General features: G+C 41.9%; 1 protein-coding gene across 1 annotated transcript; it reads left to right on the top strand.

The window, feature by feature from the left end:
- The first annotated feature begins 4,511 nt into the window (after positions 1-4,511).
- Positions 4,512-220,928, top strand: tdrd9 (tudor domain containing 9). Its single transcript, XM_041214194.1, is given in 36 exon segments — positions 4,512-4,678; positions 57,642-57,841; positions 61,156-61,319; positions 82,391-82,612; positions 92,015-92,137; positions 100,969-101,049; positions 104,379-104,543; positions 106,891-107,009; positions 107,154-107,203; positions 107,876-107,930; positions 111,788-111,872; positions 113,892-113,949; positions 120,357-120,461; positions 121,209-121,306; positions 121,642-121,773; positions 121,962-122,124; positions 122,240-122,303; positions 134,788-134,851; positions 135,586-135,630; positions 137,159-137,212; positions 143,884-144,000; positions 144,421-144,528; positions 158,429-158,529; positions 160,979-161,152; positions 162,416-162,533; positions 168,349-168,558; positions 180,085-180,174; positions 182,111-182,368; positions 186,810-186,971; positions 187,097-187,167; positions 188,634-188,743; positions 215,308-215,404; positions 215,859-215,997; positions 217,218-217,330; positions 219,273-219,345; positions 220,839-220,928. Coding segments are annotated over 36 exon segments (4,245 nt in total).
- Positions 220,929-230,444: the final 9,516 nt, after the last annotated feature.

Genomic DNA, 230,444 nt, shown 5'->3' with positions numbered 1-230,444 from the left:
ATTACTCTGTTTCCTATCCCTCAGCCAATTTTGTATCCATGTTGCTACTGTCCCTTTCATTCCATGACCTATAACTTTCCTCACAAGCCTGTTGTGTGGCACTGTATCGAATGCCTTTTGGAAGTCCATAAACGCCACATCAACAGCTTTGTCCTCATCAACCATGTTTGTTACTTCTTCAAAAAACTCCAGCAAGTTAGTTAGACACGATTTTCCTTTAACAAATCAATGCTGACTCTTTTGAATCAATCCACGTTTTTCCATGTGACTATTAATTCTATCCCAAATAATTGTTTCTAGAAGTTTACTCACCAGTGAAGTTAAACTGACTGGTCTGTAATTGCACAGCAGATATTTACAACATTTTTTGAACAAGGGCACAATGTTTTCAATTCTCCAGTCCTCCGGCACCTCTCCTGAATCCAGGGAACATTGAAAGATTATTGCCAGTGCCTCTGCAATTTCCACTTTCACTTCCTTCAATATTCTTGGATGCATCTCATCCAATCCTGGTGCTTTATCAACTTTAAGTACCGACAGCTTATCCAACACCTCCTCCTTATCAATTTTAAATCTTTCTCATGACTGAGAAATCCTTCCCCTCTGTCACTATGGCATGGGCAGCATCTGCCTTGTAGGTAAAGACAGATGCTAAGTGTTCAGTTAACACCTCAGCTGTGCCTCTTGCCTCTTTGTGTAAATCCCCTTTTTGGTCCCTAATTGGCTCTAGCCTTCATTTTACCACCCTTTTACTATTGATGTGCTTATAGAATACTTTGGGATTTCTTTTGATATTAGCTGCCAGTCTTGTTTCATAATTCCTCTTTGCTTCTCATAGTTGCTTTTTCAAATCCCTTCTGTATTCAGCTTGGTCCTCAATTGTATTTGCTACCGACACATTTTCTTAAACTTAATTTCTATCTCCTTTGTCGTCCAGGGAGCTCTGGATTGGTTTGTTCTAACCTTCCCTTTTGAGGGAACATACCTTGCCAGTGCCCAAATCATCTCATCTTTGAAGGTAGCCCATTGTTCTGCTACTGTTTTTCCCGTCAGCCTTTGGTTCCAGTCTATCCAGTACAGCTCCATTCTTGCCCCATTGAAGTCCACTCTCTGCCAGTTGATTATTCTTACTCTGGATTGACCAATGTCATTTTCCACTGTCATTCTAAACCTTATGATACAACGATCACTGTCCCCTAAATATTCCCCCTCTATTACTTGATCCACTCGGCCCACCTCATTCCCAAGAACTAGGTCTAGCAGTGCTTCGGATAATAAAGACAAATATCCCATATGCCTTCTTGATCACCTTATCTACTTCTCCAAGCACCTTCAGGGAACTATGGACATGCACTCCAAAGTCCTCTATATTCCTCAGCATCCTACCGTTTAGCATATATGCCCTTGCCTTGTTGCTTTCCCAAATGCATTACTCACATTTCTCTGGATTGAATTCCATTTGATGCTGTTTCACCCATCTGACCAATTTATTGATATATTCCTGCAGTCTTCAGCTTTCTTCTTCATTATCGACCACATGGACAATTTTTGTATCATATACAGATTTCTTAATTACATCCCTTACATTCAAGTTCAACTCATTGATATATACCTCAAATAGTAAGGGGCCTAATGCTGAGGCCTGTGGAATCCCTCTGGGAACAGACTTCTAGTCACAAAAATACCCATTGATTATAACTCTTTGCTTCCTGCCTCTGAGCCAATTTTGGACTCAAATTGTCAATTTGCCTTGGATTCCATGGGCTTTTAATTTCATGACCAGTCTGCCAAAAGTCTTACTAAAATCCATATAATCTACAGACTCTGCTAGTTCTTCTCTTGCTTCCCTTAAAAGATACATTTCATTTGGGCCTGAGGATTTATCGACTTCCAAATATATTAAACCCCTTTATGCCTCTTCTCTATGTTAATTTCATCTAATATTTTACACTCCTCCTCAATTACAATGTCTGCATCATTACTCTTTTTTGTGAAAACATATGCATAGTACTCATTAAGAACCATTCCCAAGACCTTTACTACCACATACACCTTATGGTTCCCAATAGGCTCTACTTTTTCCTTAGTTATCCTCTCGCTCTTTATATGTTTATTTAAAAAAATCTTTGAGTTTTCCTTGATTTTACCTGTCACTATATTTTCATGCCCTCTCTCTGCTTCCCCTTTTATACTCTTGTAGGTTTTCTGCAGTATTCAGCCCTTCGTATCTGTCATAATGTTTCCTTTTCCCCCCTCTATCCTCTCCTTTAAGCACCGGGGGGCTCTGGATCCGTTAGTTTCCTCCTTTATCATTCAGGAAACACCCTTGCTCTGAACCATCACTATCTCTTCCTTAAATGCCACCCATTGATCTGGCACTGATTTACCTTCAAGAAATTATTTCCAGTCCACTTTAGCTAAATCACATCTTAGCTTAGTAAAATTAGTTCTTAACCATTTGAGAACTTCTTTTCCTGGTCTACCTTTATCCTTTTCCATAATTACCCTAAATCCAACTGAATTATGATCATTTCCACCAATGTGCTCCCCAGTGGATACTCCTTCCACTTGCCCAGCTTTATTTCCTAAGTAACTGCACCCTCTGTTGTTGGGCTTGCTACATACTGGCTAAAAAGGGTTTCCTGATAGTGTTTGAAGTATTCCACTCCCTCTGTGCCTTTGCCACTAATTCTATTTCAATTAATATTAGGCTAATTGAAATCCTGCACTGATTGTACCTCTTTAAAAGAAAGAGCTAATTGCAGCTTCAGGGCCTGGCAGGGCTGCTCCCTGTACATAAGAAAAAGGAGCAAGATAGATCTTTTGGCCCTTCAAGCCTGCATCACCCAAACAACAACTTGCAAATAAACTTTGAAGGGAACTGTTCCGATTGTAACTCATTTAAATCCCATCCATGTGCACAGTTAAAATCGGGCCCAATGACTGAATTCACAGTAACTGGATCAGGATGGTGGTGTGCATCTGTTTTCAAATAACCTAAGTGGCAGAATGGAATAAGGAACACAGGATTTAAAACGGGGGATCTCAACTTGAACGAGCAGCAACTAAAGAGCAAAGAGCAAGCCACAGCGGGAAGGGAAGCCCCTAAAAATGCTAACTTTCTAAATGGATCCAGTCATGGAGCGGGGACAGGGACACACAGGAAACACCGAATATGAGTGGTGTTTATTATTTGGTGACAAGTCGGCTGATTGTGCTGGCCACTGCAGATAGATGATCTGGAAGTCTGAGATTTCCTGCTTTTGGTTGGTGAACTAGGCTCTTTCCAGTAGGGTCTTGGGGCTGCTGGTGTTGTGGAGCTAGTCTAGCCTGCACCATCTGTACCTGCTCCTCAACATCCACCCTGCCTGGTACAGGTGCTTTGCTTCTTTGTGTGTGTGTGTTTTATTTCTGCACCTTCCCAAATACTTCATAATCTATCTAGCGACACTGGCACTTGGCACTCCATGGAACTGCAGGAGATGCAACACCTGCCCTTTTAACTCCTCCCTTCTCAACATGCAAGGCCCTAAACACTCCTTCCAAGTAACACAGGAATAACTTGTAATTCTTTCAATTTAATGTACTTTATTTGCTGCTCATGATATTGTCTCCTCTACATTGGGGAAACCAAATGTAGACTTTGCAGAACACCTCTATTCAGTCTGCAGGCGTGACCCTGAACTTCCTGTCTCCTGTCATTTCAATTTTCCATCTTGCTCACACTCTGTACTTGGCCTGCTACAGTGTTCCAATGAAGCTCAACGCAGGGTCGAGGAACAGCAAGCACCTCAACTTTCGACAGGATACTATATAGCCTCCGAGGCTCAAACAGAGACCAACAATTTTAGATCATACCTGCTTTGCACGTTTTGTTTCTTCTTGTTGCTGGTTCATAATTTTCTCGTTTCTTTATTTCCTTTCAGAAGGCTGCCATTCACACCTTCTCACATATTTTGTTTTATTTGTCCCATTACCACTCACTTTGGTATTTATGCAATGAAACCTTATGCCATTTAATCTATCCAGCCGTCCGCAGTAACAAGTATTTTCCCTTTGTTCTTCTTTCCACCTTCCCCACTTGCATTTGCTGAAAACTTATTTCTAACCTTTCTCAGTGATAAAAGATCATCGACCTGAAACATTAACTGTTTTTCTCTCCACAGATGGTGTCAGACCTGCTGAGCATTTCCAGTGTACAATATTTTGATTTTAGATTTCCAGTATCCGCAGCATTTTTTCTTTGTAATACAGTTTGTTGTTGTCCCTCACAATCAATTCGCCAGAGCTGACATGTTGGAACCGTCAGTTTTCCAATGAGCTGCAATTCCGATTCTGTGAAACCTCCAAGCGATGCAAGAGACTCCCAACACAGGCAGATAGACTGGCGCATGCGCAGGTGTCAACGGCCGTCAGCTTGTCATTGTGGCGGCAGTGCGCAGACGCAGACTACAGAGTCAGCCACTGAGCTTTCTGTGATCCTCGTGCGAAACGGCTGCAGCTTGTGCACTATGATCCGGAATCTGGTGGCGCAGCAAATCCAGGACTGGTTCACCATCGGCAAAACGGTTACGGGCGTCGAACTGTTAGGAGGAAATCGGGCTTCTTTTACGGCTGATGTCTCGAGCTCAGCTGCGGGGCAGTGCAACTCAGAGCCTGAAACCCACCAAGTGAAGCGGTGAGAATCAACCTGCGTGTCAGACACCGCGTGTGGGCAAGGGCCGGGGCTCATGGTGGCTCCGTGTACGTTATCAGCACCTGCTCAATGTGAAGAGGGATAAATGTTTACTGCTCCAACACTAGGATCCAGATAGACGGACATACAAAAACTGTAGTTATCTTTATTGACATTTCTACCTTTCAATTTCAGATATTAAATTTGTTGGATGCATTTCCAAGAAATAAATAAATTAGTTTGATTGAAAGTACTGAGCGAGGAGAAGCAAACTTCTTCCCAAGAAAGTGTATCTTTTTAGATGTGCCCCCACCCCCTTTATTTTGTTCTTTCTATGTAAAGATTTTGTGGCCCTGTAGATAAAATTTTGCAAATGGTGGCTGTGTAATTGAGCTGAATATTGTGCTGGTGAGGAGCAAATGTTTTAATAGTTCAGAGAGAGGTATGAAGAAAGAACTTACATTTGTTTAGCATCTTTCTGTCCTTGGGTTGTCCCAAAGTGCCAATTAGACTTTTGAAGTGTAGCCATTGTTGTAGAGAAGTTTGACAGACATTGCAGAAGGTAAGACATTTTAATGTGTACAGACCTGGTAGGTTAGTGTCACTAAATACTTTAGTTCGTTGTTGGGTTCCATATTTTAAGAAGTATGTTGCATGCCAACAGTTTTTCTGTTTACTGTGCAAGGATGACTCCTTTTTTCCAAGTTACTGCTTTTTTGCTTAATGTGTTTCATGCATAATCTTTAGCTGAGAACAAGGCTTGCATTGCAGATCTTGGTCATCTGAAAGGATTGATAGCAAAGCATGAGAACTCAAACTTTTTTATTCATTCTTGGGATGTGGGTGTATCTGGTAAAGCCAGCATTTATTGCCCATCCTTAATTGCTTTTGAGAAAGTGGTGGTGAGTAGCCTTCTTGAATAGCTGGAGTCTGTGTGGTGCAGGCACACTCTTAAGTGCTGTTTGGGAGGGAGTTCCAGGATGGAAGAGGCTACATATATATCCAAATCTAGATAGTGTGTGTCCTAGAGGGAAACTTGCAATGGTCGTGTTCCCATGGGGTCTGCTATCCCTGTTCTGCTAGGCAGTAGAGGTCCTGGGTTTAGAAGGTGCTGTTGAAGAAGCCTTTGTGAGTTCCTGCAGTGAATCTTGCAAATGGTCTTGCCGTCAAGTTACATGGAAACAGGAGTAGGCCATTTAGCCCCTTGAGTTGGTGATTGATTTAAGACCTAGCTTTGTGTACTGTACTTTCCTTTGCTGCATGTTGCTTAATAACTTTGGGCTGACAAAAATCTATCAATCTCAGTCTTAAAATTAACAATTTATCCAGCATCAGTTGCCAATTGTGAAAGAGTGTTCCAAATTTTTACCACTCTTTGCGATGAGAAGTGTTTCCTTATTTTTCCTCCTTTTAAAAAGTCTGTCTCGAATGTTTCTGCACCCTGGTCCTAAACTCTGGGCTTATCTCAATCCATCATTTCTGATCCCCTTAATATAATGACAACCTCAATAAAATCACCCCATAACCATAAATTCTAGGGAATACAACCCTAGTTTGTTTAATCTCTTATGTAGTTTAAGCTTTGAAAGTCAGGTGCCATTCTGGTAAATCTAGACTGCACTCCTTCCAAAGTGGATATATCCTTTCTAGAGTGTGGTACCAAGAACTGCTCACAGTATTCCAGGTGTGGTTTAACCAGGGCTTTTTATAGCTGAAGGGTGACTTCTCTGTTGCATTTTCATCCTTTAGATATAAAGGTTAGTATTCAATTAGCCTTTTTAATTACTTTCTATACTTGTTCTGATATCTCATTGATCTTTATACCTGAACCCCCAAGTCTCTTTGGACCTGCACTGGTTTTAGCTTTTCACCATTTAGAAAGTATCCTTTTTAGGTTCAGAATGGATGACCTCATTTGTCTACATTCATATCTGTTTTCCATAGTTTTGCCCGTTCACTTTTATGCTTCCATCTACACTGCTTATAACGCCTCCTATTTTTGTGCCATTGGCAAATTTGGATATGTGGCTTTCCATTCCATTGTGTAATTTGTTCATGAATGCAGTGAATAGTTGAGGCCCCAGCACAGATCCTTCTGGGACACTACTAGTCACATCTTGTCAGTTAGCGTGCTTGCAAATTATCTTTACTCTTTTCCCTTTTGTTCAGTTTCCTAACTATGTCAATAATTTGCCTTCAATTCCATGATCACCAACTTTGGTGAACAATCTCTCTTGTGGGGGAGCTTTATCAAATGCCTTCTGGTCATTTAATCACCTCTTGCTGGTGGTTGAGGCTGAGGTGCCAGTCAAGTGAGTGGTTTTGTCCAAGGATATTGTTGAGTTTCTTGCATTGTCTTGAAGCTGCACTTATCCAGGAAAGTGGAGGGTATTCCATCACACACCTGACTTTTACCTTGTGGGTGGTGAAAATACTTTGGAGAGTCACTCAATGCAGAATACCCAGGCTCTGACTTGCTTTTGTAGCCACCTGAATGTTGACCAGGCTTTGCTGCTTGTGGGCACAGACTGCCTCATTATCTGAGGAGCTGCAGATGGAATTGAACACTGCATTTGGGGAATATCCCCACTTCTGACCTTGGGAAGGTCATTAAAGCAGCTGCAGATGTTGGGCTTAGGACACTACCCTGAGGAACTCCTTCAGTGATTGCCTGGGGCTTTGATGATTGACCTCCAACAACCATCCCAACCATTTTCATTTGTGCTTGGTATGACTCTAGCCAGTGGGGCGATTCCCCCCAATTCTCAGAGACTTCACTTTTGCCAGGGCTCAAATGCTGCCTTGAAGTCAAGGACAGTCACTCTCTCCTCAACTCTGGAAGTTGCTCTTCTGTTTGTACTTTTAACCAAGGCTGCAATGAGGTCTGGATGCGAGTTGTCTTGGCAGAACCCAAACTGAGCAATTTACTAATTGCCACTTGATAGCACTGCTGATGACACCCTTCATCACCTTGTTGATGACTTAAGAGTAGACTGGATGCTAAGTGGCTGGATTTGTTTTGTGCTGCTTTTTGAGGGCAGGTCATACCTGGGCAATATTCCACAATGTCAGGTGGATGCCAGTGTTGTATCTGTGCTACAATAGCTGGCTAGAGGCATGGATAGTTCTGGAGCTCAAATCTTTAGCACTACAGTCAGGATGTTGCCGGGACCCATAGCCTTGCTGTAACCAGTGTGCTCATTCGTTTCTTGGGCATCTTGTTGAGTGAATCCAGTTGCCTGAAGACTGACCTTGTGATGGTGGAGATCTTGGGAGGAAGCTGAAATGGATCATCCAGTTGGTACTTCTGACTGAAGATGGTTATGATTTCTTCAGCCTTGTCTTTTGCACTTGCACTGGGTTCTGACATCATTCTTGATGGGCATGTTCAAGGAGCCATCTTCTCTTATTCATTGTTTAATTGTCCATCACTGTTCACAGCTGGCTGTGGCAGGATCACAGAGCTTTGATCTGGTTGTGGGATCTCTTAGTTCTGTCTATACCATGCTGCTTCCACTGTTCAGCATACATGTCCTGTGTTACAGCTTGGCATGTCATTTATGGTACATTTGGTGCTCTTGGCATACTCTCCAATGTTCCTCATTGATTCAGTCTTGATCCCCTGGCCTGATGGCAATGTGAGAGTGAAGGACATACCAGGACATGAGGCTACAAATTATGGTGGAATACAATTCTGCTGCTACTGATGGCTCATGTCACCTTTTGGATACTCAGTTTTGAGCTGTTAGACCTTTTTATGAATCTATCCCGTTTAGCAAGGCATTAGTGCTACACAATGCGATTGAGAATGGCCTATGTTGAAAGTTCGTAACCACCGTGCAGTGGGTGCTTACTAGTACTGTCATGGATAAGTGCACCTGTGACAGGTAAATTAGTAAGGATGAGACCCAGTGGGTCTTTCCTTGTTTGGTTCTGTCACCACCTGCTGCAGGCTCAGTTTAGCAGCTCGGTCAGTAATGATGCTATCAAACCACCCTTGATGATGGGCATTAAAGTCTCCCATCCAGTGTACATTGTGTCCTTGCTTCCAAGTGCTGTTCAACATGGAGGAGTACTGAGGAGTGGCAGTAGGTGGTAATCAACAGGAGATTTCTTTGCCTCTGTTTCACCTGATGGCATGACACATCATGCAGCCCAGATTCAGTGTTGAGGACTCCCTTGGTCACTTCTTACTGATTGTATACCACTTCGCTGCCATCTCTGGTGGATCTATACTGTTGGTGAGAAAATGCATTTTCAGGGATGGTGGTGGAATCTTGGACATTGGCTGAAAGCTATTATTCTGAGTATAGTTGTCAGGCTGTTGCTTGACTAGTCTGTGGCAGAGCTCTCCAATCTTGGCATATATCATCAGATGTTAATGTGGAGGATCAGCTGGGCTGCGTGTGTCTCTTTCATGTTTGATGCCTAGAATGATACTGGGTGGTCCATCTGGTTTTATTTTTCCACCTTTATGTAGTGGTTAGCAACAACCAAGCTAGGCTACTTGAGAAGGAAGTTAAGAGTCAACCACATTGTGAGGATCTGTGATCACATACAAGTCTAAGGATAGCAGATTTGCTTTGAGCAATACTGGTATTCCAGGTCAACTTTTATGACAATCTGTAGTTTCATGGTCATAACATAAGTAGGAGTAGGCCATTCGGCCCCTCAAGCCTGACTTGCCATTCAATAAGATCATGGCTGATCTGCCCCAAGCCTCAACTCCTCTTTCGTGCCAGCTCCTCAGAGCTCTCAACTCCCCGATATTTCAAAAATCTATGTACCTCCTCTTTAAATACTCTGTGATCGAGCCTCCACAACTCTCTGGTATAGTGAATTCCAGACATTCACTACCCTCTGAGAGAAGAAATTCCTTTGCATCTCAGTTTTAAATGAGTGTCCCCTTCTTATTCTATAACTATGTCCCCTGGTTCGAGTTCCCCCCACTAGTGGAAACGTTTTCTCAACATCTATCCTGTCAAGCCCCCTCAGAATCTTGTATGTTTCAATAGGATAACGTCTCATTCTTCTAAACTCTAATGAATAAAGGCCTAACCTGTTCAGCCGTTCTTGATAAATCAACTCCTTCATCCCAGAAAGCAGCCAAGTGAACCTCTTTTGAATTGCCTTCAATGCCACTACATTCTTCCTTAATATGGGGACCAAAACTGTACACACTACTCCAGGTGCAGCCTTGCCAACACCCTAAACAATTGAAACAAGACTTTTATTTTTAAACTCCAACCCCCTAGTAATACAGGCCAAAATTCTATTTGCCTTCTTAATTACTTGCTGCACTTACATGCTAACTTTGTGTTTCATGCACAAGAACACCCAGATCCCTCTGTGCTGCACCTTTTTGGAGTCTCCTTCCATTTAAATAGTGGTTTGCCTTTTGATTCTTCATACCTAAGTGCATGATCTCACACTTTCCTACATTAAACTCCATCTGCCAAGTTTTGCCCATTCACTCAACCTATCTATATCCCTTTGCAATTCCTTATGCCCTCATCACAACATGTCCTCCCACCTATTTTTTTATCGTCAACAATATTTGGATACATTATGCTCTGCCCCCTCCAAGTCATTAATATAGATAGTAAATAATTGAGGCCCTAGGACTGATCATTGTGTCACTCCACTAGTTACGTCTTTCCAATCTGAAAAATACCCGTTAATACCGACTCTGTCTTCTGTGTGTTAACCAATCCTCAATCCATGCTAATACCTTACCCCCAATACCGTGAGCTCCTATCCTGTGCAATAACCTTTTATGTGGCACCTTATTGAATGCCTCCTGGAAACCTAAATATGCTACATCTACTGCTCTCCCTTTATCAACTCTGCTTTTTATTATCCTCAAAGCCCTCTAGCAAATTGGTCAAACATGATTTCCTGCACACAAAACCATGTTGACTGTTTGAGGGCGTTAAGCTTTTATAAATGTCCTGCTATTTCTTCCTTAATAATGGACTCTAGCATTTTACCAATGACAGTTTTTAGGCTGACTGGCCTATAGTTTCTTGCTTTTTGTTTCCCTTCTTGAACAGGGGCGCCACATTAGCAGTTTTCCAATCTGCTGCGACCCTTCTGGAATCCAGTGAGTTCTGGAATATTTTGACCAATGCCTCCACTATCTCTGCAGCCAATTCCTTTAAAATCCTTGAATGCAGGCCATCAGGTCCTGGTGACTTGTCTGTCTTTGGTCCCATTGGTTTGTAAAATACTTCATCCCTCATGATAGAGACTGTTACAAGATCTTTCCTCCCATTAGCCCTCAAACTGATATCCTTGGGATGTGTCCTCCACCGTGAAGACCGATGCAAAATGTTGGTTTAAATTATCTGTCATTTCCCTTTTCCCTGTTATTAATACTCCAGTCGCATATTCCAAGGATCCCACATTCACTTTAGCCACTCTCTTTTTATATAACTGTAGAACTCTTGCTCTTTTTATATTTCTTGCCAATTTACTTTCAGCAATTTTCTCCCTCTTTTTATTAGCTTTTTAGTCATCTGCTGCTGGTTCCTAAAAAAAATTCCCAATCCTCTTGCCTACCACTGGTTTTCGCCACTTTGTATGCTTTAGTTTTTGATTGGATACTCTCCATGATCACCTTTGTTGACCACGGGTGATTCCTCATCGAGTCCTTCTTTTTGACGGGGATAAATTTTTGCTGAGCATTATGAAATATCTGCTTAAATGTCTGCCACTGCTCATCCACTGACCTTCCCCTTAGACTATTTTACCAGCCTGCTTTAGACAACTCTTTCTTCTTACCTCTGTAATTGCCCTTATTTAAATTGAGGACACTGGTTTGAGACCCGAGTTGCTCGCCCTCAAACTGAATTTGAAACTCTACCATGTAGTGATCTCTACCCCCTACGGGATCCTTAACTATCCTATCTCTTATTAATCCCACTTCATTACACATTACTAGATTTAAAATAGCCTGCTCTTGGGTAGGGTATACAACATATTGCTCTTAAGGAACAATCCCTGATGACTCTACAAATTCATCTTCCATGTTACCCCTGCCAATCTGATTTGTCCAGTCAGTATGCAGATTAAAATCACCCATGACAATTGTAGTGCCCTTCTTACATGCCTCCATTATTTTTCGATTTATACTTTGTCCTATAGTGAAGCAATTCTTCAGAGATCTATAGATGACTCCCACCCAAACTGATTTTACATCACAATCTATTGCACCTATATCACTACTCACACTGCATTGATATCTTTCTTTTTAACAAAGCTACCTTTTCCTTCTTGTCTATTTTTCTGGAATGTTGAATACCCTTGAATATTGAGTTCCCAGTCTTGGTCACCCTGCAACCACGTCTCTAATAGCCATCAAGTCACGCTAATTTATTTCTATTTGTGCCGTCAACTCACCTATCTTGTTACAAATGCTGCGTGCATTCAGATAAAGATCTTTAAACTTTGACTTTTTACCATTATTTCTCATTCTGGTTCTAATTTCTGTTGCCCTTTTCTGCCCTATATTTTCTGCCCCTTTCTGTCACACTTTGATTACTTCACTACCTTGCATCTCTGCTCTCTCGTTTCTTTTTGAATTTTTTAAACTTCCCTTCAATTGAACCCCCCCCCCCCCAATGAGTTTAAAGTCCTATCTACAACCCTACTTATACGTTTCGCCAGGACACTGGTCCCAGTATGGTTCAAATGAAGCCCATCCCAACGGAACATATCTTTCCTTCCCCAGTACTGATGCCAGCGCCCCATGAATTGGAACCCAGTTCTCCCACACCAAACTTTGAGCCATGCATTTGCCTCTCTAATCTTATTTACCCTATGCCAATTTGCACGTGGCTCAGGTAGTAATCTGGAGATTAATACCTTTGTGGTTCTGCTTTTTAATTTAGCCCCGAGCTGCTCGTAGTCCCTCAGCAGAAACCTCTTTCCTAGTCCTACTTATGTTGTTGGTACCTACGTGGACCATGACAACTGGATCCTTCCCCTCCCACTTCAAGTTCCTTTCCAGCCCAGAAGAGATGTCCTTAATCTTGGCACCAAGTAGGCAACACAGCCTTCGGGACTCTGTCACTGCTGCAGAGAACAGTATGTATTCTCCTAACTATGCTATCCCCTATTACTACTTAATTTCTCTTTTTTTTCCCCACTTGAATGGTTCTCTGTACCAAGGCACTGTGGTCAGTTCGCTCGTCCTCCCTGCAGTCTGTGCCCTTGTCCACACTGGGAGGAAGAACCTTGTACCTTTTGGACAAGGGCACTGGCTGAGGCTCCTCCAAAGCTAACTTCTGGATCCCCATACTGCCTCGCTCGCAGTCATACCCTCCTGTCCCTGACCACGGTCCCGATCTGATGTAATTAATCTAAGAGGTGTGACTGTCTCTTGAAACAGTGTCCAAGTAACTATCCCCCTCTCTGATGTACCGCAGTGTCCGCAGCTCGGACTCCAGCTCATCAACTCTGAAGTTCCTGGAGCAGCCAACACTTGCTGCAGATGTGGTCACTGTGGATCACACTGGTGTCCACCAGATCCTACATGGTGTAACACGTTGCCTGCTCAGCCATCTCTATTCTATTTAATTAATTACTTTGGATGTTAAATATTTAAGAAGTGAATTTCTTAACTGTACTCTTCAGTTGTAATAAAGTCTCCTGATTTAAACCACTTGGCCAATCAAAAGAGACACGGAAGAGATACCTACCAATCACCTACCTGTTTTCCTTTGATTTCACATTTCGGCTCCGACAGGTAGAAACAGATTGAAGGGGCTCTAGCCGCTGGTTTTTATCTGCCACCGCTGCTGCCCTTCTCGTGCAGGTCTGCTCTCCGTCACCATTACTGAAACTAGTTTTTTATTCTGGATTTATTTATTGAACTGGATTTGAATTCCCCCATATGAACTGGATCCTTGGGACTTGAATTGAAAGTGTACTGGTATGAATGTTTTGTCTATGGCATGTAAGTGTAGCAAGCCACAAGGAAAGCAAGTGGTTTGTTGATCTTTATTATGAAGGGATTGGAGTAAACAAACATAACTGTCATGACATAAGGCCATGGTGAGACTACACTGGGAGTGCAGTATACAGTTTTGATTTCCTTATCTAAGAAAAGATATATTTGCCTGGAGGGAGTGCAAGTAAGATTCAGTAGACTGATTTCTTGGATTGGCAGATTGTTCTATCCAGAGAAATTGAGTAGACTAAGCCCGTATTACCTAGTTGAAAATAACGAGAGGTGATCTCTTTGAAATGAAATTCTTAAGGAGCTTAACAGGGCAAATGAATTTGAAACATTTTCAGAATAAGGGGTTGCCAGGATATGGAACTGAGATCTGCAATGTTTTCACTTAATTCAAAGATTCACCACCCTTTCTGTATTCCAGAGGGATGCATGTTTGTTGAGTATACTCAAGCCAGAGTTTAAGGAATATCAGGATAGAGTGAGAGAATGCTGTTCAGGTAGATCAGCTATAACCTTATTGAATGACACAACAAGCTCAAAAGGCTGAATAGCCAACTCTTTCTCATGTTCTTATAACTAGATGAACCAGAGGGGAATCAAGTGAAGGCAACCACATGGAGTTTGTGGAAGGAGAGAGAGATAGCAGAAGGATGGTATGGTTGACTGTGGTAAGGCTGCACTTGTGGTATTGAAGAAAATTTTCTGTATTTGATCATGTGCTGTGAACATCAGTGGCAAGGCCAGCATTTATTATCCATTCCTAATTGTCCTCAAGATAGCGGTGAGCTGCTTTCTTGAATGACTGCAGTCTGTGGGTACTTCCACATGGCTGTGTAAAGAGTTCAGGATTTTGACCCAGTGATGGTGAAAGAGTGACAATACATTTCCAAGCCAGGGTGTTGTATGATTTGGAAGGGTACTTGGATATAGTGGTGTTTCCATGCATTTGCAGCCCTTGTCACTTTTGGCAATCGAGGGTGAAGGTTTTATGGGGGCTGTCAAAGAAACCTTGGTGAGCTGCTGCAGTGTATTTTATAGATGATACACACTTCAGCCACTATGCAATGGTGGATGTAGTGCCAGCCAAGTGCACTGCTTTGTCTGGGATGACATCGAGCTTCTGGAACGTTGTTGGAGCTGCAGTCATCCAGGCAAGTGGGGAGCATTCCATCACTGTCCTGAATTGTGCCTTGTAAATGGAGGACAGGCTTTGGGGAGTCAAGAGATGATTTACTTGCCACAGAATTCCCAATCTCTGACTGCGTCTTGTAGACGCAGTATTTATATGGGTGGTCCACTGAAGCTTCTGGTCAGTGGTAACTCCCAGGATGTTCATTAGGGAATTCAGTGATGGTAGTGGGTGGGAATATGGTTAGATTCTCTCTTGTTGGACAATTGTCTGGCATTTGAGGCGTGAATAGAAACATAGAAAATAAGAGCAGGAGTAGGTCATTTGGCCCTTCAAGCCTGCTCTGCCATTCAGTATGATTATGACTGATCCTCTATCTCAACACCATACTCCTACTCTCTCCCTATACCCTTTGACGCCTTTAGAGGCCATAAATCTATCTGTTTCCTTCTTATATTTATTCAGTGACTTGGCTTCCACAGCCTTCTGTGGTAGAGAATTCCTTTGGATCACCATCTTCCAAGTGAGGAACTTTCTCCTCATCTCAGTTCTAAATGGCCTACCTCGTATCCTGAGACTGTGACCCCTTGTTCTAGACCCCCCAGCTAGAAGAAACATCATCCCTGCATTCAGTCTGTCCATCCCTGTCAGAATTTTAAAATGTTTCAATGAGAACCTCTCTCTTTCTTCTAAACTCTAGTGAATACAGGCCTAGCTGGCCCAATCTCTACTTATATGGCAATCCTGCCATTCCAGGAATCAGTCTGGTGAATCTTCTCTGCACTTCCTCTGTGGAAATGGAATGTTACTTGCCACTTATCAGTCCAAGCCTGAATGTTGTCCAGGTCTTGCTGTGTGTGGACATGGACTGTTTTGTTATTTGAGGAATTATGAGTGGGACTGAACACTACAAGCATTCCCATCTCTGACCTTATGAGGGAGGAAAGGCCTTTGAGGCAGCTGAAGATTGCTGGACACGACCCTGAGGAACGCCTGCTGCAATGTCCTGTGCTGAGATGACTGGCCTTCAAAAACCACAACCATCTTCCTTTGTGCTAGACATTACTCCAACTAGTGAGATTTTTATTTTCTCTGAGGGTGGAGAGTCTTTGGAACTCCCTTCCTTAAAAAGTGGAGGAAGAAGGGTATTTGAATATTTTTAAGGCAAAAATAGATTATTGATAAACAAGGGGGGGTGAAAGGTTATCGGGGTTAGGTGGGAGGTTACAATCAGATCAGCCAGCATATTATTGGATAGTGGATCAGGCTCAAGGGGCCGAGTGGCCTCCTACTGTTCCTAATTTGTATGTTCGTATGTTACTTTTACTAAGGCTTGGCAGCACACACAATCAAATGCTGATGTCAGGAGGAGTCACACTCTCCACACCTCTAAAATTCATCAAAACTAAATTAGGGTCTGGTGCTGAGGGTCCTTGTGGAACTCAAACTGAGTATTGGTATTCAGGTTATTGTTGAGTAAGTGCTACTTGATGGTACTTTCGGTGAAACTTTGCATCACTTTGCTGATGATTGAGAGTAGATTGATGTGCTTGAGATTGGCCTGATTTGATCTATCCTAATTTTCGTGGAAAGGACATACCTGGGCAGATTTTCCATGTTGCTGGCTAGATGCTAATGTTGTAGTTGTATTGGAACAGCTTGACTATGCTATGGGCATGGGGAGTTTTGGACAAGTTTTCAACGCGACAGCCAGGATGTTATTGGGGCCCATAGGCTTTCCTGTGTGTTTGATATAGAATGGTTACAGGACAGAAGATGACCATTTGGTCTGTCGTGTCTGCAAGAGCAACTCACCCAGTCCCATTCTCGCATTTTGCCTGTAGCCCTCCAAATCTTTACTCTTTGGGTAATTATCCAGTCCCTTTTTGAAAGCCTTGATTGAATCTGCCTCCACCACACTCTTAGGCAGTGCATTCCAAATTTTAACCACTTACTGCATAAAATGTTTTTCCCGCATGCTGCTGTTGCTTTGTTTGCCATTCACCTTAAATCAGTGCCTTCTACTTCTCTATTCTTCAGTCAACAGGAAGTTTCTCCCTGTCTACTCTGTCCAGACCCCTCATGATTTTGGATGCCTCGATCAAATCTTTATAAGTCTCCAAGGAGAACAGTCACAGCTTCATCCCTGGAACCATTCTCGTGAACCTTTTCTGCACTGTCTCTAATGCCTTCACATCCTTCCTGATGTGCGATGAGCTGGGCACAGTACTCCAGTTGAGGCTGAACTAGTGTTCTAAAAGCGTTTCTCTGAACTTGCTTGCTTTTGTACTCTCTGTCCTGGTCTATAAAGCTCCGGATTCTGTATGCTTTAATTACCACTTCATACTTCTCTGCATTAAATTTCATCTGCCAATTTCTCACGCCTGCCTATGCCCTCTTGAAGTTTATTACTATCCTCTTCACAATTGGCAATGCTTCCAAGTCTTGTCATTTGCAAATTTAGCAATTTTGCCCAGTATACCAAAGTTTAGGTCATAAATATATATCAAGAAAAATAGGGGCCCTAACACCAGCATGTAAGGAGCCCACTACATACATTCCCCCGACCAAGGAACAGCCATTCCCGACTTCTTTGTTTCCTGTCGCTCAGCCAAGTTTCTATGTTACAGCTGTCCATTTTATTCAATGGGCTTTGACTTTGCTGATAAACCTGTTATTTATTTATTTTTTTGAAATTTTTTTAAATGTAGCACTTTATCAAGTGTCTTTTGGGAGCCCATGTATACTATATCAACCTCGTTATCCTCATCAGCCCTCTCTGCCTCATCAAAAACTTAAGCAGGTTAGTTAAACATGATTTGCCCTAACAAATCTTCTGGTTTTCCTTAATTAATCTACATTTATCCTAGTGACTGTTATTTTAACCCAGATGATCATTTCTAAAAGTTTTCCTACCACTGATTTGGAACTGATTGGCCTGTAGTTGTTATGTATTCTCATACACTCTCTTTTGAACAAGGCATAAAATTTACAATTTTCCAGCCCTGTGGCATCATTCCAATGTCTAAGCAAGACTGGAAGATTATGGCCAGTGCTTCCAGAAATTCCAGCCTTCCTTCCCTCGGTATCCTTGGATGCAACTCATCTGGCCCCGGTGACTTATGGGTGAGGCGGTGGTATTGTCACTGGACTAGTAATCCAAAGACCCAGGGTAATGCTTTGGGGATCGGGGTTTGAATCCCAGATGGTGAAATTTGAGTTCAATAAAAACCTGGAATTAAAAGCCTGATGATGACCACGAAACCATTATTGATTGACGTAAAAATCCATCTGGTTCACTAATGTCTCTTAGGGAAGGAAACCTGCCATCCTCACCTGGTCTGGCCTACGTGTGACTCCAGAACCACAGCAGTGTGATTGATTCTCAGATGCCTGCTAAACTGCTAAGACGTCTAAAAGAAATGAAACCAGACAGACCACCCGGCATCGACCGAGGCACCGGAAATGACATTGGCAAACTCAGCCTTCCTTACTAATATCTGGAGGCTAGTGCCAAAATTGGGAGAGCTGTCATGCAGACTAGTCAAGCAGCAGCCTGAAATAGTCATGCTCATGGAATTACACCTTAAAAATAATGTCCTGGACGTCACCATCCTTGGGTATGTCTTGTTCCACCAGCAGGACAGACCCAGAAGTGGTGGCAGTACAATGCTGTACAATTGGGAGGGCGTTGCCCTGGGAGTCTTCAGCATTGACTTTGGACCCCATGAAGTCTCATGGCATCAGGTCAAATATGGATAAGGAAGCTTACTGTACCCCCTTAGCTGATGAATTAGTACTCCATGTTAAACAACACTTGGAGGAAGCACTGAGGGTGGCAAGGGTGCAGAATGTACTCTGGGTGGGAGACTTCAATGTCCATCACCTAGATTGGCTTGTCAGCACCACTACAGACTGAGCTGGCTGAGTCATAAAGGACATAGCTGCTAGACTGGGTTTGTGGCAGGTGGTGAGGGAAGCACAAAGAGGAAAAAATATAGTTGACCTCACCCTCCGACCTGTCACAGATGCATCTATCCATGACAGTATTGGTAGGAGTGACCACCGCACAGTCCTTGTGGAGACAAGTCCTGCCTTCACATCGAGGATACCTCTCCATCGTGTTTTGTGGCACTACCACTGCTAAATGGGATAGATTTAGAACAGTTCTAGCAACTCAAGACTGGGCAACCATGAGGTGCTGTGGACCATGAGCAGCAGCAGAATTGTACTCAACCACAATCTGTAACCTTGTGGCCTGGCATATCACCACTTTACCATTACCACCAAGCCAGGAGATCAACTCTGGTTCAGTTAAGTGTGCAGGAGGGCAGGTTAGGTTTGCACCAGTCATGCCTAAAAATGAGGCGTCAGCCTGGTGAAGCTACAACACAGGACTACGCGTGTGCCGAACAGCATAAGCAGCAAGTGATAGACGGGGTTAAGTGATTCCACAACCAACAGATCAGATCTAAGCTCTGCAGTCCTGCTACGTCCAGTCGTGAATGGTGGTGGACAATTAAGCAACTAACTGGAGGAGGAGTCTGAGGTATTTGCAACAATCTTCATCCAGAAGTGCCAAGTGGATGACCCATCTTGGCCTCCTCCGGAGGTTCCCAGTATCACAGATGCTAGTCTTCGGCCAATTCGATTCACTTCACGTGATATCGAGAAATGGTTGTAGGCACTGGATAGTGCAAAGACTTGGGCTCGGACAATATTCTGGCAATAGTACTGAAGACTTGTGCTCCAGAACTTGCTGTGCCCCTAGCCAAACTATTCCTGTACAACTACAACACTGACATTTACCCGGATTTGTGGAAAGTTGCCCAGGTATGTCCTGTTTTTTAAAAAAAAAAGGACAAATCCAACCTGGCCAATTACTGTCCTATCAGTTTACTCTCAATCATCAGTAAAGTAATGGAAGGGGTCATCAGCAGTGTTTTCAAGCAGCACTTGCTTAGGAATAACCTGTCCACTAATGCTCAGTTTGGTTTCCGCCCGGGTCACTCAGCTCCTGGCCTCACTATAGTCTTGGTTCAAACATGGACGAAAGAGCTGAACTCCAGAAGTGAGGTGAGAGCGACTGCCTTTGAGATTAAGGCATCATTTGACTGAGTGGCATCGAGGAGCCCTGGCAAACTGGAGTCAATGGGAATCGGGGGGAACTCTCTGCTGGTTGCACGAAGGAAGATAGTTGTGGTTGTTGGAGGATAATCATCTCCGTTCCAGGACATCACTGCAGGAGCCCCTCAGGGTAGTACCCTAAGCCCAACCATCTTAAGTTGCTTCATCAATGACCTTCCTTCCATCATAAAGTCAGAAGTGGGGATGTTCACTGATGATTGCACAATGTTCAGCACCATTCGCAGCTCCTCAGATACCGGAGCAGACCATGTCCAAATGCAGCAAGACCTAGACAATATCCAGGCTTGGGCTGACAAGTGACCAGTAACATTCATACCACACAAGTGCCAGGCAATGACCATCTCCAACAAGAGAGGATCTAACCATTGCCCCATGACATTCAATGACATTACCATGGCTGAATCCCCCAACATCAACATCCTGGGAGTTACCATTGACCAGAAATTGAACTGGACTAGCCATATACATACTGTGACTACAAGAGCAGGTCAGAGGCTAGGAATTCTGCGGCGAGTAACTCATCCTGACTCCCCAAAGCTTGCCCATCTACAAGGCACAAGTAAGGAGTGTGATGGATTACTCTCAACTTGGCTGAGTACAGCTCCAACAACACTCAAGAAGCTTGACACCATTCAGGACAAAGCAGCCTGCTTGATTGGCACCCCGTCCACAAATATTCATTCCTTCCACTACTGACGCACCATGGCAGCAGTGTATATCATCTACAAGATGCACTGCAAGAACTCAGCATGTCTCCTCAGACAGCACCTTCCAAGCCCTCGACTGCTACCATTTAGAAGGACAAGGACAGCAGATGCATTGGAACTCCACCATCTGGAAGTTTCCCTCCAAGCCACTTACCATTCTGACTTTGAAATATATTGCTGCTCCTTCACTGTTGCTGGGTCAAAATTCTGGAACTCCCTCCCTAACAGCGCTGTTGGTGTACCTACACCCCAGGGACTGCAGCGGTTCATGAAGGCAGCTCACCGTCACCTTCTCAAAGTCAGTTGGGGATGAGCAATAAATGCTGGCCTAGCCAGCGATGCTCACACCCCATGACAGAATAAAAAAAAGCTTAACCTAAAGTGCAGGTTATCTGCACTTTCTAATAGTTCCCTTTTATCAATTTTTAGCCCTCCAGAATCTCAACTACCTCGTCTTTGACTGTGATTTGGGTGGAATCTTCCTCCTTGGTAAAGACTGGTGCAAAGTATTTATTTGGTACCTCAGCCATGCACCCTGTCTCCATGCATAAATCCTCTTTTGGATCCCTAATCACCTCTGCTCCTCCTTTTTCCAACCTTTTGATATTTATTTGCCTATTAGAAGACTTTTTATATTCCCTTTCATGTTAGCTGTCAGTCTCTTATATTGTCTCTTCACTTCTCTTATTTGTTTTTCACAACCCCTCTCAACCTTATCTATTCGACCTGATTTTCAATTATATTATTCACCTGACATCCAATATGTACCTTTTCCTGCTCCATCTCTCTACCTCTTTTGCCATCCAGGGTGGTCTGGATTTGTTTCCCTTGTGGGAATGTACCTTGACTGTTTCTGAACTATCTCCTCTTTAAAAGGAGCCCATTGTTGCACTATAGTACTTGAGCCAGTTCTGATCTCACTCCTTTGAAGCTGATCCCTAGTTAATTATTTTTATTTACACCTTTGTCCTTTTCCATAGCTAACATAAACCTTATACTATGATTGATCACTGTCCCCTAAATGTTCCCCTGTTGGACCCTTGATTCACTTGATCCACCTTATTCCCTAGAACCAGCTCAGTAATGCCACCTTGTTGAACTGGAAACTTACTGATCTAGAAAATTCTCCTGAACACATTCTAGAAACTTTTGCCCCCCTCTGCCCTTTATTACTATCTCAGTTCATATTAGGATAATATCTCATGTGGAGTGAATCGAATTTGCTGGATACCGGTATCTGGGATGCTGGGATCAGGAAGCAGAGGTGGACCGTCCATCGGCTGAAGACGATTGCAAACCCTTTAGCCTTATCTTTTGTGCACTTTTGCTTGACTTGCCCCCATCACGCACCATGGGGATGTTTGTGGAATCTCCCTCTCCCATTTGTTGTTTAATTGTCCATCACTATTTGTGACTGGATGTGGCATGACTGCAGAACTTTGATCTGCTCTGTTGATTGTGGGATTGCTTATCTCTATATGGCTGCTGCTGCTTCTAGCATCTTTGTAAATCCTGTGTTGTAGCTTCACCAGGTTGGTACTTCATTTTTAGCTATTCCTGGTGCTGCCCCTGGCATGCTCTGATACACTCCTCATTGAACCAGTGTCTGTCCTTTGGCTTGATCTAATAGAGCAATGGATATGCTGTACCATGAAGTTACAGGTTGTGGTGGAGTAAAATTCTGCTGCAGCTGATGGCTCACAGTGCTTCGTGGTTGTCCTGCTTTGAACTGCTTGATCTAATCTGAATCTATCACACTTAACATGGTGATAGTGATACACAGGACAATGAAGGGTGCCCTCTGTGTGAAGGTGGAATTTTGACTCTACAAGGATTTATTGGTGCTCCTACCTATACTGTCATGGGCAGATACATCTGCAGCAAGATAAATAGTGGATGTGGTCAAGTAGGCTTTTTCCTCATGTTGGTCCTCTCATCACCTGTTGCAGGCCCAGCCTGGCAAAGATGTCTTTTGGAACTTGGCCATCCTGCTCAGTGGCTGTCACCGAGCCAGTCTTGGTGCTGAGTTTTGAAACCCCCCACTGAGAGTGCATTCTGTGCCTCTTCCAAGTGGTGTTCAACATGGACAAACACTGATGCATTATTTGAAAGAGGTGGGTAGGTGGTAATCAGCTGGAGGCATCCTTGTGATATTTAACCCAATGCCATGAAGCTTCATGGGGTCTGGAGTCAACGTTGAGACTACTAGGGCCTTTCCCTCCTGACTGTATTCCAATGTGCTGCCACATCCCTTAGGTCTCTGCTGCCGGTGGCTGCTGGTGGGACAGGGTATACCCAGGCATGGTGATGGAGGATTCTGGAAAATTGGTTGCAAGGAATAATTTGGTGAGTATGACTGTCAGGCTCAAGTGTGGAACAGCTCTGCTAATTTCAGTATAAATCCCCAGATGTTAGTGAGGAAGACTTTGCAGGGTTGATTGGGCTGGTTGTGCATTTATCATGATTGATACTGGACAAATATGTCTTGTTTTATTTTTTGACTTTTCCATGGTACTTGGATACAACTGGCTTGGTAGGCCATTTCAGGGGGCAGTTAAGAGTCGCACAAGTCAGATTGTGTAAGGATGGCAGATTTCCTTCCAAAGGTCATTTGTGAACCAGATTTTGAACCTCAACTTAAACATAAGAACATAAGAAATAGGAGCAGGAATAGGCCATGTGGCTCCTCAAGTCTGCCCCGCCATCATGGCTGATCTGCCCCAGGCCTCAACTCCTCTTTCGTGCCAGCACCTCATAGCCCTCAACTCCCCGATAGCTCATAAATCTAGCTACCTCCTTGGTAGTTTTATGGTCATAATTATTTTATTCCAGATTTTTATCTTAAATTAATTGAATTTAAACTCCTCCCTGTCACTGTGGTGGGGTATGAACTCATGCCTCTTGAGCAATAGTCCAAGCCTTTTGATTATTTGTTCAGTAACACCAGTATGCCCATATTCCTGGTATGGAACATCTTGTGTGTTATTAGGGTTGCATTCATTCAGGTAAGTGGTGAGTATTCCATCACACTCCTGACCTGTGGCTTATGGAAGGTGGAAAGGCTTTAGAAAATTAGAAAGTGACTTACTCGATGCAGAACTCCCAGCCTTTAACTTGTTCTTGTAGCCAATGTGTTTATGTGGATGGTCCAGTTAAGTTTCTGGTCAATGGTGATGCCCTAGAATGTTGATGGTGAAGGATTCAGTGATGGCAACATGTTAATTGTGAAAGGGAGCTGGTGAGCGTTATCTTTTTGGAGGTGGTCATTGCCTGGCACTTGTGTGCTGCAGATGTTACTTGCCACTTAACAGCCCAAACCTGAATGTTGTCCAGACTCTTATGCATGTCAGCATGGACTGTTTCAGTACTACATTTGAAGATAATAAAACTAATACTATGCAGTTATCAGGGAATGTCTTCACTTCTGATTGTATGATGGAGGCAAGGTCATTGGTAAAGCAGCTGGAGATGGTTGAACTTGTGATACTACCCTGAAGAACAGTTGCTGTGATGCCCTAGGGCTTAGATGACTGACCAACAACCATGCAGCAATTTCCCTGTTTAGTAGGTACGATTAGCCAGTGGAGAGTTTTCCTCTGATTTTGCTCTGATTTCAATTTTGCTAAGGCTTGTTGATTTTACACTCGGTCAAGGTCAGTCACTCTCTTCCCTTAGCTCAAGAATTCAACACTTTTGCCCTTGTTTGGATCAAGGCTATAACGAAGTCTGGAGCCAGGTGGACCTGGTGGAACCGAAACTGAATATCTGTCAGCAGGCTTTTTGAGAGAAGTATGGCTTAATAGCACTGTTCATGACACCTGCATAATTTAGCTCATGATTTCGAATAGACTGATGAATTGTGAGGAGACTAATTTAGTTTTTCACCTATATTTATAAATGTGTGTGCAGTATGCTAATGCTGAGATAATACGATAACTCCTCGCTGCCAATGTATTCCATTTGAGATTTGGAATTGGTTATATGTGTCATTATGTGAGAAAACTATGTTATATAGTACATAATATAGTATTACCTTTCTCATTCTAAATGCTGTAATGAATATAAAAGCTGTTGATAGAAGTTTAGGATTTGATTTAGGTACTTTCTTGGGTGCAGCATTGCTTCTCAATCCCATAAAAAGTCTAAACATTGTTACAGACAGGAGGGGGTTGAAGTTAAAACAGCTCTGATTTCTCCTCTCGCCACCCGTTCATAAACAGGAAGGTATTTTTGATTTCCCCCTTTATAAGTGGTGGGGTATTTTCCCCAACCCTTAGGTTTTTGGAGTGATCCAATCCTCTATTAATAACCCCACAGCAAACTCGAGATGGGATAAAATTAGAGAGTTAGTTTATTTTACACACTTAAAACATGGAGAGGGGGTGTTGCTCTGTATCCTGGTACATTCACACAGTAAAAGAGGCTTAAGGGAAAGAAAGAGCTACAGGGCAAAGATCACAAATAAAATAAGAATTATTGTTTCGCCTGAGTCCAGAATTAAAAGTCCAGTGGTGTATTCCTTCAGAGAGGTTAGCTGGCTAAAACTGATGCACTTTTCCAGTAGTGGGCTGACTTCCACGATGGGAGAAGTACATAAAGATGAATCAGTCTTGTGGTGGGCACTGGTACCTACGTTTAGAGGTTCCCGTAGAAAAATAGTGTAGATGAGGGCTTGGCAATTTAAACCAGGATAGAGCTGTTTCTCCTGCTGCTTTGTTGATGGAAGATGGCAGACTTCCTGGATTCAGCCCCACTAGGCAGGTTCTGGAAGCTTGGTTTGGGGTGGGGTTGGTGGGGGGGAGATGGTCTTCTGACATAATTCTCATTTCTTCCCCTTGGCTTGGACAAAGGATGTCTGTTCCTGGTCTGGATTCTTGAGATGGTTAATGTTGCATCCATTAATAAGTAATACGGGGAGGCAATGGCTTAGTGGTATTGTCGCTGGACTAGTAATCCAGAGACCCAGGAAAATACTTTGGGGACCCGGGTTCAAATCCTGCGCAGCAGGATTCAGTAAAAATCTGGAATTAAAAGTCCAATAATGACATTTGTCATTTGTTGTAAAAACCCATCTGGTTCACTAATGGGAAGGAAATTTGCTGTACTTACCTGATCTGGCCTACGTGTGGTCTGACCCACAGCAATGTGGTTGACTCTTAAATGCCCTGTAAAAAAGGAAAATTATGGGTGGGCAATAAATGTTGGCCTAGCCAGCGATGCCTACATTCCAGGAATGAATAAAAAAAGTTTCAGCGGTTTAGGGTCCTTTGTCCTCGCACATATACTGTCTCTGTTGGCTAGAGCTCTCCCATAGAAATGTAAAAGGAATTTGATTTCTGCAGTCACAAGTTACATTAGTGCCTCTTTAGAGATAACAAGATCTTTGCTGTTTTCTGAAGACTAGAAATTCCTTTTGTGTGAGCCATAGCTATTCAGGCTTCAGGCAGTGTAAAAAAAAAATGTCTTCATGTCTTCTGGGCATGAGAACATCTAATGTTTAGGGGTGAGCCCATACTGTTCAAAATCAAACTATATGTTTATGTATCTCAGAGTGGTAATTATAGGATCCCTTTGTGATCGGAACTAAATGCTTTTTACATTTGCTTCTCCCGACGTTTTTGGATACAGAGTGTGAACTACTTGATAAGATGTCAATGTATCAGTAATTATATTGCATAGCAATTACCTTAAAGACAATTGCTAGTTTAAACAGGTGATGGGCATTGGTTCTTCCATCAAAACAGTATAAATAGATACAACTGGAACATTCTTGTGTGGAAAGGACTGAAGATGGTTTGGAGCACTGAAGAGTTACCTTTATAAACCAGCTTGTAGTAAAAGATGAGCTTTGGACTCATTCTTCTATGACAAACACTTATTGTGAGTAACAGATGAGGGCAGATACAAATGTTAAGTGATGTATTTCACTGTTAGCAAGTAAACATGCTATGTAACTCTAACAGTAAATTCCGCTTAACACTCAAAATATATTTCCCCATTCCCTGGCATATTGTTTTAGACTGCTACTAACTGAGAAAAGAGATTAAGGGGCTACCTGTATTTTGAGGTTCCAGCCCTGGCCCTCATGTGTCTGTCTCAGCCTTTTGTCATAAGTTATGTCTTCCCTGTGACTCTGGGAAATAGAGGAGTGGCGCCTTTGACACCTTACTTTGCAGGGATTCACCAAACTGCCTCTTTTCCAAGCATGTCCACTCAACAGGCAGTTCATGCTGTGTTCCACGTGAATAGAATTGTCCTCAAGACAAGAGTTGTGAATATTTGTTTGCGTAGTTGAAAAAATTTTGCCCCTGGTAATCCTGGCTAATGGATCTGCTTCTTGTGAAGTTGTGTGTGTGTCTGTGATTGCCCATACTGACAAGTCCGGCATTAATATGCATTCTGCAAAACTTGTAGCCCTTTTTTTTAACTTGTGCCAATTCCTTTTAAAGACATAAGCCTTAAATAAAATATCTGCAATCCTTTGCATGAAAAAATGATCAAGGGTATTAATGCTATATTGAAGTGTGCATTCAAATTGTAAGAAAACTAGCAAATCTACCTCTTTTGATATTCAGTACTTTTTAATGTTTTCCAAAAATACTGCAGCAAGTTTGTTTCAGGTAGTCTGCATTTTGTAATATTACAATAATAGAGTCCAGCCAATGATACCTTTTGTTAATGTTGATATGGGGGAGTAAAATATTTATTTTAGGAATGTGTGCTTTGAATTCTCATTTCAGAAAATGTAACCTGAAAGAGTTGGTAGCTATGGATCACTGGAGTAGCTTTATCAATATTAACAGAGACTTTTGATGAGAGTATATGCTAAGTTTTTAACACAACTTCCATTCCTGGGAAATGCAGGGGGAGCATTTAGATGGATCTGGGCATCTGAAACTATAACTTTGGCTGGGATGTTATGTGCCCGCTGGCGTCGGGCATGTTTGGTGGCATGAGAGGACAATATGGTGGGATTGGTTTCACAATGGCGTGAAACCAGCTTGCAATCGTCCGCTCAGCCCACCGATGGGCCGTGTTTCCTGCCATCGGACGTTGGGAACCTCATTGTAATATGTCTGCATATCATTGTTAAGCCAGCCCGCTAGAATTCCATCCTATATCTGCATTGGATGGCCAATCTCTCCTGTGCAGCATTGGCACTGATTACCACTGCCACCGTCTCCCAACTCAAGTTGGTCACACCACTGCCCATTCTGTGGCCAGAGTGGGGGGTAGAGGACATAGCGAGAGTCTTCCATGGCATCCAAAAAGTGTTCCAGTGATGCATCATTAAATCTGCAGTCTTTTTGCCTTTTGTGGACATCTTCCCTATAGTAGTCCTGGTCTGGAAGCACGGAGATGTGTGCACCCTTCTGGACTTCAAACGTGGCGCCCAGCATGATGGAGCAGCGAGGTGATTGTGTGGCGGGTAAATGACAGCCCATCTCCCATTGAAATGGCGTGTTTCCCAGGAATGCACAAGTAATGTGGTGGGTTTGGGATAGTACGACGTGAAAACCTGCCATTGCGGCTGGCAGGTAAAACGATGTTCAACTTGCCCAAATCTGGGACGATACGTCCTTTTGTTTAGATACTCCAGACCAAATTTAAACAGTCTTAATAACAATCAAGCTGAAGTTGAGAATTACTTGGCACGTGACAAAAGAAGAAGCACTTGGTTTGTATAGCAACTTTCATAACCTCAGGACATTCCAAACCACTCAGCAGCCAATGAAGTACTTCTGAAGTGTGGTCACTGTTCTAATGTATGAACCACAACAGCCAATTTGCACAAAACAAGGACACACAAACAGCAGTTTGGTGATTTCAGAGAATCGCAGAAATTTTACAGTGCAGATGGAGGAGGCCATTTGGCCCATCGTGTCTGCACTGGCTCTCCAAATGAGCAAGTAATACCATTCCTCTGTCATTTGCCCATAAACTTGCGCATTGTTCCTTTTCAAGTAACAGCCTAGTCCCCTCTTGAATGCCTTCACCACACACTCAGGCAGTGCATTCAAGACCTTAATCATTCAATGTTTTTTCTCATATCGCTTTTGCTTCTTTTGCCAATTGCTTTAAATCTGTGCCCTCTTGTTCTTGACCTTTTCATGAGTTGGAACAGTTTCTCCCTATCTACTCTTTCAGCTAGCAATTCAATTCCATTTTGATTAGCTTGATTGAACTACCCTCCACCACCCTTTCAGGAAGTTTGTTCCAGACTCCAACCACCCTCTGGGTGAAAAAATTTTTCCTCGCATCACGTTTACTCCTTTTACCAGTTACTTTGAAACTGTGCCCTCTAATTCTTGATGCTGTCTTGAGTGGGAACAGTTTCTCACTTGTTACCCTGTCCATACCCCTCAGGATCTTGAATACCTCTATCAAGCGTCCTCTTAGTCTTTTGTCCAAGCAGAACAGCCCTAACCTCTCCAACCTATCCTCTTAGCTACAGTTCTTCATCCCTGGAATCATTCTTGTGAATCTCCTCTGTCTAATGTCTTCACATCCTTCCTCAAGTATGGTGCCTAGAACTGGATGCATTACTCCAGATGAGGCCTAATTAGTGTCTTATACAAGTTCAACATGACCTGCTTAATCTTGTACTCAATGCCTCTATTAATAAAGCCCAAGATGCTATATGCTTTATTAACTGCTCTCTCAACATGCCCTGCCATCTTCAATGACCTATGAACCTCTATTCCTGCACCTCCTTTAGAGACTCTCCCTTTATTTTATACTGTCTCACCATATCTTTCCTGCCAAAACAAATCACCTCATGTTTCTCTGCATTGAACTTCATCTGCCATTTGTCTGCCCAATCCACCAACATGTCTATGTTCTTTTGATGTTCAAGACTATCCCCATCACAGTTGACAACATTTCCTATCATTGTGTCATCTGCAAATTTTTAAATCATGCCCTGCGCTCCACAGTCTAGGTCATTAATATATATCAGGAAGAGCAAGGGTCCCAACACTGACCCCTGAGGGAGTCTACTGCAAACCTTTCTCCAGTCTGAAAAGCAACCATTTCTCACTATTCTGTTTCCTGTCACTGAGCCAATTTCTTATCCAAGTGTCCACTTTCCCTTTTATTCCATGAGCTAGGATTTTGCTCACAAGTTTGTTTTGTGGCGCTATTAAATGCCTTTTGAAAATCCATATACACTGCATCAATAACGCTTCCTTTATCAACCTTTTCTGTTACCTCCTCAAAAAACTCCGGCATGTTAGTTAAACATGATTTTCCCTTAATGAATCCATGCTGGCTTTCCTTAATTATCCTGCACTTGTCTAAATGATTATTGATTTTATCCAGTACTATAATTTCTAGAAGGCTGCCCATCATTGAGGTCAAACTGACTGGCTTGTCATTGCTGGCTTTATCTTTACACCCCTTTTTGAACAGGGGTGTAACATTCACAGTTCTCCAGTCCTCTGGCACCTCCCCTGTGTCGAAAGAAGACTTGAAGATTACCACCAGTGCCTCTGACATTTCTTCCCTCACCTCCCTCAGTATTAGACCATAAGACGTAGAAGCAGAAATTAGGCCATTCGGCCCATCGAGTCTGCTCCGCCATTCAATCATGGCTGATAAGTTTCTCAACCCTATTCTCCCGCCTTCTTCCCATAACCTTTGATCCCCTTACCAATCAAGAACCTATCTATCTCGGTCTTAAATATACTCAATGACCTGGCTTCCATAGCCTTCTGTGGCAATGAATTCCATAGATTCACACTCTGGCTAAAGAATTTCTCCTCATCTCTGTTCTAAAAGGTCTTTCCTTTACTCTGAGGCTGTGCGCTTGGTTCTAGTCTCTCCTACTAATGGAAACATCTTCCCCATGTCCACTCTATCCAGGCCTTTCAGTATTCTGTAAGTTTCAATCAGATCCCCCCCTCTTCCTTCTAAAATCCATCGAGTGTGGACCCAGAGTGCTCAAACGTTCCTCATATGTTGAGCCTTTCATTCCTGGGATCATTCTCGTGAACCTCCTCTGGACCCTCTCCAGGGCGAGTGCATCCTTCCTGAGATACGGGGCCCAAAATTGCTCACAATATTCTAAATGTGGTCTGACCAGAGCCTTATAAAGCCTCAGCAGCACATCCCTGCTTTTATATTCTAGTCTTCTCGAAATAAATGCCAACATTGCATTTGCCTTCCCAACTATTGACTCAACCTGCAAGTAAATCTTAAGAGAATCCTGGACTAGGACTCCCAAGTCCCTTTGCAATCCAGATTTCTGAATTCTCTCCCCATTTAGAAAATAGTCTATGCCTCTTTTCCTACCAAAGTGCATGACCTCACACTTCCCCATGTTGTATTCCATCTGCCACTTCTTTGCCCATTCTCCTAACCTGTCCAAATCCTTCTGCAGCCTCCCCACCTCCTCAATACTACCTGCCCCTCCACCTATCTTTGTATCATCTGCAAACTTATCCAGGATGCCCTCAGTTCTTTCATCTAGATCATTAATGTATAAAGTGAAAAATTGTGGTCCCAACACTGACCCCTGTGGAACTCCACTAGTCACCGGCTGCCATCCTGAGAAGGATCCCCTTATTCCCACTCTCTGCTTCCTGCCAGACAGCCAATCTTCTATCCATGCTACTACCTTGCTTCTAACACCATGGGCTCTTATCTTACTGAGCAGCCTCCTGTGCGGTACCTTGTCAAAGGCCTTCTGGAAGTCCAAGTAGATAACATCCATTGGCTCTCCTTTGTTTAACCTACTCATTACCTCCTCAAAGAATTCTAACAAATTTGTCAGGCATGACCTCCCCTTGATGAAACCATGCTGACTTTGCCCAATTTTACCATGCACTTCCAAGTATTCTGAAATCTCATCCTTAATAAGGGACTCTAAAATCTTACCAGCGACTGAGGTCAGGCTAATCGGCCTATAATTTCCCATCTTTTGGCTCACTACCTTGAACAGGGGGGATACATTAACGATTTTCCAGCCTTCTGCAATGCTCCCTGACTCCAGTGATTCCTGAAAGATCGCCACTAACGCCTCCACTATCTCTTCAGCTATCTCCTTCAGAACTCTGGGGTGTAATCCATCTGGTCCAGGTGATTTATCCACCTTCAGACCTTTCAGTTTTCCTAGCACCTTCTCCTTGGTAATGGCCACCATTCTCACCTCTGCCCCGCGACTCTCTTGAACTTTGGGGATATCACTTGTGTCTTCCACTGTGAAGACTGACGCAAAGTACCTATTCAGTTCCTCCGCCATTTCTTTGTTCCCCACTACTACTTCTCTAGCGTCATTTTCCAATGGCCCAATGTTCACTTGCCTCTCTCTTACCCTTTATGTAAAAAAAACTCTTGCAATCTTCTTTTATATTACTGGCTAGTTTACCCTCATATTTAATCTTCTCCCTCCTTATTTCTTTTTTAGTTGTCCTCTGTTGGTCTTTGTAGTCTACCTAATCCCCTGGTTTCCCACTGCTCTTCGCCGCATTGTATGCTTTCTCTTTAGCTTTTATGCTGTCTCTGATGGTTGCCTCGTCCTCCCTTTAGTATGCTTCTTCTTCCTAGGGATGAATTTTTGCTGTCTCTCCCAAATTACTCCCAGAAACTCTTGCCATTGTGTTCCACTGTCTTTCCTGTTGGGCTCATCTCCCAGTCAATTCTGGCCAGCCCCTCCCTCATGCTTCTGTAGTTGCCTTTATTCAACTGTAATAACTGTATTCTTGGATGCATCTCATTCGGTCCTGGTACCTTATCTGTTTTAGGTAAAGTTAGTCTTTCCAACACTACCTCCCTCTTGATTTTAAATTCTTCTCGTGCACCAGTTACCTCCTGTCTCAACTCGGCCTGGGTAGCAAGTTCTTCCTTTGTAGAGGCAGATGCAAAGTACCTGTTCAACACCCCCGTTATTTCTCCAGCCTCCACATGGAAGTCCTCTTTTTTGAGTCCCTAATCGGCCCTACTCTTTCTTTTATCATCCTTTTATTATTTACATGCTTAAAGAAGACCTTGGGATTCCCTCTCATGTTCGCTGCCAGCCTCTTTATATGTTCTCTCCTTGCTTTTCTAATTAGTTTCTTCACTTCCCCTCTGCTCCTTCTATATTCAACCCGATTCTCCATTGTATTTTCCACTTGACACCTGTCAGACGCGTGCTTCTTCCTTTTCATCTTTACTTCCATCTCTCTCGGCATCAAGGGCACTCTGGATTTATTTGTCCTACCCTTCCCTTTCAAGGGAATATAACTTGACATTGCCTACAATACTTTTTCTTTGCAGGTAGCCCATTGTTCAGCCTCTTTCTTTTCTGCCAACATTTGATTCCCTTCTTGACTCCCTTCTCTCTCCCCTTGTCCAGTCCCTTCCCACCTACATCCGTGATTCCTCTGACACCTTACGTCACATCAACAATTTCCAGTTCCCTGGCCCCTACCGCTTCCTCTTCACCATGGACGTCCAATCCCTCTACACCTCCATCCCCCACCAGGATGGTCTGAGGGCCCTTAGCTTCTTCCTCGAACAGAGGCCCGAACAATCCCCATCCACCACTACTCTTCTCCGTCTGGCTGAACTTGTTCTCACGCTGAACAATTTCTCCTTCAACTCCTCTCACTTCCTCCAAATAAAAGGTGTGGCTATGGGTACCCGCATGGGCCCCAGCTATGCCTGTCTCTTTATGGGGTATGTGGAACATTCCTTGTTGCAGTCCTACTGCGGCCCCCTTCCACAACTCTTTCTCCGGTACATCGATGATTACTTTGGTGCTGCTTCATGCTCTCGTCAGGACTTGGAAAAATTTATTAATTTTGCTTCCAATCTCCACCCCTCCATCATTTTCACGTGGTCCATCTCTGACACTTCCCTTCCCTTCCTTGACCTCTCTGTCTCAATCTCTGGTGATAGACTGTCCACCAATATCCATTACAAACCCACCGACACCCACAGCTATCTCGACTACAGCTCCTCACACCCCACTTCCTGTAAGGACTCCATCCCATTCTCTCAGTTCCTTCGCCTCCGTCGCATCTGTTCCGATGATGCTACATTCAAAAACAGTTCCTCTGACATGTCCTCCTTCTTCCTTAACCGAGGTTTTCCACCCACGGTCGTTGACAGGGCCCTCAACCGTGTCCGGCCCATCTCCCGCGCATCCGCCCTCACTCCTTCTCCTCCCTCCCAGAAACATGATAGGGTCCCCCTTGTCCTCACTTATCACCCCACCAGCCTCCGCATTCAAAGGATCATCCTCCGCCATTTCCGCCAACTCCAGCATGATGCCACTACCAAACGCATCTTCCCTTCACCCCCCTTATCGGCATTCCGTAGGGATCGCTCCCTCCGGGACACCCTGGTCCACTCCTCCATCACCCCCTACTCCTCAACCCCCTCCTATGGCACAACCCCTTGCCCACGCAAAAGATGCAACACCTGCCCCTTCACTTCCTCTCTCCTCACCGTCCAAGGACCCAAACACTCCTTTCAAGTGAAGCAGCATTTCACTTGCATTTCCCCCAACTTAGTCTACTGCATTCGTTGCTCCCAATGTGGTCTCCTCTACATTGGAGAGACCAAACGTAAACTGGGCGACCGCTTTGCAGAACACCTGCGGTCTGTCCGCAAGAATGACCCAAACCTCCCTGTCGCTTGCCATTTTAACACTCCACCCTGCTCTCTTGCCCACATGTCTGTCCTTGGCTTGCTGCATTGTTCCAGTGAAGCCCAACGCAAACTGGAGGAACAACACCTCATCTTCCGACTAGGGACTTTACAGCCTTCCGGACTGAATATTGAATTCAACAACTTTAGGTCGTGAGTCCCCTCCCCCATCCCCACCCCCTTTCTGTTTCCCCCTTCTTTTTTTTCCCAATAAATTATAAAGATTTTCCTTTTCCCACCTATTTCCATTATATAAAATGAAAAAAACCCACTAGAGCTATACCTTGAGTGCCCTACCATCCATTCTTAATTAGCACATTCGTTTAGATAATATCACCAACTTTAACTTTAACACCTATGTGTTCTATTGTACTATTGTTGTTGACATCTTTTGATGATCTGCTTCTATCACTGCTTGTTTGTCGCTACAACCACACCAACCCCCTCCACCTCTCTGTCTCTCTATCTCTCCGCCCCCCACACACACACCTTAAACCAGCTTATATTTCAGCTCTTTCCTGGACTTGAACTCAAGTTCTGTCGAAGGGTCATGAGGACTCGAAACGTCAACTCTTTTCTTCTCCGCCGATGCTGCCAGACCTGCTGAGTTTTTCCAGGTAATTCTGTTTTTGTTTTTGATTCCATCTCACTTGATTCAAATGCATTCTAATGCCATCGGAGTTGGCTTTCTCCCAATTAATTATCCCTGCTCTGGATTGTTCTCTGCCCTTTTCCAAGATTAACCTAAGCCATTTGGTACAATGGTCACTGTCCCCTCGAGGTTCTCTCACTGATATTTGATCCACTTGGGCCAACTCATTCCCTAAAACTAGGTCCAAAAGTGCATGTCCTCTCATTGGACTGGAAACATACTGCTGTAGAAAATGATCTTAAACACATTCCAGGAACTCTCACCCCTCTTGTCCTTTTGTACTATTCCTATCCCAGTCTATATTTGGATAATTGAAGTCCCCCATTATGATGACTCTATAACTCTTGCACCTCTCTGTAATTTCTTCGCAAATTTGTTTCTCCACATCCCTTCCACTAGTTGGTGGTCTATATACTACACCAATCAATGTTATTGCACCCTTTCCATTCCTTACCTCTAGCCAGAGAGATTCCGTCCTTGAGCCCTTTGGAACATCCTCTCTCTTCAGTACTGTGATGCCATCTTTAACCAATACTATCACTCCCCCCCCTCCACTCTTTCTTCCTTTCCTATCTCCTAGATACCTTGCACCCAAGAATATTTAACACCCAGTCCCGCTCTTCTTTTAGCCAGGTCTCTGTTATGGCAGTAACATAATTCCATTTGTCAGTCTGTACCTGCAGTTCACCAATCTTATCAATCACACTCCGTACATCCACATACATGCACATTAGCCCTGATTTAGTGGGAAAATAAAAAAGCCTTGTTCTGATCCCATCTAATGACTTACTGTTGCCTACTCTAATTCTATCAAGTTCTGCAAGTATTCTCTACCTTTATGCAACTCTGATATATCCTTGTTATCAGTTGATAATTCACTACTTCCCACTACCAGTTTTTCTCCTTTGCACTCTGAATTTCCCCCCAGGTTCCCATCCCCTTGTCAATCTAGCTTAAACCTTCCCCAACAACACTAGCAAACCTCCCCACAAGGACACTAGTCCCAGTCCTGTAAAGATGTAACCAGTCCTTCTTGTACAGGCCCCACCTGCCCCAGGACTGATTCCAGTCCCTCAGAAATCCAAAGCACTCCCTTTCACTCCATTTCTCCAGCCATGTGTTGAACTGTTGAACCTTCCTGTTCCTACGTTCACTAGCAAGTGACACTGGGAGTAACCCTGAGATTGCTGCTCTTGAGGTCCTGCTTTTTAATTCCTTTCCTAAGACCCAGTAATCTCCTTTCTGGACCTCATCCTTTTCTCTACCTATATAATCGCTCCCAATTTGTACTACAACCTCTGGTCGTTCACCACCACCCGTCGCGCGCGCACCCTCTCTCCTCTCTCTCTCTCTCTCTCTCTCTCTCTCTCTCTCTCTCCTCCCCCCCCCCACCCCCCCAAAAGCCAAAAAGAATGGCCTGCAACCGCTTTGTGACATCCTTGACCCTGGCACCAGGGAGGCAACGTAACATCCTGGAGTCACATCTGTGGCTGCAGAAATGCCTGTCATACCTGAACTATGGAATCCCCTACTACTATAGCATTTCCATTCTTCCCCTCCTCTCTTGTGCAGCTGAGCCACCTGTGGTGCCATGGACTTGGCTCTTGCTACAGCCCTCTGAGGAACCATCTTGCTCACCAGTATCCAAAATAGAAAAATGGTTAGAGAGTGGGATAGTCTCAGGGAATTCCTGCACTAACAGCCTCTTTAACCTAGATTGTCTGGCGGCCACCCATTCCCCCTCAGCCTGTGTATTTCATAGCTGCGGTGTGACCACCTCTTTAAATATGCTATCCATGTAATCCTTAGCCTTGTGGATGCAACACAGTGACTCCAGCCGCCGCAACTTGGAGCTCAAGTTTCTGAGACTGGTGGCACTTTCTGCAGATGTAGTCATCGAGGGCACTTAGTGCCTGCATGACTTCCCACATCCCCCAAGAAGCGCATTACACATGGCTGAGCTGTACTGACACACCTTATACTTTATATAAAGCGTTTACCATCGTATTTATTAATTCATTTTAATTATTATCTTAATTTAGAATAATTCCTATGTACACTGCAATTTACTGTGTTTATTTCAATCACACTCCTTCTCGCACTCTTAACTTTCCAGCTCTGTTCTTAGCCTCGCCCCTCCTCAAACTCTTTTAACTCTCCAGCTCCGCGCTCAGTCTCACCCCTTCTCGTGATCTTTTAACTCTCCAGCTCTGCTCTCAGTTTTGTCCCTTCTCGCGCTCTTTTAAGTCTCCAACTCCGCTCTCCTTTTTTTGAACAAAGCTGTAAAGTTTGCAATTCTCCACTCCTCTGGATGACCAGATAATCTGTTTTTACGATGTTGATAAATATTGGCCAGGTTACTGGGAATAATTCCCTTGCTGTTTTTCAAAATAGTGTTATCGGATCTTTTACATCCACCTAAGAGACCAGCCAAAGCCCCTGTTTAATGTCTTTTCCACAAGATGGCACCTCTTAAAGTAGAGCATTTCCTCAGTATTTCACTGGACTGTCAACTTAGATATTTGTGCTCGAGCCTCAGCAGGGGGACTTGAAGCTGGGACCTTCTGGCTCAAGTGAGTGTGATCCCAATTGAACCACAGCTGGCTTGTGATGATGACCTGTCTTTAAATTTATTGGACACAAGTGAAAAAGCGTCTACAGCCAGATTCAGTTTGAACAATCAAAATGTCTGTAGTGTCTAAACAAAACATAGAGGATAAAAAAATTGCCTGCGCCTATTTTTGTTATCACACATCAAAAGCAAGAGGCCCGAGGATTGAGGACATTAACCCTTGGGTTATTTGGGCTGAGCTGCTGGCAAGGGTTGCAGACATCAGTGTCAGGGCACCTGTCTTACCAGCAGTGACCCTAAGCTGAGCTGTGCTATGCACTTTGTGTCTGAGATGGGAGTGGCTTATTTCCAGGCCTGCACTTTTGATGCGCTGAGTGCTCATTATATGGCAGTGGTATGTGAGTGTACCAGGTACATATCTGACATACATGGCAGAGGCTTGACATCGTCATCTGTTACTCGGTCTTGAGGTGTCTAGCCTCTGATGCCCTCCCAAAGCAGCACAAGAAAGTTCTGGAAATTGACAGAGTGACAATTTGAATCTATACTGATGCTACATTATGTATAGTATTATGTACATTAATCTCTATCTGCACTGTTGGAAGAATAGCATTGTGGAAGTTTCCAAATCCTTTGCGCTACAGATGGACCAATGTTATGTTGACTTTTATCCACATAACTGGAAATAGTCGGAATCTCTTCTTTGTATTGGAAGACTCTTTTGGAAGCTTTATTGTATGTTGTGTGTTTTTTAGCCCACTGTTGTTTGATACTTAGCTGCTCATTATCTTCAGCCTTGTTGATAGAGTCCTGCAGAACTTGCTTAAAAATATTGATTAGTTCCTGAGGTACGAGTTCAGTACCTGCTGACACTTCTCGACACCTGTTTAAAAGAACATTAATAGAGTTAAAGAAATTACATTGCTATTTTATATTAAGCTACACATTTATAAATAAATACCTTTTTTATAGCCATACATAAAATTATTTGAAATATTCATTTGTATGGAAATGGAAATTGTTCTAGCACTGCCCACTGCACTTTGTACTAGGTGTATGTGTGTGACACAGACGCCCCTGCCACTTTTCCAGGGACGATGAATACTAACTGACTTAGTGAACTTTACCTTCTTATTTTCAATTTGTTTTTGATTCTGATCTAATTAGAGGAAATCATGGTCAAACTCTTTTTAGAACTCTGGTCAGACCAAACCTTGAATGCTGTGTCCCGTTTTAGTGCCTAAAACTCAAGAGAGACATTTAACCGCTTGAGGCAATGTGGAAAAGATCATCAAGCTGACCTTAGTGTCAACGACCTCAGTTATGACATGAGAGAAGTTGGCTCATTTCAACCTCCAAAGCGGCAGGTGATCATATTGAGGTATCTAACTTTGGTATGGAGAAGGTAAATAGAAAAATTTCACTAAAATTCAAGAATAGAACAATGGTGTTGCAGGTTTGAATTAGTGATATGTGCAAATCTAAAATTGTTTGCATGAAGTTTTTTGCACAGTAAATACGATAATGCTATAATTGTTTCTTTTAAAAAGAGGGGTTGCTGCAATGGGGGACATTAAAAGGGTGATTCTGGATAGTTATGCTGAGTTGGACCGAATGGCAGTCCTTTCAGTTATCTTGTGATCTTGCTGTGCAACAAATCACTGTCAAGTGCACGCACACAGATGATAAACAGCTGAATGTTGTTTTTCATTTGTCCACTAGGAGGTGCACCAGTTTGTGTCTTGTACCTCCATTTCATTGTACTGTTGCATCAAATGTGCAGTTGAAATGATAAGCAACTTTTGTCATTCATATTCAGAGTAAAGGATTGGTTGACCTTATTGGTGTATAAATTTTTGAGCCAAATTTGTCCTTGGCATTAAAGTTGCATTTCCAAAACTATTGAACAAAGGCAACCTAGTTTAACTTTAAATGCTGCAGGGAATCCTGTGTTTGCTGCATCAGACAAAATCATCTTGAACAGCAGTGCTGCAATCTCTGGATGACATGCAGAAGCTTTATAGGACTAGACTGACTCTTCATTGTGATACTGAGTGCTGCACTGTTGGAGGTGCTATCTTTTGATAAAACATTAAACTAAGGCCCCACCACCCCCTCAGGTGGATGTAAAAGATCTGCTGACACTTTTTAATTCATTCTTGGGATGTAAGCTTCGCTGGCTGGGCCAGCATTTATTGCCCATGAGAAGGTGGTGGTGGGCTGCCTTCTTGAACTGCTGCAGTCCATGTGCTGTAGGTACACCCACAATGCTGTTAACAAGGGAGTTCCAGGATTTTGACCCAATGACAGTGAACAAACAGTGATATATTTCCAAGTCAGGATGGTGAGTGACTTGGAGGAGAACTTCCAGGTGGTGGTGTTCCCATCTATCTGCTGCCCTTGTCCTTCTAGATGGTAGTGGTTGTGGGTTTGGAAGGTGCTGTCGAAGGAGCCTTGGTGAATTCCTGCAGTGCATCTTGTAGATGGTACACACTGCTGCTACTGTGCATCAGTGGTGGAGGGAGTGAATGTTTGTAGATGTGGTGCCAATCAAATGGGCTGCTTTGTCCTGGACAGTGTCAAGTTTCTTGAGTGTTGTGGGAGCTGCAGTCACCCAAGCAAGTGGGGAGTATTCCATCACACTCCTGGCTAGTGCCTTGTAGATGGTGGACAGGCTTTGGGGAGTCAGGAGGTGAGTTACTCATTGCATGACTCCTAGCCTCTGATTTGCTCTTGTAACCATTGTATTTATATGGCTAGTCCAATTCAGTTTCTGGTCAATGGTAACCCCCCAGGATGTTGATAGTGGTGGATTCAGTGATGGTAATGTCATTGAATACCAAAGGATGATGGTAGGATTCTTTCTTATTGGAGATAGTCATTGTCTGATACTTGTGTGGTGTGAATGTTGCTTGCCACTTGTCAGCTCAACCCAGGATATTGTCCAGGTCTTGTTGCAATTGGATATGGACTACTTCAATATCTGAGGAGTCGCAAATGGTGCTGAACATTGTGCAATCATCAGTGAACATCCCCACTTCTGACCTTCTGATGGAAGGAAGGTCATTGATGAAGCAGCTGAGGATGGATGGGCCTAGGACACTACCCTGAGGAACACCTGCAGTGATGTCCTGGAACTGAGATGACTGACCTCCAACACCCACAACCATTTTCCTTTGCATTAGTTATGACTCCAACCACTGGAGAATTTTCCCCTGATTTCCATTGACTTCAGTTTTGCTAGGTCTCCTTGATGCCACACTCGGTCAAATGCTGCCTTGATATCAAGGGCAGTCACTCTAACCTCACTTTGGAAGTTCGTCTTTTTTGTCCATGTTTGAACCAAGGCTGTAATGAGGTCAGGAGCTGAGTGGCCCTGGTGGAACCCAAACTGGGCGTCAGTGAGCAGGTTATTGCTAAGCAAGTGCCGCTTTATAGCACTGTTAATGACCCCTTCTATTACTTTACTGATGATGGAGAGTAGACTGATGGGGCAGTAATTGGCCGGGTTGGGTTTGTCCAGTTTTTTGTGTACAGGACATACCTGGGCAATTTTCCACAGCCTGGTAGATGCTAGTGTTGGAGTTGTACTGGAACAACTTGGCTAAGGTACGGCAATTTCTGGAGCAGAGGTCTTCAGTAGTATTGCCGGAATATTGTCAGGGCCCATAGCCTTTGCAGTATCCAGTGCCTTCACCCGTTTCTTAATATCATGTGGAGTGAATTGAATTGGCTGGACATTGGCATCTATGAGGCTGGGGACCTCCAGAGGAGGCCGAGATGGATCTACCACTTGGCATTCCTGGCTGAAGAGTGTAGGAAATGCTTCCGCCTTATCTTATGCACTGACATGCTGGGCTCCCCCATCATTGAGGATGGGGATATTTGTAGAGCCTCCTCCTCCAGTGAGTTGTCTAATTGTCCACCACCATTCACAACTGGATGTGGCAGGACTACAGAGCTTAGATCTGATCCTTTGGTTGTGGGATCGCTTAGCTCTGTCTATTTCGAAGATGATCCAGGGAAGTTCTCCGAGTGCCCAGGCTAATAATTATCTCTTGATAACGTGTCCAGGCTCATATTTATCCCTTGATAATTCCTCACTAAAACAAAATATCATTTTCACATTTCTGTTTGGGGAATTTTGCTGTAACCATTTACTACATCACAACATTGACTAGTATTCCATTGTACTTCATTGGCTGTAAAGCATTCTGGAATGTTCTGAGATTGGAAAAGGTGCTATATCAATACTAGACTGTCTGAGTTTTCCATTACCAAAATGGGTCAGCACTGGTAGAAGCTGGGGAGCAGACCAGTTGGTTGACTTCTGGTTAGTTAAGACCAAATTACAGGAGGACCTAAAGAGGACATCTAGGAGTGGATGTTGGGTGTGGGGGGATTAAAGCAATACTGTTGTGAATTGTTGCACTCTAGTTCATTCTATTGTGTAACCAAACACATCCAACTTAAAAAAAAAAATACTCACTTGCAAAGCACAGCTTCAACGTGACGGGCATGGATTTTTGAGCACAAAAATTTCAAGTGACTTTGATCTTCAGGTTGAATAGAAAGTTCCTGACTCAGGCAGCTGGTAGGTTTCTGGATTTTCTGTTCATCACTGGATAAATTGGCTAGCCTTTGGGATTCTTTCATGTACTGTGTTAATTCCATCATAAGGGATTCAGTCACATGTTTTGCTTTTGCTTTTTGAATGGGTCTGAGACACTCGTGTTTTGATCGCATCATCCACTCAAATAAAGTCATGCTGTAATTCAGATGAATGAGAACAAACATTTTAGTCTTTTGAAATTCATATGTCAGCATCTGACTGTTTTGAATCTCTAAATGAAACTTCCATGCAAAAATTAAAGTTACAGGGGCATCCCTTTTGCTTAACATTTCAGGAGCTGAGTTGGTTTGGAATGAATAAGCCAAATTTAACTGTACTTTGGCAAGTCAAACAGAAAACATTTGCTGAAGATTACTTTCTAAAATGTAATTTGTATTTTGAGGAGACAAAAAGCATTTTCCATGTTCTGATTGTTTCAATTCATTTTAAAATTTTGTTCAGATTAGTCACAACTAATGACAAATCAGGAATGGCAAAGCAATAATGTAGTTGGCTCTCCGTAACATGAAACTAAAATTTTCCAGTATTTTTACTTCTCTTTAGTCAGCATCGTGTTGTGTTGCCACACTGCGAGGCTGAACACAAAATAAGCTTTCAGCCATTTGATCTTGCTAAAGAGTAGCTCTTTAGAGTAGTACTGGCTGCTGGAAGATATCCATGAAATGAAAACGTTTAATAATTCTTTTATGTCTGCTCCCCTACCCCATGAGAAAATTCATTCCTTGCTTGGCAGCAATCGGAACCCTCAGTTGAGATTGCTTGATGTGCAAAGAATTGCGAAGGAGAACCTGCTAATGATTATTGCTGAAATTGGTGCAGCAGTTCATGGTGCCAGCAGACTGTCCTTGCATTTTACTTCTACAAATAGAATTGAAAGTTCCTGAAATGTCAGTTCCAATAATTTCTTTGTGCTTGCTTGTACTTCAGTATGAAATATGTTTGCTTAAGTAATGCCTGTGATAGCTTACCAACTAGTACAATGCTGAAATAATCTTCAAATCTTCTTACCTTTTAATTTGTTTTCCTTTTGACATTGGGAGAAATATCTCAAGATGTGATCAACTAATCGGATTCTTCTGTGCAGCTGAGAGAAGCCGTTGGCAGCTAATATTTACTGACAGCTGATGTTCACAGTTGTATGTAGTTTCCAGTGAGCAACCTCATCTGTGGAAGGAAGATCCAGCTCTGTTGCATAGTAGCTTGATCTATGTTGTGAGCACCATATAAGTGAAAATTTTAAGTAACGTAAAGTCTGAATTGATTTTAGCCTTCAGTCATAATCTGCAAATGTAGACACTAGATTTCTTGCAGGGGTATTTTGATGTGGAGGGCTTTATTGTTGGCAAGTGAATTGGAAGTGAATCTTTGAGTTGAATTGAACTGGACACATGCCTGTGGGGACAACAGCTTTATTCATTTCAGTTAAAGGATTTCATCTTAAATCATAAAAAGTCATCTTTGAAAGATTTTAAGTACTAAATATAATCAAAGCAGTGTTGTGTTTTTATGGTCTCAAAATGGAGATGGCAGTTTTTGTGCGGTAACATCTTTATCGAAGAACATAGTGAAAAATGCTGAGTTTTGGATGTTTGCCACAGACCAGAAAATGTAGCACAAGTATGTTAAATTTATAAAATTGTAGAAGTAGTATCCAGTGATGAGACACTGGTAAATTCAAGTGGATTAGAAAAGCAAAATGATATGGTAAAATATTATGGAATATATAGTTAAGCACAGCAAAATATGATGAATATGTGGACTCTTATGCAGTCGATGTTAATTGTATATATGTGTGATGTTACTTTTATGGTTTTATAATCCCAACTGATGTTATAACGGGACAAGCCTGATCCCAGGGTAGAACCCAGCTTGATAGATCTTAACTTTTATTTGCTTGGAGAGTAGCTACTGAACAGAGTCACAGGAGTCAGCTGATCATCAACTCTCCCTCCCCTCCGCCACCACCACCACCACCAAAGACGCAGTGAGCCAACCAGTCTCGCTGAACCCCATCTTTCACACTAGGGGTTCCAATCTCCACTTTCCAAGAACTTGCCTCGGAATCATCTCCCAAACTGATGCTTTTTCTCAGATGCCTTCTGCAAAGATTCACCACCAGGATTTCAAATTCTCCTTCTGATGTTCCTCTCCCCGGGTCACCATAAGACATAGGAGCAGAAATTAAGCCATTCGGTCCATCGAGTCTGCTCCGCCATTCAATCATGGCTGATAAGTTTCTCAACCCCATTCTCCTGCCTTCTCCCCATAACCTTTGATCCCCTTACCATCAAGAACCTATCTATCTCGGTCTTAAGTACACTCAATGACCTGGCCTCCACAGCCTTCTGTGGCAATGAATTCCATAGATTCACCACTCTCTGGCTAAAGAATTTCTCCTCATCTCTGTTTTAAAAGGTCTTCCCTTTACTCTGAGGCTGTGCCCTCGGGTCCTAGTCTCTCCTACTAATGGAAACATCTTACCCATGTCCACTCTATCCAGGCCTTACAGTATTCTGCAAGTTTCAATCAGATCCCCCCTCATCCTTCTAAACTCCATCGAGTATAGACCCAGAGTCCTCAATCATTCTTCATATGTCACCACATGCATTCAAGCTTTCTTCCATGCACTCTCTCTCACCGACTCAGCCGTCAACAGTACACCACTGCTTCACATGCCCATAGCAAAAGTTACAGACCTTCTTTTGTGTCTTTGGACCTTCTGGCCTTCTGCTTTAAATCTTCTTCCTTTAAGCTTGAAGCTTGGAGCCTTCCTCTCTGCTCCTTCCTTTCACTTCCACAGAACAGGACGTTTCCCAGGTTCATGTCCTTCCTTTGACTAGAAGGCCTTCTCAGGACTTTCTCCTGTTCCACTCCCCTATCTCTCTTTCCTAACAATTTGTAATCTTTTCCTTCCTTCCCTTGCGCATATTTTTCACTATAGTTTCTGATATCGCTGCCTGAGTGGTTGCAATATAGAAAGCAGCCATATTGCCTGTTAAGTCCATGTTGACTTCCTGAAAGGTAGTTTAGCTTTCCACTCGGATAACCTTTCACTCTGCCTGCACCATTCGTAAGTTGGGAAGAGGTCTTTCATTTTTCTCAATTAAGATTTTCTGATTAGACTTCCCCTTTTTTTAAAAAAAAATCTTCTCCTTCTTATGTTTCTGTGCCTTTTGTTTCTCCAGCTTGGATTTAGAGCAGAAAACCCACTCTCAGGTTTCTGGCAAATGGGGTTGTTCTTGACCTGACCATTGAGGTTACAGATGTGGCTGAAGATAACATGTTTTCCTCCATAATTGCTTTCTCACTGATGTCGCATCCATAAAATATTAGCTCCTAACCTGTTTGCATGTAGCTAACATTTTCTGATTATTTTTTAACAGCTGTATTGCTGGACATATTTATAATTACTGGAGATTTAATTGAATGTCTTGGAATTAGAACAGCTATTTTAGTTCAGGGTTACCATTTTTCTGGACCACTTTAAAGTTTTCCAACCAAGTCCTCTCTTCTGTGAGTCTCTGCGGGTTTCTTTTTGTTCCAAGAATGCTGAAATGCCTGTTTTCCCCCCACATTTTTCTAAGTAGCTGTTTAACCAGTTTTTTAAAGTAGCTAGTGAACTGAGATATTGTATTAAAAATATTGTTAAATGGAATTGTCCTCTCTGTTCAACAGGAGTATTTCTGCTTCAAGATAAACCTGGTCACACTTAGTAATGGAGAATTACTGTTGTGGAGTTGTAAGGAAGTGACTATTTTCTTATAATCTAGTTTCCATTTACAGTAGAAATTAAAATTAGAAATTTTGACTTTCATACTTTGTGATCCTTTGAACTTGATGAATTTCATGTCATTAAAAAGAGTTGTGATTTCAGTTAGAGTAATATGGACCTAATTTTGGGCACCTTATTACAAAACTAGCTTTTGTATCTTTGCAGTATTTTACAAACTGGTTCTGAACCCATTTTTTTGCAGATCAAATTTAATGGTGAAGTATTGACAACTGTACTTAGTGTAAAAAGATATTTTCCAGACCTATTTAGTAAACTAGAATTTAATATTTTCCATATAATGCTGTTTTTTATTAGTTAACTTTACATAAATAGTAAATACTTTGATTGTAACCACATAGTGATTTATAATAAATGAATGCATATTCATTCTAAGTTGTACGTAGGGTGCAAATAAACATCACATTTTACATTTTGCTTCGTAAGTATGCCCTCAAGCAGTCATTGTGATTTGTTCGCAGCATTCACTGTCACTGGACTGAAAGCTGGAGGAAGAATGTTTCTATTCCTAGAAAATGCTGGACAAAATGTTCTCTGATGCAACTAGAGAACTTAAATGTTCTGAATTGCTGCTACCTTCAGCAGTCTTAAATGTTTTAGAAGTGTTTTTGCAATGTTAGTCTTAAGGGAGTTTTGAAAATGTTGATACCATGAAACTGATAAAAGATCAGACCTGAAATTGCTCTGTAAATTTGTAAATTGCTCTTTTACGTTTCCAATAAAGTTTCAGAGCTTTGTGTCATCTATGGAAGAGGATGAATGTAACTAGCAAAGTGGTGGTGGAAGAAAAGAAGCAGGAAGGGTTTAGCTATAAGATTTGCATTGGAAAGAAGAGCTGAGTGGTAGTCTCCTGTATTGTTAAAATTTTTGTATATTTTTCCCATGAAGTGGGGGAAAATATGTGGGCTTACTGAATCTAACTGTTGTTACGAGAGATCCTGTTACCTTGGTGAAAAGGTTGTGACAGAAACAAATAGGCTTCTTCATCAGCCTCACATTTGTCTTGTGACTAAATTACATTATAAGTAGAACATGATAAGGGGATGGTGACATGGGGGTGATGTCACTAGACTAGTAATCCAGAGGCCCAGGATGAAAGAATGAAGAAAAAATAGAATTTTATTTATTTCAAATGTTTAAAAGGATTATGGATTATTTAAAATGTTAATTTCAAAAAATGGAATAAAGTTCACTTTTTTCTATTCCTAAGTAAGACAGTATAAATAATAAACAAGCATTTAGAATATTGAGTGAAAACATTCGTGCAACTTTTGATATATTCAGCACTAATTTGACTGCTGTGAACACTGATCAACAATATCTTAATTTGTACTCATAATTGAAGTTATTCACATTCACTGCTGTAATGAGAGGAAATCATGTAGTTGACCTATGCTGATGTAAGTTATTTAGCACTTGAGTGGTCAAGGACAGAATATAGTCGAGAAGGCACCAATGGTCCTGCTTCAGTAAAATTATGTTCAGGCTTCACTGTGAAAGCAAGCATTGAACAGGTCAGTACACTGTTTTATGCGATGGATGTGTGTGTGGATGATATCCTTGTTACGCAGGCTATTGATAAGGAGAAAGCCACGTATGACAAAATATCAGAGCATTTGATACATACCTTAATCTGAGAAAGTATACCATTGTTGAACAGCCTAAATTTAACAAATGTACCCAATGTCAAGGGAAAAGTATTGTGCATTCATAAATGACCAGTATAGACTTGCAGAGGACAGAGGAGGGCAACTTGAAAGATGACCTGATCAGAGACAGAATTGATGTGGATGTTGGCTGATGCCTTGTATGACCACTTTCAGACAAGAGATAATCTAACCTTAAGAAAGGTAGTCCAAGGGAGCACACAAGCTGAGGTCAGGAAACAGAATTGACCTGCGGTTCAAGGTGACGGGGTAAGCTGTATCTTAAAAATGGCTGATTCAGTAGAGCATGTCAAATATAAAAAAGGAAAAGTTGACATAGAAAAGGAGGACAGATGGGAAGAGTGTCCATCAGCAGCCCAAGCTACTATAATTGGCATGGCAAGGAAAAATACAGGCTTGAAAACTGCCCTGCCAAAGAGGCTAAATTCCATTTTGCAAAAAGATAGGCCACTTCCAGGTTGTATGCTGTAGCAAGAAACCAGAATACACACGAAGGAAGGCCTCGAAAGGTGGCAAGATTCATGAAGTAAATTGTAGCTATGATATTGAGGTGCCTTTCCTTGGGGAGAGATCCAAGAACCAAGCGGAAGCAATGAAATGCTGATATCCTCATCAAGGGAAATGAGATGCACTTTTAAATAGGCATAGTTGCAGTAGGTTTGATTCTTTTTGATGCTGAACCTTGGTTGCAGAGAAGCTATCTTTAGCTATCATGCATCAAACTATACAGGCCAGGAGGGATAGAACTCTAGGTCGTAGGAGAACTGAAACCAACTCTTAAATATAGACAGAAACATTGTTGGATTTAGAACCAGATAGACTCACTTTTGAGCAGGAAGGCCTCTGCTGACTTGCACCTGATTTGCAGAGCAGAGGAACTAGAAAGCCGAAAAGATCAGCCCGAAACTTCAGAGCTGCATTGCCACAGCTGTTTGCAGGACTAGGAAAGCTGAAGACAGCATACCATGAAACTTTATGTCCAGAAATGAAGTCAGTGTATCTGTTTACGCCAAGTTTCTCATCCACTCTTCCCAAAAGTAAAGAAGGAAATTGACTCTGAAGCAGTGGGTTATTTCACCTGCGACAGAATCAACAAGCTGGTGCTTGGGCTTGGTCTTGGTGCCAAAACCCAACAGATGTGTCAGAATTTGCGGAAATCTTACACAACAAAGCAGTTGAATGTTTTAATTAGGATGAATGGAAATTCACCCTGTGTCGTCTGTGGATGAGAGTGTGGCTAAATTGGGAAAGAGTTCAGTCATCACAAAGCTAGATGCAAAGAGTAGATTTTGAAAATCCCCTCAATGAAGAGCAAATTGCTCACAATCTTCATTACCCTGGGAAGTTCTGCTTCAACAGACTACCCTTTGGCACACATCAGTGCCAGAGATCTTCCAGAGGGCAATGTTAAGTGTCCTAAAAGGACTGGATGGAGTTGTATGTCACATGGATGATGTCCTGACCCACAAATATACTTGGACAGAACATTTCATGAGAGCGTGAGCTGTGCTGTGATGCCCAGAGGAATCAGGACTTATAGTCACCAACAGATGCAAAATTTTGCAGATAACTCAAGTTCCTTGGGCATATTGTGGATGCATCTGATGTCAGAGTTGATTCACAGAAGACAAGAGAAATCAAGGAGTTTCCAGTCCCTTGGAACTTGGCTAAGCTCCTGAGATTCATGGGTATGATAAACCAAGTCAGAAAATTCCATGCCACACGAGCTGCTGCCTAGCAGCCACTACGTCAGCTGTTGCAACAGGACAAGACATGGTGCTGGGAAGAAGCACAACAGAGGTCTTTTGAGAAAATCAAAAAGATGCTGATATCACCTGATATTTTAGCTCACTATGATCCATAGCTACCCACTATCATTGCTGCAGATGCACCTTCTACAGGACTGGGAGCTGTACACTTTTCAGAGGCAGATGGATGGAAAGCGTGGACCAGTTCACTGATGGAGACTGAACAGGGATATGCAGTGATAGAGAAAGAAGCACTAGCTGCTACATGGGCCTGTGAGAAGTTCACAGATTGTTTTAGGTCTCCACTTCAAGGTGGAGACAGACCTAAAACCCTTAACGACCCTCTTAAATTCAATGGGGTTAGCAAAAATGCCTCCATGAGTACAATGATTCAGACTGAGTGATGAGGTTTGATGCAAAGACAGAGTATGTTCTAAGAAAGCAGTAGAATACAGTGGATACTTTGTCCTACATCCCACTGGCAAGGTCTGAACAATGTGATGTAGCCCTTGTTGAAGAGGTAAAAATCTTTGATTCGACAACTGCCAGCAACAACTCAGTGACTGAACGAAATCAGAGATGCAGAGAAATCTGTTAAAGACTGTGCTCAGGTCAGAGAGTACTGCAACAAAGGATGAACACACATGCCACATAATCCCATTCTTCGACTGTACTATGAACAGAGAGGAAACCTCAGTGTAATTAATGATTTACTTATTAATAACGAGATAGTAGTCATTCTGAGATTCTGAGACTTTGACATATAACGATTGCACCAAGGACATTTGGTCATCACAAAATGTTGAGCCAGAGCAAGATATCCTGTTCAGCCAGGTATCGCAAAGCCGCTGAAAGAGATGATTTCAAGCCCATTACTGTACTTTTCATTGTCAGGAGACAAGAAAACCATTGATGTCATCTTCCCTCATGTTCATGGGAAAGCCTTGGGATGGACCTCTTTGAACACATAGGTAAGATGGTCTTGACTGTTGTATACTACTACTCCAGATGGATAGAAGTCAAACAACTGCAAGGTCACACTTCGGAAGCAGTGATTACATCGCTGAAGGAGGTATTTGCAACACATGGAATCCCAGCCCTTGTAATCTTCGACACTGGAATGCAGTTTGGCCAGTGAGCACTTTAAAGAGTTAATGGCATTGTATAAATTTGTCCATAATACCATACATAATTGTCCATAATAATTATGAAGGTATCCTCAAGCTACCAGTGAAGTTGAGAGTGTGTACAGTGAAAGCATTGCTGAAGAATGATGACATCCAACTTGCCCTTCTGACCTAACATTCAACTCCACTCCAAAATGGTCTAGCATCATGTGAACTCAGGAAGAAAATTGAGAACTCGACTTCCTACTCGCGCACGCATGCGCGCGTGCGCGCGCACACACACACACACACTCTCACTCTGTCTCTCTCTGTCTGTCTCTCTCTCTCTCCTACTACCCATGCCACAGTTGAAGCTGATGACTTGGGCAATTTGAGAGAGAAAGAGGACAAGTGTCATTCCAGCCAGATGTGGAACTATGACAAACCTCGCAAGGCATGCAGCCTGCCAGATCTCCAACCAGGAAAGCCAGTTTGGATCTGAAACCGAGCTCAGTATGGATAAGTGGTTGAACAAACACCACATCTATGGTCCTACCTCATTCAAACAGAGCACAATATGGTGAGGTGGATCAGAGATGCGCTGATTGCCATACAGAAACAGCTCCCTACCTGTGGAAGCAGTCATCTATCCAATATTAACTGGTCAGGGATTCTATGTTCATCCACCAATCCAGATGACAACCTGACTGGTGTACCTGAATCATCTATCAATACCCTTCTTCCCAACAGGGTCTGAGGTCCTACCCAAAGGACTCGAGCCCCAGATCCTCACTATTGGAGAGGAGCACCTGTTCTGGTAGACCTATGAACTTGCCACAGTGGCTATCCATATAAGAGGAATGGAGGAAAGAAAAATACAAAAGAAAAGAAAGTAAGGTTAAGGACTGCAACACAACAGTGTTTAAAATTGTGGTTTATTTGATCTTCTGAATTTAGAAATGGGAATCTGAGACATTGGGGGTTGGGGGAGATGTAGTTTAATGTGTTATATTGGACATTGGGTTATTAATGGGGTAATTCTAATTGTTTAATATTCTAATCATATAATTAGTACCCAGGAAGTGATGCAACATCACATGATTTTGTCTCTTAAACCTTGTGAAATTATAAGCTAGAGTGGTAAGAAGTGTTCTGATAAAGCTCTTGTTTCATATCCCTGTGCAGACTCTTTTGTATCAGTCCAACAATACCAAGAATATTGTACTCTCCACGTGGGTGGTGGAATGATACATTGTTAGTCCTATGCACAGACTGTAGTGCAATAGTGTGATGTGGCGTTCTAGATAGTTCTGCTTACATACACATAAATATAGTTCGTTAGTCTTTTGAAAAATATAATAATATAACATCCCTCGTAAATATAATGGCTCTTTATACCAATATAACTTTCCCAATCATTAACTTTTTTCTGTTGAAACTAAAAATGAACAACTGGCATTTATAATTAAACTGAACACCTTAAGAGTCTTATATAGCTTGTTTCTTTTTCTCAAAAGGTGTTATTCACAGTATCGTTTAGGTGGCAGGTTGTTGTGCCCCATTTTGTGGATTTGGCAGTCATTGCTCTCAATGGCAGTACAGCATACCAACTCATCAATGTTTTGCGTGTTGCACCTGGTGTTGTAGGAGTTGTGCTTGATCTTGTCGATGTGTCACTTGCTGGTGATTTTGATGATGTTACACTGCTAGTTAGTGATGTTGCTGGTGCTATTGATGACCTTTTCTGGTTTTTGCAGCTCAGACATAGGTCAAATATGTACTCTGTTCCTTCTCATTTGCTTATCAGTTTCAGTCTCGAAGTCTGACCTCGGATGGCAGGATAGAATACCAGACATTTAAGTGCTCACCCAAGCTGGCATGCTAAACATGTACACCATATTGAGACAGTCACAGCTGAGTTGGACTGGCCATGTAGCCAGAATGCTTGACACTTGCTTATCAAAATGAATGTTCTATGGAAAGCTTGAATCTGGGGTGTGCTTTGATGGTGGTTAGAGGAAGCGTGACAAGGATACCCTGAAGGCTTCACTTAGGAGTTTTGATATTGACGTTGAGTCTCGGGAGAAGCTTGCTAAGGATTGCTGCACCTGGCACAAGCAAATGAAATCTTTGTTGCCTCCTTCGAAAGTAAGCCATTGGGTAGTCAATGTCTGCATCTATCTACTCATGGCTTCATGTGCTCTGACAGGGCAGCAGCCAGCAATATTGTGAGCTTTTCCTGTTCAATTAGAGCTTTTTGCACAGAAGGGTGTGCAGCACCCCAAATATGTTGATCTATCAGAATTTATACTTCTAACCACCTTCCTGCTTCAGGCTTTAAAATTCATATTGGTGGATCTGATCGTTCAATTTTGGCTGGAGTTGTCTGCTGAACTTCTCAAATTTTATCTGGGATTTTGCTGTCCTTGTTTGGTTCCCAGCTACTGAAAAGATCTGAACCTTCCTCTCCTGTCCACAAAAGGATTGACCCTTTCCCTTCACTAATGCCTTGTAAAAAATTACTAACTGTCAGTCTGCACTTTTGTTTAAACTTCCCGGATGTCCTCGCAGCATCAGCCATTTTTTTAATTCATTCATGGGGTGTGGGTGTGGCTGGCTAGGCCAACATTTATTGCCCATCCCTAATTGCTCCCAATTCATCATGTGCTGGAGCTGTGCGGTCATTGTGGTTGTGACCATTTAGTTTTTGCACAATTCACTCAGTTTTTTTCTCTCTTTATGACATTAATTTGGGTTGATTTGTTTTTTCTCAATATAATTCAACATTTATTTCAGTTACAATGCATGGGTTTTACTGACAAACATCAGTTGCTGTCATGTTCTGTCTTTTAGTTGCCAGCAGTCCAAAATAATCACACATCTAGGCACGATATTGGAGCTTTCATCGACTGGACAGTTAACTCCAGCTGTTTGCGGGGTTCTGTTCTGGCGAGATCTTGTGAACGGAAAAATTGTGAATGGCGAACACAATTTATAATGAGATTGAATTAGATATGTTCCAGCCATCCCCAAATTTCATATTTTTACATTGATGGATTCAGTAAAAACTTTTTAAGATTACATCGAAGACAGTTTTACTGAAGAAATGTTTGTCAACACTAGAGAACAAAAACGGCTTAAAACTTTTCAATTACAGAATATAGTAGTACAATTTTCAATTTGCAAGTATGTGCTTTCTTCAAAGAAAAGAGGACAAACTTTTTTTATGGTTTCTAAAGAATTTTATGAAGTAAGTTTTTTAACCTTTCGGGACCATGTGCAGAAACTTGAAACATTAGCTTCGGTAGGTGCTATTTAGTTTGTGTTACAGTATTTTAATGGTTGGAGAGTAGGGGAGTTGCGACTCTGAGTTTCAATGTTTCTAGGTGTGCAGTGACACCAGTGGTTTAGGAAGGTTCCAAAATGTGGGATTTGCCACCTGTTACACAAGTGTGTACTGTTTAAAATGTCACTGTGAACTTGCAGTTTTCTGCTGGCTTGACAGACTGCACGAGCTTGAAGCACAGAAGCAGCAAGTTTGTCAAGAGCTCGGAGATCTTCAAAAAGAGGCAAAATGTCTCTCTCAAGTGCCTCTAATAGTTAGTTGCATGTGTCTTTCTGTTTTTTGTTTTGACTTTTTAAATTGTTAGCACCTGGATTGTTACATTTTTAATCACGGATGAGCAAAGTTCTAGGGTCGCGATCACGATTGGATACACAAACAAATTTGTGCAGGTAAACAGAATTGCTACGGAGAGGGTGTGAATGGTGGGAGTTGACTCTATTTATTGCACCTCTCCATGTAGGTGGTTCAACGATACATTGTTGGTTTGGTGCACTGTATGTAGTGTGGTAATACCTGATGTGGCATCCTGGATACTTACATTTGCATGCACGTAACAATATCGTTCCTAACTTTTCTCGAACAATATAGCAAGATACTACAGATAGAAGATCCTGGTCTATTTTAGTTTCCTCTATTAGGGTGAAAAAAACCTAGCTTCTATCTAACGACTTGCTACTTGGCCCAACTCTGATTGAGAACTACGCAGAAGAATTGAACATGCATTTTTACAAAATTACTGAGTGATTTACAAGATGGACAGCCTGGAGCTAATTATAACCAAGTATTTTGAAGACAGGTATTGTACATTTAATGTTGCTGATAGTGCTCTTATCACAGTCACATAAAAGTTTGCAGCTTAATCTGTTGAATTGATTATACCTATGCTATTTTTAAAGAAGGTCCCCACTCCATCCTTTCCTAATATCCTCCTTGTTTTCAAAGTGAAAAAGCCCAGCCTGTTTATTTCTCCTTGACGCTTTAACAATGTCTTGTATAGTGCAACAAGAGAATTGTATTTAACCAGGCAGAAGATACCCTAAAATAACTGCATTTTTTTAAAACAAGGTTTCTACAGAATGAGAATATTATCTTACTACAAGCTAAATTATTTTGCAGATATGGCAGGAGATCATAGGTTAATGCAAGGATAAGATAGATTTGAAGATGTGAATTTGGGTTTAGGTAATATAGAATTGAATAACTTTGATGCACAGTCCTTCATTCCAAGCCAAATAGTCAACAAGCAAGCTTTCAATCTGTTTATTTGTATGACTCTTATATAGATCTTTATCGGATTCTTTCTGTTTAAAGGAGCACAAGTACAAAGAGTTTTTTAACTCCCACATTCTTAAAACAGATTCCTTGCAGCAGTGAAAAAAGCAGATAAGGAAAAAAAAGCAGATAAGCCAGTAATCTGAGGTCCGTCATAAGATTTTCACTTGTTTAACATTTATTCTGTAGCAGTACATTTTTTTCAGAAAGCACTGCCAGTATTGTAGGGTGTTGCTGTTTTCAGCATCCCTCCATGCTCATACCTCGGGTTAAGGTGAATTTGTTTTTCCTCATTGACTTGAAGAATCATTTGAATAATGTTATGTCTAGAAACTTTCTGCATTCATTTGTTGGTAGATATTTTACTCTCTTTTGGGAAAGCATTTCTGAAACTGGTAGCTTTATAATAATAAAGGGAAATAGAGTTGATGTGTGTGTTTCTTGCATATTGGTAACTGACCACTGGATGGTATCATGTCAGTAAACACATTATAACAAATTACACTCAATTCTATTTTATTACTTTGCTGTTCTTTAACAGAATATTCTGTAGGCTTTGGAACTAATAAGAACTAGTTATTAGCACATTGATTTAAGCATTTAGTCAGCTATAACAAGGCTAATCTACTTTTTTTCAGTGCATTTTTTTTGCTTCTTCATCTATTTGCTAAAACTCCAACTTATCTGCTTTGAAAAGGTGCAGCGGAGTGGGAGAAATGGGCAGGTACACTTCATTCTGTTTTCAGATCAAGAGGAAAACAATGGCCTGGATTTTGCAGTGGTAACTTGATTTAGCTCAGTTCCTGACAGGAACTTGTGCAAAATAACATGGAAGTCTGAAAGTGACCCTTCTCCAGAGGGTGCACTGTTGAGACCTACCCCAGACTGTAGTGAATGGAGAAATCATTGAACTGATGAAAGCTTCCACTCTTACCCTGTTAGCCTCACTAAATATGCTTGGAAAAAGTTGCTGAATGGCATGTAACTTTTTTTATGGCGTGCTAACTTCATAATTACCTCAGCCAGTGACTCACCACCTGACTTCTAAAAACCTGTGCACCATCTACAAGGCACAAGGACAAGTGTAATGGAAAACTCTCCACTTGCCTGACTGAGTGTGGCTGCAACGACACTGAAGAAGCTTATTACCACTGAGGACAAAGCAACCCCCATGTTTGGTACTCCATCCACCATCATAAGCATTCACTCTCCACCACTGACACACAGTGGCAGCAGTGCGTAGCATATAAAAGATGCGCTGTAGCAACTCACCAAGGATCTTTCAACAGCACCTTCCAAACCTGCCACCTTTATCACAGATGGGTAAGGCAGCAGGCACATAGGAACACCACTGCTTGCAAGTCCCCTCCAAGTCACGCACCAGCATGACTTGGAACTACATCGCTGTTAATTCACTGTGGCTGGGTCAAAAACCTTGAACCCCCTTCCATACTGTAACTATGGATGTACCAACTCTGTGAAAGTCTCCAGCTGAGTGAGAGTCTGAGACTTCACCCAGTTTTGACTTAATTACCTGGATAGTAACCCAGGAAATGTTAGAAAAACCCTAGTCTAACACCTGAGTAACTATAAAACTGTGACTGCCCTTCTGACCCAACCTGACTAACCTCCACCACATGACTCTCCCTCCTACAAACTGCCCACCATCCCCCCCATCTCCCCAACAACCTGGCTTGACTGGCTGCTGAACTGACAACCCCTCCTGACCCACCTACCACCACCCACCTGCCACCCTATCACCTTGTCCACCTGACACCCTACCACCTCATTCAGTTGCCAACCTACCCACTTTACTCACCCACCCTACACACGCACACCCATTTGCGCTCGCACTGAGAAGTTTGGTATATAAGTACTGGGCCATATCCCATGAACGAATGGAAAAAAAAAGGAGCATGGTGTAAACCACAACTCTAATGTTATATCTGCTTGTGCTTACAAACCCGGAATGAATACCTTACCCAAATTCCAGACTGGCATGCAACACTATGTTGGGAAAATTTATGCAAGCATTTCCAATATTAGAACCAATATTAAGGGTAGGCTTTTTAGTGACTTTTACATATGTTATAAATTTTCCTTTGTATACACTGAATTGAGTAGGGGTGTGGGGAATAAGTGACCATTGTAAAGAAGATGAAGAAATTTGAAAGATCCATTTTGTAGTACTTGGTGGCTTACAAATGGTAGCTTGGGATTTTTTAAAACGGATTTTTGTTTTTCTCTATCTGCTATGTAACTGATTCCTTGTCTTTTTTAAATAACAATTGTCAGTAAGGTATTTGGTAAAAACATTTTAACCAATTAAAATTTCCCCCTACGATGCATTACAGTTGTGGCACCTGAAGATGAATACTTTTGAGATGTGAAGCTCTAAGGCCACACTTTGGAAGGTGTGATGCAATCTAGACTAATTATAGATACGTAAAGAATGAAAGAATGTATATGCTAGAATATGTTTGTGTTCAGTGAATAGTGATGTTTAGAAACTTGGCAATCTGGAAGTTTAATCTGAAAATCACAAAGTTAACCATTGGAAGAAGATATTTAGCATTAGTAACCTTTTTGTTTGTTTCAGGTGTGAATTAGAAGAGCAGATGACCAAAGCCGAACATGCAAACAGCTTTGGAGATCAAAGGGAGCAACTAACCTCTCATTCGGCGGCTTTTCCTAAAGCAGGCACGATAGAAATGGATTACGAAACCCAGGAGTCAAAATATTTTTTATCCCCAAGGGCTCGTGTTGAGATATTCTCGAGGATTACTCTGAGTTTCGGGGGTGACATTTTGGTTTTCGGGGGCTTCCTTTTCATTTTTACATGAGTTCAGAATTATATTCTTCCTTAATTCCTTGGCACTTTCTCTCATTTGGATTCTAAATGCAATTCCCAGTTTACAATAATAAACTATCTGATTAATCTTAAATTCCAACTATTTGATGCAATGAAACATAAATCACAGGGCTATAAAAAGCATGGGTGTAAATCAACAAAAAATGTTTAACATAAGGAATGAGATTCAATGGTGTAACCTAATCGGGAATTTCAATTGTCAGTAAAGTTCAATTGGCTTACAACTTAGATGGATGTTTCCTCAGTTGAAACACAATTCTGGTTTGTGACACCTTGTTAGAAATATTAGTTCAAAGTAGCAAGTTGCTGAACAAAATTTAATAAAACAGAACCACAAGATAATGCTCCACTACCTCTCTCCAACCCCCACAGGATGGGAGGGTGATACACACAGACACAGTCTGTGCTGCTGCCTACTGGTGTCAGCTGCTCCCAAGGTACAAATCTGCCCTGGTTGAAGCCTGGCCCGTACGCCGTTACAGGCAGAGCCCCATTGCCCGGAGTAGGGACCTAGCGAGGCTCTGTCAGCAGGGGAGCAAGCTTAGGACAGAGAGTATGCGGAGCCCAGGGTAGCACCTCCCTGACTGACATGGACCAGGTACCTGCCCAGGCTAAAGCCAAGATCTGCCTTTCCAGAGCTGGCCTCCAGTTTCCTGTTGGCTACATCCACCAGCTACTGCACAGTGCGCAAGGTTTGTCGTGCTGAGAATGTTGAGACTGGATCCCCTACCTACTTGACTGCTGTTGAGATCCTGGGGCTGCATGGTAACGCAACCCAGGACACAAAGAAGACCTGCATCACTTCCACCATCTCCTGCTCACCATCTGTGATAAGGAGCTCAACAAGATGTCTGGGAAGACTCACCATTGCCCTGGGTGAGGTTCCTGCTCAACATCCAGGCTATGCTGCTGCCCAGCAAAACTGGACACCCCACAAGTACAAGGGCAAGATCAGAAAATAAGAGCTGGGGGGAGGGGACCTGTGATCTGAAGAGCTGGAATAGTAGCATGGGAGGAACAGCATCTGTGATTTGTGGAAAAGCTCCTCACAGATTCTGTCTCCAGCGCCCATTCATCCTCCAATCAAAATACATGGGTTGACCTTTATTGAATTTTTCATTTCCATCATTAAGTTTTATGGGGGCTATTTGTGAGGTTTCCAGGGCGAATTTACCTGCTGTCCTCATGTATTTTGAACCCTGGTATAACTGACAGAATTTCTGATGAATCGGAAATTGCAGTTGAATTGCATTTCAAGTTGGTGATATTACAGTAAAACTGTGTTATGTCAACCAGAACAGCTGACTCTTCATATGGAGTCATAGATTGCGGCATGTAGTTAGAAAATTGCTGACATCTGTGGCAGCTAGAACATTTCTAATAATTAAAGTATAAGAAAATTTTTTATTGGTGGGATGAACATTGTCTATGCATATCTCAACCATAGGTCCAGACTGATCTGCAGATAAGCATTAAGTGTCTCTGATCCAAACTTGCTTAGAAAACACCATTTGCTTTATAGAATGCCCACCTATTTGTTTCTTTCTCTCCACTTCCTTTGAGCATGATGCTGTGGTTTGCAAAGTTAGAATAGATGGCTGCTGGAAAAAATCCCTGCAAATACAGCAAGATAAAGCAGAATTAATTTGATATTCCTGAACTTGATTCTATATCTTAAATATATATTTAAAAATTTCCATCTGTAAATACTTCCTGTCTATAAAGCCTAATTTCTTAGTTTGTCATACTTTGAATTTTTTTTACATTATAATTTCCTATGCCTACATTTAAAATGAAAAATGGCAATAAAACCTTATCATTCAGTGATTACTGCCTCCTGCTAATGATGGTATTATGGAGCCTCTTCTCTCATGTGGCTCAATCTCAGCACCACTTGTAACACTGTAGAACTTCTGTGTCTTGTTTCCTAGTACTCAGTTACAGTTTTACATTCTCCACTTGGAAGCTTTTTGCCTTCCCTCCTTTTCTTTAAGATTTTCCCAGAAAATTGAATATTTCTTTTACAGATTTCTAGCCTTAGTTCATCCAAATTGTTGTCCCAGAGCCTGCTTTCTTCGCCTGATTGTGGACTTCCTCAATAACATGGTCTTATCACTTTAACCTTTAAGTCTTCCATTTGCAAAGGATTCTGTTGTATCAAACCATGATAGAAATGTTAAATATGATTAAAACCAGATGAACCACCTGGCTTTGAACAACAAGGGGGCACTGTGTCCAATTCTGCAGATCCTGCAGAATCTTCCACACCAATATTTGGGGACTTATGCCAAAGTTGGGAGAACTGCCCCACAGACTAGTCAAGCCACAGTCTAACCTAGTAATTGGCATTACCATCGCTGAATCCCCTGCCATCAATATCCTAGGGGTCACCATTGACCAGAAATTTGACTAGTCCAGTAATTTAAATACTGTGTTGAGAAGAGCAGGTCAGAGGCTGGGTGTTATGTGGTGAGTAACTCACTCACCTCCTGACTCCTCAAAGCCTGTCCACCATCTACAAAATGCAAGTCAGGAGTGTGATGGAATACTCTCCACTTGCATGGATGAATGCAGCTCCAATAACACTCAAGGAGCTTGATACTATCCAAGACAAAGCAGCCTGCTTGCTTAATACCTCATCCACAAACGTTCACTCTCTTCACCACTGATGCACAATGGCAGCAGTGTGTACCATCCAGAAGATGCACTGCAGGAACTCACCAAGGCTCTTTCGACAGCACCTTTGAAGCCCACGACCTCTGGCAGAGAGCCCTCTCCTTCCAGCCACAGCTGATAGAACAGCAAAGCTGGTGGAAGTGGATTAAGATTCAGACAAGCATCTGAAATATTGTTTATGGTGGTTAATGATGTGCTATTGGGCAGATGACCTGCAGTGCCAGTTATATGCCCAGGTGCTAAGTTGAAATGCTACCCTAATGTATACAGAATTAAATTAGATAAAAAAAATTGAAGAATATCTGAGATTAATTCTTAGTGGGTTTGTTTATAATGGCTGCTTGCTGTTTGATTTTATATTTCTAATTACTTATAACTTAAATCCTTGGTGAGTAATGGTATGGTGACTGTATGTTAAGAAAATGCTGTCTTTGCAGTGCTATTTAATTATACTTGAAAATTTGATATTTTGAATCTGATAGATTAAAGCATTTAATTTTGTTTCCATTTAAGCAAATATACTTTAAAAAAATAGTTATTTAATTAACCTTTGCATGTCTTCCAGATGCAGACAGCAGTCTGTTGGAAAAGTTTGATGATGATGAAGACCTTCCTAGCAGTCCCCTTCTGACATCAAGACCTATTCTTTCCACTTTAAAGACAATAACTAATATAGAAGTGGCAGACTACAGATACCCAGAACTGCCAATTACTAAATATAGGGAACAGGTAGGGAGGCTCTTTGGTTTGTGCTACTTATTTGTGCCATAAAGAAATGTTGAACACATGAATAAGCAGATGCAATTGCAAACAATATTTTCTTGTAAGCTACATTCTTCTCAAGACCATAAAATGCATCAGTCTTTTCTGTAGTACCTTCTCGCAAATAAATGTCCAAATACTGAGTATTCTGATTGCAAAATAAGTTAACTAAATGGATACCAAAACAAAGTACTGTGGATTCTTTCTTTCTGAAATTAAAAAACCAAGAAGACTTGCATTAAGATGGCACCTTTTATGCCCACTTGTCTTAAAGCTCTTCACAGCCATTGAAGTGTTTTTTTTTAAGGTATAGATCCTGTTGTAATGTAGGAAACACAACAGCCAATTTGCACACAGCAATGTGATAATGACCAGATAATTTGTTTTCTTGTGGTATTGATTGAGGGCTAATTATTGGCCAGGACATTGGGGATAATCCCTCTGCTTTTGTGCGAAATAGTGCCATGAGATTTTTTTATGTCCATCCAAGAGGGCACATGTAGTCTCAGTTTAACGCCTCATCTGAAGGACAGCACCTTCAGAGCCCCTCAGTACTTCACTGGAATGTCTGCCTTGATTTTTGTACTCAAAACCTGGAGTGGGCCTTGACCCTCTAATCTACCAACAGAACCATGGCTAACACAAAAACAGAAAATGCTCAGTAGGTTAGAGGAGAAAAGTTAATGTTTCAGATTGATGATCTCTTGCTGGACTGGAAAAAGTTAGAAATGTAACAGGTATTAAGCAAGTTCTGAGACATGGAAAGGGGGTAGGGGAGCAAAGATCAAAATGGAAGGTCTGTGATAGAGTGGAAGGCAGGAGAGATTATCTGACAAAAGCAATTCACGATGCCGGGTAAAAGGGGATGGTAATGGGACAAAGTTTTTTTTTTAAAAAAAGGTGGGCCTTGAGGAAATTAAATGGGCAAGTAAAACCATCATCTAAAGCTAGTATCCAAAAACACAAGCTCAAAAAAAAATGGTGTTGAACTCAGTGTTGATTCCAGAAGGCTGTAAAGTGTCTAATCAAAAGTCAGCATGCTGTTTTGACAAGAGATAATCAACTGGAAAAACTCTTTTTTTCTCTAAAGTTAACTGCTAAGTATTTCCTGCATTTTCTGCTTTTCAGAACTGGTTGGGTGTTATCCCTAGATTTTGTTGTGCCTGTTACAATGTAAACCATGGGAGGAATGGCTATTAAGAGAGGGCTGTATATGAAGAGGGTGAAAAGAAGCTGAGAGGAGAAGCTTCTCTGCGAGGAGTGGCTGGGTCTTCCATCTACCCCCCAACCCACCCCCACAAGTTCCCCTAACTGAACTCACCTCTTCCTTGCTGCCATTGCTGGTCCATGTTGGTTGGAAAACTGCACCTGAGGCCTTGCACTATCACTCCCAGTTTTGGCTGGCCCCACCATTTGAATGCTCCGGGGATGGCGAAGTTTAGAAGAGAGGTGAAGGGGGGAAGGAACACGACTGCAATCCAGGGGGTGGGGGTGTGGGAGAAAATCGCTTTGGGTAGGGTGGTGGGGGAGAAAACTGCTACGGTCTGGGGGTGGGGTGGCAGGGGGTTGTTTGGTGGGGAGAGGTTTGTTTGGGGGTTTGGGGTGTGCTGCACTAATTATACATTATGAAGAAAATCTTAAAACTGGCTTGTCAAATCATATATGTTAAAACAGAGTCTGCTTTTTCTAAAGTTAGCTCAGTTTTAGGATGTTTGAAGGTATAGCAATTCAGAAATCTGAAGAACAAATTGTGGTCGTTGGTGCCAGAATGCTTAAGGTAAGTAATTTTGCTAATTGCAAATGTTTGAATGCTTCAGTTTGATGGGAATTGATGATAGTGATGTCAGTTGACCAATAATTGCGATGTCAGATGATAGCTAAATGATTTCTTTTGAGTGCAAATGATATCAAATCACAGCAAAATGATTGTTTTTATTATATTTGATGTCAAGTGAGTGCAAATGAACCTTGATGCATGTGAATGATGCCAAACATTTTTGCCAAAGCTTAGAAACCATCAAAGAATGACTGAAATAAATGAGGGAGAAATTAAATTGAGAGAAAGTTAGCTAGAAACATAAAAGCAGATAGTAAGAGTTCCTACAAGTATTTGAAAAGGAAACGAGTAACTAAAGTGAGAATTGGTCATACATTCGAACGTATAAACATGAATTAGGAGAGTGAGTAGGTCATTCAGTCCCTTGATCCTGCTCGTCCATTTGGTAAGCTCATGGCTGATCTGATTGTGGCCTCAACTCCATGTTCCACCTACCCCCAATAACCTTTGACTCCCTTGTTAGTCAAGAATCTATAATCAAGAGAGTTCCAAAGGTTCACAATTCTGAGAAAAAATTCTCCTTATCTCCATCTTAAACGGAAACCTCTTATTTTAAAACTTTATACCCTACTTCTGGTCTCTCCCACTCTTCCGCAAGGAGAAATATCCTTTCAACATATACCTTGTCAAATCCCCTCAACATCTTATATGTTTCAATAAGATCACCCCTCAATCTTCTAAATTCCAATGGTTACAAACCCAGCCTATCCAACCTTTCCTCATAAGATAAACCCATCCCCTACCATCTCGGGTATCAGTCAAGTGAACCTTCCCTGAACTGCTTCTAATGCATTTTAAGCTCTCTTAAATAAGGGAACTAAAACTGTACACAGTACTCCAGATGTGGTCTCATTAGTGTCCTGTACAACTGTAATTCGTCTTGGAGCAAATGACAATATTCCATTAGCATTCCTAATCACTTGTTGTAACTTCTTGTGATTCATGAATAAGGACACCCACTCCCTCTCTACCTCAGAGTTCTGCAATCTCTTTGTTTCAATAATATGCCGCTTTCCTATTCTTCCTGTCAAAGTGGACAAATTCACATTTTTCTACATTATACTCCATCTGCCAAATTTTTGTCCACTCACTGAACTTATCTATATCCCTCTGGACTCCATGTGCCCTCTTCTTTCCTACCTTTCTTTGTATCATTAGTAAATTTAGAAACCATACATTTAACCCTTTCATCCAAGTCATTGATATAAATTGTAAATAGTTGAGACCCCAGCACTGATCCCTGTGGCACTTCATTGTCACATCTTGCCAATCTGAAAATGACTCATTTATCACAACCATCTGTTTCCTGTAAGCTAATTGACCTTTTTCCATGCTAATATGTTACCCCCTCACCGCGATCTCTTATTTTATATAGTAACCTTTGATGTGGCACCTTGTCAAATGCCCCCTGGAAATCTAAGTAAAGTATATCTGCAGGTTCCCCTTTGTCCATGTTGTTTGTTATTTCCTCAAAAAGCTCCAATAAATTAGTCAAACATGATTTCACTTTCACAGAACAATGTTAACTTTGCCTGATTGCAATAAGATTTTCTAAATACCCCACTATAACCTCAATGATAGATTGCAGCTTTTTCCATGTGACAGATGTTAAGCTAACAGGCCTGTAGTGTCCTGCTTTCTGTCTCCTCTTGAATAGAAAAGTTACATTCACTATTTTCGAATCTGATAGAACCTTTCCAGAATCTAGGGAATTTTGGAAAATTAAACCCATGCATCTACTATCTCAGCAGTTACTTTTACTTTTCCCGACGATGAAGTCCGTCGGGACCTAGGGACTTGTCAGCTTTTAGTTGTAATAACTTTCTCGGTACCCATTCCCTGGTAACTGTCATTGTTTTAAGTTCCTCCCTTTCACCCCCTGATTCACAATTTTTTCTGAGATGTTATTTGCATCCTCTACAGTGAAGATAGATGCAAAATATATGTATTTAGTTCATCTGCCATTTCCTTTTTTTTCTATTATTAATTCCTCAGGCACTCTAGATGACCAATACTCTTTTCCTTTTAAAATACATGTAGAAACCCTTGCTATCTGTTTTTATATTTCTAGCTAGCTTTCTCTTGTACTCCTAATTTCTCCCTCCTTATCAATATTTTTAGTCATTCTTTGCTGTTCTTTGACCTGCCACTTATCTTTGTAGAATTAAGCTTTTTCTTTCAATTTGATACTATCTTTAACTTCCTTAGTTCGCCATGGATGGTGCATCCTTCCATTAGAGTCTCTCTTTCTCACTGAATGTATCTTTTCTGAGTATTCTGAAATATCTCCTTAAATATGTGCCACAGCATCTCCACTGACCTATCCCTTAATCTAATTTCCCAGTTTACTTCGGCCAGCTCTGTCATCATGTCCTCACAATTGCCTTTATTTAAGTTTGAAACGCAAGTCTTAGATCCACTCTTCTTTCCCTCAAACTTAATATGAACTTCAGTCATATTACGATCACTGCTGTGGGTGCCTTCAATATCCAAATGAGAAAAACTCTGGGTATTTGATTAGGAGGTTTCTCCCCAATCTAAACTTTGTGAAACACCAGAAGAAAAAACCAGCTATCATCAGCAATATGACTGAGCCAATTCCACCGACAGCAGTAATCATGCTTCATTTCACATTACCAGGCCTAATATAGCCTGCTCTCTGGTTGCCTCGAGATTGTGCTGCTCTAAGAAACTATCCCCAAAACACTCCATGGACTCATCTTCCAGGCTACCTTTGCCAATCTGATCCATCCAATCTATATGTAGATTAAAATCACCCATGATTATTGTTGCACATTTCTCACAAGCCCCCATTATTTCTTGCTGTGTACCATGTTCTACAGTGTGGTTATTATTAGGGGGCCTAAAAACCACTTCCACATGTGACTTTTTACCTTTACTACTTCTCACCTTTACCCAAATTGATTTTACAGCTTGATCTGCAGAACTAAGGTCATCTCTCCCTATTGTACCAATGTCATCCCTAATTAACAAAGTTATCCCTCCACCTTTCGTAGGCTTCCTGTTCTTCCTGGATGTCATATACCCTTGAATATTCAGGTCCCAGTCTTTATCATCCCGCAGTCTTGTCTCTGTAATGGCTATTGGGTGATACATATCTATTTCTATTTGCACTGTCAATTTATCCATTTTGTAATGAATACTATGTGTGTTCTGAAAGAGAGCTTTTAGTTGTGTCATTTCTATTTTTGTAACCTCTAGCCTTATCTGCTGGTGCACTCCTAGGTTTGTACACTCTGCCTTCCTGCCGCACTCTGATCATCGTTTCCCTTATTTTGTAGCACTGTGTGATAGCATTGTCTATTTTCACAGGTGGCAATGTAACTTGTTATTGCATTATTGAAGTTCTTCAGGAAAGGTCCACAATTTGAGTTTGGTTGGCAAATTTCATAGTGCACTGACCTGTTTAATTCTTGGTGTTGGTTTTAAACATCTGTGGAACTTGTAGTTATAATTATTAATTGATAATTGGCTGCTATTAATTGTACCATTGTTAAAATAGAATTGTTGGCAGTGGTGATCAATGTTCCAGCAAAGTCGTGTTCAGATGTTGTAAACTAGAAATCATACAAGTGGCTTCTAGATATTGGCAAATTGAAGTAGCCAGTTTATCTGAAAACATGACATCAGATTCCACATGTATGCTGATAACACCCAGCCCTACCTACAACCACCAGTGCTTGACATTCCCATTGTGTTTGATTTGTTACCTGTGTATACTGGTCCAACATCCAGCTGTGCCCCTGGCCTTGCTGTTGTAGTACAGTTACAACAATGGCATCTACAATGGCAATGTGGAAAATTGCCCAGGTATGTTCTGTACACAAAAAGTAGGACAAATCCAACCCAGCCAATTACCAGCCCATCAGTCTACTCTTGATCATCAGTAAAATGATGGAAGGAGTTATCAACAGTGTTATCAAGTGGCATTTACTTAGCAATAGCCTGCTCACATGCTTAGTTTAGGTTCCGCCAGAGCCACACAGCTCCTGACCTCATTACAGTCTTATTTCAAACATGAACAGAAGAGCTCAACTCCAGAGGTGAGGTGGGAGTGACTCCCCTTGACATCAAGGCAGCATTTGACCGAGTGTGGCATCAAAGAGCCCTGGCAAAACTGGAGTCAGTGGAATTGGGGAAAGCTCTCCACTTGTTGGAGTCATACCTAGCACAAAGGAAGATGGTTGTGATAGTTGGAGGTGAGTCATCTCAATTCCGTGACATCACTGCTGGAGTTCCTTGGGGTAGTGTCCTCGGAACAACCATCTTCAGCTGCTTCATCAATGACCTTCCTTCTGTCATAAGGTCAGAAGTGGGGATGTTCGCTGATGAATGCACTATGTTCAGCGCCATTCACGACTCCTCAGAAACTGGAGCAGTCCATGTCCAAATGCAACAAGACCTGGACAATATCCAGGCTTGGGCTGACAAGTGGCAAGTAACATTTGCGCTCTGCCTCTTCGTTGTTGGTGCGCACAATCTCGTGCTTTCAGCTGAGAACTGAAGTCTGGGCTGTCTAGGCTGCAATCCCTGAACATCAGAGTGGGGAACCCCATTGTAGCTCGCACCTGGACCTGAACCGCAAAAGCTGGCAGTCAGCCTTGCACTAACCTGGATTGGCTGCCGTCAATCATCCCACTGGATGGGCACGCTCCGTTGCTGGATGCTTGGCTGAGCTGCGGGATTTGACAAGTGGTGGGGTGTGTGGGGCAAGGGAGCAGCAGAACCCAAGCCTCTGTGGGTCTGGCAGGAGTGGGAGATGGAGTCTCTGTGGGGTTCAGCAGGTGATGTGTGAGGGAAGAGGAGGGGAGCAGAGGTGGCCTGCATCTTCATGGGGTTCAGCATTTTGAAGCGGGAGGGAGCAGAGGAGCCTGAAGCTCTGTAGGGTTTGGAAGAGTCTGGGTTGGTGCAGGGGGCTGGAGGAGAAGGAAGCAGTGGAACCTGAGTCTTAGCTGGTTTTAGTGAAACGGTGCTAGTTTTCTGAATGTCACCAGTTTGTTCTCTGCTTATTGAATTACAGCAACAAATAACAATAACGATGGGAAAGTATTACCAAACAAATGCAGGAATCTTACACACACACTCCAGTATGTGCTAGAATCAAAAGCCTGTAGATATTCAGCAATACCGTACTTGTTGCCAACTTTGAGTCATGATGGCCTGGCCATGAAGGAGCCTGCAGGGGCTCAGGGTTGCTTGGTGTTACTGAAAGGCTGTTGGAAAGGCCAGGCTGCTGAGTGAGCGAGTGGAGAGGAAAGTGCTTGGGCAAAAGAACTGCTGAGTGAGTGAGCTGGGGTTCAGGAAGAAGGGCTGCTCAATGAGTGAGTGAGCTTGGGGGGGTGCATGTGTGGGGTTTGACATAATGAGCGGCTAAGTGAGTGAGTGGGGGGAAGCGGGGTTGGTGTGTGTGTGTGTTTGGGGGGGGGAGCGGCGCAGGGGCAGCTGGGGGAGGTCGGTGTGTTTCGTTGGGGAAGAGGGGCAGATTACAATTTGGGGATGGAGGAGAGGGTTTTACAGAGCCTTTCATCATCAGAGAATATGGAGAATTTGGCTGAAACCTACATGAGTACACCAAATGATACGGTGCGTAACCACAGATTTCCATATTTATATGATGCATTATTTATTATATGTTGATCTATCATACGCAAGCTAATTATGTACTGAACGTTACTATGTGCTTTATTGTTGTTCTGTTCTTGCTGGCATTTGGGGTCACTGACAAAGAAAAAGTCTTGAAAATTATGTAAGTGTTGCTGGCAAGGCCAGCATTTGTTGCCCACCTCTAATTGCCCTTGAGAAAGTGATGATGGGTGAAAATAGTTTGTGAAGTGCTGCCATCATTCTTTGCTTTGTTTTACATGTGCATAATCCTGCTGTTCACATGGACTTTGTCCTGCATTACATGCACTAACTGCATTGAATGCTGAAATGTTGTGGTCGCTTTGGTGATTTTATGCAAATATACTTGTCCTAAGTCTTGAGGGTAACAGAAGGTAAACAGAAAACTAATGTTTTTACCTACTTTGTCTCATCCACTCATTTGAAGTGGCCCAGTAGCATTTACATTCCACTACATAGAAATAGTGCTAAATTACATTATTCCTCATCACAAAACAATTTCAGACATTTTTGTCTTCGGCTACTCATCCCTGAAAGCTTTATATAACTGCAAGTTGTTTATGATGTAGTAAAGGTAGCAATTCTTTCACTTATCTTAATGGCTTGATGTACTTCTGTAAAGAGCCAGGTCACAAACTTTAAAGCCAAGGGCATGTAAAGACTTGTATTGATGTTAAGCTGTTGCTCTTGAGAAAGTGAACTCTACTGTTTGCTTCCTCAAGTGTCGTGAATTCTCTGTTTGGATTAGATCTCCAACAGTAGCTTTGTGCACCTGTTCTGCCATCTAAATAGTGCTATTCCTTTTTCGTATTTATTTAATCTTTGTTAATGATACTGTCTTTCCATTGAGAGGTGGTCTTACTTTGTTTTAATTAAAGCTTTTATAGTAAACCTACTTGCCCTGCAAACTTCAATAGAGAAACCTGTACGTAAATAATATAGCGGACACAAAGAAATGTGCAGCTAACCAAATTTTGTTCTATAAAATAAAGAAGTTGTAATTCACTTTCTACAGTAACTATTTAAAACTCAATAGTACTTAATTGAATTTGATTCTGTATAGATTCCAGATGATAGCATCCAGATTTATTAGTATCAAATCTTTCTGACATTTTGGCCTCTAGACCGCAATTGTTACAAAGTTAAATATTTCCTTGGGTTCAGTGCCATGGTTAATCCTGTAAATGGACCTATGGTCTGCAGAATAGCCTTCACATTGCCTATCTCAACAATTATGTGATTTGAAGGTGATGTCAATAAGAGAGCCTGTGGGCACAGGATACAGTGATCTCCAGATTATTCAGTGAGGCATTGATTGTCAATCTACAAATTGGTTTAATTTACATGTTTTTAATGTTACTGTGCTAAATTTTATCCATTCCTTAGTGCTCTTCATAATGTCAAAAGTAATGAATTATGCAAACTTTGCACTTGGTATGGCCCTGCTTTTCTGAACTAGTTGGTATCAGTAACCTTAGAAAGAGAAACTTTTCTTGTACACTGTTACAGACCTTACACAAGTGCCACACAAAGCTATTATCTCAAATGGGGAACCCCTTCCTGTCTCCCCATTTTATTTTTAGACCTGCTGTGCCATAATGAATGGAAATCATTCTGACAATACAGATGCAAGCAATTCTAATAGGCATTGGACAAATCTCGCCCCTGCCATCGCGACCCCCCCACCCAACCACCCCACACCATGTCTCAAATTAGTAATGATATGTGAAAAACATAATTAAGATATCTCATTTTCCTCAAACAACATCCTACATAATTCGTGCATTTCTGCATTGTGAATCCCTTGTGAATTTAACTTAAGAGCAGCATTACAATATAACTTAATCAAAAATGCCTTCTGGGCCAAATAGATGAAACATAGCAACAATTTAAAAATTCATTTGAGGTATGAAGACTAGAGATGACTTCACATAACTTTCAAGCGCAAAAAACAAATTGGTAGTAGCCTTATTGCTAAATCAGTATGTGGTACATAGAGCATGTATGGGGTAGTAATAGTGTATGGTAGATTGAGCATGGCCTGTATACCTTCTTAGTTGTCAGGAAGTTCAGTAATTGTGCAGTGCAGGTATTAAGTTCATGATAAAATCCATCAATTGAGGCAGTTTAGATGCACTTGATTATGAAAATCAATAACATAGCCCAAATTTTCCTCTGAGGGGCAAAACGTTGCCATTTGCCGCTGGCTGCCCCCAGAAAATTTGTACTTGATCTTATCCATAGGCTGCAACAGGAACTTGCTCTCCTGGCTGCTGCATAGCTCCAGTGGTGAACTCATCTTGGAGGCCGAGTGGTGAAACATATTTTTGGTGAAGCTCTGCCCCTGTTGAAGTCACGGGAAGAAGTCAAGCCCTTGAGATCAAGCAGTCAGTCACTTTCAGGTTTAATATGTTTTATAATGGTTTTAAGTAGTTTTGAACTTTTTAAAACTTTTAAATACTTATAATCTTTTTAGCTACTTTTATAAACTTTGAAAAATTGTTCTAAACACTTCAAATATATTTAAAAAATTTTTTTTTTATAACTTTGAAATGCTTTAATGCAATTTGAATTGTAAACTTGAGAAACTTGCTATGGCAGCCAGCCTACTGAGTGATAACCAGAGTTAAACCAAATGTTAAGGAGATTAATACACAGTCTTGGCTATATAACTAATTCAATTTGTTTTCGAGAAGATGACTATTCTCACAAATCCTTGATTGAACCTAGATGTAGATTGGAATTCTTCCAAGAGCTGGCACAGAGACAAATTTGATGTCCTGGCATATGGTGAATTATCTGCATGGCCTTCAAATATGTTTCCTGGTAGAAACGCTTCCCCTAACGACTTCTGCTGCAGGTCACCTTCAGTGCATGCTTACCTCTTCACTTAAAGATTAAATACAACTGATGTCTATGACTATGCCTCCTCCTTCGTACATCACGCTCAGTATGAAAGGGATTACGCAGTGTCAAGAAATCCAAACTCACGTTGCCGTGGAGTGGGGGCCTGGAGCTCCAAGTCCCAACAGGCCTTGGGAGCGTTGCATATTTCCGAACTAGGAACAGGTGGTGCATATGCAATTTGGCATTTAAAGGGCTTGGCCATCCTGACAGCGGTGCAAATGTATAAAAAGAAAAAAGAAACGGCATGAAAAACGGGCTATGTGACTGGGAGCAGAATGCCAGTTCAGAGAAAAGTCCCAGACAGGGAATGGGGAGTAGGGACAGGGATAAATCCCAGTGAAGTTAAGAAGAAAGAGGAGCAAGAAAGCGGCTCCAAGCAGAAAAAAGGCTACAGTCGGTAGACATTAAGTGGTGGTGGCTCAGGAGAAGCCCTGGTGATCAAACAGGGCTCAGTGGAAGCCCTGACGATCTAAGGAGGCAGCAGAAGGTTGGTGACTCTGCTGCGTGCCATTGGGATGAAGGTAACCCTTTTGTTCAGTAGCATTCTGCTTGACGTGGCCAAAGAGCTGAAATTATGCTTGTGAGTTGGTGCCTATACTCGGTAATCCAGGGCAACAGAGTCTCAGGAGATGTACCTCATATTGACCCTGCATGTTAGCGTATAAGTTAGATGTAAATTGTTTTATCTTTCTGACCTTGTCTTGTAAAGTTTATTTTTGTTTGTTCAAAACCCATGGAATCTTGTGGCTTCATTCTCTTAGCAAGTACGTGGAACCTCAACATTATCTATTTAAAAAAAGAAGTGAGCATACCAAGAACTTGGGGGTCTGGTCCAGAATCTTAACAACAGGGACATGCCTAATCCAGTTGTGTTGTTGTTATCCATATACTGTTTGCCAAATGCTTCATTATCTGTCCACTTTCAGTTACATTCTATTATTTATTGCATGTCCTTAAACTTATGCAGCAATTCAAATCTTTTGTATGATAGTGTTGTCCTGATCCTGAATTGTTAAGTGTGCTAACTGAATCACTTAAGTATCATTTTAAAATATAAAACCCCAAAATATAAAGGTTTATTTTAGAGAGATCCAATCAAAATACAAATATAAATATTTCTTTCTGTTTTTGTTTTACAAGTATAAACCATTGCTTATATGAATATTAGAATATACTCCAAGACTACTGCATATCTGCTCCCATTCAGTTTGATCCTTTCTATATAAGTGTGTATTTCTAAAACAGCTTTAGGGAAAAGTTACATTCTACATAGCTCCTTGAAAGACCCATTAGGGCAAGATCTTTAAAATGAGTCTGTCTTGTGTTGTGGAGCCTTTCTAATGGTGGCTGTGCTCCTGAGCAGGCTTTGTGCCTGCTAGTATCAGCCCTTAAAAAAAAATCAATATGCGAATTAGTATAACTTCTGGGTAATATGACTCCAAATTCCCACATTATAGGAGCCAGTGGGACCATAGTCTTTGGAGATGGGCTGCAATTTATGGATCTGAACGTGTTGGATCTCTGGAGGTTGTGGTTCAGTTGTGTCTCTCAATAGCAGCAAAATTTCACAACAGTCACCGCTATTGAGGAAGGAAAATTCAGGCCTGTATAAATTCCCATATTTGCATATCAAATTGCTTAAAAGGTGCTGGGTTGAAGATTTCCTCCATCTTAAAGAAGAGTAACAAAATTTTAAAATTATTCTTTATAAACAGGCTTACAATTTTATTGCACAGAAGTGCGGCAGAGGACTGTTTGCTTTCATGTAACTAATGAAGGTAGTAGAAATGGTGCTGAAATTAACCTTACAATGACTGATATTTATATTGTGTCTTTTAATATATTAAAACGCCCCAAGGCCCTTCACAGCAGTAATATTGAATAAAATTTGGTGGATGAGGACATGTGACCAAAAATTTGGTAAGTTTTAAGGTATGTCTTGAAGGATGAGGGATAGAGCTGAGCAGAGCGGTTATTCAGAGGGAATTCCAAAGCTCAGAGCCTAGGCCAGTACTACCCAGCCTTTTTTCCACTGTGACCCCATTTTAATGCTTCATATTTGATATGACCTGAGAGTGAAAATTAAGGGCGGTGTGGAGGGGAAACAAATATCAGGGGTACATGGCCATCAATGAAAAATTGGAATTCTGCCATTTTTTTTGCAGACTCTTATTGCTGTCAACAGTTGGACCTCAGAGCTTATTACATTAGGTGATGCCCACTGCTTAAAAAAAAATTGTGCGCTTTTAAATGGACCTCGCAGCCAATCACAGTACTGTCAAATCTCAGTCTCCACTCCATATCCGTCATTGCTGCCTAAGCGCTTGCGACCTCCATTGCTTGTCCTGGGATTCCACTGGGGAGTTGTGTCCCACAGTTTGGGAACCTGTGGCCTAGACAGCCGAAAGCACAGTCACAAATGGTGGAGTGATTTAAATTGAGGCCAGAATTGAAGGAGTGCAGAGATGGATGTAGGGTTGTGTGACGTTAAAGGTATGGAGAGTGTTATGAAGTCCTTTCTTCCTGTGTGTCAGCCTGCAGTGTAAGCTTGTAGTCTGTGGAGATTGTAACATTTAAGATACAGGATATTCCACTGCTTGTTACATTTGTTCCTGCTTAGTAACAAGACTGGGACTCTCTTGGAGTGTTTTGATAGATCACCAAATCAGCTCAGGGGTCAGCAAACAATCAGTTTGAGTTGGTCAGTTTTATTCAGAAAAGAAGTGTCTCAGGGAGAGGTCCCAAAAGGAAGTCTCAAGTATGCGACAAAGATGGGGGAGAGAAACAGGCCCCAGTTAGGAAAAAAGAAAGGCGAAGAGAAACAGGCTCCAAGCTAAAGAAGGGGCTGCGGGGAGCAGACTTTAAATGAAGTGAGCTTCGGAGAAGCCCTGATAATTAAAGAGGACTCAGAAGAAGTCCTGAAGATCTGAGATGGCAACTAATTGTTGGTAACTCTGTGCTGCGGGCCTTTGGGGCAAAGGTACCCCTTTGGAGAATTGGTGTTCTGCTTGACATGGTCGAAGATCTGAAATTGTGCTTGTAAATTGATGCTTGAGTGTACTAGGAAATCCAGGTAAATGTAATCTTGTAAAGTGAGATTGAAACCCTGTGGGGTGGGCCATTCTTGAAGCCGTTCAAGTGGGAGTGAATGATGGCGAGAATTCCAAGGTGAGGTCTTCAAACGTGGAGATTGAAAATCCTTGAGAAAGACAAAGGCCAGAATTTTCACCTTGGAGTGGGGGTAGGCCCTGCATGCCGATGCGTAAAATGATGCACAGTGATGTCCCAATGTCACCGCGCGCCATCATGATATTTAGGTGGGCAGGTGCACGATGTTCTCAGATGCGAGCCCACCATTAATTAATCAGGTACTTAAGGCTTTTGAGGCAGCAATTGTCTGCATTTCCCGGGGTCCTTGCGATCTTCAGGACGTCACACGGGTGCAATGGGCAGGCGGGTAGGAGACATTTGTATAAACCTCATCCACAGGCCGGATAAGAGGGGTGAGCAGGGTCGTGAATGGTATCTGGTTAAATATTTAATTGTGAAAGTTACTGTTGTTTGCCTGTGTGAGCAGGAATACATCAAAACTCATACCAGCTGCTTGGACAGGAGTAACCAGCTTTCAGGTCTATAGTAAAGATCATTTTTGGAGCCTGGAGGTTTCAGGACGCCTTTCCTTAGCCTGGGAATGGGAGTTGTGCACTGGAGGCACCTCCTCTGAGGAGGAAGGGAGGGCCAGAAGGGGGAGCAGGCCAGGAGTCCACATTCAGCCTCCAAGGGAGTCACCTTTGGGAGGAGAGGCGCAGGCACAAGGGGCGCAGGGCCAACAGGAAGTCCAAGGCAGAAGGGGCCGCAGAAGACGCCACTATGCTGCTGCCAGGGTATACAGGTGATGAAGCAGCTACCTCAATATGTCTGAGGTGCAGTGCTGAAGAAGGCTCTGTCTCTCAAGGGAGACAGTGACCTCCTTTTGTCAGATGATAGGCCCTGAGATCTCTGCAAATTGTGTGGGTGGGCACCCCATGCCAGTAGCTCTAAAGGTGACAGCTGCCCTCAACTTCTATGCCTCTGGCTCTTTCTAGCGGTCGGTGGGTGATCTTTGCGGAGTCTCCCAGTCAGCTGTCCACACTTGTGTCAAGCAGCTGACAGACGCTTTGTTCAGGCATGCATTGACTTTTATCCACTACCACTGGAACGAGGCCAGCCAGACACAGTCCAGCCAGAGGTTTTGCAGCGATTGCTGGCTTCCCCTGCGTCCGCGGTGCAATAAACTGCACACGTGGTCATCAAGGCGCCAGCGGGTGAGCCTGGTGCCTTCATCACCAGGAAGGGATTCCACTCCTTGAATGTGCAGATAGTGTGTGATCACAAGATGCAGACTCTGTAAGTCTGTGTCAGCTACCCAGACAGCTCTCACGATGCTTACATACTCAGACACTCCCAGTTGCTGAGGCTCTTCAGTGCTCTGACCGAGCTGGATGGATGGCTGCTGGGTGATCAAGGCCATCCCCTCAAAAGGTGGCCCATGATGTGTCTCTGCCATCCAAGAACAGAGGCTGAGCAGCGCTACAATAGGAGCCATGTCTCCACAAGGGCTGTGGTGGAGAGAACTATCGGTCTTCTCGATGCACTTCCGAGGCCTGGACCATTCAGGGGGTGCACTCCAATACCTCCCAGATCGTGTGTCGCTGATTGTGGTTGCATGCTGCATTCTCCACAATCTGGTGCTGGAAAGGGGCGACGCTGTGGATGAAGATGTAGATGCAGCTGCTCTGGTTGCACACAATGAGTCCAGTAGTGAGTCCATGGATGAGAATGCTGAGGGGGTAGACGCTGACCCGGCCATACTCCAGGGAGGCAAGGACATCTTGGAGGCTTTAATCCAAAGAACCTTCAGCTAGCCCACCACAGATGGACCTCTAACACATGCTTGATACCTGAGTGCTAAATCTGCCTGGATAGGAACATTAATTAAAGCTCTTGTCAATAAAACTCCCGTCCACCTGCAGAAGTAAGGAATCATCCTGAGCCATTTTTATATATCAAACTTTAATGAGATTACAAAATGAACTTAAGAAACCAAAGAAAAAAGACATTGCACATCACACCAAATCTTAATGAACTAATATGGGGCAACATAAAAGCACCAGTGAGAAACCCATGGTGTGCCTAATGTGCCTTAAATTTATGCTTACAGGTGCTAGTTTTGGTGCTGTCCCCTCCCTGGCACTGGCATCTGAAACAGCCTGCTCACTGTGCTGTACTGTTGGCCTCGATGACCTTGACGGCTGTCCTCTGGCCTGTGGAGCCTTTGATGTCCCTGCCTTGGAGGAGCGGCCAGCTCCACAGCTGGCATCTCCTCAGTCGCCACAGCCTCATCGGATGCCACGCTCACTGGCAGAGGAGCGGAGGAGCTGCTGCCCTCATCCGGAGCCCCCTGAGAGGAGTCCGCAGAGACGACAGGCAGCAGCTTCACCGATGTGAGGCTGCTTCGGACCTCCCTGCTCACTGTAGATGGCTTGGCACCAAGCTGGGGTACTTGGTGCCCAAACCATCTCCCACACCGCTGTGAGGGCTTGCAGGTCTGTGCGCAACCTCAGGAGTACTTGATTGTCCTCCTGGAGGAACTTCTCCACGAGAGCCGCCACTCTCTCCATGGAGGAAGCATGGTGCTCAGCCATGAGGCTCATTGCATCGGTGATGCTCTGCGTGGACTCCTCCAGCACAGGCACCATGCCACACATTGCTTCATGTATCTCCGCCAGATCCTCCCGCTACTCTGCTGCACTTTCCAGTGTTTTCTGCCTCACGGACGGCTCCAGAGACACATCATCAGCCACCGACCGAGCGTGTGCCTGGTCCCCAGCAGTCCTCCGACTGCTGATGCCCTGGGTTTGGGGGGGAAAGGCTGCTGGCTGTATTAAGTGACCTCAGTCAACGTGGTACTCATCCTTCCCGAGTGCAGGAGGTCATTGAATCTTTTCCGGCACTGGACTCGTGCGTTGCATCACATCATAGGAGCTCACGCTCTCTGCCACCTCCTTGCACGCACGTTTGGTCAGGTGGGTCGGCCTCCTCCTCCCGTCCCTCGGAAGCAGGACCTCCCGCCGTGCTGTCACCTCCTCCAGGAAGGCAGCTAGGTACCCATCTGAAAACCGAGGGGCACACTGCCCCGTCGCCCTGCCCTCCGGCCTGGCCTGCCCCATCACCCTGCCCTCCGGCCTGGCCTGCTCTCTGGTCTGGCCTGCTCTGCTGGCCTACCCCTGGACTTGCCTGCTCACCAGAAGCCCTCAGGTGAGCCCTTCTACCAGCCATTGTGAGCAGCCTTGCAGAGGCTGCCAGGGCTTCATTTAAACAGACTGCTGGGTTGCCATTGGACTCGCTGGTCAATGCGCTCCCACTGCTGCCCGCTATCATCTAGAGTTGAGAAATACGCTGGGTGTGCCTTAATTGGCCCACCACGCTCCCGCTCGGCCCACCCGATGTGTTGTCCCCAAAGTTTCAGTGAAATCAGTTGGCTCATGGTGTGAATGACGTCTGAGTGTGGGTTGTTGAAATTCCTGGAATCTCTTTTTGGTCTCATCTGTCATTTATTGTGTAATGTGGTGTGTTCGACCACAGCTTGCCTGTTAATTCACATGTACCATACCCTGAGTGTTAGAGTACAAGATAGATATTGTAAAGTGTTTTATATTTCTGAACTTGTAAAGTGAAGCTTATCTTTGTTCAAAACCCGAGGAATTTTGTGGCTTTACTTACTTAGCAAACATCTTGAATCTCAAACTTTGTCTATTTTAAACAAAACTTTATTGGTCCCTAACTGGATCTCACCCATAATCTGAGGTCTGGCCAAGGATTGTAACGAGATTTGAAAGCCGATTTGATAATTTTAAAGTTGAGTTTCTGGAGCGGGAGCCAATGCAGGTTAGCGAACACAGGTGCGGGGTGAACAAAATAGGTGTGAATTATAACAGAGACAACAGAGATTTGGATGATGTCAAGTTTATGTAGGGTGATTGATGGAGGCTGGTTATGAGGGCATTGGAATTGTCAAGTCTTATGGTAACAAAAGCATGAATCAGTGTTCCATTAACAAATTAGCTGAGGCGGCTGGAGTCGTGGCAGTGTTAGAGTTGGAAGTAGGTAATAAAGTGGATATGTGGTCAGATGTTCACTTCACTTCCCAAAGGCGTTTGATACAGTGCCACACAACAGACTTGTGAGCAAAGTTATAGCTCGTGAAATAAAAGAAGCAGTAAAAACATGGATACGGAATTAGCTGAATGGCAGGAGACAAAGAGTAATGGTTAATGGATGTTTTTTGAGCTGGAGTAAGGTTTGTCATAGAGCTCCCCAAAGTCAGTGTTGGGACCCTTGCTTTTTCTGATATATGTTACTGACCTAGATCTTGGTACAGGGCACAGTTTCAAAGTGTGCGGATGATGCAAAACTTGGAAACATTGGGAACTTTGAGGAACTTGAAAAGGACATAGACAGGTTGGTGGAATGGACAGACAGGTGGCAGATGAAGTTCAATGCATAGAAAAGAAGTGATTCATCTTGGTAGAAAGAACATGGAGAGACAGTATTAAATAGGAGATACAGCTTTAAAAGGGTGCAGGAGCAGAGGGACCTGGATGTATATGTACATAAGTCTTTGAAGGTGACAGGACAGGTTGAGAGTGTGGTTAATAAAGCATACAGCATCCTGGGTTTTATTAATAGGGACATAGTTTACAAGAGCAAGGAGATTATGTTGAATTTGTTAAAGTTAGTTTGGTCTTATCTGGAGTGTTGCATCTAGCTCTTGGGGCCACTATGTGAAGAAGGGATTCCTGAGAATGATTCCTGTGACGAGCAACTTCAACTTCAGTTATGAAGACAGATTGGAGATGTTAGGACTGTTTCCTTATAGAAAAGAAGGCTGAGAGGAGATTTGATAGAGGTATTCAGAATCATCAGGGGCCTGGACAGATTGCGCAGGGAAAAACTGTTCCCACTCGTGAAAGGATTGAGAATGAGAGGGCTCAGATTTAAAGTAATTAATAAAACAAGCAATAGTAATATGAGGAAAAGCTTTTTCACACAGCGAGTGCTTGGGGTCTGGAATGTTGTCTTTGCACCTGCCTCCAACACACACACAATTGAAGTATTCAAAAGGAATTGGGCTATTATCTGAAAAGGAAGAATGTGCTGGGTTATGGGGTGAAGGAGAGAGAATGGAGCTAGTTAAGTTGCTCATTTGGAGACCTGGTGCAGACACCATGGGCCAAAATGGTCCCTTCTGCATCATACAAAATCTGTGGATGAGGGTTGTGAATACTGTGGTTCAACCTCAGACATTTGTCAGGGAGAGCAATAGAATCTGTGGTTAGAGAACGGTTTTTGGTGGATACTGAAGACGAAGACTGGCTTCAGCTCTACCAATTTCAGTTTGAGTAAATTTCTGCTGATCCAGGTTTAAATGCTGTGAGAGAAATCTGACACAATGGAGGGCTTGAGAGGGATTTTTATGAGGGAGACCTCTGTGTTATTGACACATATATGGAACCTGACATTGTGTTTTTGGATGATGCCACCTAAGGACTGTACATAGTTGACAACTAAAATGGGGCCACAGATTGTTAGGAGACTGCAGAGGTAATGATGCGGGAGCAGGAGGAGAAGCCTTTGCAAGGGACTTCGTCTATGATTAGTTAGATAAGAATGGAACCAGGTGAGTGCAATCTCCCCACCACCCCCAGCCTGTCCCCTAGCCGCCAGTTAAACAGTGGAGGAAAGGTTTTGGAGGAGGATGATCTGGTTAGCATTCTCAATCTGCAGATAGATTGAGAAAGAATAGGGTAGTTAATGTTGGCCACAGTCACATAGAATATCATTTGTGACACTGATAAGAGTCTTTTCAGTCTGGTCGTAGGGGCAGAAACCTAATTGGAGAGATGCAAATGGGGAGGATGGGCATGGATTTGGGTTAAAGAGGGGAAAAGTCTGTCAGTGCTTCTGATTCTGGTCCAACAATTCTTGATGGTGCTTTCCATGGTCAGATAATTGGTTGATACTGTAAATCAGAGCTCCAGAAATGGAGAAGTGCTGTCAGCAGATGCTGGGTGAAAACTGGTTTGATGATGAGAAGGTGGGGAATGAAGTCTGAAATAATAAAACAAATATTTTTAAATCAAAAAAATGTTGATTTTGTGTACTACATCATCATTTGACTTCTGACACAATTGAAAGCTTTCAGCTTGACCAGGCAAGAAGGTGCACCATTTCACAAGGTTAAAATGGAATAAATAAAGTGAATTTTTGCTCGTTTCCTTACATTTTAGAAATAGTGGCCTGGGGTTTCCACTAGAATTTTGCAGCACAGAGTGTGCCCAAAATCCAGCACAAAGGATCGAGAGATTTCAAGTACAATTCATGTCTACTACAAATAGTTTTTGTAATCATTTACCATTAGTTAAGAATACAAAAAGCTCATCCAGAATTCTGACCCTGGCCCCATATTGAATGAAGCACCATTGTGAATTTCCACTAATTACATCTATTTGTGGAACTTCAAGGAGGCTATTAGGATTCAGCTGTTTATCTTCGGCATGGGATGACACTAATAGGCACATTTCAAAAGCTCTTAAATACATTTTAATGTACCAAGAACTGACAACTCTTTATGGTTTTCTAGTTTCTAAAGTATTTTTTAGTAATTTAAAATCAGGTTACTTAGAGGTAATGGACTATGCATTCTGATTAAAAATACTTATGATAAACCCATTTTCAGCTGCATTAATAAAACTGCACCAGGGTTACCACTCTAAAAATTTATCAAGGATTTTTTTTCCAAATACAAAATGCTTTAAAATGGCATTTGAAAACAAAGCCTAATTTTGCTAGTTCGTGGAAGACCTTATGATTGGTGATATGCAAGTGACTGAGCAGAATTTTCGCGAAAAAACAAACCTTAAGATTAGTTATGTTTTGAAGGCCATTTGAGTCTAGATCGCCGATTGCACCAAAAAGCTGAACATTTTCATCAGCTAGTCAAATACATGAAGTTAAGTGAATTTGGTTCAGTCGGAGGCACTTTTATATTTACTCATACTTGAGATGTTATATTAACAAGGCACTTATTGCAAACCCTGGTTTGATACAACTCGGAAGCTTGTTGAGTATTTCTGAGATAGCCACATTGGTGTTAGGCTGGAGTCATATAAAGACCAGACTGTAAAAGAAGGCAGGTTTATGTCCCTAAAGGATACCAATGACACAGTTTTTTTTTGGCAATATGATATTATCTGTCATTTTCTGTTTGCTAATGTGTAAAATGTTTCATTTAGGAACCTGAGTGTATGGAATAGAGGTCCTGAAGTTGTTCTGTTTGACCAGGTTTCAGTTGCAATTAGCATGGATGTTCAGCTATTGTACTATTGACGTGCAAGTTCAAAGCAGGAGAATGATACTCTGTGTTTTACTGATAACTTTTGAATTCAGATTTACTTTTTTAAAATTGAGTTCAAATTCTGAAACTGCCATGGTGGGAGCTGAACTCGCATGCTCCAGATTGGTTCAGGCCTCTGGATTTTTAGCTCAGTAACCTCCACTACCATATCTTTTTGATGTTTTATTTTATTGAGCTTTTATTTTATAATTACAGCTTGTTGATCTCATTGAAAATAATTCAGTAGTCATCGTTCGAGGTGCTACAGGCAGTGGTAAGAGCACACAATTGCCTCAATATATTCTTGAATGCTACGTAAGGAAACCTGCATTCTGCAATATTGTAGTAACACAGCCACGGAAAATTGGAGCAATCAGTATTGCACGCTGGATCTGCAAAGAACGTCATTTGTCTGTAGGAGGCTTGGTTGGATATCAGGTATGTTAATTCTGGTATTCATAAAGATTACATTGTAACTTGTACCTTTACTATTCTTTATGTTGCTCAGGAAATTATCTTGTGAAAGCCTGTTATGTTACTGATCACAGTTGACTGCTCTTGTATACATCTTTGAAATTACTCACCATACTACCTGAGCTGCTGAGTGTACTTGAATTTACCTTATCCATTGTTGTGGGAAAAAATGTAACTTCAAGAATATACAAATTTATTTGATGCCTTTGATAATTTTTCTAAGGGAGGGTTCATTGCAAAAACCTAGTTTTTTGGCTGGAGCTCCCTTAAGAAGTAATTTATTTTCTAAACAGATGACCAGAATAACTTATTTGCTTCACATAATGATACTCAATTAGGCCTTTGCTGCCAAAATTTGTCTTTCCTTTCTCTGCAATCTTAGGTGGAATAGGATTGTTATTTTAAAACTGTAACAAGGCTTTTGTTGATTTATCCTTGAGCTTCAAAGTTAGCATGCCATTCAGGTGATGTGATGGTGAAGGGGCCCACTATTAGCTAAAATGATATGAACCTGAATATGTTTTGGGGCAGATACAACTATGCGTGTATATTTTAAATCAATTTAATCTTTATTTATGGCAATTTTCAAGCATCTGCAAAGCAGCAACATGATACAGAGGACATTATTAAAGTTTTGCTATGGGGCAACCATAGCAACAGAACACACTGAATAATCTTGTTCTGGAAACTCTGCTAACCACAATTGTCTTGACTTTGTGGAGGATTTGTAGGAGCTTGCCATCTGGCTGTAGATTCTCTCCCTTGATATCCTTGCTTATCACTGCTAATTGGCAACTCTGCTGTAACTCTTCTGTTTCCTGACGTTTTCCATGAGCTTTGTCACACTTGACTGAACAGATGAAACCTCTTCACTGTTGATATTGCAGTTAGAGCTAGCAAACATAAACTACCTTTGACCAAGCGTATCCTTCCTGTGGAGAAGACTATTCAGCTTTTCTAGCCATTCTATTCACACGTGCACAGATTCCTTTCATTCTTCCAATTTGAGCATTCCAAATGACCTAACAATTGATGAGTTATCTCAAAATATTGTGGCCTAAAGCTATGTTATGTTCTAAAAAAACCCTTAAAGTAAGCAATATTACTGTTGGAATAATATTACACTAACTGATCTTTAAGACAAATTAATCATTTGTGTTGCAGTATCAACGATTAACCCTTTCTGAGCTATTACCTAACACCCAAAGTTCCCAGCATCCAGCGTTGGCCAAATGCATTTGGGGTGTTGGTTCAGGGTAACTTGTGAGCCTCTTTGGTTCCTTCCCATTCCTTCTGTCAATCTGTACTTACCTTCTAACCCCTTCTAGATCCAATTTTGCCTCCAAGGAAAAAAGGTTGAGGATGGAGAAATGGCAGATGAAGGGAAAGAGGGACAGGTTCGGGCCAGGGCAGCTGTGCTGAGAAATTGGGTTGACCTAAATAGAGACGGAGAGTGTGGAACCAGATATTAGCTTGGGGCCACAGTTAGCCAGTAGGGGGTGCAATTTAGCAGGTATGGGGTGTTTAATGTTCCATGATTTTTATTGAAATGGCTAAAGTGGAATTGCTGCAGATATGGCCAAAGAATTTAAATTGGAGCAGGCTTAGGTCATTCACCCCCTCCAGCCTATTTTTTTCATTCAATAAAGCCATGGCTGACCTGCCTCAATTACACCTTCCCGCTCTATCCCTACACCACTGATTCCCTTGGTATTCATAACTCAATGTGTGTCTGACTTGAATATACTCAATAAGTGAGGATCCACAGCCCTCTGGGATAGAGAATTCTGAACATTCACAACTCTGAAGAAATTTCTCCTCATTTCAATCCTAAATGACTAAGACTGTGAATCCTAGTTCTAGACTCCCCAGCCAGGGGAAACATTCAATACTGATCTATTGGGCCCCTTAAGAATTTTATATGTTTCAATTAGATCACCTCTCATCCTCCTAAACACTAGGAAATATGGGCCTGGTCTTTTCTCTCATTCACACACCCTCACTTTCTCACACTCACCCTCTTACTCTCACTTGCTCACTCATAGGCCAATCCATCCCATTCTATTGAACTTTTGTTGTGTTCCTTTTTAGTCAAGTATATCCTTCCTCAAGCAAGGGGGCTAAAATCAGCAAGGCCCTATACCATTGCAGTAGAACTTATTAACTCTTCATTTGCAACCCCATTATAATAAAGTCTTAACTTATCTTTTGTTTTCCTAATTGCTTCCTGCACCTTCAGCTTTGATTTGGGTACAAAGGTACCCAGATTCATTTGAGTACCAACATTTCCCAGTCTCATAGCATTTGAAAAATAATCCACTTTTCTACTCCTCCTACCAAAGTGAATAACTTCACATTTTCCCACCTCCGTACTTAAAGTTAATAAGTCAACATGACTGGATGAGATGCCTCCCAGGATATTGGAAGTAAGGGTGGAAATTACAGAGGCACTGACCATAATCTTCAAATCCTCCTTAGATATAGGGGATGCTGGAGGACAGGAGAATTGGAAATGTTGCACCCTTGTTCATTAAAGGCTGTAAGGATAAGTCCAACTATAGGCCAAGTCAGTTTAACCTCAATGGTAGGAAAGCTTTTATAAATGATAATCTGGGTCAAAATTAACAGTCACTTGGACAGGTGTGGATTTATTCAGAAAAGCCAGCATGGATTTGTTAAAGGCAAATTATGTTTTAATTAACTTATGGGAGTTTTTTGTTGAGGTAACAGAGAGGGCTGATGAGGGTAATGTGGTTGATATGGTGTACATGGACTCCCAAAAGACATTTGATAACATGCTGTATAACAGGCTTGTCAATGAAATTAGAGCTTGTGGAATAAAAGGGACTCTACCAGCATGGATACGAACTTGGCTGAGTGGCAGGAAACAGAGATAGTGTGAATGGTTGTTTTCAGACTGTGTAGTGGGGTTCCCTAGGGTTAGTGTTAGGACAACTGCTTTTCTAAGTCTAAGTCACTAATATAGATCAAGGCACAGGCACAATTTCAAAATTTGCAGATGACAGAAAACTTGGATGTATTGTGAACAGAGAAGCATAGTGAAAAAGTTCAAGAGGACATAGGCTGGTGGAATGGAGGGGACAAATGGCACATAAAATTTAATGCATAGAAGTGTAAAGTGATTAATTTTGGTAAGAAGAATGAGGAGAGGTAATGTTAAATAAAGGGTACAATCCTAAGAAAGGGGTGCAGGAGGAGAGGGACCTGGAGGTGTATGTGCACAAATCGTTGAATGTGGCAGGGCAGGTTGAGAAAGTGATTAATAAGGCACATGGGATCATGGGCTTTATAAATAGAGGCCAGGAATGCAAAGCAAGGACATTATAATGAACCTTAATAAAACAGTGGTTGGACCTCAGCTGGAATATAGTGTCAAGTTCTGGGCACCACACTTTGGGAAGGGTGCAGAAAAGGTTTAAGAGAATGGCTCAAGGGATGAGCAATTTCAACTACGTGGGTAGATTGGAGAAGCTGGGGCTATTCTCTTTAGAGAAGGGAAGATCACGAGATTTGATAGAGGTGCTCAAAATCATGAAGGTTCTGGACAGAGTAGATAAGAAGAAACTGTTCCTGTTGGCAGACGTATTGAGAATCAGAAGACACGGATTTACGGTGATTGGGAAAAGAAGTAACAGCAACCTAAGGAAATACTTTTTTATGCAGCGAGTAGATAGGATCTGGAACGCACTGCTTGAGAGTGCGATGGAGGCAGATTCAATTGAGACTTGAAAAGAATTGGATAACTATTTGAAGAGAAAAAAACTGTTGGACTACAGGAGAAAGGAGGGGCAGCGCGACTAGGTTAGTTGCCCTTGCAGAGAGCTGGTCGGGACTCATTGGGCTGAATGATCTGTAACCATACATCTGAACTGTAACCATTCTGCATTCAATGATATTCCATCTGCCACATTCTTGTCCACCTGCTTAACCTGTTTAACTCCTTTTTTCAGTTTGCTTGTACCCTCCTCACTGGTTTCTTTCTTTGCTCTGTGTTCCTGGCTTTAAAGTTTGTAGAGTGAGTAGTCTGATGTCAACAGTAACTAATATAAAAGTTTATCATTGCATTTTTACTTCTTTCCCCATCCCTGTTAAAATAGCAGCAGGTGTAGACCATTTGGCTCTTCCATTCTGTTGCACCCTGCCATTCAAGAAGATCATGTCTGAACTATGACGTAACTTAAAATTCCTGCCTTTGCTCCATATCCTTTAATAACTTTGGTCAACAAAAATCTATCGACCTGCATTTGATATTCACAATTGATCTTGCATCAATTACTATTTGAGGAAATATTTCCTCAAATATTTCTACCTACCACCATGGCAAGTAACTGCACTCCTGAAAAGCCTGAGTCTAAATTTTAGACTCTGTCCCCTTAGTCCTAGGCTTCCCAACCACTGAAAATAGTTTATCTTTAGCTACCCTATCAAATCCTTGTTCAAAAAAGGCTGAAAAGATAAGTCCAGCAACTACAGGCCAGTCAGTCAAATCTCGGTGGTGGTAAAGCTTTTAGAAATGATAATCTGGGGCAAAATTAACAATCACTTGAACATATTTGGATTTATTAAAGAAAATCAGCATGGATTATTATTATCTTAAACTTCAATCAAATCACCCCATTTTATTTTTAATTCCAGGAAATATAACTCTAGGTTGTGCAATCTCTCCTTGTAACTTAACCCTCAGAGTTCAGATGTAATTCTGGTAAACACACTGTTACACTGTACTCCCTCCAAGACCAAGATATCCTTCCTTAGATGTGGCGCCCAGAACTGTGGTCCAACCAGGACTTTGTATACTTGAAGCATGACTTTGCCTCCATTGTCTGTTCTAGTCCTCCAGATATAAAGACCAGTATTTCTTTAGTGTTTTTTGTTATTTTCCCTATATGTGACATTTTAATGATTTATGTACATGAACCTCATGTCACTTTGGTCCTACACTGTTTCAAACTTCTCACCATTTAGAAAGTACTCTGATCTAACCATTTTTAAGATAATTGACACTTGTTTATATTGAAATCCATTTGCCACGGTTTTGCCTATTCATTTAATCTGTTCATATCTCTTTTTGTAATTTTATGCCTCCAACAACAATTGCTATGCTTGCAATGCCACCTATCTATGTGTCATCAGCAAATTTTCAAAGTGGCTCTCCATTCTGGTATCTAAGTCATTAATAAATACAATGAATAGTTCATGTCCCAACATAGATCCCGGTGGGGTGCCATTAGACACATCTTGCCAATTAGTGTAACTGTCCAGTATTCCAATTCTACTTGGATCCACTCATATCTTCTCACATTAATAATTTCCCTTCATTCCATGAGCTTCAACTTTAATGACCAGTCTTGCAAAGGACTTTATCAAATGCCTTCTGGAAGCCTATATAAATAACTTCCTTGGACAATACCCTATCTGCTACTTTGGTCATCATTTCAGTAAAAGGTTTGTCAGACATGACCTTCCCAGTACAAATCTATTCTGGCTGTGCCTGAGGTTGACTGGTCCATAATTCCCTGGTTTCCATCGCTTACCTTTCTTAAATAGTGGAGTGATGTGCAACTTGACAATGTACTTGAAAGAACTTTGGATGCTGATAGGTTCTAAAATCCTATAAAAAAGAGAAAGAAAGATAAAAATTGGTTTGTTTGCAATTACTTCTGTTAAACCTTTGAAAGAAAGGTAACATTGAAAAGTATAATTTTTAAGATCATGAAAGTTAGTGTGGCAGGAAGGTATTTGGCCCATAGTATCTGTGCTAACTGTTTTGAAAGAGCAGCCATGCTTAGTCCCACATACCTTGCCTGACTCCCTTTAATATTATTTATGGAATTAGCTTCAACACCTTCGCAGGTAGAACTTTCCAGATCTCAACAGCTGAGTGAAAAAATTGTCTCCCCTTTAGATCTTTTGCCAATGGTTTTGAATTTATGATCTCTAGCTATTGACCCACTTGACTCTCGGAAAACCTCTCGTTTTGAAAACATTTTATTAGGTCATCTCTTAACCTTCTCTTTTTCAAGGCCGACAGTACTACCTTTTTCAAACTCTCCTCAGAATTAAAGTCCTTCATCCCTGGTAATGTCCTGATTTAAACCCCGTTGAAGACTTTTTCTATGGGCTTTATATTTTTTTCTGCAGCGTGGCAACCAGAAATGTCCACAGTATTCCAGCTGAGGTCTGACTAGTGATTTATAAAAATCTAGCATGACCTCTTTTGCTTTTTTATATTACATTCCTTTATTCATAAACCCAATAATCATATGCTTATTTAACCACCTTATCAGTTTGCCTTGCCAGTTTTAAAGATTTGTTAATATGGAGACCAAGCAGATCTATAGATCTCCCTTTAGCAAAATAGTGTAATTCCTAATGTACTGCCTTTGCATATTACGCTTACCAAAGTGCATCAGCTCACACTTAATCTGCTTTGAACTCCATCTGCCATGTTTCTACTCAATTCACCACCTTGCCTGCCATCATGAAGCTTATAACTATCCTCATCTTGATCTACTTCGACAAGTTTCATATCATCTTAAAACTTTATAATGTTAATCCCTACACCTGAGTCCGGGCCATTCATAAGTGTACACCACTGCAAACCACCTCCAGTCTGAAAAACACTTATCTACCACCAATCTTTACTTCTGGAGTCACTTTTTCACCACTTGCCCTTAATTTTGTGGGCTCCCATCTTGTTAAATCATCCTGTATGACACTTGTCTTTCTAAAGTCCACAAATGAAAAGATTTTACCAGGAATGTAGAATCTTAGCTATGAGAAAAGATAGGATAGGCTGGAGATTGTTTCTTTGGAACAAAGGAGGTTGAGGGGAGATTTAACTCAGGTGCATAAAATTGAAAGGCTAGATAGTGGACAGGAAGGACCTATTTCCATCAGTGGAGTGGTGAAAAACCAGGGAGCATAGATTTAAAGTAATTGGTAGAAGGATTAGAGGGGAGTTGAGCAATTATTTCATCTGGAGTGTGGTGGAAGTCCAGAACTTGCTGCCTAAATGGATGGTGGAGGTAGGAATCTTTATCAAATCTGAATAAAAAATCTGAATAAGGTGCACTTGAGGTCCTGTAACCTTCAGGGCTTTGGACCAAGCGCTGGAAGATTGGATTAGGCTGGGTACCTTTTTATGCTGGCATGGATACAGTGGGCCAAATTACCTCTTTCTAGCCATAAACCTTTGTGTTTCTATCCAACATCTACTCTGCTACCTTGATGAACCTTATCTACTACCTCATCAAAGGATCCAGTGAAGTTAGTTATGACTTGCCTTCAACAAATCCATGTGGCTGTCCTTGAATGACCCATGCCTTGCTTTGTTTCCAAATGAAAATTTATTTTGTCCCTAATAATGGTTTGTATTATGGCAGCTGATGGGTAAATGCTGAGCTACTCAAATCCCAGAGGGATACTTGAAATAGCTGTCACAACTGTTTTCCAGTTAGTATTTTATTTCGAAATGCATGCTTTGAATTCAGTAGTAATAAGTCCACCCAGTCTTGGAGGTTTTTTTACAAAACTAAATTAAACATTTATTAATAAAAGGAAAGATTTCAAGCACATATGTAGGTTTACAAATTACTACTATGATAACTCTTCACTCCCCAAATTAATCTGACCCCCAGTTACACCTCCGTTAAGGCAACAGTAAAATCAAATAGGATTAAACAGACCCGGTCAAAGCACGCAATACCCTGGACAGTGAAATTCAAATTGAATTTTCTTAGCTTCGGTTCCTATAGACAGCAACTTGATGCATAGAGGCTGGAGGCTTTTTCACACTTGTTAGATCTTAGAATGTCTTCCCCCTTACACATAACCACATCTCCTGTATACATGTTTCCCCCTTTTTAATGTAAGTTCAGTTGTTCCAAGATGTCTTTGCAACTTTACTTTTCTCAAAATATAAATCTTTCATAGTATGCATATTATCAGTAACCTTTGGGAAAAATAAACACGCTGTTTAGCTTAGCCTCTTATGGCTAGGTGTAGCATCTCATCATCTTTTTGAAATTCAAACTACTCTGGTTTATCTAAAACAAATGTTCCTCACACCTCATATTCATAAACTTCAACCATGTTTACATATTTAGCATTTCAAACCCAGCTTCCCTTTTGATAACTCAAAAGCTCCAGACTAGCTGTCTTCAGTTCAGTTAAATCCACCACACACATATCCACACAGAGAAACTAATCCAAATCCCACTATTAACCTACCTTTACAATAAATCGCAATATTATGAAAATTCTTATATTTTCATGACGTTTGTAACAACTTCCCTGTTATTTCTCAATAGTGGCTTAGTTTTCTTAACCCTCCATCCTTAATGATGTTTGGAAGATTTCTTCAGCAACTCCGGATACATTCCATCTGGATTATTAATGCAAATATTTTTAGTACATATCCCTGACCTCCTACTGGAACAGAAAACAATATGGCTGATAAAGCCTCTAAATATTTTTTTAAGAAAAATAATGCTCTGAAAACAGTCTGCATAGATCCGCCTTGTGCTTAGAATGTAACTAGAAGACAACTTTATCCCTACTGAGAATAACATAGAGTTTACAGCACAGAATGAAACAGGCCAGTTAGACCAGCTGGTAACTGCCAGTGTTCATACACCACTTGAGTCTCCTCTCCTCTTACTTCATCTGAACCTATTAGTATACCCTAACGTCTCTAAAATGCATCTATGCTATTTGCCTCAACCAATCCATGTGGTGGTAGCAAGTTCTACCTCCAGTCACCCTGAGCGATGAAGCTTCTCCTGAATTCCTTATTGGATTCATTAGTGACTGTTTCTATGCCCCTCGTTTTAGACTCCTGAGAAATGAAACCATCTCTCCATCTACCATTTTAAACCCCTTGAGTTTCAAGCCTTCGCTTTTCCAGCTTTAATCTTTCCTGATAGCAGTAACCTCACAGTTTTGGTATCATTCTTGTAACTATCTTCCACACCTTCAAGGAGATCAGAACTGTGCGCAGTACTCAAAGTATGAGCTAACAAAGGTTCTCTATGTGATTAAAATAACTTCTCTACATTTGGATTCAAGTCCATCGTGATACAATCCTAATTAAGTATAGATGTTGGAAATAATAGGGTTAAAATTGATATAAGACAAAATATGACACCTGAGGCTCCAGTGGCACAGAGAAGATGTGCTTATGCAGATTATGATTTTTAGTAAAATTTGGATGTATCATTTTGTTAGCAAACATTGGATTAATCTGAATGCTAGAAATCTGTTAATGTAACTCATTTGTTTTACTTCAAAATCCTAATGTCTGTTATTACCTTCAGTTATTTGATTATTTTGTTCTTGAAATAGGTCGGATTAGAAAAAGAAGTTAGTACAGACACGCAACTAACTTACATGACAACAGGCGTTCTGCTTCAAAAAATTGTTAATGCAAGATGCCTGACTGAATTTACGCACATCTTCATTGATGAAGTAGGATATCTCTCATCAAATTTCTCATCAATAGATGTTGAAGCATGATTTTTTAAAAAAATTCATTTATAGGATGTGAATGTTGCTGACAGCCAACATTTATTGCCCATCCCTAATTGCTCTTGAGAAGCTGGTGGTGAGATTCGCTTTCTTGTATATACACCCACAGTACTGTCAGGAAGGGAGTTCCAGGATTTTTACCCAACAACAGTGAAGGAACAGCGATACAGTTCCAATTCGGGATGGGTTGTAGAGGGAGGGGCACTTGCAGATGGGGATTGTCACATGCGCTTGCTCCCCTGTTCTTCTGGGTGGTAGAGGTCATGAGATTGAAAGGAGCCTTGGTAAATTGCTGCAGTAGACCTTGTAGATGGTACACACATCTACATTGTCTGTTGGCAGTGGGTGGAAGTGAATGGGTAGCAGTCAAGCGGGTTACTTTGTTATGCATGATGGCAAACTTTTTGAGTGTTGTTGGAGCTGCACACGTCCAGGCATCAAAATTGTAACTTGTGACTGTTGGATAGGCTTTGGGGAGTCAAGAGATAAAAAATATGCCATAAGAGTTCCCAGCCTCTGACCTAACCTTGTAATGGCAATATTTATATGGCTAGACCAGTTAAGTGTTTTAGCCTGGGTGATTCCTGAATTTTTTTGTTCTTTCATGGAATGTGGATGTCGCTGGCAAGTTCAACATTTGTTGCCCATCTCTAATTGCCAATGAGAAGGAGGTGGTGAGACTGCCTTGAATCGCTGCAGTCTGCCTGATGGTTTGGTACAATTGAGTGGCTTGCTCGGCACTTCAGAAGGCAGTTAAGAGTCAACCACGTTGTTATGGATCTAGAGTCACATTTAGGCCAGACCAGGTAAGGATAACAGATTTCCTTCCCGAAATGACATTACTGAACCAGATGGGTTTTTATGACAATCAGTCATAAAGATGAGGTCAGGTAGGTTTTTTCCCCCCCTCCAATAGCCACAGACCCAGTCTGTTGGTTGTTTTCTTTAGGACTTGACCAACCTGGTCAGTAGTGGCGCTACTGAGTCACCCTTTGTCCCCCGTTGTTGAAGTCCCTAATGTGTGCAAAAACATTGTGCTTTTGCTGTACCAATCTTAATGTTTAATGATGTTCAACATGGAGGAGCATGGTCATTGTTATTGAGACTAGCTTTCAATTCCAGATTTTTTTTTGTTAATTGAATTTATATAGTCCAGCCATATAAATATTGTCATTACAAGGGCAGGTCAGAGGCTGGGAACTCAATGGCATGTTTTTAACCTCTTGACTCCCCAAATCCTATCCACCAGCCACAAGACACAAGTTACAATTTTGATGCCTGGATGGGTGCAGCTCCAACAACATCAAAAGGTTCGTCATCATCCAGAACAAATCCGCTTGAGTGGCTATCCATCCATCTTATGCATTCACTTGCACCCACTGCTGACACACAATGCAGAAGTGTGTACCATCTACAAGATCCACTGCAGCAATTTCCAAGACTCCTTTCAAAATTTTGACCTCCACCACCCAGAAGAACAAGGGTAGCAGGCGCATGTGACCACCTCCATCTGCAAGTACACCTCCACCTACAACCAGCAGCTGCAGTAGTGGGATTTGAACCTGTGTCCCCAGAGCGTTAACCTGGGTCTCTGGATTACTAGTCCAGTGACATTGCCATTATGCCATTGTGTTGATGGGTGCTTTCAGCAATGATAATGCCATTGAATGTCAAAAGGAGATGGTTAGGTTTCCTCTTGTTGGAGGTGGTCACTATCTGACACTTCTGTGGTGCAAATATTACTTGTCACTTACCAGCCCAAGCCTAATGTTGTCCAGGTCTTGCAGCATGTAGGCACAGACTGCTTCATTATCTGAGGAGTTGTGAATGGAACTGAGCACTCTGCAATCATCAGCAAGCACCCTTATTACTGACCTTATCATGGAACGAAGATCATTGATGAAGCAGCTGAAGGTGTTTGGGCTTAAGACACTAACTACTCTGAGGGACTCCTGCAATATTGTCCTGGGGCTGAGATTATTGGCTTCCAACAACTGCAGTCATCTTCCTTTGTGCTAGGTATCACTCCAACAAGTGGGAAGCTTTCCCTTATTCCTATTGACTTCAGTTTTACTGGAGCTCCTTGGTGGCACACATCAAATGCTGCCTGATGTCAAGGGTAGCCACTCTTGTCTCATCTCTGGAATTCAGCTCCTTTGTCCATGTTTGGACTTAGGCTGTAGTGAGATCTGAAGCCAAGTGTTCTGGCAGAACCCAAACTAAACATTGTGAACAGGTTATTGGTAAGTTATGCACTTGATAGTACTGCCTGATGGCTTCCATAACTTTGCTCATGATGGAGAATAGCCTGACGCGGCTGTAATTTGCTGGATTTGATTTGTTCATTTTGTTGGCAGGACATGGATTGGATAATTTTCCACATTGCCAGTCTTTGCCAGTGTTGTAACTGTACTGGAACAGATTGATAAGAAGCGCAGCAAGTTCTGGAGCACAAGAATTCAGTAATACAGTTGGGATATGTCAGGGCCCATAGTCCTGCCATATGCAGTGCCTTCAGCCATTTCTTGATGTCACGTGGAGTGAACTGAAGACTAGCAGTTAGGGTGTTGGGGAACTCAGGAGGAGCCGGGACGGAACATCCACTCAGCACTGGCTGAAGCTGATTGCAAATTCTTCAGCCTTAGCTTGCCCAATTTGAGAATTGGAATGTTCATGGAACTGCTTCTTCTCCAGTTCATTGTTTAATTGTTCACCCATTCATGACTGGATGTGACAGGACTGCAGAGCCTTGATCTGATCCAGTGTTTGTGGGATTGCTTTGCTCTGTCCATAGCAGGCTGCTTCCACTGTTTAACATGCATGTAGTCAGTATTATAGCTGCTTCAGGTTGGCACCTCATTTTAACTATGCTGGTGCTGCTCCTGGCATACTCTCCTGCACTCTTCATTGATTCAGGGTTGATCCTCTGGCTTGAGGGTAATGGTAGAGTGAGGAATTTGCTGGGCCCTGAGGTTGTATATTGTGGCTGAATACAATTCTGCTGCTAATGGTCAACAGTGCCTCTGGAATGCCCAGTCCTGAGCTGCTTAATTTGATCTGAATCTATCCCATTTAACACAGTGACAGTGCCCAATGATAAGCATGTCCTTATCATGAAGACAGGTCTTTGTTTCCGCAAGGACTGTGTGGTGGTCACTCCTACCGTACTGTCATGGAGAAATGCATCTGTGACAGGGAGATTGGGGATGATGAGGTCAAGTAGATTTTTCCCTCTCCACCTGCCACAGACCCAGTCTGCCAGTTGTGTCATTTTGGGCTTGACCAACCTGGTCAGTAGTGGCGCTACTGAGTCACCCTTTGGTGACTTCAACATTGGGGGACAATGTGTGCTTTTGCCTTATTACTCTTAGCGTTTAACAGTGTTCAACATGAAGGAGCATTGATCCATCAGTTGAGAGAGAGTGGTGGTAATAAGCAGAAGGTTTCCTTACCCATATTTGACTCGATCCATGAGACAATTTCATGAGATACATAGTACATGTTGAGGTGAGTCAGGTCATACCCAGGGATGGCAATGGGCGAGTCTGAGACATTGGCTATTAGGTATGATTCTGGGAGTATGACTATGTCAGGCTGCTGCTTGACTAATCTGTACGAGAGCTCTCTCCATTTTCGAACAGGTGTGGAGGGCATTGCCAGGTCGACTGGGCATAGTGTTAGTGTTGTCTTGTTCCTAGGTCAATGCTCACTTGTTGGTCTGGTTTTACTCATCAGCTCCTCTGTAGTGGGGTTTGATGTGATTAAGTGAACATTTCAGAGTTGAGAGTCAACCATATTCATGTGGGCATGGAGTCACCTAAAGACCAGGCTAGGTAAGGATGGGTGTTAGAGAACTGGATGGGTTTTTGCAACAGTCCAGTAGTTTGCCATCATTACTGAGACTAGATTTTTTTATTCCAGATTTCAATTTTCCCAACTGGTATGATGGATTTGAACTCAAGTTTCTGGGACATTAGTCCAGTAACGTTGTGTGGTGTGGCATTACCACCATGCTAATTGGGATAGATTCAGGACAGATCTAGCAGCTTTAAACTGGGTACCCATGAGATGCTGTGGGCAGAGTAGAATTGTGTTCAATCATAATCTTTACTCTCATGGCCCAGCAATTCCCTGACAATGCTATTACCATTAAGACAGGGGTTGAGCCCTGGTTCAATGAGGAGAACGAGTGAGGAATAGCACCAGGCATACTGAAAAATGAGTTGCCAACTTGATGAAACTACAACACATATTACATGCATGCTAACCAGCAGAAACAGCATGCAATAGACAGAACAAACTGATCCCAAACCAACCTTGCAGTCTTGCCACGCTAATCATATATGGTGGGGGACAATTAAGCAGCTAACTGGAAGAGGAGGAGGCTCCATGAACATTCCCATCCTCAATGCTGGGTGAGCCCAGCACATCCATGCAAAAGACAAGGCTGAAACATTTATAACCATCTTCGACCAGAAGTGCCAAGTGGATGATCTATCTTGTCATCCTTCTGGGGTCTCCTGCAACACCGATGCCAGACTTCAGCCAATTCAATTTATCAGTTCACTCCATGTGATACCAAGAAACGGCTGGATACAGCAAAGCCCTGACAACATTCCGGTGGTAGCACTGAAGACTTCTGCTCCACAACTAGCTGTCCTCTAGCTGTTCCAGTACAACCAGAATGCTGGCATCTACCTGATAATATGTAAAATTGCCCAGATATACCCTATCCACAAAAGGCAGGATAAACCCAACCCAGCCAATTATTGTCCCATTCGTTTACTCTCAGTTGTTATCAAAATGATGGAAGGGGTTGTTGACCGTGCTGCTAAGCGTCACTTACTCAGCAATGTTCATCAATATTCAGTTTGGGTTTTGCCAGTGGCACTCGGCTCCAAACCTCAATACAGCCTTGGTTCAAACATGGACAAAAGAGTTTAATCCCAGACGTGAGGTGAGAGTCTCTTCTCTTGATATCATGGCAGTATTTGGAGTGTGGCATCAAGGAACCCTAGCAAAATTGAAGTCACTGACAATCAGTTGAGGGACTGATGTTGGGTTTGTGGTAGTCTCCACTAGTTAGAATCAACCTGACATAAAGAAAGATGGTTGTGGTTGTTGGAGGCCAATCATTACAGTCTAGCCTGGGAAGTTAATGGGAGTCTGAATCCCCCTTAGGTTTTAGGACCAACCATATTCAGGTGTTTCCCTCCAACGTAAAGTCAGAATTGGGGATGTACACTGATGTTTGCACAGTGTTCAGGGCCATTTGTGACTCCAGATACAGAGGTGGTCCATTCCCACCTGCAGAAAGGCCTGAACAACATTCAGGCTTGGGTTGATAAGTGACAAGTAGAATTTGTGCCCTACAATTGCCAGGCAATGACCATTTTCAACAAGAGAGAATCTAGCCATCTCCCTATGATGTCCAAAGACATTTCCATTGCTGAATCACTCACCATCAACATTCTGGAGGTTACCTTTGATCAGAAACTGAACTGGGCCAGCCATGTAAATACTGTCGCTACAGGGGCTGGGAATTCTGCAATGAGTAACTCACCTCCTGACTCCCCAAAGCCTGCCCACTATCGACAGGACACCAGTCAGGAATGTGATGGTATACTTTCCACTTGCCTCGGTAAGTATAGCTTCAACACTCAATAAGGCTGACAGCATAAAAGTCAAAGCAACCTGTTTGATTGGCACCCCGTCCATCACCTTAAATATTTACACCTGCCGCCAATGGTATTCAGCACCATATAGAAGATGCATTGCAGCAGCTTGCCAGACTCCTTCAACACTACCTTCCAAATCCATCACCTCTACCACCTCGAAGGACAAGGTCAGAGATGTATTTCAACACAACTACCTGTAAATTGTCCTCCAAGCCACACTGACTTGGAACCATGTCACTATTCTTTCAGCTTTGCTGTATCAAACTCTTGGAATTCCCTTCCTAGTAACACTTGGGTACACCTACACCACTTGGACTGCAGCAATTCAAAAGGTGGTTCAGCATTGCCTTCTCAAGGGCAATTAGAAATGAATATAAAATGTTGGCCTTAGCAGCACCGCCCATGTCCCATGCATGAATAAAAACAGATCCTGGATGAACTCCATATAAGGAGAATGAACCTGAAACCCCTCTGTAAGTCTAGCCCTACATTTGGGTGGTGCATTTACCCACAACTATCAGGGAAGGACACCATCACACTTTTATGGAATAGTTCCTTTCGTCTAATTGAAGTAATAATCTAGTTGATTTAGTAATAGTTGATACCTTAGAAAATCATGGCTTATGTATACGCATTGACTATTACATATTTTTCAGCTTTGCAGATGATTAGGATTAATTTTGACATGCAAACCATCGTTAGCAATATTTTATTTCTTTTTTCCAAAAAATCAGTTTTTTAATGAAAGATTAAATGATAATTTGCAACTGATTTTCTAACTACTTGATGGTAAGCATGTGCACTATAGTGTGACATTAAGCTGTAAAGTCAACGAGTGAGGAATTCGGCTCAGTGGTGCACTTCAAGTGCTGTTAGGGATCAACAATCTCATCTGCAGTATACACAGGTACTTGTGGTGTGAAGTGCGCCTTTTGGTGAAGATGTTAACATGCATGCATGTTAATGTCCACCAGAAGTATGCAGGGTCCACAGTTCGTAATGTCAATCGGTGTGCAATACTGATTCGGCGCCAGCACTGCCATTTTGGAGCTTTCACTAGAGCTAATGTGCTCTCCTATGCTCATATAGCTGAACCACATGTTAAGCTGTAAGAAGATTCCCACCCCGCCCGGCCACCCTCAACAACCCCAACCACAGCTATTTAAAGGGATCCCAACTACTTTGAGGTTAGCTGACGGCTAATTTCTTCTGGCTTTTGCTGCATGTCTCTGGTGTTTTCCATGGTTATTTCAGTTTTAAAACTGTACAGCAAGTACTGAAGCACCTTCTATTGATTTCAAGGTTTTTGTACAAAGCTTTGCTCCCAGAAATGGATGCACTAAATAGGCCTTCATTTCAGAATAGAGCATGATGTGGAGACTGAGCAGAAGTCTTGTAGAGCTGGACAAGCTGTGCTAGTGGAGGGAGAGAGGAGCTCTCAATAGGAAACCATATCTGCCCATGGTGTTCAGGGAACGATTCTCCTGCTGGAATCTAAGCAAGGAAAGACACCTGTGCTTCATAAGGAGGTCCTTGGTGAAATCTGCCAATTGTAGCAGTTGCAGCTTAAAACTCAGAGCGGGCAAGGACTGCTTTGGCTGTGAAGGTGACCATGACAATGAACTTGAATGTGTCTGGCTCCTTCCAGGCTGGAATGGGGACACCGTATCACCTTACAGTTGGCATTCCATTATTGCGTGAAAGAGGTCACAGACTCCTTATTCCAAGAGAGCTAACCTTATTTTATTCTGTCTTGCCAGAGACAAGCAGACAGAGCGAGCATGAGGGTTTGCTAGGATTGCAGCTTTCCTAGTGGTGCAGGGTGACATTAACATGCTTTGCCTTGACTACGTTGCATGTTCTGGAACCAAAAGGGATTCCACTTCTTCATTGTCCAGCTGTTGTATATCCTGGGGTGGTGTATCATGCTGCTCAATGCTTGACATCTTGGCAGTAGTCATTGTTATGACCAATGCAGTTGGTAAAGCAGAGTTATTTAAAAATCCCAGACTGAAACTTAAAATAATAGGTTATGACAGTTGTTTAAAGTGTTATGTTTGAGATGCGATTCTAAATTCAGGAATCAGACCACCAGTTCTCGAGGCTTTACATGAAACTAATGAAACATTTTATGAATTTACACAGGTTAAAATACATATACATATGGCTTCAAATTACGACTATCATAAATTTTAACAAATTCCCAAACTAATCTCCATTAAGGCAACAGCAACCCATAGACTTAACCAAACACCAGGCAAAGCATTTTCACGTTACGAATTCAAAATGAGGTTTTTTCCACTTTGGTTCCTGTGGAGGCTTGCAGCTGCCTTTTGATCTCACTTTGCCTCTGCTCTGCACACCCAAAGCTGCTAAAGTTATACCTACCACTCCCATTGAATGTTAATTCTCATTGTATCAACCTCTGAACTAAACCTCTCTAACAATGAAACCCTTTTCATAGTACCAGTTTTATTAGCAATATAAACATATTGCTTGGTAGCTGCGAGATAGCTGTCCATTTTCACCCTACTTCTTGAATGCTCTATTCAAGAAATGCAAATGCATGCTATCTTACATATCAAAACTAGTACACATCAAAACACTCAGGCTTAGCTGATGTGTAGAACTAGTTAATCTCAACCTGGGCAACACTTGGGATGTTACAATTGGTATTGGTGTCCCTATGTTAGGGATGGAAAAAAAGAAATCAGGGTTTTTTTCCTGTTACTGGTCAACCTGGCTGGATATTGCGCCAAGAGAGGATTAGGCTTGGTTAAGTTATGCACAATCACAGCCTATTGAGGCGCACTTGGAGTGAGACACTGGAAAGTTACCTGTGCTTGTAAACCAAATGAGGCTGTACTGAATGAAAATTTGGTATGGGAAAGCAAAATAAACTTATTTCCTGATTGACGCTCTTAAAGCTCTTTACACTGTTAATCAAAGTTGTGTTAGAGTTATGGCTATATCTGACCATCTAGGTTCTAATGATGATACACTATTGGGATGTTGGCAAGGTTTAAATCAAATTGATGTATTCAATAGCAAAAATGAACTGCTTCTGTGACTAATTATTGTTACAATGTTCAGGTCCATGAGCGTACTGAGGAAATGGATTTTTTGTTGCTGGTTGTCCGTAAACTTCTACGCACCAATTCACGATTTGTTAGGGTGAGTATTTGATAAAAGGTTTAAACAAATTCTTTCAATGAGTAACATAAGCACAGATTCATTGGCACTCAAATCTGTGTAACATCTGATGCAGAAGTAGAGCAAATTTTATTCAACATTGTAAAGTACCTATTACATGTGCTGTGAATGAGTGCAGAGCAATCAGTTTGAGGAACCAAAGAATCATATTATTGTTAAGGGCCTATTTTTCTCTCCTCACTTTTTCTCAGATTTATATTTGCTAATTATTGTTGTCTTCATTGGGTGGTGTAATTTGTTGGTCAGCTTGGTATATGACATTTGGCAACTGCTAACCATGCTATAGTGTCAGACTTCACTCTGGTGGCACTTTTGCGTCATGTCAGTGTTTTGTGGGTTCAAACCCCATTACAAAAAGTTGTATGTATAATCTAAGTCAGTGCTCCCCAAATTATTTTCCAGTATGACCCCTTCTTAACGTTTGGAAATAACATGACCCCAGACACCAACAAAACAGCATTAAAGCAGCGCAGTAACACTCAGTATATAATTATTAAAGTTTGTGCATTAGAGACCAACAAAAATAAATCTGAATCCATATTTCCATCTAGTTTGCAAAAAATGTTGTTTTCATGTACCTATGTAGGTTTCAGTCAAGCTTTCCATATTTCCCAGTGACAGAAGACTCAGGAAGGCCCTCCTCAGCTGCTTCTTAGCCCACGATGGCTGCGTATGTGCCCTGCTGTACTTGGTCCCCACAAAGATGATGGTCGTGCAGACACCCTGCTGCACATTGCCTATATAAAGATGGCAGCCATCAATCTGGGCCTGTCACCAGGAGAAGCCCCATAGCTGTCACCCCATTTGGTGCAAACGGGTGGTACTGGTTGCTGCTTATTTGAGGTTTCCAGCCTACACTATGCTTATGAAGCCTCCCCGCCCATCCGCCAGCTGCATTGCTCCACCCCTCAGAGAGGAGATTGAGAGGAGCAGGCCAAGGGTTGGCCAGACGCCACCAAGGCCTCTGTGATGGTGCAAGGCACAGTCTCTAGGAGAAGGAGGAGCATGCAAGACCATTTGCTGTTTCTGCGACCCCCATTGGGAATTGTGACCCACAGTTTTCGGAAGCCCTGAGCTAGGTTGATACTTGAATGGAATACTGAGGAAGTGCTGCTGTCTTTTGGAAGATGTTTTGGACCAAGGTATTGTCTGGCCACTCAGCTGAGAATTGACAATCCCGCGGGTACTATTTGAACAAATACATAGGAGTTCTCCTGGTGTCCTGCCCAACACATTACAACAGATGAGTTTGTTATTTATCTTGGTACTGTTTGTGGGACTGTGGATAAAAATTATTTGCTGCATTTTCGCAACAGTGCTGACACCCAAAAGAAACAGATTGCCTAGGAAATACTTTTGAACACCTAGGAAATGTTTTTGGGCATCCTGAGGAATTACATGAATGCAATTTCTTTTTTCATTCACTTTAAAAAAAAATTTTGTTATCTCTATCCTTCATCTACAAACCATACCTTCATCTACAAACTAAGAAATCTAAGTGGAATTTCAGTTTCTGATGTAACATTCTCCCTGTAGGGATTCATCTCATTGAGGGCTAGTGAATTTAGGTGCAGGTTGATAACAAGCTTAAGCTTAGGATAGTTCAAAACTTAGCGGCACTGCTGAAGTTCTAACTGGATTCCCATTGCCGCTGCAGTTGAAACCTTCATTCTCGTCAGGGCATTGGATGTTAAGGAACTCTATAGGAAGAATACCTACCCAAGTTACAGACCTATAAAGGTCTGTAATATAAAGATATTATAAACAGCCTGGATATTCCGAGGAGTGCAATCATTGTCAGATTGCTGCGTTGCTCGAACTTTTCCCTTACCTCAACGCTGCCCCGAGTTTCTTGCTGGATCTTCCAAGTCTTGATTACCCACAAATGCGGAATGCAGCGTCCCTTTGAAAACTCCAGATCGCTGTAGAGTCGGGGAGATAGGACACTTCCCCTTTTTACGGCACTAGTTGCCGTTTGGTAAGTTTAAATGTCTGGCGTGTATGTTAGTGAATTGCTGAGTGGATTAATAGATGGGTGGGGTGCCAGGTGGGATGGATAGTAGTTAGATTAGGAAGGTTATTCGGGTTGGACGGGGAGATAGTTTGGGTTGGAGTGGGGGGCGGGTGTCAGGCCAGGCAATAATCGGATCAGGCCAGAGGGGTAATCTGGGTTAAGGAGGGTAGAAGGGTGGTTGAGGGAGGGTGTCATCGGGCGGTGGTGGAGTGGGTGTAGTTGGGGGAATTTGAGGTTTGGGGGGGTAGTGTGAATGACTGGGGTCTGTTGTGTAGTTACACAGGAGTTAGACTATCTTTTGTTTGTCCAACGTTTTCTGGGTAAAAATCTAGTTAAGTACATCAAAATTGTGACACAGCTGGAGACTTTTGCAAAGTATCCCGGGAAGCAGGGGAATTGCCCATTGGAAGTTGAAACTTCCAAGACAACTCCCATGGAGGTCAGCACATCAGGACTTCTCCAGAGTTCTGATGCGCACCTTTGGTCATATGTCTGGTCTCTGAGGATCCAGAGACTGAAAGAGCTGGGCCAATGACTGGACAGCCTGGCTCAATCATTAATGTACTTGAGTATTGCATATTTGCCTATCTCAAATATTGGATTGCTCACCTTGTCGCGGAGGATTGACACTGTTTAAATTTCTCCCTTCCCTGGTCCAAATTTAGAGAACTCTTGGAGTTAGCTCAACCCTAATGAGAGATCCTTCTACAATTGGTTTAAAAAGCAAAATACCTGAAATTTTAAGCAAAACAGAAATATTCTGGAAACACCGAGCAGGTCAGTTGGCATTTGTGGAGAAAACAGGCAATTTGTATTGGCCATGCAGGACTTTTAAGGATGAGAAGACTTCAGGAATAGGTCACCTAACTTTGTTTTTTTTCTATCCTTCCCCCTCCCCCCTCCCCTTTGTAAACTTGGACAGTAATATGAACAGATTATACAACATGAAGCAAAAACAACGTAGTTAAGAAGGATTTAGATCTTTAGGTGACTAGGACAATTTCTGTCAGGTACAATTCAGTGTGGAGAAGCATAAAATTAACAAATCAATATACTTACAAATATCAACACAATGACTAGTTGCAGTAAAGGAATCGACCTGCATTAGATCAATAGATGACAAACCAAAAGCCATCATATAGTTGTTCTGAGTCATTAATTGGATGGCATTATGAGTGCTTATGTAGTTGTGGTTTTGCAAAGTATTTTAATTTTAATAAATTAGTCATTGTGATTTTCTCTTCTTTGAAAAGGAATCTTTCTTAAATTATCACAGGTGATCCTAATGTCTGCAACAATTAATTGCATGGAGTTTGCAGATTACTTTGCAGTGCCCTTCCGAAAGACCCTGACCCCTGCATATGTGTTTGAGGTAGAGGGAATCCCGTACAGTGTTGATGAATATTATCTTGACGATCTCAAAGAGCTAATCCACTTCCAGGTGAGGTGATTTTAAAAAGCACAACCTTTCACATTTTAGCAAAGGAGCACCCTTATATTAGTTGAAGTATTTTTTCTTCCTTGAATTTTCTAAAACAAAGAAATAATAAAGAACTGCATAGCTTAATTTATATGTCCAACTTTCATGTCTTGGAAGTGTTTGTGTGTTTGATGTTCTCCAGAGTTAGGTATGGTTCCTATTCTAATGATCTGAATTGAAGGCCTCATAGTAACATAGGAGTAAGCCATTCAGCCCTTCAAACTCTGCCATTCAATAGATAATGACTGATCTGGTTATGATTTCACTCCACTTTTCTGTTTGCCCACTGCGCCCCCCCCACCCCGTAACCCTTGGCTCCCTTGTCTGTCAAAAATCTGCCTAACCTCTGCCTTGAATAAATTCAATGACGCTGTTTCCATTATTTTCTGGGGAAGAAAATTCCACATACTAACAGTCCTCTGACAGAAAAAAAATTCTCCTCATCTCATTCTTAAACGGTAGTCCTCTTTTATCCTTAAACTGTGTCCCCTGGGTTTAGTGTCTCCTACAAGTGTGAACATTCTCAGGGAGCCCTGTCAAGGCTCCTCAGGACCTTAAATGTTTCAATAAGATCACCTCTCGTTCTTCTAAACTCCAATGGGCATAGGCCCAACCTGTTCAACCTTTCTCCATAAGATAAGCCCCTTATCCCAAGAATGAGTTGAGTGAACCTTCTCTGAGCTGCTTCACATGCAATTATATCTTTTATTTTCAAATAAGGAGACCAAAACTGTACACAGTATTCCAGCTGTGGTCTCAGCAAGGCCCTGTACAGAATAATGATCAGCTATGTTGTGAAACAGAGACTGAATTCTTTGAAATACAGATGTAAAGGTTATCATTTTTTTGTCAGAACTAGAAACTCAAAGTGTGTCTTAAATAGGGCTGCACAAAACGAGGAGGAGGCGAGCTCTAGACAGAATATCAGGAATGTTAACTTCTGTGATAGAGAGGAGTCAGTAGGTAAGATGAGAAGCTGGCAGGCAAGGGGTGGATGATATATAAAGATGATCTCAGTGAGGCAATGATCCGTTTATAAAAGAATAAAGAGAGTAAAAAATGGTCCCTGGGAGGGGAGAGGGGGGAGGGTGAGGTGAAGAGGGAAAATCACAAATGTACAAATGATGTTCTGACAAAGTATATCAAAATGTCAACAATCATCCCTGCAACTTCCTCATTCTGTCCAAGACTGATGGACCACCGTCCATCTCCAGTATCCTCTACTTCAAGAAAATTCAGTCTGAAGTTGCTGAAATTCAATCAGAGTTTGAGTGCCAGGAGAAAGACTTGATCCTAACACTTGTGTTGAACTTAATGCAAATTGTTTGTGGAGGCTAAAGATGGAAAAGTCAGATTGGGAATTAAAGCAGAACTAAGGTGTTCAACAAGCCATTGTTTAATTTGTGTTTATCGCCTTTTCCAATGTAGAAGACAAAGAAGCTTATAATTTGTTGCCTTTTTTGCCATGAGAGAGGAGATTGTAATCTGTTTAAAAATCATTGCTATGGCTTCCATTTGGGATTTTGGCTCTGATACAGTTGAAGATCTACAATTAAACTTAGTGGCCTTGGGATAGGGAGGAAAATCAGCCAGAATTCCTGCTCTTGATCACAATCCATTGAACCCTTGCAGCATGCTCCATGTGTAGTCATCAGGTGAGGACAGGATCAGGCTGCGGTTTGATACTTCCTTTTATCAAAACGTTTATGAGTACTCTTCATTTTCTTGCATGATTAACAGCCATTTCGAAGAGGTAGTTGAGGACTAGGCACACATCTGTCCAATATTCTTGCATAGCATTAATGCCTCTAGAACAGGAGACAGTTGAGGAAAATGAAACATTGAGTTAATGATTTTAAGATAGTACTGTAACTTGATGGTTATGTTACTGAACTATGGTCTAATAACCCAGAGAAAATTATTCCACGATGTCAGTTTGATCATTTGTATGCAGTTTAAAAGAAATCTAAAAAGTTCAGATGAGTAGAAAAGGCCATTGAAGCTGTCAAATTATCATTAATAGCCAGCTGGTTAATATCCTTACTTGGCCTGCCCTATATGTGACTTCAGTACCACCCTAATGTAGTTAACAGATATAACTTGAATCAAACTGAGACAAACTGCATTTATATCAGACGAAGGCCTATCACTACTTTTCAAGGTAAAATAGCGTTGGGTGATAAATAAATATCGGCTTTGCCAGCAGCACCTACATCGGAAGAATTATTTAAAAAAAAACTGCCCTGTATTCTGATATCCACCCCATTCTAAGATATGGAATGACTGTTTTCTTACTTATAATTCCTAGGTTGCACACTCATTTTCTAATGAGCCAAAAATCCTGCCTGATGTCTATAACATAGCAGAAACTCTGATCCTCTACTTTGATGAGCTAGAAAGTAAAGAAAATGGGTAAGTGACAAGAAAGCAAGTTAATTTTATTTAAAGTACCATGTGATGCAGTATTTTGAATGATTCCCTGCATGTTTATCCACATAAATATTTCAGTTTCATATTAATTGCTGAAGCAAATTTTAATAGAGTATATTAACTTGTCTTTGATTTTAATAGATCAGCAGGAATGAACTTGAACCGTGGCAGTGTCTTGGTATTTTTGCCAGGTAATGTTTAGAAATTGTTCAAATATTGACAAAAATTGTAAATGAATGACTCGGATGTTATCTACTATATCCTCTTAACAAGGGCACCAAACATGTTTCAGTTATAAACATTCAGTTCCTTGACTTAGTCATTTCAACCAAACTACGCTGGTAAAGCTAGTTAATAATGTTGGTAGAAAAGCTTGTGCTTTCTAAAGCCACATTCGGGAGACTGTAGAGAAAATCCATTTCTTGCACTTAAACCCAGTACAGTTCAGAACCAGCATGAGGATGGCTACTCCAAACTAGAATTTACTCTGTAGCATTAGGAAATTTGGCATATTGTTCCTCTGATTGGAGCTGAACCACATTGAGTTAGTGGTTTCCTCTTCTTTCCAGAAGTATAAGAGGTGATGCAGTTGCATCTCGGTGTACTTTATCAACCCAAAATGCCTCTAACTATAAATGCCTTTGGATTTACCTTGTTCAACATTCTAAAGTTTCAAAAGAAAGCTGCAAATGGATTGCATATTCAAAATGATTTTTTTTGTTTTTGTTATCTTGTGCAGAAAAGTGAGATATGCAATATATTTGAAATTAGGATATACATTTTCTTAAGAATCCACACTGATGCATTCTCTTTCTCTCTCGCTGCCACTTACCCTCTTTACCTCTAATGTGTCCTCTCTTTAGGTCTGGCAGAAATAAATCACCTGCATGAAGTCCTCACTTCTATGGTTCAGAAGAGGTAAGGCACTAATATTGTAGTTTAAGCTTGATAATGCATGCAACAGAGAAGCAAAATCTCTGACAATGTTTTTGGTCACCCACCTGCTGTCTCTTGCTTGCTCAACTCTGTTTTCCCCATGTTTTTGAGACAGCTTGGGAGGTTTTTCTCTATTAAAAACCGTATATAATTGCAACTTATCATATATCTGACTTTTTCCCAATATGCAGATTGCACAATTTTCTAGAAATTTGATGGCTAGTGCATCTCAGACATCTGTTTCAAGTTGTATTCCTTTCATTGAGGGGGAGGCAGTGGCATAGTGTTATTGTCACTGGACTAGTAATCCAGAGACACAGGGTAATGCTTTGGGGACCTGGGTTCAAATGGTTTCAATGGTGAAATTTCAATTCAATAAAAAAAATATGGAATTAAAAGTCTGATGATGACTTCAGAATGAAGAAGGGTCATTTCGGACTTGAAACGTTAACTCTGTTTCTCTCTCCACAGGTGCTGCTAGACTTGCTGAGTTTTTCCAGCATTTTCTATTTTTGTTTAGTCCCACTTAGCTGTTGTTTCCCTACATCACTGCAATTTTCTCCAGGAAATTTCTTGTAAGATTCTTAATTCCTTCCAAAGAAGGAACATTTTGAATAAGAAATACTCAGTCTTTACTTTTTCTTTAAGTGTGCCATCAGGAATTAATGTGTTTTGAAAGGGAATGCTGCAAGCCACTCTGCAGTCTTAATATGCATGCACAGACATTTGTAGTCCCATCTCACACTCCATGTTTGTCAAAATTCATTATAAAAGTGTCACCATTTACCTGCAAGACATGTTACACCTGCAGGTGGCATGCTGACAGAGGTTTTGAATGTTCATGACTTGGATCTCGTCAGTAGTGGAACAAGGGTGCAATTGACTGACCTCAAAGAAAGCTACCCACAAAAATCTAGCAGTTTCTGTGGCGTGGTTTTCCCCTCAGCGGCAATTTAAATCTGCCAAACCTAGGGGATATATTGCTGTGCAACAGCAATGATGTCAGCAATCAGGTAAAGAGCCAATTACAATGAAGTAGCTGCACAGACCCAACAAGGAACGTAAAACTACTAACCCCCTTCATTTTTAATATAAATTTCCAGATAGTGAAATAAATTACCACAATTGGGTTATGATAAAAGCAAAAGTAAAAATGAACAAACTTATAAATGGTTTTATATTTTAAAAAAATTATCAAATCCCTCATTATGTAGAAAATGAGCATTTGCAACTATAAAAATTAGCTTTTTAGTGTCATTGAAGGTAGTTAGCAATGATTGTGAAGGTCAACATGGTGCAACTTTCTCAAGGGTTTTTACACCGAGATTAATAGCATAGAAGCACTTGTTTTAATTAAATCATGATTGGAGATTGCAGTCTGTGGGAACTCCAATGGCGCAGTCTCTCATTGAGTAGGCGGAGGATGGTGACAAATTTCTGAGAGCAGCAAAATTTGAGGAGGAGACACCATAAGCCACCTAGGTTGACAGAGTCTTAGAGGCTTTTGAAAGGTCAAAAAAAGGCCAGGTACAGTGGTTGTGCTGTTCTTGCACTTTTCTTGAATTTGCCACACAGTGAAGATCTTGCCTGTGGCTCCTCTCAATGGGCAAAACCACACTATAACTCTGGAAGGAATTCCTCGGCCACTGTGTGGAGGCAGTTGAGGATTTATGCAGTGATCTTCCCTGTGGCAGACAGCATGGAGAATTATCTGTAGTTACCGCAATTGGACTTGTCTCCCTTCTTAAATATAGTCACAATTATAGTGTCCCTGAGATCCCCTGTCATGTACTTGTCTTCCCAGATGATGGATATGAGGTTGTGCAGACGCGTCAGCAGTGTTTCTCTGGTGTGTTTCAGAATTTTAGCAAGGATTCCATCTGCTGAAGGGGCTTTGTTTTTCAGCTGCTGAATGGCTTTTTCAGCTTTGGTTTGGACTTGGATAGCACCAAGACCGAGCCAGACAGGGTATCGGGGAATGGTGTTGAGGTCGGTCAATGAGATGATGAGATGTAAGCTGTCACCCTCACCAATGGAACCACCTGAAACCCTATCTCACTGAAAACTGGGGTCAAATGAGACTGTGTCATTGCATCAACTTTCCTGTCCGTTTACCTCATGCAATACTGCACCTCAGCTCCAGCAACTTACCCTCAGGCTTAGAGGTAATCTACCAGAACAGACAGGAAACTGTTCAACCTACACTGCCTTCAATCCAAAACAAAAATCTTTCCAACCTCAGTCACAGCTTCAGAATGCAGATGACACTCATGTGTGCTCTCACTCAAACTGAGCTCCAGGTAATTGTTGACTCCCTCTCCGAAGCATATGAGAAAATGGGCCTTTCAATTAACATCCAGAAAACTAAGGTCCTCTTCCGACCAGCTGCCGCAGCAAACTTGGGAGCCGCCTCTTGACGAAAGCAGACATAGGCGGCAAAATTCATCATTGCCTCCCATATGCCATCTCAGCCTTCAGCCGACTGAGGAAAAGCATATTTGAGGACCAGGAACTCAGCCTGAGAATAAGACCATGGTTTGCTGTGCAGCTGTGATCCCTATAGTCCTGTATGCTTTGGAGACTTGGAAGAGCTATAACAGTCATCTCAAAGCACTGAAGAAGTACCACCAGTGGTGCCTTTGCAAGATCCTCTAAATCCAGTAGCAAGAAAGGAGGTCCAACAGCAGCATTCCCTTAAGCAAAATGCCTAGCCTCAAGGTGCGAATCGCTAAAAGCCAGCTTAGCTGGACAGGACATGCCACTCGTATGCCTGACACCAGACTCTCAAAACAATTGCTCTACTCGGAACTTGGTCACTGCAGGAGATCACCAGGACAACAGCAGAAGTGCTTTAGGGATGTCCTCAGCATCCCTAAATGGGTCAAACATACACATCAACTCATGAGAGATCCTGGCTTGTGACTAACCAAAATAGAAAATGCTCATTTGGAAAGGCACCAAACACATTGAGAGACTTCAGGAATGTGCATTGGCAAAGTTGAGCTGTTAGAACGGAACGGGCACGCAAACCTCCAAACAACCTATCTACCTAACCCTTCAAGCACCAGCTTCCCTGTATGTGGCAGAGTGCAGATCGCATATTGGACTTATCAACCATTTAAGAACACATTGAACTAGAGTGGAAGTAAGTTATCCTTGATCATGAGGGACTGCCTAGGAAGATTGAATTATTGACAGCAACTTCTGGATTTCTGCATTATTCTGCGCAGATGCAGACTTCCGAAGTTGCTGTCAGTTTCCGTGGTGTGATGGCAGCTACCACTGGTATTTTCACTATAATCACCACAGCAAAATCTGAGTTAAAGTTTATACTGTACTAACATTTAAAAAAATAATTGAAAACACAACTTGTAAAACAATAGTCATATTAACTCCTGAGCAGTGAGAGTAGAAACAAAGATTATAAAATTTTCAGTTTAGAAGGAGAATACTCAGCACATCTTAACTGCTAGCTGATTGGCAGTGTTAACGACTCTTTTCCATTCCTTGCTCTTTGCTGTAGTCCTGTACTACGTGAATAAACATACTACAGTTTTTTGTGGATCTTTGTCACATTATAGCTTTTTTCCTGCCATAACTTAAATTTAGTCACACCTGCACTATATATTTTAAGCTGTTTAAAGTACACTTGTCAATATGTTTGGACTCTACAGTTGGAAAATGTTCTAAAAATAAAACTAGAGCTGAGTACTTTGACTTTATTAACTTCAATACAGAAGTGTAGCAATAACAAAAACTGGATATCCTTACTTAAGATACATGCTTGAGCGTTCTTATCCATAAAAAACTCAAAATAAAGTATGATGTTCTGATTGTAGGCTGCATGTATATCCACTGCACTCAAGTGTGACCTTGGAAGAACAAAGTAATGTGTTCCTGACCCCTGTACCTGGCTATCGAAAGGTGAGAGTGTTGTAGAAACTTGCTAAAATAGTTTGCAAAAAGCACCTACTTCGAATCTTTTTCCAGTAAAATTACACCTGGTTTTGTGATTCATTGGAAGTTCGGCTATTATTTCCTTGTTTTGACAACTCGTAATACAATCGCAAGATGCTGTTTATTTTTTAGTTCAGTTACTGATAGGCAAATTGCAGCAATGTAGTTACTTCGGCTAAGAGTAGCTTCTAGTTGTTAAATTAACAAAGTTAAACAATAGTGGTCCTTAAATGTGTTCAGTACAGAGAAATTAACTGTCAGTGTTGCCGGATCATTTTAATTTGCAGCTGTATATGTGGATAGACTCATTCTTGTTAAGAGTGAGATGGATATATCCTCCTTGAATGTCCAAGTTGTTTTAGGTAACGTATATATAAAATGGCAGCCTGCATTGTAAAAAAAAATTCTGAGGTGAACTAGAAGAGTTTGGAAGCTGTGTACCTTAGTGAAAGATATTAAATTGCTGATGTACAGTCACTCCTGCAGAAATTAGGTGTCGCACACAAATATGCAGGCTAAGGGGAATGTATAGCATTTATTCCACTAATTATTCAATTTATTGAAGTTTCTTAGCAGGAAAGTGAAATAAACCAAGGAACAGAGCAAAATTATTAGCTGTTTTTTAACTGCCTTAAGTATTTTTCAGATGCATGATGTCATGTATATCATGTAGTTTTTGACAGCTTTGTCAGTTTAAATATGTATTGCAGTTTGATAATTTTGGCTGCTTAGTGTCCACTGCAAGGTCAGAGGCATGTTGGTTATAGAAATGTTGCAAGATTAAATTTGGTTGGTTGTGTGATGTATTCATTCTGATTGTAGCTGGTTCAGAATGGAAATCCAGTGCCAACGAATTTCTCTGAAATTCTTGCTGAAAGTACATAATTATCCCTTCGATAGCACCTTCCAAGCCTACCACTTAGAAGGACAAGGGCAGCAGATGCATGGGAACACCACCAAGTTCCCCTCCAAGTCCCAGACCATCCTGCCTTGGAACTACATCACTGTTTCTTCACTGTCGCTGGGTCAAAATCCTGGAAATCTCTCTTCCTAACAGCACCATAGGTGGTCGTACAGCACACGGACTGCAGCGGTTCAAGAAGGCAGTACATCAACACCACCTCCAGAACAATTAGGGATGGACAATAAATGCTGGCCAGCTATGTCTACATCCCATTAACGAGTGTAAAAAAAAATGCTTTTGTTAGCTCTAGACTAGACTAATCCAGCGCACTCCTGGCCAGCCTCCCATCTTCCACCTCCTTAAACTTAAGGTCAACCAAAACTCTTATTGCCTTCATCCTGACTGACACCAAATCTCTTATACCGATTACCCGCTGACCATCCTTGATTTCTAGTTGAGTTATGCCTCAATTTTGAAAATCTTATCCTTGTTCTCATCTTGGCCTTTCCCCTCCCTATCTCTGTGACCTCCTCCGAGATATCTGGGCTTCTCAATTCTGGTCTTTTGTCCATTTCTGATTTTAATTGCACCACCATTGGCGGTGGCCCCTTCAGTTGCCAAGGCACTAAGCTTGGATTACTCTCCATAAGCCTCCACCCCCTCTCCTCCACCATTTCCTCCTTTAAGAAGCCCTTAAGACCTCCCACTTTGCCCATGTTCTTGGTCTTCTGCTGTAATATCTCCTTATGTGGCTTGTGACAAGTTTTATTTGATAGTGCACCTATGAAGTACCTTGGGATGTTTTACTCCATTAAAAGGTGTAATATGAATACAAGCTTTTGTTGAATTACAAGAATGTAATTCTTTTAATTACAAGAGTGACTTCTAATATAAATTAAGTCCCTTAGCTTGTAGATTTGGAGTCCAATCATAATTCTCATATATAGACTTTGCATTCTAATATAGTGCCTTTGTTTTATTTCTGGTTACTTATGCCAAAAGATTGGCATTGAAATGATGGCATTCTGATTTGTTCATTTAATATTTCATGTTGTTATTGTTCTCTTTTCCCTTAAAAATAGATAATTTTGTCCACAAATATCGCTGAGAGCTCTGTCACAGTTTCAGATGTTAAATATGGTAGGCCTTCATTACTTTGTCTTGTTTAAAATATTGTTTAAAAAGATTTTACTGTTTATGACTAAGTTTGACCCACCTGGGTATAGAAGTCACAAAATAATTCTAAACTGGTTTATCAAATACTTATGACACTTGCATGACCATTTCAAGAATGTTTGAATTAAACTCAAAGCTTTAAGGAACCATCTCAGGAAGGATGTGCTGGCCCTGGAGATGGTCCAGAGGAGGTTCATGAGAATGATCCCAGGAATGAAAGGCTTAACATATGAGGAATGTTTGAGGACTCTGGGTCTATACTCGATGGAGTTTAGAAGGATGAGGGGGGATCTGATTGAAACTTGCAGAATACTGAAAGGCCTGGATAGAGTGGATGTGTGGAAGATGTTTCCATTAGTATGAGAGACTAGGACCCGAGGGCACAGCCTCAGAGTAAAGGGAAGACCTTTTAGAACAGATCTGAGGAGAAACTTCTTTAGCCAGAGAATGGTGAATCTTTGGAATTCATTGCCACAGAAGGCTGTGGAGGCCAGGTCATTGAGTGTATTTAAGACCAAGATAGATAGGTTCTTGATTGGTAAGGGGATCAAAGGTTACGGGTAGAAGGCGGGAGAATTGGGTTGAGAAACTTATCAGCCATGATTGAATGGCGGAGTAGACTCGACGGGCCAAATGGCCTAACTTCTGCTCCTATGTCTTGTAGTCTTATCAGTTGTGGTAATTGCAAAAGTGTTTTTTCAACCTAGTCCCTCATACAGCCCACATGAATCTAGAAACTGTGGGTTATTTAGTCTATTTACTCCAACTATGTATTTGCTAAGAATGGAAGAGATGAAAAATTGTGGAAACTGTCTGTATTTTTCGGAGGAAGAGCGAGGTGAGGTTGCCTGTGCCATCCTGTTCAATGCGAGAGATGGCCTCTAGATATTTGTACCTGGATCGTTCTGGAAAAACTGCTGCACTTTTTGAAAATGATTCTGTGGTGTTGCTGGAGATCTTGTACACTAGGCCTTAAGCAATAATCTAACTGGTGTGGCTATAGTAATGGTTGACTCAAGCTCAAGAGTATGGCTTTGCACAACTCAAAAGGACATTTCAGTATATTGACTGGAGGATACAAAGGGTGTCTGACCTGGTTTTTGCACTAGTATCTTGGTGTCTTTTTGTAATGAAATAGGGCGGAAAGGCTAATCTTATGGTATGTAATAAAGGTGTCAAAATAACTTGCTTCATCTTTCAGAACTCCCAGGCATGTGATCAAAGGGTGCCTATATCTCATGACATGTAGAACCAGATTGTCAGACAGATATGTGGAACAAAGGAGAGATGGTTGCAGTGAGGGAGAACTACCTTGTATTGATGTTCTGTTGATATTCTGAAGGGCGAGTCTGCCTCCACACACCACCTTGCTATATGGACCTGGATTAAAATGTTAATTATGTGTAAACATAATATATGGCACTGAACTTGGGCATTTAAAACATTATGGTGTGTGCATATTGCAAAATATTTTGTCTAGCATACTTTAGGCATATGCTTATCTTATAATTGATGTGTAAACTAAGTCTTGGAAGCTGAAAGTTGATATTGTTACAAGCCCAGCTATGTTAATATTGGACACGTTTTATCCCAGAGTGAAGCCTGGCTTAATAGATCCTAACTTTTTTAGAAACTGTGCAGGAAAGTTACTGAACAAATTCATAGGAGTCTGCTGATGAGCTTTTAACACTGAATAAAATATTTATTAAACAAGAAAAATGAACTATATTACACCAGACAAAAATGTTGGGAAACCTCAAAGCAAACTCAAGAAGACACATCAATTTCTCACTATTCCTTTACCCCAGCAATATCTTTACAGACATGCAAACCACTGAAGAGTTATCACTAACTTGACACAAAGGCTTTTCGCTTGGGACTGGCACAGTTGCAAATGATTTCCTTCTGGTGGATCCCTGCGCATGCTCTTGATGCTTCTCACCCAACTCGTATCTCTCCCTGAGACACCCAAAAAACATACTCTAATTCACTGTTCCTTCAACCACAGAGCAAACAACTGAGTTCCTTAAACTCAGTCTTCCAGTCTGCTAAACTGATCACTTTACTGAGTCCCATAACTGATTATCCTGTTAACCACTGTCCCACTAGCTTTGCTGTTTTACTTCTCTGAGAGCTTACAAAGTTCCTGTCTTCTCTCCCTGACTCACACACTGAACACCCCCTCTCTACTCCTGTTTTTTCTGTCTGTGTCACTGGATCAATGTCATGAGGCAACAGTAAAGTTTTCCTATTTTGTCCCTTTACTGAACTTTCAACCCCTTTTCACCCATCTCTAATTTCGGGCATTGTAAAATCTTATTTAAAATGTATAAATACAAACAAACACAAAAGACCTGACCTTTCAGTCAGTAGTATATCCAGACTCCCAGGCAGCAAGTCTCACAAACAACCTAAATGAAATGGAAATCATTTTACCTTAACACACACTTCTATATATATTCAACTTCAAAATTATACATTGTTCATAACAATACCTGTAGGCAGAGACCTATATTCAAGCTGCAGTGCTCACCATAGTTATGTTCCTGAGAGGCAGGCAGATGCTGTTGGAGCCATGCATCTTCACTATTGAAATTGCCATTTAATGAAGTTTGTAGTTACAATATTAGGTCCACTGCTGATACTTCCTTCAATTCACTGGCTTAAATAGCTCCTGTAAGTGCTCTGTGCACCTTGCGTTTACAGGAATAAAGACTAAATACTCAAATTACTCAACTGGTCAAACAGCATCTGTGGATATAGGAGCAGTTAATGTTATAGATCTGGAAAAAGTTAGAGTTGAACAGGGAAAGAACAGATAGTTTTGAACTTCATATTTTATTAAAATGACCTAATTAATTAAACCCAAAATATTAATTGTGGGTTTCCAAATATGCAAAACAAAAAAATGTTGGTCCTTTAGAAACAGAGAGAGAAGAAATTATTATGGGGATTGAGGAAATGACAAAGACATTAAACAATTATTTTATGTCTGTCTCACAGTACAAGATAATTAAGGTAACTAATATCAGAGGATGTAATTGCTAGGTTAGATAAACGGAAACCAGTAGATGTAATATATTTGGATTTCCAAAAGGCATTTGACAAGGTGCTGCACAAAAGGTTAATATACACGGTAAGGTCTCACGGAGTTGGGGGTAATATAGATATGGATAGAGGATTGGTTAATGGACAGGAAACTAAGGGTAAGGATGAATAGACGTTTTCAAGCTGTTTTTTAATTCACTCGGGATGTGGGTGTCGCTGGCTAGGCTAGCATTCATTGCCCATCCCTAATTGCCATTGAGAAGATGGTGGTCAGCTGGTTTTTTGAACTGCCGCAATCCATGTGGTGTAGGTACATCCATAGTGCTTTTAGGGGGGAATTCCAGGACTTTGACCCAGCAACAGTGAAGGAACGGCGATATATTTCCAAGTCAGGATGGTGAGTGGTTTGGAAGGGAACTTCCAGGTGGTTGTGTTCCTAAGTGTCTGCTGCCCTTGTCCTTCTAGATAATAGCAGGTGGGTTTGGAAGGTGCAGTCTAAGGAGCCTTGGTGAGTTCCTGAAGTGCATCTTGTAGATGGTACACACTGCTGCCACTGTGCATTGGTGGTGGAGGGAGTAAGTGTTTGTGGATGGGGTGCCAACCAAGTGGGCTCCTTTGTCCTGATGGTGTCAAGTTTCTTGAATGTCAGTGCTGCACTCATGCAGGCAACGGGAGAGTATTCAATCGCACATTTGACTTGTACCTTGTAGATGGTGGACAGGCTATGGGGAGTCAGGTGGTGAGCAACTTGCCACAGGATTCTTAGCCTCTGACCTGCTCTTGTAGCCACAGTATTTATACAGCTAGTCCAGTTCAGTTTCTGGTCAATGGTAACTCCCAGGATGTTGATAGTGGGGGATTCAGTGATGGTAATGCCATTGAATGTCAAGGGGCGATGGTTAGGTTCTCTCTTGTTGAAGGTGGTCATTGCCTACCACTTGTGTGGCATGAATGTCACTTGCCACTTGTTAACCCAAGCCTGGATATTGTCTAGGTCTTGCTGCATTTGGACATGGACTGCTTCAGTATCTGAGGAGCTGTGAATGCTGCTGAACATTGTGCAATGATTAGCGAACATCCCCACTTCAGATGTTATGTTGGAAGGAAGGTCATTGATGAAGGAGCTGAAGATGGTTGGGCCTCAGACACTACCCTGAGGAACTCCTGCAGTGACATCCTGGAACTGAGATGATGGACCTCCAACGACCATCGCCATCTTCCTTTGTGCTAGGTATGACTCCAACCAGTGGAGAGTTTTTCCCTTGATCTCCATTGACTTGGGTTTTGCTTGGGTTCCTTGATGCCACACTCGGTCAAATACTGCCTTGACGCCAAGGGCAGCCACTCTCACCTCATCTCTGGAGTTCAGCTCTTTTGTCCATGTTTGAACCAAGGCTGTAATGAGGTCAGGAGCTGAGTGGCCCTGGCGGAACCCAAACTGAACGTCATTGAGTAGCTTATTGTTAAACAAGTGCCGCTTGGTAGCACTGTTGATGACCCCTTCCGCTACTTTACTGATGATTAAGTGTAGGCTGATGGGCTGGTAATTGGCCAGGTTGGATTTGTCCTGCTTTTGTATGTCCTACAGGACATAATGGGAGCAATCTGCAACATTGCTGGGTAGATGCCAGTGTTGTAGCTGGAGTAGAACAGCTTGGCTAGGGGCACAGCCAGTTCTGGAGCACAAGTCTTCAGTACTAATGCTGTTATATTGTCAGGGCCCATAGCCTTTGCAGTATCCAATGCCTTCAGCTGTTTATTTAACACATGGAGTGAACTAAATTGGCTGAAGACTGGCAGCCGTGATGCTGGGACGTCTGGAGGAGGCCGAGATGGGTCATCCACACAGCATTTCTGGCTGAAGATTGTTGCAGGTGCTTCACCTTATCTTTTGCACTGATGTGCTGGGCTCCCCCATTATGGAGGATGGGGATATTTGTGGAGCCTCCTCCTCCAGTGAGTTGTTCAATTGTCCACCACCATTCATGACTGGATATGACAGGACTGCAGAGCTTAGATCTGATCTGTTGGTTCTGGAATCTTTTAGCTCTGCCTGTTGCTTGCTGCTTATGCTTTTTAGCATACAAGTAGTCCTGTGTTGTAGCTTCAGCTGGTTGTCTCCTCATTTGTAGGTATGCCTGGTGTTGCCCCTAGCATGCCCTCCTGCACTCTTCATTCAAGCTGGCAGGCTGTAACTAGTGAAACATAGTTTTAGCTTCTCATGAATTTGATCTTTTCAATCGGAGTGTGAGCTTCCACCTGTATTCTGATGTGGTGAGCCATGGAGACTTTTGGCCTTTAACTGCTCTCTCACAACCAGACACTGGCAGACTAAGCTGTCTGTGATATTCTGGAAATATTTTAGGAAAGCCCGTAACCTGATATCGCAATGGCTTCCTCTGTACCCTTCCCCAATCAAAGCTTATCACCAGGGCAACGTGAATCACATGGGCCTTGCATCTAGGTAGAAATGCTGATTAGCTATTCTTTAGGAGTGCAACCGTTTACAACCTGATTTTCTGGGTCTTTGGAGACTCACTGTCTTTCCACTGTTAGCATGCAGGCTGCTGCCATTGTCTCCAAGTTTTACTTGTCTTCATAGTAAAACAATCTGGACCCACTTTAATCTGTAACAATCAAATCACCCAGGTTTGTTGTCAGCCAGACGTCAAAACAGGTCATTATGACCCCCTTCATTTAACTTAAATTAAGGCACAATGCCCATACAGCATAAACTTATAAAACACACAATTGTAATACTCACATTGGAGGAGGTGTGGCGAAGGTTCACTAGATTGGTCCCTGGGATGAGAGGATTGCCTTATGATGACAGGCTTACTAAATTGGTTCTGTATTTTCAAGCTTAAAAGAATGAGAGGTGATCTCAATGAAACATTCAAGATTCTGAAGGGACTTAATTGACAAGATAGATAGTGAGAGGTTGTTTCCCCTTGCTGGGGAATATAGAACATGGCACAGGATCAGGATAAGGGGCTGATCATTTAGTACTGAAATGAGAAATTTCTTCACTCAGAGGTTTTTGAATCTTTGGTATTCTCAACCCTGGAGGATTGTGGGTACTCAGTCGTTGAATATATTTAAGGCTGACGTAGACAGGTTTTTGGTCTCGGGAATTGAGGGATATAGGGCATGGGTGGGAAAGTGGACTTGAAGCTGAAGATTAGCCATAATTACATTGAATGACGGAGCAGGCCCGATGGGCCATATGCCCTCCTCCTATTTCTTGTGCTCTTACGTTTGTTCGAACTATCTGATAATTGTTATGTTCAGCATTGCAAACATTTTTCCCTTCTTCTGTATAGTAATAGACTTCTGCTTAACTCGTCACCTGGTTTGTGATGAAGACACCAACTACCAGAGCCTTCGCTTAAGCTGGGCTTCAAAGATGAGCTGTAATCAGAGAAAAGGTAGAAAAACGTCCAGTTTGAAGTTTATAATTTTTGGGGAAAGTGCATAAATTTCAGTTATGGAGCCTTCCTTTAGTTGTAAGACTTGAGCTTATTTATTTTTGTTGGGAACCGAGGCTTTACTGGTATAGTTACTAGACCACTTAATGAATTCCATTCAAACTCTTTTGTCATTTAGACATTATTTGTTCACTAAATATGTAATTGGTCTCTATTTCAATGTGTGGTGAATTATATTTGAATGATTAAAATAGGTTACAAATTTGGGAAGACTTATTGATACATTAAACATTTCCACTAAAATAATTGCTCAGGCATTATTAAAATAAAGGAAGAAGGAAAAGAACTTTACATCTAATTATATTTGAAGTTAGTCACTATTATGCAGTAAACCTGGTAGCCAGTTGTGTGTAGCGAGGTCCCACAAATATCAAATGAGGTAAGTGACCAGCTGATCTGCGTTTTAGTGGAATTTTAAGGGATTATTGTTGACTGGCTCATGGAGAGAACACTCTTGATTGGTAAATGTAAAAGATCCCATTATGCAATCAGGAAGACATGACATGTAACATCTCTGAAAGACCAATAAATGTACTAAAGAAATAGTAAGAATGGAATTTGTCTGCCTATAATATGAAATTGAGAGAAATTAAGTTAATCAGAATGTGATAATATGATGTTAGATATTGTAAAAGGGAATTGCTTCATTCTAATTTTTAAGCATTATTTTGTTGACACCTCACATAGGCCGTGCTGGTCGTGTTTCAAAAGGATACTGTTATCGGTTAGTGACACATGATTTCTGGATACATTGCATTCCTGATCACGCAGTACCAGAGATGCAGGTAATAGCCTCTTTTCCAGTAAAGAACCTTGTCCTCCATACCTATTTTCACTTTTAAATGAGACTTATTTGAGTGTCCTTGCTTCATTTTGGTTGTTAAAACAGAGTAGTATTGAAATATTTAGCATACATATTTGAAATTTCAAATGACCGAAGATTGCATGAAATGCTTTAGATACAAGCCAGACACAAGTATGCAAATTTCTGTAATTATACATTTAGTAAGTACTTAGAAATTTCTTGCAGCTGGATGATTTTTGATTTAAGTTGTAAGGTACATGTAGGTAAAGAGAGAGGGAAAAAAAAAACATTTGTGTTTCTCTGTGAATTTCGTAGCGCTGCCCATTAGGCAGTACTGTACTGAAAGTCAAACTACTGGATATGGGAGAACCAAGAGCTTTGTTGGCTTCTGCTTTATCTCCACCCAATTTGAGAGACATTGAGCGCACAGTCCTACTACTGAAAGAGGCAAGTAGTTGACCAGTCCTTGAAAATTGATCATTTGTAGTAAATCTTTTTATTGTGTCAAAATAAAAGGATTTGCTTTAACGTGTAGTATACACATATCATATAGAAAGAATTCACTGCATACCTGCAATATTACCTTAAGTAGCAAAAAATACTAATGTTGGTCTTGTCTTTTTATATATATATAGGTGGGAGCACTTTCTGTTGAAATGAAAGGAGTAGAAAACCCATATGATGGAGATTTAACTTTCTTAGGAAAAGTATTGGCATATTTGCCTGTGGATCTCCATTTAGGAAAACTTGTAGTCATAGGACATGTGTTTGGCTGTTTAGAGGAGTGCCTAATTATTGGTAAGAATGTGAAAATGCAGATGGAGTATTTGAATAAACTATAAAATAAAATTCACTGAACAAAACTTTGATAAACTTTCTGAAACTCCTAATAAACTGTAACTTTCCCTTCTAGCTGCTGCACTTTCATTGAAAAACTTCTTTGCAATGCCTTTCAAACAGCACCTTGAAGGATACCGGTAAAGTTGGATTTCTTTGTTTTTGGGGGGGTGTGGGTAGTGCAAATGGGAGAGGGAAAGGGAAACAGGAGAGAAAAGGACACTAATCTAATAGAATCTTACTCCACCCACTGGGGCAAACCTTTTGTGAAGCTCCCCACTGGCCCTAATTGAGAATTTGTACCTTTCTCTAGTTTTTCCCCAATCTTCCCATTTTCCCTCTCCAAGGTCATCTTGTCCATGAGACCTAACTCTTACTCCCTCGACCTGATTCCCACCAAACTGCTGACCACTCAACTCCCCTTCCTTGAAACATGTTAGCTGATAGCTAATGGTTTTCTCTTCTCAGTTACTGTCCCCTCTTCCCTCAAATTGGTCATCATCACCCCTCCTCAAAAAACTCAACCATTGATCTTTCCATCCTTGTAGACTACTGCCTTACCTCAAACCTTTCCTCTCCAAAGTCCTCCAAAACCCATGCCCATTTTCCGCAGAACTCCATGTTGGAATCCCTTCATCCAGGTTCTCTGTCTGCCCACAGCACTGCAACAGCTCTGAAATGACACCCTCTGTGGCTATGACTTTGGTAAATGATTCCTCAAGAATCATCATCCTTGTCCTCTCTTCAGCCTTTAACACGGTTAACCATGTGATCTATCTTTTAATATTTCTCCATCATGTCTGCTTGGATGGGACTACACTTGCCTGGTTCCATTCTTTCCTGCCCAGCCATGGCCAGCAAATCACCTACAAAGGCTTCTTGTCCTTCTGCCACACTGTTAGCTTTTGTATCCCCAAGGATCTGCTGCTCCCCCCCAAACTTTTCTCATCTACATGCTAATCCCTTGTGACATCATCCAAAAAACAGTATCAAGTTTCATAAATACCCTGATGATACTCAGCTCCAACTCAGCACTCCTTCCCTCTCAATCTCTTCACTACCTCCAAATTATCTGATATTTAGTACTAGATAAGCAAACATTTCCTCCAAATAAATATTGGGAAGATGAAAGCCATTGGCCTGAATCTTCGCCCCCGCTTGCTGAGGTGTAAAATGACGCGTGGCACCGCGTGTCATTTAGAGTTTCAGTTCGGTGGGCGCATAGCCGACTCGGCTGCGCACCTACTGAACTGTCAAAGGCCTATTAAGGCCAGTTAAATATCAATTAAACTAATAAACTGAGCTGCCTGTTCAACCTTAAGGTTGGTGGGCAGGCGAAGAGCCCAGGCGGCCTTTGGATTTTTCATGTAATCTCATCCATGGGTGGGATGAGGTTTCATGAATTGTTTATAAATTGAATAAAAATTTTTATAAAATTTCATTGACATGTCCCAGCTGATGTGACACTGTCACAATAGGGGACGTGTCTTCAAATTTTTTCTTTTCTTTATTAAAATTTTGGGAACTTAAGCTAATCTCCCTGAGGCAGCTTCGTGTCTTGGAGATTTCTGTGCTCTTTCGTGCGCATGCGTGAAAGAGCACAGGCCCCAACTCAGGGACACCCCCACCCCCCACACCACCTGGACAGGGAGCACTCGGCGCTTCCAGACTCTTGTCATGCTGGGCGGGCCTTAATTGACCCACCCATGTAAGATGGCGGTGCAGACCCGATTGGGGTGCCGATCGAGTTTGTGCTTGCCTCTGCCCAGCCCTGTACAAACCCCACCCCCCAAGCGGGGGTGGCGGGGGGAGGGGGGGGGGGGGGGGCGGTGGTGGGGATGATTCTCCCCATTGTTTTTTTTCCCCCACCACAAACTCCATCCCTCTTCCTGCCAACTGCCAGAGGCTGAACCAGTGTTTGCAACCTTGTGGCATTTGACTACATAATGAGCACATATTGATGATGTCACTAAGAGCACCTTTGTACTATTGCACAACTCTGTCTGCATCTGCTCATCTGCTGCTGAATCCCTCAACTATGACTTTTTTACATTTAGACTTGACTATTCCAACGTACTCCTGCCTAAACTCCTATTGTTCACCCTCCTCAAAGTTTAAGGTAATCTAAAACTCTGCTGACCATATCTTAATATCCTAATTCGCACTTAGTCCTGTACCCAATATCCCTGTGCTCGTTGACCAACATTTTCTCCTGGTTAAACAAGGCCTTGATTTTAAAATTCTCGTCCTTGTTTTCCAATTCTTCGATGGCCTCACCCTTCCCTACCTCTGCAATCTCCTTCAGCCCAACAGTCCTCTGATATATCTGGTCTCTTGCACATCCCAGATTTTACTTTCTGCACCATTAATGGCCGTGTCTGCAGCTTCCAAGGCCCAGAGTTCTGGAATTCTCTCTCTTTCTTTAAGGATGCTTCTAAAATAGCAACCAACATCCAACAGCTCTGTTTCATGTAGGATGTGTGAAGTTGCAGTCCCTCTTCCATTATCTAAGGGGGCTGTGTTTCATGTTTAAAGACTACAGTGCTTCTTCCATGTCTGTCTCACTGAGAGTTCTTTATTGGACTGACCTCTAAGATGGCAGCTTGCAGAGCTGAGTGCCTCTTGGCAGTGGTCACTTGACTACAGCAAGCCTGATAGAACACGTAGCACTGTTGCATTTCAAAAACCAAACATCCCCCTTTTTATAATGAACGAAAGAAACAACCATCCCCTTTTTCCAACTGAACAAAAGACAAATTTGCATGTATGATCTTGTGTAACTGAGTTACCCAACTTACTATACGCCCACTGTTCTCATGCATTAATAAACTGTTTGTTATTTTCAATGCTGCTGCACACATGCATTGCACACAGTTGTTATATCGTGCAGGTCTCTTCATGGTGCCCGTGCGTGTAGTTATTGGCAGTTTGTCTGGATGATGTTCCATCTCAGGAGAGTTGTTTCTGTGGCGCCTGTTGCCGTGGTAACTGTAGTTGCTGTTCTTGGGGATGCGTGGATGTCTGGGATTGATGGTTCTGTGCTCAGGTCAGCTGGTGAGATCACTTCTTTCTGACCAGTCGATTGCTGTGAAGGAACAGCTTTGCTTGTAATGCATATATGCCTGCAGTTGTGGGGTATATTTGATCATTCACTTACACCGTGTATGATCGAGTTGACAATTTCTCAACGCATGTTCCAAGTTTCCACGTGGGCTGACTGCTGTTGAGAGCATTGAAAGTTTGCACCCTGACTAGCTGTTCAAAGCTAGGCTTTGGCAATCTTGTCAAACTGAAATTTGGCTTTCTGCCATTTCACCGTGATTTTTTCACTCATGCCTGTTACTGCTTTTGGTTTCATTAGTTTTTTGCTACTGAAACAATAGTTTGTGTGCAGCGTGACATTAGTCTTTGGACTGGACTACTTTCCATGCCTTCAGTTGATATATTTCTCCTCCCAAAGATTGCCTTGTAATCTGTGCTAGATTTGCTCGGTTTCTTGATTCCTTTGGCAATTTTCATGCCGCCTCAGCCTTTCTGTTTGACTGGGGATAGCGTGGAGATGATGTGTAGCGTTGAATTTTGCAATGATTTATGAAAAAGCTGAATTTTTCACTCGTGAACTGAGGGCCCTTGTCACTCATCACAGTGTCTGGAATGCGTGACAACTGATGTGTGCTTTCAGGCGTTCTATTATTTCTCTTGTCGTTGAAGTCAGCTGGTCAAACTCCCAGTAGTCAGAATCGCAGTCGACACTGACAAGATAATCTGTTCCTGCTATAATGAAGAGGTCGACTCCCAGCTTCATCCATGGTCTGTCTGGATTTTAAGCGTCATCAACGGCTCTCTAGCTTGTTTAGCTTGGTACTTGTCACAAGTACCACGCTGGCCTATGTGGTCTTGAATTTCATTGCTCATGTTTGGCCAGTAGAGCATTTCTCTCGCCTTTCTCAGACTCAGTTCAGTTCCTTGATGGTATGCATGGATGCACTTTAGCATCTCTCCTCTCATCTTAGGGATGATGACCCTGTTTCCTTTGTACAAGATGCCATCTTGGGCTGTCAATTCATCTAGGTATGCCCAATATGCTCTTGTGACCTGGATGCTCTCAGGCCATCCTTTCATTACTACTGTTTATAGTGCTTGGAGAGTTGCATCGTGTTGTGTAGTTAGCTGTCGAGCTGTTGCTTCATGCTGAATCTGGAAAGTTTAGCATTCTGTTGTAGCATCCTCAGCTTTCATGGGGAGCACTGCTCTTGACATCATGACAGCGATGTATATCTATTTCCCTTGCTTGTATGTCACATCCAGAGTATAACTTGTCCATGAAGTAACGTTCTTTGCAAATGCTTTGGAGCAGATGATAGCAGTTTGAGAAAAATGCTTTGAAGTGCCTTTCGGTGGGACTGTACTGTTGCTTTGCCTCTCCTAAGCAGGAATGAAAATGCTCACAAGCAAAAGCAATAGCCAGGCACTATTCCTCAATCTGAACGTAACATTGTTCAGTTTGTGCTAGCGCCCTGGATGCAAATGCAACTGGTTGTCCTTGCTGCATTATGGTTGCTCCCAGACCTGTCTTTCTGGTGTCACACTGCAAGGTGGCTTCCTCATTGATGCCATAGTACTTCAACACTGGTGTTGTTGTCATTAGTTGTTTGATTTTAACAAATGCTGCTTGTTCTGTTCCCCAATACCACTGCACCTTGTTGGCAGTGAGCTTGTGTAATGGTTCACACTCTGATGACAAATTTGGTAAAAATTTTGTTATTTAGTTCATGAACCCAACAAATTGTTGCACAGCTTTCGCATCTGTTGGTCACTGTTGCTACTACAGCTCTCAGCTTGTCAGGATCCAGACGAAGACCTTTTGCTGTCAATACATGACCTATGTACTTGACTTTAGGCATCTTTAGTTGCAGCTTTTCTTGTTCAGCTTCAGGATCATCTGGTGAACTCGCTCCAGCAGTTGTATTAAATTCTGATCATAGTCAGCTATGGCTTCTTCCATTATGTCTCCACACCCATAGTCTAGTAGATCATCCACTATGGCTTCCATTCCAGGAGGATTACTGACTATCTCATGCTGTCTGTGTTGATGCTTTTCTGGAGCTGTGATAATGCCAAACAGCATGCGCAGCCACCTGCATTTCCCGAGCTGTGTACAGAATGTTGTTAGAAAGCTGTTACTTTCATCCAGTTTCACTTGCCAGTAACCATCCTTCGCATCTAGGTTAGTAAAGATCTTGGCCTTGGCAAGTTGCAGCAAAATTAGTTTTGAGATGGTTGGCATGGGGTAGTGAGATCTCTTTATCACTTTGCTTAGACCCAAAGGGTCTAAATATTCTCGCATCTTTCCAGGTTATTTTGCTGCTACCATGCTGCTAATCCAGCCTGTAGGAGTTGTCACTTTCTTGATTACTCCCCTCTTTTCCAGCTCTTCTGTGTTGTCTTTTAAGCTTGACTTGCAGGAAGCTGGAAGTCTTCTTGGCAGATTCTGAATTGGCCTTACACACTCGTCTACTTCTAGATGATATTCTCCTGGTAGATATTCCAACCTTGTAAATGCATCTTTGTACTCCTCTAGGATCTGTTCTGCCATCCGTACTTTTGTGTGACATGTTGTAAACCCCTGTCAGCACATTCAGAGTTACCAGTCCAAGCTTTAGACTTGCTTCAGCTGAAATGAGTGGCAGTTGTGTCCCACCTATGATCTGGAACTCTAGATCTCCCTGCTTGCCATTGCATTGGGCTCTCAGCATAATTTGTCCTCTGTAGAAGTATTATGCCATCATATAGCCTCAACCTTACTTTTGAGGGCTTGGTTTTGGATCACCATGTTGAATTATGTTGCACAGGTCTGTGAAGGTCATGTCACTGCATGATGCACCAGTGTCTATCTGACACTTATTGTTCGCTTGATACTCTCCTTCTGCAGTCATCATTGTAACAGCCACAAATTATTTGTCATCTATAGATTTGACGGAGCCAGCCTGTTGTATCGTGTATAGTGTTTGATCAGACTCTTCTGCTGATATCTCTCTAGTGGCCTTCAGTGCAGGATTGTTGTGCTTCTTTCTAGCCAAATACATGTGTGAAATGATCCGGCTTCTTGCAGTTAAATTGCTGCTTTCCCCATGCTAGGCAATCCTTCTTTTCCCTTGTATGTCAACCGCAGTATTTGCATCCTGCCCTTTGTCCGTGATTGTTCTCTTTTGGCGTGGAATGTCTTCTGGCATAATGTATCTCCTGGTCTGCTCTGCCATACATGTGCTCTAACTGGTGTTCTACAAGCTCTACATTTCTACACGTCTGTTGCTTCCCTGAGCGTAAGTTTCTCCTCTTTAAGTAGATGTGCTCTCATTGAGGGGGTCTCTTAAGCCTAAGACTATTCAATCTTTAATCAGATTGCCTTTTAGCTGTCTGAATTCACATGATTCTGCAAGCTGTGTTACTGCAGCCATATACTGATCAATGGTTTCCTTTGCACCTTGGGCTCTAGTGTTGAATATATAACATTCATACGTAACATTCAGTCTGGATTCAAAGTGTTTGTTCAAGACAGGGGGAATGGGAACCTAAGGGGAAATTCAGAGAGGAGAGGAGAAAAACTGGCAGTGGGAAGTAGAGAAGATTTAACTGATGAGGATATATCAGAGAGCAAATAGAATACTTGGAGAGTTTAATAGAACTAGAGTAGGCTAAAGTAAGTCATTAGATGGGGTCAGAGCAAGGGGGAAAGTTTAAAAAGCCTAAATCAGGATTAATGTGCATGTACGTGAATGCACTGAGTGCAGTTAATAAGATCGGTGAACTACAGGCACAGGTTGACAAACGGAACTGTGATATTATTGCTAAAGAATGGCAAGACTGGGCATTAAATATTCCTGGGTACAAAGTACTTAGGAGAGACAGGAAAGGATAAAAAGGTGGGGGTGGTGGGGGGAAGAGTCAGTATTGGTTAAGGATGGTATTGCTGTACTAGAGAGAGAGGATGTTTCAGAGGAGTCAAGGACAGAATCTCTCTGGCTAGAGGTAAGGAATGAAAAAGGTGCAATAACATTGATCGGTGTAGTATCTAGATTACCAACTAGTGGAAGAGCTGTGGAGTAACAAATTTGCAAAGAAATTAGAGAGAGGTGCAAGAATTATAGAACAATTATAATTTAGGACTTCAATTATCCAAATAAAGACTGGGATAGGAATAGTGCAAAGGGACATGAAGGGCGAGAGTTCCTGGAGTGTATTCAAGTTAATTTTCTGCAGCAGTATGTTTCTGGTCCAACGAGAGGGCAGGCACTGTTGGACCTGGTTCTAGGGAATGAGTTGGCCCAAGTGGATCAATTAATAGTGGGAGAGCATTTAGGGGGGCAGTGACCATTGTATCATAAGGTTTAGGTCGGCCATGGAGAAGGACAAGGAGCAGTGCAGAGCGGGGATAATTAATTGGGGGGAAGCCAACTTTGATGGGATGCAAATGCATCGGAGTCGAGTGAGTTGAGTTGGAATAAAACGTTGGCGGAAAAGACAGTGGCTGAACAATGGGCTACCTTTGAAGGCTTTAGTATTGCAAACAATGTCAAGGTATATTCCCTTGAAAGGGAAAGGTAGGACAAATAAATCTAGAACACCGTGGATGACGAGAGAGATAGAGGTGAAGATGAAAAGGAAGAAGTACACATACCTACATGTCAGGTAGAAAATACAATGGAGAATCAAGCTGAATATAGAAGGACCAGAGGGGAAGTGAAAGAACTAATAAGGAAAGCAAAGGGCGAAAATGTAAAGAGATTGGCAGCTAACATAAAAGGGAATCCCATGGTCTCCTATTAGCATGTAAATAATAGGGTGGTAAAAGAAAGGGTAGGGCCAATTAGGGATAAAAGAGGAGACTCGCATGTGGAAGCAGGAAGCGGTATTAATCGAGTACTTTGCATCTGTCTTTACAAAGGAAGAAGATGCTACCCAGGCTGAGGTGAGAGAGGGGTAACTGGTACACTGGAGGAACTTGCAATTGAGAAGGAGGAGATACTAGAAAGGCTATCTTTACTTAAAATTGATACGGTACCAGGACCAGATGAGATACATATGAAGATACTGAGGGAGATGAGAGTGGAAATTTCAGAGGCACTAGTGATAATCTTCCAGTCTTCCTTAGACACGGAGGTGGTGCTGGGGGGTGGAGAATTACTAATGTTGCGCCTTGTTGAAAAAGGTGTTCAAGGATAATGCCAGCAGCTACAGACCAGTCAGTTTGACTTCAGTGGTAAGGAAACTTCTGAAATCTATAGTTAGGGACAAAATCAATAGCCACTTAGACAGGTGTGGGATTATAAAGGAAAGCCAGCATGGATTCATTAAGGGAAAATCATGTTTAACTAACTTGTTGGAGTTTTTTGAGGAGGTAACAGAGAAGGTTGATAAGGTCAATGCTGTTGATGTGTATATGGATTTTCAAAAGGCCTTTGGTACAGTGTCACACTGTAGACTTATGAGCAAAATTCTAGCTCATGGAATAAAAGGGAAAGTAGACACTTAGAAAAGAAATTGGCTTGAGTGACAGGAAACAGAGTAGTGAGAAATGGTTGTTTTTCAGATTGGAGGAAGGTCTATAGTGTAGTTTCCCAAGGATCATTGTTGGGACCCTTGCTCTTCCTGATATATATTAATGACCTACACTTGGGTGTGCAGGGCATGATTTCAAAATTTGTCGATGATACGAAGATTGGAAGCATTGTCAACTGTGATGGGGATAGTCTTGAACTTCTAAAGGACATGAACATATTGGTGGATTGGGCAGACAAATGGCAGATGAAGTTCAATGCAGAGAAGTGTGAGGTGGTTCATTTTGGCAGCAAGGATATGAAGAGAGAGTACAAAATAAAGGGAGAAACTCTAAAGGAAGTGCAGGAATAGAGGAACCTCAGTACATTTGTACATAAGTCATTGAAGGTGGCAGGGCATGCTGAGAGAGCAATTAATAAAGCATATGGTATCCTAGGTTTTATTAATAGGGACAGTGAGTACAAAAGCAAGGAGGTCACGTTAAACTTGCATAAGACACTAGTTAGGCCTCATCTGGAGTACTTTGTCCAACTCTCGGCACCATACTTGAAGGATGTGAAGGCATTGGAAAGAGTACGGAGGAGATTCACAAGAATGATTCCAGGGATAAACCACTGTAGATATGAGGATAGATTGGAGAGATTAGATCTGTTTTCCTTGGAGAAAAGAAGGCTGAGAGGAGACTTGATAGAGGTATTCAAGATCCTGAGGAGTATGGACAGGTTAAATATTGAGAAACTGTTCCTACTCAAGAGCACATCAAGAACAAGAGGACACAGATTCAAAATAATGGGCAAAAGGAGTAGAAGTGACATTTTTTTTTACCCAGAGGGTAGTTGGAACCTGGAATAAACTTGCTGAAAGGGTGGTGGAGGCAGGTTCAATCGAGGTATTCAAATGCTATCTGAAAGGAAAGAATGTGCAAGGTTACGGGATTAAGGCAGGGGAGTGGGATTAGGCAGAATGCTCTTCTGGCGAGCCAGTGCAGACTTGATGGGCAGAATGGCCTCTAGCACTGTAAAGATTCAGTGAAGGCTTTCAAAATCTCTGCCATCTGTTTTCTTTGCTTGTCAGTTAGATTTAGGGTGGTATAGCTGTCCCTCTCCAGCAGTGTTAGAAGTGTGGCTACACTTATCGGTTCCGGCTTGTTAATTAACTCTGTTGTTAGCTCGTAGTTTTGCCATTGCAAGTGGAAAACTGCCAATTCTTTCAAATAATGCCTTTCAGTTTGACAGGAGCTGAAATTGGAAAGATTCATGCCATATTAATTTACACAGATTATTTACAGCCTTCGGTTTATTTGCTTTCCCTTGTCCCTTTTCAGCAGTTTTTAGCAGATTTGAACATTTTGTGTGCCTTTCTGAGCCATGTCTCCTCTGCAGAATCTCCAGGATTTTTAAAACTCTGTTTCATCTCCACTTTCTGACACCATATTTCGTGTTTAAAGATTGCAGTGCTTCTTCAGCATCTGTCCCAGTGAGAGGCATGAGTGAGAAGAATTTATTGAACTGACCTCGACGATGGCAGCTTGCTGAGCTGAGTGCCTCATGGCAGAGTCACATGACTATGGCAAGCCAGATAGGACATGTAATACTGTTGGCATTTCAAAATCCAGACAGGCTGCTTCTCCATTTTTGGCTGCATCTCAGTCCTACTCTTCTGATCTTTTGTCTTCTGGTGCAAAGGAGAGCAAACAGATCGGAGGACCACCTTGAGGGACTGCTCTTTGGTCTGGCAGCAGATAATCAAGGGGTTGTTTGACCTGATTGCCTGCCTCTCTTCCTTGTCTATTTCCATGCCTGGGTGTCCCTGGAGAGGGAGCATGCGTTGTCTGTTGGTACGCTTCAGGCCGCCTTCGACTAGGGGACTGGAGTGAATCATCACCTTGGGGATGTCAACTTAATCTGATTAGCTTCCTTTTAAAGTTTTTGAATGTTATTATTTATTCTGTATGAGTGGTGTCCCTTTCAGAAGGAGCACTTAGTTCCTCTTTATTAGTGACCTTCTGTTTGGATCAAAAGAGGTTTAAAAAAAAATTACCTGTTTGACCAAAGTTTTGGCCATGTACCCTAATTTCTTAAGTGTTATGATGTCAAGTTTTGTTAAGTGCCTGGTGTAATTGGATAGAGGCTGTACACCCTAGAATCAGTGAGGTGATCTTTTTTCTTCAGTTCAGAAATCTTTTAGCCAAAGTAAGTTTTCTTTGTTTTTTTTTGCACTTATCTGGGCAAGAGATGCTGGGTAATGGAATATTTTAAAATTTGGTTTTCTCAGATTATGGCATTGCGTGGTTTTAAGACAAAACTCCATCTGCTCTGTTAGAACAATGTGTCTCAACCTCAGTGTGAAGTCCTCCTTGAACCCTACTGTCATCCGTGCCTGAGTTGGTAGTACTCTTTCCTCTGAGTCAGAAGGTTGTGGGTTCAAGTTTCATTCCAGACTTAATCACAAAGATCAAGGCTAGAACTCCAGTATAGCACTGAGGGTGTATCTTAATGTTAGAGATGCCATTTCTCAAATGAGATGTGAAACTAAGGCCTTGTAAGGTGCATGTCAAAGATTCCATGGCATTATTTTGAAGAGTGGCAAGAGAGTTATCCCGGGTAGCTTGGCCAATATTTCTTCCTATCTACTTGTCTGGACCGGTCATGATTTTGAGCACCCCATCAAATCTCTCTCAACCTTCTCTAAGGCGAAGCCCCAGTTTTGTCATTTAATCTGAATATCTCATCCCAGGAACCAGTCTTGTAAATCTTTACTGCATTCTCTCTAATACTTTCACATCCTTGTGACCAAAATTGGATATAGTACTCCAGTTGAGGCCACACTAGTGTTTGATAAGAAATAAAAACAGAAAATGCTGTAAAAACTCTGCAGGCCTGGCAGCATTTTGTTTTTTTTTTCAGATTTTCAGCGTCTGCAGTGTTTTGCAATCATCTCAATGTTTGATGAGGCTCATCATAAGTTCCTTGCTTTTGTGCTCTATGCCAAAGTTCAGGATCCAGCATATCTTATTATCTTTCTCAACCTGCCCTGCCACCTTAAATGATTTGTGCAGATATACCCCCAGGGCCCTCTGCACCTGCACCCCCTTTAAAATTGTATTTTTTTTTATAATGCCCTTCCTTGTTCTTTCTACTAAATGCATCACTTCACACTTCTGCATTAAATTTTATCTGCTGCATGATCCACATTCCACCAGCCTCTCTGTCTTCTTGAACTTTACCACAGTCCTGTTCACAGTTCACAATACTTCCAAATTATGTGTCATCTGCAAATTTTAAAATTGTCCTATCTTGCCAAGTCTAAGTCATTAATATATATCAAGAAAAGTGGTGGTTCTGGTTCTGGCCACTGTATACCTTCTTCCAGTCCAAAAAAAAACCTTGCACTGTTACTGTTTACTGCCACTCAACTAACTTTGTAACCATGCTGCCAGTGTTTCTTTTATCCACGGGGTTTAAATTTGCTGAGAAGCTTGTTATGTGGCACTTGATCATGGGTCTTTTAGGAGTCCACGTACACCTGCATTACCCTCAGTTCACCCTCTGATACTTCATCGAGAACCTCAATCAAGTTGGTCAAGCACGATTTGCCTCTGACGATAAAGAAATGTTTTGTGTTTTTGTTGGTTGATACTGACGGATTCTGGGAAATTATGTGTGCTACACATGTTCAGTATCAACAATCACACTTGGCTCACAGTGACACAGTTTTGGGTAAAAATATTAATTTCAAGCCCTGGCTTTTGGGTGAGTTTGAAAACTTCAAGTAAAGTTTTAACAGCATTAAAGATACAATTTAATTAATACATTTGATTGCTATGCGAAATGTTTTTCATTTTGGTTAGTGGCAGAGCAATGAATTCAGTAAGCATTTTTAGCGAAATGTGAATTGGTGATCACTAGGTTGCAGAAACAGTGGTGAGCTTACATAGCTATTTTCCAGTATAATATGACCCTCTGAAATTCTATCAGTTGTAAATTCTATGTGTGTAAATCTGGAATGTGAATGTCTTCAACTTGTGAATTTTAAATATTTAAATTGTAATTTCTGTATGTACAGGAATAAAATGGAGTTTTCAGATGGAACATTAAGTGACTGTATAGCACTTGTGAATGCGTTCAAGGTAATAAAATAACCTCTCAAAAATATATGTCTGCACACTTGCAATGTTTGTTACATAGTTATGTAAAAAGATAAAACATTACTTCACTGCTTTATTGAATGTTTTCAGTAATTTAGTAATTGTTTCCATCCACCTTCATACTTTCAAGGGTCAATTAAGCCTTTAAGATCAACATTTCACTTTATTCCCTTCAGTATAACCATACAGCCAAATTGTTTGAGAAAAATGTACCATGAAAAGTTAGGAACATAATTTTAGTACCCTTCTAACTAAGAATCTGTATCATAAATACGAAGAAAATCCCAGGTTCAATTCTAGATGATTTATCTCATCTTAGTGGGGGGGGCTCAACAATGGACTCCACTCCACTGGGTAGGAAGGACAATGTTGCTTTGAGTTCACGCACCTGATCAGTATTCAGTTTTTCTGCTGAAAGTGCAGCTACTTGGCTATAAAGTGAGTATAGTATTGGCTTTGTAGTTATTTCCTCCCGTTCTGAAGTTGAATAGCATGTTGACTCAACATCAAGTCTAATAGTTAAATAATGACCACACTGGTGACCGCCCACTCAACCTTACCATTCTCCTGTGGCCTCTCTACTCCTATGGTCTTAATCATGGGGAAGACAATTCCTATCATTCCTTCTGAACCTATCTTCTGTGTCCTACAGCTTTAAGCACCATGATGAGAGACTTGCATATGATTTATTAACCTTGTATGAATTTTTCTCATAGGCTTGGCGTACTTGCAGAGAGCAAGGACAGCTGAGATTTCCAAGGGTTAGTGCATGTTTCAGTCTTTACTTTGTAAAGTATTTGCCATCCAAGAATTTAACAACTATTTATCCTGTATTATCATTGAAGAAACTTTTTCTTATCAAGCTCAAAAATAGTCATAGAATACATCAGAACTTGTGTGCTTTATGGTAAGACTGATCTTTGACCATTGATATTGTACTGTGCTGGATTCATTGATCAATGAAATGGAGCATTTCAAAAACTGTTATATTTGATCAAGATGGATTTTTTTAAAAAAAGAAAGCAAGTTAGAACTAGATTGGCACACTGTCCTTTTATTCAGCTTTTGAATCAAATGCAAACCAGCCTCAAGTGCCAAGCTACTATCAGTAACTGATAGTCAGTGACTATCTCCAGCAGTACCAACCGCCCTCCCCTTGACCTTCAGTGATACCACAATGGTGAAGTGCCAACAACATTAGAATTGGATACTCAGATAAGATTCCTGAAATCCTTCTATTATCTACAAAACTGGAGTCAAAAATATGTTGGAATTCTCACTATTTTCCCGGATTGTTGTAGCTACGCAAAAGTACAAGAAGCTCAAAACTGTCAAGGCCAGAGCATTCTGTTTCATTGGTACATCTGTTAATAGATAAATGTCCACTCCTTCACAAGCATACTCAATTTGCAGTATGTACCATTTATGGGATGTACTGCAGCAATGCACCAGGCTTTAAACAACTGTCCAGTCAGCCCTGTGATTTCTACCACTGAGAGAATGAGAAGTAAGATCATGGGAGTACAGTCACCTCCAAGTTTCTCTCTCAGTCGCAAGCTACACTGATTTGGACATCCTTCATCCTTACTTGATCAAAATTCTATAATTTCCTATCTAACGTTATCATGGGAACATTATCAGCACATGGGCTGCTGTGGTGAAGGAGAGAGTCCGAAACCAGGATTTTCAAAGGCGATGCCTTTGCAGTCTGTTTGTCTTCTATTCGTTCACAATTGAAGGTACATGGATTGGGAAGGGTATGATGGAAAGCCAAATAGAAATTGGAGGGATACAGAATTTTTTTTTAAAATAGTTGAAAACATACTAAGGATGTGTAAGCAACTCCCTGGAATTGCATAAACTTTATTCTGTTCGAATATACATTGAGAAGTCAGTGGCTACTGTAGATAGGTTAATGGTCATCTTCAACCAAACAATTTAGCCTTAGCTTAATTAAAAAATAGTATTCTTGCACATTCATAACTTTGTGGCTCTATGATTTTCTTGGGCTGCATTTATTATGTGGAGTCATTGAAGTTTCATGAACTCAGGATGACCCCGTGAAATTCCTCAATCACACTCAAAATAATTGTGTAATATGTTAAAAGGCCTTGAATTTCATACGATCCTTCCAACTTTGAGGTTCCATTGACCTGACTTTAACTCTTGACATTATTGATTGTTACTCATAATTCAATGTTTTGATGTTTCGTGACTCGATATTTAAACTTTGTCTTTACAAATCCATGTAACATGCACGTATTCTGATTTGTCGTTGATGTGACACAGGCTGAGTTAGAATGGGGAAAATCAAATTATGTCCAGATAAAAAGAATAAAAGAGGTGAGTTTATTATTATGGACTATAAAATTACAGCAAGTGCATTGTTAATATCTGTTGATTTACTAACTACCTGGTAGCTGTTATCTTCCATTCTCAGAGCCAGCTTTCTTATTTCCCATATCAAAGAGCTATTCATTACTCGTTATCTTAAATTGTAGTTCAATGTCGGCTTTCTTAAATCACTGAAAGGGTATTGCAATACTTTCCAATAACAATTTACCTAGAGGAGAGTGTGAGAGGAAGACCCTGGGATAGGCCATCAGCAGCACCTAAAGGAAAATGCGAGAGGAGGACCCTGGGACAGGCAGTCAGCAGCACCTAGAGGACCTAGCATATTGATGCACCTTGTGATACATGTGTAAAAGTTGTATCTGATTGTACCAATGTGATGGTGATTTTTGAAATGGTTTGGAATGTTCTGCCAGATATTATATGAATAAAGGATATTTTTCAAAAATAAATAAATAAATAAAAGGAAGGGTCCGTATTCTATTTAGTTAAGCTATGCCTGAGGAGCTCAATCCTATGATTTGCACATCCTGCTCTATGTGGGAAATCCTAGACGCTCCTGGCGGTCTGGATGACCATGTGTGCAGGAGGCGCTTCCAACTGGAGCAGCTCGAGCTCTGGTTTTTGGAACTTGAGCGGCAGCTGGGGGCACAACGGAGTATTGACAAGGCTGAGAGGTTTGTGCATAGCACGTTTTAGGATGTGGTTACTCTGCAGCTTAAGGAAGTGCAAGCAGAGAGGGAGTGGGTGACCGCCAGACTGAAGAAGGACACCAGACAGGCAGTGAGGGCATCCCCTGAGTGCATCTCACTCACAAACTGTTTTTCGGCCTTGGAAAACAGTGAGCATGATGGTTGCTCTGTGGAGGCCAACCAGAGCCAAGGCCATGGCATTATGGGTGATCCAGCTGCTCGGAGCGGTGGGGGGAGGAAGAAGTGTGGAAGGGCAATAGTGGTAGGGGATGCGCTAGTGAGGGGAGTAGACAGGTGCTTCTGCGGCTGTAGACGTTACTCCAGGATGGTACGTTGCCTCCCCGGTGCCAGGGTCAAGGATGTCATGGAACGGCTGCTGCAAGACATTCTGGAGGGAGGGGAGTGAACAGCCAGAGATCATGGTCCGTATTGGGACCAATGGCATAGGAAGAAAGAGAAATGAGGTCCTGCAAGCAAACTTCAGGGAGCTAGGTAGGAAATAGACTTCAAAGGTAGTAATCCCTGGAATACACCTGGCACTACGTGGTAGTGAGTTTAGGAACAGAAGAATAGAGCAGATGAATGTGTGGCTGGAGAGATGGTGTACTGGGAGGGCTTTAGATTCCTTGGGGCATTGGGACCATTTCTGGGCAAGGTGGGACCTGTACAAGTTGGACAAGTTACACCTGAACAGCAAGGGGACCAACATCCTTGTGGGGAGGTTTGTTAATGTTGTTTGGGTGGATTTAAACTAAATTGGCAGGGGATGGGATCCTGAAAAACAGTTCAGATGGTAGAGAAGCTGAGAAGGACTTAGAAGTTAAAGCGCTGCTGAGTGAATCTGGAAGGCAGAGGAAACATAGGCTAGATAAGAACGAAGTGGGATTAGCAAGGCTAAATGGAATATATTTTAATTCAAAGAGCCTGAGGAATAAGACAGACGAGCTTAGGGCACAGATCGGCATGTGGGAGTATGATATCATAGCCATGACTGAAACTTGGCTAAAAAAAGGGCAGGATTGGCAGCTCAACATCCTTGGTTATAGGGTATTCAGACGAGATAGAGAGGGGGATAGAAAAGGGGGGAGGCGGGATTGCAGTGTTGGTCAAGGAATCAAGTATAGCAGTGAAGAGGGATGATATCTTGGAAGGATATCAAATGAGGCTATATGGGTAGAAGTAAAAAATACAAAAGGGGCAAGCATGCTGATGGGTGTGTGCTATAGTTTCCCCAAACAGTCATGGAGAAAGAGAGGATCAAATTTCAGAGAAGTGTAAGAGTAATGCAGTATTAGGGGATTTTAACTACCCAATTATGAACTGGGATAATTTTAGTGTGCAAGGTAGGGAGGGAGCAAAATTCTTAAGTTGCACCCAGGAGAACTTTTTTGGCCAGTATGTAGAAAACCCAACAATAGAAGTGGCAGTTCTGGACCTAATGTTCGGAAATGAGCCCGGACAGGTGGAAGGCGTATCTGTGGGAGAGTAATTTGGAAATAGTGACCATAACTCAAGTTATGTTTAGGATAGTTATGGAAAAGGATAAGTTTGGGCTGGGAATAAAAGCTCTAAACTGGGGAAAGGTTAATTTTACTAAGGTGCGATATGATTTGGCCCAAGTGGACTAGGAGCAGCTACTTGCAGATAAAATTGTGTCAGAGCAGTTGGGGGCATTCAAGGAGGAAATAGCGAAAGTACAGGGCAGATATATTCCCGTAAAGATAAAGTGGGGTACCAAGTCTGGAGAACCCTTGATGTTAAGGGACATAAAGGTTAGGATTAAGAAACAAAAAAGAGAAGCTTATGGCAGATACACGGTGCTCGATATGGAAGAGTCCCGAGAGGAGTATAAAAAGTACAGGGGATAACTTAAAAAGGAAATTAGGAAAGCTAAGAGTACATGAGAAAGTATTGGTGGGTAGAATAAAGGAAAACCCAAAAGGTTTTTTTAATATATAAAGAGCAAGTGAATAACTAGGGAAAGAGTAGGACCAACATAGAGGTAACATGTGTGTGGACCTGGAAGACGTGGGTACAGTTCTCAATGAATACTTTATGTCAGTCTTCACAGTGGAAAAAGACGACACAGGTATTGACATCAGGGTGGAGGGCAATGAAATATTAGAGGAAATTAACATAGAGAGAAGGTACCAGTGGGCTTAGTGGCCTCAAAAGTGGATAAATCCGCAGTCCTGGGTGAGATGTATCCCAGGCTGTTGAGAGAGGCAAGGGGTGAGATATCAGGGGCCCTGGCAGTAATTTTCAAATCCTCTCTGGACACAGGTGAGGTGCCAGAGGACTGCTAACGTTGCCCCATTGTTTAAAAAAGGGAGGAAGGGATAGACCAGGAAATTACAGGCCAGTCAGTCTAATCTCGGTGGTGGGGAAGTTACTAGAAAGAATTCTGAGGGACAGAATATATCTGCATTGGAGAGACATGGTGTAATAATGGATAATCAGCATGGATTTATTAAGGGAAGGACGCATTTGACAATTTTGATCGAATTTTTTGATGAGGTAACCAGGAGTATTGATGAGGGTAATGCATTTGATGTGGTCTACATGGACTTTAGCAAGGCTTTTGATAAGGTCCCTCATGGCAGACTGTTTGAACAAGTAAGAGCCCATGGGATCCAAGGCAAAGTGGCACGTCAGATCCAAAATTGGCTGAGAGACAGGAAGCAGAGGGTGATGGTAGAGGGATGTTTCTGAAACAGGAAGTGTATTTCCAGTAGGGTTCCGCAGGGCTTGGTGCTGGAGCACTTGCTGTTTTTGGTGTACATCGATGATTTGGACTTAAATGTAGGGGATATGATCAACAAGTTCACAGATGACACGAAAATTAGTTGGGCGGTAAATAATGAAGAGGATAGCCGGAAACTGCAGGAGGATATCAATGGACTGGTCAAGTGGGCAGAGCAGCGGCAAATGGAATTCAACCTGGAAAAGTGTGAGGCTATGCACTGGCGATGGCTAACAAGGCAAGGGATTATTCTATGGATGGTAGGACCCTGGAAAGTACTGATGATAGAGGGACCTTGGTGTGCATATCCACAGATCCCTGAAGGTAGCAGGGCAGGTAGATAAGGTGGTTAAGAAGGCATATGATATACTTGCCTTTATTAGCCGAGACATAGAATACACGAGCAGGGAGGTTATACTGGAACTGTATAAAACACTGGTTAGGCCACAACAGGGGTACTGTGTGCAGTTCTGGTCACATTATAGGAAGGATGTGACTGCACTGGAGACCCAGGATGCTGCCTGGGCTGGAGGGTTTGAGCTATGAGGAAAGATTGGATAGGCTCGGGTTGTTTTCCTTGGAGCAGCACAGGTTGAGAGGGGACTTGATAGAGTTGTATAAGATTATGAGGGGCATAGATAGGATGGATAGGAAGGCACTTTGTCCATTAGTAGAAGGGTCAATAACCAGGGGGCATAGATTTAAGATAAGAGGTAGAAGGCTTAAGAGGGGAGTTGAGGAGAAATATTTTTACCCAGAGGGTGGTGGGAGTCTGGAACTCTCTGCCTGAAATGGCGGTTGAGTCAGAAACTCTTGTAACATTTAAGAAGTATTTAGATACTCACTTGCATTGCCATAGCCTCCAGGGCTTTGGGCCAAGCACTGGAAAATGGGATTGGTGTAGTCCGATCTTTGTTGATTGGTGCTGATGTGATGGGCTGAATGGCCTCCTTCTGTGCTGTAAATGTCTGTCTAATTTGCTCCTTTATGGGGAGAAAAAGGTAGCAGAACTATCACTGAAATGAATTTTGTGTCACCTTGCCTGTGAGCCATTCCTTTTTGCAAGTCTGACTTTGCAGCAATGGGGTGGAAGGAATAGGAATCTAGTTATAGGAGTTAGGTAAAAGAAAGGAATTTCCTTTGCATTTTTCTGAAGCCAGGAAGAGAGAGAGCTATTCTAACAAGAATGGAAATGATGTGGCCCATAAGAGGGGATAAGTATTTTTGCAAAGGAAGGCAAAGAACTTGGAGAGAAGAATATCCTTAAATCTCTAAAGGTCATGAAATCATGGAATGGTTACAGCATGGAAAGAGGCAACTTGGCCCATTGTGTCCATGCCGGCTTTTTCCTAGGACAGTTCATCTAATCCCCCATTCTACCACCTTTTCCTGGTAACCCTGCAACTATTTTCTCTTCAGATAACTATCCAATACTTCATGAAAAACCTTGATTGAATCTGCCGCCACCAGGCAATGCATATCAGATCCTAAATGTTGGCTGCGTAAAAAGGGTTTTTCCTCATGTTGCCTTTGCTTCTTTTGCCAATTACCTTAAATCATTGTTGTCTTTTGAAAACCCCATCAATTCTCCTCTTAATCTTTCCTCCGAGGAGAACAGCTGCAGCTTTTGCAATCTATTTACATAGCTGAAGCCCCTCATCCCTGGAGCCATTCTCATGAATCTTTCTGCCCCCTCTCTAATATCTTTACATTATGCGCACCACACAGTAGGAACAATTGGACACACTGTTCCAGGTGAGGTGAGCCACTGTTTCTAAAAGGTTCATCATAACTTCCTTGCTTTTCTACTCTCTGCCCCCATTTAAAAAGCTCAGAATCTTGTATGCTTTACTTACCACTTTCTCAACTGTCGTGCCACCATAAATGATTTGTGTAGGTCTACCTCACAGTCCTTTTGCTCCCGCACCCCCTTTAGAATTGTATTTTTTAATTTTATACTGTCTCTTCTTCCTGTCAAAATTAATCACTTCACACTTATATGCATTAAATTTCATCTGTCACGCGTTCACCAGTTCTACCAACTTGTCCATGACCTCTTGAATTTTATCACCATCCTGTTCAGAGTTCGCAGTACTTCCAAGTTTTCTGTCATCTGCAAATTTTGAAATTATACCCTGCGCACCCAAGTCTGGATTATTAATATATATGAAGAAAAGCAATGGTCCTTGTAACGACTCCCGGGGAACCCCACAATCTACTTTCCTCAACTCTGGAAAACAGTTTCCCACTAACCTCTGTTTCCTGTCGTTCAGTCAAACTTGTATCCACGCTGGTAGAGTCCCTTTTATTGCATGAGCTCAAACTTTGCTGACAAGCCTGTATATATGACACTTTATCAGATGACTTTTGGAAGTCAATGTATCTACTCAGCCCTGTTTGTTACTTCATCAAAAAATTAAACGTTTTCTCTTAAAAAGTATTAGCTAGGCTGACTTTCCTTAATTCGTCCATATTTGTCCAAGTGACTGTTAATTTTGTTTCAGATTATCACTTCTGAAAGCTTTCCCATCACTGAATGTAGTTGCCACTGGCCTGCAGTTGTTGAGCATACCCTTGCACCCTTTTTTGAACAAGGGTGTAACATCTGTGATTTCCAGTCCTCTGGCATCACCCCTTTGTCTAAGGAGCATTGGAAGATTATGTTCAGTGTATCTGCAATTTCCACCGTCACTTCTCTCAGTATCCTCAGATGTATCTGATGTGTTACTGGACTGCCTTTGAAGAGGAGATAACTTGGGTACAGTCAAAGTACATTCCCACAATGGGGAAAGGTAGTACAACCAAGCCAGAACTCCCTGGATGATTAAAGAGGCTGATTATGAAATGAAGCAGATATGACAGATGTCAGGCAGACATTACAAATTCAGACTCAGGCTGATCATAGAAACTTCAAAGTGGAAGTTAGAAAAAGACATGAGGTATTGGAAGCATGAGAAGAGATTGACAACTAACATTAAAGGGAATCCAAAAGTCTTCCCTAGGCATATAATTAGTACAAGATTGGTTAATTTTCCTTAAAAAGTGGCAGAGGCAAAACCTGTCTTATCATTCAGGTGGTAATTGCGTAGTTTGGAAATTGGGAGGGGTCTGTGGTGAGGGATGTCATGGATTTCAAAGGGGAAAAAAAATAACTACCTGGGCTAAATGCCCCCCTCATATCTTTGGAACATGAATTCCTATACGTTTTTTTTACTGGTTCATTTTAGGTGGCACAGTTGTACGAGGAGCTGAAGGAACGTGTCCAGTGTTTTAATATGTATATTGATAACCCACCTGGGTGTACAAGTGAAGAATATGTGCACAAGCAAAGATTCATTCTGCAGGTATTGCTTTGTTTTGACAATGTTTCTACGTACATTTTTTTTCTAGTTTAGTACCTTATCCAAATCTTGAACACAGTTTACATCACAACATATACAGCCTGATATGCTTTGTGCATTTACTATTCAACATAGATGTCCCTGGCTCCTCCCTGCTTTTCTTGTAATGGGCAGGCAGAGACTCTGCCCCTTAAAAGACCCAGCATCACGCTCCTACGTAGTCCAGGTTCTGGCACAACAGGAGTGGAGAAGAGTTTAGTAATTTCAACCCTCTTATGTTTTAACAAGTTGATATTGTCTTTTGTGTATCTGTTTTTGCACACCCAATATTTACACTTGCTCAGGTGAAGTCATGATTTTTAAAAAAAAATAGGGGAACTGCAGTTTGTGCAGTGATTATATTGCAATGTCATTTTTCCACAGGTTGTTCTGGCTGGAGCTTTTTACCCAAATTATTTCACATTTGGTCCAGTCTCTGAAGAAATTGCTGTGAAAGAGCTGGCTCAAAAAGATTACAGAACTACAGTAATGGTATGTAGCTGTTGATATGGAAGAATTTGCTTGTACTTAATGAACAATTTTTTCCTAAAAACTCTGATATATTTTTTAGAGAATACTGAGGAAAAGCTGTATTAGTAAACCTTAAATACAAATGCTGTAGTTTGGCCTAAATATCTATTTGTGGAGGATGCTCTTGAATTATTATCCGTTCAGTTTTTTTTAAGTACCCCTTGTTACCATTTATTTTATTTGTTATGACTAACCTCACGAATTAGAGAACTATTCTGAACTGCTTGCAATAGAATGCAAAATATCTTTGTGTACAGTCAAAACTTCACATAGCTGCACAGCTCATTTTGAAATAATTAAAAATCGTTGCTTCCACTCCAATGCTAATGAAATTGAAATTTTCAATAGCTTCATGTTCAACTGTAAACATTGGTATGAGGTTGTAGAACTTAACATCATAATCCTGGATTTTTTTCTCTAATTATGTTGTGTTGTCATGAAACAATGCACTTCATTTTTGAGTCAGTGTTGTGAAAACACTTGCCTATTCCCATGGATGGATGTTGTAGTTTGTGGACCAGTAATTCTGATTATAAACTTGTATCTTTGCACTAATAAATTTGAACAATTATTTTCCTGTTTCCTGTCATAATTTTATATGTATTATGATATGGCAGGTGGTACTTGCCAGGCTGACCAAATCTACAAGGGAAACTTGGCCACACTATCACAACAATTTTGCAATTTGTATTTATTACGAGAAGGCTGGTGCACTGAAGTCGGAAGCAATAAATCCATCACCACCTTTAGAGATTTTAAAGACTAAATTAAAACATTGATTAACTAGCTGTTACCAACCCTCCAGGTGACTATTCCTTGTGCAAGCTTCAACTCAGTTACTAAGATGGCATCCTGCATGAAACATGCACTAAACCGGCGTTTCGGGTGAAGCTCTGTTTAGTACCTGAGGTATCCAGGGAAAATTGCTCCCCAAAACTTGAACTCTGTTTCCACATCTGGCAAACTTTTCTAATACCTCTTATGTTCCAGGACAAATAAGAAAAGTGCTCATCATCTGGTGGACTGTTTCTGTCTTGAATTTTATTGTTTCTGTCTTGAATTTTATTGTTTCTGTCTTGAATTTCCTTGTTCCCCTTAATACTAATGTAGTTTTACCCCAGTTTCTTTGCTTTCCACTCCTTATAAGCAGAACATGGCTATTCCATCTATCAATGTATCAGCAATCACATTGCATGGGGATTACCTTGTTAAAGACAATTGCTAATTAAAATAGATGGTGGGCATTGCTTTTCCCATCAAAACGGCATAAATAGATATAGCTGGAACACTGTGTGGAAGCTGCTCAGAAGTCTGTAGCACCGAGGAGCTGTAGTGAGAATAAACCAGCTTGAAGTAAAAAAACAGCTTTGGATTCATTCTTCCACCAGAAACACTTATTGTGAGTAACATGTTAGCAGAGGATGAAATTTAAGCTTTGGTGATTGATTGCTGTCTGTGAAGCTTTTTGTCTCAATCCCCTGAGGGAAAAGAAGTGTACTGTTGCTGACAATTTAGGTTGCGGAAGGACAGTGCAAAATCGCAAGCTTTGATTATCTACCAGCTTTTTCTGACTCTGAACGTTATCAGCAATAGAAGGCTGAAGTTGAGTTGTGGACTAGGATTACTTCCATACTCCAAAAGAGTAAGCTCTTGGTGTTATTATTACCAGCCAAAAGTAAGATACAGACTAAAATATTTTCAGAGTAGAAAGCAGATGATTTGGATCATGAAGAGGGATCTTCTGTTACAATGTTTGGCTAAGTTTTACAAAAAGGATGAGTTATTGGAAGCGTATGAAGCTTGGATAATCTTTGATAGGTTTAGGAAATCAGATGATCAGTCCATGGAAGAATATATCATGAATTTTGATGAATGGTACAGGAGTCTACAGAGATTTGAACTTGAAATCCCTGAGCCAGTATTGGCGTTTAAGTTTTTGAGCTCTGCTCACATTTCCCATATTGACAGTCTTTTAGTACTAACAGGGGTTCAATTCTGGGGAAAGAATCTCTCCTAGATGAAATGGCTGCTGCCCTAAAAACATTCCTGGGGAAACAGTTGTTCCCAGCTGGTTCCTTAGCAAATGCGAACAACTATGCCGTGAAACAAAGGATGGAGGATTCTATGGTGGCTGAATTTCAAGGTGGGCCAAATATTAGATGAAGATTACAATACAAAGACTGCGTTAATGACAGGAGGTCTGAAAACGGCTGCAACCCTAGCCAGTTTGAGAATCAGGATAAAAAGTGTGTTTGAGACGGTGACCATAGGTGTTTAAACCCAGAAAACGCACGGGGAATGGTTAATCAGTGGTTTCGGTGTGATTCCAGTATCATTACACGCTACCCACAGTGAAAGAATCATATTTTTGAAGTGACCCACGTGATGGATTCTTCTGAGACTGAAAATGATGATGGTGACTGCCATGATGGAATTGTATTGGTCATTGAAAGTTTGAATCCACTGATGAGTACCTTGATGGTCGATTCTTTCAACTGTGCATACCTGGACAGTGGTTGCACTTATACTGTGTGTGGCATGGACTGGCTTACCTACTGTCTGACGGGAGGGTCTCAATAAGGTAGACCAGCAGAAGGTCAAGGAGTATGAAACTGTACCTGCTTCAGGTGTGGAGATGATAACACATTAACATCTTCCAAAAAGGTGGCCCCTTGTAAGATAGGAGGGATCAGTCTGTTTATTAGTACTGATGTGGTTTCTAGTGAGATACCGCTATTGTTAAGTTGATCTGTGATGAAAAAGGCTCAGGTGATGCTAGACCTGAAGAACGATAGGGCGTTTGTGTTTGGAAAAAACGTGGATCTATATTTTACTCAGTCAAGCCTTTACCTCCTGCCTCTAAGGAAACGAGAGATTTCTCATCAAGAAGTTCATGAAGTATTGTTAATTGCTGGGAATAAGAATTTGGTGGACAAAAAGATGATCATTTGGAAGCTACATATAGACAGTTTGCACACACAGCGGCACAGAACCTGAAGACTCTACTTCGAGATGTGGGAGTGGTTGATACAAGATACGATGATCTTATTGAGCAAATCATTGCTCTGTGAATTTTGTCTAAATGTTGTAAGACACCACCGCATCCTGTTGTGAGCTTCGCCTAGCCAGGGAGTTTAACGATGCAGTGCCAACGGACTTGAAAGTTTGGGGCAAGGATAGGAGTATTTTTTTTTACTACACTTCATAGATATGGCAACCAGATTTAGCCTATCCACTGTAATACATGGTAAAGACAAAAGGACCATTGTCAAAAAGATTATGAGGAAATGGGTAGGGACAGGATTAGGAACACCAATGAAGTTCCTAATAGATAATGGTAGAGAATTTGCCAATGAGGAATTTTGAGACATGAGAAAATTCGAACATCATAGTTATGCATACTGTAGCTCAGACCCTGTTTAGTAATGGTCTTTGTGAAAGAAACCATGCAGCAATAGATGACATGTTACATAAAATATTGGCTGTTCAAACAGATTGCAAATTGCAAATGGCGCTAGCATGGGCAGTGCATGCAAATAACTCTTTCCAAATGGTTGGGGGTTGCAGTCCGTACCAGTTGGTGTGCGGAAGAAATCCAAAGTTGCCTTTGGTGTTATCAGATACACCCCCAGCTCTAGAAGGCAGTAGCAAAGGCTTCACCTTTTTCTGCTCATCTGATTGTTTGCATGCAGGCAGAAGAGCTTTCGTTAAAGCTGAGGTTTTGCAGAAAATTTGGTGACATGGTATATTACAAAAGGGAAGGCCAGAAACTCTGGAAAGGACCTGGCAAGGTAATGGGGAATAATGGAAAAGTAATAATTGTGCAACACAGCAACCAAACTCTTAGGGTACATTTTTTGGGATTAATTGATACTGACTATACCTTTACAGTTTCTGAACAAGACATAGAAAGTGAGGAGGCACCATGCAGTTCACACACTGGGCAGTTATGAGGTGCAGACTACAGCAGATATAGTGTCGACAGACGATGAACAAAGTAACATTGAGGTACAGGGTAACACTATTCGTCCAAAGGGGCATTAACCCAAAGTAGGAGCAAAGGTAACTGTGGTAATCCGAGGTCTAATACACTTTTAAGAAACTGTGAGCAGATTGACCATGTTACTGTAAGACCCAAAAGTTAGTCTAGAGTAGGGTCTGGCTGGAGAAGCACATATCATGTTAGTGCTCTGTTTGTGTAAATAAATAGTATGTGCTTCATTTCATATTGATTTCTGCATCTGCAGTATATTGTAATCGACTCCCCTACCGACAGCTAAGTGTGCAACTAGTTCGCGAGCAAAGCATAACAACTGGCGATGAGGCAAAATACGACCAATCGATGACACCAAGGCAAGCTGCAAAAACTCAACTGTACTGAATTCACTGTGCCCTGCAGGTTTACAATTGTAAACCCTCATTATAGTCATCAAAGTCATCTCCCTCCAATATGCCACAATTTGGCTGCATCGAACCGTTTGATCAGACCACGTTTTTCTTTTAGGCCAATTACATATTGGGGGAGGAAAAGAGATGGGTGATCCTCTTGTTGACATGTGGCAGTAAAACATACAGCCTCATTCATCGTCTATCAGCATCCAACAGCCCAGATTCCAAGAGCTTTGATGAGTTGGTGAACCTAGTGAAAGGCCACTTCCAACCGAAACCCTTGATAACAACGCAGCATTTTTACTTCATTGCAAGGTGTTGCACCCCTAGAGAGACAGTCGCTTGTTATGTAGCAGCCTTAAAACAGTTGACAGCACTGCGAGTTCGGGACGTCTATTAATGACATGTTAAGAGACCAATTAGTCTGTGGGATTAATGAAGACGCCATTCAAAAAAAGGCTGCTGTCAGAGACAAATTCGGATTTCAGCGAAGCCCTGGAGTTGGCGCATTCAATGGAAAGTGCAGTCAGGGATTCAAGAAATCATTGGAGCACAATATGGCGCCTTTCTTCGCGTCAGGAAGGAGGCACCAGCTAGCATTGGCATGGAAGTGCAGGAAAGGCGAGAAACAGCAGCCATTAAAAGACCAGCAAAAAGCAATGGCTTAACAGATAAAAACCACATTCATAATAGCAGAATTGGAACCACACAGCCCACAAACAAACGACAGTTTTAAAGAACCAAGTACTTCTGCCATTGCAATGTGCACATTATGCGATATTGTAAAGAGAAATTAAGGCCTAAGTTCAAACAGAAAGGTAGAAGTCGTGAAAATTATGTAATGGAGGAGCCTGAAGAAACAGATATTTACTCGCTACACAATTTAAAAATGGGCAAAACAGAACCAATCTATGTGACAGTGAAGTTAACAGAAAACCTCTTCTACTTATTCAGAACTGGCTTGATGAAATAAAATTGAGTGGACTGAGATTTTTCAACTCAGAATAAAAGATCTGCAGGAATTATTACAGAAATATGCCCCTGTGTTCAGTGAAGAGCTCAGGAAGATTCAGGGACTGCAAGCTAAAATCTATGTGGATCCCAGAGCAGCCCCCCCAGATATTTGAAGGTGGATATTGAATTAGACAGGCTGGAAAGATTGGGAGTCTGACAACCTGTACAATTTTCCGAATGGGCAGCGCTCATAGTTCCATAAAGCCGTACTGAAGAGTGCGCGAATATGCGGGAACTACAAGTTGACCGTTAACAAAGTAGCCAGACTTGACAGGCACCCGATACCAAAATTGATGAATTGTACTCCAAGCTGGCAGGGGGAATTGCATATATAAAACATGACATGAGCCATGCTTACCAGCAAGTTGAGCTAGAAAAGGGATTTTGTGACCATCAACACACACGGGGGTATATCATGTTGCCCTTCGGAGTCTCATCAGCTTGTGCCATTTTCCAAAATTTGTTCCAAGGTCTATCCCATATGGTGGTTTATTTCAATGATGCCTAGTAACAGGACTAATTGATGAAGAACACCTGGCTAACTTGGAAGAGGTATTGAAGCGCTTCTCACAAGCCGGAGTATGCTTGAAAAGGCAAAAAATGCACCTTCCAAGCAAAAGAAGTGACCTACCTGAGTCATAGCAGGGCCTTCATCCAGTGGAAGACCACAGCTATTCGTGAGCTGCCAGCCCCGAAAAATGCCACAGAACTCAAGTCCTTCTTGGGAATGGTTAAATACTACGATCGTTTTCTCCCAAATTTATCGACAGTACTGGCTCCATTATATAGGTTACTCGAGAAAAACCACAGGTGGACTTGGCAAGCCCCACAATAACAGGCTTTTATGGCAGTAAAGCAGTTACTACATTCATCAGCCCTGTTGGTATGTTTCAACCCAGAGAAACAATTGATTTTAACATGTGATGCATCCCCTTATGAAGTAGGGGCAGTATAGTCCCACCGCATGTCAGATGGCTCCAAATGGCCAATTGGCTGTTTCAAGAGCACTGTGTGGCAGGACAAAGATACTCACAAATCGAGAAAGAAGGCTTATCCATTCTATTTGGCATTAAATTCCACCAATACATTCATGGTCGTCACTTCACCATAGTATCCCAACGAAAAGCTACTAATGGGCTTGTTTGGGGAAGATAAGGCAATACCCCCAGTTGCCTCACACACATCCAAAGGTGGGCACTGATTCTAGCTGCTTATGAATGTAACTCTTTTGAGTACAAACCTGTTTCCATCTGTTTCAGATGAAGTTACATTGTTTCATAGTTTGCCTTTGTGAGATTTGAACTCTTGATCTCGGGGTTATAAACCCAGTACCATAACCACTTGGCTATTTAGGCCAAGCTCCTGCTTATGAATGTACTTGCATCCACCAGCCGGGAAGCCAGATTACCAATGCTGATGTGCTGAGCCGATTACCTCTAAAGGACAGCAATGTGCATGTCCCCATCCCACAAGAACTTGTCTTGTTATAAAACTTTCTGGATTCATCACCAGTGAATGCTAAACAGAATAGACAAACCGTGATCCAGTTTTGTCTCATGTCAGGGATGGTCTAATGAGCTAAAGTTGGATGAAATGAAGCTGTATTTTAACAGGCGATACAAGCTCATCTGCCAGGATGGCATCTTACTGTGGGGAGCAAGAGCCATCATGCCCCCCAAAGGAACACAGCCATTATTGATAAAATTGGATAGCACTCACCCCAGCGTTTCCAGAATAAAAATGTTGGTGCGCAGCCAGGAATGAACACTGAAATCGAATACTTGGTCAAGAGCTGCATGCAGTGCCAACAGGTGTAGAAATTGCCACCTCCTGATCCACTGTATACTTGGAAATGGCCAGGAAGGCCATGGGTCCATCTTCACATTGACTATGTGGGGCCTTTTTTGGGCAGAATTTTCCTTTTACTTATCGACTATCACTCCAAATGGATGGGTGTATACAAAGTGTGATCACCCACATCTGCTGCCACCATAGTCAGATTGGGTCAGAGTTTTGTGATACACAGTTTACCAGAGATAATCGTGCCTGACAATGGAGCAGCATTCACTAGTGGAGAAATTTAAAGATTTACGACCCTCAATGGCATAACACAGGTCAAGACCTTGCCATATCACCATATCCAATGGATTGGCTGAGAGGGTAGTTCGGACCTTCAAGCTGTAATGAAAAAACTAGAGGGGGACTCTATAGCAACGAAGTTATCATGCTTCCTGCTCAGCTACAGGACTACACCACATATGACCACCAATATTGCCCCCGCAGAGTTATTAATGAAGAGACGTTTCAGTACATGGTTACGCCTCAAGGCCAAATTTAGGGGAGAGGGTAGAGACAAGTCAGGAGGCCCAGAAAAATGAATACCATTACCGCAGTTGTGGTCCTTCACTGTAGGAGAAGCTTTTTTTTGCAAAGAACTTTGGAGTGTGTCCGAATGGCTATCAGGCGAAGTCAGTGCAATGACAGGACCCCTGTCCTACCATATATCGGTTGAAGGTCGGGTAATCAGGAGACATGCAGATCATCTCCAGAAACGGGAAGCAGATCCACAAGAAAAGGTGTGCTAAGCATTTCTGTTGGAGTCTATGCCGCAGGTAGAAGGAGCTCCTCTTGCTTTGGAAGTACTTGCAGAACCCGTTGAGCCTGAGAGAGTCGAAGAGGCAAACTTGCAGGTTCTTACTGGGGAGCCTCGTGGACAGAACTCCTGAGAGGGAGGCCTCAGATAAACCATCCAAAGTTTGGTCAACACGTTTGGAAAAAGCCTCCTGAGAGACTAAATTTGTAAATAGTTCATTTTTGTAGATAATTCATACATTGCAAAATGTACTTTCAAGTAAAGGGGAGGGATGTGGTAATCTGAGGTGTTTAAGAGATTATGAACAGATTGACCACGTGACTGTAAGACTCAATAACTGTGTAGCACAGGCTACCATGTTATAGTTAGTCTAGAGTAAGAGCCTGACTGGAGAAGCACGCAACATGCTAATGCTCTGTTTGTGCAAATAAATAGTATAGCTTCATATTGGCCTCTGCGTCTGCAATAAGTTCGTAATCGACTCGCCTACTGACTGATAAGTGCGCAACCGGTTTGCGAGCAAAATGATCCCATAGTAAAACATAACAGTAATGTAAATGCCAAAAGGGACCAGTATGTGGAAGGGTGCCACCATCATAGGAAGAGCAGGAAAGGCCACCAGTAAATACAAACATTGACTAAATGTGTAGGAAGAAGGACAGGAGGCAAGACCAATGGATTGTCAAACCTAGGTAAAGCTGTGGAAACCCAGAAAGTGCAGTATGTGTTCTGACAGTGGACCAGAAAGTAGTCATAACCCCAGTAAAAAATCTCAGACTTGCGAATGGGGTTCTGCTTGCGTGGGAGAAAGATCATATAGTTGTGGTCCAGAAAGAGAGAAGAATGTGAGTAGATTAAAAAAAAATTGAATAAAATAGTTAATTAACTGAAGCACATAAGTATGGCAGGACAGGTGATATGTCATGGCTGCAGCATGTGGAAGCTCCTGGATACCAGTGTTATCCAGGGCAAGCACCTGCAGTAAGTGCCTGCGGCTTGAGGAGCTTCGGTTCAGAGTCATTGAGCTGCAGACACTGCAACACACCAGGGAGGGGGAAAGTTAGCTGGATGCTTTGTACCAGGAGGCAGTCACATCCATTAGGAGACGATCTTCTGATTTGGAAGGTGGTCAGGGACAGGAGGATGTGACTGTAGCTGAGGCAGGTAAGGGACCCCAGAGAGCAGGAGTGTCAGCCTCTGCAATTGTCCAACAGGCTTGAGGTTCTTTCAGTGTTTGGATGAGAGTGGGGGCTGCAGAGTGGATGAGCTGACTGATCATGGAATTATGGTACAGGAAGCAATTCAAGTGAGGGGAGTACAAAGAAATGTAGTGGTAGTAGGGGACAGTATTGTGAAGGGATTGACACTGTTCTCTAGCCAGGAGTGAGAGTCCAGGCAGCTATGTTGCCTGCCCGGTGCCAGGGTTTGGGACGTTGCTCAGGGCTAGAGAGCAAATTGCAGTGGGAGGGGGAGGATCCAGTGGTCCTGGTCCATGTAGGTACCGTCGACATAGGCAGGATGAGGAAGGAGGCTCTGCATAGTTGATATGATGAGTTAGGCACCAAATTAAGAAGCAGAACCTCAAAAGGTAATAATTTCTGGATTATTAACTGAGCCATGTGTAAATTGGCATAGAACAAATAAGATCAGATAACTGAATGTGTGGCTCAAAGATTAGTGTGAGAGAAGTGAGTTCCAGGTCTTGCGGCACTGGCACCAGCATTGGGGAAAATGGGATCTCTACTTTTGGGACAGTCTACACATGAACTGTGCTGGGGCTAATGCCCTTGCGAGCCACATAACTAAGAAAGTAGAGAGGGTTTTAAATTGAATAGTGGGGGCAAGGGATCAAATTTGGGAAGATGTGGTAAACCACAAGGAGTGGAAGCAAGGCAAGAGAGAAAGATATTAATATGGGAAATGATAACAGACTGTGACAGGAAGGGACAGAGTACAAATCTAAGAGTAAATCAGCAGATAAGGCAAGATGCTGCAAAAATAATAGAAGAACAAAACTAAAGGCCCTATCTAAACTCATGTAGTATTCGAAACAAAACAGATGAACTGATGGCGCAAATGGAAATAATTAAGTACGATCTGATAGCCATTACAGAGACATGGCTACAGGAGATTGGGACCTGAATATTGAAGAGTATGTGACATTTTGGAAGGACAGGAAGTTAGGAAGAGGTGGAGGGGTGGCTCTGTAAATTAATGATGGTATTTGCACATTAGAGAGGGATGACCTAAGTTGAGGAAGCCAGGATTTAGAAGCGCTTTGGGCTCAGATGAGAAATGATAAAGGCTAGAAGTCACTTGTGGAAGTCATATACAGGTCCCTTAATTGTAACTATATGGTAGGACCGAGTATACAAGAAGAGATAATGGGAGCTTATCAAAAAAGTACAGCAATAATCATGGGGGATTTTAATCTACATATAGACTGGAAAAATCAGATGGGCAAAGGTAGTGTAGATGAGGAGTTTTCATAATGTTTTTGGGATAGTTTCTTAGAACAGCATGCTCTGGAGCCAACCAGAGAGCAAGCTATACTGGACTTGGTATTGTGCAACGAAATAGGATTAGTTGATAATCTCATAGTGAGGGTACCCCTAGGTGGCAGTGATCATAATATGGTAATTTTACATTCTTTGAGGGAGAAATGAATGCATCTAAGATTAGTATTTTAAACTTAAATAAGGACAATTATGAGGGCATGAAAGCAGAGCAAGCTAAAGTGAACTGGCAAATGAGGTTAAGGGATAGGTCAATAAAGGTTTAGTGGCAGCCATTTAAAGGGATATTTCAGAATAGATGCATTCTAATGAGAAAAGAAAATTCCAAGGAGAGGGTCCACCATCCATGGTTAACTAAAAAAGTTAAAAACAGTATGAAACTTAAAGAAAAAGCATATAATTATGCAAAGACGGGTGGCAGGTCCAAAGATTGGAAATAATATAAAGAACAGCAAAGAATGACAAAAAGATTAATAGAGAGGGAAAAGTTAGAGTATGAGAGAAAGCTAGCTAGTAATATAAAGATGGATAATAAGAGTTCCTATAGATATTTAAATAAGGAAAGAGTTAACAAATTGAGCATTGGTCCCACAGAAAGTGCGTCTGGGAAATTGGTAATGGAAAGTAGGGAGATGGCGGATGAATTAAACAGGTATTTTGCTTTGGCCTTCACTACAGAGGACACAAGTAACCTCCTGGAAATAGCTGTGAATCATGAAATGGAAGGAAGGGAGCAACTCGGCGAAAATTACTATTACCAGGGAAGTGTTATTGAGCAAATTGATGGGGCTGCGGACTGACAAATCCCCAGGTCCAGATGGACTTCACCCTAGGGTTTTGAAAAAAGCGGCTAGTGGGATAACACATGCATTGGTTTTAACTTTCCCAAAATTCCCTAAATTTGGGGAAGGTTCCATTAGATTGTAAAATAGCAAATGTAACTCCTTTATTCAAAAAGCGAGGGAGACAAAAAGCTGGAACCTACAGGCCAGTTAGCCTAACTTCTGTAATAGGGAAAATGTTAGAAGCTGCTATTAAAGATGTTATTGCAGGGCACTTAGATAAATTCAAGGCAATCAGGCAGAGTCAGCAAGGTTTTGTGAATGGGAAATCACGTTTAACCAATTTATTGGACTTCTTTGAAGGAGTCACGTGCTGTTGATACAGGGGAACCAGTGGGTGTGCTGTACTTGGATTTCCAGAAAGTATTTGGTAAAGTGTCACATCAAAGGTCATTGCAGAAAATAAAAGCTCATGGTATAGGGGTAACATATTGGAATGGATAGAAGATTGGCTAGTTAACAGGAAGCAGAGTTGGCATAAATGGGTCTTTTTCTGGTTGACAGGATGTGATGAGTGATGTGCCACAGGGATCAGCAAGGGCCTCAACATTTTAAAATTTATATAAATGACTTGGATGAAGGGACCGAAGGAGTGGTTGCTAAATTTGCTGATGACACAAAGATAGGTAGGAAAGTAAATTATGAAGTGGACATAAGGAGGCTACGAAGGGACATAGGTTAAGGGAGTGGGCAAAGATCTTGCAAATTGACTATAATGTGGGTGAATATAAAATTGTTCATTTTGGCAGGAAGAATAAAAAAGCTTATTATCTAAATGGTGAGAGATTGCAGAGCTCTGAAATTTGGAGGGATCTGGGTGCCTAGTGCACGAATCACAAAAGGCTGGTATGCAGGTGCAGCAAGTAATTAGGAAAGCCTATAGAATGTTATTGTTCATTGTGAGGAGAATTGATTGCAGAAGTGGTGAGGTTATGCTTCAGTTGTACTGGTAAGACCACACCTGGATTATTGTATACAGTACTGATCTCCTTATTTAAAGAGAGATGTCAATACATTAGAAGCAGTTCAGGGAATGTTTACTCGACCAATATCAGGAATGGGCGGGTTGTCCTATGAGGAAAGATTGGACAGGTTAGGCTTGTATCCAGTGGAGTTTAGAAGAGCAAGAGTTGACTTGATCGAAACCTTTAAGATCCTGAGGGGTGTTGACAGGGTGGATGTGGAGAGCATCCTTCCTCTTGTGGGAGACTCTAGAACTAGGGATCACCGTTTTAAAAAAACGGGTTGATCATTTAAGACAGAAATGAGAATTTTTTTCCCTGAGGGTCGTGAGCCTTTGGAATTCTCTCCCTCAAAAGCAGTGTCTTTGAATATTTTTATGGCAGAGCTAGATTGATTCTTGATTAACAAGGGGGTGAAATGTTATTGGGGATGGGCAGGAATGAGGGATTGAAATTACAATCAGATCAACCATGGCTCGGGGGATTGGGGGTTGGTTTGTGGGCAGTGTTCATAATTAGTATGTTCCTATGTCCACAGATCCCTGAAAGTAGCAGGACAGGTCGATAAGGTGGTTAAGAAGCCATATGGAATCCTTTTATTTGTTAGCTGAGGCATAGAAGACGAGAACAGCGAGGTTATGCTGGAACCATATAGCACTTTAGTTGGACCACAACTTGAGCACTACGTGCAGTTCTGGTCACATCATAGAAAGGATGTAATTACATGAAAGAGGCTACAGAGGAGATTTATGAGGATGATGCCAGGACTGGAAAATTGCACATGTGAGGAAAGGCTTGGATTGTACTCCCTTTAATAGAGGAGTCTGAAGGGAGATTTAATTGAGATGTGCCAAATGGGAAGGGCCTATTTGCTTCAGCAGAGAGGTCAGTGACTAGGGGGCATCGATTTGAAGTGATAGGCAGAAGAATTAGAGGGGAGATGAGCAAAGATTTTTTTTTTCTGCCCATAGGGTTGTAGGGGTGTGGAACTCACTACCTGAAAGGATAGTAGAGGCATAAGCCCTCAGCTCGTTTTAAAGGTGTCTGGACATGCACCTGAAGTGCCATAAGCTGCGGAGCTACGAACCAAATGCTGGAAAGTGGGATTAGACTGGGTGGCCCATTTTGCAGCTGGTGCAGACATGATGGACCAAGTGGCCTCTTTCTGTGCCATAAACTTTCTATGATTTTGAGATCCCCTGGCCTGCTTGTTCAGTCAGATTAGGTTTGTCCCATAGTTTTGTGAGTTAATTGATTTCAACCAGGACTATGACTGGATGCTGTAATTGACCGTTGCACCTGGATTAGGGAGTGTTAAGCTGTCTGGACTGCCTGTTCTTTATTGTTAGCTTGCAGTCAGTTAGAAATGGGCCAGGTATACAAAAACATTCCAAATTCTGTTCATATAAAGAGAAATTGGTAATTGTTTAAAGTCTTTGCCTCAATTAAGAATTAAGTCTTCACTTGCATTCTATAATGAGCACCACAGCCACCATGCTGTCAATTCTGTTTGAGAAACTAAATTCTGATGTCTTTGTGCTATAGGTGAGAAATGTTCCACCTTATGGGTTCCTGTACTACCAACAGCTGCAGTCCCTGTTCAGGCAGTGTGGTCAAGTTGGTGCTATTTCATTTGATGGTTCAAAGTAAGTTACATTTGGCCTGCTAATAACATCATGAGTATGTTTTATATCAACTTTGTCTCAAAAATTTTTGAGTAGTTTCTAGGTTTCATTGGCATCATTACAATGTTTAGATTGTTTCCTTGTCTATCCAAACTCCTTTGAATTTGTATGGAAATTTACATTGCATCAAGAAAATAAAAGTTCCAATTACAAAAGGGTTGCAGATAAAGGATAAATAGGGAAGGTTAGTGAGATGCAAGATAAATTTACAATTTCACTATTAATTTCATGAAGAAAAGTTTGTTGTATTTCAATATATGACTTCAATATTATTGTAACCTTCAATATTTGCTCTATCTATTGGTGCTGTGGCAGTGAAGGAATTCTTCTGCCATTAAAGTAAATGCCACTCATTTACTCCCAGATGAAATCAGCAGCAAAGATTTTTTCCTCCTCCACCTAGTGCTGAGTTGAGGAAAGAATTGAGCTATTTGTTGAGATTCTGAATGAAAGCTTAATGAGATTGTTATTTAGATTAAGTCTCATCTCAGTGCACTTGGCTACTCCCATTTTGATGTCTTCAAATATTTTCAAGTTCCTTAACCAGAATTGTCCAGCTGATGCCAAGAAACACTGGAATTAGTGTTGATAACATGGCAGCAGGGATGCCCTTGTGATGAGCTACTCTAGAAACATACCAGCATTAAGACAACATTCACAATCACTCCAAGGATAAATCACTCTAATCAGCAATATGGAGCTGTCTTTTTAAAGGAGCTCAAAGGCTTTGGTCACCTCATGAGCTCGACATTGAGGCCTCCTAGATCTGGGCACTTCAGCCTTCATACCTATGGGATTATTACAAATGTAATGCAAAACTACATGAAAATGCTTTTCTAAGGAGAAGACTAAGATCCTCAAATTTATTGGGAAAATAGCTCTGATATCTTCAAAGTGTGATCAACCAATCTGTAACATATTGGAATTCCAAAGACCAGAGAAGATTGTAAAGTTCAGTCTTTTTGTTATAGGACCCAATTTATCACAACCTTCTTCAGCTGCCTGATAATTTTCATGTGCAGTTCTCTTGGAACATAGGCCAGAATATTGCCGTTGGCGTGCGAGGGCAGGCCCCACATGCTAACGCGCGAGATGCTGTTGGGTGTGTGTCCTGACGTCATCGTATGTCATTTAGACTTTTCGCTCAGCAGGCGTGCGTCAGAGGCGGCTGCGCACCTGCTGAACTGTCAAAGGCCTATTAAGGCCATTAGGAAACTAATAAAGCTGATTAACAGCGCTGCCTGTCCAACCTTAAGGTTGGCAGGCAGGCGAAGAGCTCAAGTGGCCTTCTCATTTTTCAGGAAACCTCATCCACAGGCGGGAAGAGGTTTCCTGAAACTTTTTCCGAAATATAAAAACATGCCCCATCTCATGTGACATAGTCACATGAGGGGACATGTTTAGATAACTTCTTAAATGCTTGATTTAATTATTTTAACATGAACTTAATCTTCCTGAGGCAGCTTCGTGCCCCAAGGGAGATTGCTGCACTCTTTTGCGCGCATGAGTGAAAGAGCGCAGGCCTAGACTCTTCCTCCTCCCCCCACCCACACAGATAGCGCTGAGCACTACTGGCCGTGTGTCACGCTAGATGGGCCTTAATTGGCCTGCCCATGTTAAATGGCAATATGCGGGTGGCGATTGGCTCTGTGCCCACTCTCGCCCAGCCCGCCCGACACAGGTAAGTTTTTGGTCATAGTGACATCTCAAAGCACCTAAAGGAATAGGCATTCTGGTAGCCTTCGAATGTTTTTGTGGTACTTCTCTGATCTCTTTTTCTTACTGTGAAGGAAAAGTGAGATTGATTTTACACTCTGGATCCCCTCCAGCATTTTTCTGATTTGTCTTTGAACACCATATGCTAAAAACCTGGAATTCACCAGAGTTGATGCATATTATTCTTAGATGTTTGTTTTACAAGCGGAAAAATGCTTATAATGTGATTCCAGTGCCATTGAAAAGGCATTGTTAAAGAAAAGCCCAGAAAATTTGATTGAGGAATCAATTTAGCCAGGTCACGTGAAATTGTGTTTAAATATGGAGCAACAGATAGACTGCGATTGCAAAATTTATGAAGTGCATTGGAGTTTGTCATAAAGCAGCATTTAACATTGGAATAACTGCAGCTGACTTTAGACGTGACACACGTAATGAGAATATATATAATGTGACAGGAAATAATTGCCTGTGGCATTCCAATGTAAATACGTTTTTCCCTTGGACTGCTGGCAGTTGACAAACTATTTGAGGGAGGCCTATGTTGGAGGAATGGTATCAGAACTAGTTTCAACAGTTAAGTCTTTTCAAACAAGGGCCAGAGAAATGAAATTTTTTTTTTTTGGAAATTGTAATTTGTCAGTTTCAAATCCTACTCTGGAACTTAACAACTTATTGTTTTTATCAATAATAGGGGCTTTATTGAATTTGTGCAAAATCCAATAAAAAGAACAGAGATCCATCCTGCAGTGTATATGGCGCTGAAGATGGCCCAGCAACGTATTCCTTTACAGTTGAAAGTTCATCCTTTGGAGGAGATTGAAGTATTGATTCAAGGACAACCTAGTACAAGCTTACGAAGCCCAAGGTAATATCTTATTTAGGTGATATGGTAATTGTATACATTTCTGTCACAAGCTTTGCAAATTGAAATATTGGGGAAGGAGTATAAGATGGACTTGACAGTAGATTTGCAGGAAATTTGGGCATCTTGCTTGATCAGAGGATGTGCCTGTGCTGTTTACGTTATTACAACATTATTATTCTCCTGTTAGATTAGGACATAGAACTGTGTGAAAAATTGCAGAGTACTTTCTGCTTGTAGCATTATTTTGACAGCCAATTATGTTAAAATGGTTGCCTGGGAAACAAGATAGTAGTAGCACAGAGAGCAGGGCAGGCTTTACTTAGAGCTGTGGCTACTATCGCTAGTGAGTGAAAGACATTTGTTTGATTTGAAAATGCAGTAGCACAACAAGGTATATAGTGATGGGAGGACCATGAGTACAATCACTGGGAATGCTAACCTTTTTTCAAAAAAAAACTTCAGAGTTGAAAAGGCAGCAGCCAGGAAAATTGGGGAGAAACCGCAATGGGACAAATTGGGACTACAACCATGATGGGCATAGGAAAATTCCCATTTTAAATGTTTATATGGACAGTTTACTTTATAAATACTGACATGTGATAGCAGAAAATGCAATTTGTGGATGGTATTTGCCATTTAGGAGATTTTTATTGTTTTCTGCAAAACCAGGGTGATCTTGGAGTTGGGGCATACATCAATTTTGTCTGAAAATTCTCATGGCTAGTCTTCTGACTTGGTGTGCCTTGCATGTATATAGTGTATATGTAATTTTTTTTATTCTTCGTCGGGATGTGGGCATCCACTGGCAAGGCTGATTTTTGTTGTCCATCCGTATTTGACCTTGTAAAGGTGGTGGCGGTGGGCCATCTTCTTGAAGTGCTGGTTGTGGGTTTCAACATGGACTGGCTTACTAGGATACTTCAGAAGAGTGAAACAAATTATTTCGAGACTGAAGTTGTACTTAGACCGGACGAGAAAGAAAGCAAGTTTTCTTCTCTAAAAAACATTCAGGGACCAGGTGGGTTTTATTACAATCCCAACAGTTTCATGATTACTTTTTTAGTATATAAGGAGTATCGCCCAAGTTGTAAGAACAATGACTTAATAATTGGTAAGTGACCACTTTAGCATATTTCGGCACCATCTTTATCATGTTTTTGGTATGTGTCTGCCAAGAGTGTTTCAGTATTTATTGTCAAACCCTAGATCCTCTGAAAAGATTAAGAACCAATCACAGTATAACTGGTTATCTCATTGATGCAGATTTTCTGTAGGCTATCAAAATTGGACTGTTCAGCTGATGCCTGAGGAAAAGTCAAGAGGTCCTTTTGAATTGCCTTGTTATCCTGTTCCACGTTTTTTCATCATGAATGTCACAGAGGTAATGAAAACAAAATGAACGTTTGAGGCAAAGATCATTACTTCTGTCGGGGGAAAAACTAAAGGCTAAATATTTGAATTAGACAAAGACACAAGGCTATTGGGAGAGTGTGAGGCAGTAGGATTAGTTTTGGATTGCTCTAGCAAGGAGCTAGCTTAGCTACAATGGCCTGAATTGCCTCCTATACTGTAAACTTTTACAGTTTTAGCTCATAAAAGTGTTGCATGATTAGTTAGAGATATATATATATATATATATACACACACAAGTCAAGTATCCTTTGTCCGTAAATCCGAAAACCAAACACATCCAAAAACCGCAATTTCATTGACCTTTAGTGTGCAAAATCTGTCACTGGAGCTGACGTGACCCGAGCCGACACGAATCTCGCCAGCCGCACCTGACTTTGAGCACAGGAAGTCTCTGACCCGAGCCAACATGAACCTCGCCGACCGCACCCAACTTTTAGTGCGGGAAGTCTGGTTGTTTGTCTGCACTGTTTACCTTGTGAACCCTCTCCTACCAGTAGAGTTGCAGATACCGCCACAGGTGGGAGCTTACTACAGGTATCCTGTATTTATGATTCAGTGGTGCATCTTACTTTTCGAGCCATTTTATTTACTTTAGACTATGAGCTGCGTTGGCGGGTTTCTATGCCATTTTGTTCCAAACCCAGCACGTTATGCATTCCAGGGAAACATGCCGTTTCAACAGCGGACGGGCTCTCATTCTACCGCGTACCATCATGACAGGCGCCATATTTAAAGTCCATCCATAAGCACACATCTCAGTGCTTCCAGACAATAGCTGCTACGTGGAAGACAGGATGGTCCCAAAAGGCAAAAATACTGCAGCCCCCTGCTTCAGCGACGCATCTCTGGAATGCCTCTTGAACGCAGTGGAGTACTGCCGGGATGTCCTATATCCCTGCTCTGGCTTGGGAGGTGCTGGTAACAGTGGTCAGTGCCAACGCCCATCAAAAGAGGACAGCCACTCAATGCCGCAAGAGGATGAACGATCTCCTTCATTCCATCAGGGCAAGTCACTCTTTTCACAATCTCAACTCTCTCAATCATAAATGCATCACACATCCACAGGGATCTCACTCACTGCCAGTTCAAGGGACATCACCATTCACTCTCTCACACACCTTCATTGTCCTCATTCCATCCATGGGACCACTCACCACCCACGCCAGGCATACTTATCATCTGGCCTGGCAGGCATCCTACTTACACTTTCCATTGCTATAAATGCAGGACAAGCTGGCACAAAACAAGAGCGAGAGGTCCCACACCTGAATTCAATGCCTGAAATTAACATCCCCATGGACTTTGAAAACAGAGCCATCCAGCTGGCCAGTGACGATTTGGACCAGTCCTGTGCTGATGGTGAGGCCGGCTGTCCTCTACCAAGTGAGGGTCCGGTATTGCGATATACATCAGACAACCATGGTATGAATAATGTGTCCTGTTTCGCAGGCCACTGCCATGCACTGATTATCTCCCTTTGCTTCCGCAGGCACACCTAGGAAACAGCCAAGAGAGACAATGACCCAGGGCTTCCAGTTAAGCCCCAAACTTCGGAAGAGGAATCTGAAGGCACCCTCCTTGAAGTCCCGTCACAGTGCTCACTCACACCCTCCACTATCGCAAAGACACACCTCGGCAGGACCTAACTTTAGAATAGCCTTGGGATCACAGCCCGGTGAGCACATCACACTGTCTGATCCACAGTAGGCGGCAGCAGGGACATCCCAGGTGTCCGGCACTTGGAGGACTGCTGGAGGCCAGAAGTTTGCTGAGTCTGAGTCAGATGATGAGCCTCTGGACTCGGTCATGTCACAGTTGTTGGAGCTGCAAAGGCAAGCTCGGGAATGTCAGGAAAGGATGTTGCTGCACCCCTCAGATTGCAAGACACAATGGAGGAGTCCATCCACCTTCAGATTTAGGTGATAGCGCTGGCATGCCAATGCACCAAGATCGACACTGGTAGGATGGCGGCTGCCATGAAGACCTTGGTCCAGGATGTTGCTCCTGCAAAGCTGCGCAGGCTGAACTACATTGCTGAGACCATAGTTGGCCTTCAGCGGTGTGTACGCGAGAGGGGTGCTGGGCAGCCCAATCTCACTCGAGCTACTCGTTTACTCAAGAAGTCAGCCTGGGATCCTCGGGCACCCAAAGGGAGAAGGATCAGCAGGTGCCTACTCCGGTGCCATCCACCCAAGTGACTCTGAGTGTCCGGCCCATCTGAATCCCGTGACCTCAGCAGCTACAGTTCCACAGGCTGAGGAAGGTGCCATTGCCATGCAGCCAGACCCCAAAAGCAGGCTGGGGCGCTCCAAACCTTGGCCCTCCAGATGATGCCTGCCAAGGTCATCACAGGGCGTTGCAGTCAGCTGACTGCTTTCATTTCCATTGCGGATGTCTGGTGAGCACCAACGTGTAGCGGCAGGGATAGGAAAGTTAAGAGAATTAGTTGCACAGCCTGGGCACAGGTGTTAATCATTTGTATGTACTGTTCACTATTATCAATAAACTCCCAAGAATGTCTCCCTGCCTGTGGCTCCTTGTTCTGATGAGCAGTGTTCTTGTCACGCGTTTGTGAAACCTTTCTGTACAAGATAAAGGCAGGTGTCTCAGTCCAAGGCCTCTTCCTTGTGCTCTGTACAGCCTCCAGACCAAAGTGATGGTCTGGCCTCACACTCCTTGGAAACATTACTGATGCCTGCACCTCCGGCGGTGCTGGTCATTGCTGCCAGAATGTAGTGGGCAGGTGCCACAGAGCTCTCTCATTCTCTGTGTGCTCTCAGCACCTTTAAGGTAGGGCTGGCCCCCGTCTCTTCAGCATCTGTGACTACTGATGCTGTGCTCCGGAAGGGGTCAGGTGTTGAAGGCGGACAAAGGATCAGATGCTTCTATAGTTTCGTGGCTGCGTCTTTATGAAATGACCCTGATCACAGAGTGCAAGTGATCTGCTGTCAGCTAGAGAGGAGTCAGACATTCTCTGAGGCTATGTGAAGATCAATGGAGTCACATCACTGCATGTTGCTATCACCCTCCACAAATCTAGCGACTATGAGGGCCTCTTGAGTGTGCCTGCCTCGTCTAGCCAGTATGAGAGCCTCATCCTCGTCATCGTCATCTTTTGAGGAGCTCCTCACCCTCATCCCTGTCGCCATCCTCATTGGAGGAGACCTCCAGCTCCTCCTCAGCCAGCTCAACACCCCGTTGCAGCGCCAGGTTGTAAAGGTCGTAGCAGATGTCAACGATGCATGACACCCTCTGTGGACTGTATTGCAGGGCTCCACCAGACCTGCCATCCAGGCCCTGGAACCTCATCTCCAGCACACACGGATGTCTGGTGAGCACCAACATGTAGTATTGTCTGCTCCACCAAGTTGCGAGCTGCAGCATGAGCCTTATTATACCATCACTCTGCTGCAGTTTGAGGCCACTGTACGGTGTCATCAGCCAAGGCTTTGCGGGTAGCCCTTTTCGCGAGGATCCATCCCTGCAGCTTCTCTGGACCCTGGAAGACTTCAGAAATCTGTGACCGGCTGCGGATGTAGGAGCCATGCACATTCCCTGTAAACGGTGCACACGTCTGCAGGATGCATTTCTGGTGGTTGCACACCAGCTGCACATTCAGTGAATGGATCCCTTGTGATTGATGTTGTTCACGCTGTGTTGCGTTTGAGATCTGAGCCACGTGAGTGCAGTTGATCGCACCCTGAACCTTTGGGAAACCCGAGATCTAGACAAATCCAATCACTCTTACAACCTGACTGTCCTGGTCCTGGGCAAAATGCACAAAGTTGTGTGCACTCCCGAAGATGGCATCTGTGACCTCATGGATGCATTTATGGGAGGAAGCTTGTGAGATCCCACAGAAGTCACCTGTGGAGCCCTGAAATGAGCCGCTGACATAGAAATCGAGTGCCATGGTCACTTTCAGGGCCACTGCAGTGCATGCCCTCCATGTCCCTGTGGTGCCAAATGCTGATGTAACTGGCAGATGTGAGTGACCAGTCCCTTAGACATGCGCAGTCTTCAGTCATACTGGCTCTCTGTCATCTGCAGGAATGACAGGCGGTGTCTATAGGCCCTGGGTGTCATTAGGCACCGACCAGCAATGGCTCGCTCTGGCTCTTCAGTGGTGTGTTTGGGAGCCCCAGCTGCCGCTTCTTCCTGAGGTTGCTGTTTTTGCCTCTGCGCAGCCAGGAGCCTCAGTCTTTCTCTCCTCCGTCGTCTTCGCTCTCTGTAGGCCATCGGGCATACACCTAGTTCACCAGGCTCCCTGATCCTGATGTAGTCCTCCTGCAGGATAGATGAGAGAGACGTGTGGTTAGCATATGCGTCGTAAGAACCTGTTCTGGTTACGTGTGATGGTCCCTTATTCCTTCCCGGAGAGTGTTGGCCACCATTAGGATAGCCAGAAATTAGTGTGCTGCATGGCTGCCCGAAACTCCTCCACCTCTGCTCCAGTCCACCTGACTGATTGGCGACAGATTTGCCCAGTGGACTGCATGCTGTGCTCTCAGCTCAGGTGCAGGCATTCTCCTAATCCGTGGTGCAAGACTGTGCTGTTAGGTTGAACCATGGGGGAGACTGGTCCAAACCAAGATGCTGACATTGCAAGGGGCTGTGAGCGCCTCCAGCAGTGACTGCTTCATAGCCAGCTTTTAGCGAGGAGATTGAACGACATGTACAGTCGTAGAATTGTTCTGCCGTCTACTAAAATGCTCATGACTTTGCAGTCTGTCATCGGGCCCGGGGGTGTGCATGATGGTGGGGGGTGATAATCTTTGGAGCACTTGGTGGCACTTTGATACCTCTGCATTGCTTGAGTGAGCAGATAAGCTAGAAGCCCGACTCTGAACTGAGCTGCCTTGAGTTGCAGAGGAATGGTCACTTTATATAGGTTTCCCTAATGTGTGGTCACTTCCCTCGCCCACCTTACCTGCCACCCCGAACGCTTGTGTGCTATATTCAACAGCACCCACTGTTGCCCCCCCCCAGTCGTCTCAGCAGCAGGGCTGTGATTGCTCCTCCCCCCTCACACTGCCCTTAACTCCAACCATCTCCACGCCCCCCCCGGCCAAGCTTGGTCCAAAAGGCGACCCTGGTGAGCACTGCACAACTTTACCGTGTACTAGCCTCCAAGTTCCCCTCAAAAGTGCTGCCCACCAAGTGCACATCGCTTATGTGATGTTGTGAAACATGTCAGCGTGTTTTCCTGCCGATGTGGACGGATGATTCCGGCGGGCTGAACTAATAATGATATGCTGATGTATTACAATGAGGTTCCTGATGTCCGATGGCGGGAAAGGCAGCTCGCCATCAGCAGGTTGAGCAGGCGATCGCGAACTGGTTTCACGGCATCATAAAACAGAGCGCGCCATATTGTCCGCTTGCACAACCAAACACACCTACCGCCGCAGGCATGGAAGTTCTGCCCTATAGCTAGCCTGGGCTTTGGCCAATGTATTGTAAGTAGGCCTATATGCAGTGTCTGGAAACCAAAATTATCTGAAATGATCGACCTAGAGGGTCTTGGATAAAGTATACTTCACCTGTACTGATTTTACTTGTAATGCAATTGTTGGAATGCTGTTGAAAAAATTAATTTTGACTAGCATTTTGCTAACTAGTGCAAAGTTAAATTCCTGTTGCAATTTGGAATTGTTAGGCTTGAATATAATACGTTCATCATGTCCAGCAATTATAATTGCATCTGCAATGTTTGACTTGATGTCAGTTGTCTAATAATGCTATTTGTTAGCTTTAATGATTTATTTATTTTTTGCCTCCAGGTTGTTGAAGTTGGACACTTTTGGGGTTACAGAACAGATGGGAAAAGCTTGCACACATTAAGCAAATTGATGACTGAAATCAATCAGCTGAAGTTGACATCACTGATGGTAGAGCCATGTCCTGACTTTTGTCTTGCACCATTCACAGATTGTAGTGAAACCCATTATTACAGAGCTAAAGTCTTGCAAGTCTCTGGTGATTCAGCTGAAGTAAGTGTTTAACTTTTGTAATCAATTTGTGTTTCTCTCTTGCCCATGCAGTGTTGATTTAATAGCATCAGTTTTGTGGATATTAGCTTGGCTTAGGCGGTAGCTTGCTTCCTTCCAATTTGGAAGGCTTTTGGTCCTGAACTTAACACAATATGGGCTGATACTACAGAGCAGTATTGAAAAAATGCTGAACAGGTTGAAATGTTAAAACAGAAGCTCCTGTCTACCTGCTCAGATGAATGTAGAAGAAAACCCTATGGTGTGATTTGAAGAAGAACTGTGAGTTCTGGTGACCTGGTCAACATTACTTCCTCAACCAACAACACCAGAAACAAACTAGCCATTTGACACTTTGCACGCATTGGAGCATTAACGTTGTTAATGTTGCAGAATGACTTCTGGCATTTGCAGTGAGAAAATCATTGAATTCAGAGCATGCATCTAAAGGTGACAGCATACTGACAACTCTGAAAATAAAGTAATTTGGGCAGTAATTCTGGATTCCAGAGTGGTTCATACACCTCTCTCTCTTCCCTCACCCGATAATTAGTTTGTCTTTTCATTTCACTGCAAGGTAGCCTGTTTTAGATGGGCATTCAGGGTTAAGTGACAGGCTTCTATTGGTTTTGTATCTTAATTTAATAGTGATAAATATTGTAGCACGTTCTGTATAAATACAGAAAATGAAATGTACCTTTTTTGTACATGTAGGTAAGAGCAATTCTCACCTTTAAAAATGTTTTAGTTCAGGCTATGTTAAAATTTACAGATCCACAGTTGCTAGTTGAGCTGATGAGATTGCCAACTGATGAAACTCACTCATTCACACTTGTTGGAATAGCATGACAGAATGCCTGGAATCTAGACTACCTTATTGGCTAGATGTCCAACTAAGGGTGGAATTGACCCAGATTTGCACAAATGCGGTATGTGGCAGGAAAAAGTCATTTTACCCACCGGTCGCAATGGCAGGATTTCGTGCCATATCGTCTCATTCCCACCTCATTAATTATGCAGGAAACATGCTGTCTCGCTGGTGGGCGGCCTCCAATAAGCCTGCCACGCCGTTACCTCATACAGGAAACCATGTTCAAATTGCAGCTGCACGCACACTTAATGCTTGCAGCCCAGCACTGCTCCGGTGAAGACATGGTCTCAAAAGCCAAGAAGAGTGCAGCCCCCGATTCAGTGACTCATCCCTGGGTGCCTTCTGGATGCCATGGAGGCCCAGCACAATGCCCTTTATCCCCGCTGTGGAGGCCCATCAGTCTCATCACTCCAGCTTAGGAGGAGGTGGCAGAAGTGTTCAGTGCCAATGCTGCATGCAAGAGATCAGCCATCCAGTATAGAAAACGGATGAATGATCTTATCTGTGCCGCCAGGGTAAGGCAACCATCTCATCATCTAAACTCTCACATTCACAAGGCCACCTCACATTCACTAGCATCTCAGCTGCCTTTGGTTCTTTTGTCATTCACCTTAAATCAGTGCCCTCTGATTCTTGATCCTATTGCCAATTGAGATAGTTTTCCCATAGCTACTTTGTCTGGACCCTTCAGGATATTAAGACATGTCTATCAAATCTCCTTTCAAAATTCTCTTTAAGGTGCACAAACCCAGCTTCATCTATTCATGAACTTGAAGACCTTTATCCCTGGAAACATTCTCATGAATATTTTGTGCATACTTTCTAATGTCTTCACTTCCTTCCTAAATTGTGGTGCCCAGAATTAGAATCAATACTCCAGTTGATGCAGAACTGTTCTATAATAATTAAGCATAACATCCTTGCTTTGGTACTCTATGCTTCTGTTTCTAAAGTCCAGGGTCCAGTATTAATTGCATTCTCAACCTGCCCTGCACCTTCAATGACTTTTCCACATATGCTTCTGCAACCCTCTAGAATTATGATTTTTTTATGTATACTGCCTTCCCTCATTCTTCCTACCAAATCTATCACTTCATAATTCTCTGCATTAACTTTTACCTGCTACTTGGCCATCCATTCCTGCAGGCTGTCAATGTCCTCTTGACGCCTATCACTATTCTTCTCACAGTTCAAAATATTCCCAAGCTCTGTGTCGTCTGCAATTTTTGTAATTGTGCCCTGTACACTTGAGTTTAGGTCATCAATGCAGATCAAAAAATCAGTGGTCCTAGTTCTGATCACTGGAAGACCCCAAAATATGGCCTCCTCCAGTAAGTAAAGTAACCATTCACCACTACTCAGCCAATTTTGTATCCATTCTGCCACTGTGTATTCTATTCCATTGGCCTCAACTTTGCTTACAAACCTGTTACATCACATTTTATCAAATCCCTTTTGGAAGTACACATACACTACATCAGCTGCATTACCCTCGTCAACTTTCTCTGTTACCTCCTCAAAAACTCGAATCAAATTAGTAAAACAGGATTTGCCTTTAATAAATTCATGCTGGCTTTCCTCAATTCACATTTGTTTAATGACTGTTAATTTTGCCCCAGAGTGCTAATTTTGTGTCTCAAAGCTTTCCCAGCACAGAGGTTAAACTAGCTGGCCTGAAGTTGCTGAGTTGATTCTTGCACCCTTTTTTGAACAATGGGTGTAACATTTACAATTCTTCAGTCCTCGTGCACTGCCCCTGCATCTAAGGAGGATTGTAAAATTATGTCAAATGCTTCTGCAATTTCGCTTCCTTTCGTATCCTCAGATGTTTCCCATCTGAGTGGTTCTGATGGCTTGTCAACTTTAAGTATAACCAGCAATTTTAATGCCTCGTTGTCAATTTTTAGCCAATCCAGCAGCTCAACTTCTTCCTCCTTCACTAAGACTTGGGTAGTGCTTCCATGGGAAAGACAGTTGCAAAGTACTCATGTAGTATCTTAACCATGCCCTCTGCCTGATACTTAAGTCCATTTTTGGGTTCCTAAATGCCTTTATCCTTTATTATCCTTTTGCTATTTATATGCCTATGGAAGACTTTAGGACCCCCTTCTATGTTAGCTGCCAATCTGCTCATACACTCTTTGCTTTTCTTAATTCTTTCTTTTCCTCTTTTTTTCACTTCCCCCTCTAACTATATGTGGGGAGGCGGTGGTATTGTTGCTGGACTGGTAATCCACAGACCCAGGGTAATGCTCTGTGCACCTGGGTTCGAATCCTATCATGGCAGATGGTGAAATTTGAGTTCAATAAATATCTGGAATTAGTAGTCTGATGACCATAAAACCATTGCCGGTTGTTGTAAAAACCCATCTAGCTCACTAACGTCCTTCCTTTAGGGAAGGAAATCTGTCGTCCTTACCTGGCCTTGCCTATTTGTGATTCCAGACCCACAGCAATGTGGTTGACTCGTAAAGGTCCTCTCAACAAGGCAATTAGGGATAGGCAATAAATGTTGGCCTAGCCAGCGACGCCCACATCCCATGAACAAATGAAAAAAAAATTCAACCTGGTTCTCAATTGTATTATCAACCTGGCATCTGTCATACCCGCCCTTCTTCTGTTTCATCTTACCCTCTATCTCTTTTGTCATCCATGAAGCTTGGTTTTATTTCTCCTCCCTTTTCCCCTTGTGGATTTATACTTTGCCCATACCTGAACCATTTCCTCGTTAAAGGACGCCTGGTGTTCCATGACAGCTTTTTTTGGTTACAATTTACCTGGACCAAGTCCATTCTCACCCTGCAGAAATTGGCCCTCCATTAATTAATTAAATTCTAGATTGCTCCTTGTCCTTTTCCATAGTTATCCTGAACCTCATAATACTATGATCACTGTCTCCTACATGTTCCACTACTGACACTTGATCCACTTGACCCATCTCATTCCCCAGAACCAGATCCAGTAATGCTTACTTCCTCATTGAGTCGGAAATATACTGATCTATGAAGTTCTCCTGAACGCACTTCAGAAACTCTTCTCCCTCTCTCTGCCCTTTATAGTATTACTATCACATTATATATTAGGATAGTTAAAGTTTCCCATTATAATTACCCTGTAGTTGTTGCACCTCTCTGTAATTCCCCTGTGAATTTGTTTCTGTATACCTTTCACACCAGTTGGTGGCTTATAGAATATGCTGTGTGATAGTACCCCTTCTTTCTTAGTTCCAACCAAATGGATTCTGTCCTTGATTCCTCTCCCCTTTCTACTGCATTGTGTTAAGATTACCCAGCTGAAATTACCATGACAAGCCTGATCCCAGGGTAGAACCCAGCTTGATAGATCCTAACCTTTATTTGTTTATTTAGATAACGTGGAGAGGCACTACAGAACAGAGTCACTGGAGTCAGCTAATGAATTTTTTAAACAAATGTATAAAAATTTATTAAACAAGAACAGATGAACTATATTACAATACTCCTTCACCCACAACTATACTTTTACAGATATATACAGATTTGTAAGGATAACACAAGTTACAAAAGCTATTGCACTCTAATGTTCATAGTAAGTACAGTTCATGTAAATAAATTAGCAATCTGTGGTCAGACACACCACACTTTGAAACCAAGTGACAGATGTTACTTCTAAACAGATGCAATGGAACCCTCCTCAACTTCTGCGACCCCCCCCCAACACGCTTGTCACACCGTGAGCCAACCAGTCTCACTGAACTCCGTCTTTCACAGAAGGGTTTCCAATCTCCATTCTCCAAGGACTTGCTTTGGAATCTTCTCCCAAACCGACATTTCTCTCAGAAGCCTCCAGGTTTTCAAACTCTTCCCGATGTTCCTTTCCCTTAGGTCACCACATGCATTCAAGCTTTCTTTCACACAATCCCTCTCACTGACTCAGCTGTCAACAGTATATCACTGCTTCACATGCCCATAACAAGGAGTTACAGACCTTCAGTTGTCCATTTGGACCTTCTGGCCTCTTGCAAACTGTTCTCACTTTAAATCTGCTTTCTGCAGCTTTTGTCTCTTTAAATTTGAAGCTTGGAGCCTTTCTTTCTGCCTCTCACTCTTAACTTCACTTAATGACCTTTTCCAGCTTCCTGCCCTTCCCTTTGACTAGAAGGTCTGCTTGGGACTTTCTCCTGTTTCATTCCCCTGGATTTTGAGGCCTTTTCTTTAGCTTGGGACTGGCTATCTGTCCCCTTTGCTCCTGTCTCTTCTGGCAGCTGTCTTCAAAACCAACTGAACTCCACAGCTTCCAAATCAAAACTGCTGTTTCTAGTTTCTTCTGTGTGTCTGAAGGAAGGACCTGCCTCTCTGGACTCTGCGCTTGATTGTTTAACTTAGTTGCAACTGTTGCAAAACTCTCATTAGAAATGCAGGCACCTTTTAAAGTGAAAGTAAAACTCAACTTAACCCTTTTCTTAAAACATACAGAAATACAAATCAAAATCAAACTTTAAAGCTAAAACTCATTCCTAATACCCACAAATACATGTATAACTTATTTAAACCATCTCTCTTTCCTAACAACTGTAATATTCTCCCTAACCAACATTGTGCCCTTCTCCTGTCTTTCTTTCACTACCTTTTCTGAGCCAGGTCTCCATTATTGCCACAATGGCATAATTCCAATCTGGGTATCTGTGACTGCTGCTCACCAACTTCAAACAAAAGACTTGGATTTCTATAGCACCTTTCACAACCTCAGGATATACCAATGCCCTTTACAGCCAATTAAATGTTCTTTGAAATGTAGTCACTGCACTGTAGGAAATGTGGCAACCAATCTACATAAGCAAAGTTCCACAAACCGCATTTCAATAATGTTCAGATAACCTGTTTTAATTATATTGGTTGAGGAATAACTGTTGGTCCAGAACACCAGGGATAACTTTCTCTGCTCTTCTTCAAAATAGTGGCCATGGACTTTCTTATATCTACCTAGAGGGCTGACAGGGGCTTGGTTTAAATTCTCATCTAAAAGACAGCATCTCCTATTTAATCCACTGAGAATGTCTGTCAGGATTTTTCTGCTCGTGTTTCTAGAGTGGAGTTTATTTTTGTACTGTGGATACATTCAGTTTATGTTTACAGAATGAACCTGGGTCTGTTCCTTAGAGAAGACAAGGATGAGAGGTGATTTAATTGAGGCACTCAAAATCATGAAGGGTCCGGTCGGACTAGATAGGGAGTAACTGTTACTACTGGTGGAAGAGTCAAGAACCAAAAGAAACCAATATAAAGCAAAACGACATACTATGGATGCTGGAAATCTGAAATAAAAACAGAAGAATTTGGAAAAATTCAGCAGGCACTGCTGAGTTTTTCCAGCATTTTCTGTTTCCATCACCGATTTAAGATGATTGGCAAAAGAAAAACAGAAGCAACATGAGGCAAAGCTTTTTTATGCAATGAGTGGTTAGGATCTGGAATGGGCTGCCTGTGAGTGTGTTGCAGGCATATTCGATCCTGGTTTTCAAAAGCAAATTGGATAATATCTGAAAAAAATGATTGCAGGGTTCTGAGGAAAAGGCAGGGGGTGGGACTAGTTGAGTTGTTCTTGCAGAGAGCTGGCACAGGCTCAGTGGGCCAAATGTCCTACTTTGCTGTAACTATGCTTCTACTACACTCCTAGTATTATAAACTTAATGTAGACTTAATTGCAATCCCTGTTACTCTGACCCCACATAATACTTTATTGTAATTTGCTTTAGTGCTAACTGTCTCTACCAATCCTTTGCATACCTTGTTTTTTCCCTTTCCAGTGTTACCTCCTGGTTTCCATCTCCCTTGCCAAGTTAGTTTAAACTCTCCCCAACAGCACCAGCAACACCCCGCAAAGACATTGGTCCCCACCCTGTGCAGGTGCAACCCCTCCAAAACAAAAACAGAATTACCTGGAAAAACTCAGCAGGTCTGGCAGCATCGGCGGAGAAGAAAAGAGTTGACATTTCGAGTCCTCATGACCCTTCGACAGAACTTGAATTCGAGTCCAAGAAAGAGTTGAAATATAAGCTGGTTTAAGGTGTGTGTGTGGGGGGGCGGAGAGATAGAGAGAGAGAGAGGTGGAGGGGGGGGGTGTGGTTGTAGGGACAAACAAGCAGTGATAGAAGCAGATCATCAAAAGATGTCAACAACAATAGTACAATAGAACACATAGGTGTTAAAGTTAAAGTTGGTGATATTATCTAAACGAATGTGCTAATTAAGAATGGATGGTAGGGCACTCAAGGTATAGCTCTAGTGGGGGTGTTTTTTTTTAAATAATGGAAATAGGTGGGAAAAGGAAAATCTTTATAATTTATTGGGAAAAAAAAGGAAGGGGGAAACAGAAACGGGGTGGGGATAGGGGAGGGAGCTCACGACCTAAAGTTGTTGAATTCAATATTCAGTCTGGAAGGCTGTAAAGTGCCTAGTCGGAAGATGAGGTGTTGTTCCTCCAGTTTGCGTTGGGCTTCACTGGAACAATGCAGCAAGCCAAGGACAGACATGTGGGCAAGAGAGCAGGGTGGAGTGTTAAAATGGCAAGCGACAGGGAGGTTTGGGTCATTCTTGCGGACAGACCGCAGGCGTTCTGCAAAGCGGTCGCCCAGTTTATGTTTGGTCTCTCCAATGTAGAGGAGACCACATTGGGAGCAACGAATGCAGTAGACTAAGTTGGGGGAAATGCAAGTGAAATGCTGCTTCACTTGAAAGGAGTGTTTGGGTCCTTGGACGGTGAGGAGAGAGGAAGTGAAGGGGCAGGTGTTGCATCTTTTGCGTGGGCATGAGGTGGTGCCATAGGAGGGGGTTGAGGAGTAGGGGGTGATGGAGGAGTGGACCAGGGTGTCCCGGAGGGAGCGATCCCTACGGAATGCCGATAAGGGGGGGTGAAGGGAAGATGTGTTTGGTGGTGGCATCATGCTGGAGTTGGCGGAAATGGCGGAGGATGATCCTTTGAATGCGGAGGCTGGTGGGGTGATAAGTGAGGACAAGGGGGACCCTATCATGTTTCTGGGAGGGAGGAGAAGGCGTGAGGGCGGATGCGCGGGAGATGGGCCGGACACGGTTGAGGGCCCTGTCAACGACCGTGGGTGGAAAACCTCGGTTAAGGAAGAAGGAGGACATGTCAGAGGAACTGTTTTTGAAGGTAGCATCATCGGAACAGATGCGACGGAGGCGAAGGAACTGAGAGAATGGGATGGAGTCCTTACAGGAAGCGGGGCGTGAGGAGCTGTAGTCGAGATAGCTGTGGGAGTCGGTGGGTTTGTAATGGATATTGGTGGACAGTCTATCACCAGAGATTGAGACAGAGAGGTCAAGGAAGGGAAGGGAAGTGTCAGAGATGGACCACGTGAAAATGATGGAGGGGTGGAGATTGGAAGCAAAATTAATAAATTTTTCCAAGTCCCGACGAGAGCATGAAGCGGCACCGAAGTAATCATCGATGTACCGGAGAAAGAGTTGTGGAAGGGGGCCGGAGTAGGACTGGAACAAGAAATGTTCCACATACCCCATAAAGAGACAGGCATAGCTGGGGCCCATGCGGGTACCCATAGCCACACCTTTTATTTGGAGGAAGTGAGAGGAGTTGAAGGAGAAATTGTTCAGCGTGAGAACAAGTTCAGCCAGACGGAGGAGAGTAGTGGTGGATGGGGATTGTTCGGGCCTCTGTTCGAGGAAGAAGCTAAGGGCCCTCAGACCATCCTGGTGGGGGATGGAGGTGTAGAGGGATTGGACATCCATGATGAAGAGGAAGCGGTTGGGGCCAGGGAACTGGAAATTGTTGATGTGACGTAAGGTGTCAGAGGAATCACGGATGTAGGTGGGAAGGGACTGGACAAGGGGAGAGAGAAGGGAGTCAAGATAACGAGAAATGAGTTCTGTGGGGCAGGAGCAAGCTGAGACGATCGGTCTACCGGGGCAGTTCTGTTTGTGGATTTTGGGTAGGAGATAGAAGCGGGCCGTCCGAGGTTGGGCGACTATCAGGTTGGAAGCTGTGGGAGGGAGATCCCCAGAGGAGATGAGGTCAGTGACAGTCCTGGAAACAATGGCTTGATGTTCAGTGGTGGGGTCATGGTCCAGGGAGAGGCAGGAGGAAGTGTCTGCGAGTTGACGCTCAGCCTCTGCGAGGTAGAGGTCAGTGCGCCAGACAACAACAGCACCACCCTTGTCAGCGGGTTTGATGACAATGTCAGGGTTGGACCTGAGAGAATGGAGTGCAGTAAGTTCAGAGAGAGACAGGTTAGAATGAGTGAGAGGAGCAGAGAAATTGAGACGACTAATGTCGCGCCGACAGTTCTCAATGAAAAGATCGAGAGAAGGTAAGAATCCAGAGGGAGGGGTCCAGGTGGAGGGAGCATATTGGAGATGGGTAAAAGGATCCGTTGAACTGGGAGAGGACTCCTGGCCAAAGAAGTGAGCCCAGAGATGAAGACGGTGGAAGAAGAGTTCAGTATCATGCCGAGCCTCCAACCCTGACCCTGTTCAGGTAGAACCCTCTCCCAGAATGAGCCCCACTGCCTGAGAAATCTAAAGTCCTTCCTACTGCACCATCTCTGCAGCCACACTTTCACCTGCACTATTCTCCTATACTCACTAACACGTGGCACCACAAGCAATCTGGAGATTACAACCCTTGAGCCCCTGCTTGATGATCTCCTTCCTCGGTCCCTAAAGTCGGCCTTGTTGCGAAAGTATATTTTTATGGTTTATTGTGAAGTAGGCTTATGGGTACAAGTATAGATAGTTCTGTCTGTGTGATTTAATTTCATTTGGAGTCAAGTAGATTGCAAACTTGAAATCATCAAAAGAAGTTGGGCGTAGAAATGTGCTTGACATGGTAATGAGCAAACGTGGATGCTGGCTCAGCATATAAGGTGTGAAGGAAATTTGCATTAAATGAAGGGATTGTTTTGATTTCAAAGGAATGTTAGTCTGTTTACAACTAGCCAGATAAGCAAGGCTAAGGAATGTGTTCATTTTCCCAAAGGTTAGTGACAATATTGGCACCATGATAGTTTTATATTATGAAGAGGATAAAGTTTCAAAGACATGGAACAATAGAATTTACATATTAAAGAGAGAGAAACATATATAAAGGAGAAAGAAAGGCTATGTGAGGAGAGGGCCATGTAAGATCCAACAGGAGTGTGTGAAACAACCTTCAAGAAGCCTTCAGCCATTTGTGCATAAGTGTGCCATGTAAAGTGACTGAAGTTTGGGAAGCCATTTGGAATTCCACTGTCAAGTAGGTAGTGTGCTTACTTGTTGAGTTTGTTTTAAATCTAAAATCTATTTTGGACTGTTGCCTTAAAGGGGATGTGTAACTGGGAGTCAGCTCAATTAGGAATTTTATTATTTGTTATAGTCGTAAGTAATTGTAGTCTTATGTATGTGCTTGAAACCTTTTATTCATAAATAATTTAATGTTTAAAGTCTCTTAAGGTCTTGGTGGACTCATTACTTCTGAATTCAGTGCGCACATCTCGTAATAAATACAAATTGCAGAACTGTTGTGATATTGCGACCAAGTTTCCCTTGTGGATTTTGTCTGCCTGGCGCACATCAACTGCCATGTCATAACTTGCAGTACCTCATCCCTCTTTTTATCAGTTATTAGTACCACCGATGAGCCATGACGACTTGCTCTTAACCGTCCCATCTCAGAATGCTCTGCAACCACTTTGGGATATCTTTGACCCTGGCATCAGGGAGACAACGTACCACTCTGGATTCATGACTGTTCCCCTGATCATTGAACCCCCTGACATTACTTTCTCTATCATTCACATTAGCTGAATACCGGTTGTAGAGAGAAAGATGAACTCTGGACTCGTGCCTGGTTTTCCTTAACTGGTGGTCACCCATTCCCTCACTGCACAACCTTAAGCTGCTTTGTGACCACTTCCAGCATGTGCTCGGCCTCACGGATGCATGCAGTAATGCCAGCTGCTGTACAAGCTCTGAAACCTGGAGCCCAAGCTCCTCCAGCTGATGACACTTCTGCACATGAGGCTGTGTGCCTGAAGTTCCCACATGGCACAAGACACTCCACCAGACTGAGGTGCTTTGCCACACCTCTATTAGACTATTAACTGACTTAACAGAATTGAACTTAAGACTGAAGTAAAAAAGGTTGCAATGATATCAGCTGTTTCCCTTGTGCTGTTGGAAAGCTAACTTTTATGTGGTTTTACTAATTTCCCATTATCTATATACCTCAAGATTTTAATTAACTGAAAAATTCTGAACCCTTTTGTATTACTATTCCTTATTTAAATTTAAATTAAAATGCAGATCTAATTGCAATCAGTGTTCAATTAATTAAATGATAAATTATCAAATTGGCTTTAGGTTTTATACAAATTAATTGATCTAGTCTTAGTTTATAGTTGATTGATTTAAAGTAAATTAGAACGTTACCAATATACTCACCATGACTCTGAGGTGTGATGTCACTCTGTGATTTACCCCCACTGCTAATAGATCATTGTTGCTTTTTTATTCCTGCTCTGTTCTTGGGTTGCTGCTCTTGGGTTTTGGCTGCTCTTGAATTGTTGTTGCTGTCACTGTTTGAACCATTTTCTGAGTTAAGCAGTGTTGCTGATTTTATTTTTGCAATACAGTGTGACTCATGTTTATGGAAATATTTTACAGGTATTCTTTGTGGATTATGGAAATACTACAAAAGTTGCTACAGATCTCTTACGGAATATCCCACATAATCTATTGGAGCTGCCTTTTCAGGTATAGGTGCCACAGCAGGTTAATTTAATGTATTTAGTTCAGCAAGTAACTGAAAGCAAGGGTTAAAACTAAGCCATCCACTGTTTCTTTATATGAATTTGTGTCACCTGAATAAGGTGCTCATAGTTAACTGAAACAGTTGTTATTTTGAACAAGGTTTTGCATTGCATTTCCTCCTAAGTGCATAACAGAAAGTGCAGATTTCCAAAATGAGGATCCAATGATGAAGAACAACAACCACATGCATTTATACAGCATCTGTAACATAGTAAAAGGTCCCAAGGCATTACAGAAATGATTATTGAACAAAATTTGACACCGAGCCACCAAAGCTTGGCCAAGGAGGTGGATTTTAAGAGCACGTTAAGAGGAGAGATTTATGGGGAAAATTCCAGAGCTTATGGGGCTTACTCAGTTAGTCTGCCATTTGTGGAGCAAAGAAAATCAGGGATGTGCAGAAGGCCAGAATTAGAGGAGTACAGTGACTTTACAGGATTGTAAAATTGGAGGATGTTATAGAGATAGGGAGGGGCAAGGCAGGGGGGTGGATTTGAGAATAAGGGTGAGAATTCTAAAACCAAGGCTTACTGGACTGGGTCAATGTAGGTCACTGAGCACAGGGATGATGGTGAAAGGAACTAGTGAGCTGTAGGATACAGGCACCAGAGTTTTGGATGCTCAAGCTTATAGAGGATGCCAGGTGGGAGGTCGACCTGGAAAACATTTGAACAGTTGAGTCTGGAAGGGTGTAACCAAAAGATGAGGAGGATGCCAAGTTTCATTTCAGTACTAAAACTTACCCACAGCCCATTAGTTAAATGTCAAATTTTTCAGGCATTTACATGTTTGGAAAATCCCCTTAATTATTGAGCACTTTTTGTTTCATGTGATCATGGATTAGTGCTAAATGGGGAATTCCTTTTCAAAAATAAACCCTAAGAATCAAAGAAATGCTTAATTTCACTTCACATGATAAATGCAAAGGTAAAACACTCAGCATTATTCTGGGCAAATGCTTTGGGAAGGGATGATCTGCTAATGCTGAGCCAAAACAAAATAAGAATGTTTATCTGCAATGTTAATTTGACACTGTTGCAATTAAGTTACAACATTGGCTTCTTTAAAAAGCTGACTTATCTCCAATGGTTCAGTCAGTTTATCCAGTGAGCAGCTGACCATTACCTACCAAATTCGGTACCTAATCTGTACTGATTTAGTGGATGTTAAAATTGGCAATAACATTTTGGGTTGGGAGAGTAGGTCAGGATTCCCATCTTATTTTCAGCATTTCTTGAGTTTTTTGGAAGAAATTGTTAAGCGATGGGGTCAGGGGAGGGGTGGAAGAAGTTAAAGGAGCATTTGTGTCAGTTTACCCTTGTTTCATCTTATGTATATTGGTTTAAGGTAACTTGTTTTGTGGTTTTAGTTCATTGGTTATTTTTGCTTGTAATTAAAATTAATCAGAATAATGTTAAAAAAACTACCAGAGGAACTAAAGGATACTTGAGTATGGGGCCCTACAACAAATGTGACTAATTGAAAAAAGAAATAAATTCTCGAATTGAAAGTTTTTCAATGATTATTGCTTCTGGTTAGAGTAGCCATTTCCAGCCTCATTCTCTCAGAAATTTCAGCACCTTGATGTATCCAGGCTATGTATCTCTCTATTCAATCCTGATTATTTTTTAAGTTTACCATCTTGTAATGGCTTTGTTCTCTTTTAAAGGAGAATTTTATGACAAAAATGGTGTTAGCCTAACATTTTCTTAAAATTAGAGCAAGCTTTCATTTATTTCATGTAGTAATATAACTGAGCAAGTTTCAAACTTGTTTTGTCACATCACCTGTAAAAATAATGTTGGTAGGTTGTTACAATTATATACAGTAGTGGTCGGATCTTGTATTTTAATACTAATAGACTGATTTTCTCATTCAGGCTCTTCAGTGTCAAATTTGCAACATGCGTCCTTCTGCATATTCTCTGATACATGGTGATCAGTGGAGTGCCAAGGCCAGAGGAAGATTCAGCTCTTTGGTGAAAAACTGTGTACTCCTTGTGAAAGTTTTCTCCATTGTGCACAATGTGCTGCGTGTAGACCTCAGCATACAGTCTTCAAAAATTGATTGTAATGTGCGGGAAATCCTCATCAGTGAAGGTTTTGCTGAACCGGCTGAAGAGACTTATGAATCAAAGGTTTGATGATTGCAAGTTAGTTCTGTTCAGTTATTAAATTAATGTACAAAGTGTCACAATTCCAATTTAAAAATAGGTGGGCTTGACTTTGGGTTTAAATCCAGGTCACTTGGCTGAAAGCCTTCCCTGTCTATTGATTATAAAGGGCCTGTGTGAAATTGCATTCTTTGATGTGGAATGAGGAGCAGATGTAACTGATATGGTAGGAACACTGAGTTACGTTGTTGGGGAAAATAGAGGCACCCTTTACTCTAAATATAAATAGTTTGGAAATTGGCCATAGCTACTGGGGGGAAGATGTTTAGAGTGGTGGAGGAGATGGTGGGCAGAATATAAGAAGATGGTCAGAGAGGGTTGCAGTTGAAAAAACTTAAAAATGAAGGAAATGCTGGAAATAACAAGGTTAGAAAGGATCTGTGAAATGAGAAGCAGAGTTAGCATTTTAGGTCGATGGCCTTTCAAATCGACTTGGTGAAATTAAGCCCAGTGAAGAGTGGGGAAAAAAAGCATAGTCTAAACAAACTGAGAGCCAGGAGAAGTGAAAAGAAAGCAGGGCCAAAGCATTATGTGAATACAGAACTAAAATGGACAGTGTGGGAGACCAGCACAGGGAATGCAGTTAACTTTGCAAATTATAGCTTTTTTTAAAGAGAAGGTAATTAAACATGTAGAAGAACAAAAAATACTATGCCTGTTTGTTAGTATTTGCTGCATGTGAATATTCGATGTAGATAAGCTGTCTGAATCTCAGTATAGTGTTACTATCATTAACTTCCTACTTATTTGTTCAAAATCATATGGTATACATTTAATTGAAGAATGGCCTGCTGGTTTTGTGAGTTCTTGATGGTGTGTGAAAGGTAGTATAACATCGCTTGTATAATATAACAATGATGTTAATTGGCAGAACAGAAAACTGGCATAATAGATCGGCACCCTGTTTTACACACTGTCCTATTTCTTTCCTACTGTCAGCTTTCCACCTCACCAAGGTGAAAATTGCTCCCAGTTTGTTTGTGCATTTGATGCATCATATTTTGTCATACTTAACATTGCTTCTGTACAGTCAATTCTTTGCAAATCAATTCTTAGTCTAGGTAAATGTTGTTTTATTTCATTGGCTTAATTTGCAAGCATCAACATGCAGTTATTGCCTTTTACAAAAGCAAAATACTGTGGAAGCTAGAAATCTGAAATAAAAGTAGAAGATGCCAGAAATACTTGGGTCAGGCTGCATTTTTGGCAAGGGGAACAGCTAACATTTCAGGGCAACAACCCTTCTTTAGCAGGTGACCAACTGTCCCATATTTTACAGGATCGTCCCATAATCTTCCAATTTTTTTCCTGTACGTTGGCTCCTGGAGATGCAGTTTTGCCGGGCAGCGACTGAGAGATAGATCAGAGTGTCTTCATACCACTTCCTGAGCATCTTTGGTATCTGTGCATGCTCACTGTGATGCTGTGCATGTGTAGCACCTCCACTCAGCCAGGAGGAGCAGGGGAACTAGCTACCGTTTAGACTTTTACTGTCCAAAAGGTTTGGGGGTAGGGGGTGGTGTGTGGGTGGAGGTGGTGGTGGTGGCCAGCAGCAGGCTCAAGTTGGTATGGATGAGGGGCCAGCCAATAGGCTGAAGCTGGTTGGGGAGGCAGGGGGATGATTGGGGGAGGGGTCCTGCGGCAGGCACAGGACCATGCCCGAGTTGGCAGTGTGATCCATCTGGCTGCAGGTTTGAGTCGGGGAGTTGGGGGCGGTGGGGAGTTGGTCCAGCAAACCCAGAGTGAGGAGAAGAGGGTTTGCTGAGTGATTGAACAGGTGGAAGGTGGGTTGGGGAGAAGGGCTGCTGAGTGAGCTGGGACGAAAGAGAGGAACTTCTGAGTGTGTCGGTTAGGCAGAGGTGTGTGTTGGGGAGCAGAATGGAGTGCCTGGGAGTGGTACGGAGCTTCGAGGGAGTTGTGTGCACAGTGTTGATTGGAGCAGACTAAGAATGAGATATGGGGAATGTGAGAGTTAAGTTTTGTATTTGGGCCACTTTTGGCCTCCTCTATAATGTTAACGCTGTGCAATGCGCCCACCCCAATCTGTTCATCGGAACCATTGCATCTTGTTCCTTTCTATTATTTCATACATATTTCAGTTGCCTCTCATTTTATCATTAAAGTTACCCACATTCTGTTCTGGTTCCATTTTCTCTCCTATTTGTTCCCTCCAATCTCTCTGTGTCCTTAGGCTCTGCTCTTTTTTGCATTCCTTTTGCATGTGGGCCATTGGCCAGGTGTTAATTACCAGTATCCCGATGAAAGATCACACAGACCTAAAGTGTTAGCTTTGTTTCTCCGCCCACAGATGCTGCCAGACCTGCTCAGTGTTTCCAGCATTTTTTTGTTTTTCTTTGGGGCGTTAATTGCCATGCAGCTGAGCACTGTCTGACTTGTTTAGGCAGCTTAAAAATAAGGGGTCTCATTTAAGATGGAGATGAGGAGGAACTTTTTCTGAGGGTCGTGAGTCTTTGGAACACTTCCCCAGAGAGTGGTGGAGGTCGGTCATTGAATGTATTCAAGGCAGAGGTAGAAAGATTCTTGACTAACAAGGGCTTGAAAGGATTTTGGGGGTAGGCGGGAATGTGGAGCTGAAGCCACCATCCAATCAGTCCTGATCTTATTGCGTGAAGGAGCAGACTTGAGGGGCCAAATGGCCTTCTAAATGGCTCCTAATTTGTTTGTGCATATGTTGTTGAAACCAGATTGTGTCTTTAAATTTGGTGAGACTGAAAATTAGGTGCAGAGGAGGAAGGGGTGTTAAGTAAATTATCATATTAACAAAGTACCTGTTATTTATTTATATTTCAACAATGAATAATTTTCTGCTAAATTTAAAAGGTCCATAAGAGCAGGAGTAAGCCATTCAGTTCCTAAACCTGCTTCGCCATTCAATTAGATCAAGGGTGACCTGCACCTCAACTCTGTTTAACGGTCGTTTACAGTACTATCTTCCCTAATTCTCTTAGCTAACAAAGATGCATCATCAGTCTCAGCTTTAGAGATTTAAATTACAGTCATCTGTGCGAAAGAATTTCATATTTACATTTCCTTACCCTTAGTATGAAAAAGTGCTCCTTGTTTTCGCTCCTGAATGGCTTAGCTCTAATTTAATATGTTGTCTCTTAGTTATTCTTTCCCTCATCAAAGAAAAGTTTATTCATTTAAAGCCCTAAGAAACCTATTTAACTTTTTAACACTGATCAGATCACTCTTCAATTTCTTACACTCAAGGGCATATCAAGATACTTCCATGCAACCTGTCTTCATAATTTAATCCTCTTAGCTTCCTTATTCTACCCAGCTACTCTTCAATATGCATAGTTCATGCTCTACCCTCAATCAACTATTGTGCTCAACTATACACAATCCCTATATCCTCTACTCACGCCACAATCATTTACCTTTACCACTCTATGCCACTCACCCCAATCACCACCTATCACACAAATCCTTCCTATTTTTCTTTCCTAACTACACAATGCTCCATAATGATTCCAGTCGCTAGACTACTCCCATACCATTTTTCCAAACCTGGCAAAACCCCTCTGAAACACTATATCCATTCATTTACCATCATCACCACCACATTACATCTGTAACCTCCAACTTTTCATCAACAGTGTCAGAGCAGATCTGCTATTTCCTTTAACAGCAATTAGCTTTTCTGGCTTCAAAGGGACAAAGCTCCAATTTGTTGAAGTAATCCATTATTCTTCTGTCGTAACATTATTGGTGTCCCTTTTGAAGTCTCAAACTATGTAATGATTTCATTGCAGTCAGTTAAGAAATTGATTAAATTAATAATTTGTGCCTGTGCACATAATTTTTGCTGCAAATTCTCTTCCATAAAGGCAGTGGTCCCTTAGTGAAGTCCAATTCCATGACATTGGACATCCTCTGGTAGTTTGCTTGAAACTTTGTGTGAGCTTTATGTTCTGGAAAGGGGGGTTAGGAATAAGAATGCAGGGGAGCAACTGATCAGCAAAATCCCATCTTATTTACACTCAAGTGCTCCCAGCTGGAGTTGTGGAGTTAGTAATCAGCAGCCAATTTTCACTCCCTTAATATCAGTGAGACCAGTTGGCATTGCGCAACCATCTTCTTGGCTGAGATGAGCTGAATATGGGATCAAGCTTGGGATATTCCTTGTTCAAATCTTTTAAGATAAGAACTGCCTTTATTTTTTGCTTGCTGTGTATAAGGACATCAGGAGCTAGAGGGAGTATGCAGGAAAATGGAGTTAAGGCCGCAGACAGATGAGCCAAGATCTTATTGAATGGCAGAGCAGACTTGAGGGATCAAATGACATATTCCTGTTTCTATTTCTTACGTTCTTTCTTGTACTTAATGAAATAATGTAACGGTTTGTTGACATTGCAACATGAATATGTTTTGCATCCAGATAAGTCATGAGCAGCTGAAGACCATGTTGCAATCTCCTCTCCAGGATAGGTTGGGCTTAAATCAACAAACCGTGTGGACCCAGAAGGAAGAAGACTGGAAGCTAATTCAAACATTAGTAAAGAAGTTTTCCTCTTCTAAATTGGGTTTTCCAAATTCTAAGGTAAAATAATTGTTTCCAATAAAATGACATCATTTTACATTAAGAAATATGAATGGCTTTTTAAAATTGAGGTATTTTACAGGAAGGTCTAGTTACTGACTCGGTTATCTTCTAATGTTCACCAGGTCCATTTGCATGGTCCCTTCAATCCCTATGAGACCAAGTTTCACTCCATGACTACAATGTCCAGGTTCAGGTATGGGAAAAATAATAATTCCAGGGTATAATGTTTATTGTTGCTGTGGAACTGAGATATTATTTTTCGTATTCAGGGAATAGAGTTTTTCGTGTGGATATTTTCATCTATTTACCTACTGAAGAATTTTACTTATTACTCATTTTGTAAATTAATCTCAAGGAAACCAGTATTAACAATGTAGTCCCATCACAGCAATAGCAAGGCCACTATTTATTTTGCATAATTGGTGTGCCATTTTACAAAATATGCTTATTTTAAGGGTTGCAGGGCAGAATGTCTTGGGGTCAGCAAAAAAGGCTATTGCCTGCAAGTGAAACTAGTATTTTTTTCCAAAGCCTTTCCTGAAAGCACTTGTATGAAGTTGCAAAATGGAGAGAATCAGGCACGTTTCTTTTGAAGATACATCTCTGGAAATGCTACTCTTTTAAGGAGGATTGTTCCCTCTGTTGAGGACGTAGTCTGCTTAGGAACCTGGCTGGAAATGTCTCTGAGGGGACATCAGTATGGATTAGAATAATCTTCCACATGTGTACCATGAGAGAAGACACCAAAGAAACTTTCTTCAATCATGAAGTTTGCCAATGTTCCTTTTTTTGCCACTAAGATAAAAGCAAAATACTGCAGATGCTGGAAATCTGAAACAAAAACAGAAAATGCTGGAAAAATTCAGCAGGTTGACAGGATCAGTGGTCAGGGAAACACAGTTGACCTTTTGAGCCTGTATGACTTCTTCAAGAAGAGTCATACAGACTCAGCGTCAATTCTGTTTCCCTCTCCACAGATGCTGTTTGACCTGCTGAGTTTTTCCAGCATTTTCTGTTTTTGTTCCTTTTGTACCACCTACTGGTGGTACATATCTTTATGCATGGGTACCAGCTGTGGCTCAATTTTAGTGTGCTTGCTTCCAAGTCAGAAGATTGTGTGTTCAAGCCCCACTCCAAAGACTTGAGCGCAAAGTCTAAGCTGACTGTGCAGCACTCCTTCAGCATTGCATTGGACTGTCAGAGGTGCCATCTTTTGGATGATGCATTAAACCAAAGTACTGTCTGCCCTCTCAAATGACGTGAAAGATTCCATGGCACTAGATCGAAGAAGAGCATGGAAGTTCTCTCTGGTGCCCTGGTCAACATTTATCCTTCGCTCAGCATCACTAAAACTGATTATCTGGTCAATTATCTCATTCCTGTTTGTTGGACCTTGCTATGTGCAAATTAACTGTCTTGTATCTTATGTTAAAACAGTGACTGCATTTCAAAGTATTCAGACACTTCTCAAAGATCCATTTATTCCATCTATTTTATAGGAAAGCTAAATGAAAGTGCACTAGGTGTGTTGATTAGAATTCAGTTGAGTGGTGTTTGGGAAAGATGTATATACACTTTGGGAGAGATAAAACAGGAAACTATTATTTATCTATTAACTTTATTCTTACAAACATTACTTCTATTTTAATTTTGCCATAGGAATGTTTGGATTGAGAGAGAGAGTATAAATTCAGTAGCTCTGAATAATGCTCCTGAAGATATTCACCAGAGGATGCTGGTTGGCGCATCAGTGTCAGTAAATACGTCAGGTATTAATAAACCTACTTCAGACAAGGTAGTCATGTTGTGGTTGTGAATGTATTCCAGTTTCTGCTGTGTTTGGTCAATTATAGTAAATTAATATTCAGTTTGTAGATTGCTGGTCATGTATATTTCATCATGTAATTTTGTGTAAGGACATTATAGTGTTCCTAGATAGATTGTATATTGAACCAATTTTGGATGACTGCTTTTTCAGGTGGTTTTGCAATATGCTTTTCTCTTGAGATTAAACTATTTTTAAAAATACATATATATTTTAGAGATGGTGTATTAAGTTGTATGGTAGTACAGAACTTGAGTATTGCTGGAAAAAAAAGACGTTTTTAGTTAAAGCTTTTCACCTTACACTCATCAGGACAATTCACAAGAAAATACCCATGTCTGAGGGAACAGCATATTTTTACAGTCTGAGAAGAGAGTGCTGATTGGTTGGCAAGTGGACTCTGATTGGTAGAGGCATTGCAATGGAGAATGCACAAGTTGATGGTAACTGATAGTTAACTGCCAAGCATTGTTTGAAATTTAAACCAGGCCTCTTGACTCTGAATGTTCAAGGCATTGCCCTGGGGAATGAACCAGCAAATGGCTATCACTTATTTTGTTCAGCTGAAACAGGTGCAATGTGTGTACATACTCTTTCTGCCTGTAAAGAACAGGGTCCTGTGAATTAATATATGTAGCTTCCAGTATAGTACATGTAACTCTTTCGAGTACAAACCCGTTTCCATCTGTTTCAGATGAAGTTACATTGTTTCATAGTTTGCCATTGTGAGATTTGAACTCTTGATCTTGGGGTTACAAACCCAGTACCATAACCACTTGGCTATTTAGGCCAAGCAATAGTACATGTAACTCTTTCGAGTACAAACCCGTTTCCATCTGTTTCAGATGAAGTTACATTGTTTCATAGTTTGCCATTGTGAGATTTGAACTCTTGATCTTGGGGTTACAAACCCAGTACCATAACCACTTGGCTATTTAGGCCAAGCTATAGTACATGTAAATGCACCACACTGTGAGCCCTGCTAACGATCTTAAATTGGTTGTCAGCATAATTCTTAGCACACAGGATTATTTAGCAAATATTGTCCAATCACAGAGTCACATTTAATGTTGGACACTGTATTTTGAGTTTTGCAAGCACGGGTTGGTTGGGTATGGTCTGTATCTTGCCTGTTGTGAACAGTGGAAGGGACAAGCTGTTTAATACGATCGGCCAATCTTTAGGACGGACGGCCTACATACCTAGCATCGCACTGGCACTGAAATTCATACATCACGTTACTCATTTGTGTAATAGGCAGAATGTCTTTTTGGCTTCACAGCAGCATCCTGATAGTGGCAAATACCACTCGTATTGCCACTGCATAGTAGCAGTGTGAAATAGCTAACTTCACCTGTTATTCAAATTCTTGAGATACCTTGCCCTTCTACAGTAATCTGAGGCAGACTGGGCACTTTTCAGACCTGAAAGTTTTGGCCTTGGGCTCATTCATGCATTTGCATGATATACAGTGTGAAATGATCTGATCAAGATAGCCATTATCCTGCGGGATAATGCGCCCTATTTTGGCATCAAACTTGCATGGTGAGCAAATGGCTCGGGCCGTATTGATGAGGTCGTTGATATGGCCAATCTTATAGGACATGGAACTATAAGAGTCCCAACATGTGTATTGATCTGTGAAGGTAGGCTTGCATTACACCGTGGTAGAGAACTCACTGGCAGATTTCTCAGCTAGTACGTCAAGAAAGGGGAGTTGATTTGACTGCTCCATTTCAAAGGTGAATTTGAGCGCAGGATGGAGCCCATTAAGACATGCAAGTAAATTATTACATGCAGCTGCGGATTAAAAAAAAACGTATCATTCATTTATCGGAAATATGCAAGGAGTAGGTGGTTAGGTGTCATTCCATTGAAGACGCGTTTCTTATAGAATCCAACAAAGATGTTTGTCAGAGCTGGGCCTAGAGGGGCTCCCATGGCAACACTATTTGTTTAGGCACACATGATGTCATTAAAGCTGAACTCAACTGTGTGAGTTGCCGAGTTCATAAGCTCAATGAATACTGATTCACGCTATGGTGGCAGGTCTAGATTGCCATGATATAGTGCTGCACGCAAATATCTATGGCTTCCTTAAGTGGAACATTGGTGAATAGGCTAGCAATGTCAGCACATGGACACAGCATTGCAATTGATATGCAAATCCTCTATGGTCTTCGCAAATGTGGAAGAATCCCTCACTTTGTATCAGGAAAACTTGCGCAAAACTGGCTGTAACAATTCGCCCAACCATTTGGCCAATTCATGCTGTGCAGAACCGGTCATAGATAAGATGGGGCATAAGGGACGTTGTTCTTGTGTGTCTTGGGCAGCCCATACATATGTGGATGCAGCAAGCTGTGAGGACAAGCCCTGTCATATATATCACGTGGCAGCACAACACTCAAAACTCTTTCACAAGTCCAGCAAGCCTTTGTCCAACATTTGATGTGATTCTGCGATTGGACAACATTTGCTAAATAATCCGCAGTGTGCTGAGAATTATGCTGACAACCAATTTAAGATTGCTAGCCAGGCTCATAATGCGATGTGTTTACATGTACTGGAAACTACATGTATTAAAACACAGGGTCCTGTTCTTCGCAGACAGAACATGTTGCGCCTGTTTCAGCTAAACAAAATAAGTGATGGCCATTCTCTGGCCAATTCCCCAAGGCAGTGCCTTGACCAATTAGAGTCGAGCTGCCTGATTTAAAGTTTGAACAATACTTGGCAATTAACTGTCGGTCATCATCAACTGGTGTATTCTTCATGGCAACTCCTCTACCAATTAGAGTCCCCTTGCCGACCAATTAGCACTCTCTTCTCATACAATATAAATTTGTTTCCCCTGACATTGGCATTTTCTTGGCATTTCCTAATGAATGCAAGATGAAAAGCTTTGCCAATAACTTTTTTTCAGCAATACTCAAGATAGCATATTTTTAAAAAATGAAGGTTGCTCATATGCTAACATGTTGACATGTTTGTACAGTTGTAGGATTGCTGAAAATCTTACCTAATTCAAGCTATATGTGATGTTATTGTGCCACAGTTTCTGCTCCATATATCAAATCACTTCCTGTATAAATCGATTGGAAAACTACTTCCTGCAGATGGAGCCCTCTCCTACCAGAGTGAGGATGTTTGTTCAAAAACGACTAAATGTCCCAAATTACAATTGATGTAAAACAAAGCTAGCAGAAATTTCAGCAGAGAAGACCACTTTTGACATCAAACCTGTGCTGCTGCTAACTGCATGTCAGAGCTATCTACTTTAATCCCATTTTCTTACACTCCCATTAACGTTCTTTATTTTCTTTGGACCGAAAATTCTCAAAGCTGGTGCAGGAATGGCAGAGCAGAACCCCATCTTCTCAAATCCATGCTGCTGACCCCACCTCGGACCCTGGGACACGCAGCCTTTTCGGTAATCGGGATAAGCCATCCATGCCCATAAAGGCTAATTGGCAGCTTCTATCCTGAACCAGAATGTTATAATCATGGAATGGAATTATTATGGTGTGCCCAGTGTACAAGTGTAAACAGCATTTCTATTAAATCAATGTGCACAGGTGATTTGAGTTTTGAGAGGCTTACATATTATAGTGGACTGCCAATAGTGACAGTTTTTTACCTTGACCAGATAGTAATAGAACTTTTTAAAATGTAGATTGGAATTTATCATATTCCTGATGCAATTTTCAGGCATATGCAAGAGAAGCACGAAATTGCATGTTGATGTAAGTGCATTCATTTTAGAGGAAGATTCAACGCAATACTGTTTTATTGAAGTTAGATGAGTGTATATTAAGCTAAAAGTTTAACTTTGTTGTCATGTTGGTTCAGTGCTGGTGTGGTCAATATTGAAAGTTACACCAGTGTATCACCATTTTTAGTGTAGTGGAATACTTACTCCTTTTTCAACGTATTTTTCTTCCTTTCCCTTCAACAGCAAGCTGTTTAAAGAGCTGCTTTGAAGCCAGCCACCAGGAGGAGCAAAAATAGTTGCTTTGGCATGGTTCCTTAATCTCTCCTGAGATATTCTAAATGAAATCGGTATTTAAGGAAAAAATGTATTTATCTTTTTTAATCACTGGGCAGCTAACCACATCTTTTTCTCTGAGGTTGATGAATCTTTGGAACTCTCTTCTTCAAAAGGCAGTGGAAGCAGTCTTTGAATATTTTTAAGGCAAAGCTAGATCAATTCTTGATAAGGGGTGAAAGTTTATTGGGGTAGGTGGAAATGTGGAGTAGAGATTACAATCAGATCAGCCATCATATTGAATGATGAAGCAGGCTCGATGGGCCGAGGGGCCTAGCCCTTATAATTAGTATATTCATATATGACACTCTGCAGAAACTTATTTAATTGTTCATCTATTGCTACATATTTTCATTGTTGACTAAAATTAATATCAAATGCAGTGTTCTGTGAAATTGCATGAAGCACCTGAGCTTCATTGCAGAGTCTAATGAATAAGACAGCTGATCTGCAGAACAAAATGAACACTTGGAAGCATGATATTGTAGCTCTTAATGAAACATGACTTAATGAAGAGCAGGAATGCAGCTCAATATTACAGGGATGGGAGAAGTTTTGAAAAATTGTTTAAAGTAACAAATACAGAGATGATATACCTGGGTGTGTTAAATTTGATAGCCAGGTGATGAAGTAGGAAACCAAATGCCAATCTTTTATTTAATACCAAATTTATTTCCAAAAATAAACATTACAAATGTCTGCCGCCTCCCTAATCAACACCCAGTGTCCCAGAGGTGTCTCTTTATATGTGCTCAAGGTATTACATCATCAACCTTAAAGCCCTCCTTAACTTTAATAATACAATTAAGATACCATTAACAGATTCCCCTCTTTAAATCAAAATTTTATAACACAATATTTCAAAACAAATCAAAGAAACGAGAGAAAAAATGGTTTTCCATATTCTATTCATCATATAATACAAGAGGTTCCTCTTCCAGGAAGTAGCCTCTTTGTGCAAGCATTTTTTGTGTAAAGCAATCTAACAATTGATGACCCATTTGATCTTGGAGATTTCTTTTCTTTTTAGTATCTCTTTTACATGAGCAAAATCAACCCTTAACCTTTTCTCACTCATACTTTTTGTCGAATGTGTTTTATCCCATAGGGAACAATTATCATATTCAATGGGCAAACTATTCTCAGAATTCCCCTTGTGTAGAATTGCCTCTAAAATGTTTGACAAGTAAAAGCCCATATCTGTTGCTTCTACAAAAGATAGTGTTTCAGCAAAGTACTTTTAACCACCCTTTTTATTTTCTTAGCTTTCACGTGCAATGTTTTCTATTTTCACCCACCAAGAATATTATAACACCAGCTAAAGTCAAATACCCATCTAGAAGGTGGTCATGAAAAGCATCACTTAAAATGACTAGTGGTATGCCCTTTGGGTCCCAAAGACTGGAAACTTGAGTTTGTATTTTCTGTATTTAATTTTTAAATGTATTGTTTGCCCTTAAAATGTCCTCAATTATAGTGTTTTATCATAGTGCTTAGTTCCAATACATCGAACCTAGCATCTGGTCTTGTCTGAGTGCATAGCCAGTTTGTGTCCATTTAAGCTTCTTAACTACCCTGTTTCTTCATTAAATATATCATCTTTCTGTGATGACCTTGCACAATTCATTGGGATACAAGTAACGCATTCTAAATAAAGTGGTTGATTCGAGGCTATTTGGACCTATTCTGCTTAATGTCTCAGCCTATAAGTTTAAAGATCCTGAAGCCTGATTTCCAAACTTAAATTGCCCTTTAATCTTTTTTAGAACAGATTGCTTAAATTCCACAGAACCCCATTGTATAAAGTTGAGATTTTCCCTTTGTGTTACCAGTAGAACATTGCTAGATCTGCTTTCAGTTCAATGTAGCCTACTTTCAGAATAACAGATTTAACGGAGAATTACCATACCCTTGATGCATCATTTAATCCATAAGTGCGTTTGTTTAATTTTCACAGCTTTCCTTCTACATCGCTTGCCCCTTCAAGCAGTTTTAAAAACACTTTCGTTTGTTTTTCTCCCTGCAAAAATGTGGCTTTTATATTGATCGACCTACATTGCCATGAATATGTGGCTGACAGAGCTAAGAAAATTTTCAGGATAACTTCTCCTGCTGTGGAGAAGTCCACTGTAACATCTTGATCTCTAAGTTGCTCATCGAAACCCTGAGGCACGAGTCTCGCTTTAGCCTTATAAATCTCATCTGGGAGAACTTTTTCTGTACATGTCCATCCATGTAATAAGGCTGGCTGCCCCCTTTTGTGGCACTTGAGTAGACACCAGATTCCATCCAACCGTTTTTGTTTCACCTCATATTAATTTATCTTCTGATTTATTGCCAGCCATCAAAACTTTCTGGTCATATAGGCTTCTACTTTTACCAGTGTTTCTAGATTGTTCTGTAGTCCTTGTTTTATTGTGTAATCTAACCAAGCTATGGCCTCTACTTGCTCTTCAATGTCTTTCTGGACTATTGCTACAGTATGTCTCCCTCCCACATTCAGAAGGTATGTCACTGGTACATGATCGTTTTTGAGCACAAGAGTCAATCCCAGATCCACAATGAGTACTCGTACAAGATATTTCTGCTTTCCACTCTCTTCACTCGTCCTGCCAGTCCACAGATCATCTTGTCCAGCACCTTGGATATTTAGCCAATATTTAAACCTGTGCTTTCCCTGCTCTCCCTACAATAGTCATACCCCTCCATTCACTGGACCCTCTGCTCTGGATATCACCTGAGTATTCAATCAAGGCAGTTATCCTTTGGATATGATAGCCCTGTCCTGTGCGTCAGTATTATTCTGGCTCTTGCCATCCGGCCTTTGGTTAACCACATTCTGTTCCTCATAACTGTCAAACACATGAGTATGAGAGATACAGGATATTTAATTTCTTTCTATTAATTGCTCAGATTTTGAAAGTTTGTAATAAATCCCAATTAATTACAATGAATGGACCCAAGTAGTTTGACGACCATGTTGGAGAACCACTGTCTTGCCATCAAACCCTATCATGTTACCTGGACCCTTCCTCTATTTTATTTATACTAAATGTCTAGGATTAAAGTTTATCTCAGATTTATATGATGCCTTAGTGCTGTCCGAATTTTCTCAGAGAATTCAGTGTTGTTGAATGCCCTTCTCCATGCATGTAAAGCATTCAAGTGTGCAGAAGAAGTTGAACTAATTGTAGCCCTTTCTAGGGCAGGGGACTATCACATAGCACATAGGTAGTTTGGGATTTCTTCCGTAGACCAACTGATAAGGACTATACTACCTATCATCTCAAGCAAATTCTTTCCATGAACTACAAATGCCAACAGTTGTTAACTTCTAGTTTGCCTGATCAGTTATGATCTTATGGAGCATCTCATTGTTCATCATGTGATTTCTTTCATAGAGTCCACTGTTGCAAGGATTTTCAACTGTGGTGTTCATGACCACAAATAAGTTTCTAAACTCATCATTAGCAAATTCCCCCTCCATTGTCAGTCAGAAATGTAGCCTGTGCTCCAATTATGGCCCCTACCTATTTTTCCATTCACTTCATTCCACTTGTATATCCTTAACTTTATTACAATTAAAATACAGTTAACAGGAAGCAGTAATGATCTGCCTAAGGCAGGTCTTTGCTCATTTCTCCACACCTGGCAGACTTGTACTTTCTTGTTCAGTTGTTTGTGAGAGCCTCCCATTTTCAATTTCAATGATCGATATGACTAGAGAAAAGTATACAGGTGGTTTCCCATTGCTTTCCTCATGTGTGCTTAGAGGAAGCACAAGTCCTCTTCCTGAAGAATCCTCTGCCTGTAAGCAACTGTTGTCCTTCGAGGTTCTAGCACTTCTCCCAACACCACCAAAAGATTTGCTGGTTCTGCAGTTGGCCATGGCTCCATATCCCTTGCCTGGGGTGACTCACAAAGGGCAGGGACAACCATCCCCTGAGGTGTCAAATGATCCTGTTATCCTATGCTAGAAGGATCATCAATGAGGCCATTTTTTTTCTCACAGGATGTAGGCGTGGCTGGCTAGGCCAGCATTTATTGCCTATCCCTAATTGTCCTTGAGAAGGTGATAGCTGCTTTCTTGAACTGCTGTAGTTCATGTGGTGTAGGTGCACCTTGAGTGCTGTTAGGAAGGGAGTTCCAGGATTTTGATCCAGTGACAGGGAAGGAATGGCAGTATAGTCCCAAATCAGGATGTTGTGTGGCTTGGAGGGGAACATGCAGGTGGTGGTGTTCCCAAGCATCAGCTGCCCATGTCTTTCTAGGTGGTAGAGGTTGTAAGTTTGGAAGGTGCTGTCGAAAGAGCTTTGGTATGTTGCTGGACTGCATTTTGTAAATGGTATACACTGCTGCCACTGTGCGTTGGTGGTGGAAAGTGCGAATGTTTTAAGTTGTGGATGGGATGCTGATCAAGTGGGCTGCTTTGACCTGGACAGTGTGGAACTTCTTGAGTGTTGTTGAGCTGCACTCATCCAGGCAAGTGGAGAGTATTCCATCACACTCCTGACTTGTGCTATGTTGATGGTGGTCATGCTTTCGGGAGTCAGGAGGTGGGTGACTTGCCACAGAATTCCCAGCCTCTAACCTGCTCTTACAGCCGCAGTGTTTATATGGCTGGTCCAGTTTCTGGTCAATGGTCCAGGATGTTGTAAGTGGGGTATTCAGCAATGGTAATGCCACTGACCATAAAGGGAAGATGGTTAGATTCTCTCTTATTGGAGATGGTCACTGCCTGGCACTTAGATGGCACGAATGTTACTTGCCACTTGTCAGCACAAGCCGAATGTTGTCCAGGTTTTGATGCATTTGGACACATAGGACTGCTTCAGTATCTGAGGAGTTACGAATGGTGTTGAACATTGTGCAATCGTGAGCGAACAACCCCACTTCTGATATTATGATGGATGGTACGTCATTGATGCAGCAGCTGAAGATGGTTGTGCCTAGGACACTACCCAGGGGAACTCTGGCAGTGACGTCCTGGGACTGAAATGATTGACCTTCCACCACCACAATCATCTTCCTTTGTGCTTGTTATGACTCCAACCAGTGGAGAGTTTTCTCCCTTATTCCCAGTCAATCCAGTTTTGCTAGGGCTCCTTGATGCCATACTTGGTCAAAGGCTGCCTTGATGTTAAGGGGAGTCACTCACCTCTGGAGTTCAGCCCTTTTGTCCATGTTTAAACCAAGGTTGTAATGAGGTCGGGAGCAGAGTAGCCCAGCTGGAAACCAAACCGAGTGTCAGTGAGCAGGCCATTGCTGAGTAAGTGCCATTTGATAGCACTGTCGACAACACTTTCCATCATTTGCTGATGATTGAGAGTGGACTGATGGGGCGATAATTGGCCCAGATAGATTTTGCCCTGCTTTTTGTGTACAGGATATACCTGGGTAATTTCCGTAATGCCGGGTAGATGCCAGCACTGGAAGAACTTGGCTCGGGGTGCGGCTAGTTCTGAAGCACAAAGCTTCAGTACTTTTGCTGCAATGTTGTCAGGGCCCATAGCCTTTGCAGTATCCAGTGCTTTCATTTGTTTCTTGATATCATGTGGATTGAATCGAATTGCCTGAAGATCTGTGATGCTGGGGTCCTCAAGAGAAGGCAGAGATGCATCATCCACTCGATACTTCTGGCTGAAGATGGTTGTAAATGCTTCATCTGCCCTTTGCTCTGATTTGCCGGGCTCCCCCATCATTGAGGAGGGGAATATTTGTTGAGTCTCTTCCTCCAGTTAGTTGTTCAAATGTCCAGCACCATTCATGACTGGATGTGGCAGGACTGCAGAGTTAGATCTGATCAATTAGTTGTGGGATTGCTTAGCTAGTGTCTATCGCATGCTGCTTCCACTGTTTGCCATGCAAGTAGTGCTGTGTTATAGCTTCACCAGGTTGACATCTCATTTTTAGATATGCCTGGTGGTGCTCCTGGTATGCCCTCCTGGACTCTTGATTTAACCAGGATCGATTCCCTGACTTAATGGTAATGGTAGAGTGGGGGATATGCTGTGCCATGATGTTACAGATTGTGATTGTATATAATTCTGCTGCTGCTAATGGCCCACAATGCCTCATGGATGTCCAGATTTGAGTGGCTAGATCTGTTTGAAATCTATCCCATTTAGCAACGTAGCATTGCCACACATGATGAAAGGTATCCTCAATGTGAAGGCAGCACTTCGTCTCCACAAGGTGGTCACTCCTACCAATACTGTCATGGCCAGATGCACCTGCAACATGTAGATTGGTGAGGATGAGTTCAGGTAGGTTTTTCCCTCTTGTTGGTCCCCTACCACCTGCCGCAGTCTAGCAGCTATGTCCTTTAGGACTCTGCTACCTCGGTCAATAGTGGTGCAACCGAGCCACACTCAGTGATGGACATTGAACTTCCCCACCCAGAGTATATTCTGTGCCCTTGCCACCCCCAGTGCTTCTTCCAAGTGATATTCAACATGGAGGAGTACAGATGCATCATCTGAGGAACTGTCTGGAATGGGGTTGTGAGGTGGGTGTGGCGTTAGGTGGTAACCAGCCAGTCAGAGCAGCAGCCAAAGTGGAGCGAACCTGGGGGTGAATGGCACCAGCTGAGCTTCTCAATAAAAGCCGAGTCGAGGCCCAGATTGAGCCAGCTGGAGCAGCAGCTAACCCCAACAGGCACCCTGTCAGAGTTCGAAAAGGCTGACTGAAGTGACGTTGGCGCAAAGCAGAGTGCTGATTGGTAGGTAGTGGGTAAGTTGTTTTTCTCCACTTTAAAGCTACGTTAAGGAGAAGTAAGAGTTCTAGTATTTTTTTAAAAAGAAAGAAACTTAAATAATTTTCTATGGCTTAACTTTAGGGTGAGAGTATTTTAACTAAAGGTATGGCAGGGGAGCTCAGACCTGTTTGTTGCATGTCCTGCAGCATGTAGGAAGTCTTAGATGCTCCTGGCAGTCTGGATGACCACATCTGCAGGAAGTGCTGCTGGTTTGGCCAGCTTGAGCGTTGGCTGGTGGCACAGGACCCCTGAGGCTGAGAGTTACGTGGATAGCACATTTTTAGATGTGGTCACCCTGCAGTTTAAGGAAGTGCAGTCAGAGAAGGAATGGGTGACCAACAGTCAGAAGGGAAGCAGACAGGTAGTCAGGAAAGCCCCAGAGTGCAACTCACTCAAAACAGTTTTTCTGTGTTGGAAAACTGTGAAAGTGACAGTTCTTCTGGGGAGTGCATCCACAGCCCAGCTGCACAAGGGGCTAGGGGTACAGACAGGTGTTTCTGTGGCCGCAGACGTGATTCCAGGATGGTGTGTTGGGGCCAGGGTCAAGGATGTTATTTAATGGCTGCAGGGCATTCTGAAGGGGGCGAGCAGTCAGAGATTGTGGCTCACATTGGTTCCAACAGCAAAGTTAGAAAGAGGGTTGAGGTCCTGCAATGAGAATTTACGGAGCTAGGTAGCAGATTGAAAAGCAGGACCTCAAAGGTTATAATCTCTGGATTACCCCCGGTGCCACGTGCTAGTGAGTATAGGAATAGGCGGATAGAGCAGATGAATCCGTGGCTGAAGAGTTGTTGCAGGAAGGAGGGCCTTAGATTCCTGGATCACTGAGTCATTTTCTGGGGGAGGTGGGATCTGTAAAAGTCCAACGGGTTGCACCTGAACTGGAACAGGACCAACATCCTTGTGGGAAGGTTTGCTACTGCTGTTGGTGGAGGTTTAAACCAATGTGGCAAGGGGATGGGATACAGAGTGGAGGTATAGTTGGGGGTGATGTACAGGCAAGAAGAGAAGTAAAACCAAGTCAGTCTGGAAGGCAGAGCATATATAGTCAAGTTAAGGCACAAGGGAGCATGGCAAGGCTGGATGGCATTTATTATAATGCAAGGAGTCTTGCGAGTAAGGCAGATGAGTTGGTGTTGATTAACATGACATCATTGCTATCGCGGAGACATGATTGACGGAGGGGCAGAATTGGCAGCTCAATATTCTGGGGTCTAGAATCTTCAGGCGAGACGGGGATGGCAGGGGGAGGCTGTAACAGAGGAGGTGGAGTCACAGTATTGATCAAGGAGTGTACTGAAGACCCCCAAAAGGTCAGGGTGAGATAGAAGGGAAGATATGTAGGCAAATCTCGGAGAAGTGTAAAAATAATAGGGTAATAATAGGAGATTTCAGCTTCCCCAATATTAACTGGGATAAACAAATTGTAAAAGGCTTAGAGGGGGCGGGATTCTTAAAATATATCCAGGAGAGCTTTTTGAGCCAGCACGTAGAAAGCCCTACAAGAGAGGGGGCGGTGCTAGACCGAATTTTAAGGAACAAAGCCGGGCAATTGGCAGAAGTGTCAGTGGGGAAGCATTTCAATGATGTTGACTGTAACTCAGTAAGATTTATGGTAGTTATGGAAAAAGACAAAGATGGACTTGAAATAAAAGTTCTGAAATGGGGGAAGGCCGATTTTAATATGCTAAGACAGGATCTGGCCAAAGTGGACTGGGAATAGCTACTTTGTAGGAAAATCAACATCAGCAGTGGGACTCATTCAAAAAGGAAATAGTGAGAGTGCAGGGCCAAAATTTTCCCTTAAAGGTGAAAGGTGGGACCAACAAGTCCATAGAACCCTGGATGTCAAGGAATGTACAGGATTGGATAAAGAAACAAAGGGAAGCTTATGGTAGATACCAAGGACTCAAAATAGCAGAAGCCCTAGAGAAGTATAGAAAGTGCAAGGGGTTACTTAGAAAAGAAATTAGGACAGCGAAGATGGGGTATGAAAAAACATTGGCTAGTAAAATAAAGGAAAATCCAAAGGCATTTTATAAGTATATTAGGGGCAAGAGGATAACCAGGGAAAGAGTAGGGCCCATTAGGGACCAAAGTGGCAATCTGTGAGGAGCCGGAAGATGTAGGTGAGGTTTTAAATAAGTACTTGGCATCTTTATTCACTATAGAGAAGAACGATGCAGGTATAAAAATCAGGGAGGGGAGGGACAGTGATATACTTGAACAAATTAGCATTGAGAGGGAGGAAGTATTAGCAGTTTTATCAGGCTTAAAAGTGGATAAATCCCCAGGCCCAGATGAGATGTATCCTAGGCTGCTGTGGGAAGCAAGGGAGGAGATTGCAGGGGCCCTGACATGAATTTTCAAATCCTCTCAGGCAAAGAGATTCCAGAGGATTGGAGGACAACTAATGTGGTGCTATTATTCAAGAAGAGTGGTAGGGATAAACCAGGGAACTATAGGCCAGTGAGTCTAACATCAGTGGTAGTGAAACTTTTGGAAAAAATTCTGAGGGTCAGAATTAATGTCCACTTGGAGAGGCAATGATTAATCAAGGATAGTCAGCATGGCTTTGACAGGGAGAGATCATATCTAGCAAATTTTTTGAGGAGGTAACTAACTGTGTAGATGAGGCTAGTGCAGTTGATGTAGTCTACATGGACTTCAGTGAGGTTTTTGACAAGGTCTCGCATGAGAGACTGGTCAAGAAGGTAAGAGCCCATGGGGATCCAGGGCAGTTTGGCAAATTGGATCCAGAATTGGCTCAGTGACAGGAGGCAGAGGGTGATGGTCGCAGGTTGTTTTTGTGACTGGAACCCTGTGTCCAGTGGTGTACTGCAGGGTTCAGTGCTGAGTCCCCTGCTGTTTGTACGTTAATGATCTAGACATGAATATAGGAGGTATGATTAGTAAGTTCGCAGATGACATGAAAATTGGTGGTTTGGTAAATAGAGAGAAGGAAAGCCCTAGATTACAGGACGATAGAGACGGGCTGGTCAGCTGAGCAGAACAGTGGAAATTGGAATTTAATCCTGAAAAGTGAGAGGTGATGTATTTTTGGAGGACTAACAAGGCAAAGGAGTACATGATCAATGGTAGGACCCTAGGAAGTACAAAGGATCAGAGGGACCTTGGTGTGTATGTCCATAGATCCTTGAAGGCAGCAGGTAGATAAGATGGTTAAGAAGGCATATGGGATTCTTGCCTTTATTGGTCGAGGTATTGAATACAAGAGGACGGAAATTATGACGGAGCTGTATAAAACGTTATGCCACATCTGGAGTACTGTGTGGAGTTCTAGTTGCCACGTTATAGGAAGGATGCGATTGGACTAGACAAGGTGCAGAGGAGATTCATCAGGATGTTGCCTGGGCTGGAGCGTTTTAGCTATGAACAGAGACTAGATAGGCTGGGGTTTTTCTTAGAGCAGAGAAGGCTGAGGGGGGACCTGATTGAGGTATACAAAGTTATGAGGGGCGTAGATAGGAATAAACTTTTCCCTTTGGTGGAGGTGTCAATAACTAGGGGGCATAGATTTGAAGTAAGGGGCAGGAGGTTTAGTGGGGATTAGAGGAAATTTTTTTTCACCCAAAGTGTGGGGGCTTCTGGAACTCTCTGCCTGAAAAGGCGGTAGAGGCAGGAACCCTCACAACATTTAAGTAGTATTTAGATGAACACTTGAAACACCATAGCATACAAGGCCACAGGCCAAGTGCTGGAAAATGGAATTGGAGTAGATAGGGGTTTGATGACCAGTGCGGACATGATCAGCTGAAGGGCCTCTTTCTGTGCCGATAAACTCTGACTTTATGATTGTAGGTTTCCTTGCCTATGTTTGACCTGATGCCATGAGACTTCATGGGGTCCAGAGCCAGAGTCCATATAGGGTGAACAAAGGAACAGAAGAAAGTCCAGACTACTGGGAGTATACTATTGAACTCCAAGCAATCAGAAGGGGATGGTTGAGCAAATGTGTAGGCAAATTACTGAGAAGTGTAGAACTAATAGGGGCTTTCAATTACCCTAATATTAACTGAGGTAAAATCAGTGTACAAGGTATGGAGGGCTCAGAATTCTTAAAATGCATGCAAGATTTTTTTTTTGCTAATTCATAACAAATCCAATGAGAAGCGACAGTTCTGGATTTAGTTGTAGGAAAAGAAGCTGGGAAAATGGAAGAGGTATCAGTAGGAGAGCATTTTTGATGGTATTGATCTTAACTCAGTTTGTTTTAGCGTAGTTATGGAAAAGTACAATGATAAACCAAGAGTAAATGTTTAATTTGTGGTAGGGTCAATTCGACTAAGTTGATATGTGATTTGACAAAAGTAAAAATAGCTACTTAAAGATAAATCAATGTTCAAACAGTGGCAGGCATTCAAGGGGCGGATGGAGATGTTTCAGAATGAACCCTTTCCCAAAAACTTAAGAATGGGACTCCCAAATCTAGTCCTCCCTGCTTGTCAAAAGAGCATACAGGTTAGGATAAGGCAAAAAAAAAGAGGTTATGTCAGATACTAAGAACTCAGTACTATGGGATAGAGTATATAAACTGGCAGGGGTGAAATTAAAAAGGAAACTTAGAAAGCAAAGAGAGCATTCAAAAACATTGGCAAGTAAAACCTAAAGTTGTTTCATAAATACATAAATAAGCGAGAAAAGGTAAGAGTAGGGCCTATTGGAGACTTAGCAAAGACCTTTTCTGTGGAGGCAGAAGACATGAACATGGTTCTTAATAAATACTTTGTCTTCACACAAAGCAGGAACAGTGCAGGACATTGTAGTTGAGGAGAACTGAAGTAAATGAGGAGTTTGAAATATTGGATGGGGTAACTGTAGTGAGGGAAGAACTATTAAGGGGTTCAGCATCTTTGAAAGTAGATAAATCACCAAAGAAATAAAAACAAAAAACTGCGGATGCTGGAAATCCAAAAACAATAACAAAAACAGAATTACCTGGAAAAACTCAGCAGATCTGGCAGCACCGGCGGAGAAGAAAAGAGTTGACATTTCGAGTCCTCATGACCCTTCAACAGAACTGAGTGAATCTAAGGAGAGGGGTGAAATATAAGCTGGTTTAAGGTGATGGGGGGGGGAAAGTTGGGTGGTGGGGAGAGAAGTTGGGGGGGTGGGTGGTGTGGTTGTAGGGACAAGCAAGCAGTGATAGGAGCAGATAATCAAAAGATGTCACAGACAAAAGAACAAAAGAACACAGGCGTTGAAGGTGGTGATATCTAAATAAATGTGCTAATTAAGAATGGATGGTAGGGCACTCAAGGTACAGCTCTAGTGGGGGTGGGGTGGAAAGGCTAGTAGGGCATAAAAGATTTAAAAATAATGGAAATAGGTGGGAAAAGAAAAATCTATATAAACTATTGGAAAAAACAGAAGGAAGGGGGAAGAAACAGAAAGGGGGTGGGGATGGAGGAGGGAGTTCAAGATCTAAAGTTGTTGAATTCAATTTTCAGTCCGGAAGGCTGTAAAGTGCCTAGTCGGAAGATGAGGTGCTGTTCCTCCAGTTTGCGTTGGTCTTCACTGGAACAGTGCAGCAAGCATAAATCACCAAGTTGGATTAAATTTATCCCAGGCTGCTAAGAGAAACAATAAGGCAGGAAATAGCACAGCTTGAGGCAGGTTATCATTGTACCATTGTTCTACTAGGAAGGAAAGGGTAGACAGAGTAATTACAGGATAGTCAGCCTGACCTTGGTGATGGGTACATTTTTGGAAAAAATTCCAATGGACAGTAAAAACGATCATTTAAGAAGGAAAATAAAGGTTAAGGACAGTCAACATGGATTTGTTAAGATAAGGTCATGTCTGACTAATTTACTTGAACTTTTGAAGATGTAACGAGGAGAGTCAATGAGGGTAGGGCATTTAATGTAGTCTTAGCAAGCCTTTTGACAAGGTTCAACATGGCAGGCTGTTTAGAAAATTAAAAGCCTATGGAATCCAAGAAAAACTGCATCCAAAATTGGTTCAGTAGCAGAAAATAAAGTTAATAGTCGATGGTGATTTTTGTGACTGTAAGGCTGCTTCCATTGGGGTCCACAGAGTGCAGGGTCCCTTGGTTTTTGTGGCATATCTATATCTATATATATATATCAGCGATTTAGACTTAAATGTAGGGGGCATGCTTAAATGTTTTGTGGTTGATGGTGAGGAAGAAACCTGTAGGCTACAGAAAGATATCAATAGACTGGTCAGTTGGGCAGAGAAGTGACAAACAGAATTCAGTGCAGAGAAGTGTGAGATAATGCATTTGGGGAGGACAAACAAAGCAAGCGATGCACAATAAATGGTAGGATACTGAGAAGTATAAGGGAACAGAGATGCCTTAGAATGCATGTCCGCAGATCTTTTCAGGGTAGCAGGATAACTAGATAAAGTTGTTAAGAAGGCATATGGGATACTTGCCTATATTAGCTGAGGAATAGAATATAAGAGCAGGAAGGTTATGCTAGAACTGTATTAACCACTTACTAGGCTGCAACGAAAGTACTGTGTACAATTCTAGCCATTGCACCACAGGAAGGATGTGATCTTATTTGAAGGATTTACAACGATGTTGCCAGCAATTAAGAATATTAGCCATGAGGAAAGACTGGTTGGCTGGGGTCGAGATGAATTTTAGTTGAATTGTATAAAATAATGAGGGGGCAAAAATTAGTGGATAGGAGGCATCTGTTTTCCTTAGCAGAGAGGTCAATATTTAAGAGGTTTGGATGTAAAGTAATTGACAGAAGGATTAGAGGAGAGTTGAGAAATGTTTTCACCCGGAGGGTGGTGGGATCTGGAACTTGCTGCCTGCAAGGTTGGTTAGAGGCAGAAACCTACATTGCATTAAAAAAAATGCTTGGATATGCTGCAACTTACAGGGCTACAGATCAAGAATTGGAAGGTGGAATTTGGTTGGATAGATCTTTTTCAGTTGGCACAGACATGATGACTGAATACCCACCTGTGTCCTAAATTTTCTAAGTTATCAATATTTTGGCTAAAATGTCAGTAAGCTCAGCTGACAATGGGCCCTCTGGTTAAATTTGTGATTTCAATATTTTGAATAAAATTCTTTACTTTCAATTTGAAAAGAAATGAATTTTATCAGATATCACAGTTGAAGCTTGCTGTAGATGGATCAGGTATTTTTAGATTTACCCCGATTACTCCCTTCATCTAATAGCACATTGATTCAACTTGCAAAAACTTTTTTCCTTTTTAGTTGCCTTTGGCAATGATTTATTTTATATGCGCTTTGCATGTATTTTTCTTCCATTCATCCATTGTGTCACTGTTGATTTCATAAAGGACGATCTTGGGTCCCTTCGGCTTATAGCAATGGTACTTAAAACTCTACAATAACAATTTGTACTTAACAAAGCTCCTTTTAATATAGAAAAACTTCCGAAGTCCTTCATAGCAATGTTATCAAACAAAATTTTAACTGAACCATGTAAGGAGATGTTGGGATACAAGAGCAAAAGCTGGGTCAAAGAGGCATGTTTAAGGAGCATCTTAAAGGAGGAAAGGAAGGTAGAGAGGCTTAAGGATGGAATCATGGGAACATTGGACTTAGGAGCAGGGATAGACCATTTGGCTCTTTATGCCTGCTCTACCATTCAATAAGATCATGGCTGATCTGGCTGTGGTCTCAACTCCAGTTTCCTGCTGCACCCCCCCATAACCCTTGACTACCTTGTCTATCAAAAATCTGTTTAGTTCTGCCCAAATAAATTCAATGACACAGCCTCCATTGCTCTGTAGCGAAGAGAATTCAACATACTAACAACCCTTTGAGAGAACAAATTCTCCTCATCTCTGTCTTAAGAGGGAGACCTTTTACTCTTAAACGGTGTCCCCTAGATCTAGTATTATAGCCACAGTATATTTACAGTGCAAAAGGAGGCAATTCGGCTCATTGAGTCTGCACTGGCTCTCTGAAAGATCAGTCCACCTGGTCCCGCTTCCCTGCCTTACCCCTATAATCTTGCATATTATTTCTTTTCAGGTAACAAACCAATTCCCTTTTGAATACCTCAATTGAACCTGCTTCCACCACCCTTTCAGGAAGCTTGTTCCATACTCCAACCACCCTCTGGGTGAAAAAATATTTCCTCATGTTAAATTTACTCCCTTTGCCAATTACTTTGAATCTGTGCCCTCTAGTCCTTGATGCTCTCTTGACTGGGAACAGTTTCTCACTCTACCCTGTCTAACCTCCCAAGATCTTGAATACCTCCAAATCTCCTCAGCCATCTTTGAGGAAAAGAGTCCCAATTTTCCCAATCTATCCTCATAGCTACCGTTCTTTATCCCTGGAATCATTCTTGTGAATTTCCACTGTACTCTCTCCAATGCCTTCACATCCTTCCTCAAGTATGGCGCCTGGAACTGGGCGCAGTACTCCAGAAGAGGCCTAACCAGTGTCTTATACAAGCTCAACATTGACCGCCTTACTGTTGTACACAATGCTCCTATTAATAAAGCCTAAGATACTACATGCTTTATTAACTGCTCTCTCAACATGTCCTGCCATGTTCAATGACCTATGTACCTATACACCAAGGTCCCTCTGTTGCTGCATCTCTTTTAGAGGCTCCCCCTTCATTTTATACTGTCTCAACCATATTTTTTCTGCCAAAACGAATCACCTCACACTTTTCTGCATTGAATTTCATCTGCCCAATCCACCAACATGTCTAAGCCCTTTTGAAGTTCAAGACTGTCCCTTTCACAGTTGACAACATTTCCAATCTTCGCATCATGCCCTGCACACCACAGTCTAGGTCATTAATATATATCAGGAAGAGCAAGGGTCCCAACAATGACCCCAGAGGAACTCCATTACAAACCTTCCTACAATGTGAAAAACAACCATTTATCACTACTCTCTCTGCCCTGTCACTCAGCCAATTTCTTATCCAAGTGCCTACTTTCCCTTTTATTCTATGACCTAGAATTTTGCTCACAAGTCTGTTGTGAGATCCTGTATCAAATGCCTTTTGAAAATTGATATACACCCCATCAACAGTGTTTCCCTTATCAACTTTCTCTCATCTCCTCAAAAAACTCCCAAGTTAGCTAAACATGATTCCCCTTGATAAATCCATGCTGGCTTTCCTTAATGATCCTGCAATCATCTAAGTGACTATTGATTTTATCCCATACTATAGTTTCCAGAAGTTTACCTACCACTGACGTCAAACTGACTGGCCTGTAATTGCTGGCATTGTCCTTGCACCCCTTTTTGAACAAGGGTATAACATTCACAATTCTGCAGTCCTCTGGCACCTCCCCTGTGCCTAAGGAGGACTGGAAGATTATCACTAGTGCCTCTACAATTTCCACTCTCACTTCCCTCAGTAACCTTTGATGCATCTCATCCGATCCTGATATCTTATGTTAAATAAAGAAAGCCTTTCCAACACCTCCTTCCTCTCCCTTGTAAGGTCTTATTGTGCACCAGTTATCTCTCTCTCACCTCGGCCTGGGTAGCATCTTATTTCTTTGTAAAAACAGATGCAATGTATTCATCCAACATCTCCACTATTTTTCCAGCCTCCACATGCAAGTCCCCTTTTTTGTCCCTAACTGGCCCTACTGTTTCTTTCACTACCTTTTTATTATTTACATGCTTATAGAAGACCATGGGATTCCATTTTTATGTTCGCTGTCAGCCTCCTTCAAGGCTATCTCCTTGTTTTTCCACTTAGTTCCTTCACTTCCCCTCTGGTCGTTTTATATTCAGCCTGATTCTCCATTATATTTTCTACCTGACATCTGTCGTATGTGCTTCTTCCTTTTCATCCTTACCTCTATTTCGCTTGTCATCCAGGGCGCTCTGGATTTATTTGTTCTACCTTTCACCTTCAAGGGAATTTACCTCGACATTGCCTGCAATACTTTTACTTTGAAGGTGGCCTATTGTTCAGCCACCGTCTTTTCTGCCAACATTTGATTCCAACTCACTCGACTCAGTTGCAATCTCATCCCATCGAAGTTGTCTTTCCCCCAATTAATTATCCCTTTGGTTCTTCAGGGATTTTTATTTTCCATGAATAATCTACTCAAGACTGTAGTTTGTTAAAACCATTATTATTTATTTATAGCTCTATGTATATCTTAGGAACTCTGTACAAGGTTGTACTTCTCTCTCCAGATCTGTTACTTAGCCATGTGTCATTACATCATAATTCCATCAGCACCAGGTGCTTCTGATGTTAACTCTACAATAAGAGATGTCCATTTTACTCTTCTGCCTAATAGCCTTACATTGGAGAATAGATGGGGAGTTTTATTGTTTGTGTAACCTATGCTGAACCAGATCTGGGGGTGTTTGATGTGGCAGTGCAGAATCATAGAATGGTTACAATAAAGAAATAGACAATTTGGTCTGTCACAATCAACATGGCTCTATGCAAGAGCAACTCAGCAGTTCAACACCCCTGCCATTTCAACTGTTTCCTTTTAAGCTGCTTATCCAATTCCCTTTTGAAAGCCATGATTCTATTGTAAAGGTTTGTTTGGTCTCTCACTAAGAAGTCTTTGAGACTTGTATGTTTAAACATAAACCCATTTATTGTTAACCTGTAACAATGTACAAATTCCAGATAATACCATGCATGGGTGCGGCCCCCATGCTGACTCTTTCAAGACTTCTCTATCACGGTCCACCTTCATGTGACTCTATACATTATACTGTGGGCAGTACTGTTCTCCAGTCCCACATTAACCCCTGTCAGCCAAACACCTTTATACTACAATGGCATGCCACTACCACTTAAAGGCACATACAACGGGTTGAATCTGCATCCACCACACTCAGGCAGTGCATTCCAGATCCTATCCACTTTCTACATAAAACGGTTTTCCTCATGTCTTTCTACCTCATGAGTGGAAAAATCCTACTAGTATCTATCCTGTCAAGTCCCTCAGGATCTTAAATGTTTTAATAAGAGTTTCTTTTATCCTGCTAAACTCCAATGGACATAGGCCCAAACTGTTCAACTTGGCTTCATAGGATAAGCCTTTCATCCCAGGAATGAGTCAAGTGAACCTTCTGTGTACTGCTAATGCAATTGTATCTTCTTTAAAACACGGAGACTAAAACTGTACACAGCATTTCAGTTGTGATCTCACCAATGTCCTGTGCAGCTGCAGTAAAATTTCCCTGCCTTTATATTCCACTTCCTTTGCAATAAATGCCAACATTCTATTTGCCTTCCTAATCACTTTCTATAGCTGTATACTAACTTTTTGTGACTCATGTACCAGGACACCCAGATCCCCCTCTGTACCACCAAGTTCTGCAATCTCTTTCCACCTAAATGTATACTGCTTTTCTATTCCTGCAAAAGTGGGCAAGCTCACATTTTCCCACATAATATTCTGCCAAATTTTTGCTCTCTCACTTAACCTGTCTTTAACCCTTTGTGGACTCCCTACCTCCTCTTACTTTCCTACCTATCTTGGTGTCATCAGCAAATTTAGCTATCATACATTCGGTTGCTTAATCCAAGTCATTGATATAAATTGTAAATAGTTGGGGCCCTAGCACTGATCCCTTTAGAGCTCCACTAGTTAAAGCTTGCCAGCCTGAAAAAGATCCATTTGTCTCTACTCTATGCTTCCTGTTAGCTAACAAATCCCTTATCTATGCTAATATGTTGATCCTACAGCATCTTGTGCAGTAACTTTCGATGTGCCACCTCATCAAATGCCTTTTGGAAATCGAAGTATCCCAGTGTCTATGCCCTAGGCTGCTATTGCCAATGGTATTTCACTATATTAAAGTTTGGTATTAAAGCTATATTAAAGTACCTGGTTAAGTCTTGCTGTACATTAATTAAATCGTGTGTTTCCAGAGAATATAGATCTTCAGTGAGTAATGTCCTGAAGTTCTTTAGCTTGGAAAACCAGGGCCAGTCCTTAGCATCTGCGAAGTTTATGTGATGTGTAGCAACTTATAAATTGTCTTTGATTAAGTGCCACGCAAAAGACTTGCCAGCAAAGTTGAAGCCCATAGAATAAAAGGGAAAGTGGCAGCAGGGATGCAAAGTTGGCTGAGGGACAGGAAATGGAGTGTTGTGGTGAATGGTAGCTTTCAGACTGGAAAAAGGTTTGCAGCAGAGTTCTTCAGGGGATAGTTCTAAGACGACTTTCTTGATCTATATTAATTGCTTTGACTTGGGTGTGCAGGGCACTATTTCAAAATGTGTGGGATAATTGTTGTTGTTCCAGCCTTCCATCTGAACAACTTGAAGGCCAGGGAAGAATTTAATATCCAGTTCTGTGTGGCTGAACATTCATTTACGACCCAATGCCAAAATACCTTGGCATCATTCTTGATGTTGACATATAGGCAATACCTCCAGAACACTGGAGCCAAGGTCAAGATGAGAGTGAATCTCATACGGAAGCTGGCAGGTACCACCTGGGACATCAGAACCAACACACTGTGCACTGCTTCACACGTCCTGGTCTACCCAGCTGCAGAGTACTGCTGTTCAACTTGGTCCAGGAGCCGCCACACAAATGTGGTAAAGACTCACCTCTCGGAAGCCATGAGAATTATTTCTGGGACGTTGAGACCAACAAAGCTTGAGTGGCTTACTATGCTAACACACATTGAACCTCCTGATGTTCTTAGGAAAAACACCACTTCAACACCACCAGTTGACAGATAACAAAGCACTTCCATCAACACAGGCCCCCATAAAATCCACACACTTGTCTGAAATTGTGCATCCCCTTATGGAACACATAAGGAACAGCTCAAATTGTGACTGTAACCATCCAAATCAAACCATTACCCATACACTGAACTTCTGTCCTGAGAAATCCATTTCTGGTGCCATCACAACCATTCACACTGCATCAGCTTAAACCATTGAATGGATTGTTAGCCATTGAACTATAACTGCTTCCCCAGCCTAATGAATTTTAAAAAAATAGAAGCCTCAACAACTCCGTTACCCTCCTCAACCATCTGTTATCTCATCAAAAAACTCAAATAAGTTCAGTTAAACATGATTTGCCTTTAACAGATCTATGCTGGCTTTCCCTAATTAATCTGCAGTTTATGTCCCAGATTATCATTTCAAAAACTTCCCCACCACTGAGGTTGAACTGACTGGCCTGTAGTTGCTAGGTTTATCCTTGCCCATTCTCCATTTCTCTCGCGCCAACCCTGTATCTAAGGAAGATTGGAAGATATACTAGCTCTTTAGTTTCCACCCTTACTTCCATCAGCATCATTCCGCCCTGTTGATGTACAGCCAACCTTTCTGATACCTCCTTTTGAACAATTTTTAGCCCATCCAGCCCTCCTCTTAGTACTATCTGTATGCCTATAGAAGACTTTTGGATTCCCTTTCATGCTAGTCTTTTCTCATACTTTCTCTTTGCCTCTCTTATTTTTTTTCACTTCTCTGAACTTTCTATATTCAATCTCATTCTCACTTGCACTATCAACCTTGACATCTGTCACAGGCACTATCTGCTTCATCTTATTCTCTATCTTGTGTCAATGATTCGATTGGTGCATGAGTGATGTCAATCTGTGATTTTATCAGCTGATCAAACATATATTGATCTGTTTAAAAAGAACTTTTTAAAATTAAGAAAAGGCACCGACATAAAATGACTACCACGAGTCACCTGATGTCTGATATTATAGGTTGACCAGTTTTCTGGAAAGTTCCTATGTGAATTACAATTCAGACATGCCATGATATCCTTCTCTGAAATTTCAGACTTGATGTTGAGAACTACTTCAAAACGTTTTACTGAAAAAACTGCATGGGACCCTCGCTTGCATTTCTATAAGGCTAACTTTCAAGTGGAGACAAAGTCTACTTGGATGTTGGTTATATGGGAAGGATTTTTCTATTGCTTGCTGGGGCTCCTGGCCTGCCCACCAACCTTAAGGCTGGATGGGCAAGTCCTTTTAATTGTTTCAGTGATCCTGTCAATGGCCTCAATTGCCCATTGACAGTTCGATGGGCGCACAGCTGACTTGTCTGTGCTGCCGCCTTCCTGAAAATTCATTTTACATGTTGGCGAGTGGGCCCTGCCCCTTGCTCGCCGACGGCAAAATTCAGCCCACTGTCTCCCACACGCACGCATGCCCTCTCCATCCACCTACATATACACCCCCCCTCCCTCCTCCCCCGCCACCCCCCCACACTCTTCCCCTCTCACACTCTCCCCCTCTCACACTCTCTTGCCCCTCTCACACGCGGACACATCCTCTCTCTCAAACACATACCCTCTCCCCCATACACTCTCCCTCTCTCACACTCTCTCCCTTGCTCTCTCACACACACTCACTCCTCTCAAACACACACCCTCTCTCTCCCCCATACCCTCTCCTTACCCCCTCTCCTCCACACGCTCTCTTGCATTCACTCGCCCTTTCACACAGAGATACACACACACACTCACTTGTCAATCTCACCCTTTCACACACACTCTCCCCCTTTTTCACACTTGCATGCACTCTTTCTCCCCCTGGGTCTGCTGCATTTTCTCCCAGCCCGTTTGCTCCGACCCCGCTGCACCTTCGCTCCCTGGGCTCTGGCACCCTCAGCACACTCATTGCTGCCAGTCTGGACAAGTCTGTTTAAATCTATATGGTGCTCCCTGTGGTTAGTTGGATGGAGGAGAGGCCAGGGAACAGGGCAAGTAGCAGCAATGGAATGTAGGAGAGACTAGCGGCGGAATTTTCCACACCCACCTGTTGCCGTGATCTTCTGGTCCCACCGCAAGTCAATAGACTGGCTGAGGCGCTGCCTTGCCCATGGTGGGTCATGTCTGCGAAGGGGCCAGAAAGTCCTGGCCTAGGAATGGCTGAAGAATTAGGCAGTTGGCAAAGGAGGAATGCCTGATTAAACAAGCTGAGGTGTTAGAATGTCGCCTTTGGAACAGGTGAAGATAACAGACAATATTGTGACAACATTACCTATTGATTTTATTGGAGCAGGGAAAGATAACATGACTAACTCAAGATTTTGTTAAGTAACATGAATCAAATTAAATAGTTTTTGCCTTGTACATGACATGAAATCACTGTCCATGTAACATTGCTTTGCATGTCATGATTTTTGAGTTAGCCTATGGCTTTTTGCTGATTCCCTGACCCACCCAGGATTGCTCCTACCACTCATTGCCTGTTGGTCTGCAGCATTGACTACAATTCCAGCCACCAAACTATTAAACTAATAGACTGCCTTCATTATTAACTGTTTTTGCCTGATTACTAATGTAACTTACTTAAATCCAGTTTTTCCACCAAGTTAAATTTGAGGTCGTGTGAAAAGTGCATCCACCACACCGCTTAGTATTATCAGAGTAATAGCTCCAGCTCTCAGTCATCCAAATGGATGACCTGTCCAAACTCTAGGCTGATGCTGATTTCTGTCTTGCTCTTTTTATAGCAATCAGAGGAAAGAATTGGATTGTTTCAATCATTGGAACTGGAGTCATATAGTTTTAAAAAAAAAAAGTAGACTGCATTATTATGTACCTTCTAAAGTCACCCTTGAATTTGTATTACTAATAGCTGTCTTTTTTTGTTATGAAGAAAATGGGTCTATTTACATATTTAGGGTCATGGTAATGAAATATTTCAAAACAATTTCATCATGTTAATATTTAACACATTAACACGCTGTTTTATCAAAATCTGATCTTTCAGGTTCAACCATAATTGTGAGGGAAACTACTTTGATGCCAAATATCCATGGACTTCCAGCTCTCATCTGTATGATATTTGCTCCAGTTGTGGAATTAAGGTACATGTGAAAGAGAATAGCTGTATGAAATATCTATACTTTTCTCCTTTTTGAGTTTCTTTTCTGTCACCTGACGGCATACATTTTTCTTTGAACCAGAATGGTGAACTGAGCCACTTCTCTAATACAGCTATCAGTAGTGTTTGATAACTGGCTATGTGAAGATGCAGTTTTTTTTTTTGACATGATAAGTATTGAAATTAAAATTTCACTACGGTAGGCACATATTCTTCCTTTTAGAACTGCCTGTCTTTACATCAGAACACATGGGATGAGGTGAGAGAACTGCTCGAAGATTACTATTGGTACTTCTCAGCCATAATGAAGTATCTGAGATTAGCATAATGGATTACAATTTTGAGAGCTGAAGTGGTTATGGCTCTGGTGTTTTGGAAATAAACCTCTTTAATTGTCCTTGCCCCTGTTGACCGTTGAAAGTGTTATGTTTCTGCAGGACTGATAGGCTGAGAAAATGTTACATTGGTGCTCTTTGTGGCTTGGGGTGGAATCCAATAACCAGTGCCCCATTGTTGGAAGAACATGATCTGGAAGTTGCATTTGATGTGCATCTTGATGTAAATGATATTTTGGAGGTAGTGTAACATTACTGTCTGGTCTGCTGAGAAACTTAATTCTGTTCTCCACCTGAACTCCAATTAGAATGTTTTTAACTTTGGTTAATTGAAGGACAGATCCATGTCTACTGGATACACCCTCCAATTTACATTATATTTGTAGTCATTGGTGCAGTTAAACTGCAGATGACTTGCATTTGAATATGAATGCATATTCAAATATTTTTTAGGATCTTGATAAACATTTAAAAATTAAATTGCTGCTGCAGCTGTTGAGGATAATTTTAATTTAGTGATGATGCAAAGGCTAGTTGGGAAGGATGCCAGAAAGTTTATTAGTGGCACTTTTGTAGACACCAGTAGACCCCAAAAGGTTGAGAACATTTAATTCATGCCATAGTATTTCATATTTAGTCATCTTCTAATTAAAAAAAGTAAAACAAATTTTTTTCACAAATACTAGGGGGGCATAGTATGATTAGGTGAAAATTTACAGATGCTGATGTTAGATGATCTAAAGGTGTAAATTATAATATCTTTTGGCAATGGGCTCATGTACAGTTTCATAAAATAATGCTGGACTTGGAACAGGTAGAATTTAATTTTAATGCATTTAAGCAATGCCATGTAATTAGTGCCTTGAGGTGCATCTTTCATTAATTCTGTTCTGCCGTGAATAATGGTTCATTGCATTACAGATCTGCTCATTTGTATTGATTTTTGACATATCTTATGAAGGAAATAGAATTTACAGCTATGCAAATAATTTCTTCATGATGTAGGAAGACAATTTTAAAAAAGCAGGTGTTTTCAAATTTAATTAATTTGTTACATTGTGATCTGATCTCATTTAAAAAGATATAAAGATTGTCATGAGAACTGAACTCCACACTGAAATTACAGGTGAACTCTTTGGATCCAGAGCCAGTTTGGTATGATTCACATGAGCACAAACATCTTGACATGTGGCACAGCTGTTGAATTATTACATGTTTTTGCCGTAAATGCTTTAGAATGAGTTTCTGTTCTCCAAGAAGCTGGCAGCTACTCCATAATAAAATTTATATTTCTTAAGAGTTAAAGATCAGTCAGTCTTCTCGGGCATTCTATTCGAGTTTGTGTTTTGGTAGAATAGAATGAAATGTTGCCATCTTAGCCTTATCTTTGATAGTGTTCAGTAAAATATTTTTAATCTTGAAAATGCTGAGAAGTGATGATAAGACTCTTGTGTCCTTTAGATCAACCTGCTCCGGAGCACTATAAACAAGTTAGTTTGTGATGGACTACTGCGTTCGGGAAGCCATGAGAAAATACGTAAACTGCAAAATGAAGCTCGGCAGAGATTGATAGAGTAAGGCCGCTGGGATGCTATTATTTCATGTGCTGGTAATACCCAGAGAGTATATTGCATATGCAATCAGAAGACAAGATGATGATCTGCTTTAGTGTTTAGCGTTTGCAAATTGGATAAAATGTTTGAGTCATCTTGTCAAGGGAATGTAAGTTTAACAACTGTACGTTATAACCAAATTCAAAAGACTGAAATGTTGTATCACAAGTGGAGTACTTTGAAAGCAGTCTACCAGTACAACATGTAACCAAGTTCTTAACAAAATACTCAGTCTAAAAGTAACATCCAAGATTAGAGATGTATTTGAAAGCTAATAAACATACATTTTACGCTTTCTCAGTACATCAACTCAATTGCACAACTTGCAAATAGTCAAGGGAAGGAGTAAGGCAAGAGAAGCTGAGGAAAGGGGGAATAGAGGAAGAAATGAGAGCAAGTCTGGGATGAGGTTTGGAGAGAAACGGGTCAAATAGAGATGTAAGAGAAGGTGGATGGGGAAGAGATGGTGGGACAGTGAGATGGCAGGTAGAACAGAAGAAACTTTAGGATTGGGAAGAGGAGGAGTGAAGTACAAGGGACTATAGAGTGCACGGAAGGACCAAACGGCGGGAAAAAGGGGAGGTAGGATATTGCCAGTGAGGGTGATTGATACTTGCTGTGAGCAGGGTCAGTGGGGAGGGGTTGTTTGGTATGCAATTTGTCTTTTGGCAGGAAAGGAAGTGGCACGTGTTTCTGCTTTCCAGCCAGGGTTGGGGGACTAGAATTCTTTCTTTCAAACAGGTAATAGATTTAGTCACTTTCATAACCTTGTTCTGATACAATCTACAAAATCTTGCAGTTGGCTGGCTTTTTTGTAATACATTCCTGACTCTTTGTTTAAAGTGGGGCATTTCTTTGCGTGGTGTCATTGGTTGGGTTTGGTGCTTTCCGGGGTAACTTTTTTTAACTTCAGTACTTGATTTCTGATTATTGCTGAAGAAAGAGACATGCTTTTGAAGCTTTCCATCTTGCACTCATCAGGATAGATGCAAGAATACCAAATTTCAAAGGGAACAACAATTTATAATGCATGAGAAAAAGACTGCTAATTGGTTGGCAAGTGGACTCTGGTCTAGAATGCACCATGGAACAATTATTGCCCAAGCATTTTTTTTAATTCAAAAAAGACCATTTGACTCTGCTCGATGTGTTACCATGGGGAATACACCAATATTTTTCTTCAGGACAATGTCTCGACCAATCAGGGCCCACTTGCCAACCAATTAGTACCCTTTTTCTCATGCAGTATAAACTGTTGTTCCCTTTGAAATTTGGTATTCTTGCATCCTTCCTGATAAGTGAAAAATGAAAAGCTTCAACAGCATGTCTCTTTCTTCACCAATGATCAGAAATCAAGTACTGCAGTTAAAAGAAAGTTCCCCTGGAAAGCAGCAAATCCAATCAATGATGCCACGCAAATAAAACTGTCACTTTAAACAAAGAACCAGTGATGTACTACAAAAAAGCCAGCTAACTGCAAGATTTTGTAAATTTTATCAGAAATTGGTTATAAAAGTGACTTAATCTATTACCTGTTTAGACAACATCTCCTTTTTCAGCAACACAAGTTCTGTACTACCAAGCAGCTATTTGATTTCTGATCATTTTGGCTCCAGTGGAAGAGTATTTTGTACAATTCTACTGTCCGCTGGTTAGCATTTAAAGTTGGTGCTGTGTTCCCTTGCCAAAGATGGCATTCTTTACAGGGGCTGATGTGGGGCCAGTACTTTGAATTTGGCAATAAATAGTTCCGCACTCCAGAAGGCTTGCCATGAGGCAGCTTGTAAGTTTAGGCAACATCCCACTATCACTAATGTTATATTTGCAGCATCTCCTACTGGTGCTGTACCAATGGAATGGAGGGTTAAATCCTGATAAGCTCTTTATTTTGATCTGTTTATAGAATATTTACTGGAAAGAAACCAAGAGAAAGTATTACGCCACAATACTGTGAAAGACCATACCAGTGGAATCAGGTGGATATGCATTTTCATGCTTGCGTAATCCTAAAATGCTGCTGCATCACAACCTACAGATGCTTTTTAAAATTTTTCATATCGCAGTTGTATTGATATTCTAATTTAAACTTCACCAAAACTGATAATTGTATTGCCTCTCTAGATCCCTAGTTTCAGATCTTAGCTGAGCTGCCTGGGATAACACTAAGAAATGCAGGATTCCCATCCATTTGTTGTGTAGGTTGGGGGTTGGTGAGGAGAAGATTATTTTTTTTGTGCCAAAACGGATCCTATTTGCTGTTCAGGGAGAACTCCAATTGTACTGAGAGCAGAAGTTATTATAACCCCTTTGCCTTTCTTTTACTATGCCATAATGTCTTCAGGAGAGCAAAGGGAAGATAACTTAAACCACAATACCAAAACCAAGAAGAAAGCCAGCTAATCTTCTTATCCCAATTCTCAGCCTCTGCTTCAGCATACCTTGAGCCTCCTGGTCACAATGATGCAGACTCACATTGGGCAAGGCATTTATCTATTGAACTACTGGAAGAGTTTTATTTCATAGTTTGAAGTTCTTGTGTTGTACTTCATTCATACTATAATAGACTCCTTTATCAAAAGGATAGGAATGTGAAACAACCTGGGTGCTACCTTTGAAAATGTTCCACTCAAATTATATAATTTGGTAACTGATATAGATAAATTTAAATGGGCTAAGAATAGGTTGCCGAAGATAATTCTGTTATTTTTGAGGGGATGCATTTTATTATAGTTTAAGTGTGTCCTCTTTCCCAAATGAGACTACCGCATTGCATTGTGAACATCTCTTGAGACATTTACATGGTGAACTACTTTTTGGAATGCAGTGAATTGTTGATACTGATTTTCCTTATACTGTGTGTGTATAACATTAGTGCCTGGTTCTGTGTAGTGGACAGAAGAAGTAGGGTTGATGATCCATAATACCTGATTTTTGCCCATTTTGCACATATCGCACATGGGGCATTCCTCATGTGGGCAAGCAATTAATATAAAGTTCAATGCAATATTCCTCCTCTGTTATCTTGTGATTCTCCTGGATGTTGGGGTGACAGGGCTGCTCTATCAGATTGGAGAATCTTTACATTGCAGGTGCCCCCTTTAATGAGGAAATTTAAAAATGGTGTGTTTTAACTTGGAAAATTATAGATTCTATGAAATTGCATAAGTTAATTTTACAGAAATGACCTATTTCTCCATGCAGTCTTTTACCTCGAGTTCTTTTAACTCAAGTTAGGTTACTCTGAAAGGTGTAAGAGATGACAATTGAAGAAACTGATGTAAAATGAGACTGCAGTTGACTTTCAAAATGTTTGATTTTATTCAAGGCAGCATAAACACCTTTGAAACAACATTGTACATTAATTACAATTGAAAAAACTATCAGAATTGGCCAAGAGGAATGTGGGATAGGAGAAGAAGAGTCAAGACGGTTCAATAAATATGCAGCTTACGTGCTTTTGTTTCTATAGGTCGATCCAGGGCTTCTCTTGAACCAGTCCAGGGACGTAAACAAAATAGTCCTGTACCAACTGCATTCCTTGGTGCTGCTGAATCCATAAGCCATCATGTTAAAGATGTGGCAGTGCTCAGTGTTACTAAGTCATGAGACCAATTAAACCCCAAAAAATGAATAATGTTTGTTGTTGGTTTTCAGCTGAATATATCCTGTTTTGGAAGATGCTATTATAGCTGATGGAACTTAAGTGCTCATTTAAAAAGAAGATACTGCAATTACATGAATTCTGGGTTGGAAGATACTTAAAAGACAATTATTTCTTTAAAACTAGCAATGTGGACCAAGTGCAGGCATATTTTTACGTAGCAGCTAGCTTGGTTTTAGCTTTCGTTCTTGTTGTAAACTAATGCATGATGATTTGTTAGTGTTAAGTGGGTATTGAAAACAGTTTCATACTAATTAAGGCTAAAAATGATCACACTGGCAAAAATGTGAAAAAATTGTTGGCTTTATAGCTAAGTGCTTCTATCTTTTATTTGATTTCTATGTTGAGTTGTTCAAAGAGTGGGCCATTCCATCAGCTATAACATTGCTGCATGAAGCACACGAGAAATATCTTGCTCATTGTAGCATTGTTTTGTTTCAAGTTGTTAATAAAGAAAGCATGTTTTTGAGCCAGTAAATCATGTGCATGAATTTAAAATGTTTTGAAGTGTCGATACAGTCATCAGTGTACCGGAAAAAAAGTTTGAGTCCAAGTAGGACAGGGACAAAAAGTGTTCCATATACCCCACAAAAAGATGGGCATAGCTAGGACCTGTGTGGGGTACCAAATAGCAACAATTATCATTTGGAGTAAGTGAGATGAGTTAGACGAGAAGTAGTTCAATGAGAGAACAGTTCAGCCAGGTGGAGGAGAGTGCTGTTGGATGAAAACTGGTTGGACCTTCATTCAAGGAACAATTGGAGAGCCTGCTAGTCATCCTGGTGGGGAATGGAGATGGAGACAGATTGGACACCCATGGTGATAAGATAGAGTTTGGGCCAGAAAGTGGAAACTATTAAAGTGACAGAGGATATCAGAAGAGTGTCAGATGTAAGTGTGGAGAGGCTGAAAAAGGGAGGAAAAAATAGCCAAGATCGGAAGACATAGTTCATTGGGGCAGGAACAGGCTGAGATAGGTCTGCCAGAGCAGTCCTGTTTGTGGAACTTGGGAAGGAGGTAGAAGTGGGCTGTTCGAGATCAGAGGACTGAGTTGGGAAGCCATGAGGAAGATCTCCGGTGGAGATGAGAGCAGTGCCAGTCTTGGATACAATGGTTTGATGCTAAGTGGTGGGGTCAAGGTCCATGCGGACGTAGAGGAAGTGTCAGAGGGTTGGCCTGCTCCTATCTACCTCAAGATAGAGGTCGGTACATCAGACAATAATAGCACTACCCTTGGTAGCAGGTTCCACAAGAATGTTAATGTTGGAACTGAGAGAACGGAGTGCAGCAAGTTCAGAGGGTGAGTGAGTGAGATGGCTAATGTCACTCTGGAAGTTCTCAATGGAAAGATCAAGAGAAGATAAGAGGCCAGAGGGGGAGGGGGAGGGGGAGGGGTCCAGAGGAAGAACACTGGAGATGGGTGAGAGGGACTGCTGAATGAGGAGAGGATTCCTGGCCAAAGAGATGGCTGCAGAGGTGAAGGTGATGGAAGAAGAGCTCAACATTGTGTTAAGCCCAAAAATCTTTAAGGTGTGAGCGTAAAGGGATAAAGTTAAGTCCTTTGCTAAGGACAGATTGTTCATCAGAGGGGGAAAGGGTGCCGGATAGAATTGTAGGTCAAGTTCTCGCTTGGTCTACAAGTCTTGCTACCTTTTGGCTCATTTGCCAATTACCTTAAATCTTTGTCCTCTGGTTACTGACCCTGCTACTACAGAAACAATCTCTCCTTATTTAATTAATCAATACCCGTCATGATTCTGAACATTTCTACCCTTGACATTCTCTGTTCTAAGGAGAACAACTCCAACTTTTCTAATCTCCCACAAAGCTGAAATTCCACATCCTAGGTACCATTATAAATGTGGCTATAGGAATTTATAATGTAAAAAATTGTTGGACATACAGATATAAGATTTCTCCTGCGTGAGGGCACTCTTCAATGTATTACTATGCCAATGCGGACCTGAAGGTCCTAGGTTCAAATCCCGGATTGTCAGCATCCACCAAACCCCAGCCAGAATCAGCCCCTTCAGTAAGGGAATGAGAAAACAAAACTATACAAGCAAAGAGGGAACTCAATAGAGTGCATATCATTGCCATGCTGTGTTAACTCAATGTTATTACAATTACAGAGCTTGATGCTTTTCCCTTTCTGGTTGCTGCTCTGTAACTTCAAAGCTGAAAAAAGAAATCTTTTTAAGAGTTTTCATCTCACTGATGAAGCTTCAGGCCAATCCACATCTAACAACCTGCTCTGAAAGCTCTGCTCATGTTTTGACAGCTGTGACAAATTCCACCGGGGCAGTTGAGACAATCCACAACATTCTAAAACTCTTTTTTAAAAAAAATGTTAATGGATCCTTTAAAAAAAATTCCAGGATCCTGATCCGCATCTTTACCAAAAACGAATCAGTTCTTCCTTGGGCCATGCCCTCTGCGTATCAACTTTCATTGACATCCATTCATTAGCTTTTGAGATATTATTTACAGTCAAACAGACCAACAAAATTGAGCGAAAAACATTACTTCCACCCACCTGCAGTGGGTGGACATAATAAGACTTGTCTTGGCTTTTCATACAGTATTAAACTTAAGTGTAAAATAAGATGAAATTTTGAAATTACAATTTATATACAGACAAAACTAAAATGGAAATCAAAACTATAATAATCTAATAACTCTCAAATGTATACTTGTGCTCTCTGCTACCCCACGTGCATCTTCCCCCTTTACATGGAAGCCACAAGCACTCTCTAAGAAAAGCCCACTCCAGTTTCCAATCATTGGCCAACTCTAATCTACAAAAGTTGTTGGGACTTGCAATTTATTTTCACAGCTTCTAACCCTAACTAGCTAGGCATCAGGCGCAGTTGCACATGTGCACTTGGCACGCACAATGTTTGCTGGCACACCTTGCCTGCTTTCCCTGCTGGAGTCATGGGTTTGGTTAGAAGCTCGTGCTGGCTGGATGTGGCCTGCAGGCTGTAGGTTTCCCCAGTCTGTTCTAGGGGAAATTAGGGAAGGTCAATAAAAGCTATCTTGCCAGTGTTCACCACACCAAAGGGAAAAAAAGTAAATTCCTCCCTTGTCAGGCCTTACCTTACCTCACCTCATGATTATTTTGCACTTTTCACTTTCAATGAGCTGCTTAAACACATTTGTTTTGTGTCTTGTCTTTTAACTCTAGTTGGCCTTCAATCTAATTACTTTTGCCTCTTTTACATTCTCTTTTTTGTTGTCAAATGACTCGCTTTTCCTCTTCCCCTTCTGTAAATATAAGTTTCCTTTGCTTCCTCTTTTTCTGTATCATACGTTTCTGCATGTCTTTTGCTTTCTTTCTCTCTGTCTCTTTTTCCCTGTCTCTGTTGCTAACACATTCCTTCTCACCTGAAACCAGATTTGTGGCTTGAAGCTTTTGATAACTTTCTAAATTACCTTGCCTCTATTCTGATTATTGAATCTTTTTACAGACATGGTACGATGGTGCCCTCTTTTTTTCCATCCCTCAGCTAACTGCAACAAGATGTGTTTTAAATTATTATTTTAACCCCTTGAGTACTGTGACTCTCAAAAACAGAGGCAAGACAGGTTTTCTCCTAAGTTTTTCCTAAAAAATTAAATGTTTATTTCTCAACGTTTAAATGTAACCGCAACAGCACCCACTCACGCACACATATCACACACATAAGAAAAGGTAGTTACAGAAGAAGTAGCATCTATATAAGTTTTAAAGAGTCCAAAAAGTCACTGTTGCTCTTGTATAAAAGCAAACCACCTCAAATGCTGGAAACCTGAAATTAAAACAGCTCTGAAGTAATATGGACTTGAAATGCTAACTCTGTTGATCTCTCTCCACAAATGCTGCTGGACCTGCTGAGATTTTCCAGCATTTCTTGTTTATATTTCGCTATTGCTCTTGTCTTTTGAGATGGTTCACTGAAGAAAATAGAGGTTGGAAGTTTCTGGTGATGAATTCACAGTGGTTTACTCCTTGCAGCAGTGGGTTCCTGGCTTTGCTCCAGTTGAAATTGTAATCAAGCCCCTGTAGCAAAGATCCAGCTTGGTATTGCAAATCAGTAGGTAAAAGGCTAGCCCTACACCTCTGTGGATTCTGGGCAGGGCTCTTGCTTTGCTGGTGGGATTACTTTCCTCTGTGGGTTCTTTGTCTCCCAGACTGACATCTGAGGCTGCTCTCAAGAAGTGTGTTAATAACTGTTTCTTATTACAAACTGCTTTCTGTCAGGTGACCATAGCATTGGTGTTCCCATTGTCCACTCGGATGGTCCCTGATGAGGCTAGCATTTAACACACAATGGTGTTTGAACCATTTGAATCTCCTTGTAATAGAATGTTTTTTCTTCACATCCATTCTTTCATTCCACAGCCACAAAGTCTGTGTGGTCATTGTGCATCCGTTTCAGTAGGCATTTAGACAATAGTATCTGAAAATCCACAGGAGAGATCTGTTGCATTTTTAATGTATTATCAAAGGAATGTTCCAAAAGGTTGTTTACATTTTAATGTCCTCATCAGCCCATCGGACTACTTCCAGCCTTGGGCAGTTTCATCTGTATTTGCAGACAAGGAGAAAGGTCACCTGACCCCCTTGACTCCATCTTGTTACAATGCAGATTGTCCATTCTTCATTTTTTTTTTAAAATGTTCATCTTTCTTATATCTGTGGATATACCTATGTGTGTGTGATGATCTGTAATGCAGAAATACTTGGCCCATAGGAGCAAGGTGACTAACTCTAATGGAAAAGGTTAGGGGACACTCTGGCATGGAGGTCTGTTAGGACTCGGCCGGACCAGGTTGGGGGAAATGGCTGGGGGAGGCTGCAAAAGCCTTGAGAGTGTGCGGACAGGAGAAGAGTGGGTACTGCACATACACAAGATTTAAAGGACCAAATTACAAGAAAAACATCATAATGGCAGCTTTCGACCCGGGATGTAGGACAGTTGCCTCAAATACAGGACAATCCCGTAAAATAAGCAACGGTTGGTCACTCTGCATAGGTGCCAGCACTTGGGTTAGGACAGAGAAGGCTAAAGGAGTCGGAAACTAGGAGAGGATGATTCCCTAGTGGTTGCTTAAGATTAAAGTGCCATCTTATTCTATTATTTGGTTGCTATACAATATAAAATCTGTTGATTGCGACAGGCCTGGATGATATTTTTAGATATAATTCAAAGTCAAATCTTAGTAAGCATTAATAAACAAGATACTGAAGCATTGTGCTCATATCAAATCATAGCACAGAATGATTGGAATTGTTTGCTAAAATGTTGGTTTTTGAATTTTTGAAGGAATAAGGTAAACTGGTAGGCCTGAACACATGGAGGGGTTAGCAGGGGCAATTTGAAGTGATAGAAAGCTGAAACAAATGTTGGAACTGTTCCAATTTTGTTCATTATATATCTGAAGTATAAATACACCACAACTACTGTCTTGTAGATAATTCGCACAAGAGGGAAGAAAAATGTTTTCTGATTATATAGCACAATATCCCTGGGTTATGTCTACTACCCTGGAGTAGAAGGGCTCCCCATGTGCACATACAGGACCATGATTAAAATATAGGAGTTTTATTGTAGATTTGTAGCATTACTCAAGGATAGGATGACCAACTGTCCCACATTTTAAGGGATTGACCCTGATTTGACTGTTGCCCCACATCCCTTAAGACACTCCTTTTGTCCTGCACTTCTAGGACAGCCTCTGGTAGACTGAGCCTGGGAGTCTCGATTGAGTGATTTGAGGGTGACTGTAAGACTGCGAGTCAGCTCGCAGAGAGCTCATGATAATGTGACACCACAAGTTAAGTTGTACGTTTTGGTTGCTTTAAAGCACCCTCTCCCCTGCTCTTATGTTACCAGAAAACCCCTCGCTCTCACAAACACGACCCTTCCTGCTGTTATGGTCACTAGCTCCACCTGTCCCACTCAGTTGGTCACCAGCAACCCTCCAAACCCCTCATACACAACAGTTGATGACTCATGGAGGAGAGTAATCCCTTTGAGTTGGGAGCCTAACAACTCTGGGATGAGGGAGCCAGTATATTCTGAAGCAGATCAGCTGGATATCAACATCAATGTTTCACTTTACTAGTTTATAGGTTTCGATCCATCGACCTCTGGGTTATGGGCCCAGCACGCTTCCGCTGCGCCACTCTGCTACCTTTTATTAGTTTATAGTTGCATTTGATGAAGGCAGAAGACAACGAGGAACTATAAACTACAGTACCTCAGCAGCTATGCCAGCAGAAATAAAGAGAATTTTATGCATGAGCAGGAAACATGGCTTGCAGGGGATTAGGTGAGATGTGAAATTTCATGGGCTGAGATGCAGAGATAAAGTCAGTGGCATGTTCATGCCATGAAAACTATAGCGTCATTTTAAAAAATGACATGCTACCGTCAAAATATAGTCAGCAATGCACAATTTCATGGCACCCAATTCATGTTTGTTTGAAGGTGGTGTGCACTAGTTGGCTTTTTGCAGTTCTGTGTAAGGTCAGCAGTTTCCTTGTTTAATGCTGTGGCACAAGGGGAGCAGGAGAATGGCAGCTTGCATGGAGGCTGGGAGTCAGTGTTGAAGGGGTGCGCATGGCTTATATGGAGTGGGTCAGGGGCACGGAGGAACGGAAGAGAATCCAAGAGAGGTTGGGGAGGACTGAAGTCGGAAGGGCCTGACATCCTGGATGCGTTTAGGGGTGGGGGGTTGGGGTTGTGAGGAGAATGGTGGGAACAGTCAGTCAAGTTAAGAAAATGAGGGGCGGAAAGTGTGGTGTCAGTTCTCTATATGTGGGTCTATCTCAAGGTGATGGCTGATAGGGCCCTTACAGGGTTTTGAGTTCACCTACAACATTTCAGTTATTCCCTTTGACTGATCTCAGACAATGGCTTTTAAAGTGCATGGATTGGAGGGCCTGCTGAGGCTGCAAGTTCAGCCGTGTCTCACAGAGTGGTGAGTCAACACTGGACACTAACGTGAACCTTCAATGAAGACTGAAGAAAAGATCCCCACATTGTTTCTTCCACAAGAAAGGAAATGTCCCTACTCCCCTGTAACCTTTAACGTGTGTCAAAAATTAGGCGGGCCAGTACCTTCAGTTCTGTGACTTAGCTGGCGTTGACAAATAATGATATGCACATGAGTAAAGTGAAACCCAAGTAATGTGAAATATTTACAAGTGAAATTTAATTTTGAAAAACACCCATGCCACCTTTGTATTCTCCAGTTTTATATTACCGGCAACGGAGTTGGACAGGAAAGTTTTGACCGTGACGCAGTGTCACCCTGTTTGACCAAGAGGCTCATTTATAGGCTATCCATAGCTGCAGCATTGTCAGCTGACAACGGGTTTCGCTACAGAAAAGCTTCCTCTGTGTGGAATCGTATGTGCCTCTTGTGCACACCACTGGAACGTCAAATTTTAATTCTAATCACGTGGGAAATGAGTGTGGGGGGAACCAGACGGGGGAATCAAGAAAGCAAAAGTGATGCACCCTTCAGGTTCCATCAGGAAATGTGTGCCACTGACAAAATTCCACCCAGAGAGCTGTTCAGTTGAGAGTTAATTGGCTGCAGTGCTTGTAGGATCACCGTGCAGAAGTGTATCGCAGGGCCCAAGATCAGGGACTCTCATGTAAAAGAAAATTATTGGAGGCATTAGCAGAAAATGGGTTATTTTGTGGATACCATTTGGAATTTTGTTTTGGGAATTGCTTTTTTGTTATTCATTGTATTTATGGTGTAATATTGTGGAGTTGCTGTGAAATCAACAAGGCGATTCAAAAGAGAATTTCAACTATTTTTATTACCTATTCTGGTAGTTCATTAGAGACAATCTGGCTGTTGGTCATTATATCATGCTCTATGATTATATACCAAAGAAGATTTTTAATCGTAGTTATACAATTGGCATTTATGTTTTTTCAATGATTATAAAATGGTACTCATGTAAATACTGTATACTGTGTAATTTCTAATTGTAAATAGAAACTATCATATTTATTGTATTTATCAATATTTGGGCATAATTGATAAAATGTAAATTGATTGCAGGTGGCTCAAAAAAGGATATGACTGGGTACTAAATATTCCCAGATACAAGTTATTCAAAAAACATAGGGAAGGAAAGAAAATGGATGAAGAGTTATTAACTGAGATTGTTATTGTATAGAGGGAGGATGTCCTCGAGGGGTCAAGGACAGAATTTATTTGGTTAGAGCCAAGAAAGTGGTACTGTCACTGGATTAGATTTTCAAAGACCCAGGGTATTGCTCTGGTGAACTGGGTTCGAATTCCACCATGGCAGATGGTGAAATATGAATTCACTAAAAATCTGGAATTAAAAGTCTGATGACCATGAAACCATTGCCATATAGATAAAAACAAAAAACTGCGGATGCTGGAAATCCAAAACAAAATCAGAATTACCTGGAAAAACTCAGCAGGTCTGGCAGCATCAGGGGAGAAGAAAAGAGTTGACGTTTCGAGTCCTCATGACTCTTCAAAAGAACTGATTGAATGTTAGAAGAGGGGTGAAATATAAGCTGGTTTAAGGTGGGGAGGGGTGGGGGGGTGGTGGTGTGGTTGTAGGGACAAGCAAGCAGTGATAGGAGCAGATAATCAAAAGATGTCATATAGACAATGGAACAAAGAAGTGTTGAAGATGGTGATATTATCTAAATGAATGTGCTAATTAAGAATGGATGGCAGGGCACTCAAGGTACAGCTGTAGTGGGGGTGGGGTGGAAAGACCAGCCCGATATACAAGATTTAAAAATAAGGGAAATAGGTGGGAAAAGAAAAATCTACATAAATTATTGGAAAAAACAAAAGGAAGGGGGAAGAAATGGAAAGGGGGTGGGGATGGAGGAGGGAGTTCAAGATCTAAAGTTGTTGAATTCAATATTCAGTCCAGAAGGCTGTAAAGTGCCTAGTCGGAAGGTGAGTTTGCGTTGGGTTTCACTGGAACAGTGCAGCAAGCCAAGGACAGACATGTGGGCAAGAGAGCAGGGTGGAGTGTTAAAATGGCAAGCGATGGGGAGGTTTGGGTCTTTCTTGCGGACAGACCGCAGGTGTACTGCAAAGCGGTCGCCCAGTTTACGTTTGGTCTCTCCAATGTAGAGGAGACCGCATTGGGAGCAACGAATGCAGTAGACTAAGTTGGGGGAAATACAAGTGAAATGCTGCTTCACTTGAAAGGAGTGTTTGGGCTCTTGGATGGTGAGGAGAGAGGAAGTGAAGGGGCAGGTGTTGCATCTTTTGCGTGGGCATGGGGAGGTGCCATAGGTAGGGGTTGAGGAATAGGGGGTGATGGAGGGGTTGGCCAGGGTGTCCCGGAGGGAATGATCCCTACGGAATGCCGCCGGGCGGGTGGGGGGAAGATGTGTTTGGTGGCAT

The sequence above is a fragment of the Carcharodon carcharias genome, chromosome 20 (genome assembly GCF_017639515.1).
Source record: "Carcharodon carcharias isolate sCarCar2 chromosome 20, sCarCar2.pri, whole genome shotgun sequence".
NCBI lineage: Eukaryota > Metazoa > Chordata > Chondrichthyes > Lamniformes > Lamnidae > Carcharodon > Carcharodon carcharias.
The sequence above is the reverse complement of the archived record's forward strand: the minus strand, read 5'-3'. Positions and strand labels throughout refer to the sequence as shown.